At 42.5% G+C, this 286,761-nt stretch overlaps 5 protein-coding genes and 2 long non-coding RNA genes across 25 annotated transcripts; 5 read left to right on the top strand and 2 right to left on the bottom strand.

Annotated features, from left to right (window-relative positions):
• The first annotated feature begins 14,858 nt into the window (after positions 1–14,858).
• Positions 14,859–18,390, top strand: ATP5MC3 (ATP synthase membrane subunit c locus 3). The gene is made up of 5 exons (XM_054829785.1): positions 14,859–15,004; positions 15,089–15,166; positions 16,139–16,216; positions 16,568–16,761; positions 18,144–18,390. Exons 2-5 carry the CDS (start codon positions 15,128–15,130, stop codon positions 18,256–18,258), a joined length of 426 nt encoding a protein of 141 aa, XP_054685760.1. The 5' UTR covers positions 14,859–15,004; positions 15,089–15,127; the 3' UTR covers positions 18,259–18,390.
• A 4,320-nt stretch (positions 18,391–22,710) lies between these two features.
• Positions 22,711–73,703, top strand: ATF2 (activating transcription factor 2). Of its 12 annotated transcripts, XM_054829775.1 has the most exons (16): positions 22,853–23,104; positions 26,683–26,716; positions 30,160–30,286; positions 30,479–30,588; positions 32,558–32,626; positions 33,266–33,335; positions 35,688–35,784; positions 37,520–37,638; positions 39,375–39,503; positions 45,726–45,904; positions 46,230–46,344; positions 46,523–46,609; positions 56,081–56,230; positions 58,267–58,473; positions 64,265–64,370; positions 71,018–73,703. In XM_054829775.1, exons 6-16 carry the CDS (start codon positions 33,288–33,290, stop codon positions 71,242–71,244), a joined length of 1,464 nt encoding a protein of 487 aa, XP_054685750.1. In that variant the 5' UTR covers positions 22,853–23,104; positions 26,683–26,716; positions 30,160–30,286; positions 30,479–30,588; positions 32,558–32,626; positions 33,266–33,287; the 3' UTR covers positions 71,245–73,703. The 12 variants fall into 12 exon arrangements, with proteins under 12 accessions (XP_054685747.1, XP_054685755.1, XP_054685753.1 ...); XM_054829776.1 differs by lacking the exons at positions 22,853–23,104; positions 30,160–30,286 and adding an exon at positions 22,713–22,832; XM_054829774.1 differs by lacking the exon at positions 30,160–30,286.
• Positions 73,704–80,066: 6,363 nt separating this feature from the next.
• LOC129207936 (uncharacterized) lies at positions 80,067–90,611 on the bottom strand. The gene is made up of 3 exons (XR_008577614.1): positions 90,296–90,611; positions 83,507–83,706; positions 80,067–81,122 (listed from the first exon to the last, which is right to left on the bottom strand). It is a non-coding gene; the product is annotated as an uncharacterized LOC129207936 (long non-coding RNA).
• On the top strand, positions 89,552–193,549 carry CHN1 (chimerin 1). Of its 3 annotated transcripts, none has more exons than XM_054829766.1 (14): positions 89,552–89,724; positions 90,188–90,303; positions 112,393–112,431; positions 116,635–116,690; positions 124,473–124,504; positions 125,368–125,481; positions 141,381–141,669; positions 163,168–163,245; positions 175,910–175,994; positions 187,629–187,802; positions 188,513–188,590; positions 189,768–189,905; positions 190,919–191,024; positions 192,621–193,549. In XM_054829766.1, the coding sequence occupies exons 1-14, from the start codon at positions 89,567–89,569 to the stop codon at positions 192,790–192,792; spliced, it is 1,635 nt and encodes a 544-aa protein (XP_054685741.1). In that variant the 5' UTR covers positions 89,552–89,566; the 3' UTR covers positions 192,793–193,549. The 3 variants fall into 3 exon arrangements, with proteins under 3 accessions (XP_054685741.1, XP_054685742.1, XP_054685743.1); XM_054829767.1 differs by lacking the exon at positions 89,552–89,724 and adding an exon at positions 89,771–89,980; XM_054829768.1 differs by lacking the exons at positions 89,552–89,724; positions 90,188–90,303; positions 112,393–112,431; ... (2 more) ...; positions 125,368–125,481; positions 141,381–141,669 and adding an exon at positions 162,136–162,306.
• On the bottom strand, positions 155,611–162,344 carry LOC129207937 (uncharacterized). Of its 2 annotated transcripts, none has more exons than XR_008577615.1 (3): positions 162,228–162,336; positions 157,552–157,697; positions 155,611–155,721 (listed from the first exon to the last, which is right to left on the bottom strand). It is a non-coding gene; the product is annotated as an uncharacterized LOC129207937 (long non-coding RNA). The 2 variants fall into 2 exon arrangements; XR_008577616.1 differs by lacking the exons at positions 155,611–155,721; positions 157,552–157,697 and adding exons at positions 160,666–160,788; positions 160,872–160,954 and having other exon boundaries at positions 162,228–162,344.
• Positions 193,550–201,976: 8,427 nt separating the features above from the next.
• Positions 201,977–218,716, top strand: CHRNA1 (cholinergic receptor nicotinic alpha 1 subunit). Of its 2 annotated transcripts, XM_054829769.1 has the most exons (10): positions 201,977–202,072; positions 205,257–205,375; positions 210,192–210,337; positions 210,479–210,523; positions 210,948–211,057; positions 211,304–211,499; positions 212,154–212,391; positions 213,502–213,725; positions 215,026–215,265; positions 217,194–218,307. In XM_054829769.1, exons 1-10 carry the CDS (start codon positions 202,020–202,022, stop codon positions 217,323–217,325), a joined length of 1,503 nt encoding a protein of 500 aa, XP_054685744.1. In that variant the 5' UTR covers positions 201,977–202,019; the 3' UTR covers positions 217,326–218,307. The 2 variants fall into 2 exon arrangements, with proteins under 2 accessions (XP_054685744.1, XP_054685745.1); XM_054829770.1 differs by lacking the exons at positions 201,977–202,072; positions 205,257–205,375 and adding an exon at positions 208,203–208,299 and having other exon boundaries at positions 217,194–218,716.
• Positions 218,717–223,881: 5,165 nt separating this feature from the next.
• WIPF1 (WAS/WASL interacting protein family member 1) lies at positions 223,882–277,144 on the top strand. 4 transcript variants are annotated; one of them, XR_008577613.1, is made up of 9 exons: positions 223,882–224,047; positions 263,358–263,446; positions 264,979–265,108; positions 267,357–267,536; positions 268,800–269,564; positions 272,362–272,580; positions 274,257–274,370; positions 275,689–276,050; positions 276,163–277,144. XR_008577613.1 is itself a non-coding variant. In XM_054829764.1 (9 exons), the coding sequence occupies exons 3-9, from the start codon at positions 263,396–263,398 to the stop codon at positions 275,742–275,744; spliced, it is 1,515 nt and encodes a 504-aa protein (XP_054685739.1). In that variant the 5' UTR covers positions 223,909–224,047; positions 244,615–244,728; positions 263,358–263,395; the 3' UTR covers positions 275,745–277,144. The 4 variants fall into 4 exon arrangements, 3 of the variants coding, with proteins under 3 accessions (XP_054685738.1, XP_054685739.1, XP_054685740.1); XM_054829764.1 differs by adding an exon at positions 244,615–244,728 and having other exon boundaries at positions 223,909–224,047; positions 275,689–277,144; XM_054829765.1 differs by lacking the exon at positions 223,882–224,047 and adding exons at positions 241,251–241,279; positions 244,615–244,728 and having other exon boundaries at positions 275,689–277,144.
• The last annotated feature ends 9,617 nt before the right edge of the window (positions 277,145–286,761 follow it).

Raw genomic sequence — 286,761 nt, 5'->3', positions numbered from 1 at the left:
CTGATGTAAAATTAACATTTTATACAGTTCTTGAACAGCAAAATGACTCACGAGCAAATTGAAGCTCGTGATATACAGAAACGTGAGTGAGTAACTAACAGCAGCCTATTCCAGGACTGGGAGGTACAGGATATTTTGCACTCCAAGAATGATGTTTCTGAAGATGAATCCTTAAGGTTGAAAATGTTCCGGCTATAATCCCACTGAGTAATGCTTCCTGAGTGAAGTAATGGTATTACTTCTGGGAATAATTCAGCCCTGGAACTTGGTCATTTTACTATTTTAAATTAGATGAGCCAATTTCTTTCGCACACTTTTGCTATGACTGCTGTTTACTTGTTTCCAAACTTTTAGTGTTCCGTTATTTCTGGCATTTACTAAATGCCTGTCTGTAGTTCAAGACAAATTTTATGTTTACTCTGTGTCAAGTTATCATGGGAACATACAGTTATCATGGGAACATACAGTTATCATGGGAACATACAGGAAAAATAAGAGAAAAATTCAAGGATGTAGGCTCCTCTGTAAAGAACCGAATAGTTATTTGGGATCGAAAAGGGAAGGCTGGCTCTGTTCTAACCCCTGCAGAAAGGCTAGGCTTGTCAGGGCAGTCCTTCCCACCGCCCACGGGGTGGGTGAGGCCAGCCCCCGGACCTGCTCCGTCACGGGAATTGCCCCTGTTTTCCTATAGTTCCTACGTTCCGTGCCCGCCTGTGCTCAGACACCCTGCCCGCCATCCTGCGCGCCGGCGGCCACCTACGCCAAGCAGCACTCTTCCTGCGCGCTCCTTCTCCGTGGAGGAAAAAAATGGAGGCTAATTTCTCAAAATGGCAAAAAAACTTGGCTTCCCTCTAGGCAGGCACCTGGGCCAAATTTAGTAATTGCTTTAGAAATCTAGTAATTAAATGCAAGATGATTCTGTTGTATGACACGCAGTTTAATGACTTCATTTTTTTCCACGCGGCATGGAGACGTTTGGTGAAGATTTTTAAACACCGACAGCTTCCGCTAAGCATTAGAAGTGCAAAGCGCAAGAGAGGGGTAACGGGTGCAAAGGCAGTTCTTGCACGCTCTTCCGCTTTCCTCACGACTTCGGTGGCTGCGGCACAGCCGAAGGAGGTAACCTGCCCGTTTAATGCACCGGCGTGACTGCCAGGTGCGAGCTCTGACAGGAGCAGTGACACCTCATACCGCCGCTCGTTTCTCTTTAGTGTTGTTTTTTCTGAGCAAGGTGGATTTGCTTTGCTGTGTTTATCTCAGCTAATACTGTGATTTGGGTTTCCGTTACTTGGAAAAAGCCTTCTCCATGAAAATCAAATGCAAATGTCCTTCTGATAAAACTATTTCTTGCTGTTACCACGGGGTAAAAAGATACGAGGTAGGATGGAAGATATTTTGATGTTAGATTTATTAGTCTATTTCCACTAGTAGTTAAAGTACAATTTAGTGTTATCTCCGTTTTCTTGGTTTTTGGTTTTAGTTTGTCGTGTTGTGGGTTGCTTGTTTGTTTTGTGAGGTTTTTTGTTGGTTGGTTGTGGGGGTTTTTGTTTGTTTTGGGGTTTGGGGTTTTTTTAAAAAAAATTCTACCAGTGTACTTGGTTCTGTGTGATTCAAAGAGTCATTACTGATAAACAGAAAAATGAATGATGTGATGTCCTTAAGTAGTTACGGACAGCCAAAGGAGCTCTTCCCATGGTTTGACTAGCAAGTATATGCACTGTCCTGTAACAGGCATAGCGCGTTTAATGTTACTTATTAAATACTTGTCTCCCCAGACCAATGCCAGCAGTAACAAACAGGGACAGCGGTTTGCCTCATCCTTGCAGGCGTGCAATCAAGTGTAGTGCTTACTACTATGTACACATTAATGACATTGCCAAATTAGTCAGTCTTTGATTTCTCAGCTTGATTATTTTCTCAAGTATAGATGATCCCTTAAGAAAGATTTCAAGGCTGGAAACTTACAGAGATATAGAAAGAAATTTTCAGCATCACAAAGTAGCTACCAGCTCCTTGAAACTCAGTATTGCAGGTGAGCAGGAACTCACTAGGGAAAAAAAAGCTAAAGTCTATTATTTGGGAATAAGATTAGGATGTCTTATAACCACTCTTTGTGAATATATTAGAAGCTGGCTAAAGAAAAAGAAATAGCCTATTGTTAAAATTGAGGGAGAGTACAGACTGATGGAGAATATTCCTGGATGGCTATTATTGGCCTTATTTTTTTCTAATACTGTCTAGAAATATTTTTAATATAAATTCTAATAAATGTAATAAAGACATTTTAATATACATTTTGTGATAGGTTCTAATAACACAAATGCGTAAACATATATATGGTTGTCTATTCGTCTTGCAGCACACATAAAAATCACTTTCTAAATTAAAATCAAAACCTCACGTAGGAATTTCACTTTTCTTTGAAAACTATTAAGAATGCTCATGAGTCACGTCCATAGCTTGCTTCTAGCACAGAGCGATGATGTAAAGAAAGTTTCCTCCGCTCTGTAGGGATTGGTTCTCCCTTGAAGCCTGGATAAAATCATTCCGATAGCACCTGAAGGATCAGTAGAGGATAGTGCTTCAATTACAGGCAAGAACCGGGGCCAAAAAGGAGCGCTCGTAATTCTCACAGTGCTCATTACCTTTGGCTTTCTGCCTTAACAACTGGCGTATACTGTATCGGGCGTATAAATGTTCTGCGTGGTTCTTGCATATTCTCCTCGCTTAGGCTCACTTGGCAGTGCTCTGCACCTCCTCCTCTGCTGCCTTTCACCTTGTGAAACCATTATGTCATTCGCATTTACGTACGGCGGATCCAAACCACTTCTGAATTACAAGTCTTTGCGTGGCACCCTCTTTGCAAAGGTGCGAGCGGTTGCACCAGGGGCAAGGAAACAAAATTCCTTGCCCAAAATCAGGATTTCTGAGCTGCAGTTGTCTCAGTTTTTATAGTGTGAATGTTTTCACAAAAGTCGCGCAGCTGAAACAAATCCCAGAGAGCGCTTTCCAATGCGCTCTTCATGGGAGCTCATAAAAACGACCTTCGTGTCAGTTGGCCGCTGAAAAATATTCCTGCCTATAAGGTGTGCAAATCTGAAGTCCAGAGGATAAACTCAAACAACATTCTGGTTTTGCATCTGGCTTATATTAGTCAATAGTATGTAATGTGATAGTATAATAGTAGTGAAGAGCGCATGGAGGGATTCTAACGCTCAGTTACCACATCTGTCTCTCTGCATTATCATCATTAGAGTGTTTAGATGCAATCTATCTCCCTGCCCATTTGAACGATTCATGTTCCCTCCTACGAACTGGGCATCGGCCCAGCCGTGATGGGTTGTGCCCGGAGGGGAACACCTTCACTTCGACACCTGCTATTAGCCATCATCAGCCCAGCAAGCTCCAGTTTGATCGTTTAGATGTTCGCAATCTTTAGCAAAGCAGGGAAGGAGCCAGCGCGTGTTTCTCTGGTATGGAAACTAGGGGAGAGAAAAATAAAGGTATGTTCACTTTTCCACAGCTGACAGATTTTACAGCTCAGACATATGGAAATTTAGCAAAGCTGGGCTTTGCTGCCATTTTAATTAAATATAAATAGGGAAGAAAGATGCTGCTGGGGTTAAGGCCATTGGCCTTAGAGATAAGGAGTGAGTCACTAGCAACTGCCACAGACTGACACTGGGCAAATCGACCTCTCTGTGTCCCAGATTTACAAAATAGCTTGTGTATTCATGTTCCTTTGGGCAAGGATTGGCTTTTATTACATTTTTCCCAGCATCCAGTACCCTGAGGCCCTGATCTCAATGAGGTCATCTGGTTATTGCCATAATACAAACAGTCCCATCCACATCTCTGCTCTCTGGCCTAGATCTTACTCGAAAAAGCTGCATGTAAAAAGGAACTGAGGAAAAATACCTAGATGAAGCACAGAAAATTTTCCTTTCAGATGAAAATCTTAAGCAAACTATCATAGGTATTTCTGCTATTTTAGAACCAAATCGCTTATCACTAATTAAGGCATAGCGGGAAAAATCAGAGCTGAAGCAACTCCCTTTATTGTCCAGCTCCCAGGCATTCATGGCAAAAGCAAAAAGCACTAAGGCAATTGGGAGTTCCGTATAACTGAGTTCCACCACTGTCATTTAAAACAAAAAAATGGGGCAGGGAGTGCTGTTGCAGTGCATACTTTGTCATATCTGGTAACTTGTTTTGGAGACGGTTGTTAAAACATGCTTTGGCGGAAGGTACAAGGATCCCTATTTTCTCATTCTTCCCCCAAGGAGCATAATGCAGCATGGCCTGCGCTTCTGTCAGTCTCCCCTTACGGGGACGTGTAGGTAGGTGCGATGCCTGCAGCACGCGTAGGCGCGCTCACGCGAGCTTTAATCTAGGCTGTAGCCTGCGTGGGCTGCGGTGACACATCCAGTTGCAGTGTACGCAGATGTTGGGTACAAAACAAGTCTAATTTGAATCAGGAGATCTGGGTTCTGTTAGTGGCTCTGCTATATATTTCCTGTATTGCTCTAGGCAAGGCGTTCAGGGCCTGATCCAGGTTCCATTTAACTCCACAGCAATCTTTTCTCTGGCAGCGCTGTGAGCTGGGTTAGACTTCTAGCCTCTCACTTTCCCAGGCTCTCCATGTTCCTCAGCAGTACGGTAATACCTGCTCACTCCATACGTGTCTGATATGGCTGAAACCGTTTGCCTCTAAACTGATTTGCTACTTAGGCATAGCATGAATATGCAATTGAATTAAATTCTTGATTCAGCAAAGCCCTCAAACCTCTAATAAGCTTTAATCAAGTAAACACGTACTGGAGAATTTTAGGTTCTGTGTCATTAGGTGTCGATGTGTAGTCTTAAACGTGCAAGAAGGTAAATAACTTCAGTGGAACAACTTAGGAGCCTAACATTAAGCATACGCCAAAGTACCTTGCTCACGGCTGTGTTATCTATCGTTAACCGTACACGTGCTTAAAGTTAAGCATTAGCTTAAGTGTATTGGTCAATCATCCCTAACAGCATAACACTCATACGCTTTCTAGAACAGCATACACAAACGTGAGCCCAGAAGATACTAAAAATAATCCATATTTGATTATATGAAATGTCACAAATTATTACTTTTGTCTTTCTAATATACCTAAAGAAAACCAGAAAATTTAAGGTGGTGTAGCCCGTGCTAGTTTCCAGGAATCTTTTTTCCCTGTAACCCTTTCCTTTTACATAACATTGAAATCACAATACGGATGTGTATTTGGAAGTAATTGTGTTGGTGGTCCCTTCGTGCTTTCTGAACATCTAACAGTTAGCTAAGCAAACACACGTGACTGATTAAAAGAAGAAAGGGAACTATTTTTACAGGGACCGTTAAACTTTAACTGCCATCTGGCAGGGAATGATTAGAGAAGATCAAAATTAAGGCAGTCAACACAAATACTGTGTGGATACCTCAGGGAATTAATGTGGATAGAAGATGGTGGACTTGTGGCTACGTTAAGAGACAGACAGAGAAGGAAGTGGCGAACACATCCTTTATGACTGCTGCCCTAATGGCCACATTCATAGCAACAGGAGCAGAGAAAGAAGAAATCAAGAACACCTGGGAATAATCAGACATTTGCTGTCATTAAAAAAAAAAAAAAAGAAAAAAAGCGTTATACAAGAGCCACACCATTCTTGTTCCCCAACAAGCCAGGAAGGAAATTTTTATTGTGGAGGTGTGTTGAAGTTGGCAGGTAGTTAATATTCAAATTAGCCTACTATCTTTACACAGGCATTTTAAATAGGGTCTGTAATAAATCTTCTAATTGAATGACCTTACGGAACATGGACCTGTGGTTGATCTAACTGAACACTGGATGTCACTATTTATACACACTATTAGTCATTTTAGAGGCATTAAAAACACAATCCAGCCAAGAATCGGAACAACCCAGCCATGGCTTTTTCAAATTAGCGTATGTATCTTTAATTATTGGTGTCCTTGAGATAGCAGTTTCAATGAGCCAAAGCTTCCAAGCTGCCTAAACAAACACAGGTCACGTTTTACAGCTACTCCACTGCCTGCCCTGGCTGTGCTGCCATTAGGTGCTCCCAAACAAGAGTACCACGGCCGACTTCGTATTTTGTGGGAAAGATCTGAGGTTTGGATGGAGAGATAATGGACTGGCTGCTCACTGCAACGTCTCACAGCCGAGACTCTTACCAGGCAGCCAGATTATCGTCTTATAACTCTGCTGTTGCGACTGGCAAGGAACAATCAAAATACAGCTGGCTCGAAACCGCAACAGCCCTCGCATGAGGCAGCTCCTGGTCTGACTGTGCTGGAGTAGAACCTTCTTGTTGCCCCTCAAGAGCCGTTGGGTTGGAAAACCCCTGGTCCCTCAAGCGTCTGCCCTGGAGCTTTTCATTCCGTGGCACTGATAACATACAGCTCTTCTGCCACTCCGCTCCCCTTCCCTGAGGGACACGTGATTTCCAAGGAACACAATGATTATGAGGGAGTATGTTTAGGAGCCAGGGGCACAAAAAGAAAAAAAAAAAAAAAAGTATCTCTGAGTCCAAGTGGTATGGAAAACAAATCCGTGCTAACGGTCCAGAAGGTCAGGTTAACTCCCAAAAAAACTAAGAACAGAAGACAGGTGAGAGGAGGTAAAGATTAGGAACAATTGACACGGTTATGTATTGTGAAATGAGACTGGTTATTTTTGCTTCTTGAGCTCACCACAGTATTTTGAAGTTTGATTTTTCAAGAGCATAGGAGAAGCACAGTAAGTACGCCTCAAAGGCTATGAAATCTTGTCAACTCTACCTGGTTTCATAAACTTATACTGAACAACAACAACAACAAATGATCAGAAACGTACACATTACTACTCTGAAATATACAGTCGGTACGAATATTTGGCAATTTTAGACCTCGATTCTCAACACAATTTTCCAATATATTCATGTGTCTATTTGTCACTCTGCATCCTTGAAAATGCTAGGACTTCTCAAAATTTGACTCTTCGGCACATTCTTAAATTCAATGTTCTTTCAGGGAGATGTAAAATATAATTAAAAACAGCCTTAGGTGCTTTGCAGGTAAAGAGAACAACTAAAAATATCTTTCCATTTGCAAAAATACATTTCTGTGCAGGATATGTGAACGTGGTCTTTCCCAGTGCTATGCTGCAAGCATACTACTGTAAAATCACTACGAGTGTCAAGGGGGGGGGTTTGCATTTTTTGGTTTCTTTTTCACAGATGCTGGCTGGATGGCAAAATATCTAAAAGTCAGTAATCATGACTGGATATGTATGGCAGGAAATTATCTGCCCGGAATCTTACTTTATTCCAAATATTCTTGTGGGGGAAATATTCTGGGCAATTTTTTTTTTTTTTTCTTAAGTACAAAATTATATTTTAAATTTGAGCATAGTTGGCTGTCCAAGTGAGGCTCACGAACAGGTTTTGCTCTTTCCTAAGACATTTCTAGCCTTACACAGTACATTCTGCTAACACAAGTAATCCGTTCAGTGGGGCAAAACGGGAGTCAAGTGCGGCTATAATATATTAATAGGATACTAATCCTATACGTATAACATATTATTATAATATTTATGTATCTTACCTAGAGCATTATACAGAATATTAAGTGTAATAAGCAGTATTAATTTTGCTGTAAATATATGCCACTTTACAACTGGGTGGGGGCAGAATACGCCTTACACACAAGTCTCTTCAGAATCTGGAAAGGCGAAAGCTTTCTGGTGGTGCGAGAAGGCAGTGCTCTATGTGTCTCTCCTCAGAATATACCATAGACACAAAGCAGTCAAGGGCCACCTGAAAAAGCAGCACAGCTCTGGTAAACTGCTGCAGTTTGTTGCCCCAGCTTCGATGCAGGAACCTGTTAAGGCTGCTCAGAGCACATAACAGCCGATGGCTCTCTCCTGTTAACAAGGTGCAGAGCATTCATTCTCCACATGCAAAATTCCAAGCACTGAGCCAAACTGAAAGAGAAATACAGTAGACATTTGTTGATTTTTTTTTTTTTATAATGCCCACAAGCATCTACAGATGTGATCCCATGTAATGAAGCATGTGGCCTTAAGCTGGAATTATTTGCAAACAGCAGGATCTCCTGGCAAAAGAGATGGCACTTGCTGTGCTATGAAAGCTGTCCCTCTAAGCCTGTGTTTGGTTAGCACCTATGCCCTGTTGAAATTGGCATAGATAATTCCGAGTGGGAACAGCGCCAGCACGACAGATGGGAGTGAAGGCAGGCATGCCAGAGAACCAGTATGTTCATCAAGTCTGAATATTAGGGACAGAGTCCTTTCCAAGAATTCAGAAACAGCAGGCTGTCAGAGTTTCTGTACTTTAGGTGTGCAATATAAGAATATATGATCTCTTCTGTAACTATGAGCAAAATTAATTATAGTCATTTAAAAATAGCTCGTCTGAGCCACGCAAAGCACGACAGTATTCAGCCGAATTAGAACAACTCTCTCTCCGGGTTCAGACCAGCACCAGGTCCTGGAGGGCAGAACCTGTGCACCGGAGTCAAAGTGATGCCGCAGGTTTTCTGCTGAGTGGTTCAGACTGAAGAGCTTTCGGACGATAATGAGTGTTCTTCATTCATACAGTGCCTTTCAGGCAGTGATCCCAAAGCAATTTGCCAGTGTATGAGAATTTAAGCTCATAGTTGGAAGGTATGTCATTTACAATTAAGCAAATGAATCTCGCATGTATTAATGGGCTATAGTCCCACCTCCCTTCCCACCAGGGATTATAAACCGGTGCTATACTCTCTGCGGAGAGGGTGGAGGAAGGCAAACTCCTTCTGCCACAGTCCTGGCAGAGAGATGGGTACCCTGCTTTTGCTCTTTACGTGGTACAAATAGCCATAACAGATCAGTTATCCAAAACACTAATTTAATCCCCAAATGGGAATTAGTAATTCCTATGGGTTTTGAGCACCAGACAGCTACCTTTCCCATTTCTCATTTCAGATTGTGAACAGCCAAGATATATTGCCTCAAAAGAGCTGCCTAGGATCATTTACATGATTCTGAGGAACAGGACAAACAAAAGATCTAACAAAAATAGCTTAGGCACTATTGTTTAAAAACTAAGAATCTGGTGTTGCAATTCTCCCTGCGCAAAAAGCCCGTACTTTCAGAAGAGCCCGCTAACAAAACATCCCTCCGTTTTGGGTTTCTTCAACTTCAGCAACTGAAATTTATGGAAACACTGGCTCTAATGTGGCCAAAGCCTTGGCTGGCTGTGCTGCTCTCTGGATCTGTGTTTTATCAGCAAGTGTGCCTCATGTGAAATCGGTTGTAACTGGGCAGCCGACATTGTGCTCCAACCAGCGCAGCTAATAGTGTCAACTTACAGCTCTACTTTGTTTTCTGTGAAAAAGGCGTTTAATACTATTAGTAGGAATAAAAAGCATTGCTGAATTTATTTTCATTTAATCCAGTGATATTCTCTAAACTAGAAATCTCTGCGTGTGTTACCCTGTCAACTGGCTGACCATTTCAGGTATCGGCTGGCTTTTGCAACACGGCACAGAGGAAGCCTGACCCAGCCTTGGGAAAGACCGGAGTCATCTGAGTAAGACACCTTAATTAAAGGAGGTTATAGTCTAAAGTAATACATGAAGAGGTGCTTTCATTCCAAAGGTTCTGCATTTTCTGTGTATTTATAATAATTACTTTGATTAAGCATCAGTGGATTGTTTTATTTCTGCTTTTCCTCAAAAATCAATTTCCAAAAAATACTGGGTAGATACATAATAATGATTTTTAAATACATGAAAGCTCACCCTGAAGGTGGCGATCCTGACACACGTGCTGTAATAGATGGAAGCATAAAGTGAAACTCTTAATGAACCTAATGATTCCTTTCACTTTGAGTTATATTGCAAATACAAATAAATATTACATTAAAATACAGAACCAGAATTTTTAGACAATTTATAATTTTTGCTGACATGTAAAATGAATTTTAAAAATACAGGATCATCTTCCTCCTTGTGACATGCTGGGTTTTACAAAAGGGTGGCTGTATTTTTACATATTTACACTGTTGTAGAGCGCCCTGAAGCTAGCCAGCAGAACCTGAGCGCTGGACAACAGGGCTTGTGAGCCAGTGTGAGAGCGGCTCTACCAGTCCTTTCTGGCAAGGCTGCCCTGGAGCCTTGATCTCACTTCCCACCAGAATCCAGTAGCTAGGATGAAGGTGAGGACACCTCTTTTCCATGCTGAATTTCTGCTGGAGCAGAATGGTTTTACTCTTGGCAGCTTCCCATCAAGACATATAATGGCTGTGGTAGTAGGAGACCCTACGTATATAATCATTGTGCCATTTAAAGCAGATCTCAGAGCCCCCAAAATGGCATGACGAGGATTGTCATGATTTTCGATTCAAATTGCATCAATTGTCTCAACAGTATTAGCATACTTTCAGAACCTTGCTAAGTACCTACATGGCATGTTGTTTTTGGTTAATGCCATCCGTTTCTAGGACTCAGGTGTTAAAATAATCAATGGACTGTTGAGCAGCCTAAATTAGCCCTACTTTGTTAATTGCCTTCAGCTCTCTACTAAAAGGAGCTGTTGAGACTAAAAGAAAACTAATTTTAGCAAAAAAATAGCTTGAATAAGTACTCTGGGGGACAAAGATCACTCAAGAAACAGATTCTCCCTTTCCCCTGTAAAGAAGAAGTTTACAATGACAAGAAAAAAATTTTCTCATCTGCTTTCCTATAAAGCATCCCTTCCAATCCAGCCAACTCAGCAAAAACTCCCAACATTACTTATGTCAAGATTTGCCAACTACTAATAATCAATAAGGTAAACAGGTATTAAGAGTGTGTTACCAAGAGAATTTCTACTTAAAGCAGCACCATCTAATAATGGTTTCACTCCTTCTTCCCAGAGCTAAACTGGTTTAAATATTCTGAAGCGCTATTAATTCTGCTCTATACACCTTCTTTCCACAAGCCATTGCTCCAGATATCTGAGAGGACCTACGCAGCCCTGAATCGGAAGATTCAACCACACAGTTGTGAATGGAAGAGGCGGGCATGCAAGATACTCTCCGGACTGAAACATGGCCCGGGCTGTGAAAAACACTGAAAAAACCCTGACTTTGTAAATCAATATCAATCAATGCCCTGCAAAGTACATCATAAATCTGGAAGTTCTAGAGAGCTAACCCTGAGGTAATAACACCCCTTTATGTTTTAAAATGTTTCACAAACATTAGGACAATCTCAGGAGGCCTTTGATCTAATTTCATCCTTTGGGGGTCTTCCGACAATTAAGGGTTATTGGAATATATTGGTTTTCCAGACACATCTCCTCTTCCAAACAGATTTATAAAAAAAGACTAATGTGAGTATGTGACATGCTTTGAGGTAATAATCCTCTGCTGGGAGATAAAACTTAACCTGAAGGAATAGGTTTCGAGCTAGAAGAATTTTTTATTTAGGCTTTGGACAATGGGATTTCTCTTGACTAGCCAAGATTTCTCCTTCAGTGAATACAGAACAGACATTCATCTTTTATAAGTTATTAATAATAAACGTTGAATTCTGACGGACCCTTTGGTGCAAAGCACTCTGGACATACTCATTTATTCAATATTGTACAGGCTTTTACTGGTTCAATTGAACCAATCTGCAATTGCCAAAATCCGGCTGTACCCGGAGGAAAACCAACCTGTACCTACCAGGCAGACATGCCAGTTTACGGGTACTCTGCCCAGTTTCCTTATTACCTGATCTCTGGATGGAAAACTGAACGGGTATAAAGGCTTGGTCGATCTCTTTAAGAAGTCACCGGAAAAATGCCATTTGCATGCAATGTCTGTTCTGCTGATCCTCCTGTGTTGGCACAACCAGAGTCTGATATGTGTAGATACCAATTAATTTTAGGGTTGCAAAGTGAAACTGCGTGTCGCTGTAGGATGGATTCACTACATGGTGTACCCAGGAAGTGAGCTGCTCGGCAGTGAAGATGAAATAGACTCTTGCTTTTCTAAAAATAAGGACAGAATGACTGGGAGAATCTTTATGGTTTCAGGGGAAGTCTTTGGAAGGCTTGGGGAAATCCGGGATGATCTTCCTCTTTCCTTTCTGGGAGAGGAGAAGGCCACACTGCTGAACCACAGGTGGTGGTTACTTGCTGTTCTTACTGCCCTGACATAAACCTGGCTCAGCAGCAGGGAGCTGTGGGAGAGAAGTGGAGCAGCTCTTTAGGCACCGTGTACTGCTCAAACAGCCGCGCTGGATGCCGGAGGTAAAACGGGAGGAAAGCTCCTCTGGCAGCCGCGGCTACTGCCCACATGCATAACCGGTCCTGTCTGGGAGAGACAGTTGGAAAACTGAAAATCTCTTCTAAGAGATTTTGGGAGTTTAAGATAAAATTCCCGGTAGAATAGACTTTCAGAAAGGCAGTGAGCAATTAGAAATGACGCTGCCCTTTAGTGCACAGATGGACTTCCTTGGGGACCTAGCAGCAGGTCAACCAGATAGGAAATGGTGTGAGATTAACAGAAGTCTTTTTTTATGAAGATCTGCTTGAATTAAACTGAACATGGTCCCCAGACATCAATAACTGCTCTTCTAACTCCTCCTGAAAGCAACAGCTGAGTTGCGTGTAAAACATAATATCAGCTGTCGCGCCTTAAAAGCAACAATAAACAAGTGCTTAATGGTGGGTTTGACGTTGTTCAGATCAAACAGCTTGTGAATGCATTTTTTGCAAAACATTCCAGGGTGGGAATCCTGACAGAAGAGGGCCCTTTCTTCATTAAAGAGGAGGGTTTCCATCTAACACTTTTTTGAATCCATGTGACTTTGCGCTGTGCATATACAGAAGTGTAATGTCCACTTTCTTCTCCATTCAGGAGAGCTGTGGGAAGATCCGTTTCATGCGTGGAGGTCCACACCACTAGGTTCCCAAGAAGAAAACGTGTCTCTAAGGGCTGTGCTTCCTTCCACGAACAAGCGAATTTCTTTGTTGCAAAGGGCCTGCTCGCTGCTACACTTCCTAAGGGAAGTACGCTACTTCATAATGGTGTACTTTGTGTGCTAGTGTGAAGCAACATGTTATATTTAAGTCATTCCGTCAGTACCGCATCCACATTTGCTTTATGGTTTTATTCACAGTGCTGGAAGTATTTGTTACCACAATAGCATGCAGATTGAATTTTTTTTTAAAGTTAAAAGTTCTGGCTAACCATTAAAGGTTTTTGCCATTGATACTCATTTCTTCCTTAGCATTTGTCTATGGCAGAACCACTCGACGGGTACTGCAGATCTGCCCATTCACCTTGGTTCCCAACGGGTGTAAGATGTGAAAAGAAAAAAAAAAAGAAAAGAAAGCAAAATAATTGGCAACTTATAACCTCTTTTGCTGGCCTTCATAGACTCCCTTCTCCCTTCCAAGACTCTGGAAGGACCCCCAAACCAAACCAAGCTGGGTTGGGACTGAGGCAGGGAGCAGAGAGCTGGCGAATTCACGCAGCACTGTTGTCTCTCACCTTAGGAGCTACAATTGAGCACAACTCCACCGTACCTGAGGATCACAAGACGCTGCACCATGGGTTATAAGAGCAACATTATCGTTAACATTAGTATGCAGCCGTTGAAAGCGCCTATTGATCACGTTTGCTGGTGGGTGCTCAAGTTGCTGATATGGAGTATGTCTCAGCTATGTGGCACCTGTGGTTTCATCAGTGACAGCAACATCAATAGTCCACGTAAGCACGCAGGAGGCCAGCAGCTAACTCATAAGACACTATGCTACGTTCCCATCCCTAAATACAATGTACATACCCTCTCACTTGTCCTTTGGGAGACAGTTTGTAGCACATGGACTATTTTAGAATTTAAATTTATTTTTGTGGCACAGATTGTATCAAAGAAAAATTTTGCAACAACGTAAATGTTTCCCAGGGTTTTAATAAAAACGTGGATTTTTCTGCATTTTTCCTAGTTAGCACCAATACTGCCAGCAGTGACAAATGACCATTAAAGTAATGATCCCCCGTATCAAGTGAAAAACGTCAGAGAACATGGAAGTGATTAAAGCGGGAACCTCGGGAACACATGCTCAGCTCAGTAATGATAATCTTGTTTTGATTAAGCTTGACTAAAAGGATTTTTCTCGTCACTTGGGTGTGAACGTGCTCATCACGCAAACCCGACTAATTAAATGGTAGGGACTTTCTGAACACTTCAGGGGTTCCGGGACGCGCCCCGGTGGGACCTGAGGTGTTTCGGGTACGTTTCTGCAGCGTGTGAACGCTCCGCACCCTGAGGCGGCAGCGGCAGCAGGGGCGGCGGCAGGGGCGGCGGCAGGGGCGGTGGCTCCGCTCAGGCCCGCACGCCCGCAGCCACCAGGCTGGGGGGGGCCGCCCCGCGCCGGCCGCTCCCCGCCAATTACGCTCTGTGGTGAAGTCACGCCTCCTGCCCCTGAGCGGAGCACGCCGCCGCGTTTCGATGCTTTCTCCGCACGGCGAATCGCTGCCCCGCCGGGGGGAAGCGACCTCAGCCACCTCGCCCCCCTTCCGCAAGCCCTCAAGGTGCCCGCCCGCGCCGCGCCCAAACGCGGGGTTACAGCGGCAGCGAGGCCGCCGGGCTGCGGCTGCTGTGCGGTGCGCAGCTCCGGCTAACGGCCCTAACGGTCCAAAGTGCCAGGCTGGCGGCCTCGCTCCCGCCTAGCGTCACACCGAGGCCGTCACCGCTCGGCCCGCCTCCCCGCCGCGCCCCGTGGAGAGGCGGGCACAGCGCCAGTCCGACTGCGGCTGCGCCGACGGGGGGGGCGGAGCGAGACGTCGTGCACCGCCCGCCGCTGCCAATAGAGTCGGTACAAAGTGACCTTGGCGCCGCGCCCCGCCCTCTTCCGCCGCGCTGCATCCGGGCGCTCGCCGCCGGCCCCGCCGCGCCTGCGCAGAGACGCCCCAGTCTGTCAGCTCTGAGGTGCGGCAGCCGGAGCGGGTGAGTGGCGGCGCCGCGCCATCCGCCCCCATCGGCGTCCCCGCCCGCCGCCGCGGCCCCCTCACCCTCTCCCTCTCTCCGCAGAGACACCGGATTGTGGTCCCCGGGACGCCGCCCGCTAAGATGTTCGCCTGCGCCAAGCTCGCCACCTCGCCCTCCCTGGTGAGTGGGGGCGCTCGGGCCCGCGGGGGGCGCCTGGGCCTCCTCGTCGGCCGCGTCCCGGGCTGCAGCTGATGCGGCGGCGGTCGGACGGGCCTCTGAGCCCCACGGCGGGCCCCTAGGCCGAGCCCGTACCGAGGGGTGCCCGCCCGAGTGCGAGGGTTGAGGAGGGGTGGGCGAGCTGCGGCAGGGTCGCGTTCTCCTTCCCGCCTCCTTGGCTTGGGCCAGGGCGCTTTGCCAAGGTGAGGGGCCTTCCCACACGAGCGGTGAAGGGGGAGGGCAGCGCGGCGAAAAGCTCTTGGGCCTGCTGCGCTCTGCGCCTTGCTGTAGGTCAAACTCCAGCCTGTTGGTTGTCCTACGCGAGGCCAGGATTTTTTGCCCTTGCAGAGACAAGGTACTATCCTGCTTCAAAATGTCCTCTCCAGCCTGCAAAACGTCTCGTTTTGCATGGTGGCAGGCACAGGTTTCCCCTGCAGGAAGAGCTTTGTGCAAGAGCCGATATGACCTTAGGCTGCTGGAAGCCCAAGGACATAGGCAGGCCGCCTGTGAAAAAGCATTCATTCATTTATGCGTTGCTAGATTTAAAAGTCTGGGTTATATTTGTGCATTTAACAACTTTGGAATTCATTTTGATGGCTTTTAATCTTTTCATTTCAAAACGTGTATCACTGCGTGCTGGTCTATCTGGCTTTTTTGTTGCTGTTTTGCTACATATTTTGTCAGTATAATGCATGTACAGGTTCATTGAATTATGTTGCTATTTGCAATAATGTCTCCTGAAAATGGTGCTATCAAATTGCATGGCAGCGTTTGATTCTGTATTGTTTATTGTATATCTAGCTGTGCAAAGATTGCTATCTTTCAAGTAAGACAAATGGCTTAGTAGTTGATGTTCTTATACTCTTACAGACTATTTTACAGGACAGCTGTGATCAAATGTTCTTTTTTTTTATAGCTTTTTTCTTCCTCTTGCAGATCCGTGCTGGATCAAGAGTCTTGTACAGACCAATTTCGGCATCTGTGTTGTCTAGGCCAGAGGTCAAGAATGGAGAGGTACCTTATAAACAAAATTCTGTATCTTCCTAAATTACCTGGTGAGCCTAAATGTCCTCAACCTAGAGTTCACTTGTACTAACTCAAGTATCTATAGTGTGAAAGTTGCTTTAAGTCAAACACCTAATAATGTTGCTGTCTTGCTGAGAAGTCTTTCACATTTAATGTTGATTGCTTTCAGGTGAAACAGGTAATCAGGTAATATCCTGAATTTTTTCACTTAGGACTTGGAAGAGGAAGTAGGCATTGGATCTAATATAGCTTTTAAAACTGCAGAATAATGCTGTCAAAGTGGTCATAGAAAATGGTCTGTGTCTGAATGTAATACTTTTTCATGTTTTGTTTTCTTAGGGCAACTCAACACTTAATGGGGCCCAAAATACTGTCTCCCGACTAGCACTTAGAGAATTCCAGACTAGTGCTATCAGCAGGGACATTGACACTGCTGCCAAATTTATTGGTGCTGGTGCTGCCACAGTAGGTGTGGCTGGTTCTGGTGCTGGTATTGGAACAGTCTTCGGTAGTCTAATCATTGGTTATGCCAGGTAATAAATCTCTCTCTTATAAAACTCTCAAATTGCATGCAGATGTGTCTTGAAACAGCACCCTCAGATAAGCTAAGTTGTAGTAAGGATGATGGCACTGTAATAAATTCTGTTAATAATTACTATTAATGATAAACATGGGTAAATAGAATCATATGAAACTGTAGCATATTTATCAGGATGGCTGTATTGTTAAATTCAGAATTTTGTACGCTCTGCCTAGAGAAGAGGCATGAAAGAAATGAGATCATTAGACTTGGTCAGTGTTTTGGTCACTGAAGTCCAGTGTTTCAGTATTCAGTTCCACAACTGAACTAAAAATCCAGCCTGGATTTTTTCTCGTGTGAGAGGGTAGCAGAAGTTTCAAAGAGAACCTGTATCAAAACTAGTAATAAGTAATGTGAGTTTGTATGCTTTAGACTTAGTAGTCATTATTGTTATTTAGAAATGGATGCTTAATTCTTTTTTCTAACGCATTCAGCTTTGCATCTCAGAATATCTAATTACTTTATCGAGTGAGTAATCATTCCTTCTAGAAATCTGAAGGGGGTGAGGGTGGGGATTTTATCATAGGGATGAACTTCTTCCAGATAAGTTTACAATGGTCCTGTAGTAGGAATAATTCACATGATGTCATGGAAGAGCAGAACTGATACAGGTATAAAAAAGCTTTACTGAAGGTTTCATGTTCTTCATTACTCTTTCAACCAGTTAAGACTGAATTAAATCATACTACTTAAAGATTTTTAAGCTCTACTGAAGACAAGGAAGTTCACTTTCCACTTGAAGAAACAGAAGTGGTTTCAGTACAAAACTAGTGTCTTTTTTTTCTTTGAATTTGGCATGAACATGCCAATAAGAGATTGTAGAAAATTACTTCATAGTATTATTTTGAATGTTTTTCTCACACGCACTTCTTGGAGGGATAACGCATTGCATTTTTGCAACAAACTGCTGTGTATTTTTTTTTTTGCTCCAGGTGGTTTCAGTTCCTGTATTTGTCTGAGAGCTAGTTAAAAAGTTATACACAAACTTCCTTGGAATATAGTTCTAATATCACAGATGGGAAATAAATTTATAAAGCATAGTGCCAATAGTCCCTGCATGGGAGGATGTAGAGAAGTCAAAATTCAAAAGCATATATGAATGTAGTCACAAAAACTGTGCTAATTTGGAAAAAACATATACAATCTGCATAACCTGAATCTAGTCTTAATTGCCAAGGCATTTGTCTTCAGTGAAATCCTTCTGCTTGGATTTATTGGGTTTTCCTGTTATGGAATCTGTGTCAAGGAAGTATGAGGTTCTGAACCTGTCAGATGCATTAAACTGTATGAAAAACATCTTAATTGTAAAGGTCTTACACCTTCGCTTTCTTTTAGAAATCCTTCTCTGAAGCAGCAGCTGTTCTCATATGCTATCCTGGGATTCGCCCTGTCTGAAGCTATGGGTCTCTTCTGTCTGATGGTTGCTTTCTTGATCCTATTTGCCATGTGAAAGGAGATCTGCCTGTAATACTGGCATTGGAATGTAACTCTGCATTTTATGGGACTCCCAAAATGTTGCTGTCATGGAAATTGATGCTATTTCCAAAGTCATTTCATTAAAGATAACAACTTTAACTGTCAACCTGTTGCCTGCATTTATTATCTTTCTCACTAGGATATCTGGAAGACAGCATCTTGTCATTCAGTCAGCATGCATTTCTCCTGATAATGACATATCTCACATAAGACATCTCAAAAAATGACTTCAAGTCAAACATTTTTTTATTAATATATATAGGAGTGTCACTTGTTTGTTGAAATTAATGTGGCATATCTTTGAAAGATCATAGGATACACAGATTAAATGTGAAAGGCTATACTGCTGGCCTTGTTCCTTCACTTGTTTCAAACTTATCCAGAGCTGTTTCTGTGCACAGTTTGGGTTTTTTCCCTCAGGACAGCTGGCACATAAGGCACCTCTTGATAGAAGGAGCTAAACACAAACCTATGAACAGTGATAGGAAAGTTCTTTTCCCATCAGTTAAACTTTCAGTTAAACAGTTTAACTTTTCAGTTAAACTTTCAGTTTTCAGTTAAACTATACATTTTGATCACCATGGTAAAAATTTTCTACTTGATTTTTGAGCAGTGTCTCAGTTGAACTAAACTTTACTGCTTTAGATTGGTCCGAGTCTAATTGTGGCACATTGATATTACACAGTTAGTTACTGTATTCTTGGCATCACCTAACTAAAAGGGAGAACTTGTAGCTTCTTAATTTTGTAAAGTCAGCCTTGTGTTATCTCCCAAATTCTTTTAAGAGCAGTAGGATCAAAGCATTTTTAATAACAAAATACCTGCAGTATTAAGCTTTGCTTCTCACAGTATGTGTCTTAACAATCTAAATGCATTTATGGTGTTGTCTGCACTTACAGCAACATACTCTGTGCTAATATATACTAATCTGGTGGGGGGGTTGATAGCATCTCAAACTTTATTCAGAATGTTAAATAATAGATCTGGTCATTCAACAAATGTAAGCTGAACTTTGGAAGAAGGTGAACAAGCTTGTTCGGAGCTCTGTCATCTTGCTGTTAAATAGGTAATTACTGAATTAAATCTGGGAAACTACTGTAAGCTGTCTATCCTTAGGGAAATGGAGAAATAACTAGTGGCTCTCAGATCAGTGCAATGTGCAGGTAAGACCTTTGTTTTCATCTGAACTGAAATACCAAGTTAGTGTTCATGTTGCCTTAGACCTAGCACAAGAAGCTTGCTCCATATGTTCTTAGAAGAAAATGGCCATCTTCTCAAAAAGATTAAAAGTTGCTATGTAAATCATTTCATATATCTGAGGTTTAGGAATGTAGAATAGGCAGCATCTTTAAATATTCACCTCTAGCACAGCATTAGTAGTGCCTTATATGACTAGGTCTGGAAGTGGGGATTTTGGCAGTGAGGGAGGGGTAGGAGGTAAAGCATATTGCAGCTATGTTCCATCTGGTCTATACTCACACTGGGATTTTTTTATGAACTCACTATTACCTGTTCTCATAAGCTATTCTGTTACTGAGCTGACATACAGTGCATTTGTCCTGGATTAAAGGCAGGTAACGATTTCTAGAATTCCAGGCTAAAGCTCATCTGTGTACTGCTATCCTTCTGGTGGGTGGTGAACTTTGTTCTTTCAGCACTGTAGAGATCTCTGCAGGCATCTGAGGTGCCAATCCGTGTCCTAATATTGTAGACTAGTCTAGTGGGCTAGCTTAATTCAAGCTTCAGATTTCCATACCACTGGGATTTGGCCAAACAAGGGTCTTCAAACTTGTCTTGGTCAAGCCTAGCTCCAGCTCTATTAATCATATTTATCAATTTGTTTATTTATAAAATGGTTATGCTCAGTTATAATTGTTTGGTGTAGAGAGAAGTTCTGACTAAGCTATGGCTCCATAGCCTCAATAAGAAAGCCGCCTGAGTCATCATGAGCTACTTCAATCAGCTTTGAATAATGATTTCTGGATTTACATCCCATCTTTTCCCATGTGGTTCACCCTGTCCACATGTACCCTTTTCCCTATGATCAGCCTTGTCTGAAAGGCAGCAGACATCTCAGGTGACCCTGTATGTAGATGTAAAGCCTGTCTATTTTTATAGTGGCATCTCCCCAAGCTTGTTAACTTTTGACTCGCTCTCAGACTGGTGAACATGGGCCAAACTCAAGCAAAATTGCTATTAGGTTATGCCAATCTTGAAAGAATCGGATCTCAGTGTTACACATAAAGACTAATCAAGGTCTTTCAAAACATGGCAACAAGCCTTCATGCAAGGGATTATCCTCCTTATAGACAATAAGGGGCTTATGAGCGATGGGCAGATGTTCACATCTGAATGATCACAGGGCACACTGGCTTCTTTTCTCTATTGCTCTGTTTTCACTGCTCTTGAAAAACAGAGCTTGGTTTCAGTGGTTACTTGAGCACTTCAGCTCAGTCAATTTGAGTGTACTTACAAAAAATTTTCTGTTTTCCTAAAATACCCACAAAAGAAAAAACTATAGTTGTGTAAAAGATTACATGGTTGGGTTTTTTTTTTTTTTAAGTAATTCTTTGCAGTTATTGGGCAGCAGCAAGCTATCCAAAAGGACTCTTGATCTCTGCAAGAGTTCCCATCAAGAAATCTTTTTCATAGGTCAGAGAAACCAGATACAAAGTTCCACAAGGTGATACTGTAGGCTTCGCTTTCCTGAAGCCTTTGTCACAGTTTCTCTGAGGTGGACCGTGCTGACCTTAGAGACCGTCAGCTCGGGAAGATTCATGTTGTAGATTCTCCACATCCAAAGACTGTGTTCGTCTTTCAGTGGTGAAGGTGGAGCCAGCTGAAGCAGAAATCTTCATTGTCTCTGAATAACTACTCTGCCTGCTGTCCCAGTAGATCCAACATCGTTCCACCTGTGATAGTGATGTACACAACAGTCTTATCCTAATGTATAATGAAGGAGATGTTCATGTTACCAGTTATGTTCTGAAGTTATTCCTGCAGGTAAAAGTGATTCACCCTTTCCCTCTCTTTTCTGCACCAATTCCAGACTGAAGAAAGGCAGAGAACTTGCAGTTCAGTTCTCTGTTCAGGACTGACGCTGCCATGTGATGGTAGATCTAAACCACTGAAAAATACTTGTTTCTGATATAGCTCTGAGTTGCTCTGTGAAGAACGAAGTAAGATCTCTGTTCCTCTCTTTGCACTTTCTCGCATTGGAGCCCTTTGCAACATGCTCACAGAGAAGAATAATGCCACCTTTAAGTAAACTGTACTTCCGTACAGTGCTTTTTTGCCCACCTTATCTCATAGAACATTGCAAAAGTGCTGTACAGCGCCCACCCAAAGCAATTTACAAGAAATGAAACATACCATATTGTCTTTTGCAAGTACAAGGAAACATAGATATAATGCCATTTACTGGAACTTCTTTTTTAGAAGTGTTTTTTTGTTATTCATAGTCTCACACTCTCAGGTCAGTCTCCGAACAAGACAGTTCCGGATGATAACACAGGCACAGAATTAAAACTTCATCTGTGATTCAGAGCACATACTTGCTAAGCTGTGTTACCATATATGATTGCAATACTTAACTCATCCAAAATGCTAACTAATTCTGTGTTAAATTTAGGTAAAGATGCTTCCCTTCCTTGTACTGTGCTGCAGCGCTTGATACGACGTTCAGTAAGGTGAATGTTTAGCAGACGTATGGCTTCAGGCACACCTGTAGTTGCTGCCGTAAGAGATGGGGTGAGTAGGGAGATTGGGAAACCCAAGGAGTACAGCCAGTAGACCATTTTGGAGGGCTGATTATTGTAAACCTTAGATGTGACAAGCGTGTCGAGTGCCATCACGGAGCAAAACCTCGCAGCGGTTTAGTCCCTGCCTGCTGCCTTCCACGGCTCTCCTGCAGAACCAGCAGCAGGGGGTGGGCACTTCATCCCCTGAGCTCCCCAGCCGACACGGCTGCTGAGTCCTGCCTCAACAGCCGCTTCACCCAACGTGCAGGATCACGCACGGGTACAGTTTAGCTCGGCTCTCGCGGCACGTGTGTTGTCCAGATGTGGCCAGTGACGTCTTCAGCCAGCCACATCCACTCGAGGTTCCCCGGCGGGGACCGGGCAGCGGTGTACCGGGACTAACGCAGCTCCTCGCAGAGGACCGGTGCTGGCAGCGAGCAGCAGAACCCGGGGCGTTCGCCGACCGAGACGCGGGCGCTCCCGTTGCTCCGTACGCTGGTCGCCCGGGAGGCAGCGCCTCGGTCGCCCATCCACGGGCGGCCCGAGCCGCGCCTGCTTAGCTACCGCCGTGTACGCGGCGCCCCTCGGCCACACCCAGGCATCGGGCGCTTCCGGCCACACCGTCCCCAGCCGCCCCGCCGGCGGCGCCCAATCAGCAGCGCGCGCCCTCCTCCGCCCCGCCTCTCTCCCGGCACGTGACGCGCACCTCCCCGCTGCCCGCGGAGATGTCAGCCGAGCTATCGCGAGAAGTGACGGAAGCCTGTGGGGGACCCGGCCTTTAATGTGCCGTTCGGCCCGCGTTCCCGGGGTGAGTTTGTAAACACGAGCGCGGGCCGGTGGCGGCGGCGGCTCCTCCCTCCACGCTGCGGCGGTGCCCGGGCGGGCGAGCGCTCTGGGGGCGGAGGGGAGGGAGCGGCCCCGCTCGGCAGTAGGCGGGGAATACCCGGGAGGCAGTAACATGGCGCCGCCGCTCCTCTCCACGGCAGCCCCCTCCCCCACCGCGGCCTGCGGCTCCCGCCGCCCCTAGAGCCGGGGCGGGGCGGCCCGGCCGGCGCCGCGGAGACCGTTACCCGCCCGGAGGTAGGGGTCCTGGCGGGCGCCCCGAGGGAGCGGGGCGGGGAGGCGGGCGGGCGGGCGAAGGGGGCTGCAGCTCCCCGCAGCCGGAAGCGGGCTGCCCCGCGGGGGCACCGCCGGGACCTGCCCCGGGCCCGGCCCGTGGCGGGGGGTGAAAGGCGGGGGGGAGGGCGGGAGGAAGGGGGCAACCAGGTCCGGCCTTTCCGCCTCGGCTCCAAGGAGGCCTCTCCCTGCATCCATCTTCTGCTCTGAAGGGAGATCTTGGTCCGTACCCGGTGCTGGTGCGGAGGGCGCCGAGAGGGGTCCGGTGTGTGTGGGGGTGTTGGGAGGGAGGGGAAGGGCAGCTTTTCTGCACCACAGGGAGGTGGCGGCCTGCCTGGGCTCGGGCCACGGACGTGGTCCTTCTGGAGCAGTTGCCCCATTGGCTTTGCCTGTTACTGTGCACTAGGCATCTCGAGTTGTCTTAAAAGATCTCTGAAGCTTTCATGGGAAAAAACCACATCGCGGGCCCTCCAGCAATGATGGCTGCATGGTATTTTAGGCACAAGTGTTTTGGGCCACAGTGCAACTTGATGGTTGGAGTAAAGGGATGCGTGCTGCCATGTTGCTTCTGCAGTCTTATTCATTCTGCAATCTTTCTGCATCCCTGTTCTTGAAATGGGATCCATGACTATGTTTCCATGTCCCATCCACGCACTTGTTTGCTTTGTGTTATGTTACTTTCTCCCAGAAATAGTGATACTGTCAAAATCTTCAAATAGTCAGAGTCTTCAGATAGTGATACTGTCACCTGTTTCATTGCACTAGAATGAGAAATTCTAATAAAGCTGGAAGTTCTGAATCATCCGCCGCTTTCCAAATAGTGGCCCTGTATATGGCCAAAATGTATTTTCTTTTCCACCTTCTGAAAGAATAGTTTTGGTTTCTTCTTGTCATATTCTACTCACGGCACAGAATGTCACGTCCTAAGCTCTTGTTGAGTGTAAAGCTAGAGTTAATAAAACCAAAAGTTCCCAAAGTTAGGGTCATAATACTGCCAGGTCTATGTTGGATGCTAAATTCAGCTGTAGCTGATAGGATGGGGAGGACTTTTCCTTGTGATCCTAGTCATCCATAGGTGGCTAAATGTGATTTCTTCAGCCTTCTGCTGAAACATGTTACTGCCTCTTAATGGACATCCAGTTGCAGACATAATTTCAGAGGGACCGACTATGGTCAAGTTAGGCATTCACTTGAATTCTCTTAGTGTTTATAATTCTACATTCCAGAATCAAAATGGGAAAGTTGTCTTACAAAAAATCAAAATAACAACTTTGTCAGGGACTGCTTGTTATATAATGCATCAAAAGAAATGTGAAATAATAAAAAACCCTTAATGCGTACATGGAGTGAAGCAGCTTTTTCTAAAATCCATTCTGAGTTTGTTTTAATACCAGTATTGGATCCTAGTACTTCATCAACTAGTTGAGTCTTTGATCTTCTTCATAATGTAATTGATATTTCTATCCTGATTTGAATTCTAGAAATACGAACATGTTTGGTATGTCTTTTTCCAGAAACTTCTAGACTATGCAGCATCTAATATAAGGTGCTTTCGGGTCTTAAATTTGATCATACATAATTCTATAAATAATTCTGGTTTTCATGCTACTTCTGTTTTGTGACAGCATGTTGAGCAGCCTGAGATATGGTATGCTTTTGAATCTTGTTTAATTAAATTTTGGGTGTATCTATTGCCTAAAATTCCTTTTCTGTCATTAGCTATTATTTTTTTCCTTCCACAAATAATTAGTCTAAACTTACAAACACACATTTAAATCTCTGAGAAGCTTTACTAATTTTAAAAGTTTATGTTATTTCTAATCTCAACTTTTTCATGGTTTCTTAAAATGATGTTGAATTTCTGTATAAAAATAATGCATTAACTGTTTTCAGAGGAACAAACATGATTCAATACTATTAACTTCTTTTTTGGAGTAATGAGTAGATTTCACGTTATCATTGTCCTCCTGCATAACTTAACTATATTTGTTTCAAATCAATAATATGCATTCTAAAGAGGCATTGGATGTAGTTAGTGATAGAAATATGAGTCAATATTTAGTAAATATGCAATAAATATTTTTTTTTCAAGTTTATGCTATACTGTTTCCAACTTTGTTCTGTGTCAGTTTCAGTTCAGCCTGAGAACTTTTCCATTGGCTGCAGTTCAGCTAGCCACTTCTCTTCAGTGAGTTATTCCAAGCAATATAGTATGTTTCCCTTTCTAGGTAAATGCCAACGGTCACTTATATTATTGCTTACAGGAAAGAAAAAGATCTTTCTGTTTAAATGAGCAATGGGAATCCTGTAGTGGCATATTTGTGATATATTTAAAGATTTTTTTTAAAAAATTAAATTCTTAATTATTGTATTCAATTTTATACTTCAGGGATGCAATCTGAAAAAATATGAAAACGAAGTAACAATTTTAAGCTTTTTATTTAATTTTTTGAAAGAAATGTAGCAAAAGGAGATTGGATTTCTAATGTTTGTTAGGTTGATGGGCAATATTAAGACACTCAAACCTCGATAAATGGCCTGGGAAAAAATAAGTACTAATATCTCTCTAAGCAAATTGTAAAAAGATCAGTGGAATATTAACGCCTGTATATTTCTTCTCTGCGGTTCATTGGCCTTTCACTTATATACAACAGCTGTATTCACATAGCATGAATTTCCAGTAAGTCAAAGAAAAATCAAGGTGCCTCTGGAAAATAGTTAACCCGGGGGTTGGACTTGGGAGCAGCCATACTCAGCCAACGCAAAGTGTTAGGCTGAAGGACCTTTCTTTATTCCGTTTGTGCTCTCCATTTACCAGAAATGTACCTTCATGTGGAAAAAGCCTGCTCCTTCAGCAAAGCTGAAGTAACCAAATTGCTTTGTTTCTGTACATGTGACTATCTGTCCAGCTGGCTTTCTTGTTCTTATTTGAACTTGCTAAGTCAATCATCCTCACTTCTCACATCTTTTTCTTCTTGTCCAGATGCTCTCCCCTTTATTTACAGAATCTTAGACAAACTGAGGAAGGTATGGAATTAACTTTACACATCAATTACAAGCAGTTAACTCATAGCATCAACAAAAAGTGCCCAACATTTGACTACTTTAAAGAAAAAAATCTGACCATTAAGGCGCAGGCATTACATTCTTCCTTATTCTTCCCCAGAACTCTCTGAAATAGATCATGTGTCTTCTAGGAAATAACACAACCACTCTATTAAGCAATGAAGTGTGAAGAAGGAGCTCCCATTTTCCTGTTAGCCAGTTTTGAGATTTACAACCTTTAAGTATTCTGGACTATGGCTTATAGCTTTGTTGCGGAATCAACTGAGCTACTTTCTCTTGATCTTTATAAGGAGGAATGTTTTTATTTTTCAAACATTTCTCCTCTATTCTTTTAATTATCCAGTTTTATATTTAGGAATGCTAAATTATGTGGCATTACACAAATACAATCAGTCAGAACACTTTTGAAAGTGGACTGCAATGGTCAAGTATTTATTACACCACTTTTGCTTCACCTTTCTTCTTTTGCTTTATAGGAAGCTGAAAAAATAGCTGTTCCAGTCCCTCCAGGTAAGTGGAGCAATGATTCCCCGCCCCCCCCCCCCGTAAAATACAAATCTTGATTTTATTTATTTATGTTATTTCTTAGCAAGTGGTGTAGTCTACATACTAACTTCTGATTTTTACTGAAAGTAAAACTTGCAAGTCTGCCTCTGTAGAAAATTGTGGAAATAAAGATAGACTCAGATGTGGGAGGCGATTAAATGCTGTATGCAAGTATAAAAGGTGTCCTCTTCATTTTGATTTGCGTTGATTCATTTGGTTGCATGATAAAGCCATCTCTCTTAATTTTGAAGTGTTTAAATTTGGAAAACAAAAATAGCTACTTTTTTTTTCCCCTCATCTAAAGAAGCATGTCTATTAAAATTCTTGTATGGAGCCAAGCAAAACACTAAATTCAGCTCTTCAGGTAACCATTAAGAGAATGTTATTCTTTACTGTGGCAAATATATTCAGTCCACTTGACTTTCCTTTGAAGAAGTATGCATCTTAAGTAGAACTCTTAAAATTGATAAAGACTTTGAAAAATTGTGACCTTTCCCTTTTATGCTTCAGTTTCCTATTGTAAAATGAAGCTTTAAAGTAAAATCTTAAAAATGTTATGCTACCTAAAGCAATTACACACTATGATGAGGTCTACAGAAAAGCTTACTAAGAGTTAACAATTCTGCATACAGTAAGAGTTTGTATCTTGCAGTAAAAAGGGGCACAATCCCAGATCAAATGTGAAGAATAAAAGGAAATGTTGAGTAGACACGATCGGTCTTGAGGAAATGCAAACATCCGTTGGAAAATACATCACTGATAGTGTAACTTCAGTACTTTGTAATGTACAGACCCAAGGGAGACTAGATGCTGACGGACTACTATAATTCTGATTTGTCTCAATGGCCCTAACACAGTTTTTGTCCAACTTTCTCATTTTTTCAAACCAGAATGTAGGGATGTTTCTTGACTTGGAGCCACATGCGAGTGGTCAGTCTAGCTGCAAAACTTGGGCTTGCATCCCACGTGTAAGCAGTAGCAGATCCATGAGCCACTGCTGTAGCTGGCAGACTGTCAGGTTGTCCTCTATGGACTGTCCAGTTTAGGGGGGTGACACACTTGTGAGAGCGTGTCTTGCTTGCTTGCTGGCCAGTAGAGCAATGCTGAAATTGAAAAGTTTTAAGGTTGGTGGGTTTGGGGGTTTTTTCTTTATGTTTATAGTTGTCTGTTTTTTTCTGTGTTCAGTTCAGGCTGTTTTCTTCCACACTGTTTGTGTCAGCCCTGAAATTACAGGGGGGCAGTTTCTGTATTGTTACGGTGCTCAGAATAAATAATTACAGGGTAAGCCTGCACAGCCCGTGAGCAGGTTAGGGCACAGAGGTCTTTTGGCATACAGTGTGCTTTATACAGGTAAAGTGTTCAGAGGCTTTAGCTACAAGTTTAATGAATCTTTACTAGGTATGTGTGAAGAATTATTTTTTTCCTCACCAAACTTGGAGAGGTTTTTGCAAGGATTATCAATACATACACATTTTTAAACAGCTATTTAAATGTTTAATAGAAAAAAAAAATCAAATGAGGTGTCAGTTGTGTCTTCTATGCTCTTGTATGCAGGGAATTAAGAGAAAACAGAAGAACCTTTACCAGTAAAAGTAACCAACAGGACATTGCTTAAGTCAGTGTGTGATTCTATTCTTTTCCAAATTGTCTACAGGGAGGTATTTTAGAAGCAAGCCTCACAGTATGTAGTAATAGTTTCCAGAAACTGTACCTTAGTTGTTTAATTAAAATCTTATTAAAAATATACAAATAATTGTTGAAGCTATCTTTGTAGCATGTTTAGATAAACATTTGTGTGATGTTTTGTAGAAACATCTTTATTTTGAAATAAGCACACTGTCCTAAATATTAGTAAATTGCTTGCAAACCTGTTTTTATTTCTCTGTATTATATATATTTTAAACATGCATATATACTTATTTATATATTATACTGTACTGTTTGCTTTCCAAAAGTGATAAAAGAGGCTTATGACACTTTAAATAGAAGCGATGTGAAAGTATTTTACCTCTGCATTGAAAGTATGGAGCAAACACAAAAAAAGTGAGATTACGTTCTGGTTTAAGTACCAAAGTTGATTATACTGCCGAGATTATTTAATGATTTTCCCATGTACAGCTCTGATCCTGTTTCACAGTGTAACTCAAAAGAATTCTACGTATGGGTTTCTTTATGCTGCTGAAAGGAATTTGGAGTTGGAAGACCTGCAGAAGAAAGCTGCAGTTCAGTGAACTGTAGTAAGAATCATTGCACTGAACTGTTCAGTTAATCAGAAGAGATAAGGCTGGAGTTTCCAATTCAGACTGGGTTGCTTCAGGGACCATCTCTTTTTCTATGGGACAAGGTGCTTGCTGTTGCCTGGGTGACAATCCAAGGTGGCTATAATTCATCTGTAGCGATTGGGTTAGCAGTTTACATATTTTATTTCTTATTTGGTTGGGTGAGTAATATGTTTGTCAAGATGGCCTTTAAGTTGCTATTTCGGTTTTCAGGGGAAGGATATTTTCTAAATTCTTCTTTCTTACTGTGATATTCTTTTTTAGAGCAGTAAGTCTCCAGTAGCCTTTTGAGATCAGAGTGGCAATCACAAACTTCTTTTCTGAAAATTTGCCTTCTGTGTGTTAGTCTTGTTCCTGTCAGGCAACAAACAATCCAGAAGGAAAAGAGGAGGCAAAGGATGGGGTTGGTTTGTTTGTTTGTTTTCCCTAGCAGCAACAGTTTTAGTTGTTTGGCTGTAAAGTTAACCACACTAAGTCTTCTAAAGCTGTCAGAAGTTTGGATTGTCTTTTGCTGTTATTCACCTCTCTTTCTAGCTATTATGTCTTTATGGTATACTTCAGATTTCAGAGTTGTCTTGGATTGCTCAGAATTTCATCCACTTAAATTTTTAATATCTCCAGGGATGGAGATTCCACAGCCCCACTGGATTAACCTGTTCCAGTGTTCAGCTGCTCTCACAGTGTGATTTCTGCCCTGGCCCCCCCCCCCCCTCCCCCGCTGCTTTTATACATGTCCATAAATTTCTTGGTGCGGCTTGTGAATGTTGCATCTCATCCTTTCGTAGTAGAGTCTGGATTTGTCTTCTCTACACATTGTAAGACAGCAAGTAGATCCTTCCTTAGCCTGCCTTCTCCATGTTGAACAAACTTTGCTTCTTGATATTCCTCTTGTTTGTAGTAGTCCAGCCTCTTAACTGTTTTGATGAGGCTCCTGCTGGTTTCTCTCCAGTTTGTCATCTGTCTTGTGGGGCTCAGAACTGGACACAGCACTCCAGCTGTAGCCTCACGAGTGCCATGTAAAGGAGAACAATCACTTCCCTTCATCTGGTTGCTATGCTCTTGCTAATTCAGCCCAGTAGGCTGTTAGCTTTCGATGCTGCGAGCAACATGATGCTGAATTCTGTTCAGTTTGTTGTCCTCCAGGAGTTACAGGTTCTGCCCCAAAGCTGCTGGACAGCAGTTTGGCCCTCAGCCTGCTCTGTTGCATGGAGTTATTACGTTCTGGGCGCAAGCTTTGCATTTGTCTTTGTAATAGGTAAATAAAATCCTTACCCATTTGACTATTCTAATGAACATGAGGTCTTTGTTTTTCCCATCCTGTCAGATCCAGTTTCTGTTTAGATTTATAATGTCCAAGGTCTTGCTGGAATGCATGAATGAACTTATTTTCTCTTTTAAGTGCAAAAATTTCGGTGTTTCAAGGTACTTTTTTTTTTTTTCTCCTTAGATGTTAGCTGGAATACCTTTACAAGGCATTACCTCATAAAATTTGTTGTGGCCTGCAGTCAGATAATATTACAAAGATCAGGAAATGGATTTATCTCCAACTTTTTTCCAGTAAGTTTGTCAGAAGGATGACACTTTTTTTCACAAGGATTGATTTTTTTAATTTTTAAATCAGGCATTCCAAATCCACAGGCTTCACAAACCAAAACATGGAACCAGCTAACGACTTCATGTGCAAATAGGTGTTTCAGTAATATTCCTTTAAAAGAGAAAATGATCAGACTTGAAAAATTGATCTTTACAGCGTATGACCTAAGAAAAATACTAACAGCGTGGCTTGAGTAGATTTTGTGGCTTGTCAAAGACTGACAACACATTATAGTAACAGAGGGGAAAAAATGCCGTACATGCACTTTGGTTGATCAAAATCTTCATTCTTTGGATTAAAAAAACCCAAACCCCAGAATTGTTTCTTACACCTTCAGACATTTCTGATACAGATATAACTCCTGTTCATAATGTATATCCATATGTGAATATTGTAGCCATATATAACTGTATGGTGCCTCATGATCAAGATTTAACAAAACAAATTCCTTTTGAGATCTAAAGGAGACTAACTCTGTTAGTTTTGAACCTGCATTTTTTAAAAAAAAATCTGACTGTTGCATAGCTGAGCAAGGATAATAAGCTCTGTTGAAGTTCCCAATAATACAAGGATGTAATCCTAAAGCTTCATTGATAAGGGCCTTATTTTTTCACCCTGAAGCCTTAGTCGTGAGTATTCAAACTTGCCCACAACCTTGTTCATACTATCTGTTGGTGACAGTACCAAGTTCATAGTTTGAACAGTTAAGAAATATTTCATCCCTTCAGAAACTTGAGACAGGTTATGAACTCTTTGTGAAGAACAGCAGAACAATCTCCATCCCTGATTTGCTTTGGCATCCTTTCTTTGGGACATAAATGTTTCCCTGAGTTGTCAGTGCCAAAGACTCTGAAGTTTCTGGCAGCCGTTCATCTCTTCTTGGCTTGTGGTCTCAGCTCAGTATCCTCATTTTGTTGAACATATATATTTAGAAGTGACACTTTGGAATCTTCTCCACTCCATGTTTTGCTTCTTTACTATTCAGTGCCCATGACCAAGGACATTGGGATCTCCTTCTCCTTGAAGTAGTATCCAAAAAGTCTAACCACTAACTTTTTACTGTACAGGCGCAGGCAAAGGGATCAGGTAAAGTGTTCCTTACAGAACCCAGAGGTATTAAGTCTTAAATGACTTGCTTATGCTTGCTTGATCTGTCTTGTGTCTAGTGCTAAACGGTGTACCAGAAGTATACATTCTTAGGATGGTCAGACAATTCCAGAAGCCTTGCAGCCTGCTGGGGGAGAGATGGATTTATTCTGCTTATGATCTTTAATCATAAAGACATCTTTATTCATCTTTATTTGCCTCATCAAGCTAAGCAGTGTTCAGAACTAACATTGTTAGATCTCCATACAAATACTCATATTTAAAGATGAATGTATTTCCTCCAGGGTAAAGCCACAGATGGGTTGAGAGTGCTTGTCATCTCCTGGCTAATTAGCTAATTTAGTACATTCATTTTCCACCCCCCACCCACCCTGTTACTTACCTAAGGTGACTTTAGTGTTGCGATTAGTTCCTTATCACTATGGGGTTTAGCGATGTGACAACAATATCTTGATTTTGTATGTTCATTGTACCAGAACTTTATTATTTTTTGTCATTGATATCACAGCATCCACATACTAGTTTTGTGCATTGTCCAGCACAGGTTGGCTCAATCCCACCTGTGTCCCTCTTCGTCTTTCTGAAGTGGAGTGATGGTACCTTGCCATGTTTGTTCTGTGCTTGCAGGATGAAAGAGTAGAAGCATCTCCTTCTGTCTGAGAGAAGGCATAACTAATTAGAGGTTGTATTGAAGTAAATAATTTCTTTGGAAAACTATTGCATTTCATGGGTGAATAGTGTGCATTATATCATTTATCTTTACAAAATCATACATTATTACATGTTTTAATGCACATAGTAATTAATATCTTCTTTCAATTGCAGTTCATTGCCATGAAAAGGAGGATATGATAGTTTGCCCTATGAAACAGGTTTATATGTGAAATCTGGCAGGTATGTGCATTAGTACGTGTGGTGAGTATGCAAAACAGCACAAAATCTAATTAATATCTCTTACTTCTTAAATATTTTTTTAGCCTGTTGGTAATTTAGTTGTATAGCTGAAACATTAATAAAGTACATATTTTTGTAGTTAAATTTGTAGCAGTTTACATAAAGGGCTATCTGCTAACTTATCTTTAAAGATGGGCTTTAAAGATTATGAAAAGAGTAAGGAATCAACTACTTTTTCCTCATCTGTTGGCACTGTATCCCTGACTACTCAATATTGTCTGCTACTTTGTTCTTTTTTTAATTGTGGGAATTGGACGATTATGACAATGTATTTTTATTTCAATAACAAGTTGTCTGTGTTTTGAGATATTTTTTGCAATTAGTCATGTTACGTACGAATACTTGCCTTTCCGATTGAGATGTGTGTTCAAAACCTACTCTGTCTCAATTGGGTTTTGTGTACCTTCCTGACAGAGCTTGGAATCCAGACTCTACTTGAATCTGGGGTATTTAGGTTCTTAGTATAGCCAGAAGGCAGAAATTCTTGCCCATGGAATATTAAAATATTCTTTGGATGTTGATGGATTGATAATTTGTTGCAATATATGTAAAATATGTTCCATTCTCATTTTGATACAGGTAGCACAACGACCTGTGGAATATGAGTGATGACAAACCCTTTTTATGCACTGCCCCTGGATGCGGCCAGGTAATGGTCTGTCTTGATGTTATTAACGTTGATCAAACCAAAGTAAAACAGTGAAACATATTTCTAGGGATCGAAGAAAAGGTGATTTATGGTAGTTGGTAGAAAGTATGTTTTGCTGAAAAACAGGTGACAGCAAGAATTTCTAGGATTTTGTGTGTTTATTCAGAAAATGCTATCTATAGAAGAAAAACACTAATTAAATTACCATTTCTGAGCTGAAAACAACTTCATTCATTAGCCCTGCTTTATTTGCCTTTCTTAAAAAAAAAAATAAGAAACATCCTAATTTCTATCAGGTAGCCTGTATTTTTCAGAATATTTGAACGTTAGTGCGGAGCTCATTATGAAGCTTGCTTGTCAGTAATCTTCACAACCATGGTGATTGCAAATAAGTGATGGCATAATTTTTATTTATGTATATTTTTGTACATAGGAAGATGCTAACAGCGTGCAAGCCACAAAATGTATTTCAATTCTTGTTGTAGTTTTAATGTATTCTATTAAATAGCATTAGTAGATACACAACTGAATGTGTGCAGAAAAGTAAAAGTCTTATTGAGTGGTTTAGCAGATAGTTGCTTTAAAGGAAGCTGTCTTAACGCTGTAGTTTAGTAACCTGTAAACAAATGAATTTGCATTATCTGCTGCATGAGATGGACATCCCTGCTGCCTTCATGTAGAATTGATTTCTTAAGCTGTATTTTTTCATTATATTAGTGCACTTGGATTTATTTGGATTTTGAGTTCAAAACACTTTCATTTTTATTCTGAAAACTTAGTTTTTATGATGAATGACAGCATTAATGTTATATTAATAGAGCCTTCTGTATTTAAAGCAGGAAAGGACTAAGTTTTCTTGTTATGTCTAATATGTTCAGAGACATCAAAATGGAAGAGGATTGTCTTCTCCTAAGCAGCATGTTTGTCCTTGTCCTATTTGAATCTCGTTTCGATGTAAGCTCTGTCAGAAGTGTTTTGGCAATTAAATCTCATAGAAGACGCATCACGAGTCTGCAGCAATCCTTGATTCCAGTGAAGGAGAAGAGAGAAAATGGGCAAGGCTTCTCCAGATGCCAGCTCATACTGTAGAATAGAGAGAGGGAGTCAGGATCTGGAGATCCTATTCTCTCTGAAGGAGCCTGTCCATCATGTAGTGGGGACAGAAAGATCTACTTAAGTTTCTTAGTGTGATAGAGCACCAAAATTTCTGGCTTATCTAGAGATAAGGTACGGGAGCTATGGAGAGCTGGGCATTTGGAACCCAGAGTTCTAACAAAAAAAGTGCCTGGCCTGTATCACCCTGTCTTTCAGTGACCCTGCATTTTTAATTTCTCTCTCAGCGCCACACGTACGTGTCCTTTCTCACAGAAATATTCTGGGTGACTGTATGCTGAGGTTAACTGAACTTTCTGTATTGTTTTCTGAGAGATGACACTTGGTGTGTATCTATTACAAGATATATGTGGAGTCACTTAAATTATTGAGGAATAATCAGAAACATAATTTGGGACTCAAATGTTCACAAAGAAAAGTAAGAATTTGAATATTGTGTTCTTTTTTAGGAAACCTTGGGAAACATTTTCTTAGATTATCTCAATTGAAACACTAACTTTACCCACAATTACAGATGCATAGCAAATTTCAAGTTAGTAAAAGTGAGAATGTCTATTTTACAGCACCTAGTTTGCTTAGTGCTTTTTTTTTTTCAATAGAATATGCCCCAAATTTTGGGGGAAGTATGCACAAAACTGGCATACCTCTGAAAACCTGAGAGATTTTTAAAATGCTGATAAGTTTAGTTCATTCACAGCTTTTCAGTTGTCTGACATTGTTCCAGTGTTTCTCATTCTGTCTGCCTCCTGTTTTATATAGTTAAATGGTCAGGGGCAGGAACTATACTTTTATTTTATTTTTATGCTGTTAAATACAGTGAAGTCTGGGTTTGTGATTACATTCTCATTATTGTGATAATATGCACAATACAGATATCAAATAGTGGTAATCAATTACTAAGCATTGTCAGGATTCATTAGTATAGCAAATGCCTGTTTGCTAACTGTTGATGAAGTCTGCAGCACTCTGAAATTTTATCTTGGACTTTTGATGAATGCAGGTACTTATACTACCATTTCCCTGATACCATTACTCTTTAGTTACTATGAACTTCATTTGTGTTTAGTAATATTTCTGCTTGGTGTTGTTGACCAAGGAACAAGATTTATCTGCCTAAGAGGGTTGTGTGTTAACATAGTGATGATAGTTTTACGTGTTGTAAACATTACTTTCTGTAGAATTGCATTTACTTTGTTCACACTGAAAATTACAACTATCTCTTAAAACTTTCTGCTGCAGCGTTTTACCAATGAGGATCATTTGGCTGTCCATAAACATAAACATGAGATGACACTGAAATTTGGTCCGGCTCGTAATGATAGTGTCATTGTGGCTGGTTAGTATATACTTTTATAACTAGTTCATGCACTTTTCTGCTGGAATGGGCAAACATTTTCTGTATTTTCTGTACATAATGCGTAGACTTATATTAAGAGAATATGAAACATTTTCTTCGCTCTAGCTGTCTGCAATGTGTGCTTAGGCAGTATTATCATACATAAACAGCTTTTGTCAGAATTTGAAGCCAGTATTATTCTCCATAAGTAACTTGTATTTGGATCTGATATATAGTCTATATACTTCTCAATAATGAGTACTTTAATAATTGATGAAATTATGTAATAAGCATTCAGTAAGAACACACACTAATAAAGGCTATACCTAACAGGATCTTTAACTAGATTAAACTGTATTTAAATTTTAATTATGTGTTCATATTACTTGTTTTAAATTTTAAAATATGTAGTGTTTTTTACATACTATGGTGACATTAGAAGAATAAATTGGTAATTATTATTCTTTAAATGGGATAGTAGAAGAAAGATTAAAAAATTTGGTTTTAATTTTAGCTTAAATTCAAAATACTTTTACTGTATTTCCAGTTCTGAATTCATGATATACCCTTGGTCTGTTGTAACTAACTTTTTTGTTTGTCCAGGATCAGAATAAACACCAATGGATGATTGACTGCATTATAAATTTTAAAGTTCTTGGCTGAAGATAGCACATGCTAATTATTCTAAAGTTAGAGTGGCTTTTTTTCAGTGGTGGAACAGCCTAAATGAACTTCACAAAGGCTTTCAGACATTTTCTGAAATTTTTTTCCTTGTAAGTGGCTAATTTGTTAGGACAACAAGATAAAAAAAATTGTTACTCTTAAACCAGCAGTTATACATTTTAAAATGCTAAACGTGATCCTTGGCAATTATACTGTAAGAAAGGGGACCTGTCAAATAATGAGGTGTTTGAGAATGAAACCGCGGCAGCATCTGTCTCTTCGCAGCCACATTCCTGTGTATGAACAGTTAGTCGTAAATGTCAGCCTACGTTAGTAAGGTGCACGTAATACCACTTTACAATATTTTAATTGCAGGTAACTTTCTGGCAAATGTGGTTAATTTTGACCTGGTAATAATAGTGAAATAAGGGGAATTTACATAGTACTAAAAATTTTATAGAAAGACTTTTTTGAAGCTGTTTTGTGCTGTAGTCAGCCAGACACCAGAAGTCTTGTGATTCCAGCTTGAGTATTCAGGCATCATAGGAGTCAATACAATCTCGTATACAATATCACCCTTTGCTTCCTTTTAGAACTTCCATGCACTTGAAAGTAACCACTGCTGTTTTCACAATATGAGAAGAAAGAAGCAAACTGTCCATGAGCTATGTGCTGCCTTTTTTTTTTTTTTTTTTTTTTTTTTTTTTTTTTAACGAAAGCCTTCATGTAGGCCTTATCTCTATTTGAAAAGAGAGCCTGCTTGCTCACTGAAGTGATGCGCCGTGTTAGAGAAGGCACTTCAGAATAGCTCCCTCTGGTTTCTGGACACAGAAGAAATGCTCCCAAGACTGTAAGGGGCTTACTGGTTTGCGAACTTCAGTTGCTTGTCTCCGGCAGGTGGAGTATGCTTTCTACTTGGCCTCCCTGCAAGGCAGAGAGGAGCCTGCTGGCAAGGCGTAAGAAAGTTCTTAACCACGTCGTCTCTTTCAGTTTGCTTTTATTCTAAAAAGTATTTACAATAAGTACGTTCATAAATTTTATTTTTATTTTAAAATACCATTGTTCATTTCAGATCAGACACCAACACCAACTCGATTCTTGAAGAACTGTGAAGAAGTGGGCTTATTCAATGAATTAGCAAGTCCTTTTGAAAATGAGTTTAAAAAGGCTTCTGAAGATGACATTAAGAAAGTATGTTCAAAAACTTTTTCTTCTCAGAGCTTCTACTTTTTTCATATCAGAAATTCCATTAGAAAAAGCAAATTTGGATTTATATATTGCCCTCTAAACTGTACCAATAATCATTTGCCAGCTGCTTATATATATTGTATAGAGGGAATACAAATCTAAGGTTACTCTTCTGAAGATTAGTCTACCTGATTAATTTTACATAGTTAGCATGGACAATGAGATACATTGCCTTTGTCTTAATTCTTTAAGTATCTAGTCTGTATCTGTTGAAGTTAATCATTAGCTTTGGCTGAAATTTCATTAGACCCTGAATAAGCAAAAAAATAAGTCTGGAAAGTAAAGAGTTTTTGCAGAAAGAAAAACATTTGCAAGAAACGCATGCGAAAAGAATAGTATGTAAACACTGATTATTTTGATTAGTTTTAAAATACCAGTGTTCTAAGAATCAATAGTAATGATAATGAGAGTTAAATACTGACTGAATTTAAAGAAGTGTCAGTAAGTCGGTTATAATTATATTCACTGTGTTGAAATCACTTTTGCCTAGAAATTATTGATCACAACCTAAACATTTACTTTTTTTAATGTCAGATTGCAATATAAGAAAAATTTTTACTGTATCTGTTTAGCAACTTCATGTTTTTATGAGGAACCTCCCATACATTTAAATGTGGTTTCTACTTTATTTTAGTATTTCCCAGTCATAACTGGTTAGGAACCCAAACATATAAACACTTCTGCACATGAAAAATTTTATTCACTTTGGTTATAGGTATTGCAAAATATTTTAAACATTTTAAAAATGTCTTTAATTGATACTAATTTTCCAAGCTGCCCTCTGTGCTATGAGATGAAACACAGTCCTGCCGTATCTCTGGTTGTTAATATATATAAGCAATCATGGCAAGAAGTGGAAAAATTTACCATAATAGCACACTTTCTAGGGGATTGATAGTTAGGTTTTTTGTATAGTATTTCATATTCAGATGTGGTATGAAAAAAGATTCTACTTTTAACAGTCTTCCCATTAGTAATATATTCTGTAGGAAAATTAGGAATTGAATTGGGAAAAAAAAAAGCATATGGAAGAACATAAATAGATGATGAGCTTTGAAGGAAGCTTCTTCCAAAAGTGTTTGGATAGCAGACTATACAGGAGTATAGGCCTTCAAATCTATAGTATTACTTTAAGTATTTTTCTAACTTAATTTCTTAGTGGCATTTCGGATGTCCTGGTAGACTTTATCTGTGTAGTAATATAAAAACTACTTTTTCAATAATTATTTGCTGCAATAAGTTTGAAATTAATTGTCCACAGTTGTTTTCTTAATTTGGAAATGTAGTTAGGATTTTGTGCTTTGTGGCATGTGATATAATAATATATAGAAGCATAATACCTTCTTCTAACTGTAATTTTTAAGTATAGCACAGTCCTTCCTCAGCTATAATTGTCCTGGGACTCTTGGGAAAGGAAGACTTTAAGAGTGTTTTTAATGCTCAAGAAGAAAATACTTAGTCTGACATTGGTGTTGAAAGACGAAGTGTTAACTGAAGATTGGTAATCATGCAGATGCTGGAAAATTAGCCATGGCTAGTAATGCATCTGCATCAACGTGTTCCAAACATCAGCACCTCCTTGTTGTTACGAGGCTGATATTTCTTTAATTGTTTATGTTTTCTTGCATATTTCAATTTTTTAGACATTGAGTAATTTTGTTTTATGCTGTTGCTCTTAGATGCCTCTAGATCTGTCTCCTCTTGCAACACCAATTATAAGAAATAAAATTGAAGAACCTTCTGTTGTAGAGACAACTCATCAAGATAGTCCTTTACCTCATCCGGAGTCTACTACCAATGATGAAAAGGTCAGACACCCCCCCCCCCCTTTTTTTTTTTTTCTTATTGGCATTCATTTTTCAAATCTTCTGGTGACCTGTAAGTTTATTGTACATGGTGATAGCCACACTACTTAGCTGGTTGAAAGGAAAAGAATTTTTGTCTGCCATACTTCTGTGGATATATACTTAACTAGTTCAATTTTTTAGTTAGCTCTTCTCACCACAGTTATTTCTTTGCCTCGCACTGGCCGTCCAGTAAAGCCAGAAAGAAAATAAAATTTAATATTCATCCTAGGTTAGCAAAAGCTACAGGGGCTCTTTATTCTGTTTTATGTATCATCATTCATGAAAAAGTAAAGAAAGTTCAGTCTCTTGGATTTTTTTTAAATAATGTCAACAGTTTGACTCTTCATGTGTGTATTTTTATGTTTATCCTATGTTTCACCATAAATTGTTTTGCGGAACAGCAGGGGACGTTCCACAAAAACGTACAGGGGTGAATAGGCTGTCTTTCAAAGCTAAGCACCAGATAATTTCGTTTCAAATTTCATATTCTTTAGGCTATAGAAGTGGTGATCTCAGGCATTTGCTTGTTTAGTGTTTACTTGCATACTCATAGAAGACTGAGGTCTCACTAGAGGATGTTGTAGTCAAATTAGTTTTAGAACTATTGCTCTAAAGAAGAAATAAATGGTTTAATAGTTATGATAACTTTGAGACTTGCAGTGTTTTCATCATGTGGAGTTCTCTCAACCCAAAATGAAGCAAAATTAGTGAAATGAATTAATTATTTCTATTCCTACTTCAATAAATAAAAATATTAGGAGCAGAACATAATAAAGCAATATGGTTGCTCTGGTCGGTCTTTTTTCCATGTGCATCTTCAGTGGGCAGTCTGCATTTGAGGGACTTAGCTACCTTATTCCCAAAAATCAGTAGGACTTTTGAGGATCACAGGGTAATTCAGGTTGGAAGGGACTGCAGGAAGTTCCTAGCCCTCAAAGTAGGGTTAGCTCTGAGATCAGACCAAGTTACTCAGGGCTTTACGCTGTCTGGTCTTGAAACCTCAGAGCAGGGAGGCTGTGCAATCTCAGCACAACCTGTTCCAGGGCCAGGCTGTTCTTGTGGTGAAAGTGTCTTTGTTTGGATCCAGTCTGAACCTCTCTGGTTTCAACTTTCTCTTCTCCTGCCAAGGGGCAGCAGTGAGAGAAGAGCCTTAAGTGTGCGATAGAAATTTAAGAGAGTTTCAACTCAGATTTGTCTTTACAAATCTTTGCTGAGTTTTATTAGTTAGCAAGGATGAGTAATCATAGGGAATCAAGGCAATCATGTAGTCTCAAATATAGCAAAAGTCATTCAAAGGAATACATGTAAAGAGCTGCTTACATTAAGCAAATCATAGTCCAAATCTTAAGTCATCTTTATTTCATTTCTTCTGTATTTCAGAGGTCCGTTTGGCTTTTTGCTGTGAATACTTATTCCAAGTACTCTAATTTTGGCAAGAGATGATATTAATATCTTTATGCAGTAGTGGTTCACTATCTCAATAGCATCATTACAAGTGAAAATTATATCTCAATGCTTGGCAGTACTTATAAACTTGTCTCATTCATGATGTAATTTCAGTGTTGTCACTGTAACTGTGCTGAAGTGAAAAGCTGCTGCTGCTCAATGCTGTTCTGATGTCTGATTGTAGACACAAGCTGAGCAAAGATGAGGGTGCTGCTAGGAGTGTGCTGCTGCATGTGGCCTGCAGAAGTTGAGAAATGTGAGCAGAGTGTTGCTGTTTTCTCAGATTTTTATATTCTCCTTCTGTAGATATATTGAAGGAGGGAAGGGTTGGGTTTTTTTGGGACATAGCTGGTTTTAAAATATATATGCCACTATAACCATTTCATTGGCTGAATGTATTTTAGTAGCCTTAAATGATTACAGCTTGTTAATGTACGTGCAAGAATTCTAATTTTCCTTGTAGTTGTCAAATGAATTTGACAGAGTTGGGATTGTTCAGCCTGGAGAAAAGGCGGCTCCAGGGAGATCTAATTGCAGCTTACCAGTACCTGAAGGGGCCTACAGGAAAGCTGGTGAGGGACTGTTTACCAGGGAGTGTAGTGACAGGACAAGGGGTAATGGGTTTAAGCTGAAGGAGGGTCAATTTAGATCAGATGTTAGAAAGAAATTCTTTGCTGTTAGAGTGGTGAGGCACTGGAACAGGTTGTCCAGAGAGGTTGTGGATGCCCCATCCCTGGAAGTGTTCAAGGCCAGGTTGGATGAGGCTTTGGCCAATGTGGTCTAGTGGAGGGTGTCCCTGCCTGCAGCAGGGGGGTTGGAACTAGGTGATCTTTAAGGTCCCTTCCAACACAAACCATTCTGTGATTCTATGAATTTCTTAGAGACTTCTAAAAATTACGCTTAATTCTTTTCCTAGTTTTCTGAGAGTTCCATGAGCTCTGTTAGGCTTCAATAAGAGGTGATATTCTGCTTTGAATAGACCAAGATATCATTAGAAGTATATAAAGCCTTTTAGCCTTAAAATAATAAGCAAATGAAACCTGATTTATTCTTTGAGAGCTTTCAAACTCATTATAGTTTCTTATTAACAGTACTTTAAAGAATGACCCTCAAAAGAGTTTCACAAGAGACTTAGTTGTTGTCAGATAGCTAATTGCCTAACCTAATTATTTTAAAACCAATTGTTTTCTTACTGTAATACTGCAATCGATTACTAGTTCTGGCCATCTGCATTTCTGTATAAATAATTTTATGTATTCATTGATAGCATTAGGAAGTTATTGCATATTTGCTTTTAGATACAAAATAGTTACAAATACGCATCTCTGAAAACACTTCTTAAACAGGCTTCTTCTGTACCATATTTTCCAATTCAGTTGGTTTTAGTTTCAAGAATAAAAGGGTTGGAGAGGTCCTTTCAGTAAGTCTCTAATATCTTTGAATAGGCTTAAACTTCTTTCTTGTAAAGGTAAGATCTCTTTGGCTTAATATCATGATTGCAAATTAATTTCTGTTTTTCTTTCTTTAGCAGAATATATTTACAAACTATTATTTCAGGCAAAATTTATACTTCATTAGTGCAATGCTTTGATGGCCAATTAGTGTCTTCTGTCAGTCTGGTATGCCTATGTTTTTGTTTCTATATGCTAATAAAACGTCGGTTTCCTTTAGCTCCATACTTCTTAAATCTGCAGCTTGTGTTACTGCCCCATTGTTGTAGTCACTAACACATGCATGCATTTTTCAGAGTGCAGCATAGAGCAAGTTGAAAATACTTTGTTTTTAACTGTATAAACACCCCTGTCAGTGAATGTGTTATTCCTTTAATAGTTGAGGGTTGTTCCTGATCTTTTAAACAAAGCACAAATGCTGTCTTTAATAACACACAGAAATAATTGTGTGCATGAGAGGTTTCTGTTTTCAGAATTTTATAGATTTATTTCAGAATTTTATCCATTAATCTTCTGACCATTGCTGAAATCTGGTTTCCATACAGCACTTTGTGTAAAAGTTGCAAATTGCCTTTTTTGTAGCAGGGGATCAAGCCAGGGAGAGACCCAGTTTTACAGTCAGTATTTATTAGAACACGCATTAATTAAGCTGCTGTTATTAATAGCCAGTAAGTATTCACAGAGTGCCATAACTTACTTGCTAACGTAGTTACCAGGTTGCAGCAACAGTGGGGAGGCCAATCCCAGCTGCCTGCTCAGAGGTGGAAGGTTGTATTGATGTGCCAGTGACTTCTAGGTTGGTGTTCAGAAAGTGTTCAGGGCCAGATTTGCCGGGGCTCTGAGCAACCTGATCTGGTGAAAGATGTCCCTGCCCATGGCAGAAGGGTTGGACTACATGATCTTTAAAGGTCACTTCCAACCCAAACCATGCCATGATTCTATGAAAGTCCTTCAAGGAGTCCATTCTTTCATCAAGTGTATTTATAATCCTCTAGTCTTTGTTCATATATAGCAGCTGCTGTGGATGTTGTCTAAATTGTGCAGCATTTCGTGCTAGTGTGTGTGCACATGCTGGTGGCCTTGTACAGATTCAGCTATTGTCGGTTTATGAAGCATTGCAAATTCAAGGGGGCTGGCTTTCTCTGGAGCTTATCCATTCTTGGGAGACTTTCACACTCTGCCTCTTGGAATGTCTATTCTTCTGTATTTTAAAGGTAGCTATTTCCCCATCCACACACACAGGTACTTACAGAAGCCACTCACGTAAATCCATACAGAAGGGGCTGTTACAGCATTACTGGTGTTGAGAATGGTTGAATATCTGATTAGTTTACATTTTTGTATTAAAGCTATATACATGACTTCATGGCTCCTGTTAGCTGACTGTCTTTTTCCCCTTTTACGGAAATTAGAATTACTTTGCTTTAGCTATTTATTCTGTGGTGTTCATATATCTAAATTTATATTTATAATATACTTTTATATATATGTGGCTGCCATGTATGAAGATGTTTCAGGTGAAAGGAAGAATAGGAAAAAGAGCTCTTACACTTTTGTTGGCTATTAGGGACAAACATGGGTGTTCCTCTGTGAGATCCCTACAATGGGAGTGGACTTTCTCAGGGCTCCTTGGTCACAGTAATGAGGCAGGTAATAGTGGCAAAGAGCAGGCAGGAAAGGGTGAAGCTAAAACCAGTGAGGAATGACACAATATTCATTTCTGAATTGACCATTGTCAAAAGATTATCAGGGCAAGTATTGTCCCCTTATGCCTTTCTCTAATTTCCCACAGTCAAGCAGTTCAGTCTCCTTTACGCTTTCCCTGTGGCTCTTCTCACTGAATAAGATCTGTATAGCTGTTACACCAAATTACTCATTTGCAAAGGAATGCTTAATCCTGTCCTAAGAATATGCATTAGTCAACTCTTCCCATTTTTTTTTCTGTTTCTGCAATTCCATATTGAATGTTTTCTTCTTTTGACTGAAGGTTCATCTGTAATTCTAGGTACTGTATTCAAATATTATAACACTTACAAATACACCAGATTGATACTAAAGAAAAAAATCTTGCTTTCCTCAATACAGGTCACTGTTATTCCCCAAAAACTCTCATTCACTGTAAATAGTCTTTTAGGTCCCTTAGGGAAAAGCCTGAACGAACTAATGAACCCTGATGACAAATCTAGCCTCTGAACTTCTGAAGGGAGAAAATTTCATCATCTGAAGTTCTTTCTTTTTAAAGCCCACAGTTTGCCAGCCCACTTCTAGGAAGTGCTCAGAGCAGCACACACATTTTGCAATGGATGTATAAAAAGAAAAACAATCTGTAAGACGGTTAAGACCTTACTACTTAAAGCTTTTGGATGAGTTTTAAAAACTTAAGCTCAGTTCGGAGCAAATGGTAATCAATGTAGCCTATGTGACACGGGTATGAGATGTTCTCTGTGAATTATGGTTTAACAGTGGAGCAACTAGAGTCTGCAGGTCTTAAGAGTGTGGAGTTTTGTGCCATTGATTGCAGTGGCTAGTGTCAAAAGACTAAATAATTTGGAAAAAATCCTGTCTGAAGATAAATCTGAAGTCTGACAGTATCAAGGGTTTCCTGAGAAGGAAGTCATTGGTTACAGTAAGACATTTTCCAGCTTTTCAATTCTGTCTACTATTTACTTGCAACTAAGGAACTTTAATTTTTGTGCTCAAATAATTTCTTCTGCGTCAGGATATGCATATATTTTGCATAGCTATGAATGTAACACTCCAGGTATTTTTAATTTAGTAGCACTCCAGTTAAGAAGTACACAGGTAAGGGATAAAGGCTTAAAAAAAGACTGATTTTTTTTTCTTTTAACTGAAGCATAGAACTCTTTTGTTTCTCTTATTTAAATCCAGAACAATGGACTGAAACTGAAATGTACATAAGGACACCATAAAATGTTTTCCTTATTCAAAGTGCGGGTAGATATGCTGGTGCTGATAGTGCCATGGGTTTCTTGGCCAAAAAAACCTTAACACCTGATCAAAACTGAATTATAAGTAATAGTAGCCTTAGCGTAAATTGAGTCAGGGTTTGTCATAAAACTAAAATCACTGTCATTGGAACAATTTCACTTTGACGGTTTAAATGATTCATCCAAAGGGGTTTTTTTAATGTTTTTAATTGTATAGCTGATTCCACTTGCATAATGTTGCAGAAATTCTGATTTGTTCCATCAAACTGTGTTCATTTAACAGAATTAATGATCTATACTTGTGTTTTACAAACTGATTAATCTTTGGTTTTCCTCAGGAAGTGTCACTGCAGCAGACAGCACAGCCTACATCAACAATAGTTCGTCCAGCATCGCTACAGGTTCCTAACGTATTACTCACGAGTTCCGACTCAAGTGTTATTATTCAGCAGGCAATACCGTCACCAACGTCTAGCACTGTTATTACCCAGGCTCCATCCTCTAACAGACCAATAGTGTAAGTTACATAAATCTCAGTAAAATGTTTTCTTACAGAATTTGAAAATATTTTATCTTGTTTACTTTCAGTTACTGTTTCTGCAATTAATGTACAAATTTGAGATGCTTTGGTGTAGTGTGGTGCTTTATTACGTACAAAACATACAACTTTCACTACATGTGAAATATAATCCCATGTTCTCCACATCACTAAGTTCATATTTTTGATCTCCAAATAAATACTGCATTGCAACTGTAAACAAACAAACCAATTCAAAATAATGTGTAAACTTGTTCTCTTCTCTGGAGTAAGTTTTCTTTTATATAGTTCATTCCTTTTTCAGTCCAGTTCCAGGTCCTTTTCCTCTGCTGTTACATCTTCCTAATGGACAAACCATGCCTGTTGCTATTCCTGCATCTATCACAAATTCTAATGTGCATGTCCCTGCTGCAGTTCCAGTAAGTAAGCATGATGCTATATTAATTTGAAAGTGGAGCAGATTTGCATAAGTGCAGCATAGAACTTAGTTTTAAGCAGCTTGATAGCTGTTTTGGCTTCAGAGGTTAGTGCTGTCATATGCTCTCTATTATGATAACATACTCAGGTTTTCTTCATTTTTATACTTTATCTGGTCAGCTTGTTAGACCTGTCACCATGGTGCCTAGTATCCCAGGAATCCCAGGGCCTTCCTCCCCACAGCCAGTGCAGTCTGAGGCTAAATTGGTAAGTGAAAAACTCCATTATTCCTCAAGAAGAATAACTTGATAAATTACATTCTATTGCTTTTTAAAACAGCTTTAGTTTTCTTTTATTAGTCTAAATTCTGCAAGTACCAATTTAATAAAAACAGAAAAATAACAGCTGCGTTTATTTTACAGTTATTTCAAATTCCAGCCTCGGTTAGTTCTGTTGTTAATGGTCATTTTGATCTCATTTTCAATCATTCTTTTAAATGAACTGAATTTTTAACTAAACCCTTTCTTGCTCCTTGTATTGGAGGATAGGAAGTCTTAGTTGAAAGAAAGACATGATTAGTAGCATGTTAACAGTGAAGATTGCCTTCAGAGAAGCAGAATATGTTTCCTCCCAAAGGATATGATATTTCTTTACAAAAAATAGGAAAGAAAAAAGTTTTTTTTTAAATAATGCTTTCAGAATCTCAACTGAATATAGTCCATTTGGCAAGAGTTTTGTAATTAGATATGTATTACTGACATACTTAGGAAATTGTTTTGCGTGGAGGTTGTTTCTGTTGTGTCGGGGGCATTTTGGGGGTTTGGGGATTATTTGGGAAAATCGTGAGTTAAAACAAGCAGGAGAAAGTTTGGTTTGTTTCTTTAAAATATTAATGATCCAATTATGGTGGTTGTTTGAATTAATCAATTTCTTGAAAAATTTTCTGCAACATTAGGTTGTTGCTTCTGGTTTTGCTGTCTTGTTTGTTTGTTCCAACTGTTCTAAAGCAATAGAAAATCTATTATTAAAAAACAATTAACCCATTTATGTATTTACAAGATGCCTCTGTAAACAGTATCTGGCTTGTGAAGTAGTGTTCCTCTTCTGACTCTTACTTTGTGCTAAAAAAGAATCAGGAACACATGCTAGATAAAATATCAAAATTGATATACAAAAATATAAGTGGGAGGATGCCCTTAACATCCTTTGATATCTCATTTCTCGTGACCTAAACCTGTGGGCTTTCTGTCCTTACCCATTTTCTTTCCTCAAAGCACAGTATACAAAACAGTGAGTCTGGGAATACTAATTATTCTGCTGTCTGGAGTAATGGGATTCCAGTATAGTGGGCACACTAGACCACATTCACCAAATGCTGAAACTATTGTGGAGAGCTGGTCACCAGTGCACTGACTTTTCCTAACGCTATCAGGTCTGCCTTCATTTTCCTCCTCTGTTGAACATGATGACTTTTAAAATAGTGTAGAAAGGAATAAGGTCCGTTTCTGTGCATCCTTGTCGCCCTAGGAATAGGAAAAGGAATATTTTAATACCTCAGGAAATATTTAAATGTAACCAGCTCTGAGATGAATTTGTCTTAAATCCATGACAGAAGAATGTAAGACAGTGAAAACAAGAACTGTTTTCTCAGAAATTGCACATTCCTTAGTCAGGAGATTTGTGCACTGAACTCTGCTTTGTGAAATCCAGGAGGAGTTGGTTCCAAATAATTTTTTAGATGGGTGAGAAATTAGGTTTTTAAGCATATTACTGAGTGATTTGCTCTTACAAAGCTTTAAAGGGAGGAAGGAAATACATGTATGGTGGTGAAGACTTTGATCTTGCGTTGGAAGAAGCAATCACTCAGATGCAAAGAAAAACAAAGATCATTAGACTTAAAATTTAACAGTCTCATTAGTCTTCTCGTTAGAATTTAGCTAATATATGCACTTCAGTGATTGCTTATCTTTTTTTTTTTAAGTGAGACTGTAAAAAGGATATTTGCAGTATTTCTTCTTTCTTTGTTGCTTAATATAAAGCATGAGCAGAATTCAAGAATATCAGAATTATGTATATTTCTTATGCTCATTTACTTTTATATAGTGCCTATTCACAAAAATAAAAAACTTAATTTCTTATCACTCCTAAAGTAAAAGCAATTTAATGAGAAACTTAATGTTTTTGTAGAAAAGCTTCCAACAGGAAGATTTAACTCACTACGCCATGTGATGCATTGTTGGCAGATATGTGATGGTTTATTAACTGTAAAGTTCCATTTAATTTTTAAAATTTAAGTCTTTGTGATGCCAGATCTTTTCTTTTTCATGCATCTCTTGAAAATAATTTTGCTTGGTACATACTAAATTCTGCAAAGGTATGGTAATCAGGTTTGGGGTTTTTTTTTCTCTTGTGTTCCTGGTGAAGCCAGCAGAAGGCTTAATTTTTAGTTTTACAGCTACTTGCTTGCTTTTTCTTTCATTAATAGTTCACGTTTAAAGTTGAAATATAGGCTATTACACTGAAATTTAATAAGTGAACAGTGTATGTTTCATCACAGTATATGTTTCATCTGTTAACAGTATACTGCAATTTGTGGATTTATTGGTGTGTTTAAGTCAGGAGAACATTGGGAATGCTTCCTGTGTCCTTTTGCCTACCGTAGCCACATTTCTGCTGCTTGTTGGGGCGAAGTCTCTCAGCTGAGTATTCTTAGTGTCTTTGGGACAGAAAGCTGCATGAAGGGGCGAAGCGGTGATGTTCCCTTCTCAACGGTCAAGGCCAGGAGTCAGGATTTTTATAGATATTTGGAATTTTCTTGGCTATTGCTTTATTTGTTGTTTATTATTTGGAGAAATCTCTTGTTGTTTATAGACAGACCTTGCAGTCTCAGGGATTTTTTCATATTGCGTTATAAAATGTAGAAATAGAATATGTAGCAAACACAAAAACATGCTTGAATAGTTTCCTAACATTGCAACTATTCCTCAGATATTAAAGTAAGTTTGGTAGTGTATGGGATGCAAAATTTGGGAAGTTAATGTGTTTTTCCCTGTCTCCAAAGGATTTTGTCATGTTTGCTTTTGACAATCATTGTTAGAATCTTTCATTTAGTCAAAGACCATACTTTGCTAATATGGTATTCTGTATTTGCTACTACCATCTGTATAACGATACTATTTCAAGGTATTGATAATTGAGACAGATCTACCTACTTCAGAGGTTGAGTAAAATTTTTGAAGAACTGTTTGCAGTAACTTTGTCACTTGAAGATGCAATATCCCCAAATTGCTGAATTGTTCAGATATAGGTCTGTCCTGTTTAGAAGGCACAACTCCTTAAATTTTGGAAGAAATGCCTGGCACAAACCAAGGCAGGAACAAGGTACTTGCATTTGTTTGTGCTTCGTGCCTTTCTTTACAGAGGCTGTTTCTGCGTTCATTTCTTGCATGACCTTGCAATGAACTCACGAATTTAGAGTTTTGTAATAAGCAAAGTGCTTTGGCTTTTATTCCTCATCTCAATCATTCATTCCTTTTACCTGTTTACAAAAGGCTACTGTTGGATAGACTTTTTTTTAAGTGAAGGTGAGAACTAATTTGATAAAAATCCAATTAGAGATTGTAGTGCCATTATTTCCTAATGCTATGGAGTTTAGTTATTTAAATACGGATTTGGGGAACTTAATTTCTATGTTTTTATTTATGTGAAAACAATACACTTTTCTTCTATTTTGATGAATACCTGTTGTTTCCTTATGAGTTGCGTATACCAAATTGTACATAGAGCATCATATATTTCTTTATATCAAATTGGGAACGAACTTTAGTAAAACAAACTGATATTTTGATTTCTAAAAGCTTAAAATAGCTGGTAGAAGATGTCTTTGGTAATGGGCATAGGATACCTTCCTATGACACAATTAAAATTTTTCTTCAGCTATCCTGGACGTCTTAAAACCCCTTAAAGATAAGGGAACTAATATAAGTGCTGGGTGTTTTGGTTTAGTGGGGTTTTTTTCCCCACTATGGACAGCTTTTGGAGACTTTTCGGTTCATAAACAGGCTCTCTTAGGACATTTGAAAGTGGTTTTAGATTAGAGTCTCTAAGCTTAACGCATAATAATCAGAACTGTGTATTTATTTCTATATTTGATAATGTTTTCAGTCTGAACTGTCAAACTCCTTCAGCATGGCAGTTTTGGTTATTCATGTGAAGCACGTTACTGAGATGTCACTTCTAGAACGCTGTTCGTTCTTTGCCAAAACACTCTTTTCTCTGGTTACCATTAAAGTTGCCTGGCACTAAATGATCACGTGAATTCCACAGAGGGACAGTTGCATGTGAGAACAGGTTCACTGAGTGAAATAGCAGATAGAAAAATGTATCCGAACTGCAAGGAATAATGACTGGGAGGAAAAAAAGTTGTAAACAAAAAGCCACGAGAGAGAAAAATGTAAAAACTGGCTATGCAGTGAGCCAAATCCTTATGATTGGTGACATTATTGCAAGAGGCTCTCAACTGAAACAGCTGAAATCTAGTGGAGGTGTGTTAAGCACAATCTTAGTGTCTGCTTCAGAACTGAAACGTATACAGTGCTATATGTGTTTCAGTGCTATGGGATAATTACATGAAATTAATTGCATTTAAATTTTATTGTCCAGTGTTGAAGTTATTGTAGTGAACATAGCTGTTCCATTTGCACCTGTGAAAGGCACTGTTACTATAGTTTTGAACATTCTTGGATCCTTTTTCTCCTATTGCTTGTAGAACTGAAGTAAAATATGACTAGAGATTTTATTCAGATACAAGCTACCTTCTACTGCTATTCTTTTGAAAATATTCTTGTATCTTGTACTGGGAATGACATTCAATAGGAATGAAAATAAGTTTTGGATTTCTGTGGCACACTTAATATAAATTGCCAAGTTTTCTGACATTACTCCATATTTGTTATGCTAAAGAAACTAACTTCCACATACTTATGTAAAATCAAATGCATAAGTCAGTTTTGTGGTATTCTAGAGAGGCTTAGAAGTAGATGCAACAGTTGTGTAAACAAACAAACAAAAAAACCTTCCTCACTAAGATAAGGATGCATGATTCTAAATATTACAGAATTGCTTCTGATCTTTTCGTGAGAAGATCTGTAATTGTGTGCTTTCTGTATACAAAATGCCACGAGTTACTCCTAGTTGTAAAACATCCTTTTTTCTGAGCGTACAGCCTGTGGATGCAAACTTCGTGTCCAGACCCTTCTGCATGGATTGCAGCAGTGTCCAAAGAACTTAAAAATTGCTTTAACGTTGAATGTTCCCCTCCATCTCCTCCTACCCATATAAAACCTTTTGTCACAATCTGAGAAATACCTTGCACGCAGTAGGCATCCCGTAGGCTTTCTGCAGGAGGTTTCTACTGAGAAGTGACAGAGGGCAGCTTGGCAAGTGTTCAGAAACCGACATTAACTTGCTGGAGCCCGGCATGGGACCTTGTGTTCAGCAGAATTCTTCTGACCTGTCTCTCTGCATGCCGAGCTAATCAGCAAACACCTAATGAGCCTACTCTAAAGAAACAGACCCTCTCACAACCTACTTCATTTTCATATGTTCTCTGGGGGTGGAGAGACAAGACTTCATAAGGACTGATGATGCTGCAAAGACCACAATAATGATAATTAACTTGCTGAATTTAGAAGATTATGCTGTTAATTAGTTGCAAAATAAAGATAAGTAATAGAGCAGCAGATGGTAGGATAACACCCAGGAGAAGGAGGGTTATTACTCTGATGAGCTTTTGTGGCAGATATGAAATATGGATCTGAGTTTTTCCACAAATTGTTTCTGGAGAATATTATCTTGTTTCTGTGAGCTCTTGATGGAATGATCTAGTCCTACCAAATTTTGACAGATGTGGTAAGGATTTGTTTTCAGGGAGATACGTGAATAATAAAACCTTGCTAATAAAGACTTTAAAAGCTATTAAGCGATTCAAAACCACCACTTTTAGTTTGCCTTTAATAAACAAATAATATCAAACAAACCTTGGTGCTCATCAGGTTTCCCCACATAATAATGCTTACATACATTTATTCTAATATTTGTTTCAATATACTTGATTTTTAAAACTGAGATTCTCATCGTATTTGGGGTAACAGTCTCACTACTGACAGGAAATACAACATCCATATAGTATTTTACTCCAACATTACCTTCTAAAATATGAAACCTTTTAAATACATGAGCTGGATGTCTCCTTGTGAAAATCTGAGGAATATCTACAGATTTTCACAATATTTCTGCCTTTGTGGATAATTTTAATCATAATTATTTGAATTTCAACTTTTAAATTCTGTAATATAAAATGAAACCCGATTATTTTCTATTTTTGTTTCTATAGTACATTACTTTTAACAATGTAATTTTCAAAAGGTATTTATTTACCTAGAAATTTACAAAATGATAATGTTTAAATGTTAGCATTACAACAGGGAAGGTTGACTGCACATCCATTGTGCCTGAGGATAGAGTTCTATAATGTAGATAGGATTTTGCTATTTCCTTCACTTTCTACTGCTATTTTCAAATTAAATGTAAAATATACAAACGTAATAGCATGAACTTCCTTTCTTTTTAGGTTAACTTTGCAAATATTTCTTTAACACAGAAATGCAGAAGTAGAAGTGATGGAGCTAGGCAATAATAACAGTTACTTGCCTTACGTGCACATTAAAAAACCAAAACAAACCCTAATTAATTTTGTTTCATGTCCCAAATCTTCTGAACTTGGGCTCTCTTTCACTAAGGAAATGGATATGCTAGTGAAACTTTAAGTAACTGGCTTTAAGCAAACACTACAAAGCATTTCTAGGAGTTCGTAGACTCTGTAGTTTTGGGTTATTTTTGTGGAGGATGCTTCCATCAATACTTGCTCATGCAGTCACAAGCAGAGTAGGTCAGACACTCTGGCCATACACATGCGAACTGTATAAATGTTTATGCTGCACTGCTAGGAACATTAAAAGTTAGCTTCTTATCACCGAATTTACCTATTCAGACACTTGAGTGGGATGAAATCTAGCCACTTCGCGTGGCAGTGGAAGAGGAGTATATGTATGGTAAGTTGCTACGTCTTGGTTGAGTAATTTTTGAGACAGTAGCTTTTAAAAACCTCCTAGTATGATGTCTTGAAATAGAAGAGAGCATCCCCTTTAAAACCTCAGCAGAAGTTAAAATAGACACATTGCAACTAATTTATTACAGCTAATTTGTCCTGTCACTACTATCTTGATTTTGACTCCTGAAAGTTTGTCACATCCTGTTAAACAGCAAGTTATGATACAAGAAATACTAATAAAGTAATTCCGATAATAAATGAAAACATTGTGAAAAATCAGATGTTAATAACTTATGGAAAGGATATTGGATAAAATTGTCATATTAATGTTAAATACTTGCTAAAATGTGATTTGGAAGTGGCGTGCTCCCTGGTAGTCCTGGTGGTAGCTTAGAAAATTTTGCCATTGAATGACCTGGATTAGTTAGAATTTAAAGGGGAGGGGGGGCGCGTGTGGAAATCATCTTATCAACCTTTCAATTGTTGTAATTAGATTAGAGTTTGTATTAGTAATTTTAGTTAGACAATTAGAAAACACTTAGGTCTTTCTGCACTTGTTTAACAGGAGATAGGAATTGAAATTTTTTTATGAGCTTGTTTTTCCAAGGTGAATTAGGAAGGTACAAGTTGATTCTTGAGCTTTAATGCTGTAAAGAAAGAGTTAAAACAACTACTGAAGGGCTTAGGATTTTCAGAGTACTGTACATATACTAAGAATTATAGGCATGTTATCTTAAAAAATTTTTGTCATCCTGCTCTAATGCTTGCAGCTATCCAAAATTCTTGGTGTGAGAGCTGAACTCTGGAGAAATTACTGCAAATTTGTCTTGTGTACTTTTCCGAAAGCACTTTCTTCATTCCGGGAAATGTACAAGGTTGATGATACAAAAATGAGGTGGGGAACAGAACTTTGTTAACACTGAATTTTTATGTATGCTTTGACGGTCTCTGTTTGGGGTAATGTGTGCTGTTACGCTCAATTTAGAGCAGTCACTGTGGAAGACAGTTACTACGGAAAGTCACTGGCTAAATATTCTGTAAGAGCAAGCCAGCAGCTGAATGTTGGAGTTTCTTGGTTCTCTTTGTAGTCCTCAAATGGGATATCTGCTGCTGGTGGTCAGGTGCTACAGCCAACTATACGGATTTGATAGTTGATGTAACTTGCCATATTGCAGACCTGAAGATTTTTTAGCAATTCTGACAAAGGTAATCTGCAATCTGTTGTTCTAATTGTAAAATAAGATCCAGGAAAGCCTACCGTGCAAGGTAAGGAGAGCGCTGTCCCTGTATTCCAATGACTTAATTATTGAGAGACATTGGATACTACAGCTTATAGAGAATGTGTACATAGGTGCAAAGTCTTCTGCTTATTTTGAGCTGGCCAAATGCAGCCTAGCTCCAGCATTTGTAAGACATTCTATTAATCTTAGTACTTTGGCCATAGTTAGTTCGTATTCCAAAATATGATGATACAAGTTATCAGTTTTGTAACAAACTGTCATGTATTAAGTCATTAATCTTTTCTTAAACTTGTATTGGATTCTTTAAAAATCCAGTGCTTAGTGGAAAAGTGTTCTTTAATACCATTTGTCTAGTAAGGTACATTCTTAAGGAACACAGAAAATTTCATGATAAATTACACAATATTAATGAAATTTAAAGAAAGAATCTGGAATTACAAGCAGTTGTATCTATTAAAAGTTAGTATGACCTTTTATCACTTAAGATTAAGAATTTGTTGTAAATAGAATATATTATCTGTTATAGTTTTAATAGATTCCACCAAAAGTTGAGTGAAATAATTTTCAAAAAGACAATAAAATGTTTTAAAATACTGTATCAAGTTGTCAGTAACTCCTGAATATATTATATACAGCTGAAATTTGAAGTTCCTGTTCTTCCTAGTGGCTGTGCGCAATACAGGAAGAACTTCAAACATTTTAGCAATTTTTTAATGTAAAATAGCATCCCATAATAGCTACCTTGCATATTTCTATATGCTAATTTTTACATACAACCTGAAGCTTGTTATTGTTTTGTGCATTACTGAGATGTTTCAGCAAAGACCTTGGCTTTTATATAATAATTATTCATAGGAAGGATTGTAGAGGTGAGTATTTGTAAAGGCCATGAAAAAGTGGAGTCATAACAAACAATGAACTATTTAAAAATGGATAGAGAACACCAGAATTTTTAAAATGGAAAGAAGTTTGTGTTCTGTTTTACCTATTTTCTCTCATGTGGTGGTTTTCTTTCTGGTCTGTGCCCTGCATAATACCAGCTTCAGCAGTGGTTTGTTCATGGCCTTCCAGTCATCTCTTTGTGGGCACAGGTCATTATGGAGGGGGCGTTCCGTTTACTTCTCCATACAGCTTACCATCCTTCTCTGGCTGAGATCCTACGTAAAGCCTCATTGCTGTTGTCATGCTTGCAAGAAATTGTCACCTATTAGTAGGTATCTGCCTAGATCACTTTGAAAGCCTATAAAAAGAAACAGCTAATTTAGAGCTGGAGCTCCTGTTTCCAAAATGGAAGTAACAACTAATACAAATCATTAATAACTCATCCAGTTAGCGTGATAGAATATTTTTTTCCTTCTTTTTTTTTTTTTTTTTTTCTGCTTGCAGAGATTGAAAGCAGCCTTGACCCAGCAGCACCCTCAGGTAACGAATGGAGATACTGCCAAGGGGCATCCAAGTGGGTTGGTTAGGACTCAGTCAGAGGAACCCCGACCACAATCACTACAACAACCTGCAACTTCAACAACTGAAACACCGGTATGACAAGTGGACACAGACTTTCTGTTATGCAAAAAAAAGTCTTTTCTTTACTCTTGATGTGTAAAATAGAGGTTAACATGAGCTACAGACACCTCTTGGAGTCAATAGTTCTGTAGCAGTAAGATGTTTATAGTTCTTACACGTTCTTAAATGCTTCTAAAATGTATTATCTGAGATGATAATTTCAAAATAGGTATTATCTACCCGCTCAAATTTAGAACTAAGTCCTCCTGATTACTGGAGTGCATTAACAGGAAATTCTGTGGTAACTGAAAATTGTACAACTAGTTAATATATATTTGAAAAAAATCAGTGTTTTTTTAATTTATATTGCATGTTTAATGTTTTAGATCATAAGCAATTAAGAATTTTGTAACTGAGTCAGGTATCATGCTTATGTTAATTTGCTTCAATGGTCTCTACTGGGCTGCCACAAGAAGAGTCTCAGCTGTGTGATTAAGTGACCTATGTAATACTGGGTGCTGAAAGGGGGGCTCTGAATTTAGGAATGGTGTGCAGTCCCTTTGGGATGATAGATGAGAACAGGGGGATAAGGAGAAGAGCTCTTGAGTGGAACTGGGAGTGCTTCTGGAGGAAAGAGGTACTTCCCTGGGTGAATCCTCGAGGATTGCTGCTGTTTGGTTTCAGAAAAACTTGTTGGAATGTGTTTTCAGAATACTTGTAAAAAATCTCTAAAAGTACTTTTATAATTCATAGCATAATACCAATTTTATAACAGCTACATACTTGGCCCAGAACCAGAAGGACCTGCATCTGCAGTGATAGCACTCAGATTCTTAGACTGGCCAGTGAAATCAAATAATGTATCAAAACAAATATGTCTGGAGCAAAAAGAGGAGAAAAGTTACACATTGTAAAATGATCTCCTTCTTAAGGCTGCTGTTCTCCCATACTACCTTAAGGTTTTTAACAGAATGTTTTCTTAATACCATATAGCAGAATTTTCAAGGTGAAAAGCTTGCTGTCTGGTTATTTTGTGGTTACAAAAAAAAAAAATTGCAAGTGTTTCATTCCTAAAAGGCTGATTTGAGTTCCCAGGTGTTTTTTATTATTAGCTATCTAGAATTTATGCCAAATTGATATGCAAACTGATACATGTTTGCAGTTTTTAATTTAAAAATAAAACTTTCTCACTGTGCTAGACTGAATGTGCAGGTGCACCAGTGAATATGTCATGGAGACAGTTATATTCTGTCTATCCTATCACTTGAAAGGATTTTAAGATCCATTATATTGTTACCATAATCCATTACATCTTTGCCTAGGGTCTGTATACAGCTATGAAGGGAGGATAATGTATAATTTAAAATACTGAAATATTTTGATCCTGTCATAATATGTGGGTGGATATAAGGGAAATCAGTATGCAGTGGTGGGGAATGCATCAACAGACAGGAAATTGCTATCTGGAGATCCAGGGATCAGTGAATATCAGCATTGACAGCATTTGTCAAACAGCGTCCGTATATTGGGCATAAACAATTGTGTAGTATTTCAGTTGTGACTAGGTTTGTGGGAAGGGTCAAAAGTAGAACACTTATTTCCTGCTAAACATAACTTTTAAAAGCTATGTTGCGTGAAAGAGTGTTTTAAACTCTGCCTTTTGTAAACAGTTGTGCCATCAGAATTGGTAAAAGAATGTCTGAGAGTCCATCTAAAGTATTGCTTCCAGGCTTTATTCAGCTGCCAAATGTAAATGTCATATAAATTTAACTCTTTGAAGTGAGTGGCAGCTTTTAATGCAGTTTTAAACTAAAGCAAGAGCCATGATTAAAATGTTACATGCTAATGTGACTTGGTAAGGAGTGTAAATACAGTAAAATAATTTCAAATATAGCTGTAGAATTCAATGACATAGCTTTCCACAAAGGAAATGTGTATAACCTGAATGTATTTAGAAATGTTGTGAATGCTCTTCTCAAGATGTAACGTGTACTTATTATACTAGTGCTGTAGCTTAAGTCATTAATAGTATTGTACCAATAACTTTTAATACTTTTTACTGTTTGCAGGCATCACCAGCTCAGCCTACGCCACAAACACCAAATACAGGTGGTCGGCGAAGAAGAGCTGCCAATGAAGACCCTGATGAGAAAAGAAGAAAGTTTCTGGAGCGAAACCGGGCTGCTGCTTCCAGGTGCCGACAGAAGCGGAAAGTCTGGGTGCAGTCATTGGAGAAAAAAGCTGAGGACCTCAGCTCACTAAATGGCCAGTTACAGGTATACTTTTTATTTCAGGTGAAAATGTGTAAGTTTTTTGATTCTTAGACAGTGATCCTGGCTCAATGGAACTTAAACTTTGCATGAAATCTGAAATAGAAATGGTTTTGTAACTGGTGGCTCAGGTCAGAATTGAAAATTCAGCATGAATTGCATATACCAGTAAAATAAGAATATAAAAGAATACTCAGATTTCAAGATGTTTAAGCTTTAGGATTGTGCCCTTTTGTCCTTTGTCCATTTTAAATAACTTTCAGACTGTGATACTTAACAAGAATGACAAGATGTGTTGGAGTATAGGCTTATTATTAGCAACATAATAGCCTTACCTTAAAAACATCTTGCTCTTAATTTGAATCACAGCCTGAGTTATTTAAATAAGATTTGATTTGATTTCCTTTGGTTCTTTTTAACTTCACTTTTTTTCCTTTAAAGTGAATGTAGTGCTCGTGAAAGGTGCCAGATTGACATCACTGGAAACTGAAGGCCTCTTTTGTCCACAGAACAGGTACAGCACAGGCAGTGGCAGTGCAAATTTCACCACGCTGCCCTACCAGTGTGCGTAAATCCTATAGAGAGGGCAGCATATTGTGAGAGGGTAGGTTAGTCTACGTTGCCTCTCATTTTTGCACATCATCCGAGGTCATCAGTTGTTGGAAAGTTGTCATGTGGACACACTTTTCCCCCTGTAGAACAATCTATGACCCTTTTGTTTAAACTACTACTACATGTTAAAGCATACTTTCTTAATGTTTTCCAGCAGCACATGAGAATTGGCACAAAGTATTGTCTCAAAATAAAAAGTCTAAAAGCTTTGTTTCGAGAATAACAGAAAGGAAAAATTATGTAACCTCCTAAATGAAGCATTCATTTAGAAAATGCAATGGAAAGTATTTTGATATTTCAAAGTTTCACTTGTTCTTTCATTGGAGCTGTTCACTGAGTCAAGTTCACAGATCTTTTCCTTCCTATTAGAACTCCTCTTTCATGCTGTTTGATAAAGGAAATGTCCCAGCTTGACCAACAGGAAAATAGGGCATGTTGAGATTACTTTTTATCATGTAATTGAAATTACAGTGTATCAGTAATCTTCATGTTCATGTCTTTAAAAATACTCAGCATCCCAGACTGTAAAATGTAAGAAATACCTAAGCACACAATGTGAAATCATTTCCTGTGTTCCAAGAATCGTGACATTGTGCACCAGCATTAGTTAAATTTCTTGTGAATATACGGTCTTCTCATACCTGTTCACAGTCTTTTGACGTGTTCCTTTAACACAGTCACAGTCCTCACTGCAAATCCATTAACCACAAAATGGTTTGTAGCACTGTAGCTTAAATAATCTAAGAAACAAGTGAAGGTAGATCTACAGGAAGAAAAACAAAGAATGAAAAAGATTGGCTATATTTCAGTTTTCTTAGTGAAAGTAATTTTTGGTATTATGTGAACTGCCTTTAACTTATAGAACTTATAGATACCAATTTTTATAACCAAACCCAATGTAAGTACCATAACCAAAAGATTTCCAGATTTCCAAGAGTTAACTCAGTTAATAGTGAATTCAAGAAAAAGAATTTTCTTACGGTCTGCCAAAAGCGAAACCGTTAACTGTGAAGAACAGAATGACTTGTAAAGCAAATTGAATGTCAGAGAAATAATTAAACTGTACTTTATGTGAAAACATTAATCAAATCTGTATTTCCATAATAATTCTTCACTTGACAGGCTAACACAGCTGATCAGCATAGTGGGCAGTAATGACCCATGATTACTTACTTTATATTTAATAGTAAATTTAATAAGTTTGGAGTTTTGCCTTAGTACAGTTTTATAGACTGAGTGTTAGGGTTTAGTAGTTCATATTTTGTTTAATATCTAAATGACCTGCTCAGCTGAATTTACCGAGATGTCACATTTCCAAAAGTAGGTTAATACCAAAATGCCTACATTGCATTGCTTCATGTAACAATTCTGACTACTTTCAACACAGTAGCTTTCTTGTAACGTCAATGTCAAAGCTGTTGACGTCAGTGTCCAGGTTTTTGAGATAGGAACTCTCTAACAGTGCATAAAGATTTCAAAGAGGTTTACTTTGTTGGTGTATATTTTGTTCTGTAGTTTTCAGCTTTCTGTAGATTAACTTATGGCTACTTTCTTTTTTTAAATGTTTGAATGTAATTTCCTTTTTCAGCATTATTTTTGAAATTTTTGCTTAAGGGAAAATTTCCATCTATTATATCATGCCAGTAACACATTTAGGTTAGATTGTCTGCATTATAGGTCCTGCTATGTAAGGTTTTTTCATGCTTCCAGCCTTTTAAACTTTATATACTGTTTGATTTTTGTGGGTTGTTTTCTACTAATATGTTGACTTGTTTATTAATTTTAAATTTTATATACCACACTGTGTTGCCTCTGCAGCATTGTGCAAGGCACAGGGCATGGTATGCTATATAATGTGTTAAGGAAGTATTGACAGTGTGTCCCCAGTGACCACTCAATCATACTGCAGGATCAGATGCCAAAGTTCATTATATGGTCTCGATTTGGTTCCTGTTGCTTTAATAATCTTAGAGGGCAAAGTATTGGTAGAAGAATGGCCTGTCTCTCCCATGTGGTCATTATAGGTTTTAAAGGATCATCAGTCAGTGGCAGTTTGTACTAAAGCTGCACAAGCTGCTTTAGGAAGGCTAAATTATGAAAGACATGCCCATAAGTAAAGGTCCTCATCCATACAGGGGTATTGTATTGAAGTTATCCAAAAAGAAACAGGAAGAGCGGTGTTTAACTCTGCTACAGACAGTCCTCTGTCCCCATAAGTCACATCTGCCTCTCTGTTGATAGTTTTGGTATATAATACCTCGCAAATATTGTGCCACACCTTGCTGAGTAAGGATTAATCTGGTCCCACTATTAGATACACGTTTTGGATCCAGGGAGAAATAGGCAGATACAGAAGAACATACTGTACACTGCGTGGTATATCTTTGTAAGAATCCAGAAGGCAAAGTATCTTTTGAAAAATGGAGTGCGGGTAAAAATAGATATGCTTTCCTCCAGAAACCTGCTTTCTAATGTTAGCACGTTTTGAAATGCGGGAACATAAAAATTCTTCTAGACAGCATGTGAGGTATATTTCATGCTTATTTAAAGAAATGTTGATGCCTACACTTGATTTGATACCTCATTAATGAACAGGACCTTTCCAGTGCAAAAACTTGAAATAATCTTTCTTTATGCCACCAGCTGAAGCTTTTATTCCATGCGTTTCTTCTTGTTAGCCTGTTTTCCATAAAGACCACCCCATGTTAACATATTTTGAATGTGATGGAAAGACTTGCTATTGCTACATACATGATAAGAAAACTACACCATGTATAGGGGCTGGTTCTAACTGTCCCCCTTTATTACCAGTCAGAAGTGGTTCTACTGGTAATATGTAAATGGCAACCGTGGATTGCCTTTCTGTGACGTTCCACATGTCTAGCAGATGTACTCTGTTCTACTTCCAGGAATGATTTGTGCATTGCATATAGCATTGTCGGCAAGCAACGTTCATCTTATTAACAGCGCTGGCTATGTGTTCAATGAGAATACCTCACCTTTTTAGTGTAGGAATGCTGTTCCATTTTTTTTCAAATCTGCTTTAATGTAAGATATTTGCTTTTTCTATTCCTGTTAGCAAAATTCTTAGTATTTATAATACAACTGACAGCCTACAAACTGCCTTTTCAAAAAATTTTCATAAACATTAGTTTTACTTACACTGATAAGCAGTGACTTCATACTTACATGTGCTGTTTGTGTATACAATTCTTCCTTAAAATGTGGAAGATGAAGGTAGAAAATTTCTGAAAACCTTTTCCCAATTAGATCACTTATTTTGCCAACGTTCCTTTAACCTAACAGAAGTGTGTTTCAGGTTCTTGGACATTTCTGCTTCTATTGATTATCAAGAAGTGTCTCAAAACTACATCAGCAGTTTCTTCCCCCGGCTCAACTATGTCAGTTCTGTGCAGCTGCCTGCTTGGCATCCAGATTTGTGACTCCTCAGTAAATAATATGGTGAACGAAGGAAACTGGGAGCTCGAGGCAGAAGTAGTGTGATTTCTTAACAGCCCAAGATTTCAGGACATGTAGTGCCAGCTGGTAGAGATTTTGTGGGGTTTTCGGTTGGGTTTTCTTCATTGCAACTTTTTTGTTTCTTTGTTTGCAATTTTTCTTTCATTAGAAACATCTATCAAGTCAGATTTTTGGCTTTGTTTCAGCTGGTTTTTTTGTTTTAAATACGAAGTTTCTAAAAGGGATATCTGGCACAATAAAATGACTGAATAGAAAAGTAGTCCTTAATAGTTTAAGAGGATTTTGTGGAAGTATAAAGGCTTGAAATTTTTTCTCTCTTAATTAGAAAGAGAGGACACAGAGGAGCTTTTATTCTAAAAATCTGATATTTTAGTTACAGTATTTATAAACTATGTTACTTAGTGTAATTAAACATAATAAATTCTATTGTTAAAAATTGTTTTCCTTATTTTGGAATCCTTTAAGTTATATTTCATCTCTTCTCTGAGTGCATTGACTTATTTCTAGCTTGCAAGTAACTAGATTGACTTTCTCATGTTTTTTCCCCACATAACTATTTGCAATACAGTTTTCCTGTGTTTGTGTTTTGGTTTTTTTTTTAACTTGCTCTCAAATGCATAAACATAGGCATTTACCAAACAATTGTGTCCTGAAGTGCCAGGGTTCTTTAAGTAACTTCAAGTATCAACAGAAAGGATGTACATTTAAAAGAAATTACCCTTGAAAAGCAGGTATCATGGCAAGACAAGGGCATCAAAGATAACTTGATTCTGTAGTTACATAAACATTTTTCTACTATTTTAAGTGAAAACGGATCTATCAAAATGCCATTCTGTCCTTAATTTGGATTGTCACATGTAATGCACTTCTGTAGCGCTTCTCATCTGTAGATCTCAAGCTGCTTTACAGGGAAGGTAAGTATCACTGTCCTCCATTTTACAAATGGGGAAGCCGAAGCACAAAGTAGTAAAATGACCTTGCTCAAGGTCACCCAATAGTGGAAAGGCACAGCCTGGAAGTGAACCCAATCACTAGATTCTGCAAGTGCAGTCTCCTAGATTACACTCCGCTTTAGTGACATCAGCTGCCATTTCAGCATTTTGTCATTATTATCAATTATTCCTTCATACAACACGTTTAGGTATGATTGCCAAAGACAAAATTGCTATGGAAATCAACAGACATTTACTGAATTATTTTCTATTACATGAGATTTTCTTTTTCAAAGTCCAAGTACAAATATAGTCACCAAAAAGCATTCTGCATTGGCTGATTTACCTTTTTAACTTTTCTTTTTTTACTGTTGGCTGTGGCATCTGTTAACATGTGGGTAGTTAAATGTAGGTTTACTCTGATTAGAATTCACTGCAAAACCTTGCAGAAGAGTCTTACAGTAGCTGGATCATGTGAATGAGACTATATGTAGACTCTGCATCTGCATACTGAAAAACATATATTGCATTTTCCAAAAAAGCATTTCCTAGTTTAAGAAAATCATAAAATAAATTTAGCCAAGTTTCAGCTAATATTTAAGTATTCTAAGATAAAAGAAATGTATACATTTTTGCAATATATACCAAATGGAAACTTCTTGTATTTTATCTACCCCTAAAGGAACAACTGCAAATCCTATAAAACTTAATACCTACCTTCAAAATGTATGTAGTTTGAGCCTGGTAAAGTACATAACTTTCTTCTCCTTTAGAATGAAGTCACCCTGCTGAGAAATGAAGTGGCACAGCTGAAACAGCTTCTTCTGGCTCATAAAGATTGCCCTGTAACCGCCATGCAGAAGAAATCTGGCTATCATAGTGAGTAATGTTCCATTACCTATAGCCTTAGGCTGCATCAGTGAAATACTGCCAAAGTGAACTGAATGAACATTAAAATTGAGAAGTGCGGTTCTAATATTACATTAAAGATTTTTTTAAAAATTCTCGAAGGTTATTGGAAGACAGGAATGAATACGTGATACTTAGAAATATATTTTTAAGTCCTTTCAGTTGAAGTGTTGCATAACATTGAAGGTTTTATGTTGGTTTAATAAATGCATATGATAATTAGCATTTAAGGACTATCAGTTACTACACCTGCTTTGGAAAATATAATTAAAGTATTAAGAACACACAATAAACCATTTTTTATACTTTATCTTAGCCTAGTACAGTGAAAGGTCCTTGTGGGTTTTTTCTTCATTGTAATGAGATTTCAGTAGAGGTAATATAACAGCTGTCGTCATTTACCATAACATGCAGGATCAGTCAAGCCGTTAAAATAATCAGATGCAGGTTCATGACTCCTACTGTACAATGTCTTCTAGATTGTTTTGATTTCCACATTAAGTGACTACTTTTCTATAAACAGTGTATTTTAAAAAGCAGTTCTAATACTGAAGGGAATACCTAGAGTTTCAGTAGCATTTATTTTCTAATGCATATTTTTACTTAAAGGTGTGCATTTGATTTTCATTCTTCCAGCATTTTAAAGGTTAATTATGCTTTCCTGACTTGTAACTTCATTTTTGGATATGATACACAGTGCCAGAACCAGCTGCTGCTGCTGTAGAATAAATGGCCAATTTTGTCCATTGTACACAAATTTGTTACAAATAACTGAGCTGGGAATGCATTAGGCAACATTCATAATATATAACCCACAGCTTTCGTTTTTATGATTTAGTGATATTTCAGGATATTTGTAAATGTGAAGATTGTTTCTGCCATATGTAGCCACTTCATTTTAATTTGCCAGTGTCAGTAATTCAGGAGAATAAAGGAACATTTTGTATTGCATGCAAACAGATCCTCAGGTGCTTGCGATAAAACTTAATGGCCACCATCTTTACTTGTAGTCATTGTAAGCAATTTCATCAGAATGGGCAATATTTTTTAATTTAAAAGATTCAGGAGATTTAGCAACTCTCTATTGCCATATATATTTAGAATACTGATTTTGTCAGTTTTGAGCTTATAAATCTTGGTCCTTTGATCTCCAGTCATTTTGACAAGACAGAAAATAGCATCTTGGAGTAAATTGGAACGGTATAGAAATATGTTTGGGATTTATATTAACAATGATTGCTGCAGGGATGAGGCCATTATGGCTCCCATCTGACAGAACAACATAATTTCATACAGAAGCTACTAGGGGGATAACATTATGCATGCAAGGTTTTTCAAAAAAAACCCCAACAAACCAAACCCAAAAACCTGTAGGTTTCTTGAATTTTGATGTTTTGAGGATGCGTGTCCCTGAATTGGCATGAAAAATATTTAAACACGAGTCTTAAACTGACAAAATAATTACATGCTAAGGATTTCTTTGTTGTAGAATTAACAAACGGCCTGTTTAGTAATGCTTCTTTTCTGCCCTCAGAAAAGGACTATAATGTTCCTAATTTACTAAAAAATGCAAAATGAATAAGAACTAACATTCTAATCAGTGGAAAAGCCTACATTTTAGAAAAAAGATGAGATAATAGTAAGCAAGGAGATTGGAAGCACAGCTCACCTAGTTTCTTGAAAAGTCTCTTGAAAATCAGTTCAACATGAATGCTAGTTGTAATGCCATCCCTCTGAAAGGATTTTGTCACATTATCTCTGTGTGAATGTTGTTAGGAAAGCGTGTTGGCTAAGTGACGTACCCACCGTACAATTTGTGAGAGGAAAAAATGGTTTCAGTTAATACGTTCACGGAAATGGTGTTCGTAGAAAGTATTTTTAAATAAACATATTATGTTAATCACAATAGCTAAGTTGAATTACTTCAAAAACATATTGTGTAGTTTAACAGTCTGTGGAAGAAACTGAAGACAGGAGATTTTACAGAGCTCCTGTGGTGCTGAGTATTGTGCACTGCTGAGACAGTGCTGGTTTATACCACGCACACCGTGTTTTAACGGCTAAGTACACAATTTAATGGTGTTTCATGTATGATGCACTTAAATAGGCACGAATAATCTACTGCTTTTCAGTGTATTTTTGGCACTTACTTTTACATATCTTTAAAGATCTTTCAGATTTCTCAGGCACACTTTTATCGCAGGCCAAGTGAAAAGCATGACGGTGTGGATACCCCTTTCTTCTTCTAAATTGTTCTCGGGATCATATTTTCCTTATTTAAAAAGTCTTGTGCCTGCTTCAAAATAGGGTGTCATCAGGACAGAAAAACCTGAAAAATGGTTATTGCACTTTGAAGCAGTATCGATGAATTCTTCTTGCAATGTTTTGAGTTTTCAGCCAGTTTAAACTTTATTTCCTAAAGAAGGATGCTATTGGTTCTGAATGCATCTTTAAACATTAGGGAGGGGAAAAATAAGGGCTGTGTGTAGGAGAAATCTAAATGCTGTTAATTTATTTTTTGTTTTAGCTCTTCTATACCAGATTGTTTCTGTAAGTCTTCTGCAATACTCCTTTATTTTCTCAGGCTTTTTCTGGACTTGGAGCAGGAAAAAGGTGAAAACTTGTAAGAAGATTATTAGAGCTAGGATAAAAAAAAAGGAGTGTTTTAGGTATTTTTCAAAAGGGCATCGTAATATTCAAAAAGATTTGTACATTTGTGAATATAAAGGAAGATAAATAGAGGTTGCAATGTAAGTGGTATTAAATGAGTTTTTTGTGTTCTTTCTCTAGTTAGTTTTACAGAAATGGTAGGAGGTGACTAATCACTTCCACACCTCGAATAATTTGAACCACTCAAACCACTGTGTTCCTACAGCCCGTGCTGGGCCGGTGACAGTCCTTCAGTGACTGCAGGGGATGGTCGCAAAGGCCAGCGTGCTGGGAATGAGCATGTCTGGGCTTGAGTCCCTCTCTAGCCTGTGCGTGGCCCGATGAGAACTGCCATGAGGCTTCCTTCCTCGTGCTTATCAGGGACCAACGGGAGTTCTGGGTCACGTGGCAGTGCTTGCATACTCACTCCCCTTTTGGTTTTGGTGGGGTTTTCTTCTGAAGACTGAAGTCCCTCTTTGCTCACCTTACTGAAAGCTCTTGGTAAGCAGTGCTAAGAAGAAATAATAGCAGTGTTTGACTACTCTAAAAGGGCCCTCCTTAGTACATCCTCAAAAGTCTCCTCTGTGCTTTGTCTGGTATTTTTAAAATCTTTTCTGTAGCTCAGTCTAGCCCACGTTGTGTTCTGTTACCAGACTGGCTCGCTCCTTCTCATGACGCAGCCTGCCTGGGAACTGTGTAGCCTTCAGGAAAGTTCATGTGATACAGGTCTGTAAATTCTCAGCCTTCTAATGTGTACAACACACGTTACTTCTGTAGATTCATTTCTCTTTTGTGCCATGCATTTTCCTTGGTTTGAGGCAAAGCTGGGGGAGCCATTAAAAGCTAATATGTCTAGGCTTTTTTCTGCATTGTTAGCTACATTATGATTTTGGTATGTGTCAGTGGCACTCTTGAAACTACGGTCCTGTGCCTGGCAATTCTCTGGTCAGCTATGAAAAAAAAAAGTCAGAATTTTCATATGTTCTTCTAAAAGCCTTTCTTCTTTATTCCCAGTCTCCAGGCTTAAGAAAACAAGTCATCTTTATAGTGAGATGACTTTTAAGTATCTTCTGTATTCATTGAGCAGATTTTCTTGTTTGGTTTTAATTCTTCAAACGGAGTTCTGTATTCAGTTTTTGGTCGCTATTCCTAGGGCTACATAAGGAAGAATTTTAAAGGAAATCTAAATAACTATTCTTTAGGGTGGCATCTAATTTCTAAATATCACTTTGTAGTTATTGCAAGGATTTATACCTGTAGTCAAATTTATTACCATAAACTAGTGTTAGGTCTGTATCTTTATATTATCACTGGTCTGCTGTAAGCTCCCCCCCTCTAGTCCCTGGCATTTGAAAATACCTGAATCATGTGCTTTTGTCTCTTCAGCCCAGTATGTTTGTTCATCTGCTCAATGATAGGAAAGCTTGTATTGTACGTTGGTGATCATATGTATTCGCATACCTGTCTCTTCCATTGCATGTATGGTCTTTCTGAACCCATCAAAATCAGAAAATCAAGCCTTTCTCACATTTTTACCACTGTGATATTATTACAGACATTTCTTTTGAGTTAACAACGTGTGTGTTAAGAGACACAGAACAGTGGAAGACCTTCCTTCTCTGGCTGAAAGATAATGATCTACTCCCTCTCTGGCTTGTAGCATTTAAAACTAACCTTTTTTTCATGATGATAAGGAGGATTTGGCCAACAAGGGAATCGGGGATCAGCAAAAGAAGCATAATAGGAAGACTGAGATTCATAGGAGAGTAACAGTAGCTCTGAAGAGGAGGAGCCAGGTGTTAAAGCAGGGAGACTGTATTCGACACACGTCATCCTGCTTGCTGCCATTTCATTCCATCTGAGGGGAAGAATATGCTACGCTCCTAATTAGTAATTCATTATTTTCTGGGAAGTGGCACTAGAGTTTCTAACAAAGTTTGCATGTGTTCCTTTTTTTTTGTACATGAGATCTTGTGGGTCTTGATAGAAGTGTAGCAAAGACGAAATCCTGTTGAATAGTGTTAACCAAATTGGTGCTCGTTCATGTTCTTTCTGTTCTTGAATGGGCCAATCCCACTAAGGATCACAAATGTCTTTCAGAAGTATTCTACTCTTCTTCCTCTTGCTGTATACAGTTACTGTGTGACCTTAAGGTATGTGGTAATTGTCAGCAGACCTAGCCCAGTATCATCTGTCTCTGTTGCCTTCAATGCTTGAAAGATCTGGTTTTGAAAAAATGCAGTATCTGTAAAATAGTCGGCCTCGTGGATAAGAACGTTCTGTTACTTTCAAAGGATTATGCCCATGCTTTTTTAGTAGAGGTATAAAAGAAATTCTTGCCTTGTTCATGTAGGCAGTATTTCTTAGGAAGAAATATAGCAGTTTTGCTGGCTTACCATCCTTTTTCACCTTACCGTTCTTTTCCGGAAGTGGTCAATAGTAGAACTGATGTTTCCAGGCTTTGAAGAGCAGCGTGCTTTTAGCATGCGTGGGCTTGTTTCAAAGATCTTTATTGTGGGGACTTGACTTGCTAATTTAGTGCGTTTTCTTACCCGTAGCTAGCACGTCGTATAAACCTCAGTACATCATAAACTTGATTTCATTATTGTTTGTCATGCTTAGTGTTCCTTTTAGTTGCTGCTATTAGCCTGGATGGAAAGGAGGTTATGACACCCCGGTGGTGTTCCTCTTTTAGCGATAGCGTCATCCTTGCCCGTTCCTTCTCTTCCCCTGGTAACTTGACTTTGTCGGCCAGTCTCGAGCCAATCTGAAAGGGATTGCGAAGACCGCTCTAGAGAAAATCAAGCGTTGTTCCACTGCTCTGTCACAAGCAACAGTTCATGCTGCTTCTGGCTATGTTTGTGTGTATCTTTCTGTGTTGTTATGTTATACAATAGTCAGTTGCATTTTAAAAGGGAATTCCAGTTTTCCATCTGTATAGTGGGTTTAAGTCAGTGTATGAAACTTGTGAAAAATACTTGAAAACAATAAGTAGCACAAAGTGGGGCAAAAAAATTTTAATTAAATTTGGTGTTCATACTCTTAGTTGTGAGTGAAAAACAGTAGGCTTTTTTTTTTGTCTTTAACTCAGCTTTTTGCTTGACAGTATTTGCATAATGCCTTGGCTAACTTTGCAACTCTGGAAGAAAAGGATGATTCTAGCATGACTAGGATGTCAGTGCAAGAAAGATATTTTATATCCTGCTCATTCTAGTTTTGTAAATTCTAGTTTTGCACAATGAGAATTATTTTTTAATCTGTTTACCCTCTGTCGTGAGAAAAAATCATGCAACTGTGTGGCTAATTCACTTCAGGTTTGTGGAGAGCACCTGAAGTATTCTTGAAGATATTTTTTAAATTAGTTTTAACAATTTAAAATTTATTGAGAGGCATTTGTATGCTAAAGAAGTTACTGAACTTGACTCTGTTAAAAGAAGGTGGGTTGAAAACTTGTGCAAGTATTGTCCAATGAATATAGTGGTGTAAATAATACTTTTTCAGGTATTGTATTCATGATCACAAGTGTTACTCACTGAACATAGAATTATTCTCGTTTGATTACTAAGCAAACTCAGTAAATAGCATACATTAAAAATCTAAAGCCAATTCCTATAGCACTAGGAGATCTGGTAGCATTTTTAATGTATAAATATTGCTTATTGACAGGAGCATTCATCGTTAGAATTAGGTGTGGTACTCACCAGCTGATTTACCAGGCAAGAAATTGGACAATTTTAATCAAGACTTTGAAGATGTGAAAATGTTCTTGTTTCCTGAATGTTCCATACTGCAGTCCATTTTTTTTTTCTTACAAAGTAGTATTTTCTTTAAAAAATGAAAATAAGATTGTTTTGCAATTTGTGCTGCATTACACCATGAATTTTAATAATTTAGGGGTGGATTGCTGTTACCTGGGACGTGGCAGTGTGCATTCCAGGGCAAAAATTAAATGCATTTTTCTTCTTCAGCTGCAGATAAAGATGACAGTTCGGAAGACATATCAGTGCCAAGCAGTCCCCACACGGAAGCTATTCAGCACAGTTCTGTCAGCACTTCCAATGGCGTCAGCTCAACTTCCAAGGCAGAAGCGGTGGCCACCTCCGTCCTCACCCAGATGGCGGACCAGAGCACAGAGCCCGTGCTTTCCCAGATCGTCATGGCGCCTTCCTCCCAGTCGCAGCCTTCAGGAAGTTGATTAAAAACTTGCATTGCATCAGTTTCTTAGATACACATACGTGACTTTAAAGGGAAATCGACAAAAGACCAGTCTCCACCTAGGAGAAATTGTAGCTTAAAATTATTCATTTTTAAAAATCCAACTTAAATTTGGCTTTAACGATTGGCAGGCGAAGATGAGACAGAACACCAGTTCTAGTCTCTTTGCAAAAGACTTTTTTTTTAAGTATTAGTTTTACTAGTTGTTTTTTGTGCTTAATGTGTAAAGTGTGTGTACAGTACAATGTAGTTTATTTCATTTTTAATTTGGTATTATTTCCACAAACATTGGGGTGAATTACTAAAGGTCAATCCCAAGACTGTGATAGTAATATTATGTGACATTTTTATACCAAAGTTCTGCATAGTCCCTATTGACTTTGTAACGTTAGCAAGGTCATAAAGCACTAGGCAAGAGAAAGACAGTAACAGTAAATTTGCTTTTAGTCTTTTTGCCTTTTTGTTGTTTTGCACATTATGAGAGGAAGAACATTGGGAGAAAAACGTTTGGGTTGTTTTATATATGGCATTTTGGTTGGCTTTTTAACCGTTGGGATTTTTAATTTGTTTAATAGGGCCAGTACAGTATATGAGATACAGTACTCTTATGCACATACCTATCTTAGATGAGGATCATTACTGAACAGATTGGATTTTTATTTTTTTTATTTTAAATTGATGCTAGGTGGTTTGGTTTTTTTCCCCTCCAACACTTTCATTCTTGGGGGGAGGAGAGCTTTATTTCTCCAGTCAGAACAGATATCTATAACTACCCTTTGTTGCTAGGCTGAAACCAGTAAGCATATTGTAAAATACAGGGTTATCACATATGGAATACTTAGTATTCCAAAGTAGGTTGATATTTTGTGGATTTTTGAGTCACAGACTAAGGAGTTTACTCATGGTTTTGGATGCCAGAAAAGCCTAAAATCCTTCTTCAGACAACTCAAGACTTTTTTTTTGTCATTGTCTTGTATTTGCAAGCTAACTTGTACTTAATTCTTGTGTAAGCACTGTCATCTTTTAGTAGCAAAAATTTTGATACCTTTCTTGTGGGGAGAAAAAAAAAATCAGTATCTACCGTATCTTGGAAACAATGTACTTATAATGTGGTGTGTGTGGTGTGTGCGTGAGAATGGTTCCGTAGTTAATGCCAGCAGTCTTTTGCTTGAATGTTTAAAGATGCCTTCAATGTGATGCTGGCTGATAGGTGATTGCAGTTTTAAAATGTTATTTACTGTGCGAACTTGGATAACTAACATTCCATGATGTAGTTTGTTTCTGATGAGATGATTGTAGGTACACTTTTTCTCATTATCCAATCATCTGTAGGATATTGAGTTTTTTAAATGTGCCATTATCTATTTTGATTCTGTACTCATGTTCAAAATACAGTACAATATTTTACAATAGATTAAGTTGTTTAAAAAAAAGTAGATGTGTGCTTTCAGGTCGGAGAACTTTGCATAATAGCAAAAACAGATGCATAGTAGCAACTGGCAGTAAAGCAGGATTCCATTATGTATATAACAAAGATTTAATGCATTTATAATGGGTTGTGTAGTTCATTTGCTCTTCCTTCTCCACACTATACTATGTGTTTTTAAGTGTCAGTGCCATCAAGTTTCTATTTGATTCAGTTTAAAATCTAAAAATGTAATCGATCCACAGGAAAATCATAATTTCTACAATATATATACAACCATACATAATGAAAACTGGACAAAGAAGTATCTAAGTCATATATGTATCATTGCAGGGCTTTAAGCATGAAAATAATAGGGATTCTAAATATTTTGTATTTTAAGTCTAAGAAAGTTGAGTTGATAACCTCATGTGTTTAAAAGTCTTACTTTCCCAATTTTAAGGTAAAAAGCTGTAACCGTTCTTGAACGTTTCCAGGATGGTGAAATACAATGGACCTCTTGGGAGAAGGAAATGAATTGCAAAGGCACAAAATGTGAATTCTGCAAGAAAGCTATACAGTCACTTGTCATTGTAGTTTTGGTGGACTAGATAAGGCCTCATTGATTATACTATAATTTGCTCTCCTAAACACACGGGGCTTTTAAATCATATTTATATAAGTGGAGTTTTTTTATAACAAAACTGTCGCGCTTGTAAAATAAGTCTACATAAGTGTATAGGAGATGTGTAAACAGTTAATGAATTTAACAGTGGGGCTGGAAAAAAGAACCATTAAAATCTGTGTTCAGCAAATAGAGAAAAGTTATTAGTCGTACTACCATGAATTCCGTTTTGAGACTTATGTCACACTACTTCTGTACTTAGCATTTGGGGTCTTTACATTTGACATGTTTCACAAACTGTACTGTTTTCTTCTATGTGCAGTTTGCATGAGTAAATCATCAAAGAGAATAAAATCTATCTTTAAGTTATGTTCCTATTTTAATGAAATTATACTTGTTCTAAAAGGCAGCACTGTCTTCAGACTTATTTCTTCCTCCTTGCAATTACCAGCATTTTTCTGGAAATCATTGCCATAATGTCAGGGTAATGTTATGTAAATAAGAACACACGTTTCCTGAGAAAATAAGCCAAATTCCATTGCTCTGCAGTTGAGTTCCAGCAGCTTCTTGAGGAATCAGCCTTGTATCATTTGTTCCGGGAGCTCAGGGTACTCCAGGGGTAAAGGACTCCATAAACAGCTTGGTGAGCCCAGGTGTTGCTCAGCTGTTTCTGCTTGCCCCAAGTTCCAAAGCGTGTGTAAGTGGAATTTCCAGCTGACTTTCCAGTACCTTAATCTTCTCTTAATATACATGGAGCCAGGAAATAACGGCCATAGTCAGATGAGCTGCCTACAATTTTGTTGTGAAAGGTTGAGAAAAGATCATGCCCACACGTCTGATTTTTAGAATATTAAAAAGGGCTTGGGCTTCTTTATGAATGTTGGAGATATGATACCTGGCGTGGCACATCCTGTTACATCATCATTTGAAAAGCTCTTGACACAGAGGCTTTGGGGGGGGGGAAGGTAGAGCTGCTGTGTGTTTGCATTTATTGCATGCATTGACCAAAGGAAGTGAAGTTTAGACTGCACACAGCTTTGAGCCCAATGTGACAATAACACCCCAGGCCTCTGTTGCTTCATTATTTCCCTGACCGTACGAGCTGGCTTGTCACGCCCAGGACAAACCCGCGCAGGCTGTATAACTGGGCAACGGGGGGAGCCAGCCAACCAACCCCCTTTTCACTGTCTGCGCTGGGAAGAGACCCGGTTTTATACCCAACTGTCCAATCCAAGCGAGCTTTTCCTCTTTAACATGCTAATAGAGGCTGGGCAAGGAAAGATGTTACGCTGATGGAACGAGATGACAGGAGTGTTGGATGAGTGGTGATTTCAGCTACCGGAATTATAGAAGTAATTTGCTTGGAGACAGACACAAACATTTTAATTGGTCATCATAAACGATAATGAGGAGAAAACATAGTGAAATTAAGTGCATCCTAATAAAGTAAGGTATGTTAAATTGCACTGAAGGAAACTTCAGCAATGCTTCTTGACATGATTAATACAGTCATGACAATGTGTCTAATGAAGGTTGTTTGCATTTATATGCTGCCTGTTGCTTCCCTCAGTAGAGAAATAATTTGAACTGCGCTCATTTACATTGCACAGCAGTGAGTGCAAGATTGGTTTACAGTAGTCTTTCCGTTTATTTTTAACCATCGCATCGACAGTAATACAGGTATGACTTATTTAACCCCTTGTATAACACTGTAGGGTAGATCCAGCTGACACTCATAAAATAATTCAGATTTTCAAAGTTTTCTGTTCTTTAATAGTAAGTCTCCTGACCTTCTTTTAATTTTAGGTTTTAATATGACTTTTTTTTCTTAATGGAATTCAAGATCATGACCTTTCTTGTTCTTCACTTTCTCCTTCTTCAAAATATTTTTTTCTTTCTGTGCGATAAGCCCCTGAAAGTGCTTATACATTTAGAGCGGAATTTCTTCTTTTGGCATATTGCTTCCTCCTTGGTGGCGTTAACCCTCTATGGCGAACTTTCAAGAAGTTAGTAGTCAGGGAAGGAATTTCTGCATGCTGTACATCCTGTCGTCTTCACAACTACTGCAGCAGCTCGCATGCCAGTGGCTTCAGAATTGTGCAAAGTGCAACCAGCTTCAAAAGGTTCCTAACTTCCGAGGTGTGAGGTTGGTTACAATCTAGTTGTGTGGCTGTCAATAGAATAACAAGACACAGAAATTTGATCCAATTTCTGTGATTATTTTATTTTAAACATCGCTCGAAGTCTCTATCCCTCTTCTATTCCCATTTCTATAATGATGGTGTATGTTGTTCCAAGCATTTTTTTCCTCCTCCTTTTTGGGGAAGAGGAGGGAGGAGAGAGAAGGTTCTTACATTTTAAAATAAACTACCTATAACAGAATTTAATCTGGGAATGAATGTTTAATCAGAAAAGCGTTGTGAAATCATTATGCAAGTATATTTATTATTTTTAATCCATAGATAAAGAGACAGTAGCTTAAGCTGCCCAGGCTGCCTGGAAATGGTAACAAGCAGAAAAGGTACGAAACGGCGCAAAGCAAAGGAGCGAAGCTCCTGGGAGCTTTGGGTTGGGTTTTAATGCCAACAGCAGAACCAAGGCAGGGTGGGGAGTGGGCAGTGTTTGGTGGGACAGCGGGGCCCGGGGATACTCCGGCGTACAATGAACGAGCTGAACGGACAGACCTCCGTAGCTGACGGAGATCTGTCAGCGCTGGGCTGAGAAGACGAGCTCCGGCCACGAGTGCGCGGCCACGCAGGTACGTTCAGCGGAGCAGTCCTGCGGGTAACCAGGTGTTCCTCGCCTCCCGCCGAGGGCTGGCTTACGCGTCAAACGACAAACGTGAGCTGCCGCAACTCCATCTAATCCCGTCAGTCCTCAGGTGGCCTGAATGCAACGGGTGCAAGTCTGACGGGGGTCTAGCTACCCCTAAGACAAAGATGAACATTTTTTTGTTTTGTTCTGTTTTCCCCCACTGCCTGAGCAGTTCCTGCTCTTGTTTTGCTGCAAGCTAGTATTGGCATGGTACATAAACAGTATTTCCCTCCCTTTAGCTGAGTCACTCATTCTAGACCATTTCAGAAGGCAAAAAACCCTCTTTGATAAATCGCTGGACTTGATGCATTTTAGAAACTGAATGATTTCAAAAAGCCTCCTGATTTGTTTATGTTTAAAAATGGGAAATCACATCCACATCCTACATCTAGGAGTCCAATCGGGAGACAAGGGAGACGAGCAGAGAGAGGAGGAGCCCTCTGCTTTAGCAGCAAACAAAGTAAATTGCCTTTCTGAATAAATTGAAAAAATGAAACAGAGAAATAAAAAGTCCGCACCATTTGGCCACTCCTCCCTCTGAGCAGGAAGGTGCCGTGGGTCACTGCTCGGTTAGTCCAGCCCTTTGCTGTGACACCGCGATGCGTTCTGTGAGTATCGATTTCTTCAAATGTTTTCAGTGATGTTTGGAATGTTTTCATCTCACTGGAGGTAAGTAGTACAAACACCCCATTATTCATAACGCCGTGTTGAGAAAGACACTCTTAAAGGTGGTGTAATGTATAGTACAGTCATTCTGGCTGCCTAGAAAATGCCAACAAACTTTATAGTCAGATTTCAAAACAAGGAAAAAGCTAGTATTTCAGTTTTCTTGTTTTCTGTCCTCCCTTTCAGCAGAATTGCTTTAAAGGGCTAATGATTTTTGCTGAAAAAATAGATAATCCTTGTAAATGCCGAACAGATGCTGTATATTTCACTGGATGAGAGGAACATTTTAAACACTTGATCATTTTGTTGAATATTTAATGACAAGCTATTGAGTTTCCAATTTATGACTTTCACATATGTATGAATATATAAAAGATTTCTTTATGCTGTCTCTAACAGTTTCCCCAAACTTCTTAGAGCTCTGATTCCAATAGGACTTAACTCTTTTTTTTTTTTTCTTCTGTAAGTTATGCAGTGCTCGCTGGAATGCTGCGTAAGGAGGTTGCTGGCCATAGGTCTTTGAGCTCTGTTTCCAGTCGCCGCACAACTGGAACGCTGTTTCCGAGCTGCCAGCATAGTTGCATTTGTCATTTCTGCCTATCAGATGGCGCAGCATTGCCTTCCCTGGGATGGAAACACGTTATGCTGGCTTGGGTGCTTCCCTTCGGTGGTCTCTTTAAATCCGAAGTACCAGCTTGTAATATAGACTCTGGCCTTTTCCTTGTTCCAAAGATCTGGCAAAGTCATTTTGTTTCGGGAGAGAAACACCTGATCTTTACCTGTTCTGGTAACTTCACGTCTAGTTTAGATATTGTTGTTGAAAGGCCACTTAAAATTTTGCAGTACGCTATTTCTTAAAATACTTGACTTAAAGCGAAGCAGCTTTCCTACAATGACAATTTCAAAGAAACTCGTGCCTGTTTTACGGAGAGGTGAAGATTAACGTTGCCCTAGTGAAGTCAGACTCCCTCTGTAATGAGGCTTTCCCAAGGCAGTGTGAGAGCAGGAGCTGATTTAGCCAGCTGCTAACCACCATCAATGCTTCTGTCAGTAAACGTAATTTAGTCAAAGAAAATGTAAGTGATGCACAGACTTTCTGTGCGTCATGATCTGGCGATTCTCTCTCTGGTTTCCCTCTAACTCGATATTGCATTTTTTTCTAAGGCCCAAAGTCACTCCTCAGAAGTCACTGGCATACCCAGAGCCTTACTGTAGCTTAGTCAAAGCAGGGAAGCTCTTTTCCTGAATATTTTCTCAATTTTACTCTTTGAGCACTCAGAAATCTATGCTATTGGTGTTTATAGGTTATTTGAATGCTGCCATAAGCCTCTGCCCTGAAAGATTTTGATAATTTGTCTAACCTACCAACAGCCATTCGGCCGCTCATCTGCGGCCGGCAGCAATTGCCACCGCTGTGGCCAGCGGAGTTGAAGGTCTGTTGAGAGCCTTGGTGTGAGACCTGTACTTTAGACACATTGAGTATATATTAAAAAACACTGGAAAGTGAAGTATTTCTGAAGCATGTCGGTATGTGGTTTTGTATAACACAAAAAATGTAATTGTTTTTCAAAGAGCATACTTGGAACTTTTGGGTTTTGTTCTGGGGTTGGTTTTTTTTTTTTTGTTTCAGAATTTCAGTGGGTAATGAAATTATGTTAATATTCTGATTGCTGAATTTTGCTGTGATTAAACTGTTAAACAGGCTACTATATGCTCAAAGCAGCAGTACTTATGATGATCTAATGAAAAAACATCCTCATGCTATTGTCTAATTTTGCACACATGCAAAATTAAGTACCTTTATTGAAGGTGTTTTGACTTTCTGTAAGAGTTAGCTGTACTCTAGTCTCTTTTAAGGGAAGAGTTAATAGTTCACTTCTCAGTCTCCCATTCTGCTGCAAGGTCAGGGAATTTCTCTGGCTTGGTTTTAATCTGACAGAGAGAGGCTCGTGGAGGTTAAACAAGTCACCCCAGGACGTGCCCAGGAGAACTTCACCGCATCTCTGGGTATGACACGTCGTACCCTGCAAAGACTAAGAATGGAAATGTCATCCTGTACATCACAGCTTGTGCAAGCTGAAATTAAAATGAACCGGTGCAAAGTATAATATTCACAAATGAATGTAATGAAAGTATTATTTCCTAATAATCAAGTGGTAACAGCTCTATTCCTGAACAGGAATGACTTTTTGTACTGCAATCTGTATTAAGGGTTTATCCAAAAATAACACAGGAAATACTGTGTGCAGTTACTGGAGCAAGGCGTTTCTGACAGACTTCCATGGCATGCTCAAAGTCTGTGAACTGGCCTACATTTGTCTTTCATTTAAAAATGTGGAAAAGATTTTTGGTAAGCGCTGACTACAGCTCAAACCCCTACCTGCTGAGCGGAGAGAGGGCTGAAGAGTCGCAAGCTATAGTTAAATACAGGGGATTTCTGAATTTGCAAGTAAAAGTGTCTTGTGTTAGTGATGCCTTGCTTATACAAGACAATGGATAATAAATTATTAACTGAATGAGGTAAGTAATTCCATTTCCTACTGTTTCCTGCTGTCTGTAGCAAGTAATTCGAAACCTGCGAGTTTCTAGTTTCTCAGGAACAAAATGCCATCTAGTGGTAACTGCTGGATATTTTGAGCAAATACTTTTTTTATGTGTGTATATATTGACATAAAGTTTTCATTTATTCTACAATCTACGGCACGTTCAGCTCTTGGGAGAAGCAGATCCGAGGTTGGGGAAAGGTACAGCTTCCCCAAGTCTGCGCCTGTGGTGGCTGGGATGTGAAAACTCCCTCCCGTCCTCTGCTGCCAGCCTCGGGCAGGGAGCGGAGTTTGCCCCTGCGAAGGGTTCCCTAAACTCGCATACACAGGTGGCAGGCTGCGCCTTACTGTCACTTGATAATAAAATACAAAAATGGTAATTTGGCCAGTGCTGTATGAAAAGAGCTGAAGCCACCTCTGCTTCGCTGACTCCGTTCATCCCTCCCTCTTCTGGTGGGAGGCTTTTCCCTCTGGTTCGTCCTTCCCCAAGGCGCTAAGGGGCAGCGATTCCCTCCACTCTTCCAGTGAACTACCAGGGAACGCTGTAAGCCTCCTCATAGCACAGTTTGCCTACTCAACTCCTTAGACAAGAATATAAACTCTAAGAAAAAAAAACCCCAACCCACCCCAAAACTAAAATTTGGCCTCTAGAATAGTCTCCTGAAAAAGCACCTGCCATAAACTGGCTTCTAGGGTCGAATAACAGGCTTTGCTTGAACAGCAAGAACAAATAATAAGAACCTTGTAATTATATTTAAATGTATTCATCAGTGTAAACTGGGGATAGGAGCCAGCAGTCCCACCCTGCACGTCATTTGAGCCTGCTGATGGAGTTAGTCTGGCTTTATAAACAGAGCTGACTGAAGAGAGCTCTGCAGTGTTTCATCTTACTATGGTTTTGTACCTTGTTGTGATAAGGGGGTTTTTTTGTTGTTGTTGTTTGTGGGTCTGCTTTCTCCATGCACTATTTGGATTTCTCCAGCTACTGGTCCGTGTTACCACACAGTAACATTGCAAGGCAGATGCAGCAGCGGTCACCAGGGCTGTAATTAGACCAAGGGTCTCAGAAATGTATTCTGCAGGCTGGTGCAGAGATCTCATCTGGCCTGCTGATGCTGTTACAGAAGCCGATGAAGATGGCATGACATCAGTTTGATGGGCTGTGAAGGAGTCTGTGGATGGATAAAGATTCTTTTGATTCTTGTTTTGTATGATATTTGAAGTAAACTGCAGCAAAGAGCCTGATGAGCAAGGGCACTCACAGCACAACTCACCAAGCGGGTCCTCTGAGAGTTCACGCTCGCTGTGACGGCAGCGCTGGCCCTCGGGCACTCCGCTGGCCATCTAGGATGCTGCTGGTCACTGCCCCAGGCCACGGACCGGGCACCGGCCAGCGCAGCGGCAAAGGAAGAGGAGGGAGCAGAAACAGGACTGGAGCAGCGCTGGCTTAGGTGGGAGTAAATCGCCACGGAAGCACGGTTAGGAAGGCAGAACAGGAAGAGTTTGGGGAGTGTTGGCAAATGCAGTCCGAGATGTGTCAGGAAATTCGTCTGGTTTGTCCTAGCTAAAAGTACGTGGGGAAATCCCCAGATCTGGGACAATTTCTTAAAGGTAGAATAGTGCCTTTCTCTGAGTAACAACAGGGGTCTTGCAGGTGGTGTGGCTGCATCTGCCCTTCACTCACGTTTTCGGAGCAGCAGGATGCTTTGAAGAGGACGCGATTCTTCACAGGTGGAGGGAAGGTGTTCTGTTGTGTGCACAGGAAAGAAAAGAAATCTTAAGAGCAAATGGTCATGTGATCAAACCTTGAAATAAAGGGGAAAGAATAGTGAAAACAATCTGATTAGTAACGATCCATCTGAACTCTGCGCGTATGTTTTCTGAAGCTACCAAGCTAAATACAAATGTAAGTGAATCAATATGTAGTGCCTACGCAATGTTTTTCATTCCTTCAAAGAACTGGACAGAGTACAGGCACTGTTACTTTTAATGTTTTTTTTGTCTTTATGTGGGTCATGACTATATGCTATAAATAGGAAATTAATTTTAATGCTGTACAACATGATAATCTGGATTAATGCCTTTGATTTTGATACTGACAGAGAATAAACTAATGGAATTTCTTTGTCCCATGTTCCCTTAAAACAGCTTAAGACACATTCTTCTTAAAAATATGTCCATCCGGGAGCAGAAAGGAGAGCAGTTTTCCCTTGGTGGACCAAAGAAGCTTTTTCTAAGAACAAGCAGCAAACTGGCAGCTGAAGTCTGGCTGCAACCCACGCTGAAATGGTGAGGGCCTGCCCCCCCGCTCGTGCAGTACTGCACAGTGGTTGCCCGAGAGTTTTGCTTGGTTGTATCCTTCCAACACATAGTTCCTTGACTTTCTGGGGTTAAAGAAAATCTTTGGCAACTGCTCCCCTTGTCAGTGACTTGTTGCTGCAGATAAACTCTGAATTCTGAAGTCGTCGTATTTTCACAGGCTGAAAGAATTGGTATCACAGCTCTACTGTGTGTAGAAAACCAGGAGCTGAATTTTGGAAGGACTAAACCAGGAATTAGTTTCCTGTAGACTCCTGTTTGGGGATTGCGTGAGTTTACAATCGAATATGTGAGGTTGAATCCCAGATCTGAGGTTGGTGCGGTGATGTGCAAGCCGCATTGCAAGATCAGTTGTGTGATCTCCGATTTTGTTTAAAATAAAACTGCTGCATGCACAGCTGAGAAGTTGCCAAGTCTTAGTAATTGTCTCTGGCATTGCCAATTTAGGACCTGGATATCTGCTAATTTAGTTTTGCTTTGCTGAGGGGCTTTCCACGTGTCTTGGTTAACAATAAGAAAAATGTGCACAACCATGGGATGTAATTATTTCATTACTAAAGAAAGGGGAAATAACACTTTTTTTTTTTTCTTCCTTCTCCCTCCCCAACTCCCCCAGAAAAAAACAGTGGCATCAGGTACAGAAAAGAGAAATTTCTCTCTGTGGGGGCCACATAATTTGTTATGGTTTTTGGCACAGATGAAAGGGCTCAGAAGGGCTCAGATAATTTTGTCCTTTCATAAGAAATCTTATTGCTATAAGCTTACAGCTCACTAAAACTACTGTGAGACTGGCAGATCAATTAATGAATAGAGAAAATCTCAAATGCTAATTAAATCCCACTATTACTTCCAGGATTGGTTTATCTTCTCTCCAGGAATACTTGATTTGAACAGCTTGTTTAACAGGAAAAGCTATCGATCCCTTCAATAACACTTTAGAATCATTAAGAGGAAAAACTTTAATCTCCTTCAGCTCTTTGAAGTTGCTTTGGTTAATGTCATCTCTCTGCCATCCTGAAGAGCTAATGCTGGTCTTGAAAGGTATTTCCAACGTTACTCCATGCTGCTTTTTGTGCCCTGCTGCCGCTACCTGCCTGCTTGCAGAGTTAGCTGTGGTGAGCACAGTAAAGCAGGAAGGTACCACTAGTGCGTGTGCTTGCTTGCTCGGTTTGCAAGGTTTTATATTTTCTTTCAAAGTGTTTCTGGTGGAAGAAAACACATACACCTCTCCTCCTAGAGATTTGTTGAACTGCAAAGTAGTTATCCAGTGCTTCTGCTACCTCAACGCTTTGAGACTTGGACACAGAAGCATCTTCAGGTCGTTAAAGGTCATTCTACAAAGGCACTTGATAACTAGATGGCGTATGTCTGTACAGCAGGAAATTCTCAGAACATTTCCAAAGTTCACTTCTCATTCATATAGTCCATTTTCTAAACGGTCACATAAAATTAAACTTCAAATTTGATGCAGTTTGCCTTACCAGGGCCTATACACCCTTGTTCGTATAAAGCACATTATCGAGCTTTAAAATACCCTTAAAGTGTTTTATGTGCTCTAAAACTTGGACATTCTTTCAAAGAACCGTTAAGTAGAAGATGCAACTCTGTCTGAGAAGCAAGTTGGATAACTAATACCCTCATTAAAAACATTCTTTTTGAATGGCTTCAGTAACACATGCATTGGCTTCTCTAAGAATGTAGAAATTGCTGTGAGGTCTCTGGTATTAGAAAATCAAATAATTGCAGTAAAAACATGCAACTTAAGAATGTTGTCTTAAAGTAGCTGAAGAGTAAACAGAACTTTTCAGCTTTTATTTGGAATAAAATCTGCGAATTAAAGAAGCTAAAAAAACCAAAACAAAACACAAACCTCTTTTGTGGATGTTCTACAGAGCACTTCAGAATTGCAGGCTTGGGTTGCTCGTGAGAAGGTTTAATTTCTTTAGCAATTCTTCAAAGCCAGCCAGTGGATCTGGAGGTGGATCCGGTGGACCTAGAAGACTCAACTGATTGCATGAAGAACCACCGCCAATTCTGTGGCTTAGCTTTTGGCTTCAAGTAAGAGATCATCTGCTCAGGGTTAAAGACATTGTGAAAGTCAGGACTATAAGTGTCTTGCAGAATTTTTTTTTGATGGCTAGCTTGTTCTTAGTTTTTAGTGTTTATAGATGAAATTATACTCGTAATGGTTTATTCCTAAGACTATTTTGCCAATGGCTCGCCTTCTGTTTTTTAACTTGCAATTACCAATATTTTTTTCAAATATATACAAACTAATGCCTTAATATGTATTTCTAAGCATGGTGTAAAAAGGAAATATTATGAAAGTTAAATAGAAGCTATAAGCTGCATTTTACAGCCAGTATAAACACACTTGGGTGTTTTATAGCCATCAGTATTATCTCCTTTGACACTTGAGGCTTGTCCCTAGGAGACAGAAAGCAGAAACTTCCTGGAATTTCTTTAATTAGCCTGTTCATTTCACTTAATAAAACAAGCAATCAAAAACATATTGTGTTTCATACGCAGGACTCTTAAAAATGTAACTTGGAGTATGTAACTCTTACATCTGAGCAAAAGTGCAAGCAATTTTGAAATTTCCTAACATTTTAATACTTTAATAATACATTAGAAGTCTGTGCTGATGGGATATGCTATTAAGTGTGCACATGAGCAGTAAGAAAGCTCATAAAAAGTCTGGTGTTAAAGTATATTCAGACCAGCTGCAAATAAAAATGCCTTTTTGCAGTTTTAGTTTAGTCACTCACCTATTTTGATATTGCTTGCTCTAAACATCACCTGGAACCTGCTGTGAGAAGAAAGCTCTGAGTGTCAGCATAAACCCCAATGTGCTGAGTGACCACAATCCACAGTGAGCATTAGGGTGACTGGCACCTTGTTTGTGTGAAGCTTACACCCTAACGGAAGGTAAAGCTCTCTTACTTTTGGTCAAATCTAGCGATTTATGTGATAGCGATTATAAAGGAAATTTGGGTAGCTCTGGATTGTCCCTTTCCGTATGGCATACTTCATTTTCTAATCCTTTTCCAGCCTCTGTCCTTAGGCATGCGGATGATGGGAAGACCAGTCCATCCTCAGCACAACTGTGGTGCTGGAAGCACCTGTAAATTTCTGTTTGAAAGTATGAAAGGAGTTTGTCTATGTTTATTAAATAAATAGTAAGGTAAAGGTGAAAGCTTGGAAGAAAATAGGACTGAGGTGTTCTTGATGTGAAAGACAGGGCAGGATACCTGTCGGACAACCTGACAGTAGCCACCTAATTCAGAGGAAAAGGTGGTGTGCTTCAGATGTGCCTAGCCCAGCATTTTCCGTTCTCCAGCCCACTTACATCAGCAGTGTTAGAGCAGAGGTGTTACTGAGGGGCGCAAAGGTAGACGTTCTCGGAAAGCGCTGCTGGTTTTATCTGTTGCATGGGAAAAGCTGGCTATGAAGAGTAATACAGGTGCAGGTTTTCTTTTAAATGCAAATTACATCAAAGATTAAGATCATATGATTTTGTCAAGATATATACATAGCATCTACTGTATCCTATCCATAGTACCTGTTGTGATGTAATTCTCATCACATTCATGCACAGCTCTTGGAAATCCAATTAAGTGGGAATCATAATGTAAAAGTCCTTAAGGATTATTTTGGAAAGGACTTTGCTCAGGAAGTATAAGCAAGAGTGAGCTTTTTTCCTTTGATGCAGTTTCATTCAAAAATGGCATCATGTCTCATAACATGAGTCTAAACACACCAAATTATTAGATGTTAAGCAAACAGCTTTAGTTTAATTTTAAAACTAAGATTGTGCCCCTGTACTGCTTCCCCTTAGAACTCGTGGCATTCACTTCTAGCCTAACTAGAAAAAAAATCTAGCTCTAAAGGTTGTCACATGGTAACCTACGTCTGTTAAACATTTCTTCATGACCCAGAGAGCCAAAAGCAGACATGTTAAGCCCATCTTTCATTTCATTTCATTTCAGTTCAGTTCATTCATGCACATCACCTACTGTGTACTTAACTATTCTAAGTCTTTATGGGATATAGCGCAATTCCTACTGATGAGGATAGGATGCTAAATGTGAGTTTATAATGTGGTAGTTGTGATTTAAAACAGAAGGTACAGGGGGTATGTTACACGTGTCTCACATTCTTTGGCAATGATCATCAAATTCAACATTCAACATGCAAGTTCCTCCCAGTAACTGTTACTTTGCTAGTCTGTACCCTCTAGACAGAAGAAAAGAAAAAAATAATTGCCACCACAATCTACAGACTAGCATAGATCCCAGTAAAACACGGACATGTCTGGTTTACAAAGGTTGCTCACAGCTGCTGTACTTGATGCAGGGATTCTGTCTCCCTCTGTGCTGGCAGAGTGTTGGGTAATATTGTGTTTAAATGACTTTGCCGTTAATAATGAACAACAACAGTGTCCAAAAGATAAGCTCAAATGCCAGTTCTCTCATCAAAGGGAGAAAGGTTGTCCAAAATGCTGGTAAGGTGCAATGACAATTCTGGGTTTGGTGATAGGCTTGATGTTATGTTCAAATAGCTGTAATCTACATAAACATTAATTTTAACTAGCAAGCTTGGTAGTCAGTCTTCAAACTTTTTATTGATGACTTTTAAATGAGATAGAACAATTGAATTTATCTTACTGAACAAGTGGTAGAAACGTGCCTCGCCATTTTCCAAGGAGTAAATGTTCCGTTGCAAATAGTGTGAACTCTGAATCTGCTCAGTAAGGCAGCCCTCAGCTGCCCCCCTGCCCACCCCACGAACTCCCAGCCATTACATGTTAGAAGCTAAATTAAATTCTGCACGTGACAAGGCTTCTACAGTGCTGTTTTCCTGCTGTCAGGTGAGGGCTGTTGCAGGAAGACGCTAACTGTGATAAGATGCTACCCCTATTCATCAGGTAATGTCTCACTGTGTCTTCACTTTTACTGTTTCCCATTAGTATGGGACAGCTTTAATTTATGGGGTTTTTTTTCTTCACACAACATCATATTTACTAGCTGGGAACCTTTCTTTACAGATGTGTATAAATCTTTAAAAATGCCAGTGATTAATTTTAAAATCTCATTTATCACTATCTGATTAGTGAATTAGTTAAGGTTTGAAGAACAAATGTCAGGTACCAGACCCTCAGACAAGGTGATGGATCAAAGAAAGGCCACCGTGGAAAATGAGCCACTGCTCCCACGGTGCTTGGCACCCAGACCGAGGGGGCAAAAGGAGAGGGCCCAAAATAAAGAACACCTAAACACTGGAAAACAACCCCGAATCCCAGTAATGAAATTCTATGTGAGGAATGAAGCAGTAAAAACTGACTGCGGTATTTAAATGAGCCTTGAGGCTTGGGAGACAAGGCAAGAAACCTACTGAAGGACAACAAGCAGGCCAGAAAATAGCACATTATGTATATATTTCTCTTTTGGAGGCTTTATTCTTGAGGTACACTTTGTAAATATACCCCCAAACATTCCTACCAGGTGGCAAGTATAGCAGTGCTTTTTCTACAGAATGTGATAGCAAACCAATTTTGAAAATGAGGGCTTCTCAAGGGCTAAAGCTCCCCAGGGGAACAAGACACCGAGCTCATCCTTGCTGCCATTTCAAATCAAGGTCATGCAAAACGGGGTCCTCTTTTGTGCTCTCCCCTGCAAAAGAGCAAATGTACGAGCTGGGGTCTCTCCAAAGTAACAGCCACTCTGGCCGAACAAGGCTCTGTGCTAGCTGCTCCGGAGCATCCACATTTCCTCCCCTCGCCCCTGCGCGAGGCGACAGAGGGTTAGTGCTCAGTAAGCTCCAGCTCTCTTCTAACAAAATTCCCGGAGTTGTAGTTAGATCATTGTTATTGCTGGTGCACTAAGATGAGCTGGCTTGATAAGGCATTATGTCATTTTAAGATAATGTTGTTGTTAACAGAAATCGCCATGAGGATTTTAGGTCCATTCAAAAAGCAGGGCGTGGGGGAAGGCACCTTCGCCTAGTGAACTTCAGGCTAATTTTTTTTCTGATTTGCACCTTGTTTTCTTCCTGCTATGTTAAGGCTATCAGCCTTTGTAAAAGTTAGAGTTGCCATCAGGTAAGATGGAACATACCGAGTACAGCCCCTCTCCTTGCTACCCCAGCACCCTTCTTATGACAACACCTGGGGGGAGAAGGTAGAGAGCTGTGGGTACGGGTCCTTCCAAATGTGCTTCTCTGCAGGCTGCTAGAGCCCAGCCCAAAACATCCTCCCAAACCACACAAATGATTGAGCTCAATTTGTTTGGAAAACTCAGATCAGCTACAGAATTCTTCCTGGCACAGTAAAATACAACTCCAGTAACTAACAACACACTTCCCTAGGTTTTAGCCATAACTGCATTAACAGCAAAGGCATTATTAGACAATTCAATTGTCTAATTAAATTATTCAGACCGATCTTAACTCTAGTAGTGATAATGCCTATTATGCAAAAATAGTGTTACTCTCTCTGGACAGGAAAACATTTCTAATGTAAACATGCAGTTCAGTAGATAGCAATAAAGATTTTGGAGTAGTGGAAGAATAAAAGCTGGCTATTTAATTGAAGGAAGTTGAAGTGAAAGCTTGGGATTTAATTCCAGGAAGTGTAAGAGAAAAAAAAATCTGTATGAAGATCCAACTTATTTCCAAAAAGCAAAGCAAAACACTCCGTGCAACACAAAGGTCAAATCATGTAGGCAGAATGGCAAAGACTTTTTTTGTGTTGCTTTTTCCCACCATTTTTTATCTACTTTTAACCTCTTTCTAGCTTTGCAATTAAAATATTATTTCTCAGTAGTCCAGCTGCTTGATCAACTTTTACACTTTATACACACAAAATGAAAATATTTTGTGAAATCAGGTCCACCATGCTAGAATTCACTTGGGAAGGAATAAAATGGAGGAAATGATCATGCTGGGATGAAATGTTGGGGTTTTGTTGTTTGGGTTTTTTTCACTTTGCACAATAAGCAAAATATATCAGCATAAACCCCTATGTTTTGAAATATCTGACAGACATAAAACCACATGATTTTAAATCTTGTTTAATACAACAAGAAAGCTATTGAAAGCTTTCCCACAGAATCTTTCCCTTTTGTTCTCTACAAAAAGAGAATTCTAGCTAGAATTCAGAGTATGAAAACCCATGTGCAACTAACTACATAAAACACCCATTTTTCAGACAGACCTTTATGTTTTAGCTGCCTTGTTGAAAGAAAATGTATTTTATGTTCTTGCTGACCCTGACCTGTATTCACACAACCGGGACCGTTAATTGCAGCGGCTGTAGATGCAGTGTATGTACATGCTCTTTCTTCCTCTTTCAGACGGTCTTGGGGCGAACTCCTTGTCCTGAACGCAGCCTCTCACTGTACACCAGCTGTGGTAGCCACCACAGTGCATCAAGCAAAGGTGGGACGGGCTCATAAAAACACCTGCACAAAAATCTGCTTGCCCTGGCTGATGTCTCCAAAGCTGAAGGTTGTGGATTTACACAGCTGTAATGGATTAAATTCGAGTAAACCATTCGTGTCAACTGTGCGCAGGCTGGATTTGAATTCTGGGCACACACAGCTTGCAGCTCAGAGGTGAAGCAACACCTGCAAGTAAGAAACTACTGTATCACCAAACAAGGCAGGACTGATTGTCCTACGTGTGCTGGGGATGATCTGCTGAATAGTAACTAACCTCTGTTTAAAATATGTTTTTAGGTTAAAAAAGCAAACTGTATAAATGAGTTACACCAAGCACGATGCTGTTTTTTCAGTCCTGGACAGCAGAAAATGCCAGCAGCTGGGCTGGCTGAAATTTCTCACACTGAAACGTTTTGAGCGGAATTCCACAGTTTCGCTGCCTTCGCACTTGCTGGCATTTAAGTGGAAATTTCATCTCGCTTTAAAAAGTCATGTTTCTCACAAGACCGTTGGCTCTTCTCCTGTACCAGGTAGGCGCAGCCCCGCCAAGGCTGAAGAGGCACAGGCCGACCCTACTGGGACCGGTACCCCGAGGCTGGTCTCCACAGAGAATCTCCTCAGCGGAGAGTCGTCGTCCGGGACGGCCCCGGTGGGTGCCCGAGGGCCGGGCCTTGCGCTGCCGGTGCCACGTACGTGTTGAGGGGATGGGGGCCGGGGCCGCCGTCCTCTCCCGCGGCCGGGGTAGCCCGCCCGGCCGCCCCGCAGGAGGGGACGACGTTTCTCTTTGTGCCCCGGCGGGCGGCGGGCCGGCCGCGTTGCCATGGGAACCGTCCCGCCGGCTGCGGCGGGAGGAAGGCGGGTCGTGTGGCGGCGCAAGATGGCTCCCCGAGGCGGCGGGCCGCAGCGTGAGTGGGGGCGGGAGCGGGGAGCTCCCCGCCGCCGCGCGTCCCCCCCCGGCACCCCCCTCCCCGGGCCCTGCCTTCCCCTCTCTTCCCCTCCCCTTCGCCGCGGGCTGCGGCCGCCCCGCTCCGCCCCGCCCCGCGGCAGCAAGTGGCAGCGGCCGCGGATGCCGTGGGGCGCCTTGACAGCCCCGCGCCCAACTTGTGTTGCAGGCGCGCCCCGCCGCTGATGCGAGAGCTGCCGCGCCAATGCCAGCCCCGCGCCGCCCGGCCAGCCCCCGCCGCCCCCCGGGCCCGCCCCGCCGCCGCGATGGCTCTGACCTTGTTCGGTAAGTAACCGCCGCCTCAGCCCGGCGGGCGCGGGGCTGCCGGCCCCCATTGTCTGCCGCACGGCAGCGCCTGGGCGTGGGCGCCGGCCCGGAGGGCTGCCGCAGGCCGGGGCCCGCCGCACCGCCCTGCGCCCGGGGGTGGCGGAGCGGGGGAGAATAACGCGCCCCGGGGGCAGCCCCCGGTGCCGACCGCGGCGTGGGCTCGGGTTGCGAGCCGGCTGCGGGGCGCGATGGGCAAATAAAAGTTACGGTGCCTCAGCAAGCCCCCCCCGGTCGCCTGAGGAGCGGCGCGGCGAAGCCGTGGGCTGGCTAACGGGGGACCCCCGCTCTCCTGGGAGGGTCGGGGTGCGGGGCTTAATTGCCCGTAACGATGAGCCGCGTTTCTGTAGATGTGTTTAATAGCACAGATTCGTGAAAGGACGGTTTCAGGAGGCTGCGAGTGTTCGCTTCGGTTGGCTTCGCAGCCTGAGATGGCATAGTGGGAGCCAGCACGTGAAAACTGTAGTTCTAACTACAGTCAAAATGTGCATTAACTACAGAGACTGTGGATTCTCTTGAGTAAGGTTATTAAGCTTGCTTGTGCTTAATATGCTTAATTTTACAGTGGGGGAAAAAAAAGCTACAAACTGCTTCTAGCAACATTAGGTAAATGCAACAATGCAAAGGAAAGCAGAAATTAGCATGACTAGCATCGGTACAGAATTAACAGGATAATCGGAATACTCTTTCTTGTAAGAAGCTTGTACACCAGAAGTAATTTCTAGTGAATAGCTTTAAGTGATGATATGAAGTCTATTTGTAGTGTTTAGACTGTGGATTTTACTTCCTGTGTAAACAATTGATTTGCTTTCATTCATCTCGTGGTTCTTGGGCTGGTACAATTTCCTAAAAGAATAAAAACTCTCTCATAGGTTTTCATAAAACTTGACACCTGTTGTATTTTTGTGGCGTATTAAGCCCTGTCTAAAAACAAGTTTAGCACGTGTTGCAAAATAGTTCTCTGTAGATAAAATCTATGCGGTATTGGATTTAGCTACTGTGCTGTCACTTAAATTTATATTTCCTGCCTGAGTTTTTCAGGATGCAAAAGGTGGTAAATCATAGCTCAAAGCAGAGCAAACTGTCTCTGTCTTTATAGGCCTGATCTTGTTTTTGAGTTCACGCGAGCCCCCAGACTTCTGGAGGAGTTGGTGCAGGTACGGGGGCCCTGAAACGTTGTCAGGGTGGGCATTAAGCTCTTTAACTTAGGAGCACAAGTGAACATAGAGAGTGCTCAAACGGCAGATGGGCTTTTGTAAAATAGCCTACCGTGGGTATTGCATTGTGTCGTTGTGACTTCAGCTTGTTAAGAAAAGGTGTAGGTTGTTACACAGGCACTTGAGGTAAATATCGTAGTTGTCTCTAACCAAAAATCAAAATATTAGGCTATTGAAAACAGATGCTTTTTCTGTGGTGAGCAGTTATTGTGTCATTACAATCTTTGGCTGCAAAATTAATACTATTTTAACTTCAGTTTTTAAATAAAGTGGCATTCTTAAGTCAGGTACTTTGTTTTTTAAACTGATGTGATTCTTTTTTTTTAATTCACATGTATTTTATCTACTTAATGACATTTTTCTATAAATATAAATTTGCATTACAAAGTAAATCGAATTAGATGGTTTTGTGTATCGCATCTGTCATTAGGGTAAATGACATTGATACATGTAAAAGCTAATGAGCAAAGAGAAGATGGAGTGGGGTACCCTGCTGTGTGTAGTTTTTAAGTGATGTCTTGCCAAAGGTAAAATCTCAAGATTTCATCCTTTTAAGAAAACACAAAGTGGCAATAAAACAATGCAAAAAAAATAAGGCTAATGTGTGTCAACAAATGACCACGATGCCTTTCATAAATGCAAAAGCTTTAGAGTACGTCTGAAACTATGAATGCAAGAGTGTGAGTTGGGTAAATGCAGAAAATGCACAATATGTTTGCAGATGACTCTGTGATTAACTTACGATTGAGTTAGCACAGCTTAGTGTGTTACTGTGTGTCCTCTGAGCTGAGGTAGCTTGCCACACTTTGTCTCTTAGCATATAACAAAGACAGACCAAAACATGCTTGCTTTGTACTTCAAGAACAGCCTTCAGCCTTTATCTTGCATTTTGGCTGCCCGCGGATAGTCGCATTTTCAGTTACCACACCACAGCTGACCCATAGTAATTCATTAAAAATATAATTCCTGAAATAATGAGTTTTGATTTGTTTCAATATAAGCCCCTACCAAAGCAGCATCATCAAATCCGAGGAAAGGCAGAATACATGTGCCTGAATTAATGTATCTGTTTTGAGGGATTAAGCAGCTATAATTGTACCATTTTAAATTCACACCTATCTTATACCAGTAAAACTGCCCTGAGCAAACAGATCCTGAGGGAGATGTTTGCTTTGGTTCTGCTCATTCACATAAATTCTAGGCTCAGCATTGGATTTTTTTTCTAACCCATAATGTTATATTGCACTGAACCAAATTTCACACATTCTAGGGCTGCTTTTAATAGGATGTGTTATAAACTTGAGATAAATTTCCATGTCAGCTTGCGGGGGGGGGGGGGGAATCCACCAAGTTTGCTGGGGCCTTTTCAATTATCGTGTGTATGTGTGTGAGCACAACAAGAGGGAGGAAAGGGATGGGAAATATCATAACATTCTTTCCCCATGCTCTTGATACTGTTTTATGGTTATTTCAGTGCATAGTCCAAAGACTGTACTAAAAGGGGACAAGACTAGAGAGCAGGGTGACGTTGTTGTAGATTCTGGATTAAAATGGATATGCAGTTCTCAGGCAGCTGAAAGGTCAGGTGTGTCTCATTTTTTCTACTTGGCAGAGTGGTTGGTGGTTTCCTGTTGGAGGTTGCCCTTTGCCGCTCTTCTCAGAGCAGCACCATGTATCTGCTGGAACAGTAGCTGAGGTTTGCGTCTTTGAGGTGGCACCTTGAAACTCTCTGGAAAGCTGGTTAGAGAAAGGAGCTTCTGGTGTATCAACAGCATTTTTCTGCTGCCGAAAAAGACTGTTACACTTGGGCTATATGTGTCTCCTGACATATTCTTCCTTTTTAGTTACAGCTTATTGTCCAGATCATGATGCAACATTAAAACACAAAGGAAGAAAATGTCAAGGCTCTTCACTTTCTCCTTCTTAGTTATTTTAAAATTCTCTTCTTCATCTTGTCACGACCTTCCAAGGTATCCTGTGCTCATTCTTGTCTGTATGGACATGGTAGGGAGCTGCCCATGTTCCCACTGCACAGTGGTACAGCTGATGAGTCTGTATGTGGTGTGGGTTATGAGGGAGAGGAGGTCAACTGCTCCACAGAGATGAAGAAGAAGAGCAGCCCCCATTGGAAGCAATCAGAAATGGGAGAGCATGGAAGTTGTTGGCTAAAAACATACCTCTGTTACCTACCAACCACTTTGGCTACCTCAGGCAAGACTGTCATCCCAGGAAGGTTCATAGTTACGCAGAATTATGGTGGCAGATATGGCCTGTTGTGACCATAGATGGTCACTGGTATATGGTGTGGCATTTTGTACACCAGTAGAAGGTAGGGTTTCACCAGTACATTGAATTTGTGTTCTACTGGCCAAGCACTTACAGTGCAGGTTTGACCTAGCAGAGGAAAGCAGGTCTGTACTAGGACCGCATCAGTAGAAGACTCAAGACAGTCAATATATCTGAGAACTGAAAAAACGCTTGCCAAGCCTGTTGTTTGTTGCAAATAATAGATGTGATTCATTTGATATCCATATTCATGGATCACCTACCAAGAGTCGGCGGGGATTTTAAAACCGTTTTTGTCCACAAAACAGTGCAGACTTTCATACCCTGTGCGTATAAATACCTGGAACTCGAGTAGATGTCCGATTCTAGTGCTATTTGTCATCCCACAGCAGATTCGTGTTCCCTTGCGAAAGGTTGTGGTGAAAGGTGTAGCCTCTTTCCTCTCTGATCATTTCTTCCTGCCTGCTGCAGCAGCTGGAATGGCATAGAAGCTGGTGTCCTTCTCTGCTGTTTCAGCACAAAGTCAGTGGCTTCCTGCCCAGCTCCCATGGCGTTGGGCTGAAGCTGCTTGCCTGGTTTAGCAGGGAAGCAGCTAAAGGATACCTGCCGGTTCTGCTCTGCTGAATCCCTGCAAGGGATAGCAGCTTCAGAGAGACAGGAAGAGCATTCAGTTACGTTTCTATGGCTAGACTTCCTAGAGCCCATCTGTTAATACCCTAAGCTGTGAGATCTCCAGTGACACGGCTGAGGTGTGTGCTGTCATTCCACTTGGATGACTCAAGTATAGGAAAGATAACAAACAATGTAGAGGAAAACGGAAGGGAAGTGTTAAGTTATCCCATTGCTACTGCTGCTTGCTTGTGTCTCTGGATGTACTGAGAACTGTTTCAAGAAAGTCAGCATTGTACTTTGAAAGAAAAATATTTTTATGTTATGTTTTAGTGCTTCTGAGTTGTCCTTATGTTTTATGAATTCTCTTCCTCTTCATTTGTTTGCTCATCAACTCTCTTGTGTGCACAAAGACATTTCAAAATGGCCAGGAGAAATCTTTGTGGACATATTTCTCATTAGTTATTCATGCTCTTGCCTTCTTGCTCAGACCCTGCCAATGGATGAAAAGTCACCCTCCTGAATATTGCTGGTTAAGAAGTAAGAAGTGAAGCAATTGTCTTTTAATCTTTGAAGTGCTTGCACTGATCAGAGTGGCTGCAGATGAATGGGATTAGAGACAGAGCTGTAGTCAGCGTGACAGATATGGTTATTTAAGGAGATGATGAACAAGAGCAGTGTTTAGAGAAATTTGTAGGGAAAATATCAGATGAAAAGAAACAAGCAATACACTGCTACAGGCAGGAAGGGTAAGGACAAAGAAACCAATTATACCTCCATTTCAGGTGTCCATACATTGTTGAAAGAGCACGCAAATATTAATTTGCCCACTTAACAGAATTCCTTTCTGCAGCTGCGAACTCTGGTATCATAATGCACAGAAGTAATTTTATATGAATCTATTTACTACTACAGGTATGAAGCAAACCTTTTGAAATAAGTTCTTCCGTACTTGAAATGCTAATTAACAAAGTTCTGTGCTTCTGTGATTACTGTTCTCCATGCAAACTGTACTTACTGTCTCACAGCTGCTTCGAAAGGTAGGGTAGGCTTATGTTGATACAAGCACTTACTTTCTAATGTGACAATCTTAAAAAGAGAAATTAAATCAATTCATTGTTCTTTAAATAAATGTTTTGCTTGCTTAGGGAAGGCTTTTACATTTTAGAGTGCTTGGTTAGCTTAGTCACAGGTACATAGAAAGTAAATGTTTGTCTAAAAATGGCTCAGAACAGGTAATGCCTGCAGGTTCTCTGCAGGATAGGAAATACTCAAAAATTAATGTGCTTATTTCTTGTCCTGTGTGCAGAGTTTCCTAAGAACAGGAGGTAAAGAGATCACCTACAATTCAAGTTGTTCTCTTCTGTATTTTTATACATGGCCCTGAACTATGCTTAAAACTTGTGGCTAGCGGTGATGGTAAAAGTTTACTGGCAGAGCCCCTTAACTAAAGAGTCAGTTTGTGCCAGAGAAGTGTTCTTTGAATCTGTTCCTTAACTGGAGTAGGTAATGGAAGTTTGTTCATGGAACTGGGACATTTTTGTTGCTACAGGGGGCATAAGTGTGGAGTGCTATAGGTATAGTACACATCACTGACGCTTCTAGGCCCAAAAAAAAAAAAAAAGTCAAGAACTTCATTGCTCATCTTGCACTCTTGAAGCAGTTTTCAAAGTGAATACGTACCCCACATTGCACTGCCTATGTTAGGTCTTTTTCACCAGTAAAGCAGTGAATTCAAAGCGATCTTTTTAACCTGGTTGCAGTAGATGCTCTTGAAGTGTTTAGCCCTTGCTCAAAATACTTGGGCTGCATTCAGTACCGACTGATACAGCCTAATTTTAAAGAAGATTTAAGCAATTCGACATCTAGTCACAATAGGAACTTCAAACAGTTTAATTAGACAGAACAATTTAGGGACAATAGTACAATGTTTGGGGTTTTTTAAACAAAATTTAAAAATGAAGGTGATTTGTTAAAAATGGAAACCATGTTAGAGATAAACTTGCTCTTCTGACTCCCATTCATGTATCTGGGAGGGAAAGTGTCCAAGTGCTGAGAATCCTAAGATTATTTTCTCCTAGGTGCTGTGCTAACCTTACATACTTTATAGAACCTAATGAAGCAAATAAGGAGAGCAACCTTGAAAAGGTTTTGCTGGCAATGCAATCTCAAGAAAAAATCGAAAGGGAAACCTGTGTAGGAACTGGGAAAAGAAGATGGATCTATTAACTAGTAAATTGGTATCAATTCATCAAAATATCAGAGAAGTGACACACTTATAAACGAGGATGAAAAAATTTCAGTCATGGCTTCTCAGCTTAGCACTTAGAAGTGTGCTTCTTGCAGTGGCTGGTATAAAAATGTGTTTTCTATTGTGAATATCATATAAGAATCTTAAGGAAATGGAGGTTTGAGGATTGTTGCTGAAGCTGGAAAGGTGAGGTCCAATTGTGCACACAAGTAATGAATTAAGACGAGGTTTTGGAATTTTCTCCAAAGAGGTTCTCTTGCAGTATCATCAGCTCAAGCACACCATTGAACAAATGCATCCCTTTCCTCCTTGGCATCAAGTGACCCCTAGGAAGTGGAGACAGAATGTCATCTGATGGCGTTGAAGTGAAATACGCTCTGGATCTGAGGATCCAGGAAGAGTTCCCAAGCTTTGCTGATGCACACTTCGGTCAGCTAAAGGCTAATGCTTCAGGTGTAAATCTGGGTTTTCTTCTGTTTCTTTTGGACTTAGCTGATTCTGCTTTGTTGATTTGCTTACTAACTCTCTCTGAGTTCTTAACTGTTTTTTTAGATGTACTAAAAGATTTCCATGTGATAGAAAGCATGTCTCAGTGTCAAGAAAAGAATGTGTTTACATATAATGGCAGGACCACAGTTATGACTTAAATACTATGTCAATCAGTAAACTCGAAGCATAAACCTAATACAAGTCTTTTGGGAGACTGTTATTTTTGCCAAATAAAAGCACATTAATCAGGATCCTCCAAGGGTGCAGGCATAGGTAACCGCTCTAAAAGTGCGTTGTTAGATGATTCTTTTTCCTTTTTTTCTGAACTTGGGGCTTAGCATCTACATCTTAGGCTATTTAGCTGCTCCACCTTGTGGACAGAGATTGGACAGTTCTGCAGAAATGTGTCTTTGGGTGAAACAGAACAAAACAGAACCGAAGACCTGGCCCAGGGGCAGTTTTGTAGTTATTAAAAGAATGAGATGCTTCCTGCTCCCTTGTAAAATCATAAACTGGCTTGGTTGTCATTTCAGTGGAGTGGATTGTGTCTGCCTTGTATATCTTCATAAATGATGGCAGAAGATTAAAAACCATCTAGATTTTGCCTTTTTGAATCTGTCTTGAAACAAGGAAAAGTGTCATTTAAACCTAGTGAAATATTTAGTATTGTAAAGCATTTAATAATGGTACTAGGACTTTGTAAGTGCATGGCATCTTGGCCTCAGGCACCCTCACTGGCCAAGTCCAAGAAAACTTTGGGAAGAGTTCCTGCAGTTCTCCATGCTGTTCCCAAGGATTTAGCTGTATGGCAGAGTAATGGGTCAATGTCCTGGCTCCAGTCAGGGGGAGGAGGGTTGATCACACCCAGCTGGGAAGCCTGGAGTATTTGCTGTGTGTACGGCAGCCTCTGTGAATGTGAAAGAGCCAATTGACATCTGACATTTCCGGCACTCAAAATATTTGTTCATCCTCTGTCTGAATGAAAAAGGTGACATTTCTGAAGTGATTTGATAGTTTCTGGAAAACGTGCTCATAAAATCCTATTTATTCCTGTGGGAGAGTGATTTCTGTGATATATTTTGATACATCAGTCCCTACATACATTTGTGGTTTTTGCTAGTAGTTCTGTGATAAGTATTGTGGAGAGACCTGGGGCTGCTGTGACCATCAGGGCTGGTTAGAGCTTCTGGTTAAAATTTTGTTTGATGCTGATAGGATATGATAATATGATCTGGCTTCTCACATGACCAAATCTTAGTCCCTGGGAGAATGCATTAGGAAAACTGCATCCTCTGATTATGGACCACTGTTGAAGTTGCAAGCTAGACCTTGCTGCTCACAGTGAGCAGGTAACTGTGCTTTTGGTCTTGGCCATCTCTGTGCGGAAGCCCATGGTCACATCCATCTTTGGTGCAGGTGTAGGATCTGGCTCTGTTGAATGCATCATGCGGTTGGGGATGGATGTCCCTGGTGCTGATGGGAGGTTGTGGTTCCCTCTCCACTGCGCTCCTGCTCCCCATCTCTCTCTCCTTCATGCTTCCTTCATTGCAAGAGCAGCTCCTTATCGGTAGCCTTGCCATTCAGGAAGCTCAAATAAAAACATAGTTTGTGACCCTGATCAGAAACTGAATGTCTTGGGGCAGCTTGCTTGTGGGAAATTCCCACTCCAAAAAGTAAAGGTAAAACACTGTTTCCTAAATACTGGAATTGTTTTGCTGCCCACTGCATGGTGGTGTGCTACCATAGCTAGCAGAGCCACAACTGACACCATTTAAATTGTATAAAAATACAATAGAGCATCTTGTAGCAAAGTCTTTGAGTACTGCTGCAGCAATATAAAAGGAGGTATGGAATTATTCCTTGTGCAGAGTAAATGGGGGACACTGAAAATAGTCTAGTTCTGAAAATCAAACCCAGTGCTTTAGTGCAGGACCTAAATGTTCCTTGCTCTCGCATTGGCAGGGTACAAGCAAGTCTCCTTGATGCTGAATTAGTATCTGATAAGTATACAATCCAGAGCAGACTATAAAAGTTGCTGATAATTATTTGGTAGGGCCAGTCTTCCATACTTTTTCATCTGTGCTTTATGGTTTCCATATGAATCTGGACACAATGCCTCAGTGCAATGTTGGATCATTTTTCATTAAAAAACCCCAACAACCCCAAACAGGATGTAGCTCTTCCTCAACTCTGCCTTACTGGCTGAACACGCACACACGGGTATATCCTTCCAATAAAGGAAGCATGATTTTGATGCAGCAATTAATTTTACTGATTTCCTTTTCAGGTTTTTCAAAGAGTATATTTATAAATGGGACTTGAAAGTGTTGAAAAGATCTTCAGTGGTTCAACAGAAGCAGGGAAGTATTTAAAAATAAAATAGTGGTTCTTCCTCCTGGTGAGAAAACATTCAGAAACTTTGTGTGGCCTGTTATTTCAATGCCAAAATTTACATGGTAAAGGAATTAGGTCAGGTACTTTTCTATTGAAGAAATAACATTTGTAGTTTAACAAGGTAAATATTTAGAAGTATGTAAAGGAAAATTACCAACCCCCCAAAAAAAACAAACCCAAGAGAAGGAGATGAAACTTATCAGGGCATTTCCAGTGGTGAGATCATGTGCATATAGGTGTGCTGTTGCTTTATCGTGGTTCTCGGGGAGCTCCTGGCTGCACTGCCTATCTGCCCACTTCCAGGTCGTGTCAATGCAAGCTATGGTCCCAGCCCCCTCCCAGAACCCTTGCCTGCCCCTCCTCAGTGGTAGAGCAGCAAGCTCATCAGTAACTCGCTGGAACATCTCTTATTCCTTACCTTTTATTGAAACTGTGCTGTATAAGAAGACACCCCCACCCTGATCCACCTCCAACTGCATCAGACCAAAGCAAGATGATTGTTTTGTCCTAACTGGCTCTTCTGCAGGTTCAGAATTTGCAGGAGGTGAAATGTAGCCCCTGTGTGGCTGCTGCCCTGAAGCATGGTGAGCCCCAGGGTGGGACAGAGTGTGCTGTGCTCCTGGTGCAGTAACTTGGGGATGCCTCCAAGCAGCCTCTGAGATGAGTGAGTTGCAGACTGCTCTGTCTGAGGAAGAGCTCACACTGGCTAACTCAGCGGTTAAGCTTGTTGGCATTTTTTTTCCACTTAATAGAAGGGTCTGTGAGAAGCAGGAAGAGCTTTTTTCTGCTGCTTAAATGCTTTGTTGGGGGGGAAGCCCTGCTTTTAGTCATTACACTTGAATGTAAAAACTTTGCCTTTTTTGAAAGGCATCTTCCTTCTCCTATTGCTGTGCAAGAGCAGCTGTGGAAGACACAGGCAGGGCTTGCTGTGTCTCAGAGCTGTATTAGTGTTTGCCCTTATTTCTGTACAGAAATCCTGTGTATCACGATCTCTGATAATGGCTTGCAGCGTTCTGCTTCCCAGCAGTTCCCATCTAGCCGCATAGGTAGGCCAGGACCATTTTTAAACTAAAGCTGGATTTTTGATCTGTCACATCCAATAGTTCTCCACATGTCGGTCTGTACGTGTTTTCCTGTGCTGCCAGTTGCCACAATAGGGTTCTTTTTATAAAGTCAAAGTAGAGCTAAAGACACCAAAAGAGCTGTCACCCAGAGAGGCAATGCTGGGTGGGGGATTATTGGGTTGGCAAGACTTGGGAATAGAGATACTGATCTTTGGTCTGTAGGATGATCTCATCTATGTGGGCCTCTGCTTCTCTCGCCAGCCACTGTTTCTATTTTCTGTTTAGACATCTTGTTCTGTAGGACAAAGTCTGCTTTTCACTTGTGGACATTCCTGTGGGATCTCAGTTCCAGTAAGGACATTAATATCCCAGAAATGCAGCTAATAATTGTTAAAAACCTCCTGTTTAACGCAGTGCCATGATAGAGTGAGAGGTAATAAACTCAAATTTCCATTATTTGCAGACCAATTTGTCTTTCTTCTAATTAGTGTGGAAAAAGGAGAAAGGACTCGAAAACAGAGACAAGAAAACCATCTGAATTAGTTTCCTGGAGGGGGAAAGAAACTTAAGGAGTTACCCAGGAAAGAACTTGGAGGTTATCTCCAAGCATCGATTATATCGAGCTTCCCAGCCAGCTCTCCCATTCCTGCTGGGCAGTGACAAACCTTTGTGTTCAGCTTTCCTTCCAGCAGCCTGTTCCCAGCTCCTCTGCTCTGCTTTCATCCTCCCAAATGCAGAGGGAACTGAGGACAAATGGGGGGGCGCATGCAGAAAACCTCTCCGTGCTTGCAGAACTGCTAAATCGCCTTTAGGATGATCATTTGGCTGTTGCTCCAGCCCCACAACGTTGGGTGCTGCAGGAGGGGACCTGGAGCACAGCTTCTCCACGGACTGGACCTCACACCTGCTTGCTCTCTTTCCTCTGGTTCTTGCCTAGCGCAGCAAATGAACCTGCCGAGGAGGAAAAGAGTTATGAAAAAGATGGATTTAATGCTATAAACAGGGAGAGGCTGGCGAGTAAATATCTTTTGCCATAGTTCTTTGACTGCAGATATAATAGTTAGCCATGGAATTGCCAGAAAGGAATGTGAAGGTTTCAGCTTTTCTACCTGGAGCATCCTACTTTGTGCCATTGGAGGCCTCTTGGAGGTTTTATATGAGAACAGGAAGAGGTAAGGAATGACACTTGCAGCTTTCAGATTGGGGAAAAAGCTCACAGCAACTGGAGAATGACTTTTGGAGTAAAAACTTAATTCCAATTCAAGAAAAGGCATCCCACCACATTGTGTCCATTTCCCTTTCTCTGACCCTGCCAATAATGTTTTTAGGAGTTTCCTTCATGACGCTATAAAAAACGATCCTGGTTCCAGGCAAGGGTACTTTACTTGGTAGTCTGTCCTTCTCCTTCCAACCACGAGTGTTGATGTATTGCATCTGTTCTGGAAATAAGGACGTAAATACAAGCCATATTTTTGCATGAGCAATGGCCTGTGTTATTGACGACTGTTTTAGAAAATGAAAAATCTGTTTGTAATAAGAATTGTAATAGGTTTGTTATAACTCTGATGGTCTAAGAATTTAAATGGGTCAGGTTTGGGGAAGGAGAGGCAACAGCATCTATTTGGCCATCTGACACAGTTAGAGAGAGACGTGCTTTGGAGTCTGTCTTGAGGCCAGTTATAACAGCAGTCAGAAATCAGATCTGCTCTTAATTTTCTCCAGGTGACTCTGATTTTTGCCTGGGCTGCTAATGGGTGGGTTTGGTTTGTTTGGTTTTTTCCCCCAGGAGGCTAATGAACGCACAGCAGCTATCTTGGTCTGAAATGCAAGGGAGGACAAGTTCTCAGCAGATTTTTACCAATGGATAGGGAGGCAGGGTCAGTGTTGTGCTCTTTTGTTGTGTTCAGCTTTTGGTAAAACCACAACACTCTATTTAAAAGTGGGGTTTAGGGCAGGAAAGTGAATGTATGTTCATTATCTCAGTGCTGGGTGTAGAAGAAAAAATAATTCAAAGCAACCAAGCGAACGGTGATAAAACATGCCTCCCCATTCAGCAAATTAAGGCATTATGCAATGGATGGGGGGGTTGTATTTCAAAAGTGCCTGAAAGCTCGTCCTTTATTTAGGGTCTCTTCTACTCAGCCTTGACTGAACAGACTTCTTATTCAGGGAAGGGGATTAATTTACAACTAGAAGACACTTTTATACCATATCATATTGTTCTTTTTCACTATTAGGGTGGCTGCTCAGAATATTTGTGTAATCAAGCTCCAGTCAATATTCCCTGTTGGATATGTTAGAGAAATCAAGACAAAAACGTATTTTTGTGAATGCCTTGAGGCTGTGGCTGTAACAGTAGTCACAGGCTGGAAATTACAGTAAAACCGATGTGCCCTTGTTGATATTATTAATGTTTGGAAGAAGTAGAACAAGCAATGGGAAATGAGCTCGGTCTCTGTGCAGGCAGACTTTTAAAACAGGAGACAAAGAAGGATTTGTGGAAACAAAAAATAGGAAGGAAATGTCGAAAGGTAAATGTTTTCTCCTACATTATCCCTTGCCACGGTTGGAACGAGAGCAGTGTAAGAGCAATAGCCTTGACAGGTATTTCTCCTGGCTTCCAAGCAAACTTCACTGACAGTCATCGAAACAGTGTCTCCAGTGAAAACCAGTCTGGATTTAAACCAGGGAAGTTTGATTACAGTGTTCAAGCTTGTGTTACCTGATATTACTCTGAATTGCTCCAAGACTTTACTGATACATAAAATACTTGGACAAATTATCTGTCAAATCTAAAAAAGCAATTAATCCAACAAAGACCTATTTCTGTCGGTTTTGAACTTGCAAAATTAGTTTGCAAAAGACCTTTCAAATAACCCTTAGGGAGGATGGGAAGCTGCCTCACTCATTGATCCAGCACTTCGGGGCAGCAGCCAGTCACAGTCAGTTTTGTCACAATGAGTTAAAAAAAAAAAATTGACAGGTTGTTTTACTTTGAAATAGATAAGTTAAAGAGACATATTTGATTTTGACAGCATTTTCAGTTGGAAGTTGTTTACGGTGTAAACCAGACATTTCAGGATACCTGAGTCTGTAGAGCTCTCATAACTCCTATAGCGAGATAAATTAGAGGGTTGTAGACAGCTGGTGGGCTGACTGTTGTTGTAGCTACAGCTAACCCGCAGAGCCATGTCGGGTAGTGATCCCCATCACGTCTGTCGTCTTGGGAAGTGAAGATGGTGTTCCCAGAAATGCTGAAAATTGGTTGCAGCCTGTTGTCTGGAGGCTGAGATACCCCCCCCTAGAAATGGAAAGCAACGTTAGCTTCTTTGTTAAATGCCCACAAGGTGGCACTTGTCATCTTTTGAGGTCTAAATTTTTTACTTGCAGCAGCACTAAGAAATAATTTTAGAGGTTTTGAAACATTTCATAAACAGTAAACTAACTGTGCTTTCATGGGAGGAGTATTTCCCACCCCTCCATTAAACTACAGTCAAGAAAAAGAGGACAGCTGCGTTTTGCTTGTTATCATTGCACATGTGAAAATTCCAGCTTAAAATTAAAAATTTAAAAAATTGGCGTTTTTTGTTATAAAGGATTTTAAAAAAAATTATTTGTCAATATTTGTGTAGTCACATGCTGTTATTTATCTGGCAAAGAGAAGGAAGAATGAGTACTTGCTTTCCTTGCTTTGGTTAAACAAAATCTAGAAACAGATCATTTGCAACCTGGTCTAATCACTTAGAAGATGAGTTCATTTAACAGCAGCAGTGCCTGTGATAGGCAAAATAATACTCATTAAAATTTTCCCATCATTCGTAAAGAGGCAGTAACAGACCTGCTAATAAAAGGCATTGAACTCTAGCTGCTTTCAGTGGGTCTCTCTTTCAACCCCAGTAGAAGCGTTCCCACAGAATTTATTGTTGCCAGATCAGACCGTTGTAGAAACCAGGATGGCAGTGTGATCTTTTTTTCTCTCCCCCTCATGACTGATGGAATTATTCAGAGCATGCCCTTCTTTAAGCCCTTTTGCTGAGAGTGCTTTCTTGTTTTCCCCTCGGTTGCATCAGGGAGATGGCAGTAGCCCTTGTAGCTTTCTGGGGCATCGTTCACACTACCTTTCTCTTAATCATTTTTAAAATTCCAATAATAATTAGAAACCTAATTGTACTTGTTTGGGGTGGTATAAGCAAAAACATGTGAGGATGAAAGAGCAGAGAAGACTAAGTTTTGTCCCACTAAAAATTCCTGGGGCACAGTGCATGTGATATGCTGCTGTCCTGCAGCCAAAAGGACGCTTTCGTTATCGGTGCCTGTTCTCACTGGTGTGTTTCTTTCCCTTAGATTGTATTCTACTCTTGTTCCCCTCCCAGATGGCAATGACTTTGGAAAATGTGAAGAAAATACAATCATCTGGGGTTTTTTGTTTTCTTGTTTAAATAAGTCAAATACAGTTTAACTTTCAAAGTCTAAAACTGCTGAGGTGCATGGGGGTTTATGGGCATTAAGGAGTATAGCTACCTGCACCAAAGGTCAAGGGAACGGAGCAAAACTTTGTGTAAGGAGAGTTGTCGCTGGTGACTGTGTCTTCTGCCCACAGGCTTGGGCACATCCCTGCTGATGGGTTGCTTTGGTAGCGGAGTGGCTTGCTTGTGCGCCAGCTTCTCCAGGGCTGGCCTGCAGTCAGGTGGCGTTAAGCGGGCGACCTGTAACCTCTACCCGTGAGTTGCCGTCCCCGGCAATAGCTCCTCTTTCCACCTAGAGGCCATTTGTCTCTGTGGTCAGACTGGCCTTTAGTTTAACGCTGAACAGCTACCCCACTCCAGCTTGCAACTGGTTGTGTTGGCAGCACAGTGGGCTCGGAGCTGGGAACCATCCGCTGGGAGGGTTAGCTGTCCACCCGCAGCCGGGACGCGTGCTGAGCCGTCACATCTGCCTGCGAGTTAAAGTGGACGCCTGTCCGGCGTCTTTTCTCCACTGGGAGAAGGTGGAGAAAATAGATGGCTTATCTGGAAGCTTTTGCACTGAAGCTCCTTACAGTAATGGTGTTTGCCTGCCTGAGGAAGAGCCTTGACATGTCTGAAAGTTTTCAAGGCTTTTTTTCTTTTTCTTAAGTCAAAGGAAATCACGTGCCAAGGATAACGTTAAAGTAGCATCAAAGTCTCAATAACAGTCTAGATGTATCAGTCATCGTTGCTGAGTGTCATATGGTATATCAGGGAATTGGGAGAAGATGTGGCACTCACTGCCTGAGGTGTTCTCAGCCCTGCAGGTATCTTCCCATAAACAAAAGAAATTCTGCCATGCCCTAGTTGTGAAACCCTGCATGTTTTCCACGTGGGCCCAGGCTATGTGTGCCATCAGGTTCTTGTCATTAATGTCTCTGGTTTTAGGGACTAGTACAGCAACATTACTGTTGGATTAACATTATTTATTCAGTCACTTTTAAACCCCAACATTTTTTTGTAAAGTAATGAGATAATAGTTTTTACGTAAGAGAAAGGGAATATACCAAGAAGTTGCCCGAGATCTTTTAAAAAGCATGGTGTAAGCCTGTGTGAGTTGTTTTGGTCAGAAATAATTTGTTACCCCTGTGTTATGGAAAGGCAAAGACAGGACAAGACTGAGCCAGAGGATCATTTCCCTTTTTATAATCATGTGAAGGAACAGAATGCTGAAGAAGTGTTTGTTTCTAAGAAAACAAGGCAACAAAGATTGACCACGGCTTTTTTTCTTGTTTACCGAGCCCCAGCTGAAATGAACTTCTCTGCAGCCTTTGAGGGCAGCGTGTGTGGTTTTAGCTGCCGGCTGGGTTAAACCATGACAGCGGTACTCTGCTTGCCAGGGAGGGTGGGTTGGCTTCCGCAGGACCTCCTGCGATGGGCAGGTGGCCACGCACGGCCCTTCTTGCTCTTTGCATCAAGGCTCTGCCTGCCACCCCGTTACAGATGGTCATTTAACTTTCCGACTGCTGATAGCAGAGGCATAGCGGAGGGGTGGAGAGAGGCTTGGTGGAAAAAAAAATGTGGATCACAAGGTCTTGTCTAGGAGTGACAAAGGACCTTCAGCATGTGCCCTTCCTTCTTCAGTACACACGCAATAGACAGCAATATTTTGGCCATTCTCTGCTGCCCCATCTCCGGGAGCTGCCTGCCATCACCGTCCCCTCCTGGTGCTGCCTGCTGCACGGGGGCTTCTGCAGAACACTTCCAGCGCTGCTGGGTGCCTCCACAGCCAGCGATCAGCTTCTCGTATTTACCCTGAAACCATAGTATTGTAGCCCATCTGCTTTACTACCACTGCCTAGGGCGGTGGCTGTATTCATCCTTTAATTACCTTAATGCTGTTTGAGTTTTATTTTGGTTAGAGTGCATAAAAGCCCTGACTGCTAGGGCCTGCTTGGCTGCTCCTTCAAATGTTTCGTGATGGCTTGAGTTTGGTTTCTGAAATGCTGTTGGCACTTGTACCCTGAAAATCGGAGATGAAATGACATTTTCTGTTCAACTACACAGTTTTTGTGGCTTAAGAATCTCACCAGCAAATAAATTTTTGCTTTATTTCTGTAAGTCGGTGATTTTTATGTGCATCCTTTGGGCATAGAGAAGGTGCTAATAAGGAAGATTTTGAGGCTGAGGAGTTTTCTAGAAGTTGTTTTTCAGGCACAAAAAGGAGTCTGTTGTATGGGTCAGCAAATGGCCATGTCTGCTCGCCATGTATCTCTCCAGGAGTTAAATTTTGACACATGCTAACATGACACATTAGCGTCTTAAAACACATGCTAACGCTTACTGGTTAGTGCCTAGGATGTAGCTTACAGAAGAATGTTTTATACTTTCTTGCATCCTTTCATATTTATGACTTACACCATTCTTTGGTCCTAGATGGTTCACAAAACATGAAGTTAGATTTTCCTCTCCTGATCATGTTGATGTTTGGTCCACATGGCTAAGACCTGGCCTCTTTCACAAGGTTCACCACCTGAGGCCTCACCTGTATTCAATAGGGATATTGCCAAATAAAATCAAGTTTGGGGCAAGAGCTGCTGTGTCAGCAGGTAGCTGATTATTTCATCCCAGACAGTGTTTAAAACTAATCTCCAGCATGATGTTACAGATCACCATGCTGCAGGGAGTGACATACAGTAAAAGAAAAATAAAGCTGAATTCTCTCCAGGAAACCTCGCAGTAAGCCCTAAATTGCTTTATGGGGTTACTGTGCGTAGTTAAGCTGCTGCTGCTCTACCCTAGAGCTGGCTGATCTTCAGTGGGGAGCGAGAAAGAACCATTTCAAGCAGAGGTAAACATTTTTATTCTTTCTATAAAAGGAATACACAGAGACAAGCAGTCTAAACAGTTTGAGGCAATAGTAACAGTTTTCATATCTGCAGTTAAAATGTACACTCTGAAAGTACTACAGTTGTCCAGATTTATATAAGGGATAAAATGGAAATGGGTAAGAGAGCAGAAAAATAATGAAGGGAAATGCTATGTTGTAATGTCACAATTAGTCACATTTGTGTTTATGGAAAAATCTGAGATGTTTTCATAGTGTTTGTGTCTGTATATGAACTTCTCCTAAATGGCTGTATGATTTTCTATTGGCAGAAGCGTGTATTTCTGACAATCACTCTGTGCTTTTCACTTAATTGCACATGGTTCACGCCCAAGATGCATAGTTTCCTTTTTGTTTCATTAACTTGTGTGCTCAAAGGAGGGCACGCTGGGCCCAGAAAGCAACGCTCCTGCCCCACTGTGACATTTTTGCTGTTCTGGGCTGTTGCCAGAACCTGCCTGTTGTGCTGTTCTGGGCTTTTCTGCCTCTGTTTCCTCTGCCTTTAGGCAAATTTCAAGGAAGCCTTGAGTAGAGGTGAGATGGCTTGAGAATGAGATGCTGAGCAAATAGAGTGGGCTGGGTAGGTGAGTCCTAGCAGGATGGCAGTGGGAAGCAAACCAAAGGGTTGCTCAGGGATGAGGGGAGAGGTCTTGTGTGCAGATGAAGATTGCTAAGGCTGGGGGAAGGCAAAGTCCTGGAAAAGTGAGGAGGAAAGAGGATGATGGCAAGGAAGTGCTGAGAGTTGTTAGAAATAGGGATCACTCCTGTCCTTGTCCATTGGAGAGAGAAAGATGGGCTGGCAAACTCTTGCCATTGGAGAATCATAGAGTGGTTTGAGCTGGAAGGCACCTTAAAGATCACCTAGTTCCAACCCACCTGCCATGGGCAGGGACACCCTCCACTAGACCAGGTTGCCCAAAGCCCCGTCCAATCTGGCCTTGAACACTTCCAGGGAGGGGGCAGCCACAGCTTCTATGGGCAACCTGTCCTAGTGCCTCACCACCCTCGTAGAGAAGAATTTCTTCCTAATATCTAATCTAAATCTGCCCTCTTTCAGTTTAAAGCCATTGTCCCTTGCCCTGCCATGACATGCCCTTGTAAACAGTCCCTCTCCAGCTTTCTTGTAGGCCCCTTTAGGTACTGGAAGGCTGCACTAAGGTCTCCCTGGAGCCTTCTCTTCTCCAGGCTGAACAACCCCAACTCTCAGCCTGTCTTCATAGGAGAGGTGCTCCAGCTCTCTGATCATCTTCGTGGCCCTCCTATGGACTTGCTTCAACAGGTCCGTGTCCTTCTTATGTTGGGGACTCTGGAGCTGGACACAGTACTGCAGGTGGGGTCTCATGAGAGCAGAGGAGAGAGGGAGAATCACCTCCCTTGACCTGCTGGTCATGCTTCTTTTGGTGCAGCCCAGGATACGATTGACTTTCTGGGCTGCGAGCATGCATTGCTGGCTCATGTTGAGCTTCTCATCAACCACCACCCTCTAGTCCTTCTCCTTGGGGCTGCTCTCAACCCATTCTCTGCCCAGCCTGTGTTTGTGCTTGGGATTGCCCTGACCCACGTGCAGGACCTTGCACTTGGCCTTGTTGAACTTCATGAGGTTCACACGGGCCCATCTTTCAAGCCTGTCAAGGTCCCTCTGGATGGCATCCCTTCCTTCCAGCGTTTCAACCACACCACACAGCTTTGTGTCGTCAGCAGACTTGCTGAGGGTGCGTTCAGTCCCACTGTCTATGTCACCAACGAAGATGGTAAACGGCACCGGTCCCAATACCAATGCTCTCTGCTCCAGAAGCAGAGATGCATAACCTGTCACTTAGGGTACATAAAAAATGTAGGTCTGTGCTTACACTTAGAGGCGCCAGCTGTTACGGGTCTGCGATAAGATGCCTGCTTCAAAGATGAGTTTGATTTTGCTGAGGGTTCAAGAGCAAAAAGTGATTCTGTAGAGTAAAAGACTGTAAATGTATTTTCATGTGCCCTGCAGCATTGTTCCCCTCCACCCCTTAACCTTGCTTTGGGTTTCAGTGGGACTTCAAGTGATGCATCGCTTTAAGATATTCTTACTCTTTTCTTTACACGTGCATACACATTTATGCCATGACAGGTCTATTTAGGGGCTTGAAAGTACAGATTTTGGGAAGACAGCTGGGTTTTTTTTCTGATCTGTTCCAGGCTGGAAAATTATTAGATATCAGTATTATTAGATATCAGTATGGATTCAGGGTAGAGAATTTGAAGAAGTCCCATTATATTATGTAAAAATAAAATTTATACATATACCCTTCTAATCAGAGCAAAATTCTGAAGAATTAAAAAAACCCGTCATTGCTTGGGATAATGGGAAATGATCAAACAATTTCACTTTTAAAGGTTAGAAAGACTATTCAGCACCAGCATCTGTCAGCTTGAAACTGGTATCAGTTTGCAATTGCAATTTATGTACATGGACAATGTGCCTGATCTAAAATGTCCTTGCTGACGAGAGTGCCCTCATGCTGGCAAAAGTCTCACCAGTGCTGGCAGGATCAGTTTAGGCATTTATGTTTTCTGTAGTGCTTTAGACCTTTGGAGAAGAGCAGCTTTAAGCAGAATTGCACTTCACTTAAGGCAGAAAATACAGTTAAGATAAAACATGATGCACAGCTTGTAGAAAACGATTTTATTTTATCATGGAAACATTTAGCAGAGCTGAGATAGTGTGCTGATGGGAGCTGTAGAAAAATCTGAGAACTGACAGCGTAGAGTTTATTGTGTTAATTAGAAAGTGGTGCAGCCTTAGTGAGAAAATGTATTTTGGGTTCAGCATTTTCTGGGGTTTTTTATCATGCCTTAAAGTGCTTTTTGGGTGCTTTGGATGCCGAGTTGGAGACTGCACTATTTGAAAATCAAGCCCTTTTCCTAATAACGCATTTCAAAGTACTGATGATGTGTTAAATGGAACCGCATTGATTAATCTTTAAAATCGGGTAACTAACAGACGGGTGTGATGTTTATGCTTATTCTGTTTTATCTTTGTGTAGTGGCGTGGTTTTAGTAATAGAAATGTTCTTGCACAGAAACAAACACTACAGACCCTCTGCTTCACCGATGTTACTGCGCTGTACTTGCTGCTACAGTATTTTATATCAGATAACTTCTTTTTTTTTTTTTTTTTTTAAATCACAATAGAAATGACCTTTTGTTTTTTCATTACCTCATGTGGGATGGCTGGAGGGTATTCTCACACTGTAAAGGCAGTAAAGCACCGACAGATTTTTCTAACAAAATCCTTGTGCACAGCTGCATAACATAAATCATTCCTTCCAATTTCTGAATGGTAAATGTTTGTTGTATGAAAGTTACTGCTGTTCTTGCCTGACTTTAACAAGGCTTGGGGTTTTTTGTTTGGCACAAATATTGTTGCTTTTCAGTTTTATAATCATGCTGCCCTTAGTTGTAACAATTATATGGCTTGAGTGCGAGCAAGTATAGGTTAGACTGCCAAGATATTTGTATTTTCAGACCAGTCAGCTCATATTTTACAAATACAGTGTGTGTTGTCCTTTTCTTAAGTTATTTATTTGTAAATTCAACTGGTGCATATATTGCCAAAAAACAGACTATAGCAAAAGAAAATTCAGCTAGTGGAGTAAGAGTTGTCTTCTGGGACTAAACCCATTATTTTTACTTACACGTTTTGCCCTTTTTCCATGTGACATTGCAGTGCTAAGGATCACGTTACAATGCTTCTGGAATGAATCAACTTGCACTACCTTAATTAAAAGTATCAAAGTAGGAATGAATAACTGTGGCTGCATCTGTTGCGGCTGTTTAATTTTTGAGAATTAGAATTTGGGATTAGAAATATGCTGGTATTTCTAATACATACTGACTGCTTCCAAGCAGAGCTTTTACTCAGTATGAAAAAACCCTCCTTTTTTGCAAAAATATTTCACAGTACTTACTCTGATTTTATTTTAGGAGTTGTTAATTGCTATCCAAAAGAGGGGAAAAGCTAATCGCAGGAATAAATTGGATGAAAACTGATTTATCAGAATATAAATTTGAGATTAAAAAATCTTTCTGGTGGAATTTAAAAGGGAATTTATGGATATATACATAGTAAAATATTATGCATTCCCCTACCCCTCCACAGTATTTTGGCTTCTGATCTGCACATTTACCATTTTGCAAATGTGTTTCTATAGTTTTTATTCTAGCTGGCTGAAGAAAATACCTTTCCATATTTCCAGTTTAAGTTAAGAGGGGGAACTTTTAACAGGTTGTTCTATACTCTGATAGTAAAAAATAATTTTAGACCCTAGGTGCAATGTTTATCTTAATAAATCTGCAAGTGCTTCTGCGAGGTTATTTCTGTATTAAAATGTTTCCAACACAACATTAAGATTTTTTGTTTTTATTTCAGATACTGATGAATACAGACCACCTGTTTGGAAATCTTACTGTAAGTATCTCAATGGATTTTTTTTTTCCAAGTCAGAGCTGAAAAAGTTTCAGTTAGGTGCTTTAAAGCACTCATTTTTCTTTTCATCAGAATCTGAGTTTAAGAAGCATCAAGGGGCTCATTACTATTTAGAGATAGGTGCAGTTGTTTATCCTGAAGGATAAGTGAATGCAGATTATTTGGAGGAGTAGATTCTCTGCATCTCACTAACGGAAGTGTTCCCACTCCTGTGTGAGTCTGGCTTATATTGGTTTGGCTGCCTAGACTGGGGCTTACATAAACTCCATTCGTGCATTAAAGTTGGTATCACTTGCAAACTTTTAGGGCTTCTGTGCTGTAGTACCTTGCATCTCTAGAACTGACACTTGAGCTAGTTAGAAAAACTCAAAATAAATAGTTTTCCCCCAGAATTTGCTGATGTAGTGAAATGAGAGCATTTATTTGGCCTGGCGTGACAAATCACAAGCAAGTTTTTTGAAGCCCTGGGTTCCTACCAGTCTGCTGGCCAGGGCTCTGCAGCATTTTGACATGGGGTGCCCTAGCTCAGAGGAAGCCTTGCAGGCTGCCTTAGTCAGGTGTGCAGGGTGGTAGTCGGGGCGCGTTGTCCTGAGATCAGAGTGCCACTCCCTTGGGAATTTCACGACTTGCTGGTTTTCATTCCTAATTAAAAAATACCCCCACTCACCCACCACCCCACCCCCAAAAAAAACCAACGAAAAAAACCCACCCCACCAAAAAAACCCAAACAAATAAAAACCCCCAAAAAACCCACAACAAACAACCTTACATTTTTAAATACAAAAAAATTCCATGTAAAGTAATAACTTGTTGTTTGGAAGTGCTGATGGAGGTTCAGGGAGATTGAAAAGAACACAAGACAAATGGCACTGTAGCAAAGCACTGTAGCTTCCCACAGTGTCTCACCTCTGAATTCTAGTTCTTTTGTAGACAGAAAAAGCTCAGGTGCGAGACATTTTGAGACTTGAGGAACCACAGAAAGAAGAGTCTTCTGTTAAACACACAAACATTCTGCTTTCAAAACCTGCTTTTAACATACGTCACAGTTTAGGGATGTCAAACCTACATTTGTGTTTTCTTTTGTATATATTCTCGAGGCTTGGTGTCTTCACGCTGGCTAAAGGGATTTGCTCAAGCAACGTTTCACATGATGAAAACGTGAATTAGCACCTGAGAAAATGTAGTTACATCAAAATGGTTTCCATCCTGCAGTGGGAGATTCCTTACGGTCGGAGATTTTGGGTTGGCCTTAAAGGCTTGGTGAAAAACAGGGTTAGAAAGAGAGTAAGTTTAAGAGAGCAGTTTAAGTATTTTTGTCAGCTAAAAAATATGTAGTAAAATTAAATGAGCATTGGAAAAACAGCTTTTTTGTCACCTAGACCAGTCTTCTGCTAATGGCTCACAGAGGTCAGTTGTTTCTGTTCTGTCCCTGCCATTGCCAACCTGACACATTCAAAAATCACAGTTAGGCCTTAAAAACTCATAAATCGGCATCCTTGTTGGGGTTTGGTTTCCAATTTTTGAGTTGTTAAAGTGATCATGAGTCACATAGTCAAGATCTTCTATGCAATATGAGCATTAGATGACTTCTGTAAATGAGAACATGTCTCAAGAAATTTCAAAGAGCTTCGGCTGTAAGTAAATAGTCAGATATTGTGAAACTTGTAGTAAAAATTACAGGAGTTGGCAAAACTGCGTACGCCTTAACAGTCTGGGAATGTCAGGGTCTCTTAAAATACACATGCTAATTGAACAAAATTGAAAGGCAGTGTCTAAAAGAAGGCTGAAGACTTTTAATTTGTCCATCTTGAGTGTTTTCTTTAAATGGATGACTTTGAACTGTTTTTAATAATTGCCAACATATGCAATTGCTGCCATGTAATTGAGGCAGCTGGGACCTTGGTCTGTTTGTGAGTCTGGTGGCAAAGCCTGTCTGTGCCTTTGAATCATCATTTGTTATACCAGTAGCTTGTCATTTGCCAAATCAGCCACTTAATATTAAAGAATTTGCACACAGAATGATTTGAACAACCTTTTTTCTTGCAGCGAAGAGCTAAAAGATAAAACTGAGGCACTTCGCTCCTTGTTATTAAACATCATTAGTCATGATTGCAATACCTTTTTGTACTTGTTACTGAGATCTGTGTATTTTGCTCCCAGATGTAAGCATTAACAGTGAATCGCAGCTCTACCTTTTGTGAACTCGGGGAACACTGCTTCTTTGTTCAGTTTATTCCATGCCATAATCTGTAACCGGGGGGGTCCAACATCTGCAATGCCGAAGCTTTGCTGGCAGCTTGCCAGGAGCTGACGGCTTGGGTGCGTGCAAATGTGTGTGCACCCACTCTCCTACACCATCATGGTTCGCCGTGCTGAACCCTTCCCATGGTTCAGAATTAAGGGCAGAGTCATGGGGTTTGATTATATTTCTGTCTCATGATGGATGAAGAGAAATGTCTTGTTTGACTTCCCTGGCAATAATTACAGCAAGGAAACTGGTGTTGAACAGTTTGCTTTGCATACATCAGTTAGAGGAGGAGGAATAGGCATCCTGTTTTGTAGCTTAACTAGTCTACCTGCTGTGCTTCTGACTGGAAGAGAAGGGTACTGCCTTTGGAGAAGAGGAATTTCCTTCCAGAAAATTTTTTCAGCCTGGCTTGAAGTCAGGTGGGAAACAAATCTCAGTTTTTGGCCAACTTCTGCAGAGTATGCTGATTGTGAGTCTCCACTGCTCTTCTGTGAAATTCAGAGAAATCCATACTCCTGTCATGATTTTTATTTTTTTTCTTTGAACTTGACTCTACAGTTCTCAGAAATAGACATGGACAAGGGCCAGTGCCATCAAATACAACTTTTACAATGGAAGCTATGGAATCTGTGTGCTGGGTAAATAAATGGTCATGCTATGCTTGAAATGAAAATTGCTGTTTTCCATACTAGTGTGCTGTTTTACATCACTTGCAAAAATCATTTCTGTAATACCAGGACAGAATGCTAAGGATTGATTTTAGTAATGTCAGGAAAAAACATTAGGTTTTTTGTTTGGAACAGAGGGAGTGATTTTTCTTCCAGTTTATGATTGCTATATCATCAGACACCTTGCCATTTTATCCATTCTTATATAACTTAGCACATAAATACAGCATTTGTCAGTGGAAAAGACTGGTGATCAAATGAAAAGTGTAGTGAAGCCAAATCTTACTGAGCCAAATCTTAAATCAGTGAATGGTCTTACTACCTGAAGAAGGTGATGGCACATGCTATTAGACCTTGGTGTTAGTACTAATGATTGAAAGATAATTTAATTTTAAAAGATTATGATTCCAAATGTCCATTTTATCAGTTCTGGAGTACTATTCAAACACTAACTTACTGTTGACAGCCTCATTTTGAAGGTGACTTGCCAAACCAAACTCTTTTTGGGATAGAAGTTGTAAGTCACTCCTTTGGTATTATATTAGAAAGTCTGCACACTAGTACCATTAAATTTACAGCTGGCTCCTCAGATTTATTCTGGCTTGCTGAGGCTTATTTTAAAAAAAAAAAAAAAAAAAAAAAAAGGAAGCGGGGAGGAAAAAAAAGGGGAGTGAAGATACTAGTAAGTGTATCTCACAATTTGGGCCTTATCTGTTTTACCCTGCTACTCAATACCTGATGTCTTTAGATCTGCAAATGTAAAGGGCATTCTTCTCTCTGTTCAGAAAGGTCATCACTGAGTAGTGGCAAAAGCAGAGGGTTGGGTTTGATTCTGCAAAGTTCTGAATGATTCTTGTAAAGTGGTGGCTATTCAGTCACCTGAAATATGTCCAGTGTAGTAGGATGGGATTCCATCTGCTTACTGAAGAAAGTCTGACAGCAGCCTGATTTGACATATAATAAAATTTAATTTGTATTTCTCATGATTGCTTTTCTGATCTGCTTGATGGAAACTTCACTGGTCTTAACCTAGTGACTCCCTAGTACTCAATCAATTAATTGTAAAGATGATCAATAATCCCGGTTTGGCTAGCAACATTCCTTTTTCTGACCACTTGTAAGTAATTTTTGAGACCCTGATATATGTATGCTTGCATTAAATCTTGCAGCAAGTCTTCATTTCTCTTAAACAGCAAAATTTAATGTTAAAATGCCTAATTTATACAATGATTCTGTATTAATCAGATTTTAACTTCTGCCTTCTCTCAGTGTATCAGTTGCAACAGGAAGCTCCCCATCCTAGAAGGATAACCTGCACTCGTGAGGTGGGTATTATGAAGATTCAGTTTTATAGAGTCCAGTAACTCCAAGTCTGTACTTAATGGTGTGCAACTCAAACAATGGTTCCGTGGGAGACTTGGTGCAGTGATTAGAGTACATAGCCTTGGGGACACTGGTACCTGGAAATCCATTTGATGTAAAATTGAATTAAAAAGCATTTTAGTATGACATGTATACCTGAGAATAATTTACTGGTTTTTGATTCATAGACAGACAGACGCATTCAATTTTCTCCTCCTTTTTGGGTCAGAAATTCACAGAAGCAAGAGCAGAGCTGCACAGCAGAACTGTGCACCTGTTTGTACGCACATTGCTGCTAGACGTGTGCAATAATTAACAGAGGGAAGACTGAAACCTCCCCTTGTGCTGTTACTTGAGTCATAGTACTTAAGACTCATTAATACTAGTAGCTAAGCTAGGCGGAGGACCCAAATGGTAAGAACGGGATCCTGTTGATGCACAGTGACGGAGCAGCACCTGCTCACGGGGTCAGTTGTTGAGGCAGACCCCAGGTTGCTGGTATGCCCTGAGCTGCTGTCCGGCAGAGCAGCACCTCTCCGGAGCTGTGGTGCGGGAGAGTTGAACTGATACCAAACATCCGTGCCAGCAAGCTTTTACTCGTAACTGCATCTCTCTTGCAGCTTCGGTTAGGAACATGGGCAACATTAATTTCAATTTAAAAAATGCTGAAATGTTAGGCTTGACTTGTTAAGCAGTATTACAAAACACAGCTCTTACTGAATAACCACTGAAAGTTATTACATTGCTGCAATAAAACTTTAGCATTTTTATCATGTGCCAAGAGAAAGGAAATGAATCTTTGAAATATGTTAGTTACTTCAATGTGGTATTAAATACAAAGAGACATAGCACTGTCAGGAACATGAATAGCTTACAGTCTAGATCACAAAGAGGATTGCTTTACAGAATTAAACAGGTGTTTTGCTGTCGTCTTTTCAAATGCCCAGTTGTGACTCTGACTACTGTCTGACAATTTTTAAGATAAACAGTAGAGATTTAATGGAAGTGAAATATAGCGTTTAGTGGAAGCACTCTTGTTTTCCTTCGTTAATTTGTAGATTTGTATTTCTATAAAAGGTATTACTAGAGCTGATTGCACTTAAGCAAGACATAGCTGTAGGAAAGAACAATACATTAATTTTACAAGAAGCATTGTAGCAAAAAGTTTCATTTTAACCAGTGTTTGCACTGCTAATGAGTCCAAGTAGGCAGATTCTTAAGTTTGTTGTTTAGAGTTCTTATGGACATCAAATAAGGTGGGATGGAGATTTGAAGCAGAGATCTATAGAAGGTAAGATCTGACCTGTGAGAAAAAGAGGAGATTTTCCAGGTTTTTATTCCCATTGCAATACGTTAGGAAGGTTCTGTTCGATTTTGTGTGTTCTCTATGTTAGGGCTTTTTATTACATTACGATACAAAATATCTGAAGTCTTATAGGAACTTAGTCTTGTAATACAGGTTTCTGATTCTACGGTTTGAGTGTCTGCTTCAAGCAGTAAGAGTATTTCCAGCTCTAGAATAAGAACCTGGCATGAATAGAGATTTTCCCATTGACTTCAGTGGGACTATTCCCAAACAATCTGTTCAAGAGCTGTGTTATATCTGATCATGCCCTGTTATTGCGGTTGGGCAAAATGGATGTAGACCCCATGCCACCTGGAACCTCACATGCTATTTAGGGGAGCATCATTTTCTCTCAGTGTTTTTCCTCCTCTTTTTTTTTTTTTTTCTCCTCCCCTGTATTACAAGCGTATTGTCCTCCTTCTCCCACTTTTTCCTCTTGCACTTTTTCTTGAGGAAGCAGAGGATACAAAAGCATTGACATAGAGTGCTGAGAGCACTGCTGTTCTGTTGTGGCTCAGTTGAACAGTAACCTACCTTTGTATTCACAGGTACACATGTGCTCACCTGGATAGGATGAAGTATTTTACTCCCTTTGTTGTTGTTAAGTGCTATTGAGTAGTTGCTTTTTCCTTCCTCCTCCAGAAGTATTTCACCGGTGGAAGAAGTGCTAGTATGAGTGTAGATATATGTATATATGCACATAGTAAAATGTATGAGGGATTTTTGGCAGCCTTCTGACACTGTTTGTTGAGGTGGTGACATTATGCCTGTGCAATCATTGCGGTCTCTTGTTTGCTGAGTCTTCCCTCAGAGCGCTGCTATTATTTACTCATTTAATGACAGACTTTCTTATAGTGTATGCTCATGATTTTGCCTGGTTCTTGTGGTGATGAGCAACCATTCTTCAGTTTCTTCAGTTAGATGCTTTGAGAGCTTCAGTTGTGAATGTTTTAATTCTTACGGAAGTAAAACCTTCATTTTTCTATATACCTTTCAATATCTTTAAAAAAACCAAAACACAAAAAAACCCCAGAAATGTGGGAAAGTACCAGTAAGATTAAGGCAATCTTACAGCAGATAATGTAACAATTATAATTATTGTGCATGTTAATTGAACAATGTATGCGTCCCTTGTAGTCAGGGAGAAGCTGTAAAATGATAAAGGGTCCAGCATATTCAGTAAGATCTGTTGGCATTATATCCCGTGCTAGTTTGATTGCAGAGAGGTGTTTTGGGGTCTTTTTGCCCTAGGTGATGAGAAGTCACAAGCATATTTTATACTAAGTTCTCCTTTATAATATTTCTTAGAATACTGTTAGCCTGTCCAGTCAAATAAGCAGAGATACAAATGTATATACAGTATCTGAAAATTTAAAATGTCTCCTGCCTCTGGAGTGCTGGAAATCCTTCAGCTATTGATCAGATCCAGATTGCCTTCTTTTTAGAATCAAACAAGAGACCTATTCTTGCCAGCCAAATATAAAAGCATCTGGGTAAAGCTTCTTGAAATACAAGTCACACTGACCACTTATGATTTTCTCACCCTTGTTATTTTATTACTGTTAGTTACAAAATGTTATTAGCTATTATACAAATGGGAAATTGAAAAGTTGGACTGTTTTAGGGAGGAAAATTTGCTGTGGGTGAGTGGTGTCCTGCATGAACTAATCATCCAAGCTCTTTGGAGGGTGTCTGAGCTTACTGCATCCCTACGTAGAGGGATCCTCCTGGTGTAATTCTATAAACAGGTAGTCTGTTAGAGTCAATGGGGGATTGGCAAAAGCACCACAAGCAATCAAAACACTCTGCAAAGTCCTGTCATCACCGAAGAAACAAATGCAACACATTAGTGTCTATAATACCATATTTCTATGAATTTATTCCAAAACAAGATTATAACATATGACAAACTTTAAGTGTAAAACTTTCCGTGTGCCAGAGGGAACAAAAAAAGAAGAGAAACATTCTGTGTTTTAAAATAGCTTCATCCCAGCCCCTGAACTGCAGAGTATACCTGTGTCTGCACCATGAACATTGTTGTAGAAACTGAGAAATAAAATCTGCAGTTTTTAGAAACTAGTGGGAATTGAACTAAATAAAATAGAGCTATGAAAGAATCAGTCAGTTGCAGGTATTTAGCTGCAGAACAGAACATATTAAATATACAGAATCCATTTACAAATGAAAAAGCTCTTCTAAGCTTATTTTTACTTAATAAAGGTAAAACTGAAAGAATACATTATCAGTGTGCATCTTCTTACTTCTGCATTAGTTTGTTATAATGCAGGTAAGTGTGTTTCATTATAAGTATTGAACAATTTATGCAGCGAGCCAGATTTGAAGTGAAAATACATTCAGTGAGCAGTAACGTGTTTAACCTTTTTCTCTTGTCTCAGCCTCTCCTGCTAGTGCTGAGCTTTGTGATCTGCTCTTTCTCAGCTGGGTTTCTATTAGCAGCCACGCGTGAATCAGTGGGGAGTAGAATCTTTTCCTAAGTGGTTGAATTATTCAGCTGTATAAACAAATTCATAAATATTAGGAAGAGAATATTGGTCCAGAGAACATCAAAGAGGTCAGTGGGAGGGAGCAACATGTAATTTGTTAAGGTATTAGCACGTAAATTGCTCCTCTTGCCTTATTGTATTCCACTTGTTGACATAAGCAAGAGTGATGATTAGGGGGAAAAGCACTTGTGGAAGAATAATTGGAAGTCACACCTACCTTTTATTTATGGTGCAAAGGCACGTGTTTTACAAGTGCTGATACTGAGAGGTGTATTCAACAGAATGACCTACTTAACAGGAAATGCTTCTCAAGTACAGAGAATGCGAGTTTCTGCTCTGTTACACCAGTTTCATATCAGAGCGACACACAGATCAGTGGAGTTACTCTGTAGTAAAGAGAGTGTTGCATTCATTTGGGATTTTCTTATTTTGAAGGCACAGCAGAGCCAAGGCTTTTATCATTGTAAGATGTTCATTTGTAAAGTTGACGATCCCATAACATTCTAAGGATGTTTGACTTCTGCATGAGGCTTACATCCAAATTGTAATGTTGTTTGTCCAATTAATATTGTATTACCTCCCTGGAATTTGTATTTGTTGTGCATATAATATTTTAGAAACATGTGTGTGCGCATATGCCGGCCTGCTTGGGGCATCCTTGACTGCTATACGAAGGTACTCCATGATAAATTTTAAATAACTCCGTATGAAAAAATATCAAACGGACAAATTATGGAAATAATGGGATGGAAAAGGATTGTGATTTTAATTATGAGGCTTTGTCCTGATTCAATGCTAGTAGTTAACAAGCCTGTTAAACAGCATCTCTGTGTAGTCTTGTGAAAGTGGCCTCTGTGAGTAGTCAAGAAACATAGCATAGACAGACACATATAATGCACATCCTTATTCGAGCCGTTCTGAAAGATGGCTGTATCTGTGGGATACTCAACCAGAATGACTTCCCAGCTTTATGGTAACTAAGATCTTTTCCAAAGGAATGGCTACTGTAAGGCACTTGCCAAGTCTGCTCCATTTTATCTGTTCATAAACTTGGCTTCCTTGGCTTCACACCTCAGTTTGGAAAAAAAAACCCAAAACCTAGAAACAAAGCAATGGTGGACATCTCACTGACCTTTGTGTTTCTTGCAGGTATCACAGTGAGACCTGAATCTTTCCTGTGGCCTCTGCATCAGTGCTATACAAATATGCACATTGAAAACAAATATCTCACAATATTTTTTTTTTTGTTCCTTTTTCTAAGTTAGAAACAATTTTTAAAACTGTGCCGAACAGGCTAAACAAACAGCAATAGGAAATTTTTCCCATAAATAAAAAGTCCTGAGAAGTCAAAAGACTTCACGTTCATCTGATCTTTGCTGGATACAGAGAAAATGAAGTAGCCAAGACTGCCTTTACTCATGCTCAACGATACTTTGGTCCAAAAATACTGCCAAATCAGAAAGGAACTCTGCAGAGGATAATTACACTGTATTTTCAGCTAACTGCTTGAGTTAAACTGACCATTTTCTTGCTACTGCTTTGATTTTATTTAAAAATGTATTTCCTTTCTTAGGTGGGTTTTAGTTCCAGTCCAGATGGATGTTTTGGTTTTGGCTCTTTTAGTTAAGCCTGACTGAGTGTGAAAGTTAGGCTAATGAAGCTTCTGAACTGAACCGTTTTGGCTTTCAGCGCTCATGTGCGACTGGAGGGTACGTGGGTGCCTGCAATTGTAATTTGTAGAAATACAGTCTGGCAGGAACTTCGTGAAGTCCAGACAGACACAAAAGACCAAGAAAGCTGCGTCTTCCTTCTAGTTCTGGTGCAGCTAAGGATACCTACAGTAAGAACAAATGCTACACTGCCTTTTATGCCTAAGTTGCTATGAGTAAAGTTGGCGTCATGATACTTGTAGGAAGCATTATAGAAAGCTGGAGAACGGTGTTTATTGTCTTACATGGTAAATTTGGCTTATGGGAAATCCGTGTGGTTTAGTACGTTCACATGGACTGCACTGCGTATGTAGCCCAGCTAATTCTGAGTGAATTAGAAGGCCCCTGCTGAGTTCTGATGGAGTTGCCGTAGAGTCTAAATGTATGCATTCAGTCTAGATGTCAAAACCCCCTAATATTATCATAAATTTAAAAAGTTATGAAAAAAGACAAAACACCAAAAACGAGGCAGTAAAACTCGGTGAATTGGGGTTCCAGCTGCACTGAGTCTTACACACACAAACAGCGGTACACATCAGCATTATGCTGAAGTTTTTGTGAGTTGGCAGAACTGATCAGTAGAGACTCAACGGTAACAGAAGCAATTATTTTCCTCTTTAACTCATCATCCACCAAGATGAACTGCAAACCCAGCTACAATTGCCTAGAAGTCCAGTGGAGCTTTTCTCTAATGTCAGTCCTCCAGTCATGGCTCCAGTCATCTGCCAGTTCACATTTTCAAATGTTTGTACACAGAGTATAATGTTATAATTTGTCTTGGGATTTGCAAGTACTCTGAAGATGCCCTGTCATATTACTAATCCATTTCCAAAAGGGAATGCTTTTGCCTAAATAAATTTTCCAGTTCTGTCATATAAATTCACTGAGATAAATATAAAATCTCAATAGACAGACAAAAAAATCTTATTCACGATAGTATTCTTTTTTTAACAACTACCCAAGACTAGTGTCTTGTCTCAAGGGTTTTAGTGAGGAATTGTTGCAAGTTTCTATAATAACAACAATAAAATGTTTTCACTTTTTCTTGATCCATGTTGCTATCTTCCAATTGAAGAAATAGCCTACAATTAATAAAAAATATGTAAGACTTTTTTTTCTTTTTTTGAAATGATCTGGTCTCTTCAGGCCCTTTGAAAACAGTTATCACACTGGTCAGTTCTTGTTTGCTGTTATGTAGGAGAAGGAAATCTTTTAGAACATTAGAAATCTTTCCAGTGACGGAGTGATTTTTTTCAAAAGTGATGAACCATCACAATAGCTTCGTATTTGCTGCAAATGTGGAAGTGGTGTTTTACTGTAGCTCTCCAGCTGCAAGTGCTCTTGGTGGTTTTTTTCCCTTCTTAACTCTGTTACCCCAGAGGCGCTACCACCATGGCTGATGGGCTCGGCCTTGGCCAGCGGCAGGTCCGTCTTGGGGCCGGCTGGCATTGGCTCTGTCGGACGTGGGGGAAGCTTCTAGCAGCTTCTCACAGAAGCCACCCCTGTAGCCCCCCCGCTACCAAAACCTGGCCGCGCAAACCCAATACAGGTCTCTAGAGCGCAGACGGGCTGGCGTTACACAGCATAACACGTACGTACCTGTTGTTGAGGTCTTCTGTGATACTACAGGTCACACAGTTTAGTGAAGTAAAGAAATGCAAGACTTAAGCACTTGCTAATGATCGTTTGTTTAATCTACCACTGGCCCTCACTCTGAGGGGATATGATAGTGGCTTAATTTCTCACGGCAGTGGTACCGACACCTTTACGATGGAAGATAATTTGTAAATTTAAGACTCTCATAGATGTTTCACTGTATTAGTGCACTTGACAACATAGTACACTTACACCCATGAAATGAATCTTTTGTTTCCCCTTTTTGGCAGTTTGGTCAAGCAATACTTAATGCTATCGGTTTGTATTAGCAGAGCCTGAGGGTGACGTCATCCAAGCGGCTCATTCTTTCTCGCTCCATTTCAAGCCATTCAGAAGTGCAATGTTTCCTGAAGGTCTAGCTTTGGTTTCCCTATACTCTACCCACAGGGAAAATCCTGGGATGGTAGATGATGTTTGTCTGTACTTTCACATTATATCCCTTTCTATTTTTAACACTATTATTATTGACAGAATGCTTACTGTATTGGTGCACTTGTTATGAAACATTACAGTTTCTGTTGTTTCTTCTAGGTAGAGAACAGACCCAAATATTATGGAAGAGAGTAAGTAACATACATCTCTGAAAGAGCTTTATCCGGACGTGTTGGTTGATAATAGTTACAGAAAAGGTTGCAAACGTTTGCTCTGGGCCCTTTGTTTCTTCTGTGTGTTTTACAGTAGTGTGTCTTGCTCACCATCAGATTTTTATTGCAGTACCATCACTTTTGTCTGCCTAAAATTACAGCTGGGTTTTCTGATGGATACGGATGTCATTGATTGCTACCTGAAGTGAGAAAAACGTATGCTTCTGTACTTTCAAAGGGTTGTCTTTGTCTACCTCCCCCTCCAGCTGGCTTTGCAAAAGGTGTTTGTGTGCAGGAAAAAAAAGATTTAGATCACAAATGCAATATAAGTGTGGAGTATATAGACGCCTTCTGCTTCAGATTGTGAAGGCAAAGATGGTTAGATTTAGTGTGGGGAAACAAAGCAGATCTTACTTGTGTTTATTTTGGTAAAAGATGTGTTGTGTTGCTAGGTTATTACTGAGATTATATGCAATCCCCAAGATTCTAGCAAGTTGCCATAATATCCCTGTATGCTGCAAAATGTTGGATTGCATGCCACTGGCACAAAACATGTGAAGCCAGCAGGAGAAAATGGATTTATTTCTACATATTAAGTTGATAGATGCAGTTTTAAAAAGCAATATACTTGTTTCATAGATATCGTTTCATAGCAGCCTTTCTAAACCATTTAAAGTGACTTCAAATGCAGGCAGAAAGGGAGATTAAGCTGTAGATTCCTGCAAATCAGTCATTTTTGTGTTTGTTTCTTTTTTAATTACCATGGTTGGTGGTTTTTAAAAGAGGAAAAGGTGACTTAAAAGTGAAAAAGGCGTATGTTTCAAAAAGTCTTTGTTCCTTAGATTCCATGGGATGATCTCAAGGGAGGAAGCTGACCAATTACTAAGCGTTGCAGAGGGAAGCTATCTCATTCGTGAAAGCCAACGGCAACCTGGAACCTACACTTTGGCATTGAGGTTGGTAATTAATATTTCATTTTTAAATTATAAAATATTCAAAAGATTGTACTGTGTTGTTGACCTTAGTACTTAAACATCCTTGTGATTGTTTGTTTTTGTTTTTTTTTTTTAATCACGGTCAGTATTTAATGAACTGGTACTTTTTCTACCCTAGTTACAGATGTGGTATCTTTAACCTTCCCTAACCCTTTCTGAAGTGCTAACATTTCTTATTGTTTGCACCATCAGGACAATAGCAATTGTGTTTTTGCTGGTAGTGCTTCATTTTGCCCTTCTCCCACTGCGTCACAGATGTGACCCCATGCAGATGTTGGGAAAGCAGGCAGTCAAGAAAAAATAGGCATCTTATGAGTTCACATGACTAATCTGCTGTGTGGGTTACTTGCTAGCTAGCTGTGGCTGAAGAGCAATTAGTTCTCTCCAGTCCCTCTGTGGGATGGCCAATAAATCAGGATGGGTTTTGTCTGAACACCTGTTAGCTAACAGTGTTTGCAGATCTGTTTCCTCACTCTGCAAAATTCTGCCAAGTGGATCAGATGTAAATAAAAATTTAAATAAAAACTGAAATTAAAAAACCCACGTAATTAGCTGTAAGTTTTAAATAGTTTACTTTTAAGGTAATAGAGGTTATTTTGGCCTAGGCTGTACACCTAAGTACTTGGATGGGAGATGATGATTATTAGCAATGTTTTAAATCTAAGTGGGATAGAAAAACATTGAAGGAGAAGATGCAGTTACTGAAAGTTTTATGTGGGTAAAATAAAATTAAAATAAGAATATCTTGAAATAATAGGTTGTGATGAATTAGTTTGGGGCGGCTTTTTGGGGGGAGTGGGGAAGGTGTATTTTCCTGAGATATTTGTTTCTGTAGTAATAAGATTCCAGATAGAAACATTATTGGCACTTACACTGGTTTGCATTAACAGTGTAAATAAATTGCTGTTGCTTATTAGGGTCTAATACTCCATTTCATCTACTTCTGCTCTTGCAATATTCATTTAAAGCTAAAAAGAAAACAGTTGTCATAACATCTGGCTTGAAGACAAAGAACTTCTGCCCCTTGCTTCTGGTGGTGCAGAAGGCACAGGGCCTGTGGACTGTGAAAGGTGAAGCTGCTGAGCATCTTGCAGGATGTAGTGATACACCTTGTTTTACAAATGCTCCTCCAGTCCAGCAAGACAAAAGATGAGTCTTTTCTAGGTTCGATGGTATCTCTTTCAAACTGAAAACCTCTTTGGAAGCAATAAAATCTATTTTTATACCCAACAGAAAAGAGAATGGATACCTGTTGGTGATTCGTTTGGGGAACAAATGATATCAGAGCTGTTATCACTGATTTATTCTGAGGAAATTCAGCATTTGGCAAAACACCTCAGAACCTGAAACTGCAGCATGTTGCAGCCATTTCATTATGTTTGAGCGCTAGCTGAATGACTTGTGTATTAAGGGTGGTGGTCTAGGTGGCTGCTTTCCATCTCACAGCAAGTAATGCTCTGTTGTCTTGCTGTTGGCCTTTAACATATATGAATGAGGGTCTTTGCTCTCACCTTAGGTGAAGGTTCTCTGTGAACTGCAGCAGTGTGTCTTTCACAAGTGGCAAGTTTACCACTAGGATTTCTTTTTCTCTCTACTAGGAAGTGTAGCAGGAGTCTATGTTTCCATTGACTGGAGGCAGAGTTTTGCTCAGTGTCCATTTTTCCTCTCCCTGGAATTACATATGCAGAGTATACCCATTAGCCGATATTCCCACTGAGTGTGTTGCTGACATTATAGCATCTCTAGAAGACTGGGTAATTTCTGTGGTCTGTGTGTTCATCCTGACTGTGAGAAGTTTGCTGTGATTGCTGCGATGAGTTTATGGAATTTTTACTTGTAATTTATAGCATTTTTTGAGACCATCATTTGTGTTTGTGTCCCTACACTGCCAGACAGCAAAGGTAGCTCTGTCTGCAGCTTACATAGTCCCAGTAGGAATTTCAGAATGTCATCTCCATGGCCAGAAACCGAGCTTGTCAGTAGGGTGGTATGTATGGGCAAAACCTTTCCGAGTTCAATGGAAGACTTTGACTGACTTCAGGGTCTCTAATTTCACCCTTTTCTAGCTGTGTGAATCAATTTGATCTTTCCATACTAGGCTTAAACGCCACTCTGTCCTGCAAGCAGTTGTGTTAATTTTAAGATCACTTCTGTATGATTTTTGCTTTTCCTTCTTTACCTTTGTCTTAGCCTTTAGAAGGTGCGGGAGGAAAGAAAACTTGGTCAGCTATTAGTTTTATATAAAGAAACAGACACAGAACAGGTTTCACAGCATTTTACAAAGTTAACCCAGAAATGCTGAAGAGGTGCTCTAATCCTGCAATAAATAACATGACAAAATATAAAATGGAATATCCATGTTTTCAGACATGCTTGGGAAAATGAGTGGAAAATGTTGAGTAAAATTTAGATGCTTGAGGGTACCCATTGACTCTTGACATAAATATTTGGTTCCCTCTGTAATTGTGTATCTACTCAATCTATCTCTCACTGTGTATGTTTGTTGCTTGACTTGTCTGTCTTTGACAGTCTGTCAATTGTGATTAGGATAAATTAGAAACTACCTATGAAATGTGATTGCATCATAAAATCCCAATTCATTGAGACCTAAATGTCTTGCGGAAACATTGGGTAGGATCAGCCACTGTCAAGACTGAGACCCGGGTTGTTTCCGGGCTTGTAGTTACCGGTTCTTCTGCTGGGGGCAGGCAATTCAGTAATACAGACGGCTCAGCACGCCCAGCTCTGTCAGATGTCTTCTTCCTGCGTTTGTGTCCGCGTGCCTGGGAATCCTGAAAAACCCAGTGCATCCAGTTCTGAAGAGCAGTTTAGTGAAACAGGATCATAACCCTTTCTGTGACAAGGTATGAGGTCTCTGTAATGAAATACTTCTAGTCTTCATTTCTGCAATGGAAAAAAAAAAAGCTTTTTGTGCTTTGTCCTGAGGACCTAAACCAGCCAACTCCTCAAATCATCGTGGAGCAATTTGAATGCTGCACTTGATTCCACCAGCTATTGTAGCTGATGTCTAAAATCTCAATGGTATGTTCATACCAGCCATTGATGAAGTTATTTTGAATTGAGTTCCAATTGTAGTTCTGTTTTGTCTAATATTTTGGTGTGGTATTTCCAAATTAGGTGAAGGCACTGCATCCTCAGAATTCAAGAAGGAAGATATCCTGATGTTTGTTGTTTGATTTATTTATTTTATATTACAGTTTATTTTATCAACTTCAACATCAGGTATCTCCTGTATTGGTAAAATTTCTAACATAGTTAAATTGGAAGTTAGAAAAGATGCTTAAAAAAACACTTTGGCTACAAGGCAAGCTAGGTGAGAGATAAAGATAGAACTCAGAATCCTTATTATGACCGCCCAAACGTTGTATTTGTGAATACTTCATCCTCTATGCCGCAAATCTGATAGAGATTAATGAACCCTAGCTCAACTCTCTTGTTCTGTCTCTGTCCTCATTGCTCATTCCCTTCTAGACTGTACTTACAGCGGGTATCTTCCAGAGATGCTCAGATTGTCTGTCTTTGCTCTACAGTGAAGATTTCCACTAGTTAAACAGCTTAATCTTTCTAGAAGACAAAGAATAAACTGTTAACACCACAAATCATAACTCCTTTGTAGGCAGACAGAATTCACAGTTATAAAAACATGTTTTTGTGAAATCTGGAACAGATTGGACAATCACACTATGCTACAGCCTTCAACTACAGCCAAAATGCACAGAATGCGAATGCAGTTGGTGCATGAAGGTTCTTTTATGGAGTGTTCTACTCCTAACACGGCTCTTCTGCATCTCACTTTTTAAGTTACTCTAAGGGATGCCTTAAGTCATCATAAAATGGGCAGATCTGGGGAGACATCTGGGTAATTGTTTGCAAAGAGCTTCTCCCCAGTTAGATATCTCTGTTACTGTATTAGCAAGTTCTCTGACTATGAACACACTGGGTCAGATCAAAGGACCAGTTCATAGTCTAGTCCAGTATCTACTCTTTGGTAGCTACTAGTAGCAGACATTTAAAGAAAAGTGTAAGAACAAGATGAACATGTAGCAGTAGTTCTCTGGTGTGCTCTTCCAGCCTCTGAAAATTTGCTGTTTAGGGACTTCTGAGCAGAATTGTTATCTTTGCTATTTTTTCAGGCTTTTGATGGAGAGATTTTTAATTTTTGTCTAGTGGCTTTCTGAGCACATTTTTGAACCCTCATAGGCTGCTGTCTGCGTGAGTTTCATGCCTTAACTAGGTTTTATGGGAAACAGCATCCCTTTTTTGAAGATTCCATCTTGCAATTTTATTGGATGCTCTCTAGTTTTTGTATTTGAGAAACAGTGAACAGAATTGATCTCCGTTTACCTTTTCCATGCCGCTCACGTCTCCCTTACTATTTTCTTCACAGGTTGATGAGTCCTAGGCTATACATTCAGGTTTTGTAGTGAAGCTGTTCCATACCCCTCATCATCTCCGTCATCTTTCTCGGCGCCTTTCTCTTACCTCTGTGATGATCTTTTGGAGAGGATGGGTCCAGGGCTGCACATCCTGTTCAGGATGAAGTGGACCATGGAGTTTTTTTTCTTTGTTCTCTAAACCTTTCTAAATGAATTTCTGACCACTGTGGAGCATTAGGCTCTGATGCTTTTATAGAACTAGCTTTAGTAATCTAGAGATCTTGTTCCTGAGCTGCAATAGCTACAGACATAGCCTAGCACTGATTAAATGACCAAATATAGGACAGGACAAATAATAGCTTTTGCAGGCTTAACCTAGGCAATCAAATATTCTTAGTGCAATGCTACAAAATAGTTAACTGAGTTCAAAGTGAAGATTTTTAATATTTCTTCCTTAATAAGGTAGAAAAAGTGATTCTTACCCAAAATCACTTTTCAGTTATTAAGGTTGCCAGTGAGTTACTGTAAAATCTGCTTTCCATTTATATAAGAAGCTGCATTTTGATCATCTTCTGATGAGCTATTTTTGTCTACTTTCATCCATTATTGTGCAATTAATTTGCATCATGAGTTTTTGTTTAAGATAGGCTACCTTTTAAATCTAAATTTGAAACAAAAGGAGTTTTGTTTTCAGAAAACAAATTTCTCAGAATTTGTAACAGAGGTAGAAGTATGTTCTTAGGGAAGAAGAAAAAGATAATTTAAATGTTGTTTTAAGTGTGTGAGTTTGGCTAAATATTCAGAGCTATCCTTCAAATAAAATTGATGTTCAGAGCCTGAGAAGGCCTGTGAAATTGTATCAGTTCAGACACCGGATAAAAGAGAATGAAGCCTAAACACAAATGAGAGCAGCAAATCAGCACCCTACTATATTTAATGCCTATACTTAATCATGGATGTTTCTCATAGCTTATTTAAAAAAAAAAAAAAAGGCGCACAGCAGAATTCACCGATGTTTACTAATTAATTAATCAGAGAATGCCAGTGAAAATTTTTTGCAACCCTGAGGTTTAAAAAAAAATTACAAGAGAATTATTGTAGGTATATATGTGTGTCCATACATATCAGCAAGTCTCTGTGACAATAAAAATATATCAAATACATTGTAATGTTAATTAGATGTTCCAAATGGATGAGAAGATCTGAAAATTCCTAATTAACTCCTGGAGGTATTAGATCTGCTTTTAAATTTGGCAAACGAGTAGTACAGTGCTTAATGCTAGGACCTATAGCAGATGACAGTAACCATAAGATATGGTTCGCAATGTAGCCTTTTGTGGTCGAGAGCTTGTTTAATAATTAGGGTGAGGATACAGAGGAAATGGGTAGAGATTGTACTAGTGGTAGGCGTTGAAGTGTGATGGTACTGCATGTTCTTTTGAGCAGATATCTGCTGTAGCACGTTTAGTTGGTTACCATGGTTTCCCTTCCTGCAAATTCTATTGTTGTGATACTGAGAATGAATCGAAATAAGGTTCTGCAGCATGATTAAAAAAAAAAAGGTAATAATGTTAGCTGTGATTATGAGTCATGTTTTCTTTATGTTTGGGGGCTAGGGCACATTCAAGATTATGTGGCATCAGGAGAGAATTCTTGAGGCGAAATAAATGTCAGAAATTAGTAATCCTTAGTTTAGTCGACCAAATACATGTATTGTGCAAGAAATTGATACACATGTTTTCTCCTTTAATTATGAAATTGCAGTAAGAAACTAGCCACTGATATTTTAAAAGGAGACATAATTGGTAGGCTATTAGAGCATAATGCTGCAAATGAACCTTTTTAATTTCAGAGGACAGTTGCTTTGGTAGCCCTATTTTCAGTGGGTTCTTTTGGGACACATGCGTAGTGCCCTTCCAGAACATGCATTGATTGCTGTGGGATTACTTACACATGTAAAATTCAACAAAATTAAAAAAACTTACACATGTAAAATTCTGCAAAAAGGCTTCTTGAATTCAGAGGTTAAAACTGTGTGTCTGCATTCTGCTGGAAAGCCTCGTTGTACAGGCTGGGACATGGGAGAGGAATTGGGGAAAGAAGAGTTGTTTGAAACAACTTTTTATGTGATAATAGCTTGATTAAGTTTTTTTTAATTACAAATATATCAAAATTTGATCATAGTTTATCCTGAATCCACAGCTGATATATAAGCAGTCAGAAGGAGCCCAGCAAAACAGTAGTCGACTGCATCCCTTCACTTTACTGTGGTAACAGTATTCTGACGTCATGTTAGTTGGTAGGAAAAAATTATAAAGACCATTTTAAAGACTAAACTTTGCATATCTTTCTAGCTGTCTATTTTTTTACCTGATTTGCACATGCAGTGTTTGCCAGTAACAAGGACTGAATTCAGTTTCTAGAAACCTTTCTAAAATATTTACACAGTAGTCCTTGGTCACAAGCTGAAAAACCTGGGAAACTATACATACGTGTGTGTGTATACGCACACACACCAACTTTGAAGCTTAGCTGGGTTGAATAGCATTGCTGCAAAATGTGATCAAACCTAGCTGTGGGATAAATATGTTTCAGCCTGACTCGCTTTGATCAGTTTTCTTTATTCTGCATGAAATGGCAAGAGTGCTCCTTCCTCCGTGGCCGGCTGAAGCCCTCGAGGAGGGACGACTCCTTCTCACCGAGGCTTAGCCCGTCACACTGCCATAGGCACAGAATTCAGGCGAGCTTCAAAAATTGGCCACTCAGGTATCTGCAGCTTCTTTTTCGATGAAAGAAACAGTTCATGCTTAAAGCTGTTGTAACAGGCTAATACAACAGGTATGCCAGCTAATATGCTGGGCTTTTTTTTTTTTTTCCCTTGTGAAGAGCCAAATATTTCTTTTATGAAGGCTTAAATTCTGCTGAAACTAAAGCTGTCGTTCTGTTAGTCGGGTCCATCACATGAGCTAGTGCTAGCCCCAGGGCAAAATGTGCTGATAAATTTTGGAGATTGCTTTTCTCCTGTAAAGTAAAAAAATTACACCTGTATTTAAATGATCTTCCATGTAAAAGAAGTTTCTTTTCCTATATAAAATTTCATGCTAAATAATATGCTCTGTTACTTTGTCAATAATGTGGAAGGTTCAGCTACCAGTAAACAGCATAGGTGTCCTGCGTGTCATCTGCCTTATGTAAGTGCACCTGGGCACTACTGAGATGGCTTCACTTAAGTATTTAGAATAATAATAAATAGCTACTAACCTTAATGAGTAATTAACTGGCTACCTAGGCCCTCCTACAGACTAGAATGCTTTTTTCCTTATGGTTCACGTCGTCTTGCTGTGTTCCTGTTCTCCTTCCCTCCTCTTCCCATCTGTTGTTGTTGTCAGCTCTGTTTTCTTTTGGCTAGAGCGTCTAATTTATCTTTGGCAATTCAGTTTGCTGCAGTCCTTCTCCTGCTCGTGTAAGTTCAGCACTTCTCAGAGGAAAATTCTCTGCTTTGGTGGTGGCGTGAACTTTTTGGAAACTTGTCCAAGAGCTGTCTGCGCTCAGTGCATGTAGCTCATGTTCATTTTATGCCACATCCTTCACCTCTAAACTATAGCTCCTGCTGCGCTACAAAGATCTACTGTAATGTGGTGCACAGTAGAGGCATTGGGCTTGTGGTGAGGCACTGTGATGGAACTCAGAAGATCTGGGCTCGCTTTTTGGCTTCACATATGACTTGGCTTGAGGCTTTTAAGTTTTCCACGCCTCATTCCTCTGTTAGAGAGGATATTTTCTTTCCCATATTGCCTCACATGCTTGTTCTGTACAAAAGTTTAGGATCTCTTAAAAATGGCCAAGACAAATTGAAAGTCGTACCCTATCTCTCAAGAGTACCCCCAGTCACAGCTCCTGAGCAGGAATCTGTGTTGTACTGTGCTTTTTTATGGTGTAGAATGTCTGCCTGGTTTGAAGCTTCTAGGCACTGTTGAAGTAGTAAAAAGTCAAATTATGATGCAATCAGTTGATAATTAAATTGTGTGTACGTAGCATACATTGCACTCTCCGCCCCCGTTGCCTCTGCTGTCGAAAGGATGCATAGCTTTTCTGTCTTCTACTGGAATGCCTTTTTGTTCTATTGCTTTTAGAAAATGCTACTTAGAAATACATCTTCACGTTAGTCCTTTTGGTTGGCCTCTTTTTTGGTATGCTTTTGAAATACATATAATTTATAAATTTTTATGTTTGGAGAAACAACTTTTTTCCTGTGCTTCATCAATAAGCAAAGAAGTCCTTCAGCTGTAGGTACTATGGATGCTTTATAAATATGTTTTCAAAATAACACACAATAGCCTCATATTGTTGTTTAATCTTATAATTGTTTTCATCAAAAAATTTATGAATTATTCAAATACTAAAACAACTGACAGCAGTAAATGTTATCTGGCCCAGTTTTCCTCTTCCTTCTCAGTCTTTTCTACTTGATGTAGCTCAGCTGAGTTAAGTATAGTTCCTCCTGATTTGATAGGTGCTAGGAAGACAATCCAGCTTTTTTTTTTTCTTTTATAACTTGAGATGAGTAAATAAACTCTAGCAGTTTCGGTAATAAATTGAGATCTGCCCCAGGTTCTGCTGCACTTGCACCAAGAAAGAAATTATATTTTAGAAAAACAGAATATAGTAATAGAAAAGCTATCAATCTTTTTTGGTGAGCTGTTAGTAGCCCCTCAAAAAATCTGACAGTGCATATTGCATATGCAGGAACCATTTCATTCTGCATTTTTATGCTTGTTTATTGTTAAGGAATGCAGCTTTGAGGAAAAACCCTTTTAGAGAGTAAGATGAGTATATTGGTGAATCGCACTGTGGAAAAGTGGTGAGTGATTACTAGAAGATCAGAGGTAGAATACGTTGAGAAAACAACTTAAGTAGTAAATTGTGTAATAGCTTTAAGTAAGTTAAGTAAACCTGTACTGTAAGGTTGGGGTTAACAGTGGCTTAAGGCAAATCAGATTTGACAAAATCTGTCTGGAACAGAAACCTTACTGTAGTTATTTTTAATCTAAGGGAAATTTTAAAAATATTTCTTTTTTTTAATATAAACTTTGAGACCTTGAACAACCACCTGTAGAATGTACATTAAAAGACAAAAAACGCAAACAGGAACAACAATAAAAATGTTTCTCCACACTGCTCTCTGAAAACCCTTTTTGCACTTGCAAAGCTATTTTATGATAAGAACATTTTCTTTGAGTTTTCACTTGATGTCTTCCACTCAGGTTTCCTTGATATACTGAATTAAAATATACATATGGCCTTAGTAAGATAAAATAAGAGCAAGTTGCTTTTAGTGTGAGAAAACCTGCAGAAGCAAAAAAGAGATGTGACAGTCACGAGTAACTTAAACCCTTGTAGGAAAAGCCGCTGTTAAGTGAAAGAAAAATGAACATGTTTGAGCATTACAGGAAGGCAGTTCTCTCTCCGTAGTATGCATGATTGCAGTGGAATTTCTGTTACAGATCTGATGGCGTTCTACTTCTAAATTTACCAGAAAAACAATGTCATGTATGACCTAAAATGAAAATGTTATACATAGAGTAAAATTTGCATGCGCATTTTGAAGTTTGCTGAGCAGGCACTGGTGAGGGTTGATACCTTAGCTTAGAAGAATTGAAACACTGTTCTGCTTTAAAGTAATACCAAAGCTGTCAGTAGCATGAAGTCGCACTGTAAAATTAACTCTTGGAGAACATTTCTTCAAAACTTTTGGTAAACATACCTATTTGCTTAATATGAAACTCTGAAAGTTACTAACGTTCCTGCTAGTAACATTTCCGGAAGGTGTTTGTTCCAGGCATGTTGACATAGGTTTCAAAAAACTGCTCTCATTTAAAGAGAAAATATCAGGCTTTTACTGCTTTCCCATGTGTATATAGACTTCAAATGTGTCTTAATCACTAACCACAGTGAGACTTTTCCCAGGAAGCATGGAGGTTTCATCAGGTAGAAAAAGCAGTAAAATATTGCCCAAAACATCGGTATTGATTCTGATTCAATCATCAAATCAATTCCAGGGACTTATATCACGTTTAAATGGAATTGGGCATGCAAGCACGGTACTAAGAAAACATAATACGTCTGTAGAATAGCTTTTCAGAACCAAATGATCTATCACTGATCAAGAACATGAAGAGCGATCTTAAGTGTTAAGTGATCTTACCGCATATTAATAGCATACACGGTCCTTGGTCAGCTGACAGTTGTTCAGAGTTTGAGATGGTGAAAATTGGCTGTTCAAAGTAGAAGACGACATTGAGACAAAAGAAGATTTTTCTTACAATTTTGTTAGATTTACTTGTGAAACACACCATTACAGGTACCAAGGGCTGATAACACTTTCAGTCTTCGTTGTTTCCAGCAGCTGATCCCTACTGCGGATGCCCCAGAGCAGCTGTCTCTCTCTCACTTGTGTTGTCCCTGACAGGGCTCATGCTCCACAGGAAAGTGCCCTTGCTCTGGTCCTCGCTGCCTGCTGTTTGCAGCACACTCTTTGTGTAATATTCTTTCCCTCTTGGACAAGGAAGTCTGGGCAGTGATGCAGGTAAACAGTCTTCAGTGTCAATTGAGAGAGACTGCTGGGAGGCTGTTGTCAACGATGCAGCACCAGCTCTGATTTTTCTTTTTTACTTGATCCCAATTAGACAGAGTGAGTTGAAGGTTGTGTCTGCATTGGCATGGGGTAGACAAGTTCCAGTTCCAGCTCTGGGATCTGTTCTCTTTTCTGAAGGATGCCACATTTGTTCCCATGATAAACTAAACTATCATGTATTCAGCCAGTGCGTGGGTCTGATCAAGTTTTAGGGATAACTTCGTACTCGGTTAATCTTCATCGAGCGACAGTCAGCCAGCCAGCCAATGCTGCCCTTCCAAATGGCACAGGAAATCTATAGTGACTGTACTCTGCCACCTTTCCCCCATATCAGACAATGAGGATTTTTTGTCTCCACTTGTATAAAATGCACCTTTACTTTCAATCTCTGATGCATTTGATTTCATTTGAGTATTGTTTTCTTTTAAACAAGTGTTGGAGATGATGCTATTTGTCAGGCAGGTACTCAGGGAAGATGGCAAGTTCCACAATTCCCTGGCCATCCTCAGAAATGTTATTACCAATAAATAATTAAAAAAAACCAAACCACCAAACCAAAATGAGCTGCTCTCAGGAACTGGAGACTTTAAGGGATAACTGTGTAGACGAGGTTTTGGCAGCATGCATGACTTGTGTTTCTTCAACAAGGAAATGGGCAAAAGAAGAATAATTTATTTTCTTTCACGTGAACATCATTAGGAAACATTCCTGATTGCAAGATTGCTTATATTTCTGTAGCTTTTTATACAGTGTCAAGACTCTAGTCTTAAGCGTTGGTTGAGAGTTTTCAGAAGTTAGAGCTGAAATTCTGGCACATGATTTTAAGTGAGACTTCTACCTTCTGGCCGCAAAGCACATGAAGACACTTTTTCACCACAGGAAGATTACATCCAAGTGATCTTCAGGCACATGTACAGAACTTAAGATTTCCCAGCTGAGTGTATAAAGATGCTTGAAACTAATGAGGACATGGGTAGCCCCAAGGGGTGTTAACTTTGTGCTCTGGTTGCAGCCACACATTTTAAATAATGCCTTTGTCTAGATACTCTTCTCATCATAAAATAGCCTGTGAAAGAGGTGAATAGCTACTGTACAATTCTGTATGTGGACTGTAAAATCCGTCATCTTAGATGGTAAGAAAGTGCGGATGGGCTCTCGGTCCTTCACTTCTTCCTTTTGTTTCATCAGTGAATGCTGCATACAGAGTAGGTGGCTGAGTCTGAAGCCTGTCTCTCTCCTGCTATGATACCTAATTCAGCTCCTCAGTCCTTTATTACTAGCCACATTTGCTCTGCCGTTTTCCCACGTTGTTATCCACTCTGCCCCACTGGCAACCAAAGGGACTAGACAGAGCGATTGCTTTTCAGACAACTTGGAAGAAAAAAAGTCTTTTATCTGTCATCCTGCTGCTTGCAAACAAATGCACAGTGGACACAATGAGACTGTTTGATATGTCGGAGGTCTATTTCTTTTTCTTGGAAAAACATCTAATGTTCCCCTATTTAAACCAAAAGAGAACATACATTATCCATGTCCTGCTTTCTATTTCTTAAACAAAAAACAGCTGGTACTACTGCTTGCCTTTAGGAAGAGACCATCAGGAAGTTGAAATATCAAATCTTGGCTCTACTTAGTTGCCATGGTGATGTATAATTAACCAGGCTGCAATAATTTTATAGCAAGTAAACATAAGGAAATATTCTTGCTAATGGAAAAAAATTAAACCTTAGTATTAAATAAGACTGCAAGGACTGAAGATTACATTTTAATTGATCATTTGCAATCGGACTTGTATGTTTGCATTTATATTGCAATTTGATCAAAATAGTTTCATTGTGTGGTCAGAAAGAAATTTAAATGAATTTGAAAGAAACAAGACAGGATTCTGAGACATGTTATTGATGGTACAGTCTTTGTAAGAGATTGGTGTTTCATTGATTTGTGGGGATTTGCTTGTGGGGTTTTTTCCCTCCTTGTTGCTAATAGGATTCTGTTTAAAAACCAATATATTTCCCCACAACATATCCAATAAGCAATGAATAGAGAGAAAAAAGTTTGATTTGGAACAAATGGGAAATCAGATAAAGACAAACCATTCAATATTCACCTCTTGCAGCTGATAGGCAAGCACCTTTTCCAGGTGGTTATTAGACTGATGCAGAGTAATTTGTTTGTCTAAATACCTTTCTTTAAGTGGTAATTGGTAAATGATCCTTATGTATTTTAAACCAAGACAGCTGAATGTACCTTTGGATGGCCACGCATGCCAAAACAAATTGATGTGCAGTTCCCCAGATCCATGCAGGAGGACGTTTCAGTCTGTGAGGTTTACGAGAGAGATGAGTTTAGGCGTGGGGTGCTATTGAAGAATTAAAACTATAGAACGTTGTCTCTGAGATACTTGTGTGCTGAAACGTGGGTCAGGATAAAGATTATGTACTGTTGAGAATCCTATTCCTTGTAGTATCCCTCAAAGACACACTTTATGTGCAGCAGCCTGAACAGATGTACAGCGTAGGGACGGCTCCGTAAAACATAGCTGGGGTAGAAGCGTGCACCTACTCGCCCCCCATGGGAAGAGGATTAATCCTTTAAGAACTTTTGTTTGTTCTGTGCATTTGGCCATCTTGTTCTTCAGAACTTTGTTTTAGGCTCTGAAGGATGTTACTAAAATCAAGACACCATGTGTACTTAGGCCCTGAGAAGCTTTACTGTGCCTTATCTTCTCTTGGTAAGATTAGTGTAATACTTTCTCTTCTAGAAAGCTAAGAGCGATAAGTGACCTTCAGCTTGTATAAAACTCTGCTATAAGTACTGTCAGAGCATATGTTACTGATTAGAGCAGCAGTTCACCTGCTACATCTCTTAATAAAAATAATCCTATTGCATATTGTCATTTAAGGCCCGTTATTCTTCACCTTCAAACTTACTTGGTTCTCCTGTCAAATTTTAACATCACAGTGCTTGTATGTGCACCACGTGCATTATTCCCACTGCCCTGAGCAGAAGACAGTGAAGGTTGCTCACTTTGGCATTGCAAAGTGCTGAGCACTCTTGGCTCGTGTTGACTTCTCTGACAGTGGAGGGTAAGCAAGGATTATGGCTCATAGTCAAAGCTTGTTTGCCATGTACTACGCTGAATAGAAAGATGCTGTGAAGAATGAGCCTGAACATGTTCCTATCTGTTCTACTGTAACTTAGCACGTTATCTTTCTACTTTCTGAATGGCTTGTGTTCACTTAGGATTGCATCTTGTGATGAAATTAGCATTGGGTAGAAATACACTTCTTTCTGTCATCTTGTAATTTCTTGTTTTTCAGTTTGATTCAGTGAAACTGAACTTTTAGTTTGTGTGGCATAAAAATATTCATAGACATACCAATTCATTTCCAGTAAAATGCCCAGGTAGTTCTGACACATCATGTCCTCTTTTCTGAGTGAGCAGGACGTGGATTCCTGCGGGCTCCCTCATGTTTGAGCACTGTGTAAAAATAGCAGCTTCTGAGGTTACAGTCACTGTCAGATTATTGACAGGGGGATGGGAAGGTTTGGAATCTTGATTCAAAATACAAGGGAAAAAACCATACGTCACAGAACAAGTGGTTTTGCCCATATTTGCAAGAAGAGTGCAATATTTCACCTGAGACAAGGTCTAAAATTACGCTTTCCCCTGTTGGGTGAGGCCCCACTGAGAAGGAGCCACTTTAGCAAAGCACCAGTGTTTAGTTTGTTCCTTAACATCTCCTATGAAGCATTTGATTGTAAAATGAAAGCAATCCATCCTTTCAAATTTAGTTTTTAATATTTATTTGGCAGATCTGACCTCACAAGGGGGCCCAATACCCCGAGCAGCCACCCTTGCTGCTGTGTGACCAAGGAATAACACTGGAGTGAGCTGTGAAAGCAGCTTCTTGCTTCCATCTTCTCTGCAGGATGTGCGTTGGTTGTTGCCAAGTGCAAACACTGGTGTGTTTTCCCACATTTGGATTGCTTTTAGGCAGCAAATTGTTGCAGATGCAAAGTACAGTTTTTGAAAATATGCTAATATTCAGGTAAAATTGGCGTTCTTATGGTTGCTAAGAGCCTGTATTGAAACCCTATTCCACCCCAACTGCAGAATTGCTAGCGTCAGATAGCTTACGCGTTATATATCCTGTATATTACAAAGATTTGCTTGAAGCTCAGGATTTAACAAGCATAACACAGAAGGACTTTTGTACAAAGCTTGAAGAGTTAGTCCTTGGCCTTTGGCCAGGAATAAAGAATGCTTGCCCTTGTGCCATTTTGTCCTGTGCCGCTCCAGTTCTGGCAGCGGTTCTGCTTCAGTGTAATTGTTGGCACTGAAGCTCAGCTGAACCCTGAATGGCCTCTTCCTGCAAGCAAGCAGGGGCGCAGAGGTCCGAGACGGCATCAAAACTTCATATTGATCAACTGTAATAGAGGACTCTATTATGAGAACTCTTCATATCAGAGCCAAGCAAATTGACTACGGCGATGCAGTAGTAAAGTACTAAAAAAAGCCATAAAGAGTGTGAAGTAATTTACGGTTTTTCCATGGGATAATGGAGGGGCTAAAAGAATAAGAGAACAAACAGTTCCTGTTTTGGACAGTCGCTGTTTCGGCTATCTATCTGCAGTTGTTGTTGATCTCTCCTTCCTATCTGTGCTAAGTAGTAGTAGAGTTTTTCATTCTCGTCTGGATCAGACACAGAGCATAGTCACAGCTTTGAGTGATAAAGTGTTTTTTATTGTTTGCAAAGGCTTGCTTACTCTTCTTTATTCTGCTTACTGTTCTTTAAAAAAAAAACTTTCCCATTTCATTGAGGCAGATTTGGAAGTCAAACCAGAAACTTCAGACTCTACTACGATGGAAAGCACTTTGTTGGGGAGAAACGTTTTGAGTCCATCCATGACCTGGTGACAGATGGATTGATTACTCTTTATATTGAAACGAAGGCAGCTGAATACATTGCCAAGATGACAATAAATCCAATTTATGAACACATAGGATATACAACTTTAAACAGAGAGCCAGCACACAAAAAACATATGCCAGCCCTGAGAGATGAACATGATGGCAAAGAGTCTACAGGAGAGGATGAGGTAGCAGAAAAGAGGGTAAGCAATTGTTAACCCACAATCTTTTTTTCTGTTAGACTTTTTATTTTGTACTTTTAACCCTCCCCCTCTACTATAAAGTGCGAAAGGCATCTTGTAGATATTTAGTCTACATATTTATTTCCAGTATTGCATTAATAGTCATATTTAAACTGGTTATAGGGTTTTTTAATGGTAACTTTTTCTTATTGCAAACTTCTATGATTTGGAGGTTACTTATTTATCATTGTGAGGTTCCTTTCTTCAGGTTTTTTCAGTTATAGGTGTTACTGTTAAGTCACTCCTTTATTTCAAATGGGCTAAGAATATTTCATCTTAAAATTGTTTACAGTGGCTAAGACAACTGCCCTTTGGTCAAAAATTATATTTCTTAATATATTCAGCATTCCCCAAACAAATGCATTCCATAATCTATTCAGCAGTCTGCATACAATGACAGTAAAGCTGTCCACGTTATAAATAAGCCTGTTCATTAAGACGATAAAATGTTAAAACATTTCACTTGGCTAAGTACAGTCCGTCAGAAGCTGACAGTGCTATTTTTGGCCTCAGCCAGACTTATGAAGAAGGATTGCTCTCTTCAGAGAGTTGCAGTATCAGCTGAGAACTAACTGTGTCCTGGATTATAAAAGAAAAACGAACAACAAAGAAGTCTTAGAACCGGTGAAAATAGAAAAATTAAAGGAGGTTGGGAATATATCAGGCAGACAAAGCAGCTGCCTGAAACTTCATTTGTGTGACAGAGACTAAACTTAAAAAGGAAACATAATGTAAATTCCACCATGTTAAACGAAATACTTTGTTTATTGAAAAGCTGACATATGAAAGTCTTTCTAAAGTGTATTTTTACATACGTGTAGGTGTTAATGCATGTATAATAGTCTGATATGCTCCCTGATTTCACAACCTTCAGAATTACATTAGGAGTATCTAATACACTCATAGTGCTTAGAAGAAATGCTATCCTTAGTTGGGATCATCTGTTTGTCTTTCCAATCAGAAATATGTCTGTGATTTCAGTTTTTCTTGAGGTGGAGGAAAGGTCTCGCTGACAATTTCCAACACACATGACTATTACAGCGAAACTAAGCTCCGTGCAGAGTCCACAGAGAGAGGAGGCTCATAGCTTTGGTCCTTCAAATACTTCTCCGTCAGAGTCTGTCATCCTGCACTGAATTACTGAGAGATAAAGCACCCAGCTTAGCTCTAAGTATGAATCTTCGCTGTTATCAGATCGTTTTGGCAAAAGAAATACTGGTGGGCATCTTGATGCTAGCTGACCGTGTTAAATAGCCAATTTCTTACCTGTTAGGTACCAGTAGTAGAGGGGTGAGTTACCAGCTCCAGTTCCTGACAGCCACTGACTTGCAGTGTGCTGTTTCAAAAGGATTTTTTTACATGTTATCATAAAGAGCTCATTATAATGCAAAGCCTGGGTAAAAATCTTCTGTAAGAGTTCTGGAAGTCACTGCTCTGGTTTTGTGTGGTAAAATTAACTCTTCCTGCATTTAGCAACTTTCAAGTGACAACTCCTGTTCTGTCACAACATTTTTTAGACTGATGAAAAAGTTTTCATAGTAAAGGGATTTCAGTGATTATTATTGAAGAATGCTGTTTTTTTCCATAGATTACATGGTGTTATGTCAGGCTTATCAACAAGGTATGCCTATTGTTTTGAAACATTTTTCATGAAATAGCTCAAGAACTATTAACTATTTCTCACAGACTGAAATTTTAAGTGAAAAACCTTTAGACAGGTTAGTCATGTAATTGCAACATCTCACCCCATTTGTCTGGAAGTTACAGGCAACTAAAATGGCTTCATCTGCAACATGGTTCAACAGCAGTGGTATTTACTGGCCTGAAGCCCAATTTTTGAGCCTTTTCTTTTTATATCTTGGAACCATGTTGATGTGGACACATTGAGGCACACAGACATCACAGTTGTCATGGTTTAACCCCAACCAGCAACTAAACCCCACACAGCCGCTCGCTCGCTCCCCACTCAGTGGGATGGGGGAGAGAATCAGAAGAGTAAAAGTGAGAAAACTTGTGGGCTAAGATAAAGACAGTTTAATAGGTAAAGCAAAAGCCACGCACACAAGCAAAGCAAAACAAAGAATTCATTCCCCACTTCCCATGGGCAGGCAGGTGTTCAGCTATCCCCAGGAAAGCAGGGCTCCATCATGCGTAATGGTTGCTTGGGAAGACAAACACCATCACTCTGAACATCTCCCCTTCCTCCTCCTCCTCCTTCCCCCAGCTTTATATGCTGAGCATGATGTCATATGGTATGGAATATCCCTTTGGTCATTGGGGTCAGCTGTCCCAGCTGTGTCCCCTCCCAACTCCTTGTGCACCCCCAGCCTACTTGCTGGTGGGGTGGGGTGAGGAGCAGAAGAGGCCTTGGCTCTGTGTAAACACTGCTAAGCAGTAACTAAAACATCCCTGTATTATCAATAGTTTTCATCACAAACCCAAAACATAGCCCCATACTAGCTGCTGTGAAGAAAATTAATGCCATCCCAGACAAAACCAGCAGAACAGTACAGTTAAATGTGGAGATTTCACACATTCTCATTTTCAAGTCATTTTCCAGTTGGGATTACTACCTGTGGCTGCATGGGGAAGGCACAGCGTGATACTTTTTACTGTGGAGTGGCACACAGGTGACATCTTTGCTGCCTTTACACCTTTCAGGGCCTTTGCTGGATGATGACACAGAGTCCTGAGTGTCGCTTCATCCAGCAAATCTCTAAGAGGAATAAGGCATTCAACCCCATGACCAACACCCGATCCCAGTAGCAACTGGGATCGTTTGGAACAAGCCCCAGCATCCAGCTAAGGCTTGCCAAATCCTTTCTCCCTCCTCTGAGAGTCACAGGATGTGGGGAGCATGGGAAGGGGGAGAGATATGGTGGTGGCCTCGCCGAATGTCTCATGGGGGCTGGTGGCTGTGTGCAGTGTAGGAGTGGTGGGGAGAGGAGACCTCGGAGGGCTTTCCCACGTGTCTCCCATCGCTGCCTGGGGGACTCAACTACTTGCTGACCCACTAAAGCTGTCACTTTGACAGCCTGGGAGAACTGTTCCAGGTTCAGTGGGGTGAACATAACTGACTGGCTGGAGAACTGTACAGGTGGGTGACTGAATCACATCTGGTGGTTAATTTTATAAAAAAAAAAATAAATCATGAGATATATACTTTTTTGACAAATAATTTGCATTTAAAGCATGAGTACTGGATGACAGGAAATATTTCTCTGGCTTTTTTAAAAGCCTACCTACTATAAAAAGTTAACATGCTAGCACGAGGAACAATGGAGAGATTACATCTCCACTTAAACAGAAGACCCAATCTCTGCTAGTTTATAAGCTTTCTTTGGTGAAATAGTAATAATGCAATAAGAAAAATATACATATCCTCTGCTACATTGCTCAGAAGGTCATTTTACTCTCTTTGTGCAGGCTCCTGCTTCTTACTGAAATTTACTTCAAAACTTCAATTAATAGTAACAACGTAGTATTTACCTTATTATGAATCATTTAACCATGATATAAGGAAGCTTTCTTATAGGAAATTTATAAATAGATCAAGTAGTTTTTCTTTCTCTTTGGTGGGAGGGATGGCAGAGTGATTCCTGTTGTCCAATATAAAGAGAGTATCACTGAATCGATATTGGCAATTCTAACAAAGAACACAAAGAAAATTGTCCCAAAATCCAACAAGAAAACAACATTGTCTTATGATCCAAACAGCAAAGTCTGCGTGCTACAACATTAGCCCATTAGCCTCATGGTGAGGATGAAAATTTCTGCAGGGTACAGTATTCGGTAATTAATGCATCTTTATCAGTTTTATACTGTAGCCACGCAGCTTCTCCCAACGCTGTGTGCTTCCTCCTCCATAACGAAAGGAAGAAGTCTGGGTCTTGAATATTGATCATCCTGAGCCCAAATACATTCCCAGATTTGCAGACTCTGAGGCTGTTCAGATCCGAATCTAAACTTTGTGCCTGCAACTGCTGCCCAGTCCTGTGTGGGTGGTGTATGAAAGATAAATCCTTCAGAAGAAGGAGAGGAGAAACATAGGCTCTGACTTGGGAACAGCTGGTGGGAATGTAGTTTCGCTTTCTGCCGTAAAATCAAGTGGAGGAAATTGAGCAGCCAGAGAACACACCTCAAACTTGAGAATGAAATATTAAAGAGCACTTCACCTTGTCTTGAATTTGTTGTGGGGCAGTAGCAGGGAATGCCACAGATTTGTGTTAGATGCCTCCCAGCGTGCACTAATAATGCTTTATTTGTTCCCCACTCTTTTCAGCAATTAATTTATAGTAGAAGAATTCAGCATGTGTTGGGTGACTTGTCACACGCAACACATTAAAAATGAGCCTTAGTAAAGGGGAAGGATTTAAAGACCATAAAGGATGAGAAGACAAAAATTATGCAATCATTAGATGAGGATTGTAAGACACAAATCACAATACTTCTAAGTACCGAGTCCTGCAAGAGACCATATTGTTGTGTGATTTAAGATGCAGTTTTTAATAGGAAAAGCATGAGAATATAATCTACTGCGCAGCATGTGCTTCACTGATTACGAAAAGGAATTTGACTGCTTACCATATACAAGTATGTATTAAAAATTAAAATTCCTGGTTAATGATTTATTATTTTCATAACCTATGAAAGAATTAATAAATAGTCAGAGATAACTGGAGGAGTGGAGATTGAGAACAGGAGGGTGCTTGTCATGCTCGAATGCCCTGAATAGATATTTTAGCTGCAGTGCTAAAAACGTAATGCTGGTTCCCAAAACAGTCTGCAGATTGTTCAGAACTCAATTGTGCAGCCATCGTGGTCTGTGTGTTAAGAGAGGGCTAAGATTCATTTGAAAGAGGGCTTCCCATGTGGATTCAGTCTGTATGGCCTAGTGTGGAAGTGGAAATAATACCCAGTATCACAAGATTTACTATTCCTCCCGTGCCTTGAATACTGATGGATCTCTGAATATTCTGCACTCTCAAAGGTAATTATGGCCTTGGAGCAGATGACTTGATTCAGTTAAATGCCTTATAAAAATGGGAGCTCTCAGAAATTAATAAATACCTAGATACATATATCAAAGTCCTTTTGACAGCCCTGCAAAACATGAATTTTTTTTCATTTTGACATGCTTTTGAGATATTAATCTAAGAACTTTTATGAGTGATTTATTCAAGATTTAATATTTGTTATGAGAAAATGAAATAATTAGTTATGAGTTATCCCATCTTTCAGAATGAAGTGCTGAGGTTAATGTTAGGATAGCAACTGAATCACGTTTATTCATGTTTACTTTGGTGATAAGTGCTATTTCTTCAAGAAACGTCAGTGGCTGCAAATCAATTAAAGACCTTTTCTAGACCATACAACATTCAGTTCAATTCTTACAGATGGAAAGAATTGAGAGTCGGTTTGTGGCAGCAGTCACCCAACAAAAGCACTCTTTTGTCCTATTTTTTAATGACCTTAGTGGTGATACCATTTTTTCCTCCATAGTGATGAAGGCTGATTGTCTGCAACCCTGTGCAAGGGAACCTGGAAATGTAAATCTGTGTCATTTTAGTAGGAAACATGCCTTTAAGCCTGCCTCCAAAGATAATCCAGATCACAAAGTTAATTGCAATCTCTGTGTACCTTTCTAATGGATTCATAACAGCCTTCACATACAAAATCGAGGGTCATACTTGTGGGTGTTTGCAGAGGGACCAGTCTCACTTTCCAACCTTGAACTGACACTGATATTTTCATTAATCACACTATTACTTTTCTACTTTTGCTCTCAGTCAAATCTGTTAGTAAGATCTGCTTAAAACCTTCCTTCACCAAGGCTTATTTTATCTTCAGTGGAAGGGCATCAGAAAATTTAGCTGGGAAGTTACAGTAGGCTGTCATAGAAGTGTAAACCCCCTTAGCAAGGTTTGTGATGGAGGAAGACAGCTTTGAACAACGCTGTTTGGTGCCCAGTAATGCCAATGCTGGAACTAGTAGGAACTAAAAAGACGACGAGGTCTTAATCAGGGAAGAAACTGTGCTTTGAGAGTGAAGCAGTCTTGAGGCTGGAAGTTGTTTGAATATTTCTGTTTACTTGAATTAATTTTATGAGAAAAGATGGGTGCGTAATGTATAAAACTCTAGACAAGCCATACCTATAGCAAGGGTAGTGGCGAAGCAATAATGTTTTTAAAAGTACAACTGATCGATGTTTACCTTAAAGTACATTTAAAGACACAGGAGACTGAGCACTGAAGAATCCCATGAGTTAACTTGAGGAGATTGTCAACCCTTTTCTCACAAATGTTCCTTTCTAGTCCCTGCGCGGGTGTCCATGACAATCACTCTGTAAGTTTAATGTAATTTATAAATAAAACATAACTCTGTGGAAGGCAAAAACTTCTATTTATTTCTTCTGGGTTTAGCCCATCTTTCAGCAGAGACTTCAAAGCACAGACAATTTTGTCGATACGAAGAAAGTTCTTAGCAGGATGAAAGACAAGCCTACTTTTTAGGTAGCTGCTCCAGCGTATTGGAATGTCGTGCTCTGCAGAGATTTCCCCAGTCTTCCTCATCTTCCCTTTCTGTGCCATTAGCATTATTGGCGGTAGAGATCTAGTGCCATACATGTCACTATATATGGCACATACAGTTCAAACTAAGACTGCAAATGGTTATGATGCCTTTTTATAAGCATATATGTTTTTAACTTAACTATATGTTTATTAAGACCCAAGAAAGGAGAGCTTAATTGCACGTGCTGTCCAGTGTGCAGGCATCAGCACAAAGACAATTCTTTTCTCCAAACTGCAGGGTGCTTTTTCTACTCATAATCACCGAGAGTAACCTAAGCCCTTATTTATGTTCAGTGTGGCAGTAAAATTGATACACTAAAAAGATTATATAAACTGATCTTGTTTTAGGATTCAGAGCTTCCAAATGAAGCATAAACTTTGCTAATTTAATCCTCAGGTCACAGAATATCTAGTTTTTCTCTTGTCAGTATCTTGTGCTTATAAAGGATAAATTAGCAAGCCAGACTTGTTTTTTTAAGGGTTTCTATCTGGACCTGTAGCTCGGCTCCAATGCTAAACACAGTCCCATAGCTCTCCTGTTTTTCCCAGACCGAATTCTTTCTTCTTCTCTCCTTGCCAGCTCTGGTCGGTGCTCAGCCGTGCTCTATTAGTTCCTGCGGGTTACAGATGGCATCCCAGCTGACTCCAGTTAGCCTCGCAGGACCTGGCCTGCCCGCATCCCTGTGCCTCCAAAGCACATTAATGGAATGCTTGCACAATAACGTCTGGGATTAATGTGAAGCGAAAGCCGAGTGCTTGTGTTGGTAGCCTGTTTGCGTGTCGCTGGTCTGGTATTACAAGGTCCAGAACAAATAAGGCTCCACAAACTTCTGACCATGAGTGGCGGCTTAGGTCAGGTTGCATTTCAAATGCACAACGCGCCTCCCGTCGTGATGCTGCTCCTGTAGAGAGGTTTCCTCCATTCTGTAGGTAAGCACAGTTGAGGGTCAGCATCACGCTTCAGCTTTCTGTCACGGGTACGAGTCACCCAGCTGCTCACTGAGATGACTTTTCATGTTACTTTCTGCTTTTTGATATAACTGTGGCTCTTTTACGATCTGACATGTGAGATGTGTACACAAAGATACAGTCTTCAGAAAGTCCAGCGTCTAATTGCACTGAGACAGGCAGCTGCCATGTGAAATCGCGGGGTCTGGTCTCTCAACCTCATAGACCAGACCCTCAGCAAAAGCGTGGGGAGTAATTGCCCTCAGTGTATGTATGCCCTGTGCCTGATCGAGCCTTTGTAAAATGTCTAGCGTACATAACTGTTAAGAAGGCTATAAAGCTGTACAGTTGCTCTGCAGTTAAATCTGAAGAATACTGGTTGTGTTGTTACTGATGAAATTGAAATGGAACCATTAGCAATGAATAAGCTATTATTCTTTTTCTGTGTTTCTCGGTGTTGTGAGGTAAGTCAGTGTGAAGCCTCCACCAGCAGTTCCTTCCAGGGTTTCTAATGCTTGGTGGTTCGGATCGGGTTACGTTTTTAATGCCCTTCAGAAAGGACTATATAGCCTTAGCTTCTCTCACGTGTACTGGCAGAAGTTTCCTTCCTTTTTAACTGGGATAGGCTAGCGCAGGAAGGATCGGAGGGAGGGAGGAAGGAATCTCCCTTAGCTCTTGAAAAGCCAGAGAATAGCTTTCTTTGGGCACTCTTCAGGACGAGAGAGATTTTTCCCATCCTGGAGGACCTCAGTAGACAGGACACAGAAATACAGAAGTCCAGCTCAACCTCTGATGAGCAATGGAGAGCTGTCATGGCTTCAGTCCTAACACGCTCTAGGAGTCTGCTGCATACCTTCCCTAGGGGCCTTACACTTGAGGTTTCCAAAAAGCCTGGCTAGATGTATAGGGGAAGCCTCATAGCCATATATACGGAAATTACAATAATCTTTTTTTTCCCCCCAAAGCTGTGGTTTTCCTTGACTTTTTATGCCTTCTCAGAACAGAATAATCCATGCAGTGGCCACAGAAAGGAGCAGGTGGGTCTCTTCAGAGCAGTCTCTAAAGCAGGCATCTGGTTGTCATTTATCGCTTATGCAAAGAGCTTCCTGGACGGTGAGGGACTGCGGTGGATTGCTAGCTGGCAGCTCCCTCGTTTGTTGTTCTCTCTCCTTAGCTGTGTGAGTTTTGGGTCTTTTTTTTTTTTTTTTTTAAACTCCTCCTCCCATCTGGCATCTCCTAATTATTTTCTATTACTAATCACTTCTACAGGAAACAGACTGGACTGTTGAATTAAGAGCCCTATAAAAGGATAATTTTGTTATTTACAAGTTTCTTACCTCACTTAGACTTTATAACGTGACACTGTATAGCTGGTAATAATCACCTTGGGCTACGCTTGTGTCTAATCTCATAAACTAGGCAGGGTCAGGTCTGGTCAGTGGTTGAACATGAGAGTCCCAAGGAAAAGCTGGGGCCAGGAAGTGGGGTTGGTAGCACTTTGGCTGTGAACTAATATCCAACATGTCTTGTGTTTTATACCCTCTGCAACTCTGCGCAGCCTGCGTAAATCTGTGCTTAGAGTCTGACTACCAGGGATTTTCTCCACTTACCTCTATCGTTATTCAGATAAGCTCCTTTTTCTCCTTACTGTTTGCAGTGTGGCAGGGGGGTGTTTTTTATTTAGATGGGAGGGGGGAAAGCATTTTACGTTGGTCGCTGTTTAAATGCTCACAAGTACAAATACATGCCGTTTGGCTTCTGTACAAAGATGGAAAGGACATGGAGCTGTGGTGGTCTGGTGTGTCGCCCCCCATTCGGTTAGAGAATCCCCTGATCGGCAGGCACATGTGCTCCACTCATAATTGCCCATTCATAACTGGTTACCAAACCCTTAAGACCCACGAAGAGTGAAATGCTTGTTTTAGAAGTGGTAGCAGAAAGAGAAGTAGTTAAAGGTGCCTAGATGAAGTATTAGACTGTGAAAGAAAAAAAGAACAACCATTTATCCTGTGGTTAATGCCACAGAAGCTGAGCTGTTCTAGCCCTTGTTTCTTTCCTTTTAATCTTTCACAAGAGAAGAGATATTTTCAGATACAACTTTCCATGCTTAGATTTAGTCTCTAGCTGAATGTTTTTCTTTTCTGAGTTTGAACAAAGTAAGGAGAGCGGTTTCGTTACTAAGCTCAATAAACTGCTTGCTCTTATTACTTCAAACCTGTCACACTCGTCATCAGCGAAGACAGCAACTCTTGACAGTTTTGCAAAGTCTTTCTTTCATCATTAACTTTTAGAACATTAAACTTTTCCATATTTAACCTTTTTTCTGCATGGCATCAGCAGTTAGAAACAGTGTTGCTTCTGGCATTCATTGTTCCTGCAGTCCTAATGTTTAAGCAAGGTAAGAATCCTCACGCTGAAAAATCTGATTCTCAGTTGATGAACAGTTGTTGCTCTAATCCTCGTCACCTTAGTATTGATATTCCCTACATCACATCCATGCTACTTCTAAGATAACTACAGGAAGATGTGTTTCTAATAGTGAAGTTCATATCGTAATGCACTTGGACTATATTGCTTTTTAGTGGGGATTATTACTGCATTTGGTTAGAGCTAAAGCAGTTTGAAATAGTTTGCCTAAGGAACATTAGAGCTAGTATCCTGAAGTATAATGTTCTCTATTAAACGTTAGTAATATGTGTATGTGATTTAGTTTGGGGTTTTTTTTAAGATTTCCAATTTGTGAATTAGATGAGTAACAGTTAGAGGCAAGCAGCTTTTCCCCTTCCTGAGAGAAGAGTGGAGGAATACTGGGACAATATGAAAGGCTGTATTCCCAATTTCCATTTTGCATGTAATGGTGAAATATTTTAAAAGCTCTGTGCTTTATATCATGTATCAAATACTTTATTGGCTGAAGATTTCTGATGATTTTACATTGCTGGAAAAGTCTTGAAGCATTTTTACCGAAGTTAATATGATAGTGAATTACATTTGCATTCAGGCATTTCTGTGAATTGGCTGATGATTAGAGTAACGATGTGTTTAATACAAATGCACAAAAATTGCAAAAAGTGTTGTGTGTTGTTATCTTTCACAGAACTTGAAGTGCTCAGGCTCTTAAGCGACAGCTTCTCCTTCGCTCCAGCCTCCAAATCCTTGCAAGCGTTTGTCGCAGCGCTGCAGCCTGGTGCCTGGCAGCTGCCAATCACCTTGGTCACACGCTGGGGTTCACGAGATACTGAGACTCACTGCTCAGCAAGTTGATAATGCTGAGAGCTTACTGGATAATTCTTTTTATGGGCCTTATGGGGTCATTCTCTTGGGCTATTTTTATTATTGAGAATTCAAACAACCTCAGTGGTAGAAATCTTATGAGCAGTGTCACTTAAAGTGCCACTTGATGGTGGCAATACAAATAAAAAATTGCCCTGTAAGATGAGATGAAAAAGTGATTAAGAAAGAAGAAAGCAGTTGTGCTGGCTAAACATTTTCTTCGTTGCCAGTGAAGTTAAGAAATGGAACTATACTCCAAACTTAGTCTTTTAGCTTCAATGTGCCCTGTGCTCAAAAGCTTCTATCCAAAGATCATATGCCTCTGAAATCCCAAATGTCAGATATTTGAGTTACTGATTGGAACCTAGGAGTAGTGTGTTTCAACTGAAAGTAGATATCAACTAAACATTATGTTGCAAGAAACCAGACACTTGCTGGGGAAAAAAAAACCAAACCAAAACCAAACCAAACCAACCCCCGCAAAGTCCCTCCTGTGTAACAGAAGTTGTATAACCTGTCCACATGCCAATGCCTGCTTCTCCCCCAAAAGGTAAATAATCTGTGTAGCCCAAATTTATGATGGGGAGTTGCATTGCCAGCCCCATCATTCAAAACGATTCAGTTTTCAAATCAAGACATTATTTAAATTTGTTTCAAAGATGCTGGATTTGACCACTTGAGATGATGGTTTCTTGAGTGCCTGTCTCAGGTAAGAATTTTTAAGTTATAGCTTCCTCTAGGGAAATGGGATGCTTTCTGCCCTTATATGAAAATTTTCATGATAGAGGCATTTTTTAAAATGTTAATTAAGAAACTACGAGGGAATAAATAGGAAAGACGAACCATATGTGGAAAAGGAGAAATGAGAAAATTGGAAGGCTGGTCAAGAGAATGTAAAATGAGCCTTTTCTGAGAATGTCATCAGGGATTGGAATATTTTATGGGTGGCAATAAACTGATAATTTGATAATAACTGTTAATTTGACTTTGGGAGCAGAGTATAATTCCACTGCCAATTCCACTCTGGTTTCATTCATTGCAGGTTTCAAATCAGTCCTGACTTAAATAGAGATTTATGCAAGGATAGTGGGAGCCCACGAGAGACTCATTTGAAGGATGATCAGCCTACCTCATTTCTGAGTCTGCCTAATTGCATTGTATAAAATGAACGTAGACCTCGACCCACAGCGCTGGTGCAGCTATGCCCATGGACACACGTGCACCTAGAAAACTAGTAATCGAGGTCTGCGAGGAGTGCCGATGGACACTGGGGCTTACCCCGTTTTGTAATTTTTCTGTAGTGAGGTGGTCCATAAGCAGGTTTTCACCGTTACAAATTTTGCAAGAATGTTGCATGTCCATGTCACAACTCTAGTATTCCTTCAGGTTAAAAATTGTTTCACCTTGATTCGTGGGATTGCATCAAGTGATAATTAAGGAAGGATTAGGAGACTTTGCACTCTCAGTCTTATTTATGCAAAATAAGTATGATTATGGACTGAAAGTATGTTGAAGAAAGAAATTGTGACAGCACATGTATCATAGCAACACAGCTTATTCAGGAAGAAGTGGATGGATTCAAAATAGAGGTTGTGCCAAAGGAGCAGGTGTAGTCTGAAATACAAAGAGTGTTTAGAAATTAATGAGCTGCAGTTTTCAATTATAACATACACTGAATTACTCTAAATTGAATTACTGTGTAGAACAAAAAAGTCTAATATTAGAGGCATTAGACTGCCAGACAAGACTAATGTGAAATGAATATTATACATTAGGTAAGAAAATATTAATGAGACATAAAAAGACATTTCCATACTGCTTGCCCATGTTATACCAGTATCTAAAGCTCCTATTCCATGAGGAATAAATTTTAAAAATTCTAATAAATGTAATGATAGAAAGACCTTGTGGTTTACATGATTGTCACTATCCATAAGTCTATGCATTTTCAGTTACAAAAAGATACAGAGGTTCTTTGTAAAAAGTGTTTTTAACAATGCCATTCTGAAATGGATATCATAAAGGAAGTGTTCTAAATTATTTATTTCATAAAGTTTGGCCACCATCAACATTTCCTTACTAGGGGACACGTAAGATTCCTCCTCAAAGACTATAGTTAAGCTTTTTGATGAGCCTTCTGTTTTTCTCTTATTTTTCTTTTTTTTTTTAATCTTTCCTCAATTTGAGGAAATTCTTATAATAGTGTGGGTCAGATGAGAACTAAACTATCACCAGTTGCCTTTGGTTTCAGAAGATTAGTCTAACGGCCTGTTTTCTCTTATGACACTTAAATGTAGTATATTAGTAACAAAGAATATTTGCCAAAAGAGTTGCGTTCATGCAGCTGCCGATGTGCATTACATTTTGACTGCTATCACTCCTATAGAGCCCATTGTCTTGTGGCACTTATAAATGACTTTTAAGGTCTTTTTGGAATACAGTCTGCCTTGACGTGTCACAAGTCAAGAGGCTTTTGCTGGAGTGACCCCTCGCTGCAGTGAACGTCAGCTGTGGCACAGCTCCCTGCAGGCCAGCGAGGAGACACGCCACAGACCAGGGGAGGGAAGAAAATATGATGCTGATTAAATGGGAGCAAGATGGAGAAGCTGCCGAGGAGCAGCCTCTGCGTGTTGCTGGCCAGCGTGAGGGTCACTCCCTTCGGCGGAGCTCCTTGCTTGCTCCATCAACTCCTTTTCCCCTTGGGGCTCAGCTGCAAGGCAGAGCTCTCTAGCCCTGATTTAGCAATGCCTACTGCTGTAATGGTTGGTTAAACCATGTGAGCAGTCTTCCCAGCCCCTCTGCTCCTGCCTTTCCTGAGGAGAGGAGTTCCTGGCACAGGCGGCTGCTTACTCACCATTTAGCTTATCGCCTCCGTGGGCCAAGCTCCTGGCAGGAGGAGAGGAAAATAGGATGGACCAAAACCAAAGCTACGAAGGATGGAAGGGTGGATGGAAAGGACTGAAAGCAAAGTTGTAAAGGACTTACTTATCTGAAGGATTTACTTGAGACAAATTCTGCTGTTTATTGATGCTTCTCTCCTTGCTTGTGCAGCTACCTTGCATGCTCTCCCTGGGAACAGTGATGCTGCCAGCCCCGAGGTATCCTCTGTGCTCTGCCAGCTTCTGGTCTCCTCCTCTACTTCCCAAGTTTGGCTGCAGTTGGCCCCCTTTTAAGGCAGCTTGTTTCCCCAAGGAAAGAATGAGGTTGTGATAACGAGGTGCTGCAAAGCAAGGAGAGAATCACTGAGGCTGACACCTCAGCTTGAACTCGCGGTCATGGGGAACTGCTTTCCTCACCACAGTCAGAGTTAGGAGCGAAAAGAGCTCGTTTCCTAGCTTTATGGGTAGCTTTTATCATGGTGTTTGATTGGCGCATCCTGCCTCAGTGTCACACAGCTTGGTAGGAGCTCTGCTTTTTGTCGAGCAGTCATAGCCTGCCCCTTGCGAGCAGGCTGGTAGTCTCTGTCTTTAAGGGAAGGGCTGGAGCAGTTGGTTATTTTAAGAGGCAGCCGGGGCCATGGGGATGTCCTGCGTCGGTGTCTGTAGGGAAGAGCCCTGTGACTTTGGCCAGCTCGGGACCAAACCATGACAAGGCAGGAGCCCCGGGAGATGGGCAGGACTGCACCGTCTCACCCAAAACATGACCCTGTGAAGAAGCATGTTGTAATTTATACAGCATAAAAGAAGTCGTAGCTATTGCTGGTAAAACCCAGCTTAGCAGCATTATTGATTGCAACATCCACATCCCTGCCTGCGTGCATTCTCACGTGCCCACGTACACCCCTGTAGTGGTATTTGTACCTATGCAGTGTGAGCTAAACCCCCAGAATTACCCCCCTTACTTACGTGGACACAGTGGGCCAGTTACTGATCTCACTAAAAGCTAAGTCACTTGATGTTAGCAAAGTCCTCCGGAACCAGACCAAAAGCAGAACTTGCTACTGGAGGTACTTTGAGATTTTTATTTTATTTTTGCCGCGGCTAGATCCGTGGTTATATACCAAAATAGCCCCCTCCCTCAGAAAAGAAATGCGTTGTTTGCCACTGAAGAGTGCCTTGCTATTGTGCCGCTGTCCAGAACAGCAAATGTTAATTGTTTTTGTCTTGTCAGTTATTGAAAGAGAGGAACAGTCACAGTGGATGCTTTCTGCCAGTGCACAGTTTCGACTTGTCATTTCCAAAGGCCCAAACTGGTAACTGCTTGGAGCAAATCTACAACCCGTCACGCCGCTAGGAACAAAATAAGCCAGCTGACCTAGATCCGAATCAGCTGCAGTGACCGGTAGGTTATAGGACTAAAGCTACAGAAAAACAACTTTTCTGTTGGCTTCCCCTAAGATCTCTCTGGATTTTTTTATGAGTATGCTCCCGTCTTATGAAAACAAGGGTACTTCAGGGTATTTCCAGTAAGCACATCAGTGCGAACGTAAAATCTTCCCAAATAATGTTAGTACACTCTAATTGTATTGCACAATACAGTACCAAATGAACTCACTTTTTATGCAGTAATTTCTAGCTGCAATATTGGGCAATATTTTTTCCATAATTTAAACTTTGGTTTAGATATTTATTTTTTTAATTTAAGAATCATACTTTAAAGCAAGCCAACACTTTTGACTTAATTTGTTTAATTAAAGTTTTAATTAAAACTTTTTTATAAACTTATCTTTAAATTCTATGTATAAAAATGTTCATTACCTGCTGTGGAAATCACATACACTTTTATCAGGAATAAAAATTCAAATATATAAATAGCTATTTCTTTCGATTTTACAATAGGTGTTTCACTAGGGAGGTGGGATGGTCTGATTTAATTAGAAGCCAGGCCATTTGGAAAATTTTGCTACAGAAAATAGAACTTTTCTCAGCAGTAAGTTTTCATCATTCAACCATGTCTTCAACCCGAACTCCCCTGTGGGTAACTGCGGACTCAAAGCGGGGTTGTGTGTTGCCTGAGGATCCCAGTGTACTTTGAGCGCTGCGGGAGCCTGGTGCTGTCCATCTGCCAGGTATATGTGGCCGTGTTGGAACGGCAGCAAGAGAAGTCTTACCCTGGTGGCTGAGACTGCGTGATGGTCCTTCCTGTCCAGCTCCTCAAATGTCAACTTTCAGGTTGAACTTTTCCTTGAATAGCATTCCTACCCTCCCGCTCACACCATCTATCTGTGGGCAGAGGCTATGCCTGGCATCAGCATGTCTACAAGTGAAGGAAATGAAATAATGAAAACAGCTTATCACAGATTTTAAATAAAAAGTAAAATTTTGGGCTCCCCTTCCCCCCTTGGAACAAATCTCTGAAAGATATGACTGGGAAAATTATATTTAGCATGGAGCAAGCCTCTACCGAGAACTGCATTGAGGAAATTGGGCTCAGTTTCACAATCTGACTGATGAGCTCTTGAAAATCGTGTACTGAGCCCATAAAATACGCTCATAAAGTGTTCAGGCAAGTAAGGATTTTTCTGAGCGTATATATTTGGCTAAGTTAGCTATACAGTGAAACAGAACACGTCAAAACATACAGTGGCTAAACACATAGCAACCCAAATATCTTGTTTCTTGAGATATGTACAATAGGGCATCATCTCTGATTTTTAAAAAAAATGTGTGCAATATAACTGCTGGTTATTATTATTATTAAAATACATTCCTAAGAGGGAAGGCATCGTATTATAGATGAAGTCTGAAACAATAAAGGCATATTTAGTCATAACAACATGAAAATACCATATGAGAATTAAAAGCCAGCAGTGCATTCCGGAGACTGAAGAAAACACGATACTGTGTTTGAGAGAGGAGCCAGGTGGTCATGAAACTGAACACTACATCGGATTGGAAACGCACGTGGGCTTCAGGAGGTCTGATCAAGTCTAATCTGAGCATTTTAGGACTTGTGAGTTTAACCTGACTCTTGCATTTTCTGTTTTGATGGGTGTTTTTTTTTTCTGAAGTGATTTTGGTTTATTACTCGACAAATGGGAAGTGCATCGACATGCCTTTTTAAAAAGATAATTTGTCCAATGTTGACGGAATTGTGTGACTGGATTAAACTTACATAATGTGTCTTTCAGAGAGTGACTAATTGCAATTTTCTGAAAGCCGTGGATGACTTTAAAATCAATTCTGTGGAGTCTTCATAATAAGACTGATTGTGAGATTAGTACCAGAAACTATGCATACATTATCCAGCTAACACTGAGAGCAAATAGCGCTCAGGAAAACAGCTGTTTCTCCCACACCCTGAAGGACTGCTCCAGAGGAGAGTAAGGACCTAGACTGAACCGGTCTTTTGGTTGAGGTTTTAGAACAAATGAGAACATTTGAAATAACAGGTTACAGTCTTTTTTGTCTTTCCCCCCCCGCCTTTAGTCCATATGTACAATGTAGAACCTCTAAACAGATGTCTTGGTTTAAAGGCTGTCATGTTGCTGGGTTTGGTTTTTTAGTGCTCTTTTAAGTCACTAAAATGTACAGGACTGAGAGGCTGCTCTGGTTGCGTGCTCTGTGGAGAGGTTGCTCGGCTATTACTGCCAGTCATTCCATTTTCAGTTCACCTCAATCCTGTGAAATCATGTCCTTAAATTAAATTTAAAAAAGACAGCTCTGCAGTTTCCTTCCTCCTGGAGTCTGCATGGCATATTGCTCCCTACACATGCAATGATTGCAAATGTCTCTCACAAACAATTAATAAAAAAATAAAATCAAGCCTTTACTTAGAAAAGTGGAAGGGAGAAGACTTTCCTCCTCTACTTTTCTACCTCTATTTCATCCAGTATGTAGCAGACAGTATCTAATAATTGTCCCCATTAAGGTAGATTCCAGACAGAGCGAGTTATAACAGTTGGAAAATGAAAGGGCTATGGAGAGGAGACTTTGCCGGCGGGTGGGAGTGCAGGAGCCACTGGTGGAGAGCAGGGATTGAATCAAGAGCCAGCTGAGGGTGCAGAAAAAGAGCAGGACATGCAGGCTGGGAATAGAGACAGCATAGAGCGCCCGGAGCAGGAGAGCGCATCGGGAGAGAACGGCTTCCTGCAGGATTTGAGATGACCCCCCAGGTCCATGACTTCATTTGTTTGTTCTCGGGGATGGTGACTCATCTCTGCAATGACTAGGGCTACCTGAGGACAATGGCTTGCTCTCTTTTACTTTATTATCTCACGTACTGATAAGCTAAAAATCTGGACCTGCCCGATGACCCAAACTGCAGTCAGGAAGGTGTACACAACAAATGTCATTCTTCGTTTTGGTTTTTCTGTGTTAAAACGTGCACTAGCTTGCAATGCCAAGTTCTCAAAGTTAGGCAATGGCAGAAGAATGAGCGTATGCATTATAGAATTATGTTATCTGAAAGCAGTTATATGAATTTTAATTAGAACACTACTTTTTGGTGGGGAAACGTATGTAAGAAACAGATAACGTTTGTAATTTTTCAGTTGCTAGTTTTATGACTTTAACTTTCAGTTGAGGTTTCTGGTGTGCGCAACTATAGTATGTATAGCACATGTGAGGGACTGTAAGTGTAGGTAGACCTATATTTGTAAACAGCAGAAAATGCTTTGCACTGAACAACGGTAAGCTGATTTATGTAAAACCAATAAGCAGTCTGAGTTAGATTACTGTAACACAAAGTAATGTTAGAATTAAAATTCATAATCTTATAACTACTTTCCAGATTACAATGTGTTTTCATAATTACAGCCATGAGACAGGACCTTTCCCTGTTGGGTAGTTTTGCTTACCTTTTTATTGGCATTCTTAAGATTTAATTTTCCAGGGTCCAGAGATCGGTTTCTACTAACGTGACTCTAAAGTGCAATTGAAAGTAAATCAGTTCTTCAGAATTAGGAAAAAAGCTGACAATTAAGGAATAAGTATGTCAAAAAACAAGTATGTGCTCTACCAACGATTGAAGGGAAAACTCAGAATGCTTTATCTTGCTGCTTAAGTGGAATTATACAAAATAATAAGAGTTGGTTTGGATAGTAAATGTACTCTTGAAAATTGCTGGGTTATTTCCAACAAATTCAATTTTCAAAGAGTTCATTTCCTAATATGATATTTTAATGATCTTTTTTTTTTTTACTTTTAAAAAATAAGAGGAATTTGGGTTCCATGGAAGCGTGTAGTGAACTGACATTTCCAGAACTCCACAATTTGCTTCTTGAGCCTGTTGTCACTCAAAGTTGTTTGGAGAGGATGACTCCTCTGGGGCAGGTTTAGGTCCATCTTGTTCCATGAGGACTCTTATCTGAAATAGTCCTTGGGAATGAAACCGTGAGTGGCTTTAGCTAGAAAGAAAGGAGAGAATGAGCTCAAAAGCCTAACTTCACACAGATGAGGTGGTCAGGTCTTTCCATCTCTTACTCCTCACCTCATTTTTCTTCATCTCCCATTGCTGTGGAGTGTTAGACTTAGAAGGATGCGCAGAAAAATGCGGGAGGGCTATTTATTCACCTACAGCAGAAATGAGCAGTTAAAAGCAAGACAGGCAGATTGAGATAGCCTTTGGAACAGTATTTCTCGATAGGGTGGTTCAACCAGCCTCCTGTTTGTGTTGAAACTGGGAACTGAGCCAGATACTCCTAAGGCCCCTGTATGAGCCACTAATGCCCGACAGATTCGTTCTGTGTGATCTATAGCCAGTGTTTTGATTATTAGCTATTAACGTGCATTGCAGATTAGCGGTTGGTGAAGCATGTATGTTAATCCTTAATCTCTGCACCCTGACCCTATACTGAAACCCAGCTGATTCCTAAACCCTGTAGAGAAGGTAGCAGTGGCCATGCAAGGGAACGGAGCAGGGGCTCATGGTGAGCATTGCTCTCAGCTGTACTGGCAGGATTGAGCTAAATGGTAACGCTGTGATCCAGCTGCAAAACACACACCAATTCCACCCAGAAGACTGCGACAAACTGTGCTTGTCTTTGGTTGTTACTGAGTCATGAGAGATAAAAATACCTTTGCTGCAGAAGGCGAGCGGTTGTGATGCTGCAGCCTGTGGCAAGGGGAGGGCTGTGCTCTGGCTGCCTGCACAGGCAGGCTCTGCACAAGGAAAGGTCCTCTGTGCCCTCACTGCCAGGGTGGTGGTCAGCCCCACGGTGTAAATCACTGCTGTAGCAAGCCAGACCTAAGGTCTGGTTTTGCGGTCTCTGACAAAGACTGTTCACAAATGCTTAGAGAGCACCAGAAGAAAAAGGACAGGAGTTGAGTGGCCATCGTGGTGTCCCCTCCCAGGACAGCGTGCAGCTGAAGGGAGCCTCCCTCAGCTGGGCTGCCGGAGGGACCAGCTCCGGTGGATGTGATCCTTTGTCAGCCCCTTACACTTGGACTCCGCTGCATCTTGTGGCAATGCTTTACTGATGCTGGTGTGAAATACTGTTTCCTTTGGCTTGTGCGAGGGGTAGCCAAGGACCAGATTGTCCTATGCACGTTTCATCGTCAGTCGCATCAGTCCAAAGAGAAGGTTTCAAGACTACGTGTCACTCCCCTTCTGTTAACGTTCATAAATCCCTAGTGAGAGGCACCACAGTAATTCAGGGTTCAGGTCTTTGGTGGAACGAGTGGCGTGGTGAACTTTTGGTAGCGCTTGTGTTCACACCACTACTAGATGAGGCTGATATGTGATCTGAGTTTGACGAGCCCCTTTGTCTATGAAAAGCCTTGAAAAATGTAATTTTAGAGGAAGAGTGACGAGCATCAACAGTTGCATTAACTGCTCCAGCCTTACCTCCTGGTGCCCAACTCACGTCAGGCGGGGGGTCGGGGAGAGCCGCTTTCTGCCACGTCCCGTGGGGTCGCTGCTCGCTGTGCGCATCTGAGGGTGCCCCGACGCCCCCCGCACGCCCCAAGGGCGAAGCGATGCCGCGTTGTAGGGGTGCGCGACTCGCCCCTCGCTGACAGCCTTCCTGCTGGCCCTACGCCCGCCGCGGACGGGGAGCAGCGCTGCCCGCTTCGCCGGGGCTTCATTGGCCGCGGCCGCCGGGGGGCCCCGGGGCCGCCCCCGCCCGGCCCCCGCCCCGGGGGCGGTGCCGCTCCGCACCGCCTCGCTCCGCTCCGCGCAGCGTCGCCCCCCGACACGGGCAGCGGGGAGGGAGAGAGGGAGGGAAGGAGGGAGGGAGGGAAGGAGGGAGGGAGGGAGGGAGGGAAGGAGGCAGGCGGGCGGGCGGGCGGGCGCCGAGGCGTGCGTCCCCGCACCCCCGCCGCCGGCCGCTGATGGAGGGAGAGGCTGCGGGCTGCGCCCCCCCGCCGCTGGCCGCCCGCTGCCGCACATGCCCGGCCCGCCGGCCGCCCACCGGCAGGCCTGAACCCAGAGTGAAGGGCAGCCCGAGCGCCGAGTGAGCCGCGCCGTGAACCAGTGCCCTGCCATGGCCGCGCCGCCCGTCGCGGCAGTTTAGGTTCCCGAAATGGTCCTTTTCGGTTTTTCGAACCGAGTCTGATACACGCAGGGCGCAGATCGGTCCGGGGGGCTGCTCCTCCTTCCCGTCAGCTCCAAAATGCCATCCAAAGAGTCCTGGCCAGGGCACAGAGCGAGTAGGTCTGCGGTGCACAACTCGAAGCAGGAGAGCCGTCAACAAGATTTATTGATAGCAGCCTTGGGGATGAAGCTCGGTACTCAGAAGTCGTCTGTGACAATCTGGCAACCTCTTAAACTCTTTGCTTATTCACAGTTGACATCGCTTGTCAGGAGAGCGACTCTGAAAGAAAACGAACATATTCCAAAATATGAGAAGATTCACAACTTCAAGGTAAGAAATTATGCTGCTTACTTCTTTCTAAGGCACGGGGGCTATAGTTTTTATTTTAAAATGGGTCTGGTATTGCAAGGAAATAATATATATGCAAACTATGACTTTCTGGGAGCTTAAATGTTTCGATTTAATCTCGTTGCCGGCTAAATCAATTAGACATCTTTAGAATCTATCAGCAGAAGAAAAAGGATTTTGCTGTTGACTGCTTGCGTGCATGTATTTGTTTCAATAATATTTGCCATTTCTAGGTTATTTCTTTTATTTAGAATCGGTTTATACCGAGAGAGATGCTAAAGGTGAGAAAAACTGGCAAAGTTTTCTTTCAATTCAAATGAATGTAGTTCAGTTTTACTTATGAGGATATGATGCTGAAAAAAATCTTTTAGATCTGTGATTAGAGGATTAAACTGATCTTATCGCAGTTTGTCGCTGGTAAATAGCTTTGGAGGTAAGAAGCATGTTCTACTGCATCTGGATTGAGCAGATGGTCTGTGTTTCCCCTGGTTTCTGGCTTTTCTCCTGTGTTAATGAATTGAGTGTGTTGAAAGCAGCATGGCTTATACCATTGGCTGTTGGGGCTGCTGGCACTAGCAACTACCTTGTATTTTAATAAAATTTACTTAGTCGTCTATGTAATTTGTAATTATTGTTTTAATTATTTTGAATAAACAATGCTCTTTGGTAAGAGACACATGTCAATACAACATATGCGTGTTTTGTGTCTGTATCTGTAATAAGCGTCCAGTAAGGATTTATTAACTTAACCTTTTGGCGGTCAAATGCATTGGATAATAGGCAGTCTTTAGTTGTGAGACTAAGTGAATGATGTTATACTGAATTCCTGTAGATGACGGCACAAACTTCATATATAGTACCTGAAGCCCAGATTTTATTTTTAATGTATGGGTTTTTTTCCACTGTGTAGCTTTTGCTTTTATTTATTTTAGAAGGGGAAATCATTAAATAATACAGGTATCTGATGATATAAGCATCTGTTAATGGTCTCTTCAGTTTTGATTTCCATCACATGCGTACGCCTGTGTGAATGTACACAGGCGTGCGCATGTATATTTACGTATCGTCCATCTGATTTTATTTAAACCGCCTTCTGGCTTTTGAGTTCGGGTAATCACTCAAATTCGAAACTTTGCGTGATAAGGATGTTTTGTTTGACCTGAGTTCTTCAATAAAGCATGAATTTGAAAACCATGTACAAAATGTTATATATAAAAGTGTTTCATATGAATGCTTAACATAACATAATCCTGCTGGCTGTCAGTTAAATGCAGAGCATTTTTTCACAGGCTCCTGAGGTGTCCTAGAGATCTGAAATGTCTTGCAACTTACATTTGTTCCTTAGAGTTTGAAGATAATTCTTGCAGATGCCAGCAGATAGCGATTTTCCATGTACTACAGTGTGTGTAGGATAATACATATTTAATCTTGCGCACATCTGTGTTCCTTAGTCACTTTAACAGCCTGAAATACATCTGTTTTGAAAATAATTCGATAACCTGATTTGCATTCATTTGGGTTGGTTTGTTTGTTTTTCTTCCAGAAACTGTTTCTGGAAAGTTTGGAAGCTATGAGTTTTCCAGTCTTTTTTCAAAAACAAACTGTGTGTCTGATCCAAGGTCATAGCTACAGCACAAACTTTCCACCCAGATTGTTTTCTTTATAATAGTTGTACTGTAGTTCCTTTATACATACAGTTGCCAGAAAAATATATACCTTGAGAAGTAACTCTTTTTCTCAAGTCAGTGAAATGGAGTCACCTTACGCAGATAATTTTTGCTATAAAAAGTAGAAGGGAACAGACCCCTTACCCCTTCAAGGGTGTGCAGCAACCAACGTACCCGCTGAAGGAATGCTGCTGGCGTTCACGAGCTGTAAATGTGGCCGCTGTCCCATTTGAAAAAAAGCAAACAACAATGTAAGCCCTTCATAATTATTACGTTATGGATCTGAAATGAATGGCCGTCGTTAGCTCATGCGCTTCTCTCCTTTATCATTCCTTGCGCCTGTCAAATTTTTCTTCTCGCGTGTATAGACGTCATCATTTCAAATGTCTGCAGAAGTCTAGGTTGCCTGCCAAGCAGCAAATGTGCCACCCATGTGGGAAGGAAGGAAATGGCAGTCCCAGAGTCTTGGACCTAGACTTTTGAAACAAAGCAAGAAAAAACAACCCAGAAATGAAATAAATTTATCTAGTTCAGCTAACCAACAGTGACTGCTGTCCCCAGAGGCTCCACCAGCAAAAAGGAGGACGCACGCTGCTTTGTACCTCTGCAGCTTATCTTCTCTTCGTTATACAGGCACTAGGCAACAGATGGGTACCCCTAACCCTTTCCCGCTGCTGCTTTGATCAGTCACGTCGCTAGTCACAGGAGTGAAGGGGTCTCAGAAATCCTTTTATACTGGAAATGCTGTAATGTCCCAGCAGAGGGAGGAGAAGCGGAGAATGGTTAATGCACAACAACTAGCGCTGTGGTCTCGGAGAAGGGAAGAAGACAGCAGCAACTGCTCCGGAGGCGGGCTGGGGTCAGCAAGTGCCCGAGAGGCTTGGCCACAGGTTAGGAGACCTCAGTTCTCCCTCTGCCCCTGCACCTCCTGTCCCTGCGGGGTGGGTAGGGGGGACGCAGGTGGAGTTTGGACCCTCTGGCTCTGTTGCCTCCAGCAAAGCTCAGGTAGAGGAACACAGTGGCGGAGGAGCAGTGTAGTCATGGTCCTCACAGGAGTGCAGATGCCTGCCGAAGGGGTCAACACAAAAGCTGCTTTTAACTCTTAAATCATTGAGAGGTCTCCTGAATAAATCCATTAATCTATGTTTTGCTCCGAGGGTTGTTTGAAAGAAGAATGTAAAGACAGTTCTGCTAGGAGTGCTGACACGGGTGGGGTTTTGAAAGGTTTTAATCTTATTTAAATCTGCTGGAATGTGAGTTGTCTCCTGCCTGAAGTGAGCAGGCTGGCCAGCCGGGGTGACGGGGAGCTCTGCGGGCAGAGCTGGCCAGTAATCACCTCCAGCTCCGTAATAATCTCCTGACTGGGGAGGTCTGGGCTCTCATGAGCTCATCTCAAATGCAAATACAGACTGGCTGAATTCTCTTAAATTAATCTCCATAAGTAAAGACAGGGATGATGATTTATAAATGTCAGATCTGACTGAGTTTTTAATGCCTGTTCCTCAGGATAAGAGCTAAGTATTAAAAATATTTGGGCTTTTTCTAATTTATAAAAAGTTTTCAATTAATATTTCTGTGTTCTCTTTAATATAAAAGATTCATTTTCTATTATTTCTAATATATCAGCTAAAAGAGATCTACATTGTGTGACACAACATTTTATTTAGCTCTAATTGAATAATGGGACTTGAAGGTGAGCTGTGACTTGATTGGGTCCGTCTATTTGTGTACTTGATTTCTTTTGCTTTCCTTCTGTATACTCTGCTTTTCTGAAATCCAGCACACCGAATGAGATCTCTTGTAAAATGAATCATCAGACCAAGTCAGGACAATCCCTTCACCATCCTCAAAATTTCAGCCCCACCTTCTTTAACAGAAAGGCTTTTCCTCTCTTTCAGTGTCTTACCCATTATGGGGAAGAAATCTCCCCACACTGGTACACACGTATCTATATGGACACGTACGTGTGGTGGATATCAAGTTTGTCCTTCCATCCAGTGTAGGTGAACAATAGCACCTTCTATTTGGAACCTCTGAGAGATCTGTGGGGTGCTCTTTGAAGTGCTGAAAGGAGCATAGCTGAAGCCAGTGGTGTTATTTTCTTACAAAAAGAAGCTTTATCGTAGCCGGGGAATCGGAGTTGCATTTAAGGTTACCCTGTCTCTTCTCTGTCTGGTGAGGCAGTCTTTGTTAGGAAACTAAACGCATAGGATTCTCCTTGCTTGGTCCTCCAGACTTTCCCTCTCTGCATCTCCTCATCTCTCCATCTCCCCCCTACATCCCATAGTTTTTTTCTGTTAAAAAAAAAAAAAAAAAAAGAAGATATGCCCAGTGAGGTGCCTTCTGACCTGAGTCCATCCCTACCCAACATGGAACATGTTCTGCACCTCCTCCCCACCTGGTGCCGTGCTTTGGACTTGGGCACTGACCTCGTTCCTTTGCCTGCCGTTTGCGTGGGGTTGGAGGAAATAGTAAAACCATGCTCGAAAAATGTTAATGGTGAAGAGGCTAGTCAGGGAAGATGAGCATTAGCTGGGAGTTATGGGATGATAGCTTAAAAGGAGGAGGAAAGAGAAAATTTGGGATTAACAGCAAGAAATCTCCTGGGTAGTGTGAAACTTGTTAGTCAGAGCAATAACTGCCCCATCGCTAAGCAAATTTAAAATAAGCCTGGACAAAACACCTTAAAGGTCTTTGCTCCCCTCCGGCTTGTGTGACTCATGGGCCCTGGGGAATTTTTCGCTGCCTTGGCTGATTACAGGTATTCCTTCAGACACCTCTGGCTCCTGATGACTTGAGCCGGCGGAGCACTCTGCAGGTGTTTCGTAACTGCGGATAGTGCAAGGCGTAAAACCACTCTTGTGCCCAGGTTAGTGCTGTGCTGCTTCGCTGAAGCAGGACGGTGTCTGCGCCTGTCAGAGCTGGACTGAAATCTGTGTTTCCATGCATCATTTTCCCTAGGATACTGTCTCATTTCTCTCTTGCTCTTCACAAAATAGACATGTCTCCAGAAGGCTATTTTTTGCTATCTTTCTGTGCAGTATTTGGTACTGTCATGCTGTTTCTTAGTCACTATCTTACTAATGCCTGAGACGGCACAGTCAATTAATTCTAATAAATAACAGTTGCAAGGCTGCTTGATGAATGGGTGAGCGTTCAGAACATAATTCCCGTTCAAGCCAACACTTCTTCCAGAGAGCAGAGATGTTTTTCCACGGTTGCTTAAGCCAAGTCAGCAGAGATGCTGATGAGTCTTGTTTGTTGAGATTCCTCATCTCCCTCCTCGACTGAAGCAACATCCTGGCTTTCTCTTTGAGGGTGACCCATTTGAATTGCCAAACGGGGAGCTCCAGAGCAGAGACAGCGTGCTTTCCCAGAAGTAACTGGGGGTAGAATATGGCCTTAAATGTGCACAAAAAGTGAAGGCGCAGGTGAGGACCAGTCTCTACTGGAAAGGCTTTGCCAGTACAGACAGACTCAAGCATCACTTCAATGGAGAGACTGCTGATTTTAACTGGAGTTACTCTGCCAGTGAAATTTGTACTGCTTCCTTGAAAGAAGTAAGCTAACCTGGCCCTGGCCCAGATTCTGCCCGTGTAATTGCATCTGTGCTAGGTGCTTCACTAGTGTAAAAAGTCACAGCAATCGCTTCCACGTCAAATCTTGTTAGTGTGACAAGAGCTGCTCGGCAAAGCCGTGCCTACACACTGGGAAACAGGGTGATGGGAAGTGCAGAAGAAATGCTGCGAAAAGACCTGAAACTATAACAAACTCTTACTATATTAAGCAGAGCCATTTTTCTGTGACTTCTAACATGAACTCGTTTCTGTTTCTGATCTTCTGAAAACTGGGGCAGATGCCCATTTGGGGTAAAGTGGTCTAGCTCCGCTGAAAAGAGGATGCTGATTTTTTATTAGGTACGGACCTGGCACTGAAGATATTTTCAAAACATCTTTTAAGTGAGGCACTGCACTCAAATGAATATTCAAAAGCGAGCTGGGTGCCTCTAGCACAGTCCCCAGGGAGAGTCTCTGCATGTTCTCACAGATAAGAAAACCTCAGGAAATTTGATGTTTCGTTTGGACTCCTACTACTTGAGGGGAAAAAAATGTTCAAAGGCAGGGAGAATATCTGGAGAAAAACTTCCACGAAACTTCTGAGAAGACCTCATCAGCTCTATGTTGTTTCTTCTGAAACTCGTAGTGTATTATAAGACAGTTAAAGCCAGAAAAGCTTTTAGGCATTGATGGATTTTTAGTCTCCTAAGGTATTTATTTAATGTTACTTTTACTTTTTTACTTTTTTTGGAAAAGCCTGGGCTTTTCCAAAGCAGATTCCAAATAGCACAATATTATTTAACCCTTTCTGGTTTCTTAGTGCTAGTCCCTGAATTCAAGGGTTGCCTCTGTTTAAAAAAAAAAAAAAAAAAAAAAGCCTTTTTTCTAAATCCTTAATTTATTTAAGCTGTAATTCCTTCCTACCACACCAGTAGTTTTATTAGTCCCCAGATGTGGATCCTGCGAGTCTTCCATGTGCACAGGCCCGGGAACGGAGCAGCTCGTGCCTGTGGCGATGCCAGGAAGCATTCTGCTGGGGAGGGCTGGGAGTTTCCCTCAAGGAGCACGTAGCGCTTGTCGTGCTCTCTCATCATCAACAGCTTTTCCTCCAAATTAGCCTTAGCATCATTGCAAAAGCTTTTCTGTAGGAATCTCTTAGGGTTTTGTATTCTATTTACATCATTACATATAGCATACGTGGTATGTATATACTTACAATTTTAATTCTAGGGATTTTAGTCAATTTTCACCTCTAGTTTCAGAATTTTTTGCATGGGTACAGGTCTCGAGTAACTTGGGCCTGGAATGAAATGGACAATGTTCCAGTTTCCAGATACCGATGTAAAGAAAACCTGCTATTCCATCCTGAAAGAAAGGTGGCCACTTTCATTGAATTTACAAGCAAAAAAAGCCAACAACCTGCTATTCCTCAGGTTTTTTGCTGTGGCTCTCACAGAGCATGACCTAACTGCACTTTCCAGTTGTTCCCATCTCTGCTGACATGATCAGTGCAAACCAGACAGTGAAACAAGACATGACAGCGCTTCTGGCCCCAAGTGGGGGAGGACCTGGAGGAAGGTTTGCCTGCTCAACGTGCATGTCAGCGTACCCACTGGCGATAACGATGCTATTTATACTCCACACTCCGAACCAGAGCGTTCAGCCAGCATCTCTCCTCTCAAGAGCTGCTGGACAAAGTTGTCAGGGCGATCCCAGGCTGGCTCCCCACGGTTAACACCCCAGCTGGTCTAGGCAAAGTCAGCTCTCGTTTCAGAGAAGGTTTGTTCCAATGGTCTCAGTTACTGTCACTTCTGTTACACCTTCGCAGGAAAGCAATTATCTTGCAGATACAGCTCTGCCGCGTGGGTTGTCATGGCAGTCTTTTCGCTTCTCAGATTACTCATAAGCAGCAATATTTGCTTCACAGGAGGAATATCATGTGCTGGAATGTTGGGAGTGCTTGAGACCCTTGTTTTAGAGGCACTAGCTAATCATCGTAATATATGCAAGGATTAAATTGAAGCATTGCCCAAACTGATAGTTGAGTCGATTGACTTTCTCACTGATACCTCTTCCGTACTCTTCACATCCAGGCAATCTCTGCCTGGAGCAGGGATGGATGAAAAGGGCATGCCTGTTGGCTGCCAGCATGGGTACGCTCAGTGCCTGATAAAATCAACTGTGACAAGGAAGACAGACATTAATAATACCAGCTGAGTTCATCGTTTTAATTAAGACTTACGATGTCTCCCATATCCAATTAAAAGCTTGGTAGAGTCCCAACAGGCGGAATTCAGTTGATGGAATTGCAGATCAGCTAGGACCACGGAGCTGCCAGCCTTCATCAGCAGTGTCCCGCCATCCTTGGGAATTTGTTTGAAAGCCAGTATAGCCAGCAGAAGTGTACCTTTGGAGCACCGCGCAGTACAAAGCTCCGATGCGTGCCATTTATTCAGGCCCTGGTCAGCTTGGTCTCCTCCCCGAGCACCGACAAGGTTTCTACCCAGAGCATGGGACTCTGGTAGCCCGAGAGGGTAGAGCTGCAACGGTTTTTCCCATCCTTTTCCTAGTTGTTGTATTTCATCCCAGCACAGATGGTAATGCCTGGATTTTCCAAAACCTTTATTCAGCAGTTCAGCGTGGAGGGCCATGGAAGAGGTGCTCTGTACAGAGCAGGGTCCCGATGGGCAGGTGTTCAGGGAGACCACAGCAGCAGCTTCTTTGCAACGGAAGACTTTTTTGTATGCTGTCACAAGGACTTTTGTTTTCTGTGTTCAGCGTTGATTTTGCATAACCATAGTTCGTCAGATTCAGCCCTGCTTTCTTCCCAGCGGTGGCTTTGCTAAAGCTCTGCCGGTCCATCGTGTTCTCTCATGTCACGTTTGCGCAGCACTTTGCTGATACTTCTCAGTCTCTTCCTCCCTTCCCTTGACAAGTAATGTAATGTAAGGCTCCCGGCTACGAATACTAATTATCTGCTGGCTCATTCTTGGTTTTCAGATAGCAATCAAGGCTAGCTGAACAATTGCCTAGTAAAAACCAAAAGTGTAAAAAATAAGTGGAGTTACAAGATACATGGGTAACTAACTTCAGCAATGACCTTTACAGAGCCTGAGAAATAGCGGTGAGAGATCTGCTTGACGAGTTCACAGCTGTGGTATAATCTGGTGTCACAGCCACAGAATCATTTTTTGTTTGGTTCTCCTAAAACTTTGTCTCCCTTTCTAAGAAATAATTTAATTAAATGCAAAACAAAAATAAATTCTGTAACACTTACAGTTATTAATAATAGGAGGTAAGCTCTTTTTAAGAAAATGTCTTTCAAGCCTAAGCAAAAATCTGTCCTCCTACGTAAGACCCCAGTAGTTAAATGTTTATTATACCTTGCTGATGATGTGGATGATGTTCAAAATAGAAATGCCTAGGTGTAAGCCCAATGTGAGACTCTCCTCTTACCTCAGACTTGCAGGACAGCTTAGTAATAGGATTTTATCTAGTTTTTGAAGCAAGTATTTTCCTTTAAAATTATCTAGATTTTTCTTTTAAATTGAGTATTTCCCCTGGAATTTAGAAATTAAGATGAAAACCAGTTTATCTTGCTTTCCCCCTCACCCATTTTCCACGTTCTTAAAAAATCACTCACAGTTGAAGCCTTATGGAAAGAGAGGGAAAAAGATTTTTTTGGGGCGGGAGTGAGAATGGAAGGGTTGGGAGATATAAAGCCACAGTTGGCAATCCTGCTCTCTCACATTTTATAAGACAGTACAATCTGCATATGGCAGATGCTCTTTTTATAAGGGGAAACAAACCCCTTGTAATTTAAGTCAGGATCTCTGGGATTCTGCTGGGTGTGTTTTCAGAAATTTTTCTGGAAAGCATATTTTAGTTTTGAAAACAAGCAAGTTGCTTGGCAGATTCTTAGAATTGGGAATTAAATATAAAAATCAGAATGCTATATTAAACAGTGTCATGTAATAAATGCAGTATTGTTTGCAGGTGCTGGCTCTTGAACTAGCAAAGGGATGCAAACGTGTTTCTTTTTAGGATGCTGCCAGGTCTCACTCTGCACGATCAAACAGGATTAGAGGCTGCGCTGACCACAGAAGACCAATTTTTCGCTATTTTCTGGCATCACTTACTGTGTCTGGTTTCATTTCCAGAGATGGTGTGTATTCAGACCAGCACAGGGTTAGACGTCCAGTTCCACTCCGCGGTAGTGGGAAGATGGATGCTCCAGCACCGCCGAGCTCTGGGAAAGGACAGCACCGCTTAGAAACCCCAAAAGGGGCTTCAGAGCTGATCCGGCGGGGTTGTGTACATTGGGTCTGGAAGGACGTTACGGCCTTGGGGCCTCCTAATCAGTATGGCCAGAGAACCTCCCTATTGCACGTCAGATAAAGCACGAAGCAAGGTAGAGCACTACGGAACATAGAAAAACCTGCCCTCAGCTTCTAATCTGTTTTGAATTTGCAGTCAGAGTAATGGATAAGAAAGAGTAATGTGGATGGGGCAGTGTAAAGCTAAGCAGGCTCTGGATAAATGTTCCAACAGAGAAGTTAATTTCTTAACCGATGATACGGAAAGGCATTTCAGTATTTGGATGAAGCCTGGATGCTCGGGACGAGAGAACAGCACTAATGATGCTGAGACAATGATCCTGAAGGGCAAAGTCAGTCTTGATCTTGTGAAGGGTGACCGATACGTGCAGTGCTGGTAGGGCAGAGGAAAGCCTGTTCTGTCCTTGTCATTTTTAAGTTGCTAATGAGTCATGTAAACTTGTCTGAGGGATGAGCTGAGAGCCAGGAGAACGTCAGGGGAACTGGCTGTAGTAGAAAGGTAATTTTTTTGTATCTAGGTGGATAATTATTATTAGAAACATAAAAGAAACTGGGCACATAAAAAAATAAATATCATAATAATAAAATAAAAATGAAGGGAGGTTGAAGGTTGGAATGGCAGATTTGGGATGCGGTAGACCCTGTAGAAGAGTTCCTTGGGAGAGTCAGGAGGAGGTGGAAACATGCAGACGATGGTGGGGAGCAAGATGCCAAGGAGGAGGAGTGTTCACTGCTAAACCAACAGCCAGTTAGAGATTGGGCGGCTGAGGTTTAGTGAGCATCAGGGCTGAGGACGGCCCTGGAGAGGCCAGGAAGGGACCCCAGCACCAGGGAAAGCATTAGAAACACTTCAGCAAATGTCACGTTTGGCGAGTTTGATGAATTGAGATCAGCAAGCAGAGAAGCACAGGATAGCATCATCCTTTTTATTTAGCAAGAAATATTTATGTGTCAGATTTTGTTCTTGTTCTGCCTAAAGAAAGAAATTAAAATGTCAGCATTTCAAGGAACAAGACAAAATTCCCCCTTCTTTACAATCAAGAATGCAAAAAAAAAAAAAAACCACCACACATTTTCATCCAAAACTGAACAGGATTCTGAAAAAAAATGAATTTTTGCTCAAACTTTTGAACTGTCACCTTTGTTTCAATTTTCCTCAATGGGAATTTTGAGAAATATTTTAAATAAGGTTTTTTTGGGAGAATGTTCCTTTGACCAAAAAAAAAATGGTGACTGAAAGGGAAGTTTTTTTCCCCTGAAAATGTTCTGTTAGTCCTGCAGGGATTAAAGCACATCATTTTGCTTGAAGATAGCAGAATGTGCTTATTCTGGGAAGGGAACACTGCCAAAGACCTGGGAAAAAAGCCCCAAAAAACCAAAAGCAAGGCTGAGGAAGAAGGCCAAGAGGATGTGAGTAGTGCAGGTGGGTAACAGAAAGGAAGGTGTGAAAAATCTCTTTGTGGTGAGAGGAGAAAAGAAAATGGAGATTACAGCTGCCGACAGTCTTGTCATCATTTGCTTTATAGAAGCCAGCTGGAGCTGGAGGGAGGAGGGGGCTGGTGGAGCACCTCGCACCTCCAAAAGGCCTGTGGGAGTGGGTGCGGAGGGCAGCTGGCAGGGCCGGGGGGAGGCAGGCGGGCTCTGCCAGCGCTGCGGGAGCACGACGCTTCGCACCGTTACGCTTCCTCCAGAGATGCTCAGCAGCGTAGGGCTAGAGGCGATTATCAGCCTAGCTTAGCGCAGACACACACGTGAATTCAGGAGTAACTTTCCAAACCAATACGGGAATCGACCTTACTGCTGTTTCGTGGGCAGCAAGTGCCCGGGAGGCTGCAGGCCTTCCCGTAGCCAAAACCAACATGTGCTCTGAGTCGCTGGGTGTTGCTCTGGGTCTGAGGTACGTGTTGCCTGGGATCCAGCCGCTAGTTAAATCAGCGGCGCGGGGGATGCTCCCCACCTCAGTCAGGCCGCTTCACGTTTTGCTGTTTATAACCAGAGCGGCGCGCGGATGTCAGGCACGCGCCGTTCAGCCAGCTCCCTCTCTCTTCTGCTCCGTGCCGATCCGACCGGGCAGTGCACGTGCGTGAGGTTACTGCCTGCTCTGCTACCCGCTCAGCAACTCTGGAGAACCCAGTGATTTAAGCCTAAAGCATTTTTACTACATTTCACTGCAAATTTCATTTCTTTATGATCAGCGGTTACTGATTTTTTTTGTCAGCCTGTCTGTTCTAAATAGAGGCTCGAAGCCTTTTACGCTGGCTAAGGAAGTAATGATTTTCTCTGCAAAGAATCCTGTGGTTTCCTACAGCAGGAACTTTATCGGAGTAAAATCAGAAGCAGCTAATGGTGGCTGCAGGATTTGTAACAAGCATGTGAGCCGGGATCGAAAGCAGCATTGGGGTTTTTCTTCCTTAGCTTTCAATTTTTCCCTGGTTCAGTGGATTTTTGTTTCCATTTACTGGATTCATTTGGATTTTCAATATGTAGCATTAATCTGAAGAGAATAATTTCCTTTTAGAGTTACTCTGAACTGAAAAGCCCCTACGTGCGTTTGCAGCATTTCTGTGCAGCACTGGTATTTTCGCCTGGCAGGACTCCCTCCGCCCAAGGCGAAATCTTGCAGCCCCCTACGCATTTCACACAGTGCCTTACAAAGGGGAGGGCAGAGCAGAAGACATGTTGAATTGAGAGCTGAACTCTTGCACGGTCACTGCAAAAGCCTCGTCTCGTGGCTAAAATCGCCCTCGGACAGAGGGATGCCGAGAGGCAGGAGAAGGGCCGCGACCTGCCATGGCTCCTGTGCCCCGCGTGGTCTGAGAGCGGAACCCCCCAGACCTGGTTCTGCGGCTCCGGACGGCTCGGGATGGAGAGCTCACGCTTCCCGTAGGGCTGCAAGAGTCTTGGCAGTTAAATCTTTCTTACGTTTCTTTCTTCCTTTCCTGCGGTGATAAAGGGAAGCTTCCAGCGACCGCACGTGGTGCCTTCGAAGAAGAGGAGTTCTGCCTTGTTTAGACACGTTGCTATTGACGTCTGTGAAATAGTTGGGTCATTTTCCGTAATTTTCCTTTCTGCTGCTGTCTTCCAGGTGCACACGTTCAGGGGCCCGCACTGGTGTGAATACTGCGCCAACTTTATGTGGGGCCTCATTGCTCAGGGAGTAAAATGTGCAGGTAACGGTCATTTCAGTCCTCTTTTCCTGATGCTGTAATTATTTAATGTGCTGCCTGCTCCACTGTCACGCCGCGCGGCAAGGGTCTGATCTGACCCCTGTTAAAATCGCAGGAGGGAACGTGTCCGCTCTGCTGCTGATGGTTTCAGGTACCTGTCTCGGTAACGTCACTGCAGCGGTGCAGAGCACCTCTCCAGCGCGCGCAGAGGGGAAATGGTAATTGTCATGAAGGGATTTATTCCCCCCCCTCCCCTTTCAGAGTGGAGGAGACAATAGGTGGATGTGGTGTTAGCTTTATTTCTTTTATAACACACTGGTAGGTGTGAGACACTCACTGAGGTCTCCGTGTGCCAGGTGGGCGATCAGCAAATTTCACATTGCTGCCATGAAAACAGGTATTCCGGTTAATTTTACGGATAATTCTATGATTCTATAAGCCAGCAGACTCCCCACGTGCCATAGACCCTAAGTCATATCTTCTTCTTGCAAACTTAAAGTGAGAAAAGGGATGATGAGTAAGGGATGCGTACTGAACCGTTACATAAACATTCAGGTGCTGGTAGAAACGTATTACACGCGTGGGTGTCAGTGCAGGCATTTCTGGGATAAAGCCTCTCTGAAGTAAAACAGTTTGACAGTTTTACTGATACGATTCTTCTGAAAAGAAAGGACAGCTTTTTTTCAAAGGAAAAAAAAAAAAGGATCAAAATGATCAAAATAGTTTACTGTATTTTAAAAGTATTTTATGACATTCTAGCAAGCAACCACATTTATAAAACTGGTGCAAAGAAATGTTGATGCATGAAGACCTGTGTATGTTGCCCTGGAAACTGAATTTTCAAGCTAATTTAAGAAAATCTGCTCTGTCTAAAGCTTTCTGAAATCTTGTCTCAAGCAAATAAGAGGGCTTTTTATCACAGAACTGCAAAAAATGTAAAACTTGCAATAATTTATAGCCAAATGTGATTGAAATATTTTAAAATCCTTCCCTCGTAATTATTTGAATGCAATATTCTGTCATTATCAGTAGACTCTGCACTGACCGGGATGTATTGGAGAGTGCAGCTCTGTTTTAAGTAAGGATCATGTTAAAATGGCGTTTCTTTTCTCAGTATTTTCCCCCTAAGTATTTGGGGTTGCAGCCACATCCTTCACTTATGAATGCAGATTGTTGGTACTTTTTACTGCTGTTGATTTTGCACAGGGTGTACAGTGCTAGAAGAGAGAGGGGAAGCCCGATTCTGTTCTTGAGTTGGTTTCTGATTAAAGGAGTCATTTTTTTGATGGCATGTGAGCCAGTAAGTGTGCCATCATCTTCCTCCTCGCCTGAAGTAGATGCCTCAGCTTGGGCATTTAGGAGAAATACCAAGTATTTTTCAGATTTACGTTAAGTAACTTTGATCCAGAAAATCAGTGAAAACGAGCAGTGTGAAGGCTTGCAATGCTGCATATCGCTGTAGAATGAACAAATACTACTGCTTTTAGAATTAAACCCAAAGCGCTTATGATTTTATACTGCCTTTTTTTTTTTTTTTAAACAAAAGTACAGCTGATTTTCTGGGTTTATGCAGATTTTTTTGTAAATTATGAGTTTCCAAAAGCTTCCAAAGTCTGGTTTTCTTTCCTCCTTATGAAGATGGTAATAAGCGTACTGCCTGGTTCCTTTTTCCCTCCTTGCAGAATAGAGGAACATATGTGTATTAGATGACTTCATAGGTTTAGAAACTATAATTAGGGCTTTCTATCTTGTGTAAGGTTTCATATCGGTGTTGGTAGCTTCCAGTAATTTCGATGATCTTATTTATATTTTAAAATGCCATGCTGTACGACCGCACTTGCTGAAGCATCAGCGAGGCACTGGGGCAGGGGGAGGCTGAGATTTTTCGGCACAACCAGGCGAGTTGCCGATGGGGCGCGAGGAGGAGCAGGAGGGGAGCAGGAGAGGAGCCTGGTGGCGAGGCAGCCAGGCAGCTCTTCCTCAGCCTGGCAGGTCTGGCTGCTGCCCGCGTCCTGCGTGGCTTGGGGTGAGGAGCAGGAGAGTCGGCTGGGCTTTCCCAACGGCGTGGGTTGCAGCCGACCCACCTCGCTTGTCCTCCCCTCACCGTGATGATAGCTGACGGAGAACTAGGGGCTTCCCAGATCATTTTATTCTCATAAACTTCATAGAAATCAGCAGCTGGGCAGAGGAGAGGGACTCCAGGCAGAGCCCCGTGGAGGTGGAGATGGCAGGACAGGCTCAGCAGTTCCCCAGTCTGCCTTGTCCGTGCCTCACCTTCAGCAGTGGCTACCTGCTCCCGTCACCTGAGGCTGCACCAGCTGTCGCAGCGAGAAGCTCTGCAGGTCTGGCTGTATCGGAGGAAAGTCAGAGGTGCACAGATAGGTAGTGAGGACCTCTGTAAGCAGTGTTAACGTAATAGTGTGGAAGAGCTCAGGTTTGAGTGCCATGAGTTTGGCTGAGTTTACATGGGTGTTAGGGTGTTTTTTAAAAAAAACCAAAAAAGCAATCATTTTGCTTCTGAACTGAGCCATTTTAATATGGAAACTATGAGGCACAGTAAACAAGGAGCCACATGAGGCCGTTGCTTTTCAGAGTGGGTTTGTACTTCAAAAAAATTACAGCTTTTAGCAGGAGGCAGCCCACTTGCATTCAAATGGTGTTTAATGCCGCTCCAGGGAAATCCACCAAGTCTGTTTGGTGGCCTGCATAATCATTTTATTGAAAATACCTATGAGCAAAACTGCACTGATCATATGTAATTTTATACTTTTTAAAGCATTTGCTTTTTATAGCCAACAGTTGCACATCTCAGGAGGACTCTGTTTACTGTACAGAAGTGATAAGTTTAACAAATACAAATGGATTACTGCATGGGCTGCTCTCAACCATTTAAAATCCTCTACTTTGCAGAAGCACAAAAACATGCAAGAAGGGAAGTGTGGACAGTCCTAGGCTGGACAACAAAGATAAATGTCACCCATTTCAGAAAAGAGGAGGAAGAGCTGGAGGAAAAAGTGCAGCTTATTTCTAATGGCTGATAGATTAGTTTGTTACATAAACTAAGCCAATCCTTTGAAAATTAAACCAGAACCAAACATTCATAACAATACACATGGCATAGCAACCAGCAGGGATGCCTTAGCAACTTGAGCTGCCTTCACTCACGCTTTGTTGCAGTCTGGCATGACCGAACGTGTCCCTCTCTGCCAAAATACAGCCTTGCGGGCATTCGGTATCTTGCCAGGCACGGTCCTGTGTGATTAACCCCTGGAAGACGGGTTCTCCCTCGCTTATCCTTGTTCAGGTTTTATGGCACAAAAGAAGGAGTACATCTTTTCCTTCCATAAAGATGAGAGGTAAATGTAGGCATCGTGTGTGCTACCCGAAGGGTGGTTATTGGTTGAAGTAATGTGTTGGCTGGCATCTTGACTACAAAGGTTTCGGGATCAATGCAAGCCACCAAACATGGGAAGACTTTATTGTCTTCCAAAACTTGGAAGATTTGGATCCTGCAGGAAATGAATTGGTGGATTTAGTCTCACTTCTGCTGGAGGTATATCCAACAGAACAGGAATAATTTCTTCTTCGTTACATAGTATTCTCTCAAATTTGATCTTTATTTCATCAACTTCTTTAAAGACATTTGCTTGCTTAGAATGAATCCTTATACTAGGCATCTGCCCTACTGCCTCAGAGGGTCGTCCTTCCAATTTTTGCATCCTAGCCATAGCCCCTTAAAATTTTTGGGAGATGAAGACTCATCTGTATGCAAGGAATCTGCCTTTTCTGACAGCGTGCTCCATCTCCAGCATCCTTTCCTGCAGGCTTTTGCCATAAGTAGAAATGACTGAAGAAGTATTTGAAATTATAATGCCACCAGCTTGTGTAAACATTGAAGCTCCGCAGAAGCTAATGAAGACGTAAGAGTTTACCCCAGCTCAAAATCCAGTGCATGAACTTAAAAAAAATTATTCTTAATTATATTCCTCCTAAGTAAAGCTCCCCTGTGCTCACAGGGCTCATCCCATTGCCCAGAACGTGTTCAGGAGAGACACTATAACAATATCCAAAGAAAATTTGCAGATAAGCACCAGGGAGTTCGTTTTATGAACGATACAAACACAGAACACCCAGCAGCATTAACAGAGAATAGTGTGTGTTATCAGAGACTAGAACACGGCATTAATGAAGCTGTTTGGTAGTACGCTACCCGAGCAGACTTGTAGACAAGCAGACTGGCAGACTTGTGAAGCTGCTGCGTGTGTCCTGTCCCCTTCTCCAGCCCATCAGAACTGTTTATGTTACTGTGTAATCTGCTCCTCCTTCTGTACCCTTTTGCTTCTTGTTCTTAATGAATAAGTGATTTAATCAGAAGATGTTTTGGAACAGGCTGATTTCAGAGCATTAATTAGCTTATCTTAAAGGAAAGACTGCATTTCACTAGTTGCTTTGGATACTGTTTTGGGCTGCTCCTTTTAGCACCAGGCAGCACCACCCTCTGAGGCTGTCCATGAAGTACCATTTCTGCTGCCTGGATGGATGTGCTCTGAGCTATCTCAGCCTGCCCCCCACGTAGCAGTTGTTGCCTAACTTTTGCTTCTCTTGGAGTAGGTAACTCCTCTCTCAAGAACTGATAGAAATAAACTTGCAGCTGAGCTGTCAGCGTGGGGGCAACGAGCTGCCGCTGGCCGAGCCCAGTCAATATTACTGCCAACGCTGACCGCAGTAAGCCCCAGGAGTTCATTTTCAGAAAAGTTAAGGTACAGTCTCAAAGCAGAATTGTTTTGTGAATTACCGCTTAAGTCTTTAATTTCCCCATTTCATCCGTTTCCTTCTCCAGCAATTGAAAAACGTACAACCGCCCCGTTTCCTTTGCTGTTCTGTTTTGCCTTGCTATTAAATCCCTTGTGTTGGACAGCCCTGTGTTGCTCCACTGGTGTGTAAGGATGAAGGAGACCTCAAAGGAGCCTGCCCATCCTCAGACATTAGCTGTGCAGGCACAGTGCTCACGCTTTTAGTGCCTAGAAGAACGGCTGATGCTCTTGTGACAGTAATTCAGCAAAAGAGAAGGCAAGTTGCTCATCGTGTTGCCCGCTCTCGAGGTATTTTGCATGCCATGGTCACGATAAGCTCCCATTCTGCCCACACCTGCACCTTAAAAACACATCCAAGCTGCTTCTGAGATGTGCGCCCAGATTCTGCTGGTTTCCCTGACCGTGTGGGGCACAGACAGCCCAAAAAAAGGAACAAGAGCAACCCAAAGCCAGAGAGGTCAGGGCTGTGGGAAGGGGACTGTTGGGAGAACGGTCCTTGCCCACCTCAGGCGGGTGGTGATGCTGTTGGAGATGCATGCTGCCTGACAAGACTGTTCACCAGCTCAGGATCTGGTGGTGTTCCTGCAAGGAATGAGCTCCAAAATTTTGTAATGCTAATCAGGCAGTGGAGCCTTGCTTCAGAGCTGTTCCCATGGGGAAGCTATTCCAGAGCTATATATTCTTGAAACTGTAAGCAGCTTTATCTCCAAGCCCACACAGATCTAGAAGCCTTGAGCAAGCCAGCGGCCCATCAGGGGAGCTGTCGAGGAGGTAGGCAGGTGTCGTGGCAGGAAGCCAGGGAAGTTTTTGAACAAACTGCCTGTGATCTTTCAAAAATTCCATAAAATCAAACCATCGCCACCAAACGTGTTCTGCTGAAAGAACATTTCACCGGTGTTTTCCAACCAGCTTTCGGAGGTGCAGACATCTGTATTCTTTTGATTTGGGATAAGGGGGGATTGGCTTGTTTGATGGGCGCTTTTTCTTTTTATTTCATATGCCTTGATTTTTCTGTAGTATTAGGTAGTTTTGTTGCCAAGTAACTAGCTGCCCTCTAGAAATTCCTTCCTAAAGAATAACGTACTCTGTAGCGCACGATATAGTAGTATGGATGACAGCAGGTTCAGGGTAGCGTATATACGTGTTTGGAAGCAATTTTTGCCATGGTGCTGCTTAATAAGGTGGCTTAAGACTCTGGTGGGACCAAGGTTGCTCCCAGATGTGCACTGCACATGAACAAATGGCGCACACGTAAGGCTCCAGCATTGCCCCCCCGGCTGGAACAGCTCTGCCGAGGAGGAGGAGGGCTGACCTTCATAGCACCCCTCCGCCTTGCGCAGCACGCGGGGCCGGTGGGACTGCCACGTTCACGTGCTTGTTCGCACACACCGCATCCAAGGGAGCGGAAAACGGTGCTTCCTTTGCTACAGAAAAGAGCATTAAATTATTAAAGGAAAGCTACTAGCTCATGATTGATTTATGAGAGCAAATTCCTTTATAACCTTTTCACCCTTGCACAAGTAGCGATGCCAGTACTTTGTGCTGGTGTAGAACCTGTTGTCTTTGCACGTCGGCTTACCGAAGGTGAGGGTGTTACCCCATCCAGCAGATCCCGCAGTGGACCTGCCACGGCAGCGCACGGTGCCAGCGCCCCAGCACCGCGCGTCCTGCCCTCCCGCGCTTACCATAAACCTCTGAGGAGTCTTGCGGAACTTTTTGCAGATAATGTAAATCTACCTTTTAGCTCCTAAAGCCTCTCCTCAGAGCAACAAAATGCATAAATTTTCTTTGGGATAATTCAAAACTATAATTAGAGCGATGTATGTAGCGTATGGTATCGTTCCAATGGAGCGTGATCAGCAGCCATGTTAGCCAGTAAATCATAAACCAAAGCACATCTAAAACTGACTAAAATCAAATCAGCAGTATAACAAAAAGTGACAGCTAAGTATATTTTAGTCTCTGCAAATATTTACAATGCGTGCTCACGGGGCGGTATGAACGTACGTATATCTTTTGGGTCTGCTTATGCATTAATAGGAACGCGTTATTTGTTCTTTCAGCCCAGTGGACTAACACCAGTATTAGCTGTTTCTAAAACATTACAGAACCTTTTTCTAGGCATCATAGGAAAGTATTGCCAGGCTGCTTTTAAATTTAATACCTCTCTCAGAAGTAATGTCACAGCCCACCTGAACTCCAAGATCAATATGCTATTAGAGTCAGGGCAGCTTATCACAGACTTTTAAACCTGTCATCTAAAATTACTCTTTTTGGGGGTTTTTCCTCTAAATTTCCAAACTTCCTATAAAGTCTTGAATTTATGACTGCTCTTTCTTTTTTTTTTTTTGGTCACATTTGGTATTATTTGAAAGGTGGCCACGGTTTGATAGCCCTGTAAAAAGGAGTAGTAAGTGTGACTTACAGTTCCTAGTCCTGAAAATCATCTCCGTACAAGGTGAAATTCTGATTAAGTGAAGTCAGCAGAAGTTTTCGTATTGACCTGCAGAGGTTCATGACTGCATCTTCTAAATCTGTCCCGTATTATCACAGGATTTATCAGCAGATAACGATGCTTTAGGGGGATTTTTCTTTAGCTCCTCTCCAATTGGTGTATCCAGCCGGCAGATAGGCTCTGATGAACTTCTGTAAGAAATGGATAAGGCTCCTGGTTACTTTAGATCCAGAGTAAAGCTGCTAACACCAACTTCGCTATTCTGGATTTATTTTGATATAACCAAAAGTAAATAGACCCTAAATTTGAAATCATATGAATCCTCTTGGTCTTAACGAACCCATCCAGTCGTGAAGCTGATGTGTGACTAAGGGAAGCGGTCCTAAAGCTTCGCCACCTGGCAGCACACAGAGATTCAGGACTCGGCTTTCGTGGTCCTCCCTAGCTGATTCTAAAATAATGGGGTTTGAAGCTTTCATGAAGCATCTGCAATGAGAGCAGAGGACATTTGTATTTAATAATATGCAATTTGCAGCATAATTCCTGTCTTTTCGGTATACAAGTAAGCTGTGTATAGTCAAAGGCTGGCACATTCCCAGTGCTCTGTGGAGAGGAGGACTGACCTCCTGCCATTGTGCTTTTTGCCTTGTTGGAGTTAGCAAGACATCATCCTTCATCCTAAGTTAGCAACGCAACCAGAGGCTGGTGACTGAGCCGTGGCTGTTCTGCCTTTCACGGAGTATTGTTGGCTGGGGAGAGGGGCCCGCCTGGTAGGAAGCACGGCCTTGGTGAATTTCAGCTTCTTTATTGGAAAAATTACATTTTTCCTGTTGAAAATTTGCTGAAATCCCCTAGAAGTATTTATTGGTGCAGAATTGCTAAAGTAAGGTGCTCTCCTACACTTAGGTAAGAGGCAAAGAGCCTTGACTGTTAGAAGGATACCTCACAGCCCGATAATACTGAACGTAGTGCTCATGCATTTTCTAAGCATTAAGTATCTGAAATATTTCTAGGTTTAAATGTTTCTCAGGAGTGTTTGTAAGCCCTTAAGCAGCGGGCTGGTGCATAAAATCTAATCAAATGCAAAGGAAGAACAAACGAGAGGAGAAAAGTTGACTCGTGCATTTGTAATTATTATTCTGGTATTAATGAGGTCAGATCCAAAGCCTATTTGAATCTGTGGGATTAGCAACAACACAATTATTTTCAGAAGCAAGGTTTTCACATTGGAAACGTCTCTAAGTTAGGTATTTTAATGAATGAAACTTTCTTGTACATAAATATAATTAGGATGATCTCAGTGGATGTGATAGTTGTTTTAAGTCAGGTATAAGATGCTTGGAAGCACGTTTTTCCTTTTTTTCTACATTTTAGTCTTAATTATCCTTGGATTCCCAGAAACATAACTCGGAGCTGTATTGCTGTCTGGGCAAAGCAGCTAATTTGCACTCAGCAAATCCTAGTGAGTCATCATGAGTGAGATGCTGCCATTCCAGTCTTGTAGACATCATTTTTGACAGACATACTAAAGCATTTCACACATGTTGGAATAGGTGCTTCTTGCAGCAATTTTAGGAATTCTATGTATAATATTTGCATTTTAAAATACTATTATTGCAAAGTTAAGGTTTCAAAATAAAGGAAATCAAGAATTAAGATTTTCTTTGTGGTCTTAATTTGCTTCCCTTCTGTGTGTGCATTAAGATGTTGCCTCTAATTAGTTGACTACTTATATTTTTTACTCCACAACTCCATCTTTATTCTGAAAGCAGAATGGATGGTACTTGCTTAATAGCACCTGTTCAGCATTTTGCTTTCATGTTGTTGAAAGTGCTGGTCTTACGAACAGCACAGTATTTAAACCTTATACCGAAGATGGGTCATTTTTCTCTGCATTTCCACAAACATTTAATGAATTTGTTCCTACGAGAGCCAGAGGAGGCAAGAACAGCTCCTCCTTCCCACGTTACAGCAGAAGCACCGAGATGCTAAAGGGTTGTGGTCACATGTTTCCAGTGAATTTGGGTTCCCTATTTAAAGCCCAGAGGGACCTGGTCGTTCCAAGTTCGGACAAGGCGTAGCACTGGTGGGTAGGTATTTAAAGCGTGGGCAGAGCTCCCCTTGCCTGCGCTGGCCGGTGTGCTCAGAGTTTCTTCGTCCCACACCCCAGAACCACACGTAGGGCAGGTGCTGCGCATGAGGAGGTTGCGTGGTCGCGCACCTTCCGATTAGGGGTCTTGGAGCATTTGATTAAATGAGGGATTTAAATAAGTGCTGGGTGAAAGGAAGCGCTGTGGCTGTTAGTATTTCCTCTCTGTCACGAATGACGCAACTGAGCAAACGCTGAAGGAACCCGAGTGACCAAACTGAGCTTCTCCACGCCTGGAGGGACAGCGGTGGAGCCTGCCGCTGATACCCGTCAGGGACGGCGCTGCTGCCCAGGGCTCCGGGACAGCCGGCTGCGACCTGCGGCTTCTGGGGCGAGCTCAGGAGAGGGCTGTGGGGCACAGCGAGCCACCAAGGCTGACCAGGGTGGGCCCCCATGGTACCCCTGACCGTACCGCTCGCTTGCAGGGGGCCGGGAGTTGCGTTGCATGGCTTTGCCCAAGGTGGGGTTTGCAGCACAAAATTTAATCAAACCAGGTGGGAAATTCAGCATTCACAGCTCCCTGTCCTGCACGTGAACCGCTCCTTGCAAGGAAGGGAGTCTCTCCTGCATAGAAACAGCTAAAGAGAATTTTAATCAGCCGTTTCATCCGGATTGGGATCTGTGGAAGTTTTGATGGATTGAAGGTGACATGCCGAACTTTAATTGAAACCAGAGATTGGATGTTTTACAGAGGATCCTAAGTGACAAAGCTGGGTGCTTTACAGGCCTGTTGCATAAACACAGTGACTTTAGCAGCAGGCTGCAGCTGACTTAGTGGAAATTAAACTTAGTGATGAATTCTGGGGTTTACTGTTTTGGAAGGAACAACGTCAAATAATCTATGGAGCATTAATGAAAATACAAGTATTGGCAAAATCAGCAGGGATGAAATGCAAAGGGAATCTACACAGACAGATGCTCAGTGCTGCAGTGGGAAAGGAGGCAGTACAGACTTTCATCAAGGCGTTGATGCTTCCAGGCTCCTAAATCCCTTAATTCTGCAGAAATCCAGAGGAGACTCCACATGGCAATGCAGCGAGGTAGAGAAACGCTTGCAGAACTGGGGTCTCGGTGTATACGGAGCGCGTGTCAGAGCACGGCAAAGCCCCTGCCTGCCGTGTGCCACCCTCCGTGCTGGTTGCCGTTTCCTCACGAGCCCCTGTGAGTGTCTGTTGCAAAACGGGGTAGCAGTAGCAGTGAAAATGGAGTCCTGGGGGGCTGCCTGGTGGTGTTGATTGCAGTGTGTGCTTAGCTTAAAGGGGGCTGTATTGCTCTTCCCATCTTCGCTGTGTAATTGGTGGTGTTTTCCAAGTTGTTTTTTTTTTCCCAAACCCTGAGCATTATGTTTTGAGTGGGTTTAGGCAGAACAAACATTTTTCTGTAACCTGATTTCAATTAAGTTTCACTTAAACTAAATCTCATTCTCACTATGTTTACAGTAAAGCTGTGGAGTTGTTTGTTTATGTTTAAAAAAAAAAACCATAACAAATTTTTCCTAAGTGGTTCTTAAAGTAACTAAATTTGTTTCAGAACACTTTGTTTCAGAAACTTTCTGTGAAACGGCATCAGAATTGCAGCCGCCGTGACTTAGCAAAGTCCTTTGTAAACTGCTTGGTAGCAGGAAACCACCCGGCAGCTTGGTGACCCCCACGTCCGTGTTTCAGCTCCCCTCCGAGCTGGGGAGCGGGCCCTGTCACGAGCAGTGCTGAGCGTGGGCTGCCCCTCCTGGCAAGAGCACGGGGGTCCCCGAAGCCGTTCGGATCTCGGGGCCGCCTTGCCGACGCGCTGCAGAGGGGCTGTAGCCTTGTGAGACCCAGTGCTACCTTCATCTCCCTCGGGGGGGTCTGAGTGCCACAGTTCAGCACTGCATTGAAACTGGGAGCGTTAGGAAATCCACAGCAACTTGGGAAGGAAGTTTAGATCCTGGTAGCAACATACGTGATAGTGGTGGGGAACGTAATTAACCCTTAGATCCCGATTCGAAAAGCCGTATGCAAAGTTTGTCGCTTCGTGTTAGATCTTCTAGGGGTAGAAGAGATGTCTCGGGTAGAAAACCTGTCTTAGCTCAGGTCTGTCCCTACCTCACGCGTTTCATGGGTAGGGCGGTCTCAACAGAAGCCGTAGTTGCAAGATCAGGTCGTACGTACTCCGCAGTGCTGACCTCAGGATACACGTTTGCACCAAACACCAGCCTAATTGTCTTTTCATTTTTCTCTCAGATTGTGGTTTAAATGTGCACAAGCAATGTTCCAAGATGGTCCCAAATGACTGCAAGCCAGACCTGAAGCATGTCAAAAAAGTGTACAGCTGTGACCTTACAACGCTAGTAAAAGCACACTTCACTAAGAGACCAATGGTAGTAGACATGTGCATTAGGGAAATTGAATCTAGAGGTAAGGCGTAGCTAATGGACGTCCGTTGCTTTACTGATAATCCGTTTAGATTGATCTGGGTCATCTGGGTTTCTGCTGAATGTATGGTTGCTCCAAACAGATTTGCACGAGACGTTTTACGACTGCCAATTACCCCGCACAGCTAATATTATACGTTGCGTTATTTCATGGTTCATACCCATTTATAATTTTTATAGTTTCTGCTAGAAATTGCTTAATGGACAATTACTGCGTTATAGTTATAGTTTGGCACCTATCTTTCCAGTAATATTTTTATTTAAAAAAATCAGTGAACGTGCTAAAAAAAGGCAGTTGGTATTGATGAGTTTCCTCCTGCTAGTTCCCCTAGCCCACACTGAGTATCCTTTTCTAGAACTACAGCATTTGTTCTCATTCTGAAATAATGACTGAACCTCAAGTATGCTAATCTCAGTTACTTTTAAATCGGTTGTAATTGGTTTAATATGTTTCTTCAGCTCCGAAATCCTTTGTGTAAACATAATTTAGTGCTGATATAACAAGGCAGCTAATGCAAAGGTCAGGGTTAAAAGGCCAGGATAAGATTTCAGTCTGAAGAAAAGGCCCGATAAGGCTTTTAAAACATGCCTGCTTTTTCTGCCTTAAATGAAGAACCCGGCAAGGGACGAACTGGGTGGAAGGAAACTGTAAAATTAAGTCTGATTTTAATCTTGTTAAAATGTTCGTTGCAGGTCTTAATTCTGAAGGACTGTACAGGGTCTCAGGATTTAGCGATCTTATCGAAGATGTCAAAATGGCATTTGACAGAGGTACAGTCTTTCCCGCGTGCTGGAACTTTGTGCTGATGTGTTAAATATACACGATTTTTCTGCGCAGCCCCCGTCTGTCTCACGCTCCGCTGCATCAGTGGGCTGAAGGGGTCTGGCGGCTGTGCTGGCAGAAGGGGAGTCTCCCCTCCAGAAGGGGGTTGCCAGCTTCACTCTGGCCTTTATTACCAAAATCTACTTTTCTCCTTCCATCAGTATCCGTGCTTCAGTAACGACGTGCATAGGAAAGGACAAAGCTTGCTGAACTACTGCCCTAGTTTGCAAGTAAAACTATGCTCAGGGGGGTGGGGGAGGGAGAGAGGGCAAGTGGTGAAGTGCCTTAAGACGGCTGTGCAACTTAAATCCATCTTTCTGGATGAAAGCTCCAAAATAATAAGATGAATACAATAGTGCAAACGAAGTTTGAATTATTACAGTCTAAAAGAAGGTCAGTGAGAACAAACTCTTCTCTCTGAGAAAAGGAGGTGGGAAAATTAAAGGCTTTCCAGCTGCAGTCCCCCTATCCCAGTAGAAATTAAGGCCAAAATCCGTGCTGGAAACTCTCTCTCCTGTTTTTCCGGAGGACTGGACCTATTCAGACAACATCTGCCTCCTGTGCAGTGTTAGCAGGGCGGGGATGCGCTGGAGAAGCCAAGTTCTGGATCTGTGTCCACTGCGGTCAGGAGTAGGTAGTGTGCTGCAGCTAAATGGTGAACACATGTTTTTCCTATAAAATGAGGAGGAGGTGCACTAAGTTGGTTTTCTTTCTTTTACTTTTTTTCCCAGGCTCCCCTGATTTCTCATTCAGTGCTGACAAATGTGTCGTTTGGCAACGCAGCACGTTCAGAAATAGCTAAACTTCCACACGTTTCTACAAGATAGATACTGCTAGATCAGGCAGGCAGGTTCCCCCCCCCCCCCCAAAAAAAAAACCCCTGCATTTTTTGGTAATTATTTGAAACAAAGAAAGGATAGTTTCTTTATAAAATGCTTGAGGTTTTCACCCTGAAAAGATGACCTTTGCAGCCCAGTAATTCTCTGTTTTGTTTATAAAAGCCAACATCTGTAGTCTGTCCTTTTTAATAACATTTGCTTAAGCAAGTTACTGTTTTTCTTTTGAATGCTGTTTTACATCTGTTTACATTTCCAAGGCTTTAATGTCAGTGCCTTCTCCACACAGATGGGGAAAAAGCTGATATTTCTGTGAATATGTATGAAGATATCAATATTATCACTGGTGCACTTAAACTGTACTTCAGGGATTTGCCAATTCCACTCATCACGTATGATGCCTACCCAAAGTTTATAGAGTCTGCAAGTAAGTAGAAGGCATTTTCCTTCTAGTTTTCATTCTCATCCTTTTCTTCCCCTTTTTGTGCAGTACTTGCCTATTGATTTAATAGCTGTCCCACCAGCTCTTACCCTGCATGCCCTATTTAGTAAGGATTGCAGGAGTAAATACGCGCTGCACATTACAACATGACTACATGGTGTTATGTGATCGTGGTTACATTTTTCTTTGCCTTTGTCACCAGGAATCCTTCCTTTTCATCATACATTGTGGATTACATCGCTTTTTGTGTCTTGCATGAATCCTTAGTACTTGATGGTGACATCTGAAGTCTGTTGGGTTTGTGTTGCCAGAAAGAAGGCGATTTATGAAAATGCTCAGAAATAAGAAGTTACTTGTTTCTAGAGGTGTCCATTTTGAGTGTTTTTACAAGCTGATAAGCGCTCATCCTAAGGCCGCCTTCAAGGCTGGCCTCGCAGAGGGCGAGTCTGCAAGTGCAGTGGGAAGCCCAGCTGGAACATCTCTCCCAAGCGTCCCGGCTGCCCGAAGCATCTCTGCAATGTGGCAGTCGCACCAGCCACACCTGGGAAGGTGTGAGGTACCCGTGGGTAGAAGACAAGGCCCAGCTGCTGGGCTTGCCGCTCCTCTGGAGAAGGCTCTTTCCAAGCAGCACGGACACAGCCAAATACGCTGATGGCCACGTTCCCAGTACTTTCTGCTGTCCCAGGGTTGCACCTGTATTTGTGCGAAACTGGCCCAGTCAGCAGGGGGAATTTTTTTTAGTAGGCTGCAGGGAATCTTTCAGTGGATTGCAGTTTGCTTTGGGGAGGTTTTTTTGTCCAAAACCAATCACATCCTGCCTGTGCTCCCAGCACCTCTTTGGACAGGCACATCTTCCAGCATGAGGCTTGGATAGGTTCTGGAAATCAGCAATCCAGCAGAGCCGTGAGGCCCCGTCTCCTCTGCAGGCCACCGTTCCTGTCCTTCTGCGCGTGAATTCTGACTGTACGTGTGGTGACAGTTGAACTTCTGTGTTTCAGAAACCACCGATCCGGATGAACAGCTGGAAATTCTCCATGAGGCGCTGAAACTGCTGCCGCCTGCACACTGTGAAACATTACGGTATCTCATGGCGCATCTGAAGAGGTGGGTGGACTAGCTGGAGAGGACTCTTAAGCCAAACCCATTTTTTGCAAAGACCACGTTAGGACCTCCAGAAATGTCTGGGCAAGGCCCACCAGGTCCTGGAGATGGACTGCAGCAGGGGATGATACTCCGCACAACAGCAAATACCCGAACACTGGGGTTTATCCCACTTAAAGCGCTCGCAAAGTACTTGAAGGACATAGGTCAAAAAACCCACGGTTTTGAAGTACGAAAATCACCTGCCTAACAAATTTGCTCTACGTTTAAGGTTACAGTGCATATTTATGGCAAAAAAAGCCGTCAGTACCCCTAGGATTAATAAGTCACTCCCTGGGCAAGGAACTAATACAGCTTAATGGCTGTAGGTCGGTGTCTTTGTCTGCTAAGTCTTGTCTAACCTGGTCAACCCTGACGCCCTAAAAAAGATGATGCACACTAGGCTTGAGCTAACGCCAATTAGGCACAGTGTTAATTGGCCCTCCACCCACATGTCTGGTGAGATCTGCCAGTCATTCCTCATCGGCGTGGAGCCCCTCATTCCACCTGCCACCTTCTCAAAAACGTGGGAGCACAAATTCTGTCTGAGGTTTCTCCTCCTCCTCCGGATATGACTTGGAGGTGTTCAGTAGGCCGAAAAATTGTTTGAGAGGGACTGACGGATGAATATCCAGTACAACAGCACAGGTTCTGTTTCTTTCAGCAAAGTAGGGAAAAAACCCAATGTGGCATGTTAGGGGATCCATTTTGGTTTCTCAAGTAACATGAACTTACTGTCAATATATGAGAATCATTCCCTTTACTTAGAAGACGACTTTATTTTAAGCTCTTTTATTTTTATTTTCCTTTTCTAGTTCTACAAGTAGGAATATGTCGACTCCGCTGAGTGCCTCAGGCAAAATTCAGCTACAGGGTTTCTGCCCAATTTGTCCATTTATGTCAATGCCGCTTCTGATAGAGGTTTTAGAACAGACACAGGGATGAGAGACTTGGGAGCAAAAAAACCCACCTTACTGCGTGTGAAGTTAATTTTTCCGTACCCTGCTCGAGAGTAGCTGTTGCTGCTCTCGTTAGCAAGTTGCTTTTGCACATCGTATTTCTGGGAGAGGTGAATGATGAGGTAGAAGGGTGACAAAATTCACTCATTTTTAAACTTCCCTTTAATACGTTTGCTAAAAAGAGCTAAAACTGCTAATGCAATACCAAGCACAGTCTGCTCCCCATAGGAACGGCCTCCCAGTGGTGCCGCTGTATAGAGGGAAAACAAAATTGTCCTCATTTGTCTGAACTCCGCGGCCCCCTCCCTCGCCAGCCCCTCCCGCAAGGGAACGTGGTCTGCGTGCGTGGTGGGACAGGGACGTCTGACTGACTGTAACCCCGCGCAGCGTTTGCGCTCGCTGACTTCCGAGTGTTTCACCCGATGCCTCCAAATACACCCTGCTGGAAACAGCAGCCTCTCCTCAGCTTTGGGGAGAGGCAAACATTTCTGTCTGGTTTCCCTGGTTTTCAAACATACACAGGCACAGTTTGGCACTGCAGGAATGTGAAAAACACTGTCCTTTTTTCTTTTTTCTTTTCTTTTTTTTTTTTTTTTAACAGAGTAACGCTCCATGAAAAGGAAAATCTGATGAGTGCAGAGAATCTGGGCATAGTTTTTGGACCAACCCTTATGAGAGCGCCAGAACTGGATGCGATGGCTGCACTGAATGACATCCGTTATCAGAGACTTGTGGTGGAGATGCTTATAAAAAATGAAGACATTTTATTTTGAATATTTTGGGGGTTTTGTAATAAAAAAGGAAGCAACAGTGTTCTATGGATGAAGGGATATTTTGAAGTAATTTAATGGCTCTTGTCGCTGAATTCCATATTTGCTAGAGCTTTCGATGTATTCAGGATAAAAATGAAGGAACTCTTTGTCGTTTCTGTAGTGCCGTTCAGCTGATGTTGAAAAAGGTTAACACATACTTTCCAGTACTAGTAATCCTGGGTGTTTATCATGTTAAAATAAAAAAACAAAAAGCCTAAAGCTATTGCATGATTTGCTCCCTGTTCTCCCTGTTCCGGTGAGACTCATTCCATGAAGAAAACAACTGAACTGGTGCAGCATCTTTGTTCTGGATAGTTTGTGGTTGTAATTCAGCATGTTTCTCCGTGTAAACCTGTTGTGAATTTGCTTTTATGTTCTATGTAATTGGTTTCTGATACTAAAAAGAAGGCCGACTTATGTGAAACGGAGCCTCTGGCAGTTTATTGACATTTCATATCATTCTCTGCCACTTCTGGGGCTGATTTCTTCTTGGGTTTCTTTCAGTTTTTTCATCATATAGTAATTTGCTTTTAACAGAAACAAAATGTGTACTTTAAATGTTACTTTAAGTAATTCTCCATGATGTTTATGGTGGCTGCAGTGAAATCTGCAATGCTGAACAATGTTCCTTTATTATTATTGCTATTTCAATTGTAATTTTGTATTTTTATCTGGCATGCATATATTAATTTATTAAATTTTGCTTTTAGAACTCTAACATTAAGCTATTTATTTTTACTTAACAAACATGTTTCAAAATACTCTCTTTTTTTTTACATCGGCACTTTAACGCTGAACAACCTCTGACTTAGAGTTTTACTGGTTTTGACAAGACCATTGCGATCTAAATCCTTTGGAGCCTGACACCTTGGTAAGGTTCCCACAAATTCCTCTTTACTTTGAAAATTTATTTCTTCATTGTCCAAGATGCCTCTCAGGAATGCTTCAGAACTCTTAAACCAAAAAAGTATGGTCAAGCCACCTGCTACTTCATATTTTATTGTTAGAATTACCTATATACAAACCGGAATTGCAGTTTACCATCACGCAGTTGTAGCTGCCCAGGGTAGATGGATGCACCACTGAATTTCAAAGGCAGATACATCACAGAACACTCGCTCAAAGCGGTCAGCGCTGGTGCGAGCATTCCTTAGCGGCCTGCTTGGGTACAACCACGACGCTGTGTGAAAGGAAAACGACCGAGACTTACAACAAACTCTTTCTCTCTTCACTCTGATAAAGCAACACGTAAAAAATTACTTGTCATCAGCCAAGTCTTACTTTCTCCATTTCTACAATTTCTGACCAGAAAAAGAAATGGTGTTTCCAGTGAGGTTGCTTTGGCATTATTAGAATTCTCTGTGCTGTAATCCTCCAGACTCCAACTGCTCCCTCTCCTGTTAGGGCTTCTGGCGGCGCCGCCGCAGCCGGGAGCTTGTGACCCCCCGGTGCCTCCACGTCTCCCACCTGGCTCTTCTTCTTCTTCACTGCCCTGCGCGTGGGAAAACGCATCAGAGAAGATCCATGGCAAACGGCGCATTGATTCCATACAAAACTTCGGAGGAATGCTTTGGAGCCTGATGATTTTGACAAACAGTGGAAATGTCTAATTATCAAGGAAAGCAGAACCCCGTGGCACAGGACAGAGTGGAGGAACGGGGGTAAAGAGGGATAGAAAAGAGGTGCGAGAACAAAACAGCGGGTCCTGGGAAAGTGGCGTAGCTGCTCTCGGGCTGGCAAGGACTGGCAAAAGGCCCAGCTTGAATGGCTGGTGATACAAGGAGGGACCTGCAGGGAACACAGCCGTAATGAGATGCTAGCATTACTAGGATTAGGGAGAAGCTTTGGTTGGGCACCTTCCCTCACGGCAGCCCCAAAGGGGAGCAGCCAGGTGAGGCTGCTCGGGCACCCTGGAGGTTTTGCCCTTTCTCAGGCAGCCAACACCATCCAGAGGAGGAGGAGGAGGAGGAAGAGGAGTAGAAATAATCCCCCAGCAATTGCAAGCAGCTGTGCTCCTTTCCGGTGAGCTGTAAAGGTGCCTCCCGGTATCCCACCCCTTTCCTCGTGTGCCCAGCCAGGAGAGGAGAGGGCAGGAGGCAGCTCCCGTGGAAGTGGGGAATGAAGGGTCCCAGGAAGGAAAGGGTGAAGCTGGGGGTGCACGCAGGTAAGCACATAGGGAGGGCTGCTCTGGGCTGGGGGCTGATGGAGAGGCAGTGGGGGAGGTTTTGAGAGGTGCTGCAGTCTCGTGTTTTGGTTTGGTTTTTAAATCTTCTGTAGTACTAAAAGTGACTTGCTGCTGTAACTCCTGTATTAATTAGTACACGTTATCACTATTTATCCCAATGAACTGGCACAGCTGGAAAACCGCGTGTCTCCAACCACAGCCTCGCCCCCCCCCAGCCCAAGAGCAATGGCCCATGTGTTCCCCAGCCACGTCTGCCTTGCGCTCGCCAGCAGCCACGTATGTTCATTGCTACCTCGTTTCCAAGCCAACTCCTGAACGCACTGCGTTTCCCCCGCTGCCTCGACAGCAGGGGATGCATTTCCTCGCTCCTGTGTTGCCTAATGGCTCTGTGTATCCCTGCCCTGGGACGGTCCGTCACGCCTGCCTTCCCTTGTGGGGCTCTGGCTGGCCCTTTGCAATGTCTGGTCTCCGCAATCAGCTCCGTGGCGTGGCAGCGCTCCTATGTCATCAGGTCTGTGATCAGGAGATAAGATTTTTTTTCAAAATAATGCAGGCAAGGTTTTGCACACGCGCGTTTGAACCGCTTGTTGCACCGCAGTGTTTGTGTTACTAGTTACGTGCGCGTCCCTGACTCCTAACGCCGTCACAGCCAGCCGTGGCAAAAGCATCCTTTTCTGGCGGCCGGCCCGGTGGCACCCTGCGCCCTTCGGCAGCCCTGGGCAGCCAGAGGAGCGCTCGGCTTACCCGAGCAAGAGGCGTCTGCTGCTCCCCGCTGCTGCGCAAGCAAACCTGAACCAGGTAGTTGAAGTCCCACTTCTAAAGTGTGCGGTGGGAAGCAGGGGGTAAATAGGAGTAATTAGGGTAATTATGTTTTCTTCTTGTCTGGAATATCCAGCTCCTCCAGCTCGGTGCAGCAGCAGAAGGGTGCTGCTGATGGTAATAGCTGCTCCCCCCACTTTACAGGTGCTTTTGGCTGCATTTAAAGCAGCGATGGCCACTGAGAGGTGCAGAGCTGGATCAGGGGTGCAGAAACCCCACCCGAAATAGCAAGCTCAGGTTTGCTCTGGGGATACTCAATGTCTCCAATGCACGCAGGGCAAACGAGGCTTGTTAGCTACTACCAAGCACCGGTCTCCTCCTGGAGAGGCCTTTTTCCAGTGGAGTTTAACAAGTGAGTTTTGATCATGGAAGTTCCTGCAGGAAAGGAGAAAATCTAAACGGGGACCCGCTGCTGAGAGAAGAGCAGTCAGTTTGTTGACAAACAAAAAAAAGTACAGCAAGCAAAAAAGAAACAAACAAAAAAAACCCCAAACCAAATCAACCCTCCCCGAAAGCCCAGCTCAAGAAATGTAACTTTTCCTGAATGCCTGTACGCTCCCTCCCCAAGAGCTCCCTAATGAGAAGTTACTACAGCTAGTAGGCACGGGAGCTCAGAGGTCAGGCAGCCAAATCCCTGCCGTAATAAGCGCACGTTATTTTCCCCAAGTCTCAGATTCTGATGAGATATGAAGGCACCTGCGTGACAAGTGATGATAAAACTTCAGAGTGTGTTTAACACCAAATAATCTCAGTATTCAAATAATTAAGGCTGGCAGTGTCTGATAACCACGCTGCTCGCCCGCCGCGGGACAAAGCTGCCCCCGCAGAGCACGCGTCTCGGATTCAAATGCCCAGGTCGGGTGTTGCGTTAGGGACAGGATCGTGGGATGGAGGGTCCCAGTGGTTAATGAAATCCCTGGAATGTCTACCCAGTGACTATTTTTTTTTAATCAATTTAATTGTGTTTTTTCATTATGTAGGCAAAGCCTCCATTTTAATCTTGGTTTTGCTACTATCCTAATGAAACCCTGATCTTTGCTGAGCGGTAACCATTAAAGCAGGTAGCACAGAAATAAATGTCGTCTTTGCAGTGAATTTGATAGTTCTTTTTGCTAACCAGGAAGACACTTTGCATGAGCATATAAGCAATTGCATGATTTAAGTTATATTTATTCAAATTTTTTATTAAACGCAGAAAACTAGTATTTTTAGTATTTGTATCAATTAAATGACAATACAATAAATAACCTAGGTCAATAAGAAGTAAAGGGTATCACTAAGCTGAGTTGTTCCCTGAAGGAATTGATTTCCACGACGAATGCGTGTTATCTCCAGTTGAGGCACCAACCTTACTGTCTCCAGTGCCACGGGGTACATGTCTGCCGCACGGCACAGGGCCGGGCAGACACCAGAGCCACCTCACTGGCAACGTCGCATCGAAAGGCAGCTGCCCACAGTCAAAAAGATGGGAAAGAAAGGATTAAACCAAGAAAAAATTCCTCCTTGGACTTCTAAGGGAGAAATGAGGGGCACTGGGAAGAAGCACGAGGTGATAGCAGTCAAGGAGCTTGCACAGAGTGGATAAAGGAAGGCCAAATTTTTAATAAAATTATGGAGGTAGTGAATAATTGTTAAAAATGTATGTCTAGTATAAGTTAAATGCCAGAACTATTGGGGGAAAAAGATTTTTAGGACAGTGCTTGGGGGCCTAATTAGGAGCTTTAGGATGAAAGGGGAAAAAAATCTTTCGGCAGCCTCAGGAAAACGTCCCAGCGGTGAATTAGCTCAGCGGTTTAGCGCAGGGTTACTCGACCTCTCATCAGCTGGGCCAGGTCTCTGCATCTCGGTGGGAAAGATGTCCCGGCTGGAGGCAGACTGGGCACAGCACCCCTTGCTCAGGAGGGAAGCAAGCTGCCTTCTGAAACAGGAATGTTTATGCCAGTTAGCTGGCGGGATGGAAAAGGCTGTTAGTTACGAGTTTGTGCAATGCCAAGCTTTTCCTGCCCTTCCAATGGCAAAGGAAGAAGTAAAGGCTTCTGAAAGGCATATAGGGTATACTCGCTCTGTTCCTGACCTAATTCTTGCATGTTGATGAATGTTCTGCAATGTTTTTATTATAGCTATAATTATATTGCAATAAGGGGAAAAAAAAAAAACATTTAGTGAACCTAGCAATCATGGATTTCTTTTTTAGTCATGCAAAATTACTGCTTAGCAACTGCACATCAGCCCTAGAAAGCTTATGTAATGCAAGAGAAGGAGGTTAGGAGATGTGTTGTGGATTAAAGCCATTGCTGAGCAAACCGTGTAAGGCAAGAGCGCCTTCTGCTCCGCTCACACGCTAGCAGGAGCGTAAGTAAACGGCAGAGGACGTGTGCTTGACAGCAGGGCTTGTCACTGCACCTCCAGCAAAACTCCCCAGGGTCCCCGCTCTGCGGCACTGGGCTGGAGAGCGCTGCCAGCGCTGCCTCCAACAGCATCCGAGGACCCCGGGCTGACGTGCCGAGAGGAGGAAGCCCTACGTACGCATCGAGTGATCCAACTCTCCCTCAGTTCTTCAGCACGCTCTTCCTCTGCCGCTGGTCATGGGCATTTCAGGTTACGCTGTTCCCCAGAGCCCTCGCACAGGCTGCGAATTCCTTCGTGCTGGAGGATTTGCTGATTTGCTCTCTGCGTGATCTGGGCCGCGCCGCAGCGGTACTCTGCTCGATGCCACCTTCTGTATATCGATTTGGACAGCACGATTCACGCACTTCTCTAATTCCTATTGCTGGTTTCATGGTCAGAGTACCATTTTTTCTTATTTGATCTCTCCCAAGAGCGATTTCAATAAGCTGCTCAAGGAATTTGTTCAAGAGCTTTTAGTTAGGTATCCTTTCCTATTTCTCATGGAAGTATTTTGTCTCAAGGACGTGCATAGCTCCTTGTATTACTCAGGTCTTTAACGCTACTCTGCCTCGGTAGATTGCAACAAATGGCTCTTAGGCCTCTGGGACCCTTTGATTAATGTATTTCCTGAGGCAATTAGGCATTGTTTTGAAAAATACATTTGGCAGCCAACCAGGATTCATTTTCAAGCACTATGTTGCCTGTAATTTCTGTTTCCTGCTATCGAGCCTGGAGTTTGAATGCTAAACTTTTTTTCTTTGCCTCTTTTTTCCCCATGCTTTATTACTAACTGTGTCAGTAATGCAAGTAGGATTGCCCAAACTATTAAAATTACTCATTTTGTAGACTAATCTTCGTATGGTGGTGTATCCTAAAGCTTACTTGAAGGATCACTCACTAAAGCCAGAAGAACTTAGCACGGCATGATGCTGCTGCTCACTGCTCATCTCCAGCACCTACTCTGTTCTCAAGAAGAAGGGAGAGATTCCCTTAATTGCTTTTTGTCCTTTTATCACCTTTCATGTTCTCCAGCATCACAATGCCGGACATACGTTGTTTGTACCATGCAGCAACTCTCACATGACCTCTTCCAGTAAATTACCCGAATTCGGGTACTATAGTTTAACCCACTGAGATTGCTGCAAGGTGGGTTGTTCAACACCACCGTGGCGCGGTACAAGATACCTCACAAAAAGAGGTTCGAAGCCCATCTAAATGCCTTTATTAAAAGTAGGCAGAGGCCAGTAACCAAACATACAGGGAGCTGTTGTAGCGTCTGTTGCCAGCTGCTCCCCAGATGAGTCCAAGGACACCTGCAAACTTCACAGGAAACTGCGAACTTCTCCTGCAAGTAGTTCCCCAACCCACACATAATCTTGCCTTTCAGAGAAAGGATGTCATTTCCAGATGTGTTACAGTACAGTGGATACGTTGGTTTGTAGTCTGATAAAAATACTCCACGAGCAGCAATCCAGATGCTTCCCCCCCCCCTTAATCGTTTCTTTTCAAACATGGTGCAATGCTGAGTCCCTACGGCTCCTTCATGCCCCCTCATGGGAGGAAGAGTTGTGGTCTGCCCACAGCTTACTCGGAGGTTCTCTCTCCAGAACGCGGTCAAGAAGGCTTGGTCTGACGCTGCGTTACAGCAAAGCAGCGACTTGGCGTTGCCTGGTGAGGATATTGGTGGCGGAGAAGGCTAAAGGGGGAGCTGGAGATAGTGCCGTGGAAAGCGTGGGCTGGCTTGTTCTGTGGTCTGTGCCCGCCCTGGGGTGGGAAATCCCTCCCAGCGTTAGGAGGGATCTGATGTTCTCCTCCTCTCGTGCTGGTGGGAGGAAAACCCCCACTAATGTTCCCTTTTCCATCTGCAGCTCTGGCGTCAGGCTTAGCCTCACTCCTAAGCCATCATGTCCGTTTGCTAACAGCGTTAATTAGGAACAGAAAACTAATCTATTGGTGCACCTACACCCAAGTCTCTTTCTGTTACCAGTAACTTCAACAGTGAGCTTTGACCTGGCTACCCCCCCCCCCTCCCCCAAAGCTTCCTTGGGCTCCTGTCAAAGACTCCTTTCAGTGTCGCAAGTGACGAGGCAAATAGCGTTTGGAAGGTGAAGGTAACATCCGAACGCTTTGCTGCACCCACCAGCGCAGGCCGAGAGCTTCCCGAGCGGCTGTCACCGCAGGTGGGGAAGGATCAGGAGCGGTGTGGGCATACGGGCACCGTTGGTTGCTGTCTCCCTGAGCGGCCTGAGAGAGGCCGGCACGGTGCAACATACGTGGAAATTGCATCCTCTGCACCACAAAAAGATTTAAATGGCCCAAACCTCCCTCCTCATCTCTTTGGTTCTTTTTAGTCTGTTTGTATCTACTTGGTGATGCTAATAAGAGCCTAGGGGTGCAAATGTCACCTTCTTTCAGCTCATCTCTGCTGGATGGCGCCAACGGTCTGCGTACCGAACAGTCACGTGTGGCTTGGTTTGGGGGGGCGGTTGGTTTGTTAGTTTGGTGGTTTGGGGTTTTTTTCTTTTTTCCTGATTACACTGGCACGTGAGTACACTGGCGGCAGTCAGAGAAACGAGGCTCTCGCTGCTTGCGTAACCCTCCTGGAGAGCCAGCCGTCACGCAGCATCCCTTCCAACACCCCTCCCAGTGCATCACCCGCGAGTGCAGCGTGCACAGAAAGAGAAGAAAGGAAAGATATCACAAAGCTTTCAGAACTACCTGCCAAAAAGCAGCCAGGAAAACCGGCCAAGAAAAGTGGTTATGTGGCGTTTACTCCTGTTTCTGAGTGAAGGCGGTATGGATTGGCTGGTACAGAAAGACACGGCTCACCTGGACACAGAAGCCACTCGCCATGCCGCACTTCAGCGTGCCCTACGCGTTTATATGTGAACACAGACTGCTTGAAAACAAAACACAAACTCAAGGGCTGCGCGACAAGTAGGCGTGGATGTGGCCTTCATCTGCTAGGAGGATGAATTTCACAATTTGGCTAATCTGAAAAAATAGACTATGTTAAGCTGGAACTCTTGGCTTCAATGCCAGCTTCTCTTCTGCGGCCGTTTCTGGTCCTGCTTTTGCTCCTGCACTGCTCCCGTGGCCCTGACGTTGCTCCCCTTGCTGCGTCGTGCGGTTACCGAGATACTCATTCCCCCAGCTGTCGAGTGTGGTGTTTTGAACTCCTGCCAAATCCCAAATATTGGCGAGCAGGGAGATCTGGAATTCGGCTTCATGTGCAATCCCGAGTACGGAGTTAGCGTGGGCTGTCAGAGGAGTGGGAGCCACCTCCCAGCTTCTGCCTGCCCTTCAGTCCCACCCAAACGTACTCGCCGCTGCGAGCCCCCACCCCTCCCGCGGGAACCCGGAGCTGCCACGCGCTGCAAAGCACGCTCCAAAAGTGGCTTTTTTAATACTTCAGTTATCACTTTGAAAGGGTTTCTTGAGTTGGGGGTATGTTTTTGTTTTTCTGTTTTATCAGTTACAAACATGAGCTCGTAAGCTCCCTGTTGTCCGACACAGAAGATAAACGTGGCAAAGATCTTGCAGCCTGCTAAGGAGGCAAAATAAACTTTGCGTGATGGGTGAGAGCTATGCACCAGGAACCACAAAATTCAGTATTTTCCATTAATTACCAACAAAATGCTGTGCATGTGTTGGCAAAGCTCCCAACATAAGCAATAAAAGCGTGTATTTTGGCATGAGGTCAGTCCCGGGTAGAGCACACGTCAACAAATCCAAGTGTGTCATGTGCGGGAGCAGAAATCCGTCCCTGGGAGCTAATGGGCAGCACGGGTAGAGGATGGCGGTTCCTGCTTTAAAACGCCGCGCTGGCTCAGATAGCAGCACAGAGAGGTAAATGCTGACTTTTTAAAGGCAACCACCGCAGCTCGAGGTGAGAGGGATGCTTTGCAGACATCTCCGTTAGGTGTTTTCTGGGCTCAGCGAGGGCTTAGGGAGGGGAAGCGCTGCACGCAAAGGGAGAGGGCGCTCATCCGCTCAGCCTAGTTGCAGAATTAAAAATAAAATAAACCTGTTTCTATGTGCTTATCCAGCTAATACTAGCAATGAGAGATCTGCTAGATATCCCGGGGCTCTCGCAGGGTTACGGAGGCGTTCTCAGGGTCGCAAAAGTTTATCCCAGTTGCGCTTAGCGCAGGTGTGATGTGGGATGGGTTAGCACACCCACCTCTCACCGCGACGCGGGCGCTCCGCGGGAAGCAGATGACATCCAGATGGATGTTTGTGCTCTCATCCCGTAGCCGGGGCTATGTGGGGAATGTGCCGTGGGGTGCTCCATGTTCCAGGAGTTAATTGCTTTTGTATTTGGGAGCGATGACATTGTAAAAGGGTTGTAGTCAATTACATCCTTATGGGGCAGCAATCAGAGAAGAGCCTGTCTCAGTTATGGGCTAAAATGTGATTTTTATCTTTTTCTTTTTTTTTTTCCCCTATGAACTGGATAAGAGAAACAGCAAACCAGTGCAGCAGCTTTTAAGCATTAAAACATTCTTCCCACATTGCCAGTTCTTCCTTCCACTGGCCGTGTAGCAGAGTTCCCCTCAAAATGTCTTCAGGAAAACTCTGAACTACAAAATACTGGCCAAAATGTGTCAGACCTCATAGGAGCTGAACTAGCAGCTTGCTTTTATGTAAAGCGAAACTTGAACGGTCTGCACTGCAGTTACTCCAATAGAGAATCATCACAGGTATGTATATTTAAACATGTACATGTGAGCATCCAGAGATATATGTCAGGTTAAATGCCGTCTGTGGTCCCACTCATGAAAGCCACTGTATGAAACGGGGTAGGGATATGATATATGATATATGATATGGCATACATGCGTTTCCAGAAGTCAGACAGGCTCTACTTTCTGCACTGGCAGTAACTCAACTATATACTTACAAAAGCAAATCAGCATGAGGATGTGTACCCAAAATATAATGTGATGACTTAATGCCGCCCTCAGAGGCAGCCACTTCCAGGAGAGCAGTCAGGTGCCCATCGCTTGCTTAAACATGGCCTTGGATGTCTGCACTGCCAGGACGTGGCAGAGCTGGCAGTGCCCGCCTGGATCCCAGCTTTGACACCCAGGCCACCCTCTCTGCCCGGTTTTCTTATCGGCTGCCAGACTTGCGTGCTTTGGGGAGTTTTGCTGCATCTGCAGAGAGAAAACTCACGCCTGGTGGTTGCAGACGAAGTTCAGAGCAGGGAGTAGTGGTGGTCTGTACCAGGCTGAGTGCGTTCTCCAGCTGGTGACTTGTGCTGCTGGGAAAGGGCAGAGATTTTAATAAATACAGGTGTCATCTAACTGCATCCAAGTACGACTGAGATTTTCCTGACCACAGAAGGAGAGTATCTGCGGAGCTCTGCTGTGCAGCAAAGTCTTCACGAGGGGATGGATGGCAAAGCTGTTCCCTTGCTGTCCTCGCCACCCTGGCACGGCTCATGCAAGCTGCTGTGCTGCCAGGGTGCTGCAGGAGCAGGGCAGAGCAAACCTCACATCTCATGGACTGGTCCTCTTTCGTGGTCTTGTTTGGCTCTCCAGCACGACTCACCCTGGCCCCAGAGATAAGCCCTGGTGCTCCGATGGAAGCCCTAGAAGCAACCTTGTCAGGGTTGATAGCTGGAGTTGAATTTACCGCTGCTTTATTCAGCTCCAGGAGTTTCCATCACAGAAAGGCAATGTGAAGCTGCAACCTTCTTACCGACTCCTCGGGCACTTTGTGGCTGGTCAGCTCGTGCCTGTCGGCTCGCCCGGCTGCGTGTTCAGTTACTGCTGGTCTCCACCCTCACCCCTGCCCCACGCTGCGTCAACGGGTCTCCGTTGCCAGTGTCGTCCCGAGGGTCTGAGCAGCCTGACCCTGAGGGCTGATGCCTGTTTGAAGGGCAGCAGTGTTCCCCCTCACCTGCATGGGGGTAGCGCTTGTGCCGCTGGCAGAACTGTGTATTTTGTGGTTGTGGTTTCTCTATTAGACTGTGGACCTTTTCCTTGCTCTTATCTTTCTTTCCAGACTCAGGTGCTTTTTTCAGAAGCATCCTTCTGATTAGATAAACGTGCACCATGTCTACGCTATAATATGTGAGATCTGTAACTGCAGAAGTTAAGATCACCACTTTTGTGCAAGGGTTTTTTTTGTATTTTTTTATTCCTTTGGCCTGTGTAATAGAAAACAAAGAAAAGATATGCTGAAAACAAATTTGCTACAAACATCTGCGGGGATAAAATATATTTGCAGGATGGCTGGGGGTGTCTCGGTATGGAAACCCGCAACTTGGAATTTCTCGATTTGTGGAATTAAATCCTATAAATCCTCTCTGTCGCTACGTACTGATGTGTATGTTAATGTCTACCACGTTCTTACGGGCACTGCAATAGCCAGGGCAAGTAGAGCCCATTAGCGTCTCAAGACTGCCGTGAATTCCTTATTTCTTCCTGAAAGCACCGACTCGCTGGTTCGCCCTTGCTAGAGCCGGTTGCGCGGGCAGGCTCGGCCGCGGCGCGGGGGCCGCGGGGCCGTGTGTTGCCATCTGGTGTCGGCAGCGCTGGGCGAGGGGGCTCCAACGCAGGCCGTGCTGCCGACAGCTGGGCCAGCCTGCTAACAGAACACATGGCGAAGCCACAAATGACTTGTCTAACCATCTGCCTTCTCTGAGGCAGTGCCGCCATCGTCTACTGTCACCAGCGACGCCGTTTTTCTGATACCAAAACGCATTAAAAAAAATGCATATACTGCATTTGGAAAACCACCGCTGTTATTTTTCAGCTTCTGCGCCCTTAATTTCCCTGATGTAATGTTTACCTCTTACCTAGTCTTTTTATTAACTTCGCTTCTGCTCCCCCTGTGCAGGCTCTGCAGTCCCTGCAGCACTCGGAGCCTCCCGCATCTGCTCTTTCTCGTTGGGCATTGCATTTATGCGTGCAATTCTGTGACAAAGACTTCGGTGGAAAATCTTGCATTCCTCGCTCTGGCAAAAGCATTAGGTATTCTGCTCACTTGTAACGTGACTGTATGATCTCACCCTTCCGAACAGACTTACCTGCAGTAAGCAGTATGTGCCCACGGCTGACTTCCTTCAGGCTGGAGCGGGCAGAATCCCTGGCAGCGTTGGGTCCTGGGACATGAATGAAAGGAGCGGTGGCCTAAATCCAGGTAGTGGCAAGTTCTGCTTCTTTCCAATCTGTATGACTGAGACCTGGTCTGCCAGGTTGGCACGGTGGGAAGTGGGCTTGTCTGAGGTCAAGGAGGGGGCTCACAAACCAAGCCAGAAAGCTTGGAGTTGAGATAGACGTGACAAGGGGTTTCTCTGTGGGAATAAAACAGTTGTCAAAAAAAAAAAAACAAACCACCTCTGAAAACTCAAAGGTTAGAAAAAACATAAATTACCCCTTCTTAGCGACGGATCAAATTCAGGCACTCAGTATAGCTCGTCCCCTCCCTTTGCTTTTTCACCCAGGTCATGACTGGTTACATTCCTCCGTTAACAACAAGCAGCATTCACTTCTCCCTCCGTATTTAACCGCAGGAGCTCGGGTTGCCTTGATTTTTGGGGAGGGAAATAGTCTTGTATCTCTGCCAGTGAATGTTGCTCGCAGCCAGGCTGTTGCTCCCCAAAGGCCTTCTCCAAATACCTGCTCCTGCCTCTTCCAGCGTGAGCTGGGACTTGCAGCCAGGGAGGTGGAGCCCGCTCTCGGGTTGGGGGCTGCTCTCAGGTCAGCCCAGCTGCAAGACAATAACCCACGGGGAGGCTGCAGGCTTTCTGGGGCTCCGACAGGTTCTGCATCCTGCCGATTCCAAGGAGCTACAACTATTCTTTTGAGGGGACAGAAACTTATATTACCCAAGAGCTATAATTTGCCTGGGAGCGTGGTAACGCTCTCCTCCATCTGTTTCGGAGCGAACCTGCCATCCCTGCCTTGGGTGGGCAGGAATGCTTTGAGAGACCCCGAGAGGGTCCGGAGGGGCACCGTCAGCATTCCCGCAATGCCGCTGTGCAATCGTATCTCCGCTGGGCATGGCAGCTGCCCGGCCCGGGATGAAGGTTGGAAGCAGCAGCTGCCTGTTTGAAATAAGATAGCTGCGACAATGGGAGCTGCTGGCCACGCACAGGCCAGGAGCAAGGCCAGAGTTATGCGCATGGAGAGTTTTTCCTGGAGGATAAATGTAAGTGTAGAGGCCGAATGCTGAGTTAGTGGAGGGGGGTGGGTGAGGGAGAGTGATTTAAAAAGAAAAAAAAACCCAAAAACCAACAACCCAAACCAATAATAAAGGCATCCAGCATGGGACATCAAACCAAGTGGCAGACAGCGCAAAGGATACCCATAAGAAATAGAAGGTATGTCTGGTGTCACCCAGAGGCAAAGCAAAGAGATATTTTTGTGGGGTATATTTTCTGGAAAAGGAAGTTCGGAGCAGTGTGTAACGGTTGTGGCAGGTCACCTAGTCCAATGTCCTGTCTCTAAACAGCAGGTACCTATGGAAAAGTGCAAGACCAGCTTAAGCATTAGGCAATACTTCCCCAGGACGCTACCCCAGCCTCTTGTGACTTTGGGACTTCTGTGACAGATTTCTTGGGGCTTTTTATTTATTTAATAGCGTAAAATTAATCTATCAAACTATTTTTTCTGAATACACACAAACTTCTGGCAACCAGACACTCCTGTGGCACCGAGTTCCACTGCGGCCATACTGTGTGAAGGAAGGTCTCGTTGAAGCCTGCCAGCCCTAAGTTCCCCTCCATGATCTCTACTTTTTTGCGCTGGGACAGCGAGTGGATCCAAATCCACCTTCTCCAGACCATTTGGGATTTTACAGACCCTACCAAAGCCCTTTCTCTCTGGCTTCTCGTACAGGCTGAAGGTTCATGCTATCTATCCATTCCAGGTACGGAGACCAGTTTGTACCGTGGACGTCCTTGTCGCTTTCCCCTGGGCCTTTTCCAAGCCTCCTTTTGAGACCTGAGGACCAGAACTGCAAAGAGCACTCCAGACCCCATGGATTTATAACGGCATCTTTCCTGTTTGCTTCATCTCCTTTCCTAGGAACCGATGGACTTGCTTTTCTCACACTGCTGAGCACTCCACAGAACTATCTATCTCAAGATTTTGTTCCTGAGTGATATTGGTGAGCTCAGAGGAGGTCATCATAAATATATCTCTATATGTGTATCCATCTCTCTTTATATATATGTTTTCGCAGTTGGTCACTTTCTTTGCAAGTCTGAATAACTGTGTATTATGACTAAACACCTCACTTTTCACCCCTTTTCCAGGTGATTTATGACAATAATGAACAAGCTCTAGCATGCCCTGCAGGAATCCACTGGGTCTGCCCTGTTACAGAAACCAATCGTATATTCCTACCATTTGCCTTTCACAGTTCAGTAAGTCTATAGGTATCTATGGGAGGGTTTTCCCCCTTACTTCAGGTGCCTTAGGTTAGTAAACAGCTTTCAAGGGGGGACTCTACTGAGTAACTTCTGAAAATCCCAGTAGATTCAAGGAGATGGATCTCTCTTGAATATATTTGTTCACTTCTTCAAAGACCTCTCATCCATCTGGGAAGCAAAGGGAGCAGCCTCATCCCAGGGCGCAGTCTGTACGCTGGTGAGGGTGCAGCAGAAATGAATGACTAAATCCCAAATCCGGCGAGTCGGTCTGGTCACAAAGGGTGACGCACACCTTTGTCTCCAGCTCGGGCAGTTTCTGAGATTTCACTGAGGCATTCGGTTGCTCTACAGATAATCCTTTCTTATTCTTATTTGTTTAAGCCACAGATCGCATTGCCAGTATAAAAAAATAACCCCTGTAACTGCAGAGGATACTTGACCGGTGAGACACATTGTGCTCCCGTTCCCAAGCCGGCGGCGCGGTGGCCCTCAGCTGTCACTCCCCAGAGCAGGTGCTGTAAGCCAATACCTCCGCGGTTATATTTTGCCGGCACCCTGGCAGGAGGCAGCGCAGCCCCCCTCTGAAGAGACCTTAAAGGCGCTTTGTGCGTGCCCCGCTCTGTATGACTGCAGCAAGAGGGAGCCGGGATGATGCAGGTCCGTTGCGTGCTCCTCCTCGTCTCCGCAGGTAAAGGTGTTCCAGCCATTTCCTTGGACGGGGGTCGGCTCCTTTCCGAGGGCGCAGGACCAGGGCTTTGCGCATACGTCAGTTCTGGGAACAGCAGGTCCTGCTGATAAGGTTTTATGAACGCACCAGGTCGCTCAAATGAGAGCCTTGGAGTGCATTGGTAACCGCTCAGGTATTTCTAATTTCGGCCACCAGATGTTCTGAAGTGAGAAGTGTTTGTGTTTAATTGTTTTCCTCTCTGTTTGTCATCTTTCTTGCCGTGGTCCCTTTTGCTCTAGTGTGACATGGATTTCAAACTGGGTGACAGGATCTAGTCAGCATGGCTTGGCGTGTACAATTTCATAACAAGTAATTTCATTAAGCTGTGAGACTACTGACAAGGAAGCAGAATTTTTTTGCAGCTGCATGTGTCGTACCAGGATAATTCTTTTTAAACTATCCCTTAGAAGAATAAGAATTTTGCAATCCTAAAAAATTTTCACCAAATTCAAGCAGTATACTAAATTCCTACCAAGCCACACCAGAAGGTAGCAATGTGAAGGATTTTAATTGGGTTAATAAAGCATAGCAAAGAGCTTGACTTAGATGTGATGCCATGATCATAAGTTTAAAATTGAAAGATGACTCCTGCCCGCCCCAGCCCAGCCCCCTGGCAGGGGAAGCAAGCAGCGCCTGTCTGCGGCGGGCAGCTCTGCTCGATGCCATCCAAGTATTTTAATATCATCTCATGGCAGGACAAGGCCGAGACAGAATCCTTGGCATCTCAGCTCAACTATATAAAAGGAGCTGATGAAAAGACAGTTAGGAAACGAGGGGAAATGCTGGCTTAGGTTGGAGTCAGCAGCAAAATTCTTGTTGACTTCAGTGGCCCAGGATTCAAGCGGAGAGAAGGGAAGGCAAGGACGGGGTCTGCCAAAAATGCTCAGCTGTTCCGTTCCCTCTCGCTGCCTTTCAGAGGGGAGTACATACAAAAACATCCCCAAGCCCCCCTTCCGTTTGCTTTACTTCCCTGTAACACCGAGGCAGGCACAGTCTGAGCACGCGACGCGCCTGCTCGTTCTGCAGCCGGCTACCTGGAAATGGTGCTCAACCGCTTTTCCGTGGCATGGGGATCCGAGCCCTCACCCTTGGGAGTTCAATGCCACGCATGAAACAAAGCCGCTGCCTGCCGTTTTGACTCGCGGTGCTGCTCTTATGAGGGCTCTTCCGCGTAGTGCCGCCGAGCCCGGCTGAGCAGCCTGTGGGCAGAGCTCTCCGGGGACAGGGTGAGACCTGCCCTGAGGAGGGGGAAAAAATACCAAGACCGCACTGTGAATGGTTTCCTCCCCTCTCACCGCGAGCGCAACCTGAGCAGCTCCCATGGCGGAGAGGAGCTCTTGCTCTGCTTAGGCTTCAGGTGCGAGGAGTTTGGATGGTGCTTTCATCTCGGTGGCTGTTGTGCTCGGCCCTGTCCTGTAAAGTTACTGCTACAGGTGGGCCTGTGGAATCGAAGGTGGAGAAGACGACATTAGAAATTCCTGGTTATGGGTATTCTCTGCCCTTAACTGTCCGCAAGTATCACACATAAGCACGCTTGCAGGTTGGGAGAGCCAGGAGGAGATTCCTAATGCTCGGTCTGGTGTCCACAATCGTGGCCGTTTGTTTTCATTCATCTCCTGTTTGGAGGCTGTTGTTGCCTCGCTCGCTCCTAAGCTGACCTCCAGATCAGACAGGCAGTTACCCCCGCTGACGGTATTTGCAACGCACGTAATGCACGCCTGAAATGAGGAGTCACGTGGAGGACCCTGCGTTAACCCACTACTGGTGACAGTATTTCCTTGGTGCCCACCTCAGTCCGGAGGTGCAGTTGTCCCCCGTCCCATCCCACTGATGCCCCCCCCACTGTTCTGCAGCCGGGCTGGCCCTGTGCTACGAACACGAGACTCGCCTCGTCGAGGACCTGTTCAGGGACTACAACAAGGTGGTGCGCCCAGTGGAGGACCATCGGGACGCCGTTGTCGTCACCGTCGGGCTGCAGCTCATTCAGCTTATTAGCGTGGTACGGTATGAACGCGTGGTATATGTTGAACCGCTGGCTTATGCGATAGTGCCAAAAGGTGCCATTTTTCTAAGGAAAGAATTTTTCTCCTTTAATCCTGATGTTTGTCGCTACTGCCTTCTTTTCTTCCTTTTCTTTAAGGATGAAGTAAATCAGATTGTGACAACCAACGTACGCCTGAAACAGGTAACTCTAAATATTGCTAACCATTTCATCCAACTCAAATAAACACATTGGACGCAGCCAGAAATGAACTACTCTGTTATACTTTCAGGGGCAGCTTGGACAGGTGGGTCAGCTAGCAGAGTATTTCTTCTTTCTGGGGTCTCAAGAACAAAATGTGCCAGGCGCTAAAGCCTTAAGCAAGGCATTTTGCATTGTATTTCAAACAGGACACTTCTGGTATATTATATCTTCTTTTATTTTTTTTTAATAAGCTCCTTAAACCAAAATTTAATGTAAAATAATTAGCTGGGGGTCCCACTAGCATATGTTTTTATACTTACCTGCATGTCCCAAAGCAAGGGAGGTGCATGTTTCTAGGAAGTACCAAAACTACCCCCAGGAGTGCTGGAAGAGGCTCTCAGTGGCTGAAATCCTCACTCTTTAGCAATGGACAGACGTCAACCTCAAGTGGAATCCAGACGACTACGGCGGCGTGAAAAAAATCCGCATCCCCTCAGATGATATCTGGCGGCCAGACCTTGTCCTTTACAACAAGTAAGGGGTGCCAGCTGCCTGGGGAGGGCGGGGGGTGGGGGGTAGCTCTGCCCCGTGGCACCGCTATGGTGGGGCTACTGTCCCACCGCATCCCGGCCAACGGGTGGCATGTCTCAGAGCAAGCTTCTGCAGGAGCAGGCGCAGTGGCACTGGGGGGACCAGTCGACCTACAACCAGAGAAATCCTTTTGTGACTATGTTAACTATGGTGCCCATATTGCTGTTAATGCCCTTCTTCCTTTTGCAGCGCAGACGGTGATTTTGCCATTGTTAAATACACCAAAGTCCTCCTGGAGCACACAGGTCTGATCACCTGGACACCACCAGCTATTTTTAAAAGTTACTGTGAAATTATAGTCACGCACTTCCCATTTGACCAGCAGAACTGCAGTATGAAGTTGGGAACTTGGACGTATGATGGTACAGTGGTTGTTATTAACCCGGTAAGCAAGGAGTTTGTAATTGGGAAAAGCAGTGAAGACCTGGATATGTTTTTAGGGAAATCTCAGGTGTGAAATGGAATACAACCTTGTTTTGACTGAAAAACAAGCGGGCACTACCTGTAAAATATAAAAGCCTTATTTGTAGATCTAGCACAAAATTTCCTAGTTTGGCTTCTAAAATTCTGCATACACGTAATTCCTGTGCCCTAACATTCTCCTACCTGTCTGTCCTCTGCCAGCTTCACACCACTCCTTAGGGTGCTGCCTGTTCTGCTTTGGTTTGGTTTCTTTTTTCTTTTTTTTGTGGGGAGGGTGGTGGTGGTGGTGGTGGTGGTGTGTGCTTTTTCTCTGCTCATGACTTTCTACTTCCAAGGACTGTTTCCCTGTCCCCTCAGGTATGTCTCCTATCTGTAAATATTTAATCAATCTTTCTCTTTAGTTGACTATCACTGTCTGTTTCTGTAAAATATTTAGTTGAACGCTGTGTAGAGGATGATATTCTAAGGCAAAATAACGTAGACAAGAGTGGTTTGCTCACAAAAGTGCATGAAGTGCCTGAGTTATTAGGAATCCTGTTCCTGAGCGACTGCCAAGTTTTGATTTTGTTGAGAACATCTAATATTAAGAAGTTGTTTTGGGTTTTTTTGCTGTCAGGAGAGTGATCGTCCAGATCTGAGTAACTTCATGGAGAGTGGGGAGTGGGTGATGAAGGACTACCGCGGCTGGAAGCACTGGGTTTACTACGCTTGCTGCCCTGATACCCCCTACCTGGATATCACCTACCACTTCCTCATGCAGCGCCTGCCTCTCTACTTCATCGTGAACGTCATCATTCCCTGCCTGCTCTTCTCCTTTTTAACTGGGTTAGTTTTTTACCTACCCACAGATTCAGGTATGTAAACTTATTCATTCTACTAGCATAGAAATTGCTCTTCTAACAAGTTTCTGAGAAATTCCCAGTATTTGAAATCATCAGCCAGCACTTACTGAAATTGGGTGTTTCAGCTCAAAATGATGGCTCTAAACATTCTGCAAACAAAGGGTAAGTGCTGAGAGCTGAAACTATTGATATAAATAAATTGGGCTGATTTCCCACAGAAATCACTGATTAACTATCCAGTTAACTTCTGCAAAACAAAGATTTAACTAGTTGATTTTTATGTTTTGGCATAGGTAGGTGTGCGTTAGTACGTCACGCGGTAAGTGAGCACGCAGGGTGGCTAAGGCCCTTCTCTATCGTGTTAGAGCAGAGAGCTTGTTCTCTGTTCACACATGTCACCTCGTGTGACAGAGCGATCCTGGCCCGTTCTGGCCTCCTTTGTCCCTGCTGAGCAGCTCTTGCTCCCTGCAACTACTTCCTCTGCTTCGTTCATTTTACCTTTTGTCAGCTTTTCATACTGCTTAATTTCATTAAGCCCCTTCTACGAAATACTTGATTTTTTTTTTTTTTTCCCAGTGGAAAACTTTATAGAAGGTTAAACTGGATAGAAAAAAAGATGTGTGAATCATATTTTGTGGTTCAGTTTTGACATCCTACATGCTAGAAGATCTCAAATAGCAGCTGACCTCTGGTGTCAGATGTGACTTTTGTCTGCCCGCTCAGCCCAGCACGAGCCTGCCAGAGCGTAAGGCAAGCGATCCCCCAGGAGGCTGTGGAGCAAGCGTTAATCAGGCGCATATACTTCATCATTCAAAATGCACAGCCCGTGAAGTGCTCCCGGCAAGTAAGCTTTCCATATTCATCGCCCATACGTCAGCCCAGTCGTACCTGGTGATTCCCACCGCAATGCTGGAGCCGATGCTGTGCTAAGCTCTCAGGTTTGGCCAGCCTAGTTACTGCCTTGGATGCTGGGAGAGATGACAGCCCTCCAGATGCACACACGTGTACTTGTGTGAATAACCATCGTCCACATCCCGTCTTCTCCAATAAATACTCTCTGTGCTGGATGATAGGAGCAGCAAGGGGCTTTTGGTTTTGATTGGGGTTTTTTTTGCATGGCAGGTGAGAAAATGACTCTCAGCATCTCTGTCCTGCTGTCTTTGACTGTGTTCCTTCTGGTCATCGTGGAGCTGATTCCCTCCACCTCCAGCGCAGTGCCTCTGATAGGCAAATACATGTTGTTCACAATGGTGTTTGTCATCGCTTCGATCATCATCACGGTCATTGTCATCAACACCCACCACCGCTCCCCAAGCACTCACACCATGCCGCACTGGGTCAGGAAGGTGAGCTCCATGGCTTTGCATGTTTCCTGGTTTCTCCTGAGCACTTCATATTTTATTGGCAGGTCTTCTAATAAAAGTCAACAGGAATTGGGGAAGTAAATGCATCACCTTAAATCTCTCTAGGCACAAGAGCCGGTGTTTACTACTTAGCTGTGCATAAAGTCAGCAAGACTGCTAAAGCGCTCTTTTAAGTAACGAAATTGTCCACTGGGGTAGAGTCTTGCAGGGAACAGATGAGGCAAAACACAGGCAGCTGAAGGTACGGGGAAAAGAAAATGTCCAGCTGGACTCAAATTACATTTCCTGGTCTAATCCTCTATCTGACTGCAAGGCACTGCTGCCTGCCAGTGGCCAAGTTCGCCAGCTCGTGCGAGTGCAGAGCACAAAGGCCGTTAGCGATACCTGCGTTCAGCATCCCATTTTGCAGAAGTTTAACAAAAGCCATGATTTTTCTCTGTACTTTTCCAGTAAACACAGTTGCTCTGCACTCCTTGGGAAACAAGGAGATCCTTGCGCAGTAGTCTAGATGGTAACCACAAGGTATAGAAAAAATTGGATGTCTGTCATTACAGTTCTTTGCCAGGGAGACAGTACCAAAGAGGATCCATTCAGTTATTCTTGCCGCCTTTAAGCCTGCCTGGGTTCATATTAAATCATGACATGAATAGGAGATTGTTCTGCGTATTTCTAATTACATTTTTAAGGCTACAGCTCACATCAGATTCACTCTGCAGCACAAACAGTCCCTGCAGAAGGGAGATTTCAACAGGCAAACACTGCATGTGCTTAGAATTGCTCTGGCAGCAAGCCACTGTTACTCCAAAGGAAATTATTGTAAACCCTATATATATGTATAGCAAACATTCGTAATAGCAAAGTCAAATGTAAGTAGCCAAAAGAGATGCTTTGTAGTCTGTTCTTCAAGCCAGATTTGTAAGCAATATGTTCCAAATTAGATGAAATTGATAGAGCTCTGTCAGCTCCCGCCAGCTGAGGGTCTGCTCCGGGACGTCGCACCCCCTGCATGTGTAGATGTGGGCTATATGGCAGGGGGAAATGGTTTCCAGAAAACGCATCACAGGCCTGCGGGTGACTCCATCTGTCCCAGGACATAAGGCTGACAAAAGCCCTAGTGTGCCTGAGGCGCGGGCTGTGACATACTCCGAGAGGGAATCTGTAGCTGATCCAGCGCGGGAAGCGATTTGGGACCGGAGAGGCTTGCCTTTGTTCAGTGCACAGCTGCATCTGTAATGCAGCCCCGCAGACCAGCAACTGTCGTCTTCTCCCTCTTTGTTTGCAGATCTTTATTGACACAATCCCAAACGTCATGTTTTTCTCTACAATGAAACGACCGTCCAGGGATAAACAAGACAAAAATATTTTTTCGGAAGATATTGATATTTCTGAAATTTCTGGGAAGCCAGGTTCTGTGCCTGTCAACTTCTACTCCCCGCTTACCAGAAATCCAGATGTGAAAAATGCTATAGAGGGAATCAAATACATTGCGGAAACGATGAAATCGGACCAAGAAGCCAGTAATGTAAGGCGGTTTTTGTGCATGATTCATTTCTTGCTTTCGAATTGCTACATCTTATTTTTTTGGCAAAATATCCCTACCTCACAAAAACACTCGAAGCCCTGGTTTGGCTTTAGCAGGGGACAGTCTTCTCTTCCCTTGATGCAGTCAACAAGGAGCAACAGATAATTGTCACAGATGGCAATTGAATCTTGGCCTCCCCCCCAAAAAAAAAAAGAGAAAAAAGTGTCAGTGCTAAGGTTTTCTAAATGCGGTATGTGAAGCCATAGAGAGTGTCTGTGAGTAGCAAAGCAGTTTCAAGAACTGCAAACAAGTTCCAAAACACATTCTTCCTGTCTCCCGCTCGAGCATCTTCCCCCTGCGGCAAGCAAGCTCCTGGCACTTTTGAAAAGCCAGGAAGCAAGCCGAACTCCAAAAGGCTAGTAGTTTCATCTGAGAACTGTTAAATGTAACTTACAAACGATAATTCCAATTTCAATAAGGTTTTGGGTTATGCCTGAATGCTAGTAGTCCCTGCAAGTGAAGCACGTCATGAGCTACTCTGATTACTGACTTTTTCCACGTTGCAAGCCAAAGGAAGGATAAATGCCTGTAGAGTCACATATGGCAGCGTTCCCCAGGAAAACCTAGCTCTGCCTCCTCCTGGCATGTTCAACACAATTAACCCCCTCTTTTATGTCAGTTATCAATGCTCACACAGGTTTTGCACAGGTAATTCAGTCCTGGTACTTCACCTTTTAAATGATCCTAGACCCTTCCTGTCGAGCTGCAGGCTAGCCCAAAGGCAGGGAGAGAGTTCTCCGGGACAATAATTTGGCCGTGCTCTTGAAAAGAAGGCGCCGCCTTCCCATGGGCAGGATTTACACCATGGTGTTTGTTCCTGTGACCAAATTCCTGGAGCATGTGGAATGGCTCTGGCTCTAGTCTTATGTTCCCCGTGACTCCTGTGCCTCTCCGCAGATAAAGCGTTACCTTCAGCAGGGCTGGCGTGGCTTCAGCGCCTCGGGGCTTCACTTCCTCCTCGGCTTACAAGGAGGGTCTTCAGGTTACTGGCAAGTGCTCCCTTCGGAAGTGGAGCCCAGCTGCTTGTGTCGTCTGGTCACCACTGATATCACTTCCAGAGGGTTTCAGAAGTCAAGTTCCCTAAATAAACTGAAGGCTGTGGCTTCTGAAGGCTGCCACTTCATTGCGTGCACTTACGCACCAACTCAAAACAGTATTGATTATCAGCGTCCTCTGGATAACTTACAACTGCCTCTTGAACTTGTGGGGCAACTGAGGCAAAAGTAGAGCGTGTCTTAGGCCAGTACGTGTCGCTCCGTAAGGCAGAGTTACAGGGTGCAAATCCTGGGCCCTGCTGCGCTCAGCGCCTCATGCTCTGCTCGCTCTTACGGTGCCGGGTTCCCACAAAAGCATCCAGTGAAAACGCGGTTGCAGAGCAAGTGGTTCACGGTGTCCCACAACTGGAAAAAAAGACTAAGGGAGCTACAGAAAAGGTTTTCCCAGACCTTAGAGTGCACTCTAGGCATGGAAAGCAGAAACTGGAGATAATTTAATGACAATTGCTTAGGTATCTCAAGAGAATGAAAAAGCAATAGAAAAAACAAAAGTCAGTTGGGTCAAACTAAGTGTTTTGGTTTCAACATTTTAAACTCTCTTTCAAAAGCAACCATTTGACTAAAAATTAAGCTTTTTCAACATTTCTCTAATGAAATTGTTCACCAAGTTGCTAGGGTTTCTAAACAGTTTAGTCTTGAAACTTGCATTTCTAGGTAGCTTTTGGCTTTTGAATAGAAAATGAGTATTTGTTGCATAACAATAGCGGAAGTTAAGGAAGGGCCTTTCCCTTGTTCAAGACAGTAAATTACAAGAATGGTCATAACAAACATGGCTCTGCAGAGATTTTACCATCCCCTTTGTTTCTTTCCCAGGCTGCAGAAGAATGGAAGTTTGTCGCGATGGTGGTTGATCATCTTCTCCTTGGCATATTTATGCTAGTTTGTATTATAGGAACATTAGCTGTATTTGCTGGTCGCCTTATTGAATTAAATCAGCAAGGATGAACATCAACTGGAAACTATTTGCTACCCTGGTCAGCATCTGAAAGCATCTTAATCATCAAAACCTGGCCAGCCTCTGAAAGTTTCACAGACAGGAATCAGTCCCTGCCGGGAAAGCGCAGGGATAATGCAACGTCAGGCTCCACGCTTAGCACAGCTGAGCTGCTGCTCAGTGGCATTTCATTGCCAAAAAGAAACACTTGCGTTACTGGTAGACTGAATGGCTGTCAGCCAGGTTTTGATCCATTTTACTATTTGTTAAAAATGTTAATGTATTAATAAGACTGACTGACTTTGTAACCCACAGGTACAATTCCAGTGAAATCAATAGCAGTGTAATAAGCTTTAGCTGAGCTGTAAATCTGTATCTAACTTTAGCATCCAAGCTGGTTTCAATACCTGCTCTGTGGTTTTTGTATTGGCAGAGTCACAAACGACTCCTCTTGTAAGGCTAGATGTAACCGGCAGAAATATCTCAAACTCCTTGCTTAAGCACTTGATTTCTATGCACAAATCTGAAATGACTGACCGTCGTACGTGACTCTACCTGTAGAAACTCTTGATGCAGCAAAGAGGAGGGGCTGTTCCTTACTGTGGGAGGGATCCAGCCTCAGCCAGTTGGGTCCCACGGTATTTTTTGCTATCAAGTCCCATGGTAAAGGACTTGTAGGGGAGGATTTTTTGCCCTGTTACCAACCCCTGCTCTGTGATTGTCAGGCATGCCAGTGACGATGTTGCAGTCGCTGCCCTCTTATTTTTACCTGCTAATACTCGTTACAAGAAGCCCCACAATTATGTATTAATGCTCAGGATTTTCAGTTGCCAACATAGATGTTCTGCCATTGCATCCCAAGGGAAAAGTTCAGGCCAGAGGGGAAAGGATTGTATCCGTAGGATAGGATGGTATCCATAGGATAACCCCTGTACTCAGTCTGCTGTGCTCCGGGAAGGGTGGTTTCCACTCCCCATTTTGAGTGATGACTAATGTGGGGGTGCTCAGTATGACATCTTAAACACAATTCTCTCTGTTCCCTGAAAACTGTCCCCTGCCCTGCTGAAACAGATCATGAGCATTAAAGTCAGACACAGCATCACAAAGATCATTCCTAGGGACAGTGTGGATCTCGGTTTTACCTATGTGTGACAAAATGACAGCACACCTCTTCTGAGCAGCACAAATAATTACCCACACTTTATTCAAATGTTGAGCAGCAGCTCACTCTAGCGACTAAAACAAAGTAGTGCTGCTTTTGGCCAAAAACCTTTGGGGTTTAGTAAATATTCAACATAAGCAACAAGCCCGTGTATGTTTCAATAATACAGTGTGGAAATACAAGCAGTGCTGCCTACTTCTCTCAAAAATAAATAAGGAGAGGTGGGGCAACTGATACAAGTTACTCATCTTTCCCAGCTGGTTGTCCAAGCCAATAGGACTACTTTGCTAACAGCTGTAAATAATTTGCTGTGAGTTTAATAAAATAATTTGTATTATGTTAATGCTCTACAGGAACGTGTCATGTCTGCAGAGGACAGGCATTTGAAATGCTCTATAGAGAAAATCAGGCATTTGTGCAATGCCTCCATCGTTGCGTAGTGTTTGCTGGACAATGTTTTGGTGAGCTGCAGTCCTAAGCAAAGCAAACAGTTTGTCTGGGGCAATCGATCACTTGGAACACTCTGCCGGGCTGATACGGTTTAGATGATGGTAATCTTTGCCTCCCTGGATGATCATTAACCCTGTAAACGATGTATGCTGGGTGAAACCTCTGCTGACAGATGGAGTGCTTGCTGCAGCTCTGTTTATCTTCAGTGTAAGTTCTCAGCCCTTGGAGAGAGTCACGCAGCTCCCCGGCTCACGATGAGCTAAGCTGCAGCATAACGGTGCCTGGGATTTAATTTGGGAGACTGTGATTGGCACTAAAATTGACAGAACAATCCTCTTAGAGCAGCATGTGGTTGAATCTTAGCATTAAAAATAAACATCAAGAGACAAGATTCATGGCATGCATCCATGGTATCTTTGTTCAGCTTCCCCAGGTTCCTCAAGGCAGATCTGGGTCTTGCCCTCCAAATTCCACCTATCTGTGCCCCTGGGTGCATGTGTGCACACATGTGTGCCCGCCTGCTCGCTCCTCCAGCTCTCTTCATACACAGCTAGCCACCACGTTGCAGTGTTTTCCTTCCATTTCCTCCGAAAAAGTTTTGAAATTATTTACTTGAATTTTTTTATTTGTGATAGTTTGATCTGTCATACAGGCAGAGCAAATCTGCCTTCCTATTACTCTGAGTCTTGATGAACTACCCGCGTCTCAAAAGATGTGACGCCAGGCAGAAATAAATGCTAACAACTTCCCTCCTTAGGCTGCAGAATCCAGGCATTGTACTCTGACCCTCCAAACACACGGGCCTCCAAACATCGATAAGCACACTTCGGGAGACAGTTCATCTCTATAGTTTTTTTTTTTGCTTTGATTACTCAGACTGTCCCAGTCTTCTTTATTCTCTGTTCCTAGCTCACCTTTGTGATACGGTTTTTTTACATACCACTAACATGCCCTGTTACCATCTACTGAGAGAGAGTACCCTTACCTACATACAGACTATTTCTTTCAGCATACCAGCACATCTGTACACCTGCTAAAATAGTAACTTTGGCGGTTGTAAATATGCTGTCTCAGGCACTGTCAAAGCTAATTTACTGTCAAAGCTAATTTTCTGTCAATGTCTAAGTACATATTTTCTAATGATTTCTCATTTACAGCGCCGTAGTTTCTCCCTGCAATCCTAACGCTAAACTCCCCTCTCTCCTCCGCGGGCAGCACCAGCAGCCCCAGGGAGATGGCCCTGCATAACACTCATGCGACCCGCGCGCGCATCTCTGCTGCCTCGCTGCCTTCAACGGGCAAATTTTGGCTCTGAGCTTTGACTAACAATTCTCATGATAAGCAAAACAAGAAACAGGCCTCACGCGCTCACGGTTAAATTTCTCTAGTAAGTGTAAAAAATAATGAAATGCAAACACCACGGTGCTGAAGTAAGCAAACCTCAGTGAATTGAAGGCAGACCAGGGGCCTCTGGGCGGGAAGGTGTCGCTTTGACACTGATGGTACTCTGAGCACTTGTCCCTCTTTTACCTGCCATCTTCTTGCTATTAAAGCTGCTTTTGTTCACTTTGAGCTTGTTGATAACACCTTATTTATGTCCCTAACAGAACAGGTCTCTGGAGCATCTCCATCTTCTTCAGTCTGATTCTCTTTCCAATTTTTAAACAATTTGGCAATTAACTTTCCCCTTCCCATCCCTTCAGCTACTTTCTACCGTGCTATGGATATTTTGCTCTCGGAGATGCAGTCACCCCCAAATCTCTTTTCCCTATGGCACTTGCTCTGTTCAGGAGACCTGACCCTTCTGAGGGGCTTATTTGAATTTTTAAAAGTCTGTTACCTTGTACCAGTTCCAAGGGAGCAATTTCACCTCTGTGCGAGTCTAACCAGAACAGGCTGCTGCTCTTCATTGCCACCAGGCAGATGAGAGAACTTTGATGGCTTTATTCTGTCTATCCAGTCAGTTGCATCTCAGCTTGGTACAACGTAGTTGAGTTGATCCACAGAACGAGCAAAAAAATGACATTCACTGAATGCTAAATGCTTGATCATGAGCTTGTGTATGCCAGGTGTGATCATTCACCTGCAACTAGTGCTTGGGCCCCAAAGCCTCCTTCAGTTTGAGAGTTTTTTAAGAAATCAGATTATTGTTTCAGGCAATTTTAAGACAATTTAAGTACTTGTTTTTTCTCCAGGATACAAGTTGCCGCCAACCTCCTTGCTGTTGCCATCTCCCCAGAGATGTGTGAAAACAGCTTGAGTTTCATCAGCATGCTGACTCAGCAGTTCCTGTTTCCACAGCTGAAGCAAACCACAGTGGGTAGGGACAGCAGGGTGAGAGAGTATGTGTAACACAGGACCTGCGAAGTGCATAAACACTGTGCTGCTATTGGAGAAAGGAAGCACATTACCTCCTGAAAAGTTTGTTTTCTGGTATGGTGGCATGTGGGATGTCGCCTTTAAAGTCACCAATAGTTTAGCACATCAGAAATGCTTTTGACTTTGGACACTTTTAGAAGGTTGCTGTGCTTGGATCCAGTTGCAAGACCTCACGTTTTCATATGTTTACTAGTGCTAGACAAAGTGTAGCACAGCCTCCATGCCCCTAGGCATGCTCCTGGGTGTAAACTCCCCCCTTCTTTTTCTTCCTGAAAAATTGTGAAGTTGGTACAAAGTCTCCCAAGCTCCTCTCAGATGAGTGTTGTGCAGACACTGGCTTCTAACAAAGCTCTAGAGTACTTTCTCCCTTTCTGAAAATCAAATCCCAACTACAGACAAGGCAATCACGCACGGTTTTGCAAAGGATTCTCTAAAACAATCGTACTTCAGTCCCTGATACAGTATGAAAGACCAGCAGAGATGCACAAAACAGCCAACCTGCAAGCAACCATTTCCATGCTCATTCCAAGAGCCCTGCTGAGTTCCACTGGCTGTAGGTGGGTTATCTACAACAAGGACAGGACAATTTCACTTGTTACCATGCGACAGGCCAGACTGACCAGCAGGCAGGAGTCCCAAGCAGTTTGTAGGCCACCACAGTGCAGTGATGATGGGTCACTTGGTGATTCCCCATAAAGGGGGAACTCTTGCTTAGCAAGGGTTGTCACGGATTCCTGTCATCCCAGCACAGATCTCCCACCACAGCATGTCTTCCCAACTTCTAACAGCCAAGCAGATCTGTATAGGTGTTTGTTATTTATCCCATATGGAGCCTGGAATAAACACCCCACATGGTACTTCTCCAGTACATATTCAAGAGGAAGCTGTTTGACTCCTGGCTGACTTTTCAGCTAATCAATGACCCAAATGCAGTATGCCGTGCTTAGGAACGGCATGTGGATTTGTGACCCTCTTTAGGGAGCTTCAGGTCTGTAAAGACAGTAAACTCGGAGTACCTGTAGTTCTTCCATTTGTGAGCTCCATAATTTTTGCTTGCAAGCTAATCTAGGTTGTGTGCATGGGTCCAAAGAGGGTAGAGAGAAAAAAATTGTACCTGTTTTTGTGTCCATCTTGCAATGGTCCAAGCATGCAATGACACAGAAACAGAGAAATTATTGCCTACATAAAAGCCTGGCAAGGTTTGAAACCTTACACTGAAGGCAAATCAGTAATGCCATTGCCAGTAGGACAGCGTGTCTCACCATAATGCTGTGTCTTTGGGCAGCTGGTCATCTCCTGGTCAAAACATGAAAGTAAGTTGTAGCAGGTTAGCTCAGCACAGAGGTTACTCAGTCTTTGACCTTGCTGGGACATGTCGCTACAAGTGAATCAAGAACATATTTAAGTTCTTCAGTACATTCATGTACTTTAGACAACAGTGTTATGCAGCCGCTGGGCTGGACCACGTTCATGCATGGAGTAAACAAAAAACATCAAAATACCTCCAAAATGTGAAATCCTACCAAGACAAAAGCACGTGGGACCGATGCGTTGGCTCAAATAGGCACTCAGGACACAGCTATTGCCCTTCAAATCTCGCTCCTATCTGCCCAAGCTACTCTGTTACATATACTTTGGGCATTTTTCCATTCAAGACCTCAGTGCTGGACCCAAAAGCATTAACAGAAGTTTGGTTTTTAGAAAACTTGGTCAAACTGAGAGGGAAAAGGAAGTAGAATCTATTGCTTGTCTGGCAAAGCAATCTCTGCGTGAGTTAATTGAGGTAAGAAGCACAAATGCCTTTTGGGGCATCATGTAGAGAGGGGTAATTGACCTTTCTACACCTCGGCATACTGCAAACCTTAAAAGAGAAAAAGCAAGTACCTGTTCCCCACTGTTTAATTACGCTTCTACTCCACTGTGTGTGTCTCTGCCTGCTGCCTTGCCATTCCCCAAGCTCCACTACCCCTCCCCTGCTGGCTGCTATCAAGGCCATCGGAGGCAGGTAAGGAAAATGAAGCGTGTTGAGAGCTGTGCGGACAAATAGAGCATCGGGAGCTGGGGTGAGAGGGGACCCTGCCTAACGGCCTTAGGGGCTTGCAGCTTTCCCAGGAGGCCGGGGCAGTGCTGAGCAGGAGGGTGCAGCACACCCCTTCCCTCCGGCACTCCCTGCCAGCGGGCACAACCGAAAAGTGGAGCTGCTGGTGCGGGTAATGGGTATAAGCAGGGGACTGATGAGAGTTTGGAGAACAGGACGAACCCCTGCAAAAGCTACCAATGTTCACCGTGCACCTGGGGACCTGAAAAACCTTTCCCTGTAATGCGGTTATCTCATTAACTCTGACTGGTTTTAACTTCCACTGGAACACCTGGGACGGGAGGGCCGCAGGTACGGGCAGGGGGCACGGCCTTCACCAGCAGCCCCGCGGGGAAGCCTGGCTCCGCCAGCCGGGCCGCGCCTCTACCAGCCGGGGGCGACGACCCCGGGAAGCGGGGGCAGACACTCACCCACCCCACCCCCCCACCCACCGCCGGGCCGGCTGTCAGCGCCCCCGCCCACCCCCCTCTCCGCTCCGCGGGGCCGGGGCATGTGCGGCGGGGGAGCGGCGCCCCAGAGCCGCGCCGCGCCGCTTCCTGCCGCTATAAATAGCCGCCCGGCCCAAGATGTCCCGGCCGCCGCAGCGGCTGGAGTGCCGGCGGGAGCTGCTGTCCCGTCCCGCCGCCTAGCCCGCCCGGAGCGCGGTAAGGGGGCGCGGGGCCGGGCGGGGCTGGCCTGGCCGGGGCTGGCGGCGCACGGGGGGAGGCGGACGGGGCTTTGGATCCCGGCGGGGCGGGGAGGGGGTCTGTGCGGGGCGGGCAGGGCCGGGCCCCGGTCCCAGCGGCGGCCGCTGCGCTGGGGCGGCTCGGTCCTCCCCGGCCCCGCGGGACGAGCGTCCTGCGAGAACTCGGGGCGGGCAGTGCTGCCCCTGCCCGGGAGCCGAGTCTCGCTTCGTGCCTATTTTCTCTTTCTTTCTTTCTTTTCTTCCAGACTGCTCTGTCTCGGGTTGGGATGCGCTCCTCCTGCCTTCCGAAGCCGCGCTCGTGGGGCTGGGATCCCTTCCCGCTTCCCCCTCACTTTCCCCGGGGTTGGGTGTGTGCCCGGGATGGAGGATGGTGATGTTGGCCTCCAGACACAGCCCCTGGTCCCTCTTGGCAGCTCAGACCGTGCCTCTGCCCCGACCTCCAGGGACGTGGCTGGTGACATCCGTGTCCATCCCTGCTGTGGGACAGCCAAGGGTGTGAAATCCTGCTGGCATAGCAGGGTGGGGAGAGCCATGCCGGGAGGGCTGGGGGAAGCACCGCTGCCCATGTGAGTGGCACCCAAGCAGGGCGCCATTATGGTTGCTAGCTCATGCAGGTGTCTGTGTTGCAGCCTTCCTCCCTCTAGTGCTTTCATCTGCAGCAAACGTTGAGGTGAACCTTGTAGTTAGGCTTCATGGTGGCGGCAACTGGAGCAGGTCTCTGCCGTCTGAGCTAGCTCTTGGGGGCTTTTCGAAGGAGTCAGGTTTGGGAACCTCAAGTAAACAGTCTTAAAAGTTTTAGTTTGTCTTCCCCTTTGTTTGCCTCTGCTACTCTAATGGCTGCACTTCATCTTTTAATAAACACTTTCTGCAATGCAGGATTATCCCTTGTGTACATATTCTTCAGCTGCTACCACGTGCCCTGCTCAGGCCTCTGATTTAAAACAAAAGTGATACAGAAGTTGTCTCTGTCACAAAAGTAGGGTGTGCTTGTTCATGAACCCACGGTGAGGTACTTCTAAATTGCTCTTTTGTTCTTGTAGGGCTTCCTCCCAGAGAGGGCCATAACAAGGAGCTGTTCTGGGTTGTCTTTACCCCCAGAGGATACGCAGTGTGTTTTGTTCCTTGTTCACACCCTTTTTCATTCTCTTCCTAGTTTTCCCTCTGTTTCTTCTGTCCCTTAGCTCTTCCAAGCCCAACCTGGGAGCACAGCACAGAGGCCCAAGAGGCCACGTCAAAAAGAAATCTGTTTGGCCTCTGCACGTTACCCACAGCGTGCCCCGCTTGGGAGCCGTGCCCTCAGTAAAGGCGGGAGGGATGTCAGCGCTGCCGTGGAGGGATCTGCTCTGGCAGCACAGCTCCCCGAGCGCTGCGAAGCACGGGGCAGGCTGAGCTGGCCTGTACTTTCCCCTCCACCGGAGCGGGTGAGGGGAAGGAGCACACAAGGAGGAAATACAGCTGTTGCAGAGCACTTCTGCCCTCCGTGCAGTGGGAGCACGTGAGGGGAGGACAGACGCAGAAAGGGAGATTCAGGAAGAGAGTACGAGAGAGAATGGGGGGGGGGGGGAAGAGAGAGAGGAAAAGGAAAAGCTTTTTATATGTACACAAGTTTTGTTTAAAAATCTGTTTAGCTAGGGCAAGAGCAAATATCCTTAAAATACCAGATTGTATCTCTTGATTCCCTGTTACTGTTCCTCCAGAAAGTGCTGCTTTTCACCCCTCGGGTATTATGTGTGTCTTTCTCCCTCACTGTACTAGGCTCTTCAGCATCCTTGGACCTCAGGCTGAGCAGGATGTTGCCCTTAGCATCTGCCTGTCAAATGTGTAGTTCTCCATGTTGTACATGAAATTATTGTTTCCATAGTTGGTTAAGGCAAGTTTCCAAAGAATGTGAAGTGAGAGGCACGCCAGTTCCTGTGGTTGGCTTTGACTGGAGTGCAAGCTTTTTGGGGCAGGGGCTCCACCCTGGAGCCCTGCCCTATGTGTTGGCCTGGGCAGCTTAGGGATTTCTGCCTCTGCTCCTGTCCCTCCCACCCCTCTCTTATCTCTGATCACCTGCTCCTTCCCCTCTTCCTTCAGCCGGTTATCCATGGGGTCGTGCTGTACACTGAATTGCTGAAGGATTCAGCAATCTGGGTTAAAAACCTCAGGAAAAGGAGAGAGGGGAGGAGCAGCAGCTACTCCCTCTGTACAACTGTCCTGGATCAGCTCTGTGCCGCCTCTTCCCTGCTTCCTGCTTAGAGATCGCTCAGCCCAGCAAATGGGAATTAAACCAGTTTAAGCTCCCTAGCTGTGTCCTAACTTCTGCTGCTGCCTTAGTGTTTCTACCCAAAGGAAATGCACTGCAGTATTGCTCTATGTTACCTACTGGGCGCTACATACTAGCAGCTAGTAGTTTTCTGCCTTGCTTGTATAAACACAGAGCTTTCCTTGGAGAAGGAAAAGAGTGTATGTTGGTGTTGTCTGACAAATGTGACATGAGGATGGGAATTTACAGGTTTCCTTTAGAGGCACATATTTGTTCTTGGTGTATATATCCATTTTAGTGGAATGTCTTTATGCAGTAGCCTTTAGAAATGTTTTGTGTTTTTTAAGTACATTGAATTTCCATCTGAATAATGGACTTATGTGTAGAAGCCATGGGAAATAGTGATGCAATGGAGAAGGGAGGATTTCTTTAAAGTTTATACTTTTGCCATGGTAAACATATCTAAGAATGATAGAATGGCTTGGGTTGGAAGGGACCTTAAAGATCACCTAGTTCCAACCCCCCTGCTGCAGGCAGGGACACCCTCCACTAGACCATGTTGCCCAAAGCCTCATCCAACCTGGCCTTAAACACTTCCAGGGATGGGGCATCCACAGCTTCTCTGGGCAACCTGTTCCAGTGCCTCACCACTGGAACAGTAAAGAATTTCTTTCTAACATCTGATCTAAGTCGACCCTCCTTCAGCTTGAACCCATTACCCCTTGTCCTGTCACTACACTCCCTGATAAACAGTCCCTCACCAGCTTTCCTGTAGGCCCCCTTCAGGTACTGATAAGCTGCAATTAGATCTCCCCGGAGCCTTCTTTTCTCCAGGCTGAACAATCCCAACTCTCTCAGCCTGTCCTCATAGGAGAGGTGCTCCAGCCCTCCAGTCAGCTTCGTGGCCGTCCTCTGGACAATCTTAATTGTGGCTTCTTCATAACAATGAAGTGTTATCAAAATTCAAATTTAATTAAATGCTTTTGTGTTCTTTCTACTGACTTCTCTTGTTCTTGGCTCAAATGAGGATGCTTTCTCCTCTTTGTGTGGTGCACTTGGTCTGTTGGATCTGTTATAAAAAGGGACTGTCGAGTATCTTGGTTCAAAATCCATAGTGCTAGCTGGTTTTGCATAGGGGTGGGGAGAGCATTCTTTATATGGGGAGATAGCTAAGTTTTGGGTTGGTAGAACAGGTCTTGGTAGTACCAAAGATGAGGATACTGGAAGTAGCCACAAATCTTCAAGGCGCCTGGCTGTTCTGCATGCTGTTGGGTGTGCAATTAACACCTACTTGTTTAGCTCCTCGCTTCAAAGATTTACATGAAAATCTGTCTGTTACTGAATAACTGCTGAACTGTTAGTTGGCAAATAGCCCAGACAAGGGATTATTAAAAACTAAATTTAATAAAGATGTCTAGAATCGTGCTTTAGTAGAAGGTTTCATTTAAAATATTTTGGACACTTTTGGTGACCAGCATGATAGTGGTGTGGTGCTCTCACATAGCAGTAGCTCCATGTGTGCATGTGTGTAGATATCTGAAGAGGAGGAAGGGGAAGGAAATCAGTGAACTCTTTACTACATTAGTACTCTGTTGTGATTCTCTGCAAGCACTGTGCCACTGCTGCTGAGCTGTAAGTGATATCTGAATTGTGAAAAGATTCTTTTTCTTGGTGGAAATAACCCTGAACATCAGGGCTCTGAAAGATACTGCGGCGGCTGTTCAGCCTCGCAGGCAGGCAGGTCTGGAAGAGCAGCTGTCCTTGGGTCTCGTCCAACTTAGTTCACAAAGATCAGTGAAGAGTGTCTCTAAGGCTGGAGACGCAAGTGGTGAGGGAGCAGTTTTGTCTAAATCTGAGAGATCAAAGGAGTTCGGAATAGAAAGTTTTTCCTTATTCCTGGAAGGAGATAAACGGGAAGCGCAAGGAGTAGTTCAAGAGTCTGTTTTGTAACACTTAACTCTGCTGTAACCTCCTTGGTGTTCTTCAACATTTGGTTCCAATTACATATAAGTACACTTTGGAGTTAAAATGTATAATTTTGTAACTCTTATAAATTTGTACTAATGTTGCAGAAGCAAAAGTTCTAAGCTTTAAGCTGTTTGTGACACTCATCATCTTTAATCTCTCCAGTGCGCGTATGCGTGCAGCTCCTGCCGCTTCCTTCCTGGGACTAAGTCCCTGCGAAGGGCCCTCCTGTCCTCCAGTGCATGTTTTCGTGAGAGGGCTCTCCTTGTTTGAGCTGAACTTGAGTCCATCTTTCCTGCTGAAGAAACTACAGGACATTCTTTAATGAGAAGTTATACAGAGGTTAAAATAAATGCTCTCAGCAGCTTCAGTGAGCCCAAAATAGCTTGTGCAAGTTTCTCTTGTGATAACTTCAGGAAATGGGGTGATTCCCTTTTCCTCCCTCCCTCCCTTTAATATTTTTGGTGAATGCTGTGTGTGAGTGTTGAAATCCTTTTGCCACGAAGAGCAGGCAGCGTGGAGCACGCTTCTCTCTGAGTTTTCCTGGATCCTGACTTAAGAGGACTAGGGGTGAGTCCTAAGAAGAAATTGCATTCCTCTGTCCCTTGAACTGCTTCCTATGAAAATTGCCAGTAGGGTCCTCCATGGTGAGGGTGGCCAACCACTGGAACTAGTTGTCCAGAGAGATTGTGGAGTCTCTGTCCATGGAGATGGGCCTTTTCGAGTCCAGTTTTTAGACCAAACAATCTGCTTTAAGCCAGGCTAGCCCTGCTCTGAGCTAGATGAGATCCAGCCGTTCCTTCCAGCTGGCCGTATGCTATGTTTCTGCATTACTGGATAAGATCGACTGCTTTTGTCTGTCCCCAGAACATCTGGGAATAAAAGTGGTCTCAAAATATCCCAGAATGGCCTTGAGAAGTCTGAATAAAGTCTTCGAAAACTGGAGTGCATAGAGAATCATAGTGTGGGGAAGGGACTTTGGGCAAAGTCTCCTAGCAGCAGGTCAGTATTAGTGCTGGGAGAGGATCATAAATCTCCTGACTGGCAGACCAGTGCCTTAGTAGCTCAAAGATGTTGTCTTTAAGCATAAAACCACCTCCTTTCCCTACTCAACTACTTTCAGGTCACTTGGCAACAGAGACTACTTTTACCCTCTGAAAGATCACTTTCTCTTTTTTTCTTTATCTGTCATATTCATAGGGTTTTTTAGTACTGAAGAACAGTTTATTGCATTGACTTTTTCAGGAAACACTGAGAACATCAGATCTGGAAAAGAATTTGGTGAAATAAAGACAAGAGCTGCAAAGGAAATTTTTAGAAAGTGATGTTATTCCCAGTTTGCTGCATAACAATTAATCTCTTATTTTTAAGAGAGGAAAAGAGCAGAGGAAGCTGTACACTGAATCCAAGTTTGAATCTCTTTTTGTTAAAAAAAAAAATTACTTGAAGAAAACTTTTTAAAATCTGGAAGCTGAGCAGAACACAGATCAGCATTTTACCATGGAAGGAGTTAAGCTGGGAGTTAACTGCATCTGTGTTTCAAATCCAAACGCTAGGAACAAGGCACCATTCAGATCTTCAGTTATAAGTTATGCTGAATTCGTTATGCTGTGTTTGTTTGAATTCTGTTGAGAGGAGAGAAAGAAAATCATGGCAGATCTTTTTTTTTTAAAAAAGAATAATTACTCTTGTTTTGGTAGCTTGTTTCTGAAGTGATGAAGCAGGATTCTCCTTTCTCATCTTTTTTTTGTGTGTGTCTAGCACTTACGCAGGTCATCTGCTAATTATTAGCAGCTGTGAAACTAGGGAGTTACATAAGCATAACTAAAAGTCAGCGGAGCCTTGCATCATTTAGCAGATCTGTTCATCACTTACCACAATAACAGATTGGTTTTGTAACTCTCTTGACACGGGTATCTAAATATTAAGAGGCCATCAGCAGGCATGGAAAGTTGGGAAATCCTTCAAGTCATAGGGAAATTGGATACAATAATGTGTTATTTTATTGTCGCCACAACCTGTTGTCCGATTCTACACGTGCGTTGTTGCTCTGTGAGGACAGCTGTGTCTCAGTAATACCCTGTAACAGCTGAGCCCGCCAGCTACATAAAGCTGAATTGTCTGGGCAGCTTTGCTTGGGACATAGGTATGGGTGCTGTGCCTGGCTGCCACGGAAGCACAAGTGTGAGTGCTTGTGAACATGTCCCGGATTAACCGTGCTCAGTGATAAGGCTGAATGCAACAAGCTGTCTTAAACCTTAGAAAAGGCGTCTTTACAATGGGACACGTGCAGGGCTGAGGACTTGGGATTTCTTGGCGAGGGAAATGCCGGCAGCGCAGGTGAGAGCATGCCGGCACAGACAGCCCGAGGCTGGCAGGGACGGGCTCTGCCCCGGGTTTGTAAGGCTGGCTCTGCACGCCGCAGGATTTGGTTAGCACTACGGGTTTCTTCCCGCTGAACCTGGAGGGCAAATAAAACTTAATCTCCTGTAGTTCTGAGTATTAAATCACAGACTATGTAATGAATTTTCTGATCAAGCCTCTGGCTTTGTTTTCAGATTTTTATTGTTTTTGTCTTATCTTTTGCTGGTTTCAAGATCTCCATAGGCAAGAGAGGCTGTGAAAGGGCGAGTGCAGTGTTATCACATCTTCAAAATACCGTCCTTAAAATACTTGTTCCTGGGAATTAAGAAGGTAAAATGAGTTCCAGCAGATAGTGTCCCTCCAGACCAGTCTGTGCACCCAGTGATTCAAGAGCTGTGCCCCTTCTTCAAGAAGTGAAAGAGGAGTTTGCCTGAGCTCCCCCCCCGCCCCCAACTCTTTTTTTTCTTTATTTTTTTTTCTGTTTTAAAGCAGTGATGTGAACAGTTAAGTCTGAGAGCTGCTGCCCTAGATCAGTGGTGTCTTTGCTATTTCTGCTGGGAACAACAGACGGTGCCTCATTAACTCACCTCACCAGCAGGCTCTGAAAATGGTGGGACCTTATAGCCACCCTCAAATTACCCTGGTCCCCGAGGAAAGATGTAGGTGCTTGGAGGCAGCTCGCAAGCTCCAGCTGCTGGGGTAGTGCTCCAGAGGCGTAAGAGGGTGGCAAGCATTGGGAACCTTCCTTTTACGAGTAGCCTAAACAGGATGGTAACTGGTTTTGTAACCAGAATCAGCTAGGTAGCTTTTTAATAGAAAGATGTGGATGATGAAAAACATTTGGGTGGAAGGAGGGAAGGATTGGCTATTCCCCCCCTCACCTCCTACCTGAGGAAATGTTCCTCAGTTAGTAGTTCAAGGACATTACTTTGATGCTCTTTTGGATCAATTTGGATTGCAGTTTGGCAAACACGCACAGCATCAGCCATGCAGCACTAAGCTCTGCGGTCCTCTGTTTACCCCAACTCATTGGTCCTTCCACAGCCACCACATCGGTCACTGTTCTCATGTCCTGATTTACCCAACATTGACCCGCTTTGCCTAATGTATTTCCAAAAGGTTTTTTCTGGCATGGAAATGTGAAAATTCTCTATTCTGCTCTTACTTTCACATTTGAAGCTACTGAAAACAGTTTTTAAAGGAAGTATTAAATGTAAACCATGCTGTGTTGCATATGTGGTAAGTAAATGAACCACATGCTTATGAATATAAGTGAGTTCGCATAACTAAACGTATTGGGTTTTTTTACATGTATCTCTATTTGGTCAAATGCTCCCTCTTGTTTTTCATAGGGTCATACATCTTGTCTTTGATTTTAAGACCTCTGAGATAGGGAATACATTTGACCAATGCCCAGTAGAATACATTTTCTATTCCAACGGGATGAAATGAAAAATCAAGTGATAGCAATGTGGTGGTAAGGAAGGTATGCAAGTATGACTACTTTGGTTTTAGAGAGAATGGTATTCATCTGAGGCCACACAGGCAACACAACACTTACCAGTATATCATCATTCCTGCCTGCAGGTTGCATTTTCAAACCACCCCAGACTAACAGTACTTTGAAACTGAGAGAAAGGTATTCCTTAAACGTACAACTTTTCCAATTGATAGTTCTGGTGGCACCTTGGAACCTGAAACTCTCAAATGGCAACGGCAGTCCCAAAACTTTGTTTTAATACTAGGCAGCAACAAACCACAAGGAAATAATTCTCCCTTGGACCTTTCTACTGTATTTTCTAATACAAGTTCTGCGTTTGATCTGAATAGGTGGCTTAAGGAGGGACAGAAAACTTGTTTCATGGCACAACTTACTTTAAATAGATTATTCTTAATTGAAATTAAAACTAAACAAGACAAGAATATGAGTTCATTTACACCCAAGGAACACTGGTCAATTCAAAGTGAAGTGTCCTCAGAGTTGCTGCATACTTATACTTGCTTGTCCTCTTAAGTGGAACCAGAGCAATATTTATTTCCTCATTTATTGGTTATCCTCTTCCTAGCAGCTCTCTGCAGGATCAGTGTCTCCAAGTTTTATTATAGCTTTTTCTTTTTTATTTGTGCGTCCTTAAAAAAGTGCGCATGCTGACTGGAGTCAAGAGGAAGACAAATTAACTTGAGCTGCTATAGGGAACTAGAAAATGAAGTGTTCCATAACTGACAAACAGCTTGAGATGACTGGACAAGTTCCCTCTTTATTCATCTAAAATGTGCCAGTTGTTTTAGCAGAACATCCCTGATAATGCGAGTGAATTGCAGGGTAAAACCCAGTTGGATGTCATCATGTGCAGTACTTAAATGAGAACACTGAGGGATTTTGTGCTTCCAAGGGAAAGAACTGTCATTGTTGTCTTCTGGTTTGTGTAACTTTAAAAGTTCCTCAAGAAAATTTCCTCTTAGGAGGAATAATGGAGCTTACAGTTGTTTACAGTAAGAGTGGTATATGACTGCTCTTTTTTGCTTAGACTGAAAGCTTTTATTCTTCTCATAAATATGTTTGTTCACTGTCTGTTCACTAATCAGCGAGACTGATGAGGCATTAAAGAAACCATGGTAATGATACCACATGGTATATACCACAGCATTTACAGCTTCTGAGGCCTTTGCTCCAGGCCATCCGCTGTGAGGTATGGGCAGAAGTAAATGAAAATAGAGTAGAAAAAACCCTGCAAGAAGGGAAATCTAAAAAAATATGTTGTATATTTTCACCTTCTTCCCTTTATATAAAGATGAGGAAGTATCCCACTGCCACTTCTTAGCTGGACATGACTTTATGCCCTTGGAAGTGAGAACAGACATGCACACAAAGATCACTGGATTAGCAAAAGGGCTGGTAGGTGCAACCCTGGGCAAGGTTGCTGTGGGGGATCAGTGCTGAGAAGAGACCAGTGGAGCAGGCTGGCTCCAGGCAAGGTCAGGACAGCGTCTCTTGAGACTTTCCCCTGGGCTGTTTTCCACTAGGCTTCTGGAGGTGCTCCCTCTGTTCTCTGGTGGAGACTGGTCGTTTTTGGAAATCACCATCCTGAAGGTAGGATCGCTATTTCTTCTGCTGTGAAGCTCCAGTGCCCTTGACATATTTCTTCTACAGTTTGGGAGGGTTGCTGTTATGTGACCGTACCAGGGAGAAAAACCCAGAGTATCTGCAGACGTGTTTGATGCAATAAACCTCAGTTCTGTCCAGTGAAATCGTCACAAATTGCACTCTCACCTCTCTGTATTTGTCTGGCATGTTCAGGTCCTGGTTTCTTCATTTCTTAATGGAGAACGTGACCCCTGGTATCACTGGCACTTTCTGTAACGTGCATCAGTGCAGGTTCTCAGACCCTGTCACTAAGGAATCCTGCCTTGTATAAGGGCAGGTATAAAATAAGGGATTTTTAAAAATGGTTCTGAAGGATATAATTATGGAAATAGCCTCCTGGACAATCAAAGGGCTTCGAAACCAGAATTCCCAAGAGCAATGCAAGGTGCTGGCTTTGGCATTAGAAGTTGAGAGAACAGTCATTATCTCATTTAGCAGAAAAAAGCCCAAAGTTAAATGTCACGAAGTTTACTTAAATCCAAACTATTAACATCATGAAACCTCAAGCCGGAATAAACAGCCTGTGTCACAGCTGGTGTAGCCGAGCCCCCGCTGGCAGCACGTAGTGACAGGGAAGCGGGTGAAGAAACACCTTTAGACTCCCGCAGCGTGTGGGGATGCTTCGAGGCATTGCCAATGACAGCTGGGGAGTATCACCTCACAACTCATCCTCCATGAGGGACTGTGCTGGGACGTGCCGGCTCCGCTGGGACCTGCCCCACAGACCAACTGGAAGCATGGGCTCTACCCAAATGCCCGTGACTAATCTTCTGGCCTCCCCCAAGGGGCCTGTGCTGTAGTGTCCCCCTGCTCACTCTGAGGCAGCTGTAATTTTTCAGGCCAAGCAGGAGGGTTTTAGGAGGCCCCCGCTGCTTTCCTCTGTGCTGTTCTCTTAGGTCACTGCTGTGGCGTAGCCTCGCAGGGGAGCCAGCCAGCTTCGCTGAATAGTCTAGAAATTGGACTGCAAGGCATTTCTGCTCTGTTAGCAGTAACTTGTCAGACAGCCATGCTTCAAAATACACTGAGCCAGGGGTTTCTGTTGTGCGTAGGTAACACCCTCAGAGCCATAAGCCATATACTTAGCTATAAACTTAATCATTCTGTTCTCTACTGAGTACCTGGCATTTTGCTATTGGGAGAGGAAAGAAGAAACAAAACCCATGCAGAGTGGGATACAGACAGGTGATTACAAGTTTGGTTATATTCTTGTGTGGAACTTCTGCTAATGAGGGATGCTTTTCATGGACCCTGCAGTTCCCTCTAAGTTTCCCGACTACTGCTCTCCTAATTCATAGTAATAAACTCTCCTAATTCACAGTAATTGCAGAGATAATTAAATGAGAATGTGGTATGCAGCGGATATACATATTCATATATTGAGCCTCCCTTTTTCCTGTTTATTCTTGGGAGAATATTGTTTTCAATAAATATTAATGAAAGATAAATGCATGATCCGGTCTTGCATGGGATCTGATCTTGCTGACCTCACTCAGGCATGGTTCCAGGCAGTATGGGATTGCTGGCACTTGTACCTAAGCAAGGAATAAAAGATCTCATCCATTATACATCAGAGAAGCTGCTTCTATTTTCTGATCACCCAGCAAGTATGCACAGATGCTGATCTGTGTCTATATTTGGCGTTCAAATATTTCTGATGTGGAATATACCACCCATGGGAAGAATGCAAGAAATGGACTAAAGTTCCCACTGATTGGGACTTATTTTCCCTTTTAAAAAAAAAAAAAAAAGTAAAAGGGTATGAGCTTTGGACAGGATGATTATCCTGCTAGTAGATAGCTCCCTTTCTGTTTTCTACCTAATCAAAACTTTTCAGTGTTTGCAGTATGAAGATTCAGAGTGTAAAAGGGAAAGAAACTAAGCAGAAATAACAGCTTGAGACTGTATGGCCTATGTCAGATGAAAAATTGCTCTTATAAATGAAAATTGGTTTTGTGGCTTTAAAATGTGTGGATGTTGTGGTAGGTCATAACTTCTAAGGTGCAGATTTGTTTAGCTTTTTGCATTTGTACATATATGTATGTGTATATGTATGTATACAGATGCTGATGGGAATTTTGAATATAAAGTACTACTCAGATCTTAAGTGTGATCTTTTAAAACAGTTGATGCTTTCTACTGAAATAACCAGGTATATAAAAACTCTTCATAGTATTGTTCATACCTGAAACTTCATAAACTTCAAGACTCATGCTAATAGCTAAAGACAAATTGCTCAATAATAAACATCTTTTAATATCACCATCGTAGCAATGCTCATATATTGAAAAAGATACTTGAAGACTAGACATGCTATTGGGCAGATATAACAAACATTGCTCTAGAAAAACAGCTAAGCAATTTTTGCTGAGCCTAAGTTGTTGAAAATACTCTTTGGAAAGATACCATACATTGTTTCTATATTGGTGGACCTGTTGAGTAATCCCCATAGTCTTTGATCAGGTCAAAGAGAAACTGTGTCTCAAGCTTATTGTGTAAAAAGGCTGCAAGCTAAGAAATTAGGCTTTATGTGAAATTAAGTATTGTAAGAAATGATGAGTGCCATTCCATTTAACAGAAGTTCTTTTTTTGTTCTTGAGAACAAATTAAGGTTATTTGAAATATCTGTAACGATACGAAGAGGCTTCCACAAAGATAGTTCTCCTTTTAGAAATATATCATATGATGTATTTTGTAATACATGTGCAGTGTGGGACTCTTCTTCAGGAGTCTGTTTATATTATTGGGATGGGGAGGACAAGTAACTTTGAGAGCAAGGTTTGTCAATTCAGCAGTTTTCACTCAAGAAACTTGTAGATGTTTGTAGGCATATTACATTTTCTTAGTAATGGCTTTTATTCATGTGGCTGTCCTCTGAAAGGGCTACCTGTGGCTAAAACAAAGGGTGATAGCTGAAAATCTCACAGCTCATGTGCACGTAGCTGTGTAAAGGTTTTTGTCCCAGAGCTGTTTTGTTTGGGTTTTTTTTTTTCTTGTTTCAGCCAGGACTGGAGCAGTGTGGAAACTTTTCATCTTCTACACAGCAGACCAGGGCCAGCTATAAAGGGGGGATTTGCGAGGGAAAAAAAAAAAAAAAAAAAAAATCTTTGACCATCAGATTTTGTTCACGTCCTGGATGAAGGTCAAAATAGACTGTTTTATCTAATACGATTCTCCCACCCCCAAGGAACATGTTAATATTTCATTGTTCTGAAGAAACGTAGTGGGCAACATTAAATATTTACATCTCTCTACAAAGTCACATGGATGCCACCAGGATACCTAGCTCTACATCACACATGCTCTAATTCACCCCAAACACCCACTGTTTACTAATCTTCAGCCCCCGTCTGTGCCGATAATGAGCAAGAGGAAATGGAAACAGCAGGGATTATATGCTACTGAGAAGTCCCAGTTTCCATGCCTGGCTGTAATTCTTTCAACAAACTCTTGCCGACTGTGCTCCTGCTTTGAAGTTTGAACACCTCTGTATTAGTGCTTGGCTCTGGTGATTTGGCAAACAGATTTGGGTTTGGTTTTTTTTTTTGTAGATGCATATTGGCAGCTCCACACGATGGCTTACTGTCGCACTTGCGTGTGTTGTGCCCACTCGAGGTCAGGGGCAGTACAGATTGTTTTGCCCAATCACCGAGATGTTAATTGCTCATATTTGCTGGTGACAGGTACCAGATAGAAAACAGTCCCCACCATATCCACTATTCTTTGTGTGTGTATAGTCTTAGCTGTACTGGTGAAGGGGGTGAGTTTCCAAACAACAAATAAATAGGGCCCATTTTTATATGGCAAGTGGTAAGTGTGGGGTTTGAATGCTGGGATTCACCCAGTGAGTCTGGATCACCATGTCCAGTATACTCAAACGTGTGGATGTAGGGTAGTGCACATTTCTAATCTAAACCAAAATCCTCAGAGCCCGTGATTGCTTTTTTATCCCCATAGCACAGGACAGCAAATTATTTGTGTAAATAGCTTTACAGCTGTGTCTATTAACATCCCTGCGTAGCTTATCTGTCAGGCCACTGTGCAACTTGTTATTGCTGCCAGGGTGGTCCTTTATCCATAAATCAAATACTGTTTGATCTTGTGGCGAGTGAGGGGAAGTCAATTTACGGTCTTAAAAACAACTTGTGCCATCTGCAGGGTTACTAGCACATGTCTCCACTAGGTACCCGGGTGTACGTAAGGAAGAGCTTCAGGTATACCTTCCACTGAGAAGATGGAGGTGGTTTTGTCTTGTGTATATACAAGGTGAGATACAGCATTAGTTACAAGCAGTTGGCTTATCACATAGGATTACTGCTAAAAATCCTGTCAGGGCTTCGGTCCTCTGGAAGGTGCCAGTCAACAGACTCCTCATCTGTGACAAGGATGGAGAAATAAGCGGTTTGTTTACAGAGGACAGAATTTATGAGGCTTCAGATGCTTCCTTTCACATCTTAATGGTTCGTGGTCAAAGCTGACAGATCCTCTGGTGTCCGTGGTGGCTCAGCAAACCCCGCTGCGGGAGGGCTCTGCGGACACAGCGAGTCCCCCCGTGTCACGCAGCTGCCTTTGCTGTCCCCGCAGTGCCGTGTCTGTGGCCCTGCCGAAGGGCAGGCCGAGGTGCCGCCGCACGCTGGGCTCGGATGGAGCAATGCCCTGGGAGGCCGTTTTCCTTGGGCGTAGCTTAAAAGCGGCTGGGAGACCGCTGCGAGTTACCTGCTGGGCAAACAAATTCCTCCTGTCTCGAGCAACCCCAAGTATCTGGGGGGATGTAAAAGTACACTTGCCCCATCTGTGACTCCAAGCGCAGCTCTGGCACGGTCCAATGTACGCAGCTAGATCCTCACACGGCGGTTGACACATTAGAAGTGACTTTGTAAAAGTAGCCCCTTCTTAAAATGGAGAGAAATAACCCGTCTCTTGTGAGGGACTGGGGCTGTCTGAAAGCCCCTGGGCGAGCAGCTGCGGGGAGGACAAAGAGGCAGTGTGCTGAGAGCAAACATGGCCACTTCCTGAACTCTTCAACTTCCCCTCGGCGCCTCTGAAGCTCAGGGTCCAGCATATCGCGTCTCTGCACGCTTACCGAGGGGAAAATGCTTAAGCTGCGTGCGTCTTGCAGTGCTCTCAAGTGTCTTCCAGTGTAAATAATACCTTCGCCATTTGGCCCAAAACTTTAAATGGGGGCAGAGCAGGTGCATCTGTGGACACATGTTTACACGCTACAATTGCAGGAGGTCAGACATGCACACACAAGTAGGCGTGTGTGTGCCCAAAAAGAGTCTGACGCAAAAGCATCCATTTTGTGGACTAGAGTTTTTTCACTTGTGTGTATTTCCTTTTGTGTGGGTATCTTCTGTATGTTTACACTTAAAATACTTGTATCTGTTATTAGATGGGTGTGATTTGTTCAATATTTAGCTGCTGAAATTCCTTGAATCAGAAAGGTTTGTGCAGGTCTTTGTCAGCCTGATCAGATCCTCTCCTTTCCCAAGCTTCTCCCTTTATCCAGCAACTTTTTATACTGTGTCTGCCAACTTCCATGGGAGGTAGGATTATCCTTGCACAGTTTCTCTTGCACAAGCACAGAACTGGTGACCCCAGCAGCGGGCACGTGCTGCTCTGTGAAATCCTGTTGTTTGTCGCTGCCTCTTTGCCAGAGGTCACTGCTCCCGCATCTGTGGGGGTAGGAGGGATCCTCGAAACCATTGCCACTCAGTTTCCAGTGGGATCAGTCAGATTGCTTTAACCCCCTGATAAAAATTACTGGAGCTATTTTGGCTCACTTGATAGTAGTAAACCAGTGAGCGGTGGTAGGAATCCCCGAGGCAGCAGACAGGGAAGTAATCCCGGGCTGGTGGTCATGGGGAGGCTGCTCACAGCACTGATGTCTTCATCTGGCACAGGCTAATCTGAAAGATGACATTTTTAGTAGAAACCTCTTAATTTATGTAGAAGTTTCATAGATTGCATCAACCAATGGGCAAAGAAGCAGCTGCCATTGGTTTGCGCTGGGCGTCTCATGAAGCTGTGGTTTTCTGTTACAGCCTGGGTAGCAACAGAATCAGCTTTGTGCTAGCTGTTGTCCCCTGCTGCCTCAGAGTTGGGGGGGGAAACAAAAAAACCCCAACTAACCAACTTTGGAACACTAGAGTTCCTTAGTACGGTCCATGGCACAGGTTGTGGAACCACGGTGCCAGCGCGCCTGAGAGCACCGTGGGGTATGGTGGGAGAAATGAATGGCAGTGGAGGACAGCCACAAACAAGCATTGCTGCTGAAAGCTTTGCATCCCAAATGTGCAGCATCGCTGTCTGTTTGTTCACTCTCTTCCTGCCTTCAGGTTCTTCACACCCACGGTTAGGTGTGGCTAAATTCAACCAGTGCCCCAGCACAGGTGTTTGCGGTCAGTCTCCACTGAATGCAACCCATCTGCCTTGGCTCAGTCCTTGCCAGGCTGATCAGTGCTGCAGGCACTGGCTGTTGTTATTTCAGGTCTCACTAAATAAATGGACATTTAATTGATCTCCACCCCCTTCCTTACCTTAATTGAAGGGTGTTTCACATGTTCCAACAAGGAGTATCTTCCAGCAGAGCACTGCCTCCTTGCTGACCCTGGTAAGACCATTCTGCCTCTCCTCTGATGTGGTAGTCTTCAAACTTTATCTCCAGGCCGTGTCAGCTTTTCTGGTGTTGGTACCACTTAGGATTAGATGGTCTTTCCAAAAATTCACGTGTCTTAAAAAACCCAACTGCTAAAGCACCACCTATTGACTAATTCTGTAAACATATTCTTCTAATCCAGGACTTTACTGTCCTTCCTTTTGTGACATATGTTCAGGCCTGTTTGTTCCATCACTAGATGATAATATATGGATGCTCACTGCTATAACTGAGAAGAGAACCTCTGCTCTTCTGAAGTTGTAAATTATTTTTTTACGGGACTCAAACTCCTGTGAAAGCTGTTTGCCATGTTCAAATGAAAAATATTTCTGAAAATTGCTAACAACTGCATCTATTCAAATACATCAATTCATTACCACTCTGAAAATTTGATAAACAAATATCCTTGAACTGAAATTTCCCACGCCTGCAGCGTAATTACATTCTTCACAATTGCATTTGTTTCCTCTTTAAAAGAAGAGGGAGGGCACTGAGCATACTGTAACTGAATCACATTCAGCGTTTGGTATTAATACAAAGAGATAGTACAAAAAGGTCCATTGAATCATGGAGTGACTCAGAAGGCAATGGAGAAGGGCTCTCTGGCTATGCAGAAATGTCAGTGGTTCAACATGCGAGCAGAAAGCTTTTAAACATGCTGTAATGGACAGTTAGTTTCTTCATCTGGTTTTAAAAAGTAAGCGTAGCAAGGTGCGGTGAGGAAGTGTGGTGTCACATGTAGCTCTACAGGAAATGAGATTGAAGCTGCTGGGGAAGTTCAGAACTGGGTGACCTCTGACGGATTCAAATAGTGCAGGTTAGTCCTCGTAAAATGTCTCTTTAACTGTCCCGCTGGGGTTCTGCATGCGTATTTTCACAGATTTTTGATGGGGGGGGCAGATAAGAAGTGGTTTGTGTGGCACTTGTGTTATCGGGATGGACTTTCAGAGCAGGACCTTACGGGGCAAAAATAGGAAGCTGTTCGGTGGGTTAGCCGAGTTTGTGAGAAGCTCGGAGCCTGCCTTGCTGTACAACAGCCGTGTGGGCCTGAATCACGTTAGAAGTGTGAATGAAGTCTTCTCCCTCTTAAGACTTTCATATAATGAGAAAAAGGTCTGGATTTTTAATAGAGGTGTGCAGTGTTAATAGATAGCAGAAAGTGCTTTTCCAAGCACAGGTTAAAGCTATTGACTATAGCGAGAGCTTCACTTTGTTTGTTTTGGCTGTACCAAGTACACAGCTGTTCTGTTTGATTTTACTGGTGTAGTCTCTTGTTAAGGTTTTCTCTCGTTCCTGGTGATTTCTGTTGAGAAATTCCATCCTGGCTTTTTCTGTGCTGGAGGGTTTCGGCTTGGGAACACACTGTATCAGGAATGAAACGGCACCAGTTTGGTGCTGGAGAACTTGGGAGCTCTTAGAGGGAGGCTGTTTAATGGGATGCACATTTTGTATTCCTGCACAAAAATACATTTCTTACTTTTAAATAGTATTAGACAATTGTGATTAATTGAAAATTTTGAATGCAAAGTCGGACTGAAAGTCGGCGCACGTGGTGCTGGCAGAGCGTGGGGGGCAGAGGAGGTGACGGCCGCGCAGGCTGTGCTGGCAGCGGTGGTCCATGGCGAAGGTGCTCGCCGCGTGCAGAGACCCCCGGCTCCCTGGGCAAGGTGACAGCTCGCCAGGCGGGGGGGCTTGGGCAGCGCAGCGCGCAGGGTCGTGGTCTAGCATGAAATGCAGCTGTTGGGGATGGCAGATGCTGTACCAAGGGTGTGCCAGACATTAAAACCAGAGTTGGAGTGTCAGTATTCCTAAAACTGTCCACGCTTCTTCCCAAATATTTTTTAAAACATTTCCCTGATTCTGTAGAAAACCAGACTAAGTTGCACTGCTGTTTCACCCTCCTCATACCCTCAGTGCATTCATCCTGATCTCAGCATAAAAACACCTATGTAAGACGAACGCAGCAGCTCAGGAAGGACCAGGCTGCATGAGCAGGGAAGTCCTCACCTCCTCCTGCCCCGGGGAGGCGGACGCTGGGTCTGGCTCTGCCATGGGGCCCTGAGGGTCTCAGCGATGTGGGAATAGCAGGACCCCGTTTCTGGCGGTTTACAGCCCTGCAGCTGCTACTCTCTGCAGCTTTGCAAAGCTTGCTCTCAGGTTTTGAGCTTTGGAGTTTCACGTGCAGAAGGCTCTGGCCTTAGCTGGTCTTCTCTGCTGCTGTAAAACTGGCAAGTTTTGCAAAAAGAGCTAAAGTTCTGCCCAAAGTCGGCCTTTCTGCTTTATAGAGTTTATAGCCTTCACCAGAGCACTGTGAAACTCAAGTCTGTTTAACTAAGAATGTGATTTAAAACCAATTTAGTAAAATCCCGCTGCAGACATTTTCATTTCAGCCTAATCCTGCCTTATAGCAGCTCATCTCAAATAGATTAGGAGTAGTTTTATGCTAAATATAATGGCTGGTAAATAATATATTTGAGTCCCCATGCAGTGGTTTTTGCCAGGTATTTGAAACTGAATTAAAAAACAAACTGATAGGCTATCTTAAAGCCTAACACTTTTACTCTGCTACTGAGAATGAGCACGGATAACCAAGACTGAAAGAGGAGGGAAAGAGCGGGAGAGGGGGGATTTCTGAATGGGCTGGTTCTACCAGCTTGCGTTATGAAAACCGGGGAAAGAATGTTTCTTTCCCAAACAAATTAAAAAGGAAATCTGCAAAAAGAGGAAAGGGAATAAAGAGTACAGACTAAACAAAAGGAAATAAATATGGATTGGAATGAGAGAGAAGGAAATAAAAAAAAAAAAGAAAATAGTAAAAAATGGAACCAGATGGGAACAAATTCTGTGCTCAGGAGAAAATCCTCCTTTTTTACTGAACTTCAGAAGGGAGGGAGAATGTGTGTATGTGTTTGCACATATGCATGGCATCTATGGAAGAAAAATTCATTTTTTTGTATGATTTTTTTTAATTATTTACTTTGATTTCTTTCCCTTGGACAGTATTATTATAAAAGTTTGTAAGCTTGAGAGAGCTTCAAAGTTAGATGAAAGCATTTTTAAGTATCCTTAATTTTGCAAACAAACAGAATAAACCACTCAGAATGCCACTTCAATCACTGGCCAGTTTCGCCTCCCAAAAGCTACTCAGCTGCACTGCTCTATCGACTTTGTGTCTGCTGTGCTCTTGGATCCACAGCAAGTGGTTGTCCCGCTCTCTGCAAGGGCAAAAATAGGAGTGAAGATGTGCAACACCAATTAATGCAAACCTGAACTGCCCAGGCCAGCTTCTGAGAATTTATAGCAGGATCCCCTTGTGGGGTTCCTTTCACCACATAGTGTGTGCGGAGGTTTCGTACCAGTGAGGGATTGGAGTCAAAGATTTTGATCTCTAAATAGAGGTAAATCCATAAAATGCTGAATGTTTACTGTTCTTTTATTTTAAATTGACTTGATTTTTAAAGACGTGTTGTTCTTTTAATATTAAATACATCAAATGGACAAGGGTGTCTTTTGCTGGGACATTATTTGCAGCATGTCTCTGTCACATCTTGTTGGCCATTCCCTCCCCCTTCCTTCCCCCACACACTTGAATGCAAGTTCTGCAAATCATTCCTGTAACTGGCTGTTAAAAGCATCTAGAGGTTGGAGGAGGTTGGGTTTACTTTTGTTTAGTTGATTTGTTTCAGCTTTTGCATGCATTTTTCTCTAGCCTAAACTATAGAAACCTCCTTATTACAGAGCTGGTCGGTGAACCATGGCTCTCTTAAGAGGAGCAACTGTAGCCATGGACAACTTTGCTCAGTCTTACCACCACATCCATCCACACACGTTTTTAGGCTTTTCTGCTTTCGTTCCACCATTTATATTGGCTTTTACTATGCTATGCTGAAGTTAGAGGAAGTATTTTAAATATGTTTGAGAGCAAATTGGGCCCGTTGGCCTCAGGGACTGATACGGAGAGCACAGTTAGTATATTTTTCTGTTCCAATTCCTCTTTAGATGGAGGCGGGCTCCTCTTTACACGCTGCTGGTTTCTCATGCAGAATTTCTACTTATCCAAGGAGATGCATAATAGATACGTACCCAGGCTCTGTGGTCCCCAACGTTTTGGTTTTGCAATTAATAGTTCTTTTTTTTTTATTTTCCTTGCAGGAATGTGCAACCTGGGAAATATTATTGTGATGTAATTAACTTCAGCAAGTGCATTCTGGACTGAATTTGCAAGGTCTCCTATTCTCTGCAAGCATCTCTCCTGCTGGTGACAAGGTACAGAGCCCACGGGGAGAGGGACAGCAGTGCAGAGGAGTCACTGTGTGGTCAGCAGCATGGGGAAACAAGTCTCCGGCGTGTGTCATCCCTGGCCTGTAACAGTCAGAAGGCACAGAGCCATCTCCTGTCTTGATTTGCAGTGTGACAATATAGGAGTCGTCGTGCTCCAGGGCAGGACTAACGCCGATGCCAGTTTACTCACGTGCTCTGAGGTGGCACACCTTTCCTAATGTCAGATTTAGGTGCCTTAGGTCACATCAAATCTTCTGCCAAATCCACAAGCTTTTAACATGTGCAGTGGGTCTCTTCATTCTAGCAGCACACGGCTACCAGTAGAGGGATTTAAGACTTCACGAGCAGGTCAGGAGACCTAAGATATGATTTGACCAGGCACTGTGAATTCGTAGTTGTCCTTAGAGCAAATGACATTACACTTGAAAACTGCACAGTGAAGGCTGCAGCGTTCTGAGTGTGGTGCTAAAGAACAGAAATAGCATGAAAAGGTCCACTGAGACACATAGTGAATCAGAAAGAAAGAAATAACAGCATGTTTACTTTTTAATATTTTTTTTTCATTGCAGCAGAGGCTGAAGCAGAAAGCATGTGCTGTAGATAGGCTGCAACGTGCTGACGTAGAGCTGGTGCAGTCCAGCAGATCACATATTATTTCCTATCTCAGCTGCGCTGTGTTGTAAGCCCTGACTGTGGCTTCTTTGTGATTAGTGGGCCAGGTAGAAACAGGTGCTGGGAGAGTCCCAGAGGCATGTGGGATTTTGGTTCTCTGTAGGCATGAGCACAAAACCATTCTGGGCTTCTTCTTGATAGGGTCTATTGCTGGTCCATGTGGGTTGACGCTTTGGTGTAGTTTCAGCAGCACGCTTGCTTTGGAAACCACAGGCTGGAGAAATCCAGGTGTTGGGCTTGGGAGATGTGAGAGGGAAAAGCAGGAGCAGACAAATGTTTCACTTCATTTGTGGCTCCACAACTCATACCGAGCGTGATGAACTGCTCACGGGATGGGAATGGGTGCAAAGGCTAATATTTGGAGAGTTATTCCACATTAGAGGACTGAAAAAGATGTGTGATCAGTAGCCAAGCACACCTGTATAGGCAAAATATCAGTATTTTTAAATTGACATTTATGTTTTATTTCAAATTAGTAAATTGGATGCTGCAAAAGAACATACAATGCAATACTGAGATAAAAATGGTGAATTGTGTCACCCTCACCCATTTCAAATGTGATAGGGTATTATGGAATGTCCTAGGAAGAGCGGTTATGATGAGAGATGGACCAAATACAGCCCGTGACAAAAGACTGGAGTAAACAGGATTCCTTAGCCTAAAGAGGAGATGATCAAAGAGACATATAAACAGTTTTCGAATAGCCATGAAGAGGAAAGGAATAAATTATTCTGCACAACAGTTGTAAATAGGATGAGAAATAGCAACTGAAATGACAGCAAAGGATGTTTAGATTGGGTACTGGGAAAAGCTTAATTAGCTGTAAGGCTAACAAAGTAGATGACTGAGGGATATTGCAGAATTTCCATCACTGGAGATTTTTAGGGAGAGGAGAGATAAATACCTGCCAGCAATGATGTAATCGATAGTGACCCAAGGAAAACGGAAGGGTAGATGCCCTCTTCCAGCCCTACTGTCTATCGGTCTGTATTTGTCTCATTGTTGACGGCGACTTTAAATTCTTCTGGTTATTGATGAAAGCTGAGTAGTTATTTTAAAGGCAATAAACACTTCCATATGTATGGTAAAGTATATTTCAGGGAGGGAAAGTGACATGCTGTTCCTGAGTTTCCTGAGGAGATTTTGCTCTTCTAACTTGGGAGTCAACAGATAAAATGAGTGTGTTATACTGTGCACTGTGGGAGAGTGTTGCATTGTTATCACTAGCAGTTGGCAAGGTAACTACAGGTCTGCTCCTGGTGTAAGAGGGAGACCCAAGAAGGCAGGCGGCTGTGCTGTTTTCTCAGGTGAACAGTTGTGGGAAGACCGAAAACTGCTCGTTTTCATCATGATTTCAAAGCTCTGGTACTAATGGCAAACGTCAAATTCCCGCTGGTGGTGCAAAACCAGTTTGGTCTGCACTGAACAGTGTTTCCTAATAGCAAGTTTTGATGGATCAGGGCTCGCCTGGAGCAGCGTTTGGCTGCAGGGTTCAGGCTTTGTTCACGCGGCAGCCCTGGTGCTGCCATACCCCGCCTGCACAGAAGTGGGGCTTTTTCTCTGCGCGGCGGTGCCTGGACCAGCCCCACCTGCAACCCAGCCCTCCGTGAGCCAGCCTGCTCCTGAGGGCCTCGGCAGAGACAGAGGAGAACAGTGATCCTTGCATGATCACTTGTTTGAGGACTGCCCGTCATCAGGACTGCCGTTTAAGAGAGAAAGTAGGTTTCATGAGAGTAATAATGTCTTATGACCCGATAAAACCAATGCAAAGCTCCCTTTCAGCTGTGGGTTTGATCCAGATACAACAGCTTTCTGACTTCAGAAAAAGTTGTTGGGTTTTTTTTAATCTGGAAGCTTGTGACTTCAGATTTGAAGTGGTTCTTAACTGTCTGTTTAATTACCAATTCTGGTTTTGAAAGCAGAGATGCCGGCAGTTTTATTTCAGTCTGCCATATGTTAAATTTAGTCTTCAAACTTACTAAAAATAAACCCAGTTTGGTTTTGCCCCATGCAAGCTAGCCAAACTGTTCAGCCAGTTTGATCAAGCCGTATTGACAGGATTCAGCAGATGTGATGCTAACTTTAGCTAGGGCTTAACAACTGTGACAACCACTCTTATTACAAAGAAATTAGAGAGGAAATTGGCTGACACCCTCCAATACCTGCTGTTTCAGGCCACCTGCACTGAGCGCTCCAGCCTGCAGGGACCGATTTGTTTTCTTCTCTGAGCTTTTGGTAGATTGGCATTAGCAAGGACACATTTGAGCAGTCCTGTGGAGTAGGAGAACTTGCCAATGAATGTTCTGAAGAGGAAATGCAAGTGTTGAATGATGGTATGTGGCTGCCTTTGGTTTTGTGGGTATGATTTTTCATGGCAGTGGTATGCCATACATACTTTTTATTTTTAGATTAAACAGCACCAAACTATTTTTTATGCAAAAAGCTGCATTTGGAATACCAGCAGGAGCTCAGCTAGACCTGCTGTCTTGCATGGAGGGAAATAACCTCCAAAACCAGCTTCTCCCTGGGCTCCCAATGAGCTGCTGCATGGCCTGTGGGGCAGGCTGGCTCAGAGCTGCCAGCTAACACGGAGGTGTGATGCTGGCAGGGAACGGCTTCCAAAAACCTGGCAGGAACCAGGAGCCGCTGCCAGTACCTTGTCTCTCCTTGAGCAATGGCTTGCAGCCCCCACTGAGTTCAAGCAAGGTGTGGATTTGTCCCTCTTAGCCTATTCACCTGCACATGACCTCATGTGTGATGTCTCAACAGTCCCCTGAGTCCCCTGGTAAACCTGTGCCCTCCAGGGCAGGCACCGACATAACACGTTGCCTTTGACTACACTTGCTACATGGAAACGCTTGGTTGTTGAAGGTCATGGAAAATGGTTGGAGATATAAATATTTAAAATAAAACGCAGATAGCTGAATAGAGTTGCTTGGGTTTAACTAACAATGACTTGGGCAAACGCTCTCTTTTAATGTGTGCGCACTCGACCATCTTCACAAGTAGAAAGTGGGGGCTGCTGCGTGTTTCCTCGGGGTCCAGCCCGGGTTGCCACAGTAGGCAACGCGGCTGCGCTGTTTGCCTGCTCAGGAAGGCAACGCAGGACATCCCTCCTCTTTGCGTAGGGGAAGATTGACTAGTTCTTGTGCTAAGCCGCGAAAGACTTTGCCCTGCCTATTTTTTTGGCAGAATCCATTAATGATCATTCTTTCCAGCTTCTCTTCTTCACTCACTAGCTAAGTACTTGCCATGTACAGCTGTAAAAAATTGTTTCCAAAGAGAAATAAATTGGAGCAGAGATTTCTGTAATCGGAGACACGGAGGAAAGCAGAAGGGCGTTTTCACTTTGTTATCCTTCGTTGCTTTTGGTTTGATTTGTGCCATGCTTTAAACTAATCCCCTTTACAGGACTGTGGGCCCCCTTCCGTGTCCACACCAGTGTCCTCCCAGTGTGAGCTCTAGTGGCACCAGCTCACCCCGTACCTCTCCCGGGACCGGGGGATGATCGCAGCAGTCAGGAGTCAGCGAGAGCCCTGCGCTGGGTCAGCAGTGCCATGTCAATACAGTAGCGAAGCTATGAAAACATAAGCCTCCAGCAATAGGATTTAGATGCCTCAGTTGGAAATTTTGTTTGGATATCAAAGTTAATGATTGCAGTTATAGTTTTTCAGGACACTTTTATTGAAAAATGTTTCTAATTAAATCAATCGGTTTATAAAAACCTTTTTTTCCCCCTGAAATCAAAGGTGAATTTGGCACAAAATTTAAATTTCAGAAATTGCAAAATTCTAAAATTATTTTTAAAAGACATTTAAAATACCTAAAGCAAATGTAGGCTCTGCTGAAATTTGCACTTCTAAGAACAAAACCTTTTCTTTTTTTTTTTTAAATTTCTGATTATGATAGAAATCTCTTCATGTCTCAAGCTTTGACAGGACATAAAATTAGTTTCCCACTTCTCTCGATTTTTTTCCACAAAAACCCCCACACTATTAAATCCTGTAGTATACCAACATACACAAATTTTAGTGCCTGTCCAGGTAGAACAGGGAATCTAGACTGAATTAGTCTTTAATATAATGTTAGAATTGCTTTGAGTTTAAAAGAACCAGACTGATGCAAAACAGAACTTGTACCTTGCCATCTATTAGATAATTGCCAAAACAAGTAAGGAAGGATATTTCATAAATGAAATCTTCAGAAGCTATCTTTACTTATAGGGCTTTCAGCTGGACAATGGAAACCTTAGATTAGGTGTGGACAGCTTAACTGCGCGCCCTTACTGTGGGTGTTTACATTGGCATCATCTGCTGCAGATGCGTGCTATGTACTCAGATGCATACCTACAAAATTCATAGTCCCAATATCAAGGCTGAGTCTTCAGCTAAAGTGCCAGGTGTAAAATCTGAACCCTCTGTCTCAATGTTATCTCACCTATATTTTATAAGTATCTATATTTCATAAATATCAACTCCTGCTGCAAAAGTAGACAAAACTCCAAGATTTATGTAGAAATGACTTTACAAAGCTATTTTTATTTGAATTTTAGTTGTAGCTCTACTCTAGTAAATTAAATAAAATGTAATTGTGGTTGGTCAGTACTCTGATCTCCACTTGGCTTATAATGGTATAAATATGAAGAATATTAGTATTGTTTGGATTTTACTCTTTGCATTTTGGCAGCTAATTTATGAAATAATTGAAACATCTCTTAGCAGTACCTTCCTTTTCCAAGTGACTTTTGACATTTTTTCTTGCCAAAAGGCAGCATTGGAAATACTTAACAGAAAAATTCATCCTTCTATTACTCAGGATGTTTTCCAGATTGGACCAAATGGAAATTGTCAGTGATAGGAACAGTGCATGAGCACCGCGGGTGACTTGCACACATGCAAACTCAGATGCTGAAGGCTAAGGTCTCTCTGATTACGGATGGAGAGGTGCTCAATGCGCTGTGGATTAGATTTTTACTGCTTTGCAAAGAGCCAAACTAAATCCAGAGGAAGCAGAATTTCAGGTCTGTCCTTCCACCGCTCCAGCCCTGAGATAGCAGCACTAGGACATCAGGCTCCTTGCCTGGGGATCTCTAAACACCAGTCCACCAGTTCTACCTGCCTCACGTGGTTTCAATTCACAGGGCTGATCTAGAGTTCATCTCCACGCTGGCCAAAAAGTGAGGGTGTCTCCAAGCACCCTCCTGTCTTTGCTCCTCCACCCATCCCTCCGGTTGGCCCCTGGCTTGGAGGTGACCTTCTGCAGGGCAGTCACCAAACCACTAATGTGCTCTGGAGCTGCTCTTCCCATGAAGCAAGTCTAGAGCAGGAGATCCTCTGCAGGATTTCTAGACTTATTTCCATTTGGTAGCAGCTTGTTTTGGCCGTTAACTGGTCTTGGATGTGGGGGAGCGCGGGGCAGCTCAGAATAAGGCTTGTGATGGATTCAGTGGTTCAGTATCACGGGAGGAAAAGACAATTCTTCGTCTTCCCTGTTGGTAGTCTGCTTTAGTCCGACAGCTTCACCTGGCAGCCCTCACCATTTATCATACAGATTTGCATTACTACTTGGGGACCATATCTTCCTCTGGTATAAGACTTTGTAGGTCTGGAGTGAAACTACAGCAGTTCCTATCAGCTAAGGACAGTTGATACTTTTTTTTTTTTTACCTGCATTAAAAACTAGACTTTTAAAATTAAGCTTTTCTTGCTTAGGCCATGAGTTAACACAGTTAATATGGGTATGTTATAAAATCTATGGTCTTTAAAATAGAAAAAGATGCTCTGATTTAGTACATTTTATATATGATACAAAGAACCAAACAATGTAGAGATAATGGCAACCTTCAATCTACTTTACTTAATGGTTATCTGATCTGCTAGTTTGGTACAAGGCATCCAAAGACAGTTTTTGAGTTGTCTTATTGGACAGTTTTTAATAACAATAATGTATTGCTTCCTCTATCTCGTTCTTTGAAGTAAGTTGCAGAATTTTCTTGCTGGATTCCAACCAGGCAAATAATCTGGTAGTGCAGCATCCTAACATTTTGGGCTTCTTTTTTATATGGATTAGAACAAGACATCATTTGCCAGCACTGCCAGGATATTAGGTGATTGTGTAAATTCACATGTGAAATAATGCGTTTTCAGTAACACTGTTGCTTTTCTTTGTTGTTTATAAACTAATCCATTTCAAACCAAAATATGTACAGTAGGGTATTTAAGGTTTAAATGAATCTCTTATCAGTAATTCACCTTGGGTTTGGCTCTTTTTTTTTTCCTCTTTTTTTATTGCTTTGGACACAGTTTCCAAAGTTTTGTAGACCCTTTTGAAAAGGTGATCACCTTTTGGCCATGCTATCTGAGTGGTTTGGGGTGAGCTAAGGTTGCTGCAGCACGAAGAAGGGGCGACTGAAGTCCTGGCATTTGGGGAGGGGTTGTTTGCTGAAGCAGCCTCTCTGTTTCAGATTACTTTTTGCCTCCGCTTTTCCCTCCCCTTTATTTCCATCCTGATTTTAAAATCTCTTCTACAGATTTGTTTTTATATTGCCGAGAACCTTTAAAAATAATTACTGAAACCACAGCAGCCCATCTGAAGGCTTTCTGAGGCGCAGTATGAACTATGTAGCAGGCCAAACCTCAGAGGGCAGAGGCTCTCCTCCAAGCGAGCAAGAATGGATGCTGTGAGTTGCTTTGATTGCTTGTGCAAATGCACACTTTGTTGTCCAGCTCCCTGCGTGTCCAGATACCAGTGTACGCTGCCCCGCTTCACAGACGTCAGGCGTTTTGGGCTTTGAAAGTGATAGTCAATTTTAATTACTGTAAGCTAGTTATTATATGAATGATGTAAGAGAGAGTTTCATTTTGTAGCTATTCTCAGAGGAGGATCTATGATAAAATACCAATCATAAGAAAAACTAAAAACTCCTAAGTATGCAAAGTAATGGTATATTTTGTGTGTATTCATGTATATCTCAGTAAGATGAAAACTTTCCATTACTTTATTTGCAAACTTGCATTAATTCCTTTGGGCATGTGAATTATAAAAGAGTAATTGTATTGCAACAGTCCAGCAGAGTCTACAAAGAAGTTAACTTTCCCTGGCCATGTTACTGGAATAACCATTTAAATGGCAGATCAAATGCTGTTTTATAGCGTTTTGCATCCAAGGAGGTTTGTGAACACAGGGGATACAAGTCATATGCAGAATGAGTCCTCATTTAGTATCTAGTCAGCTTGTAAGGTCTGACGTGAGTTTCTATTCAGTTTGTGGTCTGTCAGCACAGTACAGAGGGAAGGTTACGGGGAGTTTTTCAATAGGTCATGGTCCTTTGAGACAGATGTCAGTATATCTAGTTGGTTGCTCTCCCCAAGTTCATGGAGCAAGATGCCAGCAGTGCCGAACACAAGTGATGGCATCTCTCTGCAGACTGTGGCTGTGGTGCTTGCTCCACCAGCCTTCTGCAACCACAAGCTGGTGGGAGCCAATGTGAACCTTAATTGCTGACTATGACATGCCTCAGATCCGTTATTTATGTGCAGATATGATTCAGTGCCTCACAAATGATCTGGTTTAATGACTAATCCCAAGCTACAGTGCAAATTCCTGCACAGCAGAGAACATCAAGTGACTTTGTGGGATGCGCTCTTCGTAATCTTTAAGTCTGATCATCCTGAATAGCTCAAACCACTTTGAGCAAAGTCATAAGGTACAATGAGTCTCATCCAGCCCCCTCTGAAAACTGGCCAGAGCGTTTCCATGACTGCTAATGAGAGTAAAATCAGATTCTCCATCTCCACCCATTTTAGTGAAGGTTTGGAGTGTCAGCACTTTGCAGCCTCAAATCATCCAAAATTAACTTTTGGAATGGAAAATAAGATTTTTTTTTTTTTTAATTAAAATCTCTACTGGACCTGGTTACCTGTTTCTCACAAAACTGATTTATGGGGCTTGCCACACTGAACTGAGGCTTTTATTGACAGTAACCTGGCTCTGAGGTGGTATTTGTTTTTCTGAACTGTCTTTGGCCAAGCAGGCTGCCTTACATTATGCAGATCTGGGGCTGGGTTTTGTTTTGTTTTTCCCACACTCAGAGCAGATCAGTCTTTGATTGCTCCTCTAATGACAGGTATTCAAGTTGCTCTCTAATTCATGTTGACACCTGGGCTGTAAAAACCCTAATGCACTCTTGCTCTTTCCCTGCTGGCTGCCCAGGCCACTTAACTTTTTCTTTGGGCTTTTGATGTGAAATCTGAACTAATCTCTGTGCACTGTAGTTTTTCAACATTCTTATAGGACTATTGCAATATTTACAAGAGAGGGGGATTGGAAAATGGTGTTTTAAATTCATTCCACATGTCTGGCCCTTATATGCCTCAGAGATTTCCCCTTTAGAGTAGTCGCTATTTTAATATAATTTTTTATATGCTGGCTTTAGGAGACCAGACACAGTTCACCGTGCGTTTAGTAAGACTTAGCTGATTGTGATGAAGAAAACACTTTATGTTAAAAAAGCCTGTCTGATTGTTAAAGCCAACTGAATTCTAAACCTACGCCTACTGAGAAGTAAAATAATCTGACCGTGTGTGAGACCCTCGATCCTTCTGTGTGTGCCTTCACTATAGGAAAATGCATTCTACTGCGGCTTTGTGTCGTCTTGCTGGTCAGAAGAGAAAGGTGAGTGAAGACAGCTTCAGCAATGGAGTTACACAGGTCACAGTGTTACTAATTTAGTGCCCTGGGCATGGAGAGGATGTGGTGTGGGGTGTCCCAGAGCTCCTGTGATGTACCCTGTGACTCCAAACAGGCTCTTTTCATCCCAGCCTCGGGTTTGCAGAGCAGAGAAGCCCCTCTCCTTATAATCCCTGCTGAGAAGGGGACCCACGACATGCTGGTGGGCAACCATGGTCACCAGGAGTCTGGCAAAATCCCAGGGCTTGCTCACCAAACTTGGTTCCTATGACTTCTTTCCACGCTGAGCTGCAAGAGCTCAAGTGTCAAAAAAAAAAAAAAAAACCCAAAACAAACAAACCACCCATTCAGACTAATCCCTGATACTTTTTGGCCTGTTATGCCATAAAACAGTGGAGAGAAGGGAAAAAAAATCCTCCAGACTTCTATCAATTTGATTCAAATGGCAGAATTGCTTTCATGCTGCAGAAAACAAACAAGTGGTCAGACCCGTAGCATCCATGGCCCCATCCCGTTGCAGAGCTGAACGGTGCTGCCTTGTGAGGATAAGCCGGTGGGAAAAGCCCTGCTCTGCAGGACTTTCTCCAACTTAATGCAATACTTTTTTTTTTTTCTTTCCAATTTAGGACTGAGTAAGCTGGAGGCAATATTCAGAAATCCTTAATTTCTGAACTAGCCTGTTCACCCTACCAACAGCTCCTAGAGCTTAAGACAGCTAAAGTTGTGGGGAGAAAGCTATGCACCGAAGTGCATGCTGCTGAGCAGCCACATGACACTGAGTGATCACCTCTGCAGTCATGAGACACTGGAAAAAGCAGCCCCATCAAAGAGAAGCTCTTGGGCTATGTATTAGGAACAGTATTTTGTGAACACAAAATATTCGCAAGGAGGAACAGATGAGGGAATAAGATGGAGAGAGGCATCAGGTCCTTGCTCCTTGGGTATGTTGTCCCTACGTGGAGAGGTTGTCCCTACAGCCTCTCCAGAGCACTGTAACAAGGGTCCCTTTCTTTAGGGCTGCACACTGAGGTCGCTTCCAGCCTGCGTGAATCCGTCGTCGGCTGCGTTGGGCGGCGTGCCTGGGATAACAGCCTCGTGCGTCGTTTCAAACATTGGGGTTGGCTCAGGGCTGCCTGGGCAGTAGGTGATTGAGTATTGGGGCAGCTGTGCTCTGGACAGCTGAAGCAAGAGCTCAGGCACAAACAGTTTGGTCCTTAACCATTGCTCCTGCCTGGGAGGGAGGGTGAAGCTGTTTGCTGTAGGGCTTTTCTTTGTGGAGACGTTGGGGGAAGGACTTTCCGTTTTTTTGGCAGGGTGGCAGGGGTGGGGAGGGAGTCGTAGGAGGTTGCAATGTCTCAAGTTGTGTCCTCCTGTCCTAAGGGCTGGGATACAGCCCAGGAACTGTAGATTTCTCTGCTGCACTCGGCCCCAACCTCCTGCTGAGGAATGACACACGCGTGCTTGTTTTAAAACACCAATGAGCCCCCCTCCCTTGGTGTCCGGTGCAGGGGCTTTGCTCCAGGGGCCATTTGCAGGGCTGAGGTCCTGCTCCCCGGGGCAGGGTCGCTGTGGCGGGGGGTGTGAGCTGACTCTCAGAGCCTGAGCAGACAGGAATATTTCACTACATCTCCTCTGAAAGCACTGGCTGAGGGAAATTATAGGAGCATGGATTGGATGGAAGCAATTTCTGGTTTCAGTGAGTCACAGAGGTACTTTCTGCTGTAGTGTATTTGCTCTTACATTATCAGCTTTTTTCAAGTCAACATCCAATCACTTAAACTGACCAAAAACTTTGCTGCTTCCTCCAAACAGTGACTATACTGGTGACTGGGGACAGTCCTCCAAAGCTAGCCATTGCCTATGATCTTCTGCATATCTTGAAAAATATGTCACTGAAAAGGAAAAAAACTTTTGAAAATACTTGGATTAAAACAACATTCTGACACCATAGTGGCCTATTTCTTAGCTGTAATTTTCCATGGATGCAGCACTGATGGATTTTTGCCATGTAATTCCTGGTTGCCTTTGACAGATGAGGTTTGCTGGATGCAACTTGCTGTGGACCATGAGTGCATCTGGCTGTTACTGCTCTTGGCACCCTGCAGTCCTGTGTTGGCTCAGTGGTCTGATAGTTCACTTGTCACTGACACCCACAGTAACCTGCTTTGTTACTGTTTTCCTGTGACGGTAAGAAGTAGATTGAAAGTGTTTAGGGGGTTTTAAGACTCCAGGGAATTGCCCAGTATGAGCTGCGGTCAGTGCTGCCTGCAGGGTCACTGCGCTTGGCTGGGTGCTCGGCGATGAGGAAGGTGAGCGTGGGGGCTGGAGGAAGATGGAGATGCCAGAGGGTTGGCAGGGCGTGGGTGCCTGGGATAACACACACAGAGGTGTGAAAGCACCTCGTGGCATCCTTTTTTTTTTTTCTTTTCTAACTAGTGTTGTGCTTTATCATAGAATCATAGAATGGTTTGTGTTGGAAGGGACCTTAAGGATCATCTAGTTCCAACCCCCCTGCCGCGGGGTTTGCTATTGTGATTATTTATCTTGCTGCTCCTCACTAGTCCCCCAGCACCTTCACCTTTCACGTAGCTCAGTTACGCTGTAAAAGATTAAAACTCTGCAATTCATTGAAAAGGGTATGTCTAAACCAAAACAGAACAAAAAAATACCATCTCTCTGCGGCCTATGTAGGGCTGAAAAAAAATGTTTGCTGTGATACTGTCTGGACATGTGTTTCTTCCCTCAAGAACTGCCCCGTGCACTCCTGCCAGAGACCTCCAGGCTCTTGCTTTCCTCTTCTTTCCTTTTTGGCCCCTGACCACAGCAGGAGGGCGTTGCACCCCCGACAGTTGTTAGCTGCCAAGTTTGTACAGATGCAGTTCCCCGTGGCAGATCTTCCTGTTATTGCCAGCTCCTGTGTGTCATTCAGGTTGGGGCTAAGTCCTATTTTGGGGCCACAGAGACCTCATCCACTTTACGTGTGTGCCTGTGAATGAAGCCTATCATCCATCAGCCCAGCCGTTCATGGAAAGAGAAAGGAAGCTCTGACTCGAGATCCGGGCAGCAGCTCTCCGTCATCACTGGTACCGGCCACTTTCTCTGCCCTGGCGTTTTGTGTAGGGGGTAGCATTTATCAGTCTGGGTGGAAAGTCATACCACTCATTTCAGGTACTGTGGAGAGTTTCTTTGAAATGCAAAAAGTCCCAAATAAAGTTGGCTTCCTCTCTCTGGCAGCAGCAGCTCCCCAGAATTTCCCTGGGTCTCATGCATCCAGAGTAACTTCTCCTCTGTTGGTGTCTCTTTCGGCTGTCTGCTTCTCTGCAAGTGGTTTTAAGGGTAAAATGTTAGTGCCTCCTTTTGCTACCACAGCTTCCTCTGGACAGGACAATTTGCATTCTCACACCCTTGTGATGTCCTTTCTCAGGCCACACAGTCTTGTAATCCCCGCACCAAAAGGAGCGTCGTTTCAGCCATCCTTAAAAGACCAGTCACTGATGTTAAAAGACCCAAAAATACTGAGTAATGTTTTAAACGCCCTTTTCCTCCTGAACTCCTGGGCTTCGGAAGGTTTGTCCTAGTTAGGAGGAGCACTGAGTGGTTATACAGCAGTCCTGTGGTGTCTTGGGTAGATCTTGTATTGGGTTACTTTAGCATCTGTCAGAGGCTTTCCCCTGCTGTGTGAGTGACTGGGGCCAGAGAGTCTCCTAAAAATTCTTTCTTCACCCTGTAGGGGAATTCCTCTTCAGTATATTCAGCTTCACATTGCACTAGGTTTGGTTTGGTGTCCTTGATGAATTCTTTAGGGGTTTAAAGCCGTCTATCTACATATTTATTTATAATTTTCTGTGTTTTTAGAATCTTTAATAAAAAGAGAAGAAGAAAAATATCTGATTTTTTCAGATGGGATTTACTGGCATGGCGTTGCACGGGAAGAGTGTCTTCAGCATCCTCTAAAGCTCTCATTCGTACCTTGCCGCGCTCCCGCTCCTGACTCTCTTAATGCCAGCAGCCCCTTTGGAATATAGCGTGGTGGACTGTGGGACATAGAGTCACTAATGACTCGGGGCCACCAAGGAAAGCAGGAGCAGGGGGAACAAATTTCATAAGAAAACATGGTAACATTTTTTTATCAAAACGGTTTAATAGTTCTGTACTCTGTTAAAAAAAATGGTTCATGAAAAAATATTGTGGTTTGTATGAAACCGATTTAAATGATTTTCCAAATATTTTGGACTGTGTTTATAGTTAGTTGCCCTTTTTGTTTTGAGAGCTACCTTACTAAAGTACTTGGTAACCTAGCCCAATTTCCTAAAATTTTCCTTTCTTTCCTTAGCAGGAAGCAATGCATCTTGAAAAACCCAAATCTATATCAGTTTGGAAGTTAGGTCCTTTTGCACAGAGTGCCATCAGCATTTTAATTGGCGAATTTGGGGGGTTTTTTTTCCCCCCTTGAGTTCTATCACTTCTATTTTATTTCTACCGTTGTTTGTTCCTTCCTCTTTTTTGCTTGGAAATTAATCATGCAGGAAATGATTAACCGCAGTGAGCTGTCTGCCTCTGACTCAATATGTTTAAGAGGAGGCGCCTCCAAGCAGCTCAAAATGGCTGACTAGATGCAAACAGTGCACTTGCAGGCCAGTTCTTCGCACTCTCCATCCCACATTAAACGTCACATTTCTTTTCAGTGTTTGTAATGCTCCCAAAATGATTTCTGAAGTACCAAATTAAATCTGAAATGCCCAGAATTTGTGTTTCACTGAGTTCAGTTTAGTGCCACTTTTGCTTATTGCTCTTTATGGATTATGTCGTGGAGTGAGGGGCTCTTTGCAGACTGCATCATATATTGTCTCCTGTACTTCGGGTTTTGAATGAAATTACTTTTTCTCACAATGTGTTGCATATCATAATATTTTAATACCATTTCTTACAGTGACTGCCGGCTGTGCCTGGTAGCTTACAGAAATTAGAGCTTCCTTATGTGATAGTCTGATTTACCTGGGATTAGGTGGGCATCTCGTTGCTAACGGCTGGGGCGGCTTTTCTTAGAAGGCAGCAGATGCAGGCTGCGCGCACGCCCCTCTCGAGAAGGTTGCCCATGGTCTGCAGGGAGGCTGCCCTGGCACCCGGGGTGCAGCTGAGGCAGTGCAGAGCAAGCGTGAGGACCACGGCAGGGTGCCGGCTCGTAGTGATGGCAGCCCCAATCGGGGCTGGACCTCCGGAGGAAGCGGTGGTGTGCACGGCGCTGCTGGCGCCTGCGTCGCAGCGGGAGAGTAGCTGCTGCTGCCAGCTGTGGAAATCCTTCTCTCTTGCTGACAATACAGACCTTTGTGTTTGGGGCTCAGGGGCCGATGCTGCGGTTGTACGTGTGTGGGTTAGTTACCGTAATCCTTTCTGCTGCACCACCAATGCTCATCGAGATATGACATTCCATGTCACTTCTTAAAAGCTGTGCTAACTTACACTACTGCCTACCCGTTAACAGATTTGGTAGGTAAAAGTTGTTATTGGGTCGATCGGTGACTGTTTCAGGTATTTTATAGTGCCAACTGTTAGCAAATGAACGTCATGTCCATTTCTTAAATCCAGCCCTTTCCCACTGACCAAGAGCAAACAATGATCTGAGCCCATTGCCGAAGCGTAGGACAGTAACCAAAGCTTTCCTCTAACTGCAGAGTTACGCTTAACATCTTCGGACATCTCTACGCTCTGCGCAAAACAGCGATCCTGCAAATTAGTGATGAACAAAGCAGCTGCCGAATTCACATTTGGCATTGTGCTGACTCAGCTGCTTTGCTTCTGTAGCCCAAGAGGTGCTGGTCATCCCAAGGGCCAGCCCAGCGCTGCGCTGTGTGGGCAAGCCCCCGGGTCACTGCACCCCTTCGCTACATTATTATACTTCCTACAGGCTTATAGGGACCAAATTTAAAAATCCAGAGCATGACATCTTTCTGGCTTACAAGAAATCAAAGAAATAGATTGTGTAAAATCTAACAACCGAATAGTAAGGGTGTGTTAGAGCTTCAAAGACAGAGGTGCTGTTTCTTGCTGCAAAGTTTCAGCTTGAGTTTCTGAAATTTGCGTTCTCAGGAGCAGAGTCAGAAAGTGACAAAAGTAAGAGTGAAGCAGTGTCGTAACTTACGTTTTAAGCTAAAATTTGACTAACTGGGGTGTTTTACTGGCTCTTTAAGTGTACGCGTTATACTTCTGTGTGTGGGCACGCAGGTTTCTGAGTCACACCATATGATCTCTTTTCTGATGGCTCCTAAGGGAAGTGTGTGCTCTAGAACATCATGAGTAAACAACTCTGCAGGATGCTTGCATTAAACTTCGAGCCAGTTTTGCCTGAGTTTGGCCTATTACAGAAGCTTGTCCTGTGCCTCTAAAATGCCATTTTCCAGCCCCCCCCAGTACCTGCCCAGGGGCCGCAGGGCTTGTTGAGCAGTAGGGGAAATGCTAAGCTCACCAGTGTGCAGCTGTGTACCCCGTTTCCACTCCTGTCCTGTTGGGAAAGCCCTTCAGTACCAAAAGAGGCACTAGCTAGCGTGCAGCTAGTGACTACAGGTACATCAGAGGGTGTCATCCCTCTGGAAGATGGGGTAGGCAAAGAGGGGGCACCCAGTGCCTTTCTCCCCCTTGCCTCCTTGCAAATAGTGTGTGCAGGGAGCATTTTGGAGAGGCTGGATGTGTCTGTGGGTAGTGGCTTCCCCTTAGAGAACTCAGGCTTTGAGCGTTACTTTGCTTCCCTGGTTTAACAACCCAGTTAAACGGAAAAAAAGTAGAACAGACCAGCACAAGCATGCAGAGAGCAAGCGCTTAACTGACAGGGAGGTAGACAAGTTATGGCATTTGCAAAAATACCGCTTTTTAGAGAATGCGCTTCATAGACCAGCTGGCTCACTTGCTGCATTCAGGTCTGAGCTGCCTTAAGGAATTAATTTAAAAGTCTGATATCTAACCAAACTTTATTCTGCCTGCTCCAGAAACTTTCCCGTGGCGCATGGAGTGCTGAGGAGACTCACGGCACATTATCCGTACTGCTTTGGCCTCTTATCAATGCAGTGCAGAGAGCAGAATTTTTTTAATCAGTTGAAGGAGTTAAAAGCTTGGTGAAATAGTCTAATGGCACAGTTAACGCTAGAGACAACTGCAGCTGTGAAAAGACTGTGTTAAGAAACAGGATGGTTGTGGTCTGCAGTAAGAAATAATTTTCCTGTTGACTATTTTTTTAAACAGGAAGCTGAAGAACAAAGCAGCATTAGTCTTGGTGCTTTTAATAGGCTTCAGATTTCAGATATTGCATTTAGGATACGCAGATCAGGAAAGGATAGGGCTTTGCGCAGAGTTTTATGTAACGACTGAGAGCTAGAAATACGGAGGAGGGGAATATAACCGAAGTCAAGCAGATGCTCTGAATGTGAAGCTGGCGCTCCTGCAGAGCTGCCGTAAGATGCGCGGTAACGCACCAGAGGACTGATGAGAGCGTGCTGGTCCGTTTGCAGGACTTTGCCAACCCGTGTGTTTGCCCAGCACTGCGTAGGTTTGGCTTCGCACAGTTTCCTCTTTGTCAGTCGGTCTGTCCGTCTGCCAGCTTCCCCTCTGCTCCGCTTGCTCTTTTGCAGTAACCGGAAAGAGAAACAGTTTCTGCAGTACGGGAGCAGAAAACCTGCAAATACTAGAAACAGTGGCAGTGCCTCGCGCCTCTTTGAACTCCCATGTTTTTTTCTCGACAGTCAGTCAGAGCAAGGGGTGATGCGTCTGACTCCTTTCCAAGCCCTTTCCTCCCTAAAGATCTTAGACAAAATCCATTAAAGTCTTATTTCAGGAAAGCTTTCTTCTGAGGAAGGTAGCTCAGCAATTTGGTTGGGGGGGGGGGGCTTTACGGCTGTATTCTAATTCTTTTGAAGCATGAGCATCTGACGAGATAAATCTGTGCTTCTAACCATTTTTTTTCTCACATATCATGGATCATCTCAGAGCCATTACAGACTTTGTAGGTGGTGACTCATCTCAAACCCTTACTGCAAATGCCATTTTGTTCCATTCAGAACATTTTCCTAATGCTCATTTAAACTGTGAAGGGTACTGTACCTACCACAAAACTGCTCTGGCAGATACTGTTCTATTACAGTTCTCCTTGGTTTTAAGTGACTTTAGAAGGTAAGAGTTGCGTATTCTTGGAAAATAACTGCCCTGGGACCTCAGCAGTTAGCCTGGGGCTGTCTGGAGAATAACTCTTATTCCACTGTGTTTACCTGTTTTGTGCAAACATTATACATATGGTGGCAAATCGCCGATTATAAAATTGGCTCAGGTGAATGGGCAACAGCAATAACATGCTCAAAAGCCGCAGCACCATTAGAAAAGCCCCGGAGCCTCCGATAGGCACAGTTCTGACAAGCAGTATGCCAAAATGCCACAAAAAGCCCTTGTGACTATTTTCATTGCAATGAAGTTCTACATCTCAGGTGCGACCCTCCTGGGATTGCCATAGGTTGAAAGTTTGCCTTGTGGTGGGGAAAAGTGGGAACCTGCTCTCCAGCAGGGAAGCTCGGGGAAGGCTGAGCTTTGGCAGCCAGGCTTTTCCCTCTGCAGCAGCTGGTGGCTGAGAGGCCAGGTGGCCTCTCGTCTTCCTCCGGGAGAGCGGACAGAACGTGACACTGCATTTGCTGCTCCTGAGGAGGAGGGAGATGCATTCAGAGGTGACGATGGAGCTTGGCATCTTCAGAGCAAGCAGGGAGAAAAGGAGAAGCATGAGTCTTTCCTAGAGCTCTGCTGTTCCACCCTACCTGTAATTGTGTGTGTGATCTTCCAGCAATTTAAGGGCTTTAAAGGGTCAGCATCTGAGTATGATCTTAAAGAGATGATGTGTTCTTGAAGTACAGTTTGATGCTATAGCTGTGGGATTATCCTGAAGTACTTCCACAGGAGCAAGATTGTTGGATTAAAGAGAGTTCAATTTTGTTACTGCATTTTTGGGCATTGCCATAGCACTGTATGGGTTGTGTATGTGTGCAAAACCGGTTATGTATGTCTGTGAGTGTGTATGGCAGCGGGGATCATGTAGGGAGCCCCTGTTTAAGGATGCAGCTGGTTTCCATACAGTGAAACATAAAGTGATTTTTACAGATTATTTAGACTTATAAAATGTAGCAGATAAACCTGTTAGCTGCAAGGATGTTTTTTAGCTGACTAGAAATTTATTTAAGATTTATTAATCTCTGGGCCTTGTGTGTTGTTTGTGTTTTGCTGTGCAGGTTTCTTAGCAAGACCAGACGGAGCTCAGCCTTCCACCATGCCCGTGCCTCCTCCTCCAGCTCCCCCTCCGCCTCCAACACTGGCCTTGGTAAGTTTTACAGGAGGCAAATGTACCATACACACTGTCCTCTGTCACTGCTTGTCATATTGAACAGGACGTCCAGAGGCACTGAGGTCCGGACGAGGGTATGCAGGATATTTGGGAAAAGCTTTCTGACGTTTTGTTTACAGTTGATGATTAATCCTACAAGAGGAACCATCACTTCCACTCCTTTCCAGGGCCCATCTGGATGTCACTACCACATTGACTCGCCATGCCCATCTTCCTCCCACACTGGTGGTTTGATCTGGTGTAGGGGTCCTGGGTGGAGAGGCACAGCTCCTCCACAGCTTGTCTATGTCACGGGGATTGAAGTCTTGCTCTCCCCTTGCCTTTCTCCAGTCACGTACTCCCGCCTTCTCCCTTGTTCTACTCTAGTACTTACATGACCCAAGCTGGAAAAAATCAATCCTATTGTTTAGATTCGGTAAGGATAGTTCATAGCCAGCATGGCTCCCTCAGCCAGCCTGTGGTGTCAGAGCACAGGGTCCACTGTGAGACTACGTCGGACCTGACGTAAGTCCGCCTAAGCTGGAATAGAGCTTGTGCTGTGTTTGTCCTCCAGCAGTCAGTCACCTCACTGACAAGAGAGAAAAGGCTTCTTGAAATGCTGTTGTACAGTACTCAGATATTTTCATCATAAAACCCTCGCTGGTTACACAGATAGGTTGGGCTGTGCTGCTGAAGAGTCCTTCCCTCATTTTCCACCGCAAGCAAGATGCAGATCGTGTGCTTGGTCCCTCCATGGCAACTCTCACCGCCTTTCAGGAAATTTCCATAACGCTGATCTGATAAGTTAGAAAGCTTTTCAGGAACCACCATTTCCTAGAAAAAATAACCATATATACATGCATGTGTGTGTCTGCATATGTGTATGTTGTCATTTGGGGGGGGGGGGGGTTTGGCTCTTCCTTGAAAAACTGTGTCACCAAAACATAAACTGAAAAGAGACAACCGCCGAGACAAACCTCATGCATCCAAAGGTTTCATTGGATCTATTCGAAGAGGTCTACATTGTTGAACTAGTGGTTTCCATTTTAAAGTATTTTTATTGAAACTAAAGTAGTAGATAAAACTCCATGTTTCTTCTGATTTATCCAGAATTTGTATATTAGGAGTTTTCACTACAACTTTCAAGAATGTCCACCTTTTGTGTAATCAAATTCTGTGTGTAGTCGGTTCTTCTTCAGTCTCCAAAATGGTAATCTGCTACAAATGTGCCTTGGCTTTAAAAAATCAGAGACTCTGAATCTTGGGCTCAAAAAAATATGAATTCACATAAAATTGTTCTGTTTCCCATGAATAGTGTGGGTTAGAATAGCAGCAGCGTTTGGGGCCTCGTGTCAGTAACAAGGGCAGCTACCTATAACATCGTTCACAAAATGAGCCATGGCACACTACCCAGTCTAGCGCTGTTAAAACAGAAATTGAGGTCTCAGGTAACTACCCTATTTGAGCAGAACTTTGTAGCTAGAAGTCATGCTTTATTTTGTTTCCTCATTTTTAATTTTATCTTGCAGGCAAACACTGAAAAGCCCTCCCTAAGCAGGTCAGAACAAGCAGGGCGAAATGCTCTATTATCTGATATTACCAAAGGAAAAAAGCTAAAGAAGACTGTTACTAATGACAGAAGTGCTCCAATTCTGGACAGTAAGTATGGCTCTGCATGTTGGGAGTTTTTGTGTACACAAATGCCTGAATGCAGAAAATTATTTTATATATCATCAGATGAACTGCCATGAAATAAGTAGGTAAAATAAAATGCCAAAACTTGGCATATATAAATTCTCTTCATTGTGGATTAAGTCAGCTGAGAAATTAAGTTCTGCTTATGAAATGGGAGTGTTAATTTGTTTGCTTACTCGTACAAAGCAGTTCATTTTCTCATTTGTTTAAATCAGAAAACTATGTAAAGCCTACTAGGAGCTGTGCTGAGGAGCTACAGCAGATCAGGCAAACAAACCCCTGTCAGGACTGGGGAGAGCACAGAGAATAAAGTGGAATTTCAGACTCTACTTCTGCACAAACAGTATAAAAATAAAGGCACCATTGGCTTGTTAATGGCCCCAGTACCACTTAAAGCAAAACCAGAGCCAGGAGCCCCAGCCAGGTGTCACCCTGCTGCACACAGTTTTGCTGCTCGTGCAGTGACTCAGGGGTGTTATCTTTTTGGCTGAGCCTTGTTGCTCAGCCTGCCTGGTGCTGCTCTGGCCCAAGGCAGCAGCTCCATTCACGGGAATGGAGACAAGGTCTCTATCCAGCTGCGCTGCTGCCGTCTCTCACTGTACATCTCGGCAGGTGCTGAGAGGATGCTGGAAAAGCTCAGGTAGCAAAAGTATTGGGAAGACAGAACAGAAACAGGAGAAGAGCGAGGAACGAGGGCCTGCTACGTCAGAGGAACAACGTCTGTTGCCTAGGGAGAGAAGACACTTCTACAGACTGATTAGCAAATGTGATACAACTCAGTCCAGGTCTGGCTGTGCAATTAAAGACTGGACTGTGATAGGAAGACGATGAGGAAAGAAGGAAATGCCCAAAGGAGTGTGACCAAATGAGAACAAACAAAAAAAATAGATAGTCCTGCACTCTGCCAGATACTTAGTTTTTACACACTTGAGTATTATCTCTGAAAGCAAAGTTACATGTTCTAGCTATTGTAATGAGCTGGAGAAAAGTATTAAGTGGATTAAAGGAGGGGTAAACAGTTAAGATTAAAATGATGTGGCCTATTATTTTGTTTACATGAATTAACAGATCGTGATGAAAGACTAAACCCTAGTAGTAGCATTTCTCCAGAGGTTCACACCCTATGTGAGTCAGAGCTGAACTGGGCTAACGTGGTTAAGAAAAGAGAAGGATGATGTGAAACATTCCCCCATGAACACATTCTTCCTCCTTTTTTTTCTGGGTGGGATTATTAGAAGTGCTTTTCATCCAAAGGTTTTAATTACTTTATAGTCAGTGAAATTTTTACCCACCCAAAGCTGTGGAAATCGAGATGCCAAGAAATTAAGCAATTGATCCTCAGCCATGTAGACTGTCATCTGAGAGCTGATCTCCACAGATACCCCAACCTGTGGGCCTGCTCATTGTGCAGTGCTGCTCTGAATAGGGCTCTTCCCCTTTGTAGTTGTGGAAACATTTTCATTTTACTTTTAGTATCTTGGTGTTGTCACAGCAGAAATATTAACACTGGAGAGGAAGGGGGTAAATATATGATAATGTAAATAAAAAATGATAAAATAAATCCTGCCTCTTGGCAAAATTAGCAGCTAGCGATCCTGTCACTGCGTTTCTGGACCTCCAGGAAAGTAATCAGAAATGAAATCTCTTTCCCCACTAGGCTTTGTTTACATAAGTAGATTTGTTGCAATATCATCAATAGTGACAGAGTTCTGTGCATTCCCAGAAGTGATCACCAGAGATGCCTCCAAGAGGGAGGACACCTCTGTCTTCCTCCTTCGTTCCTCATTTCCCGTGAGATTGCCCTGTCTCTGTTTGCTTATGGAGAAGTGGAGGGGAAGGATAAGAGAGCAAAGGTATGAAGAAACGGGAAGCAACTACAAAGACGCTAACAAAGACAAACAATATTCTCAGAGGTCCCATCTGTGCTCAGTTCCACATTCTCCATAGCGACTGTTTCTCTGCTTTCCAGTCCAGAGCAGGCTAAAGGAGAGTGATGGCTTAATAAAACACAGTGGCTATGTTTATTGCACCACCTCTTCCATGATGCAATAGTAGTGATGGTAGCTGTGATGATCCAACCTGAACAAGGACTTGTGTGTTTTGAAAGCTTGACCATTTTTCCCCAGCTACAAGCGTTGCTCTAGCAAAAGAGATGACTTTGCAGGATCAGTCTCGCTTCTCTGCCTAATGTGGGGGATTTTTTTCCTAACAGAACCCAAAGGACCAGGTGGAGGTGGCGGCAGTGGCTTCGGAGGAGGTGGTGGTGGCGGCAGCGGCGGGAGTTTTGGTGGTGGTGGTGGCGGCAGCTTTGGTGGTGGTGGACCACCTGGCCTTGGAGGCCTTTTTCAAGCAGGAATGCCAAAGCTCAGATCTGCTGCAAGTCGAGATGCTGGTAAGAAAGACCTTGCGGTTTCCGTGTGAAAAAGTAAATGGCATTGCTTAAAACCTTCATAGTACTGCAATAAATTACCTGGTGGGATTGAAAAAGTCTTCAAATATCTTAGGCTCTTAGGAAATGTCATTTTCAGCTTGAATCTTGTTTTATTCTTAATACTAGGTTTTATGAGGGAGAAGTGAGTCTCCTCTTTCCAACCATTCTTCTAGTTATTGATGAAAACTAAAGATCTCAGCAATGTTGAACTGCTACCTGTAAAGTACAGTCAGGCAGACTAGGTCCTGCCGTAGCTGGGAGCGTGCCGGACCAGAGGGGAGCGTAAAAGGATTCCAGGTTAATTCTCCCCTCTGCACCAGGCAAAAAAAAAAAAAAAATCTACTTTCCAAGTGGAAAGTACATCTGCGTCAGCTCCACAACAGCATGATTTACCACTTAGGGAGTGCATGAGGCATCCCAGCTGGCTGGTACGCACGCTGCAGTTGGAGGCTTGTCTGGGGCATACACTGTACTCTTCTGGCTGCAAAACAGCTGCTCAAAGCCTCGTGCCCCTTGAAGCAAAGGAGATCTGGGGCCAGCGAGTCTTGTAAGGTTAAGGACGTAGGATTTCATGCTTGTTGAAGGAGGACTGGGCAATGGGGCTTGTAGGGTCTTATGAACCTTACATATTTCATAGACTAACATAATTTTTCAGGATGTGTACAAACCAGCCTCTTGGAGCTGGTATTTTCTATTGTGTCATGGTCTATTCTGGGAACTTGTATTAATACAAAAGTTCTGGCATGCCAGAACAGTGCTGCTTCTACTGCAAGGCTGGCTGGCTTCTTCCCGACATGCACAAGTATGTCTTTTGATAACGGTTACTACAAAGGGCTGAAAAGAACCTTTTATGGGACTGTTGTTGTTAAATATCATTTAAAAGCTAAGATTTCTTTGCTTTCAGGTGGGTGGTCTCAAATACTTGTTCTTCATTTCTTCCCTCCCCGCGCTATTGCTTGCTATACGAGGGCCGCGTCAGCTGTGCTACCTCGCGGCCACTTTGGTCCCTCTCAGGCCGTCCCTCGTAAGCATTATCAGGATGTCAGCCCCTACTCTGGAGCGGTTCCCCAATGCTGCCAGAACTGCTGCTGACTGTTCTGGGTGCCCAGCCCTGATGGCAGGGCCCCCTTGGCGTTCGCCGTGCCTCAGGACGCGTTAGGCCCGTTGGGAACGGCTGGGGAAGCCCCTGCCCGATGGGTGCTGATGCCTCTCCTGTGTCCGCAGATGCTGGGGGAGGCCGCCCGCCCGCCCTGCCGCCCGGAGGCCGCTCCGCAGCCGCCAAGCCCTTCTCTCCGCCGAGCGGCCCGCCGCGCTTCCCGGGGCCGCCCTCGGGGCCGCGGACCTCCGCTCCCGAGCCGCAGAGGAGCCGCATGCCGCCGCCGCCGAGGCCCGACGCGGGCTCCAAGCCCGAGGCCGTGCCGCCCCCGGTGCCCAGCACCCCCCGGCCCATCGCCTCCAGCCTGCACAACAGGTCGACGCCGGTGCCGGGCGTGAGCCGGCAGCCCAGCCTGGGGCCCTCGCCCCCGCCGTTTCCCGGCAGTCGGGGCGCGGGGCCGGCGGGATCCCTCCGGCAGCCCGGCCCCAGCGCGGCGCCCCCCTTCGCCGGCCGGCCGCCGCTGCCGCCCACCCCGGGCCGGCCGGCGGAGGACAAGCCGCCGCCTCCGCCGCCCCCCGCCGGGCACAGGCCGCCCGCCGTCCGGGAGGCGGCTCTGCCCCCGCCGCCGCCGCAGAACAGCAAGCCGCCCGTGCCCTCCGCCCCCCGGCCCACCTCCGGCGCCCCGGCGCCCCCGCCGCCCCCCAGCAGGCCGGGGCCGCCCCCCGTCCCGCCCGTCCCCGGCGGCAGCGACGAGATGCCGCGGCTGCCCCAGAGGAACATCTCGCTGGGCTCCTCCTCGGCGGCCGGCGGCGGGGGGGGCCGCTCCGGACCTCTGCCCCCCCCGCCCAGCGAGAGGCCCCCGCCGCCTGTCAGAGACCCCCCGAGCCGATCAGGTAGGGAGCCGGGGGGGGCTGAGGGCGGCAGCGTGACGGGCACGGATCAGAGGGATGCAGTGGGATGAAGTGACAGTTCTTTATGGACAGGGGAGATTTTCCGTTTGCCCAACGGTGACGCTGACAGTGGCCATGCCCCTGGGAGGGCAACCCAGAATCTTCAGCTGTCCTGCATGGTACGGCCTCGCAGTTGCTTCACCTGCTGTGACCCAGAGGGAGGAGTGTCGTGGTTGGGATGTCAGTTTTTCGCCACGGGCGACACACAGAAGTGCTGGAGGAGCACGATGCGGCGTGGGGCAGCACCGTCCCCCACCGGCCCGCTGCCACGCACGCGCCTGCTGTGCACGGGCGACAGACGGTGTGGTTGGTTAGGCACGAGGGGTTCTGCAGTTGGAGATGAGGGTTTATGGGCATCGCAGTGGCTTAAGGAAAGTCACAGTGCATCACCAGCCTGCCACGTGTACTTTTGCAGATCTCAGCAATTTTCATTATAATTACTGTAATTAAAAGGGTTGCAAACAGGGGGGTTGTCCATTATGTTCTTTGATGCAAAGAAGCTGTTTTATCTAGCTTCTGATGCGTGACGGCATTTGCCTTCCTGAGTCAACTAGCGTGAGTTAATGGTGGCATCCTCATAGATGGAAGTTTGCAGAATCCTACCTTCTACGTGCCAGGAGACATGAACACTTACAGCCAAATACAAATTATTTTAATAAAAGACCTAGCCAACAGTTGTTAAATATAATGGCAGTTGTTACAGCATGATTAGCTGTTGTTACTTACAATATGCAGATTTCAAGTGAGACTAAAAATAGAATTGTCTCCTTTGAGTTATTTCATAATATACTTTGTCCTCTGTGACAACTGTTGTTCATAACTTTTAAGAATTGCACATCGTAACTTAGCTCTTTTAATACCTGATGGTTCTCCCTTGGGAGATGAGAGAATTTAGGCACAAACAGCCAAGCCCTGTAACATTGAGAAAGGAGAAGCATTTGCACAGAAGGCAATGCTGGGAACCTCTGTTTCATCCTTTGGAATAAAAATCTGGAATCATCTCAAACTCACCTGGTCCTGGACAATAGAGATGAATGTCATGGGAGCTCCCGCAGGCGGCAGCCATCCATGGTGCTTTCCAGGTCCTTGAACCAGCCTGGATCTCCTGTAGCACAGCACCTGCAGCAGCCGTGCAGCTAGAGAAGATACTGGCCATGAAACTGTGCTTTGTGGAGGTGGTTGCCAGCCCAAAGGACGGCACGTGCCAGCGCAGCCTGTAGTAAAAAAATCAGAGAAATCTTGTTGCGTTTGACTGGGAGCACAGATCAAAGTTGCAGAGAGTGTCTGCAATTATTCAGACACTTCCAAGAGCTTCTTCCGTGATGGTCTCTGCTTCCACCAGTGCTTTGCTGGTTGGCTCTTTCCTGAGGCAGATGGTTTAGCAAATCTGCACTACCTTTCTGCTGGCTTAATAAGTAGAAGGAAGTTGTAGCAATAAATTAGAAATGTGAATACTCGTATTCTGCGGTCGTTCAATATAGCTGATGGGGTTTAGGTAGGTTTAGAGAGAGAGCAAGCAAAACTATTCTGAAAGTTGCTAAATGCTTTTCAGTCTTAGAAACTATTCCCTGAAGGCAAAGTTTTGTAATTTGTTAAAAAAGAGGGGGGGGAAGGAAAAAAACCCCACAAAGTACAGCATGTTTCTTGAAGCATGTTTTAATGCTTGTTGCTGGAGACATAATATCTGCTGCTCTCTCTTCCAAAACACATGTCTGCAGCTAGATTTCATCAGGACAAGGAAGCATTTCATAAAAATGAACATAATTGTCAGTTGCCCAACTATGCCAAACAGAGGTAGCAAGACCTTTGAACATGCATAGCTCTCCACACCCTCTGCTTTGTCTCCTCGTGTCCTAACCACAGGTACTTCTCTCCCTGGCCACAGCAGCTTTCTTGCCTTTATTTACCAGCTCCTCTCAGAGGAGCGCCCTTCCCATGCCCTCAGGACAGCCCTGGTCCTGTGTTACATGGGCTGTGCCTTCGTATTTGACCTGTGGTGTCACCACGCCAGTTCCTCAGATACGCAGACACTGGGAATGCCAGTCTACGTGTGAGGTCTGTTTCCAGTGTAGTGGGAGGTGGATATGCTCCAACTACTGAAAAACCTGGCATGCAGCAGGTATGTTTGTAAATGAGCAAGCTGATGCCATGCTGCTTGCTGATGCCATGCTGCTTACCGCTGCCGCTCCTGGGCTGAATTCCCCTGTGAGCCACCGCAGACCCTGGCTGCGACGCCCAGAGGGGACCACCCCTATGGACAAAGAGCCTCTGAGGGTAGCAGAGCTCTTCTGCTACACGTCCTTTTGCCTTGCACTGGGACATGGAAGGGAAATGGGCTATGGTTTGGACCTCCACAGTACCCTGAATTCCAGCTGTAACTTCTGCTCGTTTTGGCCAACGTAATTTAGAGTGGTTTAAAAGTGGCTTCAAGGACCAGCACCTCTACAGAGGCTTCTGTAGCTGAGGGAAACGGGAATATGGGCACCGAGGTGTATTTATGCTTAGATATACCCTGCTCCCTGGACCTCTACTCTTCAAATGAGCACCAACTCCCCAAAGAGCCCTGGAGAGCAGTAAAGTAGGTGCTGAGGGCAATTCCCCCTTGGGGCCGAGGGTCCCAAGCCAGCCCACCCTCTCTGGTTTGTTAGCAGCAGGCTGTGGGACTCAGGCAGTGGTTTATCACTGACAGAATAACCCCTGGTGCAAATATTCATGCCCTTGCCTCCTTGTCTTGCTCCAGGCCCCCTCCCACCACCTCCTCCCATAAGCAGGAATGGAAGCACTTCAAGGGCTTTGCCTGCTACTCCCCAGCTGCCCTCCCGGGCAGGGCTGGACAACCAGAGAGGTGGACCACGACCGCCGCTTCCCCCTGACCGGCCAGGCTCGGCAGCGCCGCCGCCGCCACCACCACCACCGCCTTCATCAGCTGTCAGAAACGGCTTCCAGGATCCAGGTGATGGTAAGCCATCCTTTCGCCTTTGATAGAGACTGTGTAGTGGCTTTTGGCCCTAATACATCAAAAAAGGTTTGGGATAGAGGCTTTGTTTCTAGTGCATATCTTTGATTTCTGACCAACAGAGGTGTCATTTGGGTCTCGATTAACCCTGCCAAGTAAGAACGGAGTAAATACACCATACATAGAGCAGAACTGCAAAGTCATCAATACAGTCTCCAGAATGACCCTTTGAAAAATAGCCTGAAAACAAGAAAAGTATTCACTGTGCTTTGCTTTGCTACAATACAGAAATAAGGCTTAAGGGGACTGTTCTGACTCTAATACAAATTCAAACCTTAGCTACACTAAGACTCTTTGGAAGTCAGAACAAGTTAGATGATGACTCAAAAGCCAAAAGCTGAAAAACAGATAATGGAAGAGATTGTCAGAACGCTGCTGAAAACGTCAAGTATCTCTCTTCTTACTAGTGTTCATTGAAAAGGTGAGGTCCGAGATTGCTGTGTTTTGAAGATTAATTGTGCTTTTCTTTTTAATTGTTTTCTATTTGCAAAGGACAGAGAAATCTGTCAGCTAATTATGGGAGGCCAAAATTGTATTTCTGAAATTTGTAAGGTTAGAAAAAGCATGCAGAAAATAAAACTGTAATTGACGCTTTTGAAGCATCTTCATGCATCAGATAAGGCAGGTGAGTCACAGACACGTTTTTTCTTACACAAGTCATTTGCAGGGTTCAGAACCTGCAGCTCCTTCACACACTGGTTTCTAACTGCAATCGTTGGGAGTAAACATAGAAACAGCAAATAACTACATGTACAACTGCCAGGCAAAACTTACTCAGCTGTTCATTACATTATGCAATAGAATATAAAAATATTGCAAAAAAAGTTATGATTGCAAAGTCCTGAAGCAACCAAGTGAAGAAATGACAAAGTTTAAGATAGCCCGCACTTTATTCCTTGGGCCTCCAAATTCAAGGGCAGAACAGAGCTCTGTAAACATTTCCTGTTATTTTAATGAAGAAACCAATCGGCTTGCTTTATTCTTTAGAATCCTATAGACTCAGTAAGTATATCAATAGGGCCTCTCTAGTCTCAAGAGATATAGTTTCAACAACTGATGTATTTTTCCTTTTTTGACACTAATTGCATGCAGGTTTCTCTGTCATCATAAATTTTATCATAATGGTCCCAAAGTTTCTTTCTCCTGTATAAAAATTAAGAAAGAAAAAAACACCACTTATAGGTCAGGGTGCTTTCAATAATGCTTCTGAGCTCTGTATATCAGCAAAGTATGAATATCAGAAAATTCTATACCCAGGAACAAAATACTGCTCTGAAATAGGAGACACTATGCATTTCTGGTAACATGTATATATGTGTGTGTGTGTTATGAAAGCAGTTCTATTTTATATGGAAGGGAACGTAGCACTTACTTCAGTGGAATTGTGGCCGTTTTCCTGATCTGTGATTTTGCATTAAATTGGCTAAGCGATCAGTTCATAATAATTTTCATTCTCAAACTAACCTAAAGCATCTTCTTCCCTGACTTTCCGATAGGATACTCAGCTATGCAAGCATTTTGCCATATAAAACATGCATTAAACATGATGTTAATTTTAATTTACTTTCCTGAAGCTGTGTCACAAAACTAACGAGTAAATTGTGTGGGATTTTTTTCAGATGAATGGGAAAGCAGATTTTCTTTTCATCCTATATCTGATTTGCCACCTCCAGAGCCATATGTACCCGTGAACAGAAGTTATCCCAGTAAACTAGCAAGAAATGAAAGCAGAGGTAAGTTTGCTCCACCTCTGCTGTTGGAATTTCAGTATATCATCCTAAAAACAGCATGGATGGGGAAAAGATTGGATGCTGAGGTTTCCAAACTTCTCAGACTGACAGCATGGTCACCCTTCCCCACCACACAGAATAAGCTAATGCAGGTTCGCAGGAACAAGCCCTCTTAAACTTGTATTTGAGGGGGGAATTCTTTGGTTTTTTAAGTTGGAAGATGTATTGTAAGACATCACTGCTGCCATTATAGGCAGCTACAGGCAGCCAGAACCACAAAATCCCCTAGGACTTCCTCCTCATTTCCCATCTAAATTCATGCACAACTCATTTAATCTTGTGCCAACATCATCCTTGAGTTTAGTTATCCTCCCTCCTTGGTGTGTTAAACCCCTAATATTTTTTAAGACAACAGTCACATCCTCTTCTCAGCTTTTGTTTTGCTGTGCTGATTAAATCAGGATGTACTACACTCTGTTTTCAAGATGTGTTCTCTGATCATCACAGTTGCTTCTGTATGCTTTTCAGTTTGATTTTGTATTTTCCAATCAGTGTTACATGCTGTGCCAGTTCAGGTCTCAACCATTCCTACAGCAGCATAAATGTTTCCTATCTTCATTAGTGGTATTTTGCCTGATGCACCACCCAAGGATCAATTTACTTCTTTCACAATCTGTGACATCGGTGGCTCATAGTTATCCTGTAATCATCTATACACTCAGACGTTTCTCTCTCTCTCTCCTGTTTCCAAATGACAAGGTTTTGGTTTGGAGCAGAAATTCCTGTTAGTCTCTGACCCTTCACTTTGCCCTGTTAGCTTTTATCCCACTTGTATTACTCCACAAAGAAGGGCAAAGTAATACATGCAATTTTTATGTTTCTTTTCATGAGTTTGCAATGAAAATCTTCATATAGGGAAAAACATAGTTTTGAAATGTTACTGTATTTAGAGCTTGCCACTTTCATTGAAATTTGTATGTGTTGCAAGTAGCACTGAGAAGGAATGTGTTTGCATAAAATAGCGAGGCTAACAAGAGCTATCAATCTGTTTTGAGAAGGGGACAAAGGACTAAAATACATATGCTTTCCAGACATTTGGGGGTAGTGTTAGTTAAAAACTTTCTTTTGCACTGTTTGAAATTCTGATGTTGTTTAATGAACTAACTGGAAACTCTACAAAGATATTAATTTTTTTTAGTAAAATGGCTAGGCAAGAAAATTAGTAGATCTTCACCAGTTACTGAACTAATGGCTTAGATGTGAAGTCCTACTTAAAAAGAAACCAGGACGAGTAACACAAAAAACTTTCTTTCTCTTTTAGGTGGCTCTGGCCGAAAAGAAAGAGGTGCCCCCCCGCTTCCACCTATACCAAGGTGAAATGGGTTCTGGCCCATCTTTGGGCGACGTCTGTTTCCAAGTTTCCTTCGAGTCAGCTGTCCTGTCCACATCATTGGAAAGTTGTCTGTTTTGCTTTTTTTCCACTTTTGGCTTGTCAGCTGGAACAACCTTCAGTCTCTATTACAGAAGTAATAGATGCAGCTTATGAACTATAGGTGCTCAAAGCTATAAATTTTATTTGCTTATACTGCAGGCTGTCATGAAAGGCGTTTTGTGGACCACACGCAACATACGTGCATCATGCTTACTGTGTCCAGCCCTGTCCCCTTGAGAGCTCCACGAGAGGTCTGGCTTTGAGATGAATGAGAGCTGGAACAAAGCTGTTTCATTCACTTTGGGTACAGTGGCTGTATTAGTTGAATGATAAAGTACAATCTATTTTCTGTTTAAAAAACAGTTGCTGGGGAAAACCGTGTAGCCAAGAGTCCCCTGGATCCTTCTCTGCATGCCTAACTTGGCCCATCTGCTTCTGCAAGCCATAGGCCTACTACATGGTGACCAAGAGTTCATCCTAAACCTTCTCACTTCAGCTTAGCCAAGCAAATCGTATTTTAAACAATAGATCGCACATCCTGCCCCGAGGACGGAGCGTGTCTGGCCTTGGTTTTATCTGCGGAGAATCTTCCAAAGAAGAGTGCAAGTGAAGAATTCAGCAGCATAAAAATCTCTCTCTCTTTTTATCCTTCTTTCCCTGTTTTTTAATAATGTTATGCTTTTAGTCACCTAATTCTTTCCTACTCTGATGTGGACCAACCCACAGTCATCCGTGTCCTGGATTGTTGTAATGCCCTCTACCTGAGACTGCATGCGAAGAGTCCTCAGAAAGTAGTCCTGGTGCAAGTGCAGCAATTAGTAGTTGCAGGCTCCTGTGAAGCATTGCTTACACCAGTGCTCCACAGACTGCTTTCCAGTTGTTTCTTTGGTACCACTAAATGATGGGGTTTGACTTAAACAGCTTCCTGGGGCTTAAGTCACAAGTCTCAGAGAGATTGTACTGACTTAGGTTACAGTAGAGCAGCTGAGGTCAAAAGTGTACGTAAGTGAAAGCCCTTTGATGTAGTGAAGGAGGTCTGGGGTTTGTGCGTTCAAGTGGGAGCATCAGCTCCAAAATTTGCTGTCTGCACTGGTTCAAGAGAAACAGGAAGATTTGGCCTTCTGGGTTTACCATGAAGCCTGTCCTTTCAAACTTTGCTGAAAGGAGTCTCTGCAGAGAGCTGCAAGGCTTACGTTAATCGAAGAGAGAGTAAAGTATTCCAACATTGTGACAATTGGGTAATACGTTGAATGGCTTTGGAATTTTGTATATGAGAAAAGAGTTTGTTGTCTAAGCGCTTTTTACAAATGGATCTAAATGCATATAAAATGCCTTTGGAAATTATAATTCTGGATTTGAAATATTGCTGAATGATAGCTCTTTGTTAATTGGGCTTCTGAAGGTTAGCTCTGAGAAATTTCTCCTCTGTCAGCTCAACGGTTTCTGTTTCTTCAACGTACTCCTTGGGATCCCTACCAAGCCTGTATCAAGCAGCCATGCTTCACAGGGTGTTGCTCAAAAAAAAAAAAAAAACCAAACCCCAAACAAAAACTAGTCATGGAGGTTAAAAAAATGTTTCTCTAGCATGGGAGACATAATCCTAGGAACGTTCTGCAGCTAGAATGAGGTCAGTCCTTGAAAATCTAGGGAATTTAGCTGAAGGGAGGCTGGAGCCCACTGCAGTGTTTGTGCGTAGGGCTGTTTGCTTGGCCGGTGGGCGCAGAGGGCAGACTCCCTTTCTGCCTGACGGCCTGGACAGTCACAGTGAAGGGGATGAGGCAGAGTTGGATTTGGCCAGATCAAATTTAATTTGGCCTTTTCAGTGTTTGTTTACAAAATCTTGTTAGCTGTGATAGCATTTGATTATATACCTGGTTTTTACATTTTTATATCTAATGACCTATGTTAAGTTACTGTTTATGGTCTTGAACCTGCAATTCAATGCGCAGGCGCAGGGATGTATCTACATCTAATTGCAGGGTCGGGGCTGTAAGAGTTTCTTAAACAGATATTAGTGGGACCTCCGTGTGACAGGTGCACCTTGGGATCAAACCCAGCGCAATACTGAATTTGTATATGTATTTTGTGGATGTCACTTAAACAAAGTGCCTGCCTCTTTGGGATATTATTATGTGAATAGAAGTCCAGATAAGATTTTTAAGATAATAACTTAAAGGATAAATTATTGTATTCATGTTTTTAAACTGAAGCACTTATAACTTTCTAAGAAACAACATTTTGAATTTAAGAATACAATATTTTCAGTTCCTTGACATGCCAAATCCTTATTAATATCCAAATAGCTATGCAGCCAAAAAAAAAAAAAAAAAAAAAAAACCCCTCCAGAAACCATACCTTTTTTGTAACTTACCTGCTTCCAGCATGACTGTTTTACTTTGAGTAAGTCAATGAAAATGCTGCACATTGTTCTGCCAACTCTCTGCATCATTCAAAATATCCTATATTTGATCTTTTGCGCAAGGTTTTCTGACAAGAAATTCCGGACCACTACCAAAGACTTGGCAAACCAGCTTCACTCTCACTTTAAAATGTGCTGTGTAAAAGGCCCTCAGTCAACCAGCCAGGAAACCTGAGCTGCTTCGGTTTTAGCACTTCTCTGTACTATAGAAACCTCTTCAGAATGGATGTTTGGCATAGATGTAAAATAGCTTAACAATGCAGAAAGAGTTATTTTTTTCACCTAACGATGACTTCACTATTTATATCTTTTGCTATAAAGGTCCCTAGATATATTCCAGAACAATGCAGCATTTTATCATTCAATATATTGCTTCATGTATCAGTAGCTATTTACAATAGGATCAGTATTAAAGTATTTATTTCACTATGAAGTGTTAAAAAAGAATACAAAACAGATCGAATCAATGGTGCCTTACGACTTTTTAAGTCAACTCTTTTCTGTGTCTCACTAGAAAAACGAATAGGCGTTGCTCTTCCAAGCCCTGATGCCAGTCATGCCGGCAGTAGCATTATACAGTGTTTGAGCCAAGTCCTGCTGTTGTAGCGTGCTCGGTCTGCTAACTTCGGATTGAGCTCGGTGCATGGAGAGACCATCGGATCAGACTTTAGGTGAGGCGTAAGTAGGCGCTGGTCAGCCTCGCAATCAATTGTTGGTATTGCTTGGGAAGTGTAACCCTTGCCCAAAACCAGTGTCTCGCACTGCTGTCCGTACAGCCCAGCTGACTGCAGCATGGTTGCATAGGTTGTTAGAGGACCAAATTTGAGTCACTGCTTGCATATAAGATTTACTGGGTTTGTTTCAATGGCATTGTATTATAAACCTTCACACCTCAAACTCTCTTTTTATGTCATCACTAAGACTCGCATTGCGTGACAACAGCCACGGATGTTCATTTTTGTTTAATTCAAGTCGGTAAATAAAACAGGAGTAACTTCTGTACCATGTGACAATAATTTCTGCTCAGTATTTTTGTTAGAAAAGCACATGTTATTTCTGTTATGACTTTCTGCACCAGCCATTGGGAGAAGAGGTCACAGTGATTAATGTTCAGAGTTGTTAAAGGAAACTCAGCTTGCGATTCAGGAAACATGTATTTTGGTAAATGAACTACTTCTTAAATAAAGTCACAAAGTTCTTGTTTAGAAGCCAGCATTTCCCAACACTAAAAGAATCGTAAAGAATCAAGACTGAACTATTAAAGTAGTTCCTTAAATTGTCATTTAAAAAACTGGACGGTAGTTTCTTCTTGCAGCAACAACCGTTTACATGTCACTTGTAGAAGTACATCTCTGTTGGAGCAGAGGATGAGGGAACTAAACTGCTATCATGCTTCACGTATCTTGTAATGCAACAATTTTCTGTGCAGAAGTATGGAAATAGAAAGGGTAGTTTTTGCCTTGGAAGCAAACAATGGAGTTGAATGATCAAACTGGGATTATTTCAAGCAGAATGTCAAATATCAAGAGACCTAGAGAGGGCCCCACAGCCGCAGGAAAGGGGAAGATTGCTCAAGGAAATAAAAACCAATTGGCTGAATGGTGCTATCACTATTAGAGTACAAATTACAATATAAAATGTGCATGTATGTAATACCACATCACTGTCTCACAGTCAGGTGCGAACAACCTGTTATGGCGGTACGTTGAATCTGTATAACATATATTGTATGAACTTTAATATTTCAAACGGTATTCACCAGAAAATAAGGAGAATGTCTTACCTAAGATAATCCGGTAACCCATTAAGCGTAGCTAGTTCACGGAATGGTTCTTCCTGTACGTTGGGAGAAAAGGAGGATCTTGTAGCCTGTAAGGTGGAAGTGCCTGGACCATTCAGTTAGAATGTAAACCTGGAGCAGTGGCATCAAGGGGAGTGTTGGAGTTACTCAGCAGAAGCAGGGCACGTGTATATGTTTTCAGTGAGCGAGTATGCGGCAGGTAAATAGGCAGACTAAAAGAAAAAAATGGAAACTGCATGTCTTAAGAAAGGGAGTAACCCTTCACTATGTTGCCATTTTGAAATACAGTTTGTCTGAGATAAATGTTCTTTAGTGTAAAATTTGAACTTCCAAAGCCACACAAGACTATGAGAGAGAAACGTAACTTAAAACATAGACTGAGTAGAATGTAACATGTTTTTATCAGATGCATAAAGTTTGAGCTTTTTATAAAATATTAATCTAGTTCTGTGAATATTTTTTTGCTTTTGTGTGTGATTTTGTTCTCCTTATTTTTCTGTCCTATGCCAAATAAATTTTACTTTTATTTAATTGGTGGTGCAGACTGTAACATTGAGAACAGCCATGGTTGCTTCCTTGACAGAAACAGAGGTCGGGTTTAGCAGGAGCGGAACGGCGAGGCTGGCGGGAGCCGGGGCGGGTTGTTCTCCCCTCCCGCCTGCTATTGCACAGCAGCACGCGGTAACGCTCGGAGGACTTTGGGTCTCTGTGCAGTGAAGGTTAGACACCTGCAGATATGGAGAAATAGTGAGTTTAGTTTAGATTAAGGAATGATTGAAAATCCGTGGTCAGTGACGCTGTAGTTGGAGATGGCTGTCGTGTGAGCTGTGGGCATTGGCTCTTGGCAAGGCAAGCTAGGCACCTGCCGTGGGGAGGTGACATGGAAAATCGCTCTAGTTAAGCACAGATTTTTGTTCCTCTTTTATTTCAGAAGGCTGCCTGTGTTGGGTTTGCATGGCAAGGTTTTGGTAGCGGGGGGGCTACAGGGGTGGCTTCTGTGAGAAGCTGCTAGAAGCTCCCCCTGTGTCTGATAGAGCCAATGCCAGCCGGCTTCAAGACGGACCCACCACTGGCACAGGCCTCTGTGATAACATATTTAAGAAGGAAAAAGACAGAGAGAGAGCTTTTGCAGCTGGAGGGAGGAGTGAGAAGATGTAAGAAACTCTGCAGACACCAAGGTCAGTACAGAAGGAGGGGGAGGAGGTGCTCCAGGCGCCGGAGCAGAGATCCCCCTGCAGCCCGTGGTGAAGGCCATGGTGAAGCAGGCTGTCCCCCTGCAGCCCATGGAGGAAGGATGAGGGGGTGTAGAGATTCCACCTGCAGCCTGTGGAGGACCCCACGCCGGAGCAGGTGGAGACACCTGAAGGAGGCTGTGGCCCATGGGAAGCCCACGCTGGAGCAAGGTCCTGGCAGGACCTGTGGACCCGTGGAGGGAAAAGCCCATACCAGAGCAGGTTTGCTGGCAGGACTTGTGACCCCGTGGGGGACCCATGCTGGAGCAGTCTGCTCCTGAAGGTCTGCACCCCGTGGGAGAGACCCACGCTGGAGCAGTTCGTGAAGGACTGTAGCCCGTGGGAGAGACTCCATGCTGGAGCAGGGGAACGATGAGAGGAGTCCTCCCCCTGAGGACGAAGAAGCAGCAGAGACAATGTGTGCTGAACTGACCGTAACCCCCATTCCCCGTCCCCCTGTGCCACTGGGGGGGGCGGAGGTTGAAGCCGGGAGTGAAGTTGAGCTCAGGAAGATGGGAGGGGTGGGGGGAGGTGTTTTAAGAGTTGATTTTATTTCTCATTCCTCTACTCTGTTTTGCTTAGTAATAAATTAGATGAATTTCCTCTCTCAGTTCAGTCTGTTTTGCTCGTGACGGTAATTAGTGAGTGATCTCTCCCTGTCCTTATCTCAACCAATAAGCTTTTCATTGTACTTTTTGTCCCCTGTCTAGTGAATGAGGGGAGTGAGAGAGCAGCTCTGGTGGGCACCTGGCCCGCAGCCAGGGTCAACCCACCACACTGCCAAAGAACATCAAACAAATGAAGCCCTCCTTTTGACTTGGGAGCCCTGTTCTTGATCTTGGATGTTAACTTTTTCAGATAATTTGGACCAGGTTCATCACGGAAAGGCCCTCTGATGAAAGGCCAAAGGAGGCTCAAATTCAGGGTGCACTTCCAGCTTCCCCTCAGAAATTAGAAAGGTCATTTAAAACCCCGAGCTAAAAAGCTCTATGCTGTAACCCATCCGTCTTGCAAAGACTTAAGCAGCAGGTTTACTCTTACACAGATGGTGGATCCTTTGACATCTACGGGGGCTCCTTGTTGATACCATCATTTTACAGACTGACTGGGACAGAGACCTCGACTTTCTTAGAAGGCCACAGACACTCATGGCTCAGAAGTAGCCTAGAAGCCCACGGGTCCTGATGCCTGGGCTATATAAACAGAAGAGCCAGGGCGGAGGCGGGAGTTTGTGAACTGTAAAGGAGCTGGCTCAGCAGGCCGAGACCTTTGTTTGCAAATCTTAGTGGCACTAGCCTTGAACGAGAACTTGGAGGTATGAATCTAATGATCAACCAGTAGGACTGTCTCATGTTTTACCACAGGAAACATGGTTCTTTCCAGTTTTCAAGTAATTAAATGACTTGCATGACTTCGGGAACAGGGCACTGAACCAAGCATGCTGTGACCTAGTCATAACCACAACATAGTCCTTTCCTCCGTTTAACTCAAAAAATGCTGTTGCCTTAAAACAAACCCACAGACTGCACTGTGAAACAGTTCTGACTGCTCCCTGCAGTTGCGGGAAGGCTCACGTGTCACACGCAGCACACACAAAACTATCTAACTCCTGTGATCATGGTTCAACAATTTCCAATGACCTTCCTGCCTTGTGTGCGCAGGCTGCTCCCTTCTGCCCTCTCAGCTAGTCTGACTCCATTTCGCGTTGAAAACAGTAAATTGGTCCTAGCCAGCTATTGATTTGAGGGCTAAATATTGGCCCATACATCTCTGTACATCAATTCAGGTATGATTTAGGTTAACTAATGAAATAGATCAAGAGTCTTCAGGATTTGTTTTTCTCCGGCTAACAGAAGGTATAGCGAGCAATTCTGAACAGCCGTTCCTACAGTCTTACGTTTCTCTGAGAATTGCCCAGATATGTAACATGATGTAAGCTTGATTCCAGGTTTCATTTTCTGTTACACTCTTAGACATCTTATACATTGTATTTTACACATAATGAAACTGTGTGGTTTACACTTTTAAAAGAGCCCATCCTTCTCACTCTCTAATCCTCCTAAAAAGTCTGCGCTGACTCTTCAAGCTGCAAGGGTCTGGTACACACCGTGGCATGCCAACTTTAAAATCAAATCTTTTTTGTTTCATAAGCAAAAATGTTTCTCCCTGCACAGATTAACTTCTATCTACAAACAGAGCTCCACTCCCCCTTTCAATAACCACAATAAAACTTCCGGAGAGCACGTGAGGGCCTCGGTAAGCTTTTCTGTACCCTGCCGGTTGTTGTGCCTTTGGGTATCTGTGCTGCTTGGTCTACGTGTGTTTGCACAAATACAGACTGCTAATCAAAAACTTTGGTGAAGCCAAAAAGTAAACAGGATGGTCTCCACACTGCAGATATTACAGCAGTGCTGGGAATAAAAAGAAATATGAATTATTTCTGTTTTCAATGTGAGCTAGTAAAAGCCTCTGAACACACAGGTTACATCCACTGACTGATGTACAGGTCTTATAAAGACATCTCTGAGCAGAATGATTGTTTCACATCATAGGATGATGTACTTGACCTCATCAATAATAACTTGTCTTTTCTGTAACCCCTGAAAGCATTCCTCTACGAATTAATTAATGCCGCCATAAGTCTCTCAGCAGACGCTCACCTGATGACTCCCTCCCATTGCCTTTCTTGTGCCAAGGAAATCTCCCAATACACGCTTCGTTAGCCCAGTCATTTGTATCCTGGCAATGTAAGTGCACTCTTCTTGTGTAGCTGACCCATGGTAAGCAGCCCTGCTATCGCTTCCCCGAAACAAGGCAAAACTGCTTGTTGCCTCTCTTACAGCCCCCAAAGGCAGTGTCGCAGTTGTGTTAAACTTTCTGTTTCCATGGTCAAAAACTCTCTGGGAAAGACTGCATGATGGATTCCTTCTGTTGTGAATTTTTCAATTGTTAAATTTAAAAAAAAAAAAAGCTACTGGTTTATTCTGTTCTTTCATAGATAATGGCAACAGGTATTTATGTGTTAAAATTCTGATACCCGAGGATCTTCATTTCAACAGACATAATCATTGAAATTGAGACATAATCACTGAAACAGTTATGAACTTGCACACTTTCATTATTTCCTGCGCTGGCAGTCAAGCTCTTTATCTAAAAATTTCAGCAGCAGTCCAGGTATAGAAGTAATCCTGAGGAAAGGATGACTGACATAAAAATACTTTGATTAAAACACAGAGGATAAACTGGGTGGCTGCTGCTAATGCTGCCTGTGTCCAACATCAATCTGCCTACTGAACAAAAACATCAGTTCAGATAATCACTATTTCAATCTTAAAACACCTATTTATGGCTTAAGATATGGCTTCTGCAGAAGCTACATTCAAAACGTAAACCAGAAATCTATCACGAATGCTGTCCATATGATATTGTCAGACTTTCTACTCCACTACAATAGGGTACTTTTTAATTTTCATAATTTTTCCTCTCTGTTTTTACCATTCTTTTTTTCTTCCTCAAATAAAAAAGTCATTTCTTCAAGAATGCTAGGGGTTTGCCTACACAAATACCTTTCTCATTTTGAATATGGGACTGTTCTTGTTATTTAATTTTGTGCAAGAATACAGCAGAAATCTCTGCCTAAGCACCACTAAGGTAAAGGCAGGCAGAGGGGCTGAGGACGAGGGGCTGTTGGCTGCTGTTCATCCTCTCGCCAAAACGGGAACGGCTGATCCCTCCCTGCAGCTGGGGCAGGGCTTTATCACTGTGCAACTCCCTTCCCCGAGGGGACCGCTTTGGCTACGGTTTACATTTACTTGTGTGCACAATTGTTTGGCTCCAAGCTCGTGCGAACACCAAACCCGAGAAGGCGCATAACCCTTCTGAAAATGTTTTGTGTTTGCGCAAAGATGGGTATTTAGGTAGTTCTTTATCCCACGTCCTACCTGATGTCAAGTGAGCATGGGAACATGATACTTTCCTGTCCTCCATTCTAGCCAAAATGTTGGTAAATTCGGCGTTACGGGTGAGCCCTCACGTGCCCTGTTGAGCAGCAGAGAGCCCAGGGAACCCCGTGGGGCTGAGGGCCGAGCACTCCCAAGCCCTGAGAGCAAAAGGCAGCTGAAGCACTCAGAGCGCTTGTGAAGAGAGCAAGGTAAAGGCTATGGGGGGAAAGTCTAGGCTTAATTCCCAATCTCTGTCATATATACGTTGATATTGGAAGTAGCATACTGCGTAAATAACGTCCATTGCGCTGCTGGTCAGAGACTGCAGAGCCCGTTCGTACTTTCTGTGCTGCCTGAACACCGGCCCTTGCTGCAGACTGCTCAAATCCTTCTTTGACTTTTTTTTTGCCCTCTCTTTTTAAAATAGAAACTTTCACTTCTGCTATTTGGCCAGAAGCTTAGGTTACTTATGAAGATATCCTGTTTGTTTCCTCTAAATATACAGTTTGTTCTCCTCAACTGTGCCTGTAAGACTGCTGCTGCGCCTTCATCCAAATGCCTATCAACTGTGGATGGGGTTGGTGTGTTTGCTCCAGATTATTGCTAATTTAAAAAGAAAAATCCTGCTGTGTGCTTTACGAGAATCAGCACATACCCTCCATGCCAGGACCCTCATTGCTCCCTCTCATAATGTGCCAGCCACTTGCACAGCAGGGGAGGAAATTGTAAATCCATTTTTTATCTAATATACGTCCAAGCACAAGCAAGCATCATAAGACAAGAAGCTTTGTGTGTTTGCTTTTAATTAGGCAGGTGGGAATAGGTATATTGCAGCCTAGGAATATCTCTTTGTGCTGAGAAATACTCCACCTCGGATGCAAGAGCAGCTTTGTGCCCTGTAAGTTATCTACACTTTGCATTCTAAGCAATCAGAGGCTCGATATATTATGGAAGAGCACATTAGATAGTCAATTAACAGCAAGAACAGTCCTTGCAATCATCACCAGGGAATTTTCTTTTAAATGCTTATTTCTAGAGCTCTCTTATCATATTTAACTAGCTTTTATTCCCCCCCCCCCCACACACACACACATATTTTCGTAGAGGAAATTACTAATTTTTATGGAAGGCTCTAGTTTCCAGAGCAGATGACGATCATGAGCCCAAAGAGCATCGCTTGCCAAGCCCCGGCGCAGCAGCGGGCCGAAAGGAGGGCTGCCTGCAGCGGGGGCATTTCCAAACCGCCTTTGCCCAGCTCGGAGGTGGGCTCCCGGAGCCAGCCGGCTCATCCATCGCCTCTGCTTCCCCTTCCCGCTCACTGCTGGCTTTGAATCCCTGACTCCCTGGGCAGTTTTGAAAGAAAAGGGGGTTTCTTTGCACGGTGGCTGGTCCGTGGCGTAGGCAGTCAGGGTGGCATGCCTGACGGAGGGCGCTAGGTGGCACTTTGGGCTGCTTTGCGTCATTTTGCGGGGCCCGGCCGGGAGAGTGTGTGCTCAAGGTCAGTGTCAAAACTTGGGGATTATGTCAATTAGAAACGTTTTACTACTATTTCATTGTTTGCAGGATAAG

The sequence above is a fragment of the Grus americana genome, chromosome 6 (genome assembly GCF_028858705.1).
Source record: "Grus americana isolate bGruAme1 chromosome 6, bGruAme1.mat, whole genome shotgun sequence".
Lineage (NCBI taxonomy): Eukaryota > Metazoa > Chordata > Aves > Gruiformes > Gruidae > Grus > Grus americana.
This window is presented reverse-complemented; position numbering and strand designations above follow the sequence as displayed.

Excerpts from the sequence above, each read along its gene's own strand:
- ATP5MC3 (XM_054829785.1), top strand. The coding sequence starts at position 15,128 with ATGTTCGCCTGCGCCAAGCTCGCCACCTCGCCCTCCCTG. Across the intron at positions 15,167-16,138 it reads TCGCCACCTCGCCCTCCCTG|ATCCGTGCTGGATCAAGAGT; the intron begins GTGAGTGGGGGC and ends TTCCTCTTGCAG. Across the intron at positions 16,762-18,143 it reads CTAATCATTGGTTATGCCAG|AAATCCTTCTCTGAAGCAGC; the intron begins GTAATAAATCTC and ends GCTTTCTTTTAG.
- ATF2 (XM_054829772.1), top strand. The coding sequence starts at position 33,288 with ATGAGTGATGACAAACCCTTTTTATGCACTGCCCCTGGATGCGGCCAG. Across the intron at positions 37,639-39,374 it reads CTGAAGATGACATTAAGAAA|ATGCCTCTAGATCTGTCTCC; the intron begins GTATGTTCAAAA and ends TGTTGCTCTTAG. Across the intron at positions 46,610-56,080 it reads TGCAGTCTGAGGCTAAATTG|AGATTGAAAGCAGCCTTGAC; the intron begins GTAAGTGAAAAA and ends TTCTGCTTGCAG.
- CHN1 (XM_054829766.1), top strand. The coding sequence starts at position 89,567 with ATGTTTCTCACAAGACCGTTGGCTCTTCTCCTGTACCAGGTAGGCGCA. Across the intron at positions 112,432-116,634 it reads ACCTGTTTGGAAATCTTACT|TGTATCAGTTGCAACAGGAA; the intron begins GTAAGTATCTCA and ends GCCTTCTCTCAG. Across the intron at positions 125,482-141,380 it reads ACCTACACTTTGGCATTGAG|ATTTGGAAGTCAAACCAGAA; the intron begins GTTGGTAATTAA and ends TCATTGAGGCAG.
- CHRNA1 (XM_054829769.1), top strand. The coding sequence starts at position 202,020 with ATGGCGGTTCCTGCTTTAAAACGCCGCGCTGGCTCAGATAGCAGCACA. Across the intron at positions 205,376-210,191 it reads GAGCGGTGGCCTAAATCCAG|CCGGGCTGGCCCTGTGCTAC; the intron begins GTAGTGGCAAGT and ends ACTGTTCTGCAG. Across the intron at positions 211,500-212,153 it reads CAGTGGTTGTTATTAACCCG|GAGAGTGATCGTCCAGATCT; the intron begins GTAAGCAAGGAG and ends TTTTGCTGTCAG.
- WIPF1 (XM_054829763.1), top strand. The coding sequence starts at position 223,894 with ATGTGCGGCGGGGGAGCGGCGCCCCAGAGCCGCGCCGCGCCGCTTCCT. Across the intron at positions 224,048-263,357 it reads CCTAGCCCGCCCGGAGCGCG|GTTTCTTAGCAAGACCAGAC; the intron begins GTAAGGGGGCGC and ends TTTGCTGTGCAG. Across the intron at positions 269,565-272,361 it reads AGACCCCCCGAGCCGATCAG|GCCCCCTCCCACCACCTCCT; the intron begins GTAGGGAGCCGG and ends GTCTTGCTCCAG.